At 39.8% G+C, this 288,358-nt stretch overlaps 3 protein-coding genes and 1 pseudogene across 19 annotated transcripts; 3 read left to right on the forward strand and 1 right to left on the reverse strand.

The window, feature by feature from the left end:
* The first annotated feature begins 5,797 nt into the window (after positions 1–5,797).
* Positions 5,798–118,931, forward strand: FAM184A (family with sequence similarity 184 member A). 14 transcript variants are annotated; one of them, XR_009549605.1, is made up of 20 exons: positions 5,798–6,302; positions 52,238–53,092; positions 54,224–54,359; positions 56,203–56,384; positions 58,835–59,032; positions 60,405–60,527; positions 68,341–68,502; positions 71,776–71,897; positions 72,369–72,519; positions 89,625–89,837; positions 91,723–91,876; positions 94,769–94,896; positions 99,147–99,331; positions 99,756–99,902; positions 111,626–111,743; positions 113,920–114,024; positions 116,540–116,607; positions 116,722–116,775; positions 117,567–117,657; positions 118,594–118,680. XR_009549605.1 is itself a non-coding variant. In XM_060190535.1 (19 exons), exons 1-19 carry the CDS (start codon positions 6,144–6,146, stop codon positions 118,661–118,663), a joined length of 3,330 nt encoding a protein of 1,109 aa, XP_060046518.1. In that variant the 5' UTR covers positions 5,799–6,143; the 3' UTR covers positions 118,664–118,931. The 14 variants fall into 14 exon arrangements, 12 of the variants coding, with proteins under 12 accessions (XP_060046519.1, XP_060046518.1, XP_060046520.1 ...); XR_009549604.1 differs by having other exon boundaries at positions 116,540–116,775; XM_060190535.1 differs by lacking the exon at positions 117,567–117,657 and having other exon boundaries at positions 5,799–6,302; positions 118,594–118,931.
* A 10,336-nt stretch (positions 118,932–129,267) lies between these two features.
* Positions 129,268–223,888, forward strand: MCM9 (minichromosome maintenance 9 homologous recombination repair factor). 4 transcript variants are annotated; one of them, XM_060190545.1, is made up of 13 exons: positions 129,270–129,942; positions 133,861–134,178; positions 139,971–140,287; positions 142,556–142,637; positions 146,388–146,588; positions 153,012–153,137; positions 156,329–156,448; positions 185,255–185,429; positions 211,524–211,726; positions 213,750–213,953; positions 215,955–216,037; positions 216,808–216,953; positions 221,491–223,888. In XM_060190545.1, the coding sequence occupies exons 2-13, from the start codon at positions 133,875–133,877 to the stop codon at positions 222,965–222,967; spliced, it is 3,438 nt and encodes a 1,145-aa protein (XP_060046528.1). In that variant the 5' UTR covers positions 129,270–129,942; positions 133,861–133,874; the 3' UTR covers positions 222,968–223,888. The 4 variants fall into 4 exon arrangements, with proteins under 4 accessions (XP_060046532.1, XP_060046530.1, XP_060046528.1 ...); XM_060190546.1 differs by lacking the exon at positions 153,012–153,137; XM_060190549.1 differs by lacking the exons at positions 211,524–211,726; positions 213,750–213,953; positions 215,955–216,037; positions 216,808–216,953; positions 221,491–223,888 and adding an exon at positions 175,125–175,282 and having other exon boundaries at positions 129,268–129,942; positions 185,255–185,393.
* LOC132538469 (U6 spliceosomal RNA) lies at positions 150,153–150,252 on the forward strand (annotated as a pseudogene).
* On the reverse strand, positions 160,492–175,112 carry ASF1A (anti-silencing function 1A histone chaperone). Its single transcript, XM_007521288.2, has 4 exons — positions 174,777–175,112; positions 168,184–168,299; positions 162,937–163,113; positions 160,492–160,890 (listed from the first exon to the last, which is right to left on the reverse strand). Exons 1-4 carry the CDS (start codon positions 174,883–174,885, stop codon positions 160,678–160,680), a joined length of 615 nt encoding a protein of 204 aa, XP_007521350.1. The 5' UTR covers positions 174,886–175,112; the 3' UTR covers positions 160,492–160,677.
* Positions 223,889–288,358: the final 64,470 nt, after the last annotated feature.

A 288,358-nucleotide genomic window follows, 5' to 3' on the forward strand; every position in this document is an offset into this window, starting at 1 on the left:
GTGTCTGTCTTTCTCTCCCCCCTCTGTCTTCTCCTTTCTCAATTTCTCTTTCTCCTATCCAATAATAACAACAGCAACAACAATGGGGGGGGGGGAGATGGCCACCAGGAACAGTGGATTCATGGTGCTGGCACCAAGCCCCAGTGATAACCCTGGAGGCAAAAAAAAAAAAAAAAGAAGAAGAAGAAGTAATTACAGAATCTAAGGTAACATTCATACTAGTAGTAGGGCTGGGGGTGAGGCTAAAAGCCATCATAACCACATCAGCAAAATAATGGCTTAAGGAATGAGATAGATGGAATCCTGGCACAAGACATCTCTGGTGGATGTGCAGGCCATCTTGTGGTCACATTTTAAAAGTCAATTTATTTTATTTATTTGATGAGAAATTGTGAGGATGTGGTATAGCCTGGCAGGACTTGACCTGAGGGGTGCGTCCATCCTGTCAGTCTCTCTCTCTACCGAGAGGTTGAGTGAGGAGAGACAGGAATAACCCCAAAGGTTTGCTCCGTCTTATCAGACTCCCAGCCTCACAAAGCACCCTGCATTCCTGATACTATGGCCCTTAGATAAAAAGAAAGGAGGAGATGTTGGAAAATTGTGAGGATGTGGTTGAGCTTGGCAGGGCTTGACTTGAAGGGACATCTATCCTTTCGTCTTACCAGACTTCCTGCCTCACAAAACATCCTGCATTCCTGATACTATGGCCTATCTACATAATCATTGTTTGCCTGAAAGATCCCCACCCATTCTATTCCTTTGATCTATCATCTTTCTACCCTCAAGACCCTCCCTGCCTCCAGGGTATTATTAATCCTACCAGTTAAAACCCTCCCAACAATTGCTAAGGAAGTTCCTACCTTTCTAGCCCCTTTTGCCTTTCTCCACCCCTTTCCTAGCCATTTCCATTTCGACTTGCCACTTCCGGGTCCGACCATTAAAAGCCTTGGCTTGGAAGTCGGACGGTAGCACAGTGGATTAAGCACACGTGGCATAAAGCGCAAGGACCGGCATAAGGATCCTGGTTCGAGCCCCCAGTTCCCCACCTGCAGGGGAGTCATTTCACAAGTGGTGAAGCAGGTCTGCAGGTGTCTCTCTTTCTCTTCCCCTCTCTGTCTTCCCCTTCTCTATTTCTCTGTCCTATCAAACAACAACAACATCAATAACAACAAAAATAACTATAAAAACAATGAAGAACAACAAGGGCAACAAAAGGGAAAATAAATATTTTTTTAAAATATAAATAAATAAATAAAAGCCTTGGCTCTCTGATCAATAAAGAACCGAATTGCCTCACAACCTCAAGTCTGTTCCTGAGTAATCTCCCTCGCATTGCTGAGTGAGTAGTAGCCTAGGCTGGCTCCGGTTGCGTTCTCTCCAACCCAGAGAGTACGCACCCAGGAAGAGGTACCCCCACACTAGCCCAGCAGTTTGTGTAGAAACAAAGAGAAATTGAAAGAGAAGGGGAAGGTAGAGGAGAGAGACAGAGAGAGACATACAGTACTGCTTCATCACTTGTGAAGCTTCCCCCCTATATGTAGGGAATGGGCTTGGAGCCAGAGTCTTTGTGCACTCAGTCAGGTGCACCACTACACCCCCTTATGGACACTTTTTCAAATGTCAAATACATAACTAGGATGAATATTTTCAGCTATCCTTACACTTAGGGACACAAGACAAGTTGTCTTTAATTGTGGAACCAACAGTTACCCCACAGAAGGTGCTGTTCCAAGCCACTTACTGAGTGACTTGAGAAACTGTCAATTTCTTCCTTCCTTCCTCTCCCTTTTAAAAAAATTATTAATTAATTAATTAACTTATTCCCTTTTGTTGCCCTTGTTGTTTATTGCTGTAGTTGTTATTGATGTTGTCATTGTTGGATAGGACAGAGAGAAATGGAGAGAGGAGGGGAGGACAGAGAGAGGGAGAGAAAGATAGACACCTGCAGACCTACTTCACTGCTTGTGAAGCCACCCCCCTGCGGGTGAGGAGCCAGGGGCTCAAACCAGGATCCTTATGCCGGTCCTTGTGCTTTGCGCCACATGCGCTTAACACACTCCACTACCACCCGACTCCCTCCTTCCCCCCTTTTTAATGTTTATTTAAAAATGGAAATATTGACAAGACCATAGAATAAGAGGGGTGCAATTAGACACAATTCCTACCACCAGAACTTCATATCCCATCCCCTCCCTTGAAAGCTTTCCTATTCTTTATCCCTCTGGGATTATGGACCCAGGATCATTATGGGGTACAGAAGGTGGAAGGTCTGGCTTCTGTAATTGCTTCCCCACTGAACATGAATGTTGACAGGTTGATCCATACTCCCAGCCTGTCTCTTTCTTTCCCTAGTGGGGTGGAGCTCTGAGGAAGCCAGCCTCCAGGACACATTAGTGGGGTTGTCTGTCCAGGGAAGTCAGGTTGGCATCATTGTAGCATCTGGAACCTGGTGGCTGAAAAAGAGTTAAGATATAAAGCAGAAAAAAACTGTTGATTTATCATGAACCCTCTTTTTTTTTTAATTGAGAGGATGGGATATATATATATAGAGAGAGAGAGGGGGGGGGAGCGCTACAATACTACTTCCCCACTTATGAAGCTTTCTCCCTGCAGGTGGGGACTGAGGTCTTGAACCTGGATCCTTGAGCATTGTGACATGTGCACTCAACCAGGTGCACTACCACCTGGCCCCAAGGAAACTTCCAATTTCAAGTGGAGCCCAAAGAAAGAGATAGCTCTGTGGCAGGTTCAGACAACTGTGAAAGTCTCTTTACTCTAAGGACTATATAAACCAACACATTCAGTTGTCTGTCAGTATGAAGCACAAGAACAGCAATTCAAAATTCTAGGATTCTCAGTCCAGCCATGACTCCTTCTGCTGACTCACAGAATGAAGCAGGTATCTTTTGAGCAGAATTTAGGTTTTACTGCATAGTAAAAGCAAGAACTTATGTGATAGTGTTCAGAGTAAATGACCAGTCAGTCAAGATCCCAACACCTAATTCCCACGTCAGAGCAGCAAGAGACTGAAGCTGTCTCTTTTCATAGGCAGCACTTGCAGTGCAAAGAGGTTCAGTTTCGGTGGAAAATTAACATTAGCCTCTTTAAAAAAAAAAAAAAAAAAGTCCTGTAGTGTTCTCACTATACCATAGTGACAAAAAGAAAAATATCTTCTTTGCCCTAGCAAGATTACTTATAAAAATTTTCAGTGGCTAGGGATGTGGCATAGTGCATTGGACAGAGGACTTGTATGCATGATAACCTGGTTCTGTCCCTGGCATTGCCTGTGTAAGAGTGGTGCTCTGTTCTCCATCCTTTCCTTTCTCTCATTTGTAGAATAAATACATCTTTGGGGGGTGGGCGGTAGCACAGCAGGTTACATGGCGCAAAGCACAAGGGTGGAATAAGGATCCTGGTTAGAACCCCCAGCTCCCCACCTGCAGGGGGGTCACTTCGCAAGTGGTGAAACAGGTCAGCAGGTGTCTATCTCTCCCTATCTCTGTCTTCCCCTCCTCTCTCCATTTCTCTCTCTAAAAAATAATAAATTAAAAATAGGAAAACACATCTTTTAAAAACTTAGAGATAAGCAGGAGAGATAAGATAATGGTTATAGAAAAAGACTCTCATGCCTGAGGTTCCAAGGTCCCAGCTCAATCTCTAGCACCACCATAAGCTAGAGGTGAGCAGTGCTTTAATTAAAATACACAAAATAAAGAAAGGAAAATATTGGGCAAACAGGGAGTCTTTTGATCATAAACACTTAGTCAAGGGTAAATGACATGAGAGTTCTAAAATGGTTGTAAATCTCCCTTGTCTAGAGTCTGATGAAATAGTGCTAGCTCCTAATTCTCTTTAATTTCCTTTAAACACTAACTCTTAAGAAGGGAGCAGAATTTGCTTGGCATTGTTTCTAGCTGTATACTAAATTCATAACTTTGGGACTAGATGACTTTATTTCTGCAAGATTGAAGGGGAGGAAGAGCTGAGTGCCTAGCATTTGGGAAAGATGTAACCAACTTCAGGCTTCTTTTCTGGAATATGTTTTTTCCCCCTTAATATTTTGGTATTTTCTTTGTTAGAGACAGCCAGAAATCAAGAAGGAAGGGGATGACAGAAAGGGAGAAAGATACCTGCAATACTGCTTCACCATTTGTGAAGCTTTTCTCCCTTTTGGGTGGGGGGACTGGGGGCTCGAACCCGCGTCCTTACACATTGTAACATGTGTGCTCAACCGCCCAGCTCCCTTTTCTGGAATTCTATTAATTCTGGAAGTATTTCAGAATGCTATTCAACCTTAACTTTGCTGGTTTGATTTTTTCATAATCAGATAGTATTTGTTCATTTGACCCTCAGTAAGATTTGTTAATAATGTCAGCTTTAGAGATAGTTGAATGCTGAAGAGAAACTACATTTCATAATGTGGGGGACTCAGTACTGGAAACAACGTTAGGGGATGATGACAAGAGGGCTCTGAACTCCAATTTCATCAGGACCTGGAAAGAGAAAAGAAGAAAAAATGGGGTGGGGGGAAGAACGTTCAGAAGTAGTGTGACTAAGAAAGGAAGAGAAGTCAGGATCAGGAAAATTGGGCAAATGTCTATATAGTTACAGAAATATTAGTCAACTCATATCTGTGATCTTTAAAGAACTACTGCAGTTTCCAATAAAGGGAGTGGGGGCACAGAACTGGTGGTGGGAAAGGTGTGGAATTATACTCGTTATAGTTTTGTAAATCAATATTAAATCACTAATAAAAATGAGAGTTTTAATATGCACAATTTTTAATTTTTACATTCTTAATTTTGTGTTTAAGATTGTCTTTAAAAATGACTCAACATGGGATACGTGCTTTAAATAATTAACCTGCATAAGTAGAGGTTAGAAGAAAATCAGTTGGAAATAGCACATTTAGGAAGGTAAAAAATAAAAATGCACAAGTAATGGCATAATTTGGCTTAGTCCTAAATCTTTATGAAACTGACATCTTGCTTCAGCTTCTGCTCCCCCCCCCCTTCCTGTCAACTAGATTTCATACATCTTTGTCTCAGAATCCATCACCTGGGAAAAAATAAGAGGCACAAACGTTGTATGTAACAAATGACTGACGAAAGGCGCCTCTCTTTACTCATAGGGCGCTGAATGAGGGACAGTTCTTGGCACATGATAGGCCAGTCCTAAGACACTGATGATCGTGTATGTGTGTGTGCATGTTGAAAGGCAGGAATCATCAAGTTCAATAATACTTCAATAATAATAATGATTCATAGCTATGGTGCTGAAGCCATCCTTGACAGGGAGTTGGATGTGAGCTCGCTGTTTCTCTTGGGTGAGAGCTATAGACCCAGTGCATGCAATGATACAAGTGAAAATGCAAAATCTCCAGAGTATTGTAAGCCCAGGACTGACCACAGATAGCCGCCTTTTCTCTGGCCAAGTTATCATTGTTTTTAAATTTCACCTGGACCTCCACGCACTGCACAGGGGATCCCCCACCCCTATGCACTCAGGCCCAGGTTCTAAGGGTCCAGGCTGCACGGAGAGCTCCTGGCAGCTCGGTCCTGTCAAGACCCCCAACCCACATGGCGCCCCTATGGGGCGCAGGGCTGCGGGACGCGAGTCACCAGCGCGGGGCGGGACTCGGCTGCGGGGAAATGACGTCGCCATCCCCGCGCTCGCTCCGCGCGCTCGCTGGTAACCGTGGCTCCCGCGTCCTCCTCCATGTCCCCGCCTCCCCCCGCAGCAGCCCGCCCCGTCTCCTCCTCTCTCCGCAGCCCCGGCGGCCGCTCTCTCGCCGGCTCCCGAGTGCTGGGAGGGAGCGGGACCTGCGCGGCCACGCTGCCCACGACGCCTCGGCCAGGCGCCATCTGACGAGCGAGCGGGGCGGCCGGGCACCCACCGCCGGCCCCGGGGCGTCTGTCTGCCCGGCGCAGGTGGCGCCCACGGCCTCGGGCTCGTGGGGGCGCCCCGTCTCTGCCCCGGAGAGGGGGAGAGGCGGGGGTTCGTGACCGGGAAGACGCCCCCCGGCGGTCGGGTGTGCAGGTGGCCGGCCCGGCTCGCGGCTCCCAGACGACGTTGCTCCGGGGGCCGCCGGCTCCTGCGCCCCAGCGCGGGGTCCCGGGCCCTGGCGGGGGTCTGCCGGGAAGATGGCGACCCCGGGCATGAGCTGGCAGCAGCACTACTACAGCGGCTCGGCGGCCAAATTCTCGCCCTCGGCGGCCGCGGCGCAGCAGGCGGGACACAGCCTGGACTACAGCCCGGACCTGCACCTGAAAATGAGCAAGAAGATCGCGCAGCTCACCAAGGTAAGGGCGCCGCGGTGCCCCCGTGCGCGCGCCATGGCGGGCTCCCACCTGCCACCTGCCACCTGCCACCTGCGGGCTCAGGCTCCCAGGCTCGGCGCGACCGGCGGTCGGTCGCGAATTAGAGGGGCCCGTCGAGGCAAGCAACAGTCGGAAACAACCCACCAAGAAATCGGTCCACGCTGGTGAATGTTCCTTTCAACCAGACAGCTTAAGAGCTTGTCTAGAGGTTTTTTTTTTTTTTTTTTGAGACTTTTATCTTTAGAGATGAGCTGGCACTATATATATATATTCTAATCTACTTTAACACAATAACAAATCACTGTAGTTTTGCGCTCCTGTATCTGCCCTCGTTCCACTTTAAGGACTGCACGGAATACATACAGTACCATATTTACCCAACGTGACCCAGAATCTTGGGGATCCACCCGCAGTTCCTTTTATTGGTTACATAGTTAAGGGGAGAACAAACCTTTTGAGCAATGCAGGTGGGCAAAACATACATTGTGTGCCATTTAGAGGATTTTTATGAGTCATCCCTGATCCTGGAAAAAAAAAAAGTCAAACAAGTCTTATTAGATGAATCATGTGTCTGCATTTAGTTAAATGTTTTACTCTTTTCAAAAAGATAATTGTCACAGAGCAAGTCACAGATTTGGCTAACTGTAGCTGAAGATGGTGGGTATCCTCTCCCTCCTGCCCCCTCCCCCATTTATTGCTTGTTGATAATGAGAAAGAGTTGGTATCTGTGGAGCTAGAGTAATTCAAACAAATTATATTAAAGTTAAGATCTTAGAACAATTTAGCAGTATCCATTAATTGAGAAAAAGGGATTTGTGGTTTTTAAGTTAGTAGAAGTGATCAAGCTTAATGTGTCCACGGACGGTTTATGTGGAGCAGTGATGAGTTGGTTAGTGGGCACTGTGGGATTTTACTTCTACATAACCTCTAAAGCCTTATTCTTTTCAGCTCCAGAATTCCCATTATGTGATTCTCTCACCAGTTGACACTTTTGAGAATGTAAAAGTATGAACTGAAAGGAAAAAAGTAAATGGAAATGAAAAAGTGATGAAATGATAAGATTTGGGAGAAGAAATATAATTAGTAGAAATGAAAATAATATGAGAGGCCCAAAGAACAGGTATCAGATGAAAGAGCGAAAGAATAGGTACAAGTATAAAACTTGAACATGCAAACCGACAACATTTTGTATGATCTTAATTTTTTTGATGTGGGCATGATCTTGTTATGTGCTCAGTTTTTACTATTTCTTCATATGACAGAAGATCTCCAAATTCAGAAAAAGGAAAGCTCACAAGGGAATCATAGTAGTATACTTTCAGAGCATTTATACATTGTTAGAAGCCATGCTTTCTGAAATACATCTTCAGAATACTGATGTTCCTAATGAAATGCATGAGTATTCCGTTTCTTATGTTGCATCTATGATGCCTATTGTTCTTGTTTTAGATCGTAGTCCTCCATAACCCTGCTGTAAATAGAAACACTGAATAAGCTGGTAGTGGAACTGCATGCTATTTAATAAGTGTCTCTTTGGTAAACTACTGTTCAATATCCTGTTCTCTTATCAGAAAAAGAAAAAAAAAAAAAAGAAGAAGAAGCCCAACAGTTAAAGTGGGAGCACCAAGGAGAAGTAGCTTTCATTTTCCCTTCCTCTCTCTCTCTCTCTCCCCACTCAAATCCAGTGAGGCTGGAGGCTGCTCTCATACCTAAAATCTTTATTGAGTGTTACTTGGGTGCTGTGATTTAGTGTTTATAGTTAGTAGCTGTAGTCAGTCAAAGCACATATCTCTTCTGCTAAGTAGCTCAGACATTTCATCCTTAATACTAGGGTTTCTCAGTCTCAGCACAGTTTGGATAACTGCTTACTTTACACAGGGCATTGGAGAGGACTGTTGTATGTATTATAGGATATTTAGCAACACCTATAGTGGTAACTATTAAGTTTTAGTAGGACCTGTTAGCCCCAACATATAGTCATGACTATATGTTTCAGCATTAAAGAAAGTAGCCCTGTGTTACAAAACCACTGACTTATACTGAAATAGCTAAGGTTTCTCCAACTTCTGCCTTTTGCCATGAAGATAAATCCAAAGAAACAGTTTAATAGACCTCTGTTGCAGCAGATGTCTTTCTGTTTCTGAAATATACTATAAGACCTCCTTCCCATACAGAACATTTTGGAGGCTAATTTTATATTCACACATATTTAATATAAATATTATTACCATAAGAATGCCCGAGGCTCCAAATGTCCCAGATTCAGTCCTCTGTACTGCCATGAACCAGAGCTGAGCAGTGCTGTGGTAAAAAAAAAAAAAAAAAAGGAAAAAGAAAAAAGACATTATAAGTAGCATTGACTATTAGAAACTGTATTGGTGGGCTGTGGCGATAGCACATAGGACTTGGCATGTGAGAGAGCTCAGGATCAATTCCTGGTATAGTAAATAAAATTTAAAAAAGATTTTGGCATAGCTTTGGTCAAGGTTTAAACAAATGGGTTTATTAAATCATGGTTGTTTAGGTACAGCAAAATGGGCAATAAAGCAAAGATGGCTAGTCATGATGGCCAGAGAGGCATGAGTGTTTTAAAATAGTGTACCAGAGGTCGGCTGCAGGTGTTCAGGTCCCGGGAGGAGCGGTGTGGCAGTTGGCGGAGAAGGAAAACGCGAGGAGGAGGAGAAGGACTGTAGGAACAGCTACCTGCTATCGAGTTTGCGGGAACAGAGAGGGCATGTCCGGAATACACTTGCTTAAATAACTTCCTACTGACCCACAATCCCTTGTGGGTTTGCGTAAGTCCTTACTATGCTCCTATGTCATCCTGTATGCTAATTACGTCCATATCCCAACACTTGGGACCACCAATAGCCAGAGCTGAGCAGAACTCTGGTTAAAGATCAAACGCGCAAATAAAAAACTTTGCTGACAACTGTAGTATAGAATTTTCTCTCCTAAAAAAGGGTTATTAATAAATTTATGTCAGCAAATGTGTTACTAAAGCTATAGTTTATATTTGATAATATCCTATATTTCAAAATGAACCATTATAAAGATAACCATTAAAATGACACTATATTTCATTGAGGAATGGATCAAGAGAATCAGGTCAAGTTTATAATTGGAATGACTTGAGAAACTGACACATTCTTTAGTTAAAACTCCTATGACAAATTCCCATAGCTCTACTACTTACTAGTGTGTGGCCTTGAGCAAGTGATTAAAATCTGAATCTTAGTTTCATGATTTTTTGAAAGAAGGAGGATGGTACTGTGATTCTCTAAAATAGTGTATTCTTGCTTTAGGCTGTCACAGAAAAAAAATATATCACATGCCAAAGTATTAGTGAAATACTAATAATATTTACTGGATAATTTTAAAATGCTCCTGTTGTTACAAAATAAATGCCCCTTTCTACATTTAATAATATTACTAGAGGGGCCAAGCGATGACACTCCTGGTTTAGTGTTTACATTACAGTGCTCAAGGACCCAGGTTCAAGTCCCTGGTCCCCACCTTCACGGGGGAAAGCTTCACGAGTAGTGAAGAAAGGCTGAAGATGTCTATCTCTCTCCCTCGCTATCTCCCCACTCCTCTCAATTTCTCTGTTTCCATCAGATTTAAAAATAATTATGAGATATTGTATCTCTTTTAAGGGCTTTCTGCTAACCTTTTAAAAATCATATATAGTATTTTTTTTCTAATTGAATTTCAAAATTGAAAAATCTCTTTTATTCTACATTGTATTACAGAACTAAAATATAATATACAGGGTTGAGGAGATAGCATAATGGTTACACACACAGATTTTCATGCCTGAGGCACCAGAGGTCCCAGATTCAATCCCAAGTATTATCATAAGCCATCACTCTGGTAAAAACAAACAGACAAGCAAAAAATATATATATATGTATTTTTCAGAACTTTGGCTGGCTATGACAAAAATAACAAAGTAATCTGTAGTACAAGTTTTGCACATAATGAGATTCAACATATTTTAAAAGACTTAGTTGCTTCTTAATAAGAAAGGGAGAGAGATCCATATATCTTGTACATGCATTGCTAGGGATCAAACTCATGCTTGGGAATCCAGATTATCTGTGCCACATCCGGAGCCAACACATTGTATTTTTAATGAACAAAAAAAGGTCTTAGCTGTAGAATCTAGCAGCCATCTTCTGGAAAGATGAACAGCAGTTCTGTTTTTTCTTTGTTTGTTTTGTTTTGTTTTTGAGAGGGAGAGAAAAAGACACTGCTTGCAGGTGGGGAGCCAGGATCCTTGAGCTTTGTACTGTGTATGTTTAACCTGGTGCACCATCACCTAGGTCCCAACAGCAATTTTTTAGGAACCTTTTACAGAGAGCACTTTGGTAAGTGTTAGCAATTCAGCAGGCAACAAGATAGTCTACCTTTTAAAGTGAGCCTGTTAAATCGAAACACATGAACTTGCAAAAAAAAAAAAAAAAGGAGGAGGAGGTGGAAGAAAAATAAAGTGACCAGAATGTCTCTGAGACTTCTGGAGAACAAAAGTGATTATTTTTGGGAGTAGGGGGTTAGTAGTAGGGTGTGGAACTATACCACTGTTATTTTATAATCTTATAAACCATTTTAAATGTAAATTTTTTAAAAAGTAAGCTAATTTTTTTAAAAAGCAAGTCTTATATTTAGGTTACTCGTGCCATATTTTAAGGATTTGTTAGATTCTGTCGTCATATTGTAACAGATTCTGGGTATGTTGGTAGCTGAGCCACTCAGCATAGGCAGAAAATATGGATGAGTTGAAATATGTTTTCTAAGTTTACTTCTCTGTGTTCCCTACTTACCACCATGTTGGACTCTTCAGTGCATTAGGTTGAAAAGCAGAATTGTGGGATGTAATTATCAAACAGTTTTTTTTGCCATTACTTCCGTCTTAAATATACTCTCTCAGGTTATTTCAATCTCCCACTCATGAATAAAATGAACTTTTCTGGTTGCTGTTTGATAATGCAAATTGTCCTTCATTAGCTAAATGTAAAAAAAAAAACAACCCAAAAACACAGTTTTATTAAAAAATATTCAGTCTCAACAAATAAAAACTCCCAACCCAACCTGAATTAATGCTGAAAGCCTTTCCCCCACATCCCTTCTCTGTCTGTTGCAATGAGGAAAGGGGATTTCATTGACTTTTCCTTCTAACCAAACTTTTAAATTTCTCCTCCTATGTCTTGCTAGTTCTGCTTTCTTTGATTTGATTTTTTAATTTTTTAATTTTTTTTTATTTAAGAAAGGATAAATTAACAAAACCATAGGGTATGAGGGGCACAACTCCACACAATTCCCACCACCCAATCTCCATATCCCACCCCCTCCCCTGATAGCTTTCCCATTCTCTATCTCTCTGGGAGCATGGACCCAGGGTCGTTGTGGGGTGCAGAAGGTGGGAGGTCTGGCTTCTGTAATTGCTTTCCCACTGAACATGGGTAGTTCTGGTTTCTGACTCCTGTCCAGTTTGACAAAGGGAAGAGAGGGGAGAGGAACAGAAAACTTTGATTTGATTTGTTCCTGGTGATCAGACTTCACTGTGATTGTAGACTTGACAAATGTTTAAAGTTCACCCTTTGCTGTGGCTACTTTACCTCCTACCTCAGATGCTCCAGGTATTTCATCTTAGGTTGCTCAACACCAAGAGGGAAATTCCCCTCAGCCTCTTAGATCTGACAGGACTTTTTTAAAAAAATTATTTTTATGGGAGACAGAACACACACACACACACACACACACACACACACACACACACACACACACACACACACACACACACACACACACACACACACACACACACACACACACACACACACTAGAACAGTGATCACCCCAGGCATATGGTACTTGGAAACTGAAAGGGGATCCTCAGGCACACAAGTTCTGTGCAGTAATGCACTAAGCTTTCTCCTCTGCGTTGGCAGGACTTTCATGATCATTTTGCTGAGGTCTGTTAAAGCTCTAGGCAATTTTTGATGGACCCAGTTAACTGCAACCTAGCTTACTCTTTCTCTCATGTGGCTTACACTGGTCAATAGAGAGCGCTTGTTTTTCTGTTCATACATAATCTGAAATTTCTCCCAGTTCCTCAATATCTGTGTTGCTTTAACATGCCATTGCATCCAACTTATCTTTTCAATCTCCCAGGGATCAGTCAGGCTCAGGTGAGCTAGTCGTGCTTATTTCAAAGTTCTTGAGACATACAATCAAGCTCCTCATCTGTATCCATCAAAGCCTTTCCCTCTGGTGTTATGTGTAAAGTTGGGTAGGGGGTCTAAAGGTCCCCTTAGAACTCTACTGGATGGGTCATAAATGAATGTCACAGTGAAAAATCCAAAGACATTGTCAGATTTCAGGGAGGGGGAGCATTTACTGAAACAAGTACAGGGAGAAAAGAGAGAGAGACACACAAGAGACACACATGTAGGCCCTTGACAGTGAGAGACGCTGAATTTGTAGGCCCACCTAGTTTTATAGTAGGTCCAGGTAGGCATAAGTTTCACAAAAAGGTGAAGTTTGTGGATCTTCCAGATCCTTGACTCCCTCCCCAATCCATAATTGTTTTTGCTATGTCCTGAGTCTCCAGTTGATCTCTGGGCATTGTGCGTTGTTGCTCACCTCTGCAATTCTTGGCTCAAACAAGATGAAAGGGAGAGATATGGGTACAACATTGTTCTGAATGTGGCAGGGAGAATGGTGTGGGGTTGCTTAATTGGTTTGACCAGCTTGACTAACTTCTTGGTATGCCTTGTAATACCCTGCAGGAGTCTCATGTGTGCCATGAAGGGATCCTTTTCTCTAAGTTGCCCCTAACACTAGACGCTGACTGAGGGACAATCACCACCTCCATCTTCCTTTCAAAATGCAAGGCTTTCCCCAAGGAAACTCCTCTGCAGTACTGTTAAATCTTCTAGTGTTCTGTGTAGTAGGTAAAACATCTCAACATTCTGCTTTAGACTGTTTCTGTTGGAAATTTTATGCATGTGATTGTCTTTGGCTGGCAAAGGAAATTTTCCCTTTAATGTCTAGGTAGTTGCTCAACCAAGCCTCACTAGTTGATAGCACTTTTGATGGAGGTTAACTTTCACTTACAGTTCTAACTGATATAAGGTGGTCAAGTGTAAGGTTCCAAAGAATTGTGTTCTTTGTTGAACATCAAATCTTCCTTTTTTAATATCCATCTTCCATCATTCTTCCGGAAAACTGCCCTGACCAACTTAGGATTGTTGGACTTTCCTTACTCTGAATTATTATATTTATTGTAAGTGTTTGTACACTACTTAATGGTGCAAGTAAATAATGCTTTTCCTTATAAATTCTCCAATTAGAGTAAGTTCATCAGCTGTAGGGATCAAGTCTTATATTTCATATAACCTTAGTATGAATGTTTTGCACATAGTATAAGTTTAGTAAGTGTTTATTGAAGATGATGATGGCAGTGGTGTTAATGACATACTAAGTAAATTTGTACAATAGAGAAAGTCAAGGGTCCAGCTGGTGGCACACCTGGTTAAGCACACAAATTACAGTGTTACAAGGACTCAGGTTCAAGCCCCTGCTCCCTACCTGCAGGAGGAAAACTTCATGAGTGGTGAAGCAGGGCTGGAGGTGTCTCTCTGTCTCTTTTTCTCTCTTATCTCCTCCTTTCTAAATTTCCCTCTGTCATAAATAAATAAATAAAATTTTTAAAAAAGAGGGAGAGAGAGAGTGTGTGTGTCAGGGTGGTGGCACAGCTGGTTGAAAACACAGGTCATAATAGGCAAGAGTTTGAGCCCCTGTTTCCCACCTGCAGGGGCAAAGTTTAATGAGGGTGGCTGCAGGTGTCTCTCTGTCTCTCTCCTCCTATCCTCTCGATTTCTGGCTCTCTAGCCAATAAATAAAAATATACAAAACAAACAAACAAATAAACAAACAAAAACAAAGAGAAAGTCAGTAGAATGTTCCAGGAGGTGGTGCAATGGATAAAGCATTGGACTCTCAAGCATGAGGTCCTGAGTTCGATCCCCAGCAGCACATGTACCAGATTGATGTCTGGTTCCCTCTATCTCTCTCCTCCCATCTTTCTCATTAATAAATAAGTAAATCTAAAAAAAGAAAAGAAAATGTTGATATTTCTGAGTAATTGCACCTGCTAGTTTTATGAATTAATGGTAAATAATTTCAACTAAACATAAATTTTAGTATTGATTGCCTTTATCTAAAATAGTTTAAAATAATACTTAGTAATATGCTTGTTTTGATGCAAAAACAAAAATATAAAGTACTTAGTCTAAAATATATTATCTGTCATTTTTAAAAGATAGGCAATTGATATGCCAGAGTCTTAGCAAATATTTTAAAAATGTTCTTCTAGATACTTAGTATTGCTTCTACTCTGATCACATCTAAACCCAGAATGTACTTATATAATTCCAAACCAATGTTACTTTCAAGTGGTCCTACTTCCTCTATTTTAAATGTAATTGATTTTTCAAGTCTTTTTTTTTTCTAGATACTGTTTCTTAGATAATGCTCTATGTCATAAAAGTACTCTATTAAGCAAAATCTTAAGTGTAACATTTAGTCTTACTTGAGTAGTCTGAATGAATTTATTATATTTTACCAGTGGTCACAAAAGTATGATGTGTAACTAATCAGTGTTTCAGGAATTAACAAAGGCACTGCCTTTAGAGTGAAGAGACTGAGAGCTGGAGGAAGTCATGATGATTCCATATGGAACTGGGGCTCTGTCTGAGCAGGGCTGAGTGCCTGGCAAGATACATGATTGCCCAGGTGAGCGCTCTTCCGGCCCCAGGAGTATCAGGCACTTTAGTGAGAGTAAAGCACGTGTCTCTCTTGTACACTGGGTTTATAGTTTGTAGTGTTTCCAAATGTGGCTTGAGTAAATTTTTTTTTTTTTTTTAACCAGAGCACTGCTCAGCTCTGGCTTATGGTAGTGCAGAGGATTGAACCTGGGGCTTCAGAACCTCAGGCATGAGAGACTCTTTGCATAACCATTATGCTATCTACCCTTCCCCACTTGAGTAAATTTGTAGCGAAGCTTTGTTGTTGTTGTTTCAGATAAGTGTCCCAATATTTTCCTGTATGTATCAACAACTTTAGTCATCCCAGACTTAAAAATTTTGTTTTAATTATGTTGATTTAGAGTACTGTCATACTTGATGTCGAAGTTACTACTGTGTGATTATTTTAAATGTTCATGCTTTAACTGCTTGCTTCTTAATTGGATTGTAGCTTAGCCTCATTCCAAAAGATAACTGGAAGTTTTCCAGCTTCTCATTCTTTTGTGAAAAATTTTACTGTTCCAGTTGCCAACCTCTAAAAAGTGGTATGAAAGATTAAGATTCAGCAAGATATGGTTGAAGCAATGTATTCAACTGATTTAATAAGTAAACTCCTATGCTTATATTCTGAAAATCATCTCTCTTAGACCTGTGATCATGACGAAGAATAACCTTTGTAAAACCAGTTAGCTTCTGAGTGACAATATGAAGTAATGGTGGTTTAGAGAGGATTAATAAAAGACTGATATTTCTGCCCTTTCAATTTATTTCAAAATTTAAAAGTTATTATCTGTGAGCATTCACATAAAGTTGCAAATTATGCAAGAGATTATAAAGTGGGATTTATGTGAATAATGGAAATTCATTATGGCTTTTTTTTTTTTAGCAGATTTATGTTCTACTGAATGCTTATGAATGAATAGGAAATTAGTAAGCCTGTCAGAATTAGTAAGCCTCTACCCCTTTTAGGAAATGAAGGTGGGATATAACTGCTAACTAAACTCGGGATTTACTTATTCATTTATTATTGTAAATAAAAACAGTACTGTAAATGGTAATTTAATACCATTATCAGGTTTGTATTGATATTTCAAGTGGAGCTTAGACCATAGAGACTTTTCAGAATGATCCATGAATGTAATCATCCTTTAAAATATTACTGGAGAATAGCCTCTGAGGGGTGGGGAGACAGCATAATGGTTATGTGAAACTTTCATGTATGGGGCTCTTGGGTCCCAGGTTCAATCCTCAGCACCACCATGGCCAGAGCTGAGTAGTGCTCTGCTCTCAGGGATCTTTCTCTGCTCTATATCTGTCTCATTAAAATAAATACTAAATGAAGAAATTTTAAACGCTGTTAAATCTTTAAAAAATATTTTAGTTATTTATTTTGGATAGAAATAGAAGTTGAGAGGGAAGTGGGGAGATAGATAGCCAGCCAGCCAGTTAGACAGACAGACGGACCCACTTGCAATACCATTATCACCTCCGATGAAACTTCCCCCTGCACGGAGCCTTGAACCCACTTCCTTGCGCACTGTGATGTGTGCCTTCACCCATGTGTGCCACCACTCCGTACCAAGAAAATATTTTTTTAAGAAAAGAAAATAATCTCGGACTACTAATCAATTAATATATAAAAATGAATTTCAGAAACACTTTTGCATGTAGCTACCAAGTTTTCCCAACACCATTTATTCATTTATTAATGAGTCTTTTCTTTCTCAATTTAATGTTCTTGGCCTATTTGTCATAGTGTAACTGTCTTTTTTGTCACAGATTAACTATCTTTAGATGAAATTGTGCATGTGAGGGCTTACTTTTGGGCTATCAATTTTTAAATTTTTTTATATTTATTTTCCCTTTTGTTGCCCTTTTTGTTGTTGTTGTAGTTGTTGTTGTTATTGATGTCATTGTTGGATAGGACAGAGAGAAATGGAGAGAGGGAGGAAGACAGAGAGGGGGAAAGAAAGATAGACACCTGCAGACCTGCTTCACTGCCTGTGAAGCGACTCCCCTGCATGTGGGGAGCCGGGGGCTGGAACTGGAATTCTTATGCTGGTCCTTGTGCTTTGCGCCACATGCGCTTAAACTGCCTGACTCCCTGCACTATCCATTTTATTGGATCTAAAAGTCTATTTTTTCCCCAGTAACACACAGTTTTGATTACTATACCCCTGCAGTATTGTTATAAATTAGGGTGTGTGGTACCTCCATTTTATTCTTTTTTCTCAGGATTACTTTTGCAATTCTTGTTGGTTTTTTTTTTGGTGGTTCCAGATAAACTTCTGTAGAATTTGGCCTATTCTATTAAAGAAATTCATAGTGATTTTGATAAGAATTGCATTGAGTTTGTGTATTGATTTTGATAAAATGATCATTCTAATGATGTTAATTCTTCTGATCCGTGAGTATGGACTGTCTTTCCATTCCCTCATGTCTTATTTCTTTTGTAGTGATTCACAGTTTTCAGTGTACACGCTTTTTTTGTCTTATTTATTAAATTTATGCCTAGATATCTAATTCTGTTTTGATGCTGTTATAAATGGTATTGCTTTCCTCCTTTCTGCTTCTGCTAGTTTACTACTTGCATATAGGAATGCCTCTGATTTCTGTACAATAGTTGCTCTGATGGAGTTGTGTAAGGAGATGAATGTTATTTTCATGCCTGACAAACACAACATATATCATGTAGCCAGTGAATTAAGGCATTGTTTCGACTTTCAAGTCTTATTATTTAATAAATACATTTAACAGGGCATTATCAGTCACAGTGATTCCTTTAAGGGATATGCACAAAGTCAACTGAAAACATTTTTGAAATAATTCACCGTTTTAGATGCTATTTAGGACATTCGTGATTCATTGGAGGAGGTGAATATATTATTCACAGGAATTTGAAAGTAGATTCTAATACTCATAGATAATTTTGAGTGAGTCAGGTCTTCAGTGGAGGAAGTAATTGCAGGTATGGTAGAAATAGCAAGAGAACTGCAATTAGAAATGAAGCCTGAATCTCTCAAGAGCCCTGCCCCACTAGGCCCGGGAGGGGTTGGTGTGGATCAACCTGTCAATGTCCATGTCCAGCAAAAAAAGCAGTTATAGAAGCCAGATCTCCCACTTTTGAACCTTCTAAAGAATTTCAGTCCATACTCCCAGAGGGATGAAGAATAGGGAAGCTTCCGATGGAGGGGTGAAACATGGAACTCTGTTGGTGGGAACTGTATGGAATTGTACTCCTTTTACCTTACAATCTTGTTAAATCATTATTAAGTCAATCGACTTCCCTGCAGGTGGGGAGCCAAGGACTCAAACTGGAATCCTTAATGCCAGTCTTGCGCTTTGTGCTTAACCTGCTGCACTACTGTCCGACTCCTTGATTGAAGATATAGGATATTTTAATGCCATTCTTGTAGAGTTTTAGAGTGTTCTGATAGATGGCATATTTATGGTGGTCTGACTGTTTATAGGAGACCTTTCAGAACTTCTTTCAGGGCAGGCTTGGTGATAGTTGATTCTTTCAACTGTTGCTTGTCTGAGAAGGTTTTTATGCCTCCATCTGAATGACAGACTAGCAGGATACCATAGTCTTGGTTGAAAGCCTTTCTCATTGAGCACTCAGTAGATATCTTACCATTCTCTTCTGGCCTATAGTGTTTGTGTGGAGAAGTCTGCTGCTAATCTTATGGGTTTTCCTCTGTAGTTGACTCTGTTTTTCTCTTGCAGCCTTCAGGATCCTTTCTTTATCCTTATTCCTTTCCATTCTAAATAGGATGTGTGTTGGTGTCTTTCACTCTGGGTTAATTCTATTAGGGACCCTCTGGGCTTCCTGAACCTTTATGTCTTTGACGTTATCTAGATTAGAGAAATTTTCACCTATTATGTCCTGAAGAATGCTTTCTTCCCTCCCTCTTTTTCTTCCTTGGTAAGTCAATAATGTGTGTATTATTTCTTTTGAAGTCATCCCATAGGTCTCTGTTGTTTTCAGTATCTCTTAATCTCTTTTTGAGATCTCTTCTTTCTTAGTTGTCTCTAATTCTTCCTCAATCTTGCTAATTTTGTCTTCAGTCTCATTTATTTTATTCTCTCTCCCCTCTACTGTTTTCTGGAGTTAATCTATTTTGTTACCCTGTTCTGATATTGTTTTAGTTTGTTCAGCCTATTGTGTTCTTAGCTCAGCTATTTCAGCTTTCGGCTCTCTAATAACCTTGAGATAATTAGTGTTTTCTTCCAGAGTCTCATTCATTGTTTCTGCATTTCTTTTTTTTTTTTATTTTATTTATTTATTTATTTATTTTCTCTTTTTGTTGCCCTTATTGTTTAACACTGTTGTGGTTATTGATGTCATCATTGTTGTTGGCTAGGACAGAGAGAAATGGAGAGAGGAGGGGAAGACAGAGAGGGGGAGAGAAAGATAGACACCTACAGGCCTGCTTCACCACTTGTGAAGCGACTCCCTTGCAGGTGGGGAGCCAGGGGCTCGAACCGGGATCCCTACACTGGTCCCTGAGCTTTGTGCCATGTGCACTTAACCTGCTGCACTACTGCCCCAGTGTCTCTCCTTGTATGTTAATTTTACTCTTCCCAAACTGAACTTAAATCTACTGTATCGCCCCACGAGACAAGCAGAAATAAAATATATGTTATTCTATGATGTGGAAGGAAACATTTAAATTCTTATTTTTTTTTCCTACTCATTGTTTGCCTAAATATATATCTGTAGTTAGTTCCTTAACAGCATATACTGTCAGTGTGGGAATCAGACTCGTTAACAGCCTTTGTCTAGGTAACTAAAGATAACCGAAAATCTTATACTTTCTGAGACTATGAGACATTTGGTTGGATGTTTCTGGGCTAACCTTATGTGATACACAGAAAACTTAATTTTTACAGAAAACTTTTAAAAAGCTATTCAAATTTAGAAAGTCTTAAGCAGATAGGCTTACTGTTTCTGTCTTGACACATAACTTACTTAAATGATCTAGAAGAATGTGTACTTTAAATGTTATTAGTTAATTATGTTCACATCTGTCCATACATTCTTGTCCCAGTCCACTGAGGCTATTTTTTAAAAGCAGGTAAAAATGGGGAGTTGGGTGGTAGCGCAGCAGGTTAAGTGCAGGTGGCACAAAGCGCAAGGACCACATAAGGATCTCTGTTTGAGTTCCCAGCTCCCCACCTGCAGGGGAGTCACTTCACAAGTGGTGAAGCAGGTCTGCAAGTGTCTATCTTTCCCTCCCCCTCTCTGCCTTCCCCTCCTCTCTCCATTTCTCTCTGTCCTATCCAACAACAATGACAACAATAATAGCTACAGCGATAAAACAAAAGGGAACAACAGTGCAACAAAAGGGAATAAATTTTTAAAAAAGGTAAAAATGGATCTTAAATAAGAGCACTCTGTGGTCATGAAATAGTTAACAAAGTTAGCTGGCCTTGAAGTCAATCATATAATTTTAATATTGCTGTCTTCAGGACCCTGGCATATCTTTAAACTCCAGTTCTAGATCACCCTTTCTTTTCTCTTTTCTGGATTGTGGAACACTACTAGAGAAAATTATAGGACTGAACTGTGACAGAATGACGGAATAAACTTTCTTCCAAAAGTATCTACATTTTAATCCCTGAATTCTGTGTGTATATATATTTTTTCTTTATTGGGGGGATTAATGGTTTACATTCAACAGTAAAATACTGTAGTTTGTACATGTGTAACATTTCTCAGTTTTCCACATGACAGTTCAACCCCCTCTAAGTCCTCCTCTGCCATCATGTTTTAGGACCTGAACCCTACGCCATACCCCCCTCCCCAAACCCAGAGTCTTTTACTTTGGTGCAATACAACAAACCCAATCCAAGTTCTGCTTTGTGTTTTCTTTCTTTCTTTTTTTTTTTTTTTAAGATTTAATTTATTTATGAGAAAGATAGGCGGAGAGAGAAAGAAACAGACATCACTCTGGCACATGTGCTACCCGGGATCGAACTCGGGACCTCATGCTTGAGAGTCCAAAGCTTTACCACTGCGCCACCACCTGGACCACTGCTTTGTGTTTTCTTATTTTTCATCTTCTTTATTATTAGTATTAGTATTATTGTTATCAGTTTAAAAATGATCAACAAGATTGTGGGATAGAGGGGAACTCTGTGAATATATTATGTCAACAGATGTGGTTAAAGATCTTGAGATTCCCCTTGATTATTCACAAGAATGATCACTCAAGCTCTAAGAATCTTGAGTGAAAGGAGGAGGCAAAGAGAAGACCATTGCTCACCAAGTGTAGGAAAGAAGAAAAGCAGTATTTTAAAGGAATTGTCCAGAATCTGAGTTTTACCTGGTTAATCCATTTGTTATGAGCTTTATAAAAAGAAAGTGAGGCTAGGAGGGAATTAAACCATGGAAAGGAAATTATGGAATTGAGAAGACCTTTGGTGTATATGTATTTTATGCCTAGAGGTTGAAGGATTAATAGGAGTTAGAAACCTTTTTTTTTTCCAGCCAAGAGCCATTTGAATATTTATAATATCATTCAATGTCTGACCTTTTGGGCTCTACACACATTTTTTGAAATCTCCAAAGATAGATAATGGCAGGTTTGGGATAAAAAGAGAAATTGAGAGTCTTATGCCTAGATCAACAGTGGATGTGGGCAGTACCTGGGAGGTTGATTTGTTAATACAATGAGGCAAGGCAAGTGAAAATACTAAATAATGGAACAAGTCATGAAAAAGGAGGCGTTTTCCATCGTGGGGGAAGAATAACAGCTTGGAACAATGACAGTAAATACCATTTTCAAATCTTTGCAGATGCTGCTTTGCTATGCTGTCTGCTATCATAGTCCCCACAAGGTTGGTATTAGGCTTCAACAGAAAATTGACTAGCTCAGAACCATTCTGCTAGAAGAGCTGGCATTTGAATTTCTATTTATCTGTGCCAAATGGCTCATTTAGGAGGCAGCATGAAGCACCTAAGTGTATGCCCAAATCAATTCTGGATCTTGAGATGTGCTAGATACAGTGCAAAGTACAATTTGTTTTGGAAGAGAATCCATGTCTTTGGCTTGAGAGGGAGAGCAATGGAGTCCTGAGGATGTAGGGCAATTGTGTATGTGTTTGATTTATTATTCAAATACTTGCTTACAGATTGCAAAAGGCACATTTAAAAACAAGGTCTGTGTTTTATCTGGTGAGCCACTCCAAAACCTGGGATATATTTACTGGAAAATATGTCCAAGTTTGAATTCAGAAAACTCACTATGAAGGCAACTCAAGACTCTAGCCATAACATACAAGCAAAAGGCACATTTAAAAGATGAGAGAACCAGGAGAAGAGAATGAATACTGGAATTTCACTTGTAATTATTCTGCAAACATATGGCTAAATAAAGCTTTGTTTACAGGATCTTCTCATAACTAAGTTTTTGTTTTTGTTAGCAACTAGATAATTATAGTTATTGAACAAGAGACTAAATGTTTTTGATATGATAAATAATATATGGCCAAGTTGTGTTCTCTGTTAATTTCTTTGTAAAATACTTCTGTACATTTTTTCATCTTAAGAATATTTATTAGACATTTAACTTTTAAGTTTATCACCTTTTTATTGATTGATACCAAATCTGAAAAAATGACATTTGAAAAAACATGAAGGTTATTGAACAAAGGAAAAGATATTGTTTCAAATATAGCCACGGGAACTAGTATCTCTGAGGTAATGAACTTTACCTGTTTTACTTTATTTTGACTTTATTCTTATATTATATTTACTTTATTCTTATATTCTTATATATTCAGCAGCTATTTAGAGTAGGTTGTAAGTACTAAGTGCTGTAGGAGTTACAAATAGTTGGAAGAACTGTCCATTGAAATATTGCAATCAAGAAGATGTACAAGTCTGAAAATACCTGAGATAAAGAAGTATATTGCAGCCCCACCCCCCACCTTTTCACATGGAGGAATGAACCCAGGGCCTTATAGTCACGATATGACTAAGCAGCCTCCACAACTCACTTTTTAATTCTTTATTTTCTTATGTTAGGGAGAGGAGCACCACAGCACTGCCCCACCATTCATAGCTCTCCCTTGGTGCCATTCCTGGTGCTCCCATGTGGTGACAGACACAATAATGCATAGGCCTGTGTTTTACATACAAGGTCTGTGTTTTACCTGATGAGCCACTCCCAAACCTGGGATATATTTACTGGAAAGTATGTCCAAGATTGAATTCAGAAAACATATTATGAAGGCAACTCAAGACTCTAGCCATAACATAGAAGCACAAATCCAGGATCTCAGAGATCACTTCACCAAAATTCTACAAGATGCACAGAGAAAACTCTGAACAGAGCTACAGGATTAAGGGCACCTTTGATGGAGTTTAGACTTACATAAGAGACCTAGTAAGTAGAGTAAATCAGCTTGAGGAGAGAATATCAAGGCTAGAAGATAAAATCACTACTCTCAGTGCAAAGCTGTTGGAGAGGAAAGTTCATGAAAAAAATGAAGCAGTTCTTTGAAATAGCAGACTCCATCAGAAAAGCAAATGTGAGAGTTATTGGAATATCTGAGGATGGGTTGGGCAGGGAACATATTCAGAGAAATCATCGCAGAAAAACTTTCACATCCGGGCAGCATTCAAAACATAGATATTCACAGACTTCCAGGATGAAGCTATGGTGACCTTGTCAAGGAAATTGGCTCTCTCCCAGAGAACACATTTTACAACGAAACAACTCAACAGTTTTCATCAGAGAACAGCTGGGAGCTACTTCTGGAAAAGCAACAAACATCACTATCTGAAGGTTGATAATTCTGCATGGAGAGCAGGGACAGGAGGGGAGGGAGAGAAGGACTCAAGCATGAGCAAGGCAACACATTGCCAGCAGGTGCCATATTTACCGCCACTTCAAATACATGCAGCAGACTTAAAGGGGCCCTTGTGGCTTAAAAGAAGTTCTGTATTGCCATTTAGAGCTGTAGAAGCAGAATCCAAGCAAACTCCAGGGAACAACTGTTCAGAGGAACCAAGGAATGGAACATAGTACCTCTGTGGCATTAGGGAAGCTTATCAAATTCCTAAGTGTCCCAGCTACCATAGAGACCCTGGTGATCAGGATCAGACTGCCCTACAGGCAGGAAAAGTAACTTTCACCTCACAGCAGAGTTCCTACTTTCAGGAATCAGCCTGGGAAAAAAAGGAGGTTTGAGATAATCGCCCTCCCCGTCCCCAAAATAGGACACCAGGCACCAGAATACTACAAAGCTCCTGTCCTTTCTCTAGAACTCACATAACAAAGCAGAACTCAGCACCATCTGTGGGCAGCCACAGACTCTAAAACAAACTGGTTAAATGGTGAAAACACTAGTTCAGAAAAATCAAGAGAAATCAAGAAACTTAATGATATAAATCCTGGAGAGCTGTTAGAGAAAGAGTTTAGAATATATTGTCTGGAAATTTTTAAGAAATACAAATCTATTTATTTAATATATAGAGAAATAGATTAAGAAATAAGAAATAAGTCACCAGGACACACAATTGTAAAACTATCCAAAATCAGGAACACTCATTTAAGTGTACACGTTACCACTCGGGTTTGAGCCCCTGTTCCCCGATTCAAGAAGGATGCTTGTATGTGGTAACACAGGTTCGCAGGTGTTTCTCTTTCTCCCTCTTTCTCCCCCTCCCCTCTCAGTTTCTTCTTGCCATGTCTAATAAAAATAGAAAGGAAAAAATGGCCACCAGGAGCAGTAGATTCATACTGCTGACATCAAGCCCCTGCAATAACCCTGGAGGTGGTAATAATAATAAATAATAATTAATAATAAGTCAAGGACAAAGAAAAATGTTTACAAGCTGCCAGAGAAAAGAAGAAAGTGTGGGGGAGAGTACAGGTCCAAAAAGGATGACAGAGGACATAGTGGGGATTGTATTATGTGGAAAACTGAAAAATGTTATGCATGTACAAACTATTGTATTTACTGTCAAATGTAAAATGTTAATCCCCCAATAAAGAAAAAAAAAGAAGGGGGAGTTGGGTGGTAGTGTAGCAGTTAAGTGCAGGTGGTGCAAAGCACAAGGACCTGTGTAAGGATCCTGGTTCGAGTCCCAGGCTCCCCCACCTGCAGAGGAGTCTCTTCACAGGTGGTGAAGCAGGTCTGCAGGTGTCTGTCTTTCTCTCCCCCTCTCTGTCTTCCCCTCCTCTCTCCATTTTTCTCTGTCCTATCCAACAACGACGACATCAATAACAACAATAATAACTACAACAATAAAACAACAAGGGCAACAAAAAGGGAGGGAAAATGAATAAACAAATTTGAAAAAAAATTTTAAAAGGAAGAAGAAAGTAACTTATAAAGGCAAAGAACTCTGGGTAAGGCAGGGAAGGGAGAGAATAGAAAGGGTGTTGGGTCACAGTGCATGCTGGTAGAAATGGACCTACGTTGGATGTGATAATGCTCTGCAGACATCTGTTTCATCTGTTTCAGGGAGATGAGAAACTGTACTCATGTGTCAACAACCATACTGTAAACGTTTAAACCCCACTCCATCAATGATAACACACACACACATACACACACACACACACAGAGTTATAAAATAGGCTAGGTTTATAAAATGCAGTTGTTTTAATTATTTTTTCTAGAATTTTTTATTATCTTTATTTATTTATTGGATAGAGACAGTCAGAAATCAAGAGGGAATGGGGAGATATGGTGAGAGACAGACAGACACCTGCAGCCCTGCTTTAACACTTGTGAAGCTTTCCTCCTTCCGGTGGGGGCTGGGGACTTGAACCTGGGTCCCTGTGCACTGTAACATATGCACTTAACCAGGTGCACCACCACCTGGCCCCATTTTAATTTTTTATGTTAACATTGTATATCAAAGTAGCCTTTTGCTAAAAACATTAAAATATGATTTTTGGCCATATCATACTTTTGGAAGAAAGTAAAATATATAAAATTCAGTATAGCTAGCTCTAATAAATTATTTATTGGGTTGTTTCAAAAGTCACTGTTTATTTTTCCCTGCAAAAAATGTGTCATGACTTTTTTTTTGCCAACCCAATCTAATGATAAACATCAAAGTGCTGGTTAAGTGCTTTGTTTACACTAAGTGCTGAAAAATTCTTAAGCCTGACAGAATGTTTACTTATCATGGTTATAGCTGGGCACACAGCATCTTGATTTAAACAATTATGTTTTTAGTCATGACCTAATTTAAACATAAATTGCAGTGACAGGATGGAAGAAACTAAAATGAATCCTCTAAGTGGAGCAGATATTGAAAAAGAAACTTTTAAAGGAAATAAGTGGGAAATCAAACCCTAGGAAATAGCTGGAGAAATTAACAGTAGACATTTATCATTGACCAGAAAGAAAGAAAGAAAGAAAGAGAAAAGGGAAAGAAGAAAAGAGAGAGAAGAAAGGAAAAGTTCAAAAATTTTAGAAATGAAAACTTTCGGAAAAGAGAAGAATAGGAACTGGACAATGACAAACCCAGTTGAGTGCAGTTACCACACTCAAGGACCTGGGTTCAAGCCCCAGGTCTCTACCGCTTCATGAGGGTGAAGCAATGCTGCAAGGCTTTCTCTTTATCTCTCCTGCTTTATCTTCTCCATCCTCTTCTCAATTTCTTTTTGTTCTGTCAAATAAAAGAAAGGGGGGAGGGGGAGAAGGAAAAATGGCTGCTGGGAGTAGGAGGCACTGAGTGCAGGCACTGAGACCAATAATAAACTTGGAAGAAAAAGAAAAGTGAGAGAAAAGAAGGAAGAAAAACAAAGGGGAAGAAGAATGTGGAATACGGTCATAAGTGAAAAGTTGGCCATGCTAATCAACAGAATCCCATTGTTTATTACTGCCTTCAGACCACCCCAAAAGCTTGTCTGGTGGATATTCGCCAGTGTCTGATGGGCAGTCACTAGTGTGATAAATAGTTTTGTTTCTTTCATCCTGACACATTCTATGCCATCACCTATTCCTTTCTCAAAGGGATAAAAGAACAGAAATTAGAGCCTAATACTTTTAACGATGACTCCTTAGTCACTATCAGGTCACCCCATCACGGGCCCTATTCGGGGAGTTCTGAGATTCCCAAACAGACATGATGGGCCTAAACCTCGAATAAATCCCTCTCTCCATTGTTACTGGTCATCTCTATCAAGAACAACAAAACAGACCCCTTTGTGGGCCCCCATAGGACCTTGCCCTCAACTTGGATCAACAATGGTAGAGAATGTTCCATCCTCCAAAGAGAGGCTGCATAACAAACTCTATGCTACACCTGAGGAAGATGGGTCCTGAATTTGAGCTCAGATCTACAGGGATGCAGAGGTCACACAGGCTCCTAAGCTGAATATAAGCTCCAGATCACATCAAATCGATGGGGTTTACAGTCAACAATATTTATACACCTTTCTCATATTTTGGATCCACTCTCTTCCTTAACCCAGCTTTCTGGTCCTTTTTCCAGCCATGACATCATCTCCCTAGAAATAACTTGGATCCACCTGCATATCAGATTTCAGGCTCAGGTAAAAAAAAAGCAAAAAAAAAAATTAGTATAGCCACAGACCTTTTGGAATATAACTAAAATATGCCTACTAGCTATCTACAAAATGGAGACTCCCTAACTCTTCATCTTCATCTATTCCAGTCTTTAGGTTAATGATTAGTCAACAACTTGTTTAGCTTTATATGTTAACTCTCTTTTCAGCCACCAGGTTCCAGATGCTAGCATGATGCCAACCAGACTTCCCTGGACAGACAACCCCACCAATTTGTCCTGGAGCTTTGATTCCCCAGAACCTCGCTCCACTAGGGAAAGAGAGAGGCAGGCTGGGAGTATGGATTGACCTGTCAACCCCCATGTTCAGCGAGGAAGCAATTACAGAAGCCAGACCTTCCACCTTCTGTATCCCACAATGACCTTGGGTCCATACTCCCAGAGGGTTAAAGAATAGGAAAGCTGGGGTAGCGCAGTGGGTTAAGTGCATGTGGTGGAAGGATCCCTGATTCGAGCCCCCGGCTCCTCACCTTCAGGGTAGTTGCTTCACAAGCGGTGAAGCAGGTCTGCAGGTGTCTATTGTTCTCTCCCCCTCTCTGTCTTCCCCTCCTCTCTCCATTTCTCTGACCTATCCAACAACGACATCAATAACAACGATAATAATAACCACAACAATGGTAAAACAACCAGGGTAACAAAAGGGAAAAAATGGCCTCTAGGAGCAGTGGATTTGTGGTGCAAGCACCGAGCCCCAGCAATAACCCTGGAGGCAAAAAAAAAAAAAAAAAGAAAAAGAAAAGAATAGGAAAGCTGTTGGGGGAGGGGATGGGATACGGAGTTCTGGTGGTGGGAATGTGTGGAGTTGTACCCCTCTTATCCTATGGTTTAGTCAGTGTTCCTTTTTATAAATAAATTTTAAAAAGAAGAAAATAGAGCCTAATTAGACTGAGAAATTTCTTCTACAGTACACTTAATAATTAATGCAGCATAACTGAAAACTAATAAAGATTATGGCTGCCCAAATATGTGCAGACAATTACCATGAAACTACAGTCTTGACAGTAATCTCTAAAGGCCTAGAAATTATGGTCCTAAAAGGTAAAACACCAGCAAATATCTGAGCATTGACAATATGCAAAATGCTCACCATTATAAAGTGTAAATTTTAAGTATGGTACGCTCAAATGAATAAAAAGCCTTATTATCATAAATTCCCCTATATCTAAAAGTCATGTTTGTGAAATGCCAAGGGGAAGTATCTTTGATGCTTTCTGATTATGTTTTATTCCATTTATTTATTCATTTATTATTTGATAGAGACAGAGAAATTGAGAGGGAAGGAGAAGGAAGAGTCCTGCAGCATTGAAACCTTTTCATTTGTAGGTAACCAATAAAAAGGACTGCTTTAATGTGGTTTTATTACCATTGCTTACTTGTTAGATTATTTCACTCTTTGAAATACAAAGCATGTTTGTTGAAGATTTTTAAATTTCTTAATTTTATTTATTTATTTTTTAATTTATTGGACAGAGACTGTCAGAAATCAAGAGAGGAAGGGTGACAGAGAGGGAGAGAGACAGAGAGACACCTGCAACACTGCTTAACCACTTGCAAAGCTGTCCCCATGCAGGTGGGGACTGGGGGCTCAAAACCAGGTCCTTGCGCATTGTAACATGTGCGCTCAACCAGGTACACCACCACCCAGCCCCGTTTGTTGAAATTTTAATGGAAAATTACGATACCTGAGTCAGACAAGTACTTATTTATTTTTGTTGTTGTTTGTTAGGTCAGATCTGAAGCCTTTTAAAAATATTTTATTTATTTATTATTGGATAGAGACAGAGAGACATTGAGATGGGAGGGGAAGGTGGAGATGGAGAGAGACTGTGCCACCACTCATGAAGCTTTCCCCCTGCAGGTGGGGTCCAGGGGCTTGAACCTGGGTCCTTGTGCACTGTAGTGTGAGCACTTAACCAGGTGCACCACTGCCTGGCCCCTTGATCTGAAGTCTTGTACAGATTTTTTTTGCCTATTTGTGGAATAAGAGACTTCCAAGACATAAATGCCTATAGTAGTCCAGCTTTCTCTAGTAAAACCAATGGGAGATGTATATTTACATACTACATCTGTAGTATTTAAATATTATATACTCGATTAACAAAAGAAGGAGACCACTAGACTGTGGTGACTTTAATGTCATGATAACCTACATAAGCCAAAATCTCAGCTTGTCATCCCTACCTGCTTAAGTTTCTTGAGATTATGAAATAGAAATCTAAAACAAACCAGTTACCAACAGCCAACTAAAATTTAAATTTTAGCCAGTCAAATAATTTTGCATTGCATTCACCTCTTCTTTATAAAAGTGGTCTCGGGAGTCGAGCAGTAGTGCAGCAGGTTTAAGTGCACATGGCGCAAAGCACAATGACTGGCGCAAAGATCCCAGTTCGAGCCCTCAGCTCCCCACCTGCAGGGGAGTCGCTTTACAAGTGGTGAAGCAGGTGTGCAGGTGTCTTATCTTTCTCTCCCCCTATCTTATCTTCCCCTCTCTCTCATTTCTCTCTGTCCTATCCAACAACAGTAATAACTACAAGGTCAACAAAAGGGAATAAATAAATATTTTTTAAAAATCTTAAAAAAAAAAAGTGGTCTCAGCTCCTATCAGTGGAACTCTCCTAATCACTGCCAGCTAGAGGCTGCACAATTTTGAACTTTTTGCTCAAATAAATTCTCAGTTTTTTAAGTTTACCTTAGTTTATCTTTTAACAGTATATAATTGGATATGAAAGGGTGATTTATTATATGATATTGACTCACATGATTATGGTGACTGACAATTCCCAATATTTGTAATCAGCATACGGAGTCCTTCCTGGGAGAGCGATTTTGAACTTCTAATTCCTGGTCAGAAGAAGACCAATATTCTAACTTAAATAACCAGGGTAAAAATTCTCTTACTGCCTTTATGGATCGACCTGCCAAACATCCATGTCCAATGGAGAGGCAGTTACAGAAGCCATACCTTCCACCTTCTGCACCCCATAAAGAATTTTGGTCCATACTCCCAGATGGTGAGAAATGTTAGGAGAAGATGACCAGAGGGCTCCAAACTCCAATTCCATCAGGACCTGGAGAGAGAAGAGGAAAAAATGAAGGACATTCAGAAGTAGTACAGGTGTGGGAGTGACTGAGAAACTAAGAGAAGGCAGGACCTTAGGGAAAAAAATGCAAATACATATAAATAGTTAGTTATAGAAATACTATAGTTAGCCTATATCTGTGACCTTGAGAGGACTACTGGAGTTTCCATTGGTGGTGGGAACAGCGCAGAATTACATCCCTGTTATCTCATAATTAAAAACTATTTTTTTATTATCTTTATTTATTGGATAGAGACAGCCAGAAATCCAGAGGGAAAGGTGTGACAGAGAGGGAGAGAGACAGAGAGACACCTGCAACACTGCTTTACCACTCGCAAAGCCTTACCCCTGCAGGTGGAGGCTGGGGGCTCAAACCTAGGTCCTTGGGCATTGTAATGTGTGCTCAACCTGGTGCGCCACCACCCGACCCCCTTACCTATAATTTTGTAAATCAATATTAAACCACTAATTTTAAAAAAGTCCCCCCACCTTTTCTTTTAATTCTGTTGAAGTTTTCCACTTGATTAGTTCCTTTGCATCCATATTAGAGAAATAATCTGCCTTTGCTCTCGGCCTACTAATTCAAATCTCATGCCAAAACACCTTCACAGACACATCTCTAGAATGTTTGAACAAATGTCTTGGGTACCTAGTCAAAGTATACATACATTTAACCATCACAGCACTTCAGTTGGAAAAGGCTTTTTGCCATTATTGTTTTTACTCAGATTTCTGTTGCTGGGCACATTTCTGCCTCTCTAGTGAGAAACTGATGAACAAAGAAAGATAGTGGGGCCTAATAGTAAGAAGTGAGGGTAGCATGCAATAGTGCCCAGGAGAAAGGATAATTGATAGACTAGGCCTATAGGGCTCCTAAACCTCAGACATATTAGGAAGAAGGGATGTGGCAGATACCTGAGGGGCATAGAATTGGCTAGAGCCAAAGGGAGGGGTTGCCTAGAATATGTAAAATTGCTAAGGACTTTCGCCATGTCGCATGTGAGACTGGGAAACGAGAAACAATGAAAGAACAAAGCTGAAGTTTGCAGTGACACGGAGAGGTGAGGATAAGGCTACATGAGGTAAAGTTGAAGATGCATTGTCAAGGTGGGAAGTAAGGACGTGATAAAGACAGAATCTTAGGGGGCAGAGCAGTGGTGCACCCACCTAGTTGAACAACATTACCGTGCTTAAGGACCCAGGTTCAAGCCCCTGCTCCCCACCTGCAGGGGCGAAGCTTCATAAGCAGTGAAGCAGGTCTGCGGGTGTGTCTTTTTCTCTTCCTCCCCTCTCAGTTTCTCTCTGTCCTGTCAAGTAAATAAACAGAAAGGAAAACATGGCCAACGGGAACAGTGGGTTCATCATTGCAGGCACCTAGCCCCCTTGGTAACCCTGATGGCAGTTAAAAAATAAATAAATAACCTTTAGAAAGCAGCTTACTAGGGAGAGAACAAGAATTTGGGGGAGATAATGAAGATAGCTACCGAAAATGGTGCGAGAGTCCCCATAAGAAGTCACGCCTCGGTCCCCACTGGCAGAAGAAAAGCTTCCCAGCTGTTGAAGCAGTGCTGCAGGCATCTCTCTGTCTCTGTCCTCCACCCTCAGTTTCTCTCTGTTCTATCAAATAAAATAAAGTTAAACAAAGAAGAAATCACACCTACTGTAAGACTAGTAGATTGTGAACAAGCATGCTATAATATCCAAAGAAATGCAGCACACGGGAGTTTACACAAGAGGCACATATTTCCTATACCATGCATATTTTTAAAAAATTAGGGGACAGGGGTGCAAGGACCCAGGTTCAAGCCCCCAGCTCCCACTTGCAGGGGGGAATCTTTACAAGTGGTAGAGCAGGGCTGCAGGTCTCTCTCCTCCTTCCCTCTCAATTTCTCTCTGTTCTATTAAATAAAGTAAGTCAAATAAAAATAATATAAATAATTAAATAAATAAAGTTTAAAAGAAAGAAATTGGAGCCTCATGCATTGCTGGTAGGATTTTTCTTTTTTATTTGCTACAGAGAGGAATTGAGAACAGAGGTAGAGAGGGAGGGTGAGAGAGACTTCTCTGCGGCACTGCTTCACCACTCGTAAAGTTTTCCCTCTACAACTGGGGATATGGGGCTTGAACCTGGGTCCTTATGTGTGGTATTGTGTGCACTCAACTGGCTGCACCACCACCTGGCCCCACTGGTAGGCTTGTTAAAAGACACAACCATTTTGAGAAGTAGTTTTAAGTTTCTCAGTAAGTTAACATATATAGAGGTACGATATGCCATCCAAAAAATACGGGAATAATTGGATTATAAAGAAGGGCTTTATTGACAAAGAAGCAACTTGCTAGGTAGAGGATGGCTCTAACTTCATGTTAGACTTAGAGTGATTATCAAGGGAAAATCAGTGACCACTTAAGTGTGTTGATTGCTAAAAGTCATGTCTTATGCCAAGCCCTCGAACATGACTTTGTAATTCACTGATTGACCTTCATGTTCCTTCTAGGGTTGGTTGCAGGCAGTACTTTTTCAACATTTTTTTTTCTGTAGAAAAGTGGAGACAGGATAGTAGAATGAAGGATATGTGTATTTTTTGGTTTTGGTCATTGTATTAACTATGAATTTGTTCTGTCAAGTATTTGAACATTGACAACTTTTTTTTTGAACATTGACAACTTTTTTTTTGAACATTGACAACTTTTCCTGGAACTTCGTAACCTTTCTTCAGATTCTTTCAGAATGGCACAAAGATTTTCTCAGTAGGGAGAGCATTATAATATTCATCTCATTAAACACTATGTAGTTCCTGCTGACAAATAGATTGAGATGTGAAGATACTTATCACCATAGGAAACAGCAGGAAAAAAAATGTTTTAAAAGCACAGAATAACTTCTCTTCAAATTCAACTTGGGATACTACTGTGATCTCACAATTCTTATAAAATAAGTTGGCAGAGTGTTTCTTCAATTTAATTATCTGTCCTTATAACTGGATTTAGTAAAAATGTTAGGTGTTTTTATTTCTTTTTTAAATTTTTTAATTTTTAAAAATTTTCTTTTACACTTAGTTGTCCCCCTTTTGATGTGTGTATGCAGGTAGTTATCAGAATGGGGGAAAGAAATGCACAGGTAATTTTTAAAAGAACACTTGATGATTCTTACATCTGTCTTACCCATACTTTTAATTGACAATGTATGTCTTGTGATCAGACTTATTTATGGGGGTGTAACAACACTCATTTGGTTGTTAGAAAGATAGGTTGGTTTAGGGTTGGGGTTTAGGGGACTATGCTTTCAGAAGTTCTTTCTGTGCTTGAAGATAGGAACTAAGTAGTGGGCCATATACATTGGAGTCAGAAGTACATGAGCGATATTCACTCGTATGCTGGTCTATATGAAATAGTAGGTTACTGTTGGAATGAAGGTGTGTGTATAACTAATCTCAGTTGATACTGCACTGTGTCCATGTAACACATAGGGTATGAGCACTAAAAGAATGAAATTTATTTATTTTAAATATTTATTCCCTTTTGTTGCTCTTATTTTATTGTTGTAGTTATTATTGTTGTTGTTATGGATACTGTTGTTGTTGGATAAGACAGAGAGAAATGGCGAGAGGAGGGGAAGACAGAGATGGGGAGAGAAAGACACCTGCACACCTGCTTCACCAACTGTGAGGCGACTCCCCTATTTTTTATCCCTTTGGGAGTATGGACCCGGGATCAATATGGGGTGCAGAAGGTGGAAGGTCTGGCTTCTGTAATTGCTTCCCCGCTGAACATGAACGTTGACAGGTCAATCCATACTCCTAGCCTCTCTCTCTTTCTTTAGTGGGGCAGGGCTCAAGGACACATGGTAGGGTTGTTTGCCCAGGGAAGTCTGGTTGGCATCATGGTATCATCTGGAACCTTGTGGCTGAAAAAAAGTTAAGATACAAAGCAGAACAAATTGTTGATTAATCATGAACCTAATGGCAAGAATATTGCAGATGAAGACTTGGGGTCTCTGTTTTGGAAAAAGCTAGTAGGTCTATTTTGGGTATATTCCAAGAGGCCCATGACTTTATTAGTTTTTACCTGAGCCTGACAGTTAATATGCAGTTGGATGCAGGTTATTGTCTGGGGAGATGGTGTCATAGTTGGAAAAAGGGCTAGAAAGCTGGATCAGGGAAGAGAGTAGCCTCCAAATGTGGGGAAAGTATATAAATATTTTTAACTATAAACCCCATTGATTTGATCTGAGGCCCATATTCAGCCCAGGAGCCTATGTAACTTCGGCATCCCTGTAGATCAGAGCTCAAATTCTGTGGTCATGGCTAGGAACATACCAGGATTCACTAATTTCAGGACCCATCTTCCTTGGGTGGTAGGTAGAGTATGTTGTACAACCTCCCTTTCGGAGAATGGAACATTCCCTACCATTGTTGATCTACATTGAGGGCAAGGTCCTATAGGGGCCCACAGAGGTGTCCAGTATGTTGTTCCTGATGGAGATGACCAGTGACAGTGGCGAGAGGGATCTATTAGAGTTCTAGGCCCATCATATCTGTGTGGGAATCTCAGGACTCCCTGACTAGGGCTTCAGATGATGGGGTGGCCTGGTAGTGACTAAAGAGTCGTTATTAAAGTATGCCAGTCTCTTGCCTTTATTCAGCTTTTGTAGTCCTTGCTTTGTCTGACAACGTTAGCTTTGGAGTGATGAGGGATGTGTAATAGGAGGTAGGTGAGGAGGGTATCTAGGTCTAAGTTGAAACTGTTTCATTAGGTACTTCATGGTGCCTTTTTAAGTCTTTCTACTTGCTTCACTTATTGACTCAGTGCAAACTATTGTGCGCTTTTGCTTTAAGGTATATATTTTCCCCTAATTTATGGATGGATACATGTACGTGTGCCCTATCTCATGGGCCCTGGTCTATCTATAGGTATTGAGGTTTTGTTAAGAAGTGCTACACCGAAACTATGTGTGAATTTCTAAATTGCTCTTTGATTTGGTCTCATCTCTCCAACCCCAAGACTTGTGTTAGGTACCTCTGTGGTATTTCCTGAGTTGTCATGATGCTATTTTATTCTTTATAACCAGATGCTTGATTTCTAAAATACAAGTCAAGTTAGGTTATTTCTTTGCTTAAATGTGTTTTTCCATAACTTAAATAAAAGCATATATATTGGATTCAATAAAAGGTACTGATCCCTTGACTTTTGATAGATTCCTTATATTTGAAGTGCCTGTTTAAGAAAAATATCTGGTGAAATTTAGATTTTTTTTTGTGAGGCTTGCACAAAAGTTCTGTCAGCGCGACTTGTGTGATACTGGTTTCTCAGCTAGTTCTGCTTGCAGTCCTGCTGCCTGTGCTATGTTCACTGATTCATTCAAGCAGAGTTTTGGAGTTAGGTTTGGGATAGGAGCCAGATAAGGTACAGCTTTGAAGGTCCTATGAAGATATTTTTTTTCTGTGTCTGTATGATGGAAAACTCTTGGAGGATTGTAAATAAGGGTTGTTGTGACTTCTTTTCAGACAACTACTATTGTCTAGTAAATATCTAATGCTGTTCAAGGAGAAAGGATCAACACATGAGTAGAAGCAAGAGGGTCAGTTAGGGGACCATTGCAGTGGTCCTGGTCCTATAGTCAGATGTCTTGGTAGTTTGCATTGAGTGGTTGCAATGGAAATGGAGAGAATTGTGAAGATGTATGATATGTTTTCAAAACTCCTTCCTTCGGCACCCCCAAAAGAATTTTGGTCCATACTTCCAGATGGGAGAAATGTTAGAGGAAGATGACCAGAGGACTCTGAATCTTAATTCTGGCAGGACCTGGAACATTTCTTACCAAGAATCCTTTTTTAAAAATTTTTTTTAAGATTTTATTTATTTATGAGAAAGATAGGAGGAGAGAGAAAGAACCAGACATCACTCTGGCACATGTGCTGCCAGGGATCGAACTTGGGACCTCATGCTTGAGAGTCCAAAGCTTTACCACTGCGCCACCTCCCAGACCACAAGAATCCTTGTTTTTATACCATCACTGAAAGGGAAGAGAAACTGGAAAACACTAGAAGTCAAGCATTGTTTCTTTCATCTGAGAGGGAAGAAGACAAAGGAAGGATACTCAGAAGTAGTAGTAGGGATGGGTGTAACTTAGAAGGAAGTGAAGACAGGGCCATAGAAGTAAATAAAAATTGACAAATATATATATATGATAAATTATTACTAAGAAGTTTATCAAATAAACACAGTCACCCTATAATCTATGGCCTTGGGAGAGCTATAACAGTTTCTGCTGGGGGGGGGAAGGGGGCACAGAACTCTGGTGGTGGGAATAGTGTGGAGTTATACCCCTATTATCTTATAATTTTGTAAACTATTATTAAATCACTAATAAAAAAAAGGAAAAGAGGCGAGTGAGAAAGAGAGTAGAGGGAAGAACTCTGAGATGACACATTTGTCTATTTTTACTCTTTAATAGCACATTCAGGTGTGAAAGGAAGAACTGAGAAATTTAGAATATAGGTGTCTGTAACTAAAACAGATAATTACAATTATTTTTAAATCCTTGAATTATGATGCTTTGTAGGTAGCTAATATTAGGAACTGGGTGGTGGTATGTGACACAGAGCATATAAAGGCTAGATAAGAACTGAGATAATAGAGACTACTCATGCCTCTGAAGAGACTCAAGTATCCAATCCCACTCGGGACCTGAGTCTCATGCTGGTAAGCTGGTGTCTTAGAACTTGGATCTCTCATGGGTACTATCTCTGAAGACACTGACTTCTCAAGACGGGGGTCTCACCAAGTTCAACCAGATTCCACAGAACTTAGCATAATGACTTAAGCAAATCTTTGTTGAAATAATAGTTGTTTATGTACATATTGCCTAAATATAATAATAATATCCTACAAATAATATTATTTATAATAATTAAAAATAAAAATAATGCCCAATCCTGCCTTACTCACTTCATTGAATTTTGCTTACATCCAAGCTTTTATTTAGGAGCTTTTTTATTTGACAACTGTGTTCACACACGTTAATAACACATTTGTAGTCCTTTTATGATCTAAGTCTACCTCTTAATTTTATGGCAGGAAAGTTTTAGTGATTACACCATCTTGTGATGCTGTAACGTAGTCATTGTTGTCCTGCATTTGCTCTTCATAGAGACCATTCTGACCATTAAGAAGCACAGTGTTACACATTTTTGACCATTAAGAAGCACAGTGTCAGGATATGGAAGAGAGGGCTAGGATCTGATATGACTTTTCCTAAATACCATAAATAGGCTACTTATAATGACTTAACGGACTTGCTCTATGGCATAGGGATTCTTGCTTTTTGTTGTTGTTGTACTGTCTCTTGAAGTCAGAAGCAAGACTTTCACAAAAGGATGAGTGAACTTCTGCTTAAGTCTCTTAAAAACAGATTAACTGCTAGAATATTACATTGATTTCAGTTTTCTTCTGGCCAAGGACACCTTCCTTTCCATCCTGTTCATCCTGTTTGAATAGCATAGAATCACTGGAATGTTATCATTCTCCTATTTCATCTGATATAGAGCCTTCTTGAGCATGAGAAGGAATGTTAACAGTTGAGAAATACTGATATATATATATGTTTATATATGTATATATATTATAGTTATTTAAAAGATGCAGAAACATAAGTTGAAAAACATGCCTAGGTTTAATATGTTATAGCATGTTAAGTATCATAACAGATATATGATAACAATATTATAGGAGCCCACATATGGTGAGTATCTGTAAAGTTTAAATGCTGGTTGGATGTGCTGCTAAGAGTAACAGTTGGAGTAATAAAAAGGCTATCAGGAGTATTTTCTTTTGATTTTTTTTAAGTTCTTTTAATATAAATTATTTCATTCTTTATTTTCCCTTTTGTTGCCCTTTGTTGTTTTTTATTGTTTTTGTAGTTATTATTGTTGTTGTTATTGATGTCCTTGCTTTAGACCTAACTTGGAAACCTATTTAACTTGCATTCCACAGCTTTGTATTGAATCTTTTATTTTCACTTTCACTTATTTCCTTCCTGTTCTTACTCTAAAAGTATTACTTTTTTTCCCTCTTATCCCAGCCATAACTGGGGGCAGGGCTAGCACTGGGGAGGTAGGGCATTGTAGAAAGACTGGGTTTGTTGTCCTCATGCCAGTAGCTTATGACTTTTGTCTTTTACGTGAGAGAGGTCTTGGGTAGGTTTTGTACCTTTTCTGTAGTGGCTGACCTTTCTCACTAAGGGAGACGTTTTGTCAGTTTGCTGCCATGTGTGAAGGGTGCCTTGTTGAGGTTATATGAGTGGGCACACTGCTCTGTGCGGCTCTATGATCTCATACCTCCCTCTGAAGGTGAGCCTCAGTTTAACAAAAGACTATAAAGTAAAAGGAAATAGAGAAGTTCATTACTAACAGATCCAGGACTCAGTCCATGGTAGGTGGAGGCAGAAAGCAGCAGGTCAGGACTTGGGGTGCTTTATTAGGGTCCATGGGGGTGAGGTGATTTTTGCGTCCTGAACTAAAGCTAAAGCTAGACTGATCAGTTCAAATGAAAATATTCTAAAAAAGATTCATTGAAGGGTGACACAGAAGCTGAGGAGGTACTTATCGTGAGGGCAATTGAAGAAGTCTTATCAGGGTTTGTTTTTTTTTTTTCCTACGGGCTGTTATTTAGGGTGAGCTACCTAAAGAATGGGTAGTGACAGTTAAGTTCCCTATAGGCCTATTACCCATATATAATGGACACAGAAGAAGCAGTGTGGAGTAGTTTAGTTAAACTCTGATACGCTTTGCCTGTAACAGTTTGCTATAAATTTTAAATGAAGTCTTCTCACCTGCTTATATTATCACCTTTCTTCTGTTCACATATTGCATCAATATGTAGAGACTTTTCTTAAGCTTAAAGCTTAGAAATTGTAGTGTGATTTCAACTCTCTGATAGGTTCAAGAAAACTTGTGGTTGTGTGGGTCATTAAATTTATTTATATATATTTCATTGGGGGGAATTAATGGCTTACAGTAAACAGTAAATACAGCTGTTGGTACATGTGTAGAATTTCTCAGTTTTCTGTGACCACTCACCTCTGGCCTAGGTCCTTCTCTACCATCTCGCACCAGGACCTGAAAGCTGCTCCCACCCACCCCCCCACCAGAGTCCTTTACTTTGATGCAATACATCAAACCCAATCCAAGTTCTGCTTTGTGTTTTTTTTCCCCTTTCTATTCTTATTTTTCAACTTCTGACTATTAATGAGATCATCCCATATTCATCCTTCCTTTTTTTTGGCTTATCTCACTTAACATGATTCCTTCACGCTCTATCCAAGATGAGTCAGAGAAAGTGGATTCATTGTTCTTAATAGCTTAGTAGTATTCCATGGTGTATATAGACCACAACTTGCTCAGCCACTCGTTTGTTGTGGGACACCTAGGATGGTTCCAGGTCTTGGCTGTTACAAATTGTGCTGCTATGAACACAGGTATACACACATCTATTTGGGTGGGTGTGTTTGGTGCCTTAGGATGTATCCCCAGGAGAGGAATTGCAGGGTCATAGGTTAGGTTCACTTCTAGCCTTCTGTGAATTCTCCAGATTGCTCTCTACAGGGGTTGGGCTAATTTACACTCCCACCAGTAGTGCAGGAGGGTTTCTTTGTCCCCACAACCTCTCTAGCATTTGTTGTTGCTGCCTTTTCTGATGTATGACATTCTCACAGGAGTGAAGTGGTATCGCATTGTTGTCTTTATTTGCATTTCTCTGACAGTCAGTGACTTGGAGCATTTTTTTCAAATATTTATTGACCTTTTGGATCTCTTCTGTGGAGATTCTGTTCATATCCTCTCCCCATTTTTGGATGAGGTCATTTGGTTTTTTGCTGAGTGTTTTGAGCTTTTTGTATATTTTGGTTACTAGCCTTTTGTCAGAAGAATGGCATATAAAGATCTCCCATTCTGTAAGGAATCTCTTTAATTGGGTGGTAGTTTCTTTTGCTGTGAAGAAGTTTTTCAATTTGATGTAGTCCCAGTGGTTTATTTTTGCTTTAGTCTTCCTTGCAATTGGATTTGTATCATTAAAGATGCCTATAAAATTTAGTTGGATAAGAGTGCTGCCAATATTTTCCTCTAAGTACTTGATAGTTTCTTGTCTAACATCCAAGTTCTTGATCAATTAGAGTTTATTTTTGTAGGTGGTGAAATGTAGTGGTTTAGTTTCCTTCTTCTGTGCATATCAACCCAATTTTCTCAACATCATTAAAAAATAGATGTCCATAGGTATGGGTGCTTACTTCTGGGCTCTGTTTCATTGATCAGTGTGTCTATTTTTGTTTCAGTACCAGTCCTTTTGATTACAATAGCCCTATAGTTTGAAATCAGGGAGTGTGATGCCTCTAGTTGTGTTCTTTGTTCTCACTTTTTCTTGTTGGTCTGTAGGATTTCACCTTCCACCAAGAAGGGAACCCAGCAAATGTATATATTTTTTTAATTGAACTACATACTTGTATAGATAAATCTTTTATTTAAGTGGTTCCCCCTCCTTTTTAAAATTTTCTCTAGAGCTCTTACCCCTCCCGCTTTCTTTCCCTCCCTTTACTTTTTTTAGAGCAGGGCCTTTCAAATGTGCAGTCCATTGCTCCCAGACCAACTTTTTCTTGTGTGAGTTAATGCTTTACAGTGGAGTCATTGACATATACATACAATTCCATTATGTATTTCTTCCTCTCCTTCCTACCCATCTCTCCACAGAGTCCTTTGCTTTGGTGCAATATACCACCTTGTGCTCTCTCTGTGCTCTCCCTGTCCCTTATGTTATTAAGTTCCCCTAGTAAGTGAGATCATTTGGTATTCATCTTTCTTTGCCTTATCTCACTCAACATGATGTCCTTAAGCTTCATCTAAGAGGATGCAAAGGACACAACTTTATCATTTTTAACAGATGACTAGTATTCTGAGATATATATATATATATATATATATATATATTTTTTTTTTTTTTAGACATTCATTTGATGTTGGAAATCTGGGTTGCTTTCAGGTTCCAGTGATTACAAACTGAGCTGCTATAAACATAGATATGCATGTATCTCTTCTGATAGATATATCTGTTTCCTTTGGGTAAATCCTAAGGAGAGGACTTTCTGGGTCATAGGGTAGGTGCATTCCTAGTGTCCCAGTAAATCTCCAAATTGCTTTCTGCTGGGAAATTGTGCCGATGCAGTCACATCTGCCATGTTGTCCCCTCAGGCTACTGCTAGTTCCTGCAGAGTTGGGACATTCTTGGACTGCCTATTCAGCCATGTTGTGCCCTCAGGGCATTGTCTATATCCCCACAATATTTGGAGTGCTTTGGTTACTCCTCCCCCCTCCCATTCTCATGAGAGTTATTATCCTATCCTGGAGTGCTATGGTTACTCCTCCCCCTTCCCATTCTCGCTAAAGCTGCTCCTATAAAAGCCCTTCTTCTTCCACACCTTGTTCTCTTGCCAACACTTCACTACGGTGTTCAGACGCAGGAAAGGTTACTGCGTGAGGCGGCCATTTTCACTACCTCCACGTGGCCCAACCTGCTTCTCTAGCACCCAACTCTGAGGTGCCAGCGCAAATAAAGATTTGTGTTTCCTCTTTGCTCCGGACCCCTCCTCTCTCTCTTCTCCGCGGCCCGCGCACAACAACAGCTTTCCACAATAGTTGGACCATTTTGCACTCCCACCAAAAGTGAACAAGTGTCCCTTTTCTCGACATTCACTCCAACATTTATTGCTTCTTTCCTTTCTGATATATGACATTCTCACAGCTGTAAAGTGATGGGATGTCATTCCATTTCTTTATAGCTCTGAACCATAGTTTTCAGTGTATAAGTCTTTCACTTCCTTTGTTAACTTTATTCCCAAATATTTGATTTTTTTTTATCCACAGAGGAATGCCATTGATTTTTGTATATTTATTTTGTAGCCTGCTACTTTACTATAGCATTCAGTGATATCCAGGAGTTTTCTACTGGACCTTTAGGGTCTTATATACATACAATTATATCATCTGCAAATAGGGGTATTTTAACTTCTTCTCTTCCAACTTGTATACCTTTGATTCCTTTGTCTTGCTTAACTTCTATGGCTAGGACTTCCAAGACAATGTTGAATAGTAGTGGTGATAGTGGGAAGCCCTGTTTTGAGCCTGACTGGAGAGAAATGCTTTCAGTTTTTAACGATTGAGCATGATGTTGGCTGATAACTTACTGTATATAGATTCAAGTAGCTTGAAGAATTCCCATTTATCCCCATTTTTTTAAAAAAAAATGTTTTGATAATGAGAGGTGCTGGATATTGTTTAAGGCTTTTTCTGTGTCTTTTGAGATGATCATGTGATTTTTGGTTATACATTTGTTGATGTGGTGGGTCACATTTATTGATGAACCAGTCTTGTATCCTTGGAATAAAATCCACTTGGTCAATACATCTTACTGATGTATTGCTGTATGTGGTTGACTAGAATTTTTTTAAATATCTTAGCATATATGTTCATTAGGGATATTGATTTGTAGTTTTCTTTCTTTCTTTTCTTTTTCTTTCTTCCTTTTTTGTTGCATCTCTGTCTGCTTTAGGTATTAGTGTGATGTTGGCTTCATAAAACATGTTAGGGATAATCCCTGTGTCTTAGAAGTTTGGAAGAGCTTGAGGAGTATTGATAGTAGTTCTTCTCTAAAGGTTTCATAGAGGGAGTTGGGCAGTAGCACAGCAGGTTAAATGCAGGTGGCACAAAGCACAAGGACCGGCTTAAGGATCCTGGTTCGAGCCCCCAGCTCCTCACTTGCAGGGGAGTCACTTCACAAGCGGTGAAGCAGGCCTGCAGGTGTCTCTCTTTCTCTCCCCCTCTCTATCTTCCTCTCCTCTCTCCATGTCTCTCTGTCTTATACAATGACATCAATAACAACAACAATAAAACAACAAGGGCAACAAAAAGGAATAAATAAAATTTTAAAAAATAATAAAGGTTTCATAGAATTTATTTGTAAACCCATCTGGGCCTGGACTTATTGTTGGGGAGGTTTTTGGTTACTGTGTTGATTTCTTTGGATGAATTGGTCTTTTTATGTTTCATATTTCCTCTTGGTTAAATCTGGGGAGGCTGTGTATTTCAAAAATGTGTCTATGTCCTCTAGATTCTCTAGTTTTGTGGCATGTAGTTGTTCATAGAAGCTTTGTATGTAAACCAGTGGGACTACATCAAAATTAAAAAACTTCTGCACAGCAAAAGAGACCACTACCCAAACAAAAAGACCTTACAGAATGGGAGAAGAGCTTTACATGCCATACATCAGACAAATGACTAATAACCAAAATATATAAGGAGCTTGTTTGCCAAACTCAACAACAAGAAAACAAATGACCCCATCCAAAAATGGTGAAAGGATATGAACAGAATATTCTCCACAGAAGAGATCCAAAAAGCCAATAAACATTTGAAAAAATGCTCCAAGTCACTGACTGTCAGAGAAATGCAAATAAAGACAACAATGAAATACCACTTCACTTCTGTGAGATGTCATACATCAGAAAAGGTAGCAGCAACACATGTTGGAGAGGTTATGGGGAAAAGGAACCCTCCTGCTCTGCTGGTGGGGGTGTAAATTAGTCCAACCCCTGTGGAGAGCAGTCTAGAGAACTCTCAGAAGGCTAGAAATGGACCCTATGACCCTGCAGTTCCTCTCCTGGGAATATATCCTAAAGGAACCAAGCACACTCATCCAAAAGATGTGTGTATACCTATGTTTATAACAGCACAATTTGTAATAGCCAAAACCTGGAAACAACCAGGGTGTCTAAAAACAGATGAATAGCTGAATATGTTGTGGTCTATATACACCATGGAATACTACTCAGGTATTAAAAATGGTGATTTTACCGTTTTCAGCCCATCTTGGATGGAACTTGAAAAAATCATGTTAAGTGAGATAAGCCAGAAAGAGAAGGATGAATATGGGATGATCTCACTTACAGGCAGAAGTGAAAAACAAGGTCAGAAGAGAAAACACTAAACAGAACTTGGAATGGAGTTGATGTACTGCACTAAACTAAAAGGCTGTGGGGTGGTTAGGGGGAAGGGTTCATGATGGCAGAGGATCTAGTGGAGTTTGAATTGTTATGTGGAAAACTGGGAAATATTATGCATATACAAACTATTGTATTTACTGTGGACTGTAAAACATTAATCTCCCTATAAAGAAAAAAAAAAGACAAAGCTTTGTATGATGCTTTTGGATCTGTGGTGTCTGTTGTAATCTCTTTCCTTTCATTCATGATACAATTTATTTGGGTCTTCTACCTCTGTTTTTGTAGTGACTCTGGCCAGCAGTTTGTCAATTTTGTTTACTCTTTTTTTGCTTTACAGTTCCTAGCTTCATTTATCTTTTGTATGATTCTTTGTTTTCAGTGTTGATAATTTCTGCTCTGATTTTTGTTACTTCACTCCATCTGCATGATTTGGGTTTCTTTTGTTCTTCTTTTTTCTAATTTCTTTTTCTTAACCCACTGTGCTCCCACCTGACTCCCAAGAAAATATAATTTCTTTTTCTTTTCTTTCTTTTTTTAAAAAAATTGATTTAATTATGATTAACAAGTCCATTGGATAAGAGGAGTACAGCTCTCACTACTGGAGTTTTGCATCCCATCCCCTCCATCCCCTCAAGACCCTCCCTGCCTGCAGGGTATCATAATCCCACCAGTTAAAACCCTCAAAATAGTTGCTAAGGAAGTTTCTATCTTCCCAGCCCCCTTTTGCCTTTCTCCACCCCTTTCCTAGCCATTTCCGTTTCCGACTTGCACTTCCAGGTCTGCCCTTTTAAAAGCCTTGGCTCTCTGATCAATAAATATATTGCATTGCCTCGCTGCCACCATGTGCTTGGTTCCTGAGTCATCTCCCTCTTGTAGCTGAGTGAGTAGCAGCCCAGGCTGACTCCAATAGAGTTTTCTCCAACCCAGAGAGTACGCTCCCGGGAAGAGGCACCCCCATGCTAGCCTGGCAGTTGCCCTTGTTGTTTTATCGTTGTTGCAATTATTATTGTTGTTGTTACTGATGTCATTGTTGTTGGATAGAACAGAGAGAAATCCAGAGAGGAGGGGAAGGCAAAGAGGGGGAGAGAAAGACACTTGCAGACCTGCTTCACCAACTGTGAAGCGATGCCCCTTCAGGTGGGGAGCTGGGGATTCGAACTAGGACACTTAACGCTGGTCCTTGCGCTTGGCGCCATGTGTGCTTATCCCACTGTGCTACTGCCCCACCCCCAGCATAGACTTTCTTATGAAGAGGCCATGATATTGGTGAAAGAATAAGGCAGTGATAGGCTAGGTATTTTTAAAGGATCTTAATCATCTTTTATAGATGAAGATACAGACCCTCTTACCATATATTCTCACAAAACATTCCATCACATATTTATTTGTAATTAATAAATAGAGATCTGGATATACTAGGGAGATACACTGAAGAATTTGAGTTAACAATATATTGAAAAGATCAAAGAAATTAAGAACGTGTTCTTTGTTTCTTCAATAATGGAACAAGAGAATTAAATGAGATGGATAGATTAGACCTGCTAGACATCTACAGAGTTCTTCATACTGAAAGAGTAGATATTCTTCTCAAACCCACATGAAACACTCTCACAAACAGAGGATAGATATGCCAGGCATAAGGACAACATCAATAAATTTAAAATCATCCTAAGCATCTCCTTAGACCACAGTGGAGTTGAACTAAAATGCTAGAGAGGACTCCAAAATAAGGAAACTCAACAGCACACTATTCAATAATTATTGAATGAAAGAAGAAATTAAAGAAAATTAAAATGAGGGGTGCACCTGGTTAATTGGACACATTACAGTGCACAAGAACCCAGGTACAAGCCCCTGGTTCCCTCCTGCAGGAGGAAAACTTCAGGAGTGGTGAAGCAGGGCTACAGGTGTCTCTTTGCCTCACCATCTCCCCATCTCCTCTCAATTTCTATCTCCATCCAATAGTAAATAAATATAAATAAATACAAAATTAAAATGTTCCTGGAAACAAGTAAAAAAAAAAAGACACAATCTAACAGAATGTTTGAGACATAGCTAAAGCAGTACTAAGAGAAAATTTCCTAGCCACACAGGCACATATCAAAAAATAGTAAGACATGCAAATAACCCAACTTTGCACCTGAAGAAATTAGAAAAAGATGGTTCAGCAGAGAAGCAGTTATAGAAGCCAGACCTTCCACCCCATAAAGATCCTAGGACCATACTCCCAGAGGGATAAAAAAGAAGAAAGAAGAAGGAAGTAGAAGGGTAGAAGGAAGATAGATCAAAGGAATGGAATGGGTGGGGATCTTTCTGGCAAAACAATGATTATGTAGATAGGCCATAGTATCAGGAATGCAGGGTGTTTTGTCAGCCCTGCCAAGCTCAACCACATCCTCACAATTTCCCGACATCCCCCCTTTCTTTTTATCTAATGACCATAGTATCAGAAATGCAGGGTGTTTGTGAGGCAGGGAGTCTGGTAAGATGAGGCAAACCTTTGGGGTTACTCCTGTCCCTCCTTGTTCAACCTCTCAGTAGAGAGAGAGAATGACAGGATAGACACTCCTCAGGTCAAGCCCTTCCAAGCTCAACCACATCCTCACAATTTCCCGACATCTCCCCCTTTCTTATATCTAATGGCCATATTTAAATGGATCAATGTCTGTAAAAGACTCTATTTATGTCAGAGGAATAGCATTGTAAGGATGAACAGAAACCTTTTGGGCGGAAACCTGAATGATATCATGCAGGCATTTCTAAAAGAACTGGAATAAGACAGGGAGTGATAAGTAAGAGTAGGAAGGGCCAGCCTGAGGCCAAGGGGAGGCCTGGTGAGCCCAGAGGGTGGGGGCTGGTGGGCTGAGGGGAGGGGCCTGATGGCAAAGGGATGGGGCCTAATGGCACAAGGACTGACAGGCGGAGGGCACGTGGCCAGGTGGCAAGGGACTTGGCCTGCCAGGCGAGGGGCTTGGTCTGCAGGGCCTCGCAGGTGAAGGGTGTGTGGCCTGCCAGGCGAGGGGCTTGGCCTGGTGGCGGGGGCTTGGCCTGCAGGCAGCAGAAGGGAAAAATAAATAGCCTCCAGGAGCAGTGGATTCATGGTGCAGGCACTGAACCCCAGCAATAACCGTGGAGACAAAAAAAAAAAGAAGAAGAAGAAGAAAGTCTCTGCTAGGGCATTTTGAGTATTGATTTATTCTGTCAGGACAGTGGACATTAATTTTTAAAGGATTTGATGCTGATTATAATAGTAACATAATTATAGAAGGCTTAGAAATACTGGGTGTTCCTATTTAAAATTTATTTCTTTATACATATTTATATATATATATATATATATGTATACTCACTTTTCTCCCTCTTTAAAATTGGATCATCCTATATATAGTATTGTGTATGTGTCTGCTTTACATTCCCCTTGTGTTATGAAATAGTCTCCTATGTAATAGACTTTAATGGTTTCATGATATTAAATTCCATGAGTGCAACACCACTTATTCAGTGATTTTTATTACCTTAATTATGTTACATCAGTTGGTATAATAATATACACCAACTGATGGGGTCTGGCAGTAGCGCAGTGGGTTAAGCACACGTGGTGCAAAGCGCAAGGACCAGTGGAAGGATCCCGTTGGAGCCCCCAGCTCCCCACCTGCAGGGGAGTCACTTCACAGGTGGTGAAGCAGGTCTCAGATGTCTATCTTTCTCTCCCCGTCTTCCCCTCCTCTCTCCATTTCTCTCTGTCCTATCCAACAACAACATCAATAACAACGATAATAATAACCACAACAATGGTAAAACAAGCAGGGTAACAAAAGGGAAAAAATGGCCTCCAGAAGCAGTAGATTCATGGTGTAGGCACTGAGCCCCAGCAATAACCCTGGAGGCAAAATGTGTGTGTGTGTGTGTGTGTGTGTGTGTGTGTGTGTGTGTGTGTGTGTATACCAACTGAGGTCCACTTAAAGAATCTTAAGTGGGTGAGGGAGATTGCATAACGGTTATGCAGACAGACTTCTTTTTTTTGCCTCCAGGGTTATTGCTGGGACTCGGTGCCTCCACTACAGATCCACTGCTCCTGGACGCCGATTTTTTTTTCCACCTTGTTGTTGTTACTGCTGTTGTTGGATAGGACAGAGAGAAATTGAGAGAGGAGGGGAGACAGAGGTGGAAAGAAAGATAGACACCTGCAGACCTGCTTCACTGCTTCACCATTAGCTAGAGCTGATAGATAACTTTTCGGTAGTGAGCTTTATTACTAATGAGTTAGATTTTAATGGGGAAATTATGCAAATATATAGCTATAGCCATAACCAATACATTAGAGTAGTAGGTAGGTTGATCTGCCATAGCAAATTACCATGAATTGCTGCATCTTCACATGGCAGGGTAAGATAAGAAAACAAATCCTGATGTTTCTTCTTATAAAGGCACTACTCTCATTCTGAGAGCCAGCCCCTTGGTTAAACTTAATTGCTTTCCAAAGGCGCCCTTCAAATACCTTTATAGGGTATTTTAGCATAGGGACTTTAGCATAAATTTGTAGTCTTGGGACGAGACATAATTTGGACACAGCAACCAATAGTGAGAATTAGTTCAGAAACTATTTTCTCCCTAAGTCACATTTTAAAAACTAGGATCTAGAATTCTTTCCACTTTAATCTGTGGATAGTATTATCTCAAAGTCTTCATAAAAAATTAAAATTACACACTACTTCATATACATTATTGGCATAAAATGACACTGTGAAATTGTTGAAATGATTGTACTATTTCACTCCATGAATGTTCATAGTTCCAAAAGAACTGCAAATCATTCTTAATGTCTTTAAAATAGCTGTGACAAAGAGACACTAGACAATTTCTTTTTCCTCTGTGGATAATAATAGCCAATTTTTTTATTGTAGTTATTGATTTTGTCATTGTTGGATAGGACAGAGAGAAAATGGAGAGAGGAGGGGAAGACAGAGAGGGGGAGAGAAAGACACCTGTAGACTTGCTTCACTGCTTGTGAAGAGACTCCCCTGCAGGTGGGGAGCTGGGGCATGAACCAGGATCCTTCCACTGGTCCTTGCGCATCGCACCATATGCGCTTTACCCATTGCGCTACCGCCCGACTCCCAATAATAGCCAATTTTATGGGTGATTGTAATTACTTACTGAAGTTTCTTTTAAAATTAGACTCATTCTCTGCCTAAATATATGATATAATATAACTAATAAGAAAGACTTACCATCTTGTAATGCTTTATGTTATTTTCCAAACTATAGAACATAATTTTAAACATGTTAATGACCAGGGTGGGAAAAAATAGGGTCACTGGTTAGTGTTGAAATACTTACAATATTGAGAAGTTGGTTTACATTATATAAGGTAAGAAATCCAGTTTGGATAACTTTTTGTTACTTCAGATAATGTCTTCTACATATTGCCACACTCAGAGAAATAGTAGAGAAAGACATCAATATTTATATCTGTGATTATGTAGAAAAATAAGCACGATACTACATCTAGTTAAGATCAACTTGGAATTTCACATCACACTCATTTAAGAATAAATAGGAGGGCCAATGGGAGCTCACCTGGTAGAGGTCACATGTTACCATGAGTGAACTCCTGAGTGCAAGCCCTCAGTTTTCACATGCAGGGGTAAAGCAGTGCAGCAATGCTACACTTGTCTCATTCTCTCGCTCTCCCTCTCTGTTAGAACAAAACAAAACAAAAGGCTACCAGGAAAAGTGGGATTGAGCAGCCATCAAGCCCTAGCAATTACCCTGCTGAGACAAAAAAAAAAAAAAGTTAAGAATAAAGGTTGGCAAGATAATTTGCTTGGATAAGGTGCTGCTTTGCCATGTAATGCAATTCAGGTGCAAGCCTTGGAAGGAAGTTTCAGTGCTGTGGTCTCTTTCACTCTCTGCTTGTGTATCTCTCTGTATCTGAAAGAGGAGGAGAAAAAGATGAAAGTTAAATTTTCAAAGGAGCATTTACACTATTTGTTACTATGCTTGCCGTATTTCTATTGTTCCTTTTGAGCTTTAGAAGTTGATTATGGGGGGTGGGCACCAAGCCTCAGTGATAAACCTGGAGGTGAAAGAGAAAAAAATTGATTATCATTGCTTTCTGAGAAGATACTAACATATGTATGACCAGGATGACATTATATTTTGTATAATATGCTTTCAGAATCACATAATTTTCTGACTGTGAATTGTCATGATAAACACTGTACTATTTAATAAAGAGTAAATAAAGCTGCTGCAAAATTGAGGGGGTTTTTTCTTTTCTTTTTTTTCTTCTGTTTCTCTTTTTGGCTGCTAAGATAACTACATAGGTTTCATAGGTTAGAACTAGAGTTAATAGAAAGGTCTTTCCCACAACTATGCAAGTCCACAGTTATCCTTGGAAAGCAGTACATAAGTAAATCGGCATAGTCATACTTTCTCTTTTCTTTCTTTCTTTCTTTCTTTCTTTCTTTCTTTCTTTATTTATTTATTTATTTATTTTTTCAACTTCAGAAGAAGGTGAGTACATCTTTAAACTTTAAGTGCAGTTAGAAATACTCCACTGTCTCTGCCCACAGTGGTATGATAAGGGCTATCAGCATCAAGGCTATATACGAATGTGAGTGTTACTCTAAATAGATATATTTTCATTTGGAATTAAGGTTGGAGATACCCAAGTGGAATCATTAAAGCCCAAGGACTGAAATGAAAATATGCCTGAAACAAAAAAGTAACCAGAATACCTTGGCACTAGAAAGGATTCCTGCCTATCTTGCAGGCAGAGGAGACATTAGACAGTGAGTACAAACTACAGCACTTGCTATCTGAGCAGGAAGCGACTAACTAGATGTTGTAAGGAGACCACTTGGGAGAGAAGAGGATCAGCTTTAAATTTGGACCATAAGGGAATTAGAAAAGAACATTTCTAAATTTAAAATATATCGGGTATTAAGCAGATGAAATTGACTTTGAAAAAAAAAATAAGTAACTAGAATCTTCGCTTATGTCAAGGTTCTCTTATCAGTAGGAGACCAATGTAGGGCAGAAACTTCCTGTGGGGCTTTTCTTCTGGTTTCTGGTTTCTGGTTTCTAATACAGCCTCCAGGAAGCTAGATCAGGTTGCCTCCTTATTCTTTTTCTTCTGCATATTTTCACTTAGAGTAAAAACAGTGATTATTTTGAGCACTTTAAAATCGGATTAAAGAATCTTCAAATACAAAAATTTTAATTGTGCTAAGGTAAAATTTGCCAAGTAAATCAGTCAATAAATATAAAAAATATAATTAAAATTTCACTACTTAACATTTGCCATAGCCAACATTATCCATTATCGAAACTAGTAACCCAGATGAAACAATTGACTTCCAAGTTAAAAAAGACTCTGGTTTACTGAATTTGTCTCCATTCTTCTTGAAACAATACAGGTGATTTATGCTTTGAACACGAAAAATGATGAGCATGAGTCTGCAGTTCAAGCCCTCAAAGATGCTCATGAAGAAGAAATCCAACAAATACTTGCAGAAACAAGAGAAAAATTATTGCAATATAAGAGCAAAGTAACAGAAGAGTCAGACCTTAAGAAAAAAATTCAAGCTTTAGAAACATCATTAGAAGAGCACAGAAAGATGAAGGAACAAGCTTTGACAGAATTTGAAGCTTATAAGCACAGGGTTGAAGATATGCAGCTTTGTGCAGAAGCTCAGCATGTCCAACGCATTGTAACCATGTCTAGAGAGGTTGAAGAGATTAGAAGGAATTTTGAGGAACGATTAAAAAGTTTCGGACAACTCCAAGTACAGTTTGAAAAAGACAAGCGCTTGGCATTAGACGATTTAAGAGCCACTCATAGAGAGGAAATCCAAGAGTTGCTCAGATCACAGCAGGATCACAGTGCTTCAGTAAACAAAGGGCAGGAGAAGGTGGAGGAAATGCACAGAGTGGAGGTGGAGGCCTTAAACAAAACACTTGAAGAGCTGAGACTTGAGCGAACGAAACTAATTGAGGACTATGAAAGCAAGTTGAATAAAGCTCAGTCCTTTTATGAACATGAGCTTGATACTTTGAAAAGGTCACAGCTTTTTACAGCAGAAAGCCTACAAGCTAGCAAAGAAAAGGAAGCTGATCTTAGAAAAGAATTTCAAGGACAAGAAGCCATTTTACGGAAAGCCATAGGAAAATTAAAGACAGAGTTGCAGATGGTTCAGGATGAAGCTGGAAGTCTTCGAGACAAATGCCAAAAGCTTCAGCTAGCACTTGTTACAGCAGAAAACAATGTTCAGGTAAATAAAGAAAGTTACATTCAACACATGCGTTTTGTTCCCCAGTTTTCTCTTTCTTTTCAGTTAGACTATTTTAGCCTCCCTTTCCCACTTACTTTTCCCCTCATTTTCTTTTGGGAGAAAGTAAACAAAGGTCTAATTTTTATTTACAGATTTCAAAGGCTCAAAAAGACAAATTTAAACTTCCTTGATTAGTGGCCTGGAAGGTGGTGTGTAAGACCTCAAATATGAGGTTCTGAGTTCAGCCTTCTGAATCACATGTGCCAGAGTGATGCTCTGCTTATATCTATCTCCCTTTTCTTATATAAATAAATTGATTGATTCAGTAATTGATTGATTCAGTCTTTAAAAAAAAACTTCTTGCTGATAGATTATGAAAAGTTATTTGATGGGCAGAGGGTAGATAGTATAGTGGTTATACAAAAAGACTCTCATGCCTGAGGCTCCAAAGTCCCAAGTTCAATCCCCAGCACCACCATAAGCCAGAGCTGAACAGTGCTCTGGTAAAAATTAATTAATTAATTAATTAATTAATTTAATTAAAATTTTTTTAAAAAGGAAAATTTATTTGACTAACATTAATGTTTATTGTAAGTAATCTGAGCTGTTGAAATACTGGAATTATGGTCTAAATATATTTTTCTTGCTATTCGGACATTAAACAGAAAAATTAAGTCTGCTTTGTAAACCAGAGTTAAATGTTATGTTAGTCTGGGGTGGGGGAAGCACAAAAACTTCACAAATTTTGATTTATTGCCATAGAAAATTTCAAAGCAGGGTGGGGGTAGATAGCACAATGTTTATGCAAAGAGACTTTCATGCCTGAGGCTCCAAAGTCCCAGGTTCAGTCCTGGCACCACCATAAACCAGAGTTGGTCAGTGCTCTGGTGGAAGGAAGGAAGGAAGGAAGGAAGGAAGGAAGGAAGGAAGGAAGGAAGGAAGGGGAAATTTATAGCTGTTTTCAATATCTGCTTAACATATAAGTGGACTAAGAGGAATAGAATAACATTACATGCTAGCTAGTTATAAATCAATGCAGATTAAAACTAGAATAAGACTTGAACAAGAAAGTTGTGATTTAAATGAATTTAGTTTAGCACACTGTAAAAATGACTATCTGGTCTTTTGTAGGTTCTTCAAAAACAACTTGATGATGCCAAGGTGGGAGAGATAGCCTTATTAAGCAAGCACAAGGAACTGGAAAGTGAGCTAGCAGCATCCAGAGAATGTTTACAGCAGCAAGCTTCAGATCTTGTCCTCAAAGCTAGTACGTCTGTCCAGACTTCTTGGTGTATACTCAAGGCTTTTAGGTTCTCAGCTAAAACCAACACTTACATGTTCAGTCAAGATGAAATTACTAATTTTCAAATTACTTAGATTCTAGGATTAGAGGACTCTATCTTATTTGTTAATCATAAGACAACTTATTTTAGAGATATACTTTTATTTTTTTAATCTTTTTAAAAAGATTTATTCCCTTTTGTTGCCCTTGTTTTATAGTTGTAGTTATTCTTATTGCTGTCATTGTTGGATAGGACAGAGAGAAATGGAGAGAGGAGGGGAAGACAGAGATGGGGAGAGAAAGATAAACTCCTGCAGACTTGCTTCACCGCTTGTGAAGCTACTCCCCTGCAGGTGGGGAGCCGGGGGGCTTGAACCGGGATCCTTACAGTAGTCCTTGCACTTTGTGCCACCTGCACTTAACCCGCTGAACTACTGCTGACTCCTCCTAGAGATACACTTTTATAGAAGAATTGAGTCACCAATAAATGGATCCCTTAAAAGAAAACTGATGTACTCTTCTAAGAGGCTTTGTCCTTTAAATATACATACTTTTTTTTTTTCCTCATTGGGGCTTCATGCCTGCATCACAAATTGTTCCTGGTGACCATTTCCCTCCTTTTTGTTGTTGCTGCTATTGTTGTTCGATAGGACAGAGAGAAATTGAGAGAGATGGGGAAGACAGAAGGTAAGTGAAAGACACCTGCAGACCTGCTTCACTGCTTGCAAAGCAACTCCCCTCAGATGGGGAGCCAGTGGATTGAACTGGGATCCCTGCGCACTATGTGTGCTTAACCCAGTGTGCCACCACCCGGCCCCGAAATACATATGTTTTAAAGTATTTTAAGTTAGTGGAACTTAATGTGAGTCTCAGTGCCTCATGAGGCTTTTTGTAAGAATTTCATTTCACACACTGAAGCTGACTGCCCATCCTGACATGGCTCTCCTCACTCCATAGTTCTTACAGGAGGAAATTGGGTGGCCTTAGCAGCTGTGAAGCAGCTGTGAAGTCTTATTTTACCTAAGGATTTGGTGTGCTAGGTAAAACGGTTGGAACTAGTTCTTTGAGGTCATTTGATTTGATTAGATCATCAGTGAATCCCTGATTGTCCTTCCTCTAATGTACTAGTTTGCTGTGTTATGATAGTCACTTGGAAAACGTGTCAGTTGCTGTAGCTGGGGCCCAGCCACAGAGTTTTGGATTCAGTGAATCTGTCTGCAGATGTTTTTCCAGCTAGTTTCTAGGTGCTGTGGATCAAAATGGTTTGATACCCACTGCTCTAGAGACTTTTTCTCACATTACTTTTCGTTTCTTTGTTTCTCTCTTCATCCCCCACCCTTTTGTTATTGTCAATTATTTTTTCATATCCTTGCTTTCCTTATCTGTCTCATATTACCTTGGTTCTTTATCAGATCTCTTGTGTAAAATAAAGTCAGTTCAACTGTGCTGCTGCCTGCCATGTTTATTCCCTGCATACAGATTTCTTTTTATGTTAACAGTTGAAAGCAGCAGCAAAACAGAATGTTATTTGATTCAGGGAACAACATTAGGGATGTGAAAATAAACTTTTTTCCAAGTTAAGTTGTTCTATTGGGTAAATTATATTCTCGTTAGTAAATATTTTCTTTTTAAACGGTGAGGAAACATTTGTATTTAATACCTATGTAACATAAGTATGTGTGTGTTATTTATTTGTTTCAATATGAATTGTTTTACATCATAGTGCCATAGTGACACAGATTTTTTTTAATGTCTTTATTGGGGGATTAATGGTTTATAGTTAGTGACACAGATTTTAAATTGAAAGGGTTTTCTTTTGGGGGAGTAGGTCATATTGGAATGCTGCAAGCAACTCAAATGACCCAGGAAGTTACAATTAAAGATCTAGAGTCAGAAAAATCAAGAGTCCATGAAAGATTATCTCAGCTTGAAGAAGAAAGGGCTTTTTTGCAAAGCAAAACTCAAAGTCTTGATGAAGAACAGAAGCAGCAGATTCTGGAACTGGAAAAGGTAAAAGCAACGGAAGACCCCACATCTTACCCCCAGACCTATCTCTAGAAAGGACTGAAAGAGAAATTCAGTTTTCATTCCTTTTTCTTCCAGATTGGATTTAATACACTTATTATTACTTCAGTTACAGACTATTTAAGTGACTAGTTATTTTTTTTATTTTGAGACACAAAGTATAAAACTGGATTATTTTACACAGTTTGCATATTCAAAATATTGCTGATAATAATTTATAATATGAAAGCTTAAGACATTTCAACCTGTTTCAATCTAGAAGTGGAGTAATTTCAATAGAATGTACAATTATGCTTAATAATACTCATTTTTCTATTAACTAAATACATTATTACATATATATATATATGTGTATATATATATATGGAGAATTTCAAAAAAACTTGTAAGGAGGGGGGGAGCAGGACAGAGGCACACTTTGTTAAGCACACACATAACAGTGTACAGAAACTTGAATTCAAGCCCCAGCCCCCACCTGGAGGGGAAGCTTCATGGGTGGTGAAGGTGTTCTGCAGGTGTCTTTCTTTTCCTCTCTCCCTCTCCCTTCCTTCTCAGTTTCTCAACTTCTCTTTATCTAGTAAATAAGTGATTGAAAAATATTTTTAAAAACCCTTGAAAGAATGACAAGCATCAAACTCTAAAAATTTATCAGCACAGTACATATATTTACTATATAAGTAAACCCTATCATTTATAGAGTAATTACAAAATATTTATTCCAATTTTTCAGATATCTGCAATACCAAGCGGGAGTTTTGGACAGTCTTTCTCCTTCCCCCAACAGCCAAGTCTATTGAACAGTATCTATTCTTGCCCCATGCTCACCTCTCACTCACTCCTCACTCCTCACCCGGGTGCAGTCTGGTTTCTCTTACCACCCCTCCACAGAATCTACGCTTGCCTCAACCTCCAGTGACGTCCTGGTTACTGGACTTGGTGGACCTTGTCTAACTGTGGTACTTAACTCCTCTCTGAATTTTAGTGTCTTTCTTTTGGTATTTTTATGTTCTCTACATGTGTTCTTCCTATCTCCTTGGCCTTCTAGTCTTGTTTGTAAATTTCCTTCCTCCATTTGTTCCCTTAACATCGATCTTCCCCAGCATTTTCTCTCTTTCCATAGAACTCATTCATCGCAGCCATGTCAACTATCATTTGTTCAGTGATAACTTTCAGATCTCTCAGGCTAAGCCAGACCTTTTCCCTGAATTTGAATCATATGTATTTAACTCACACTGGAAGTCTCTGTTTCTTGAAAATACGTCAAATCTGTATGCCTAGAACTTTTTTTCTTTCAGAAGCACTGCATTTCCTGTATTCCTTTTGCCAACCAGTAGCACTGGTGTATCTAATTTGGTAAATCAGAAGCCTGGTAGTTTTTCCTGATTACTGTTTTCTTAGCCCAGCTTTATTTCTTAGCCATTTCTGTCAGTTCAGTCCCGTTACTCTATCATCTCCTCTGTATATCCATTCAGAGACCCTCCCTAGGTTTAGGCATTTCCTGCCATTTCTTGTCTAGATTACAGTTACAACTTCCTGACCACTGTAGCTACCTTTCATCAGCTCACTGGCATACTGACACAGTGTGTTGAAATGTTGGTTTCTTAAATTTCAGTGATTTCTCATTCCTCTCAGAATAAAATCTAAAATCCTTAACATTAAAAAATTCTCATCATTTAACTCCTACTTATTTCCAAGCCTCACTCCTCACCACTCTCACTCGTTTCCTATTTTCTCTCCACACTGCATAGCTTCCAGGACTTCCTAGCTCCCTAACTTTGCCACTTAGTTAACTACTTCTCATCTTTCAGAGTGATGGAAATGTTTCTGAGTGCAAACTTTAGCCATCATGTAAGACTGTTGGCATTGTTTTATATTTTCTGGAAAGCTTTTCTCTCTTTCTCTCTCTCTCTCTCTCTCTCTCTCTCTCTCTCTCTCTCTATCATCCTGTCCAGTCAAGGGCTTTTCCTGTATACTGTCTCACATAGGAAGTATATACCACTTTCACCAAATATATGAAGTTATATTACCACTGTATTTGATTTTTTTCAGTATTACATTATAAAGATGTAAAAGGCACAGTAATTGCCACTCAGTAAAACTGTATTATGTAGTATTATCTAAGAAGGCCAAGTAGGAGACTGTTTTTGTGCACAGTACAGGAAACCTTTTTCTTTTACGTTTGTAGATTCCTAACTCATATTTGGTTCTAGTCTATTAATAGCCCTCCTGTCTATCCCTTGCTTTATAATTGTTCATCTTGCCTCTGCTACCCTGTCCTTTCCTGAGAATACCAGTAATGTATTTTCATGTTTCATGGTCTAAAGCCTGTAGCACTCAGTTCATTCAAGTTTATGTGTTTACTGAGTATTCACAGTACTAATAGCCATAGTGAAAAAAGTCAGTGCCAATTAATTGATTTTTTTTTTTAATTTTAGAAAGTAAATGAAGCAAAGAATGCTCAGCAAGAATATTATGAAATGGAGCTTAAAAACTTGCAAAGTAGACTGGAAGGTGAGGTGGCTCAATTAAATGAAGCCCATTCTAAGACTTTGGAAGAATTAGCTTGGAAGCACCATGTGGCAATTGAAGCTATCCATAGCAATGCAGCAAGAGATAAAAAAAAACTGCAACTGGTGAGTCAAGATAGCACTGCAGCTTGGGTTTATCTGCAGTGATCTAGCATGCCTTATATTGTGGAATGACGAATTGCATCATTTTGATGATTGCGGTCTTTTTTTTTTTCCCTCTTTATCATGTGACATGTTTACATCATGTGACTGGTTTACAATTGCAAGTTAACAAGGGTCCAGTTCCACACCATTCCCAGCACCAGACTTCTGTGCCCCTATTCCCTCCATTGGAAACTGTAGTGCTTCTCCTAAGGTTGTCACAGATAGGGGTTGACTAGTATTTTGATAACTATCTGTCTATCTATATATACATATTTTTCCCATTTTTTCTACGGTTCTGCCTTCTCTTCCTTTTTAAGTCACACCTACACTTATTACTACTTCCAAAAGTATTTCCTTTTTTTTTTTTCTCTGTCTGGGTCCTGATGGAAGAGAGTTTCAAAGCCCTTTAGTCATCTTCCCCTAATATTTCTCCCCCTGTGGGAATATGGATCAGAATTCTTTTTGTGATGCAGAAGGTTGGAGTTCTGACTTTTGTAGTTGCTTCACCACAGGACACGGGCATTGGCAGGTAAATCCATACCCCAGCCTATTTCTGTCTTTCGGTAGTGGTGTAGGCCTATTTTTTGTAAAAAAAAATATATATCTGTGGCTAAAATTAACTATTTACCTCCATCTCCCTGCTCCTGGGCCCATATATAAATATATATATTTTTATTTAGCACCAGAGCCTACGTAGCCTCTAAGTCCTTATTGCTCCAAGCTTATAGCTCACGGTCACATCTGAGACACATTGCAGGCTGCACTCATTTCAGGACCAGTCTTTTTTGAGTGGCAGGGCAGGATACCCCCAGTCTCCCTTTGGTAAAGCCAAGGTCCTGGGAGGGCCCACAGGATGCTGTTCCTTATGGAAGTGACCAGTGGTAGTGGAGAAAGGGGCCCTTTAGAGGTCTAGGCCCATCATATGTGTATGGGAATCCAAGGATTCCCTAACTAGAGCCTCAGATGACCACGTGATATGATATTGACCAAACAGGCCATTTTTAAGGGAACCAGTCTCTTGCCCTTATCCAACTTTTGTAGTCCTCACTTTATCTGATGATCTTAGATTTTTTTTCCTCTCTCAGTTGTTTAAACATTGAGTACCATTGGTTGAGCTCAGTCAGAGTTAGGTTGTTGGGATCTGCTTTCTTTGGGCTTTTCTGCTAGGCTGCCTAGCTAATTTGGTCTAAGTTCAATCAATTACAGAATTTATGATGCCTTCTTTAGGTACTTCAGCCATTATTGAGCACTTTGACGTTGAAGGTCTGATTTCTGCAATTGCTTGCCCAAAATATTTGAACTTATGTTAATTTTTTAAAATTTATTTCTTAAGGAATTGGAGGAACAATATAAAAAAGAGAAATTAAATCTGGAAGAAGATAAAAATCAGCTTCATCAAGAATTAGAAAACCTGAAGGAAGAACTGGAAGGCAAACTGAAAACAGCCAATCAAGAGGCAAGAATTTTTTTAGGCCTACTATATATTATCCTTTATTTAGTAGCATGGAAGAAATGTTGGTTAGCCACAGTGAGGGTGACATGCAGAGGAAAAATAATCAAAACGCTTTCCTTGATGGTGAAGTTTTCATACTGCTTCTCTTATGTCTCTTTAAAGGAAGATTTACAACAAAAGATCACTTAAGGTATTTTTATGGGGGGGGGAGCGGAAGCATAAAAGGAAAATTATAAACATTTAGGAAAGGAACAAAAGAAATTTCTCTGCACTTATTTAGACAATTGATTTAATTGTCTATGAACTATATCTTTATTTTTTTAAAAAAAGACTTTATAAGGGCTAAGAGAAAGTTCATCTAGGAGGATGCTTGCCTCACCAAAAACAAAGCCTAGAGTTTTGAGACCCAGCAACACTTGGGAGCATCACTGCCACAACGCTCACGGAAGTTCGATGGATGGTAGAGCAGTGCTATCTCTATCTCTATCCATCTCTTTCTCTGCATAAAAGAATAAGAAATTTAAAAAATCACTCCAGGACCTATGGAGTCACATAATCACCTTACCTTGGATGGAGCCCGAGCACCATACACAGAATAGATTTTAAATGAATGAAAGAAAGAAAGAGAGAAAGAAAGAAAGAAAGAAAAGAGGGAGAAAGAAATTTCTCTATATATATCCAATAATAATAATAAATTAAAAGTAAAATTCTAGATAATGACCTCAAAAAATGTACTTTAAATTCTGTGCAAAGATAATGTTCTTTAGCCTGGAAAAATACAAAGCTAATAATAGAGCATAATAAAAATTTTGTAAGTCAGAAAGTTGTGGATAAAATGTGTAGAAGTTATAATAGTGCTCATTCCATTCTTTCCTCCGCCCCATAGAGCAACCTCCCTACTGTCTTGTTTCCCTTCCATTTTAGCAGTCTTGTGTGACTTGTAAAGTGGTCTTCAAGTACTTTGTCTGGACATGTCTCATTTTTTCTTTTTTTTTTTTCTCACTAGTGTCATCTCCCTGCATAGTTATTACATTCTGCTTTCTCATTATTATGCTTCTGCTCAGAGAAACTACACCAAAACACAGGGTTCCTAGGCAGACTTATAATTTGTGCTCAGTATTCTTTAATTATCTTTTAAGAGAAGCTACCAAGCACGGCATTGGGGAATGATAGAGAATTAATGTTGCTATTGGTATTGTTAGCTCAATGGCTGCATTTATTGTCTGAGATAATGTGCTGCTAGCTCCCAATCTGCATACTTTTTTTTTTTTGGCAGAAATTGACCTTGTATTTAAATGTCACACTCTCCATGAGAAGGCAGTTTTGTGACCATCTGTGTTTCTCCTAGGTTTTACCCTCAATTTCAAGCAGCTTAAATGTCCCTTCAGCCTACTCATTTTTTTGCTTGTTTTGTTTTTACTTATATTATGGTTACAAATTCTAGTTTGTATGAAAACACTTCAAATAAATCATACTTTTTGGATTAGTCTGTATTATCTGATGTTGTTTAACCCACGTTCATTTACATACATTATAATCACATTTGTTATAATGACAAAGACACATTATAATCACATCCACTGGCATAGAGCTTTTCTGTTTCTTATGTTTACTTTGTCTTCTACCAACATTGTATATCTATTTTTTAATTTTTTTTATTTATAAAAAGGAAACACTGACAAAACCATAGGATAAGAGGGGTAGAACTCCACACAATTCCCACCACCAGAACTCTGTATCCCATCCCCTCCCCTGATAGCTTTCCTATTCTTTATCCCCTCTGGTAGTATGAACCCAAGGTCATTGTGGGATGCAGTAGTTGGAAGGTCTGGCTTCTGTAATTGCTTTCCTGCTGAACATGGGTATTGACAGGTCAATCCATACTCCCAATATTTTTTAAAAATATAATTTTAGGGGGTCGGGCGGTGGCGCAGTGGGTTAAGCGCATGTGGCGCAGAGCGCAGGGACCGGCGTAAGGATCCCGGTTCGAGCCCCCGGCTCCCCACCTGCAGGTGAGTCACTTCACAGGCGGTGAAGCAGGTCTGCAGGTGTCTATCTTTCTCTCCCCCTCTGTCTTCCCTTCCTCTCTCCATTTCTCTCTGTCCTATCCAACAACGGACAACATCAACAATGGCAATAATAATAACCACAACGAGGCTACAACAACAAGGGCAACAAAAAGGGGGAAAAAATGGCCTCTAGGAGCGGTGGATTCATGGTTCAGGCACCGAGCCCAGCAATAACCCTGGAGAAAAAAAAAAAAAAAATATATATATATATATATATATATATATATATATATATAATTTTAAGGGCTGGTTGGTGCTGCTTCAGATACAATGCACATGTTACATTGCATAAGAACCTGGGCTCAAGCCCCTAATCCCCACCTGCAGGGGGAAAGGAAGCCTCACAAATAATGAAACAATGCTGCAGGTCTCTATCTCTGTTTCTCCTCTCCTCGCATTTTCAATCTGTATCCAAAATAAATAAAAATAAAATATTTTTCACAAAAATTATTATCTTTATTTGATAGTCAGAAATTGAGAGGAAAGGACACACACACACACACACACACACACACTTCTCAAGACCTGCAGCATTGCCTCATCGCTTGTGAAACTCTCCCCTGCAGGTGGGGACCAGGGGCTTGAGCCTGGTTCCTAGCACATTGTAACATGCGCTCAACCAGGTGTGCCACTACCTGGCCCCCTAAAATCTAGTTTTAAATAGGGTTTATCTCACTTATTGACTGATAAGTAGATATTATTATGGTAAGACAAAAGGAATTCAGGGATACGTCACAAAAACAAAGTGTTTCTTTTAGAAAAAAAAATTCTAGTGCACTATTTTTATTAATTGGTTGGTCTTGATATTATTACAAGTTTTATGGCCTAAAATTATAAATATGTTAACTGTGAATTTAAATGATGCATTTACGTCAGTTATAGTAGGATATCATCTTTGCAGACAAAATACTGGATTAAATGACCAATAAATCTAACTTGATGGTGCTTCAAAATGTCCCTGTTGGGGGGTCAGGCGGTAACACAGCAGGTTAAGCGCACATGGTGTGAAGCACAAGAACCGGCGTAAGGATCCCGATTCCGGCCCCGGGCTCCCCACCTGCAAGGGAGCCACCTCACAAGCGGTGAAGCAGGTCTGCAGGTGTCTATCTTTCTCTTCCCCTCTGTGTCTTCCCCTCCTCTCTCCATTTCTCTCTACCCTATCCAATAACAACAACAGCAGTAACAACAACAATAATAATAACAACAGTGATAAACAACAAGGGCAACAAATGGGAAAAAAATAGCCTCCAGTAGCAGTGGATTCATAGTGCAGGCACCAAGCCCCAGCAATAAAGACCCAGGTTCAAACTCTATGAGTCCCCACCTGTAAGAGGGAAGCTTCGTGAGTGGTGAAGCAGTGCAGGTGTCTCTCTGTCTCCCATCCTCTCTTTATCATCCTCCTTTTTGATTTCTGTCTGTCTCTATCCAATAAATATAATCATAAAAAAATAAGGTCCCTATTGCATTTAAGTTGTATCTTTTCTTCTGGATATAAACTTAAAAAAATACTTGATGGAAAATGAGACAGACAGACCAGAGCACCTCTCAGACATGTGCATATGCAGAGCTGAGGATCAAATCTAAGGTCTCACACCTCCTCATAAGCTTTTTTAAGAAGTTTGATGTTTGTTTATTCACTAATTTATATATATTTTGCCACCAAGATTATCACTGAGACTTGGTGCCTGTGCAATGACTCCACTGCTCTCAGTAGCCATTTTCTTTCCTTTTTTTTCTTTATTGATGAGGTTGAAGAGAGAAGAAGAGAGAAAGGAAGGCACCTGCAACACTGCGTCAGGACTTGTGAATCTTTCCCTCTTCTGCTGGCAGGGAGCATGAGTCCACCACCTCCATGTTAATGTGTGTGCTCTACTAGTACGTTGGGTCTATCACCTTTGGCCCCAATGTAAACATATTCAAGTACATATGTGGCTGAGTATTTAATTAAAATGCATTTCAGTTGGATTTATTATAAAGGGTTATATCATAGTTGATATACAACATGATAGACAACAGATCATTAATCTGATCTATGAATAATGTATTTGCCAAGTGTATAAATCTCATCATTGAGAAAATCAGCTCCCTATAAATAAGATAAAACTAGTTTTCCATTGCTGTTTAACAAATTACCAAAAAAAAAAAAAAAAAAAAAAAAAACCTTAGAGGCTTAAGACAATACATGCTTATTATCTCGCAGTTTCATGGGTTATTAGTTCCCATTTAGATGAACAGGATCCCACCAGGCTGAAATCACAGTAGCAGTGAGGTTACAATTCCACGTAAGGGAACAGCTTCTTTCAAGCTGTTGGTCGTTATCAGGTTTCATTTCCTTTTAACTATACAGTTGAGGTCCCAGCTTTCTTGGCCAGAAACTGCTACATTTTGCTTTTAGAAGCAGCCATCAAATACTCACTCCATGGCATCCTTCTCTTAACATAGCAAGTTTACTTCTCTAAAATGAGTAGGAAAACCTCAGCAGCTTCAAGGTTCTCTAACTTCTTGTAAGTGCTCACCTGATCAGGTTGGGCCTATCCGTCATGGTTTCCTTTTTCAATTATTTCAGAGTCAGCTACTCAGGGACCTTAATAATTTCTGCAAGATTTCTTTTGCCAAGTAAGTATGTTGAGAGTGACATCTCATCGTATTTGCTAGTTCCAAGAAAGTGAGAGTCGTTTTAGAATTCTCATTACTATAGCAAGCAAATAACTTACTTCTCTGACTCCTTTGGAAAGCTAACTTAAAAATGCTATTACATTAGCTCAAGCAAGAAATTATTAGTATCCTGACCGGGAAAGTAAAGGTGGAAGTGGGGGATGGTTATTAAAAATATAGAGTCAGTATAGAGTCGATATGGTGAGTTGTTTATAGGAAATGATTCAAGTATATACCTTAGGTATTTGGATGGTTTATAATGTCACTGTTAAAGATGGGGATTATAGGAAGAAATTACAGGAGGGAAATATACAGGAATGCCAAGACCTTAAATTGTTATGGTGACTTTCAAGTGTTTTTAAAGTATCTAAACTTGAATTAAGAAGAATTTCATCTTAAAGGTAAAGATTATTCTTTTCCAATTAAAGCCATTTCTCTGGAAGTACTTGCTTGAGGATAGTTAATGAGAAGAAATCTGGCAACAGAGAAGAGGACCACATTGAATTAATCAAGTCACAGAAAGAGATTAAGAAGCACATACAGGGTGGGAGGGGGGGAGGTGCACTGGGCTGAGTGCACAGAGAGTGTGAAGCAAATGACAGGCATAAAGATCCTTGTTCGAGCCCTGACTCCCCACCTGCAGGGGAGTCGCTTCACAAGTGGTGAAGCAGGTCTGTAGGAGTCTATCTTTCTCTCCCCCTCCTGTCTTCCTCTCCTCTCTCCATTTCTCTCTGATATATCCAACAACAATGACATCAGTAACAACAACAATAATAATAATCACAGCAATGATAAAACAACAAGGGCAACAAAAATGGGGAAAAATAGTTTCCAGGAGCAGTGGATTCATGATGCAGGCATTGATCCCCAGCAATAACTCTGGAGGCAAAAAGGGGGGTGGGGGAAGCAGGTGGTGGTGCACCTGGTTGAGCGCACAAGTTACAATGCACAAGGGCCCAGGTTTGAGCCCCTGGTCCCCAACCTGCAGGGGGAAATCACAAGTGGTGAAGCAGGGCTGTAGATATCTCTCTCCCTCTCTATCTCCACCTTCCCTCTCAATTTCTGGCTGTCTCTATCTAATAAGTAAGTAAAAGATAATTAAATTTTTTTAATTTAAAAAAATTAGAGGAAAGCTATCATGGGAGGGGGTAGGTTATGGAGACTGGGTGGTGGGAATTGTGTGGAGTTGTACCCCTTCTACCTTATGGTTTTGTTCATTAATCCTCTCTTAAATAAAAAATTTTAAAAAAAATTAGAAACTAGAGTGGAAAGGTATAATATGGATAATATGTGACACTATTCATCTAAGGGTCTATGTAAATGCAAGAGAAGAGAAAAATGAAGTTAGGTTTTTTCTTCAACCAAATATCAAAGAAGTTACAGCATGAGTTAGGAATTAAAATGTAACATCATCACGAATACATATGCATATAAATAAAATATGAAAATATAATTAGTGGGACTGAGCAGTGGCACACCCAGCTGAGCACACACATCATCACCTTGCACAAGGATCTGGGTTCGAGCCACTACTACCCACCTTTAGGAGGAAAACTTCACAAATGGTGAAGCAGATCTGAAGGTATCTATCTTCTGTATAATTTATATCTGTCCTAGCAAAATTGTTTTAAAAAAGCAAGGAAAAAGTGGTTGCTGAGAGCAGTGGATTTGTCATTCAGACCAGTAATAATCCTAATAATAACCGTGGTAGCAAAATAAGGGGAGAACAATATTTGCTCAGTTAAAGCAAAAACTTCTATGGGGTCAGGTGGTGGCACACCTAGTTAAGTGCACACATTACAGTGCACAAATAGCCGGGTTCAAGCCCCTGGTCCCCACCTGCAGGGGAAAGCTTCAGAAGTGGTGAAACAGGGCTGCAGGTGTCTCTCTGTCTCTTTTATCACTCAACCTCCTCCTCCTCTCAATTTCTCTGTCTCTATGCCAATAATAAATAAAAAGATTTAAAAATTAAGTAAAAAAAAATAAATCCTTTTTAAAAGAAAAGAGCTAAAACTTCTACATATCAAACCACCATGATGAAAATTATGAGAAAAAGCTGAGTAGTGTTGGAATAATTGGTCTGCAAATTATATTAACAAAATTTACATATTTAACACCTTAAGGATGATTATAAAACACTTTTAACTCATCCACCCCCTACAAAAATAACATAAGAAAAGCACAGATACCTTATTTTTTCAAGTATCTCTTTTTAAATATTTCTATTATTGGGGTTAATGTCTTACAGTGTACTTGTTGATATGTGGGATACAATTTCTCATATCCACATAGATCAAGCAATAGGACCCCACGGTTCCCTCCACCCTTTCCTACAGTGTCCTTTGCTGTAGTGTAACACACCCAGTCCAAATTTTGCTTTGTGATTTACTACTCTGTCCTTGTTTCTAAAATCCCACCTATCAGTGAGATCATCCAGTTTGCATCCTTCTCTTTTTGACTTATTTCACTTAGCATGGTATCTTCAAGTTCCATCCAAGATGAGGCTTAATCTTTTGTAACAGCTAAGGAGTATTCTATTGTGTTAATATACCATAATTTTCTTTTTGAAAATAACTTTTTATTATTTTTATTTATTTATTGGATAGAGATAGCCAGAAATCAAGAGAAAAGAAGATGATACAGAGGGAGAGAGATGGAGACACCTGCTACAACACTTGCTTTACCACTCACAAAGCTTTCCCCCTGCAGGTGGGGACCAAGGGGCTCAAACTTGGGTCCTTATGTATTGGAACATACGCACTTAGCCAGGTGAACCACCACCTGTTTTCTTAGCCATTCATCTGTCCTTGGACATCTGGGTTGCTTCCAAGTTTTTGCTATTACAAAATTTGCTTCTATAAATATAGGTAAACATATATCTCATTTTTATTAGGAGAAAAAAACCAGGGATCATAAATATGAACATATTTGAAAAATATAAAGGCTGTCATGTTTATTTATATGCTTCAAGTTATCAAGGAAGGTTCATTCAGTAAAATTACCACTGAAGAAATAGACTTCAAGAAACATAATTTACTGTTTTGCTAGTCAGGTATGATGACTTGTATTAAAAGTACTCTGCCTATTTGCAGATTGGCCGCCTCCAAGATCTGGTAAGAAAGAGTGAACAAGGTCTTGGCTCTGCCGAAGGATTCATTGCTAGTCTTCAGAGCTCACAAGAAAGGCTTCAGAATGAGCTTGATGTCACAAAAGGCAGGCTGAAGGATACCAAGGATGCTCTGTTAAATGTTGAGGTAATTTCATAATGTCCCTTAATCTAAATACATCAAGAAAAAAAATGTGTAATTTAGTCAGTTCACATTGCATAAATTTTTGTATTAGCTTCCTAGAGTTGTTGCAACAAAGTATTACAAAGTAGATGGTTTAAAACAATAAAGAAATTATCTGGGAGTCGGGTTGTAGCGCAGTGGGTTAAGCGCAGGTGGCGCAAAGCACAAGGACCGGCATGAGGATCCCGGTTCGAACCCCGGCTCCCCACCTACAGGGGAGTCGCTTCACAGGCGGTGAATAATAACTACAACAATAAAACAACAAGGGCAACAAAAGGGAATAAATAAATAAAATAAATATTAAAAAAAAATTTTAAAAAAAGAAATTATCTCCAAATTCTAGAGGCTTGATGTCTAAAACCAAGGAGCTGTCAGGATATTTATTATACTAAATAAAGGACTCACTTGAGGATGACCTCATTTTAACTAATTGCATTTTTACTGATTGACTAATAATCCAAGTATGGGAGTTATGATTTCCATATATTTCTCAGGTGACACAGTCTTACCCATAGTAATTAGTATGCCTACTTCTTTACAGATAAACATTTCAGCTCTGATATATGGAATAACTAAGGGGTCCTGTTAACCACAAATTTCAGAAAGTTTCTGTTTTCCCTCCTATTATCGTTAGGTAGCAAATATTTAGAACTACCTTCAAAAACAGAGAAAAAAAAGAGTCCATACAACTAGGAAAGAGTGATTTAGGGTACAGATTCACAGATAAGATTGTTTGGGTGTATATTCTGGATTTACCATTTAGTGTTTAACTTTAGGCTAATTTCTTACTGTAACCCTTGATTTCTGTCATCTGAATAATGCATATGGAGTATGGGATAGTAATATACATCACACCTCTGTTCTAACTCTAAAATGATGTGAATCATTTACAGCGCAGTGCTTAGCAAAATAATAGACACTCAGTGAGGCTGTTTTGTCATAGTATTTGAAAAAAAACTTGTAGTTTAGAATTGGTGACATTTCTGCTTCACAAGTAATGAAGCAAGTCTGCAGGTTATATTTTTTTCTCCCTCTTCCTATCCCCCCCTCCTTTCTTAATTTCTCTGTCTTTTCCAGTAAAATGGAAAAAAATGGCCACCAGGAGTTGAGGACTCATAGTGCCATAGTGCAGGCACTGAGTTTCAGCAATAAATCCTGGAGGAAAAAAAAAAATGGTGACATTTCAAAAGCATGCAAACATGGACTCTTTAATTGGCATACATGTGTATAGTACATACATAATTCTGTTTACATTTTATATAACATAATTATACTGTATACTTTGAATACTAATTAATGGTCAATATTCTATGGCAAAAAGACATTTCTTTTCTTAGCCTTTCCCTTCTATTTTAGGTATGTTCCTAGGGGGTCCATGAATTTAGTAATCTTTGCTGAGCTTGATAGCTAACATGGAGGTGGACTATGACTATTGTCTGGGAAGATGGTGTCAGATTTATTATATAATACATAATATATAACATAATAACACTAATGAATATTACAGAACATTTTTCTAGTTTTGGGCTTACATTATCTTTTTTTAAAAATTTTTTACTTGTAAAAAGGAAACATTGACAAAACCATAGGATAAGAGAGGTACAACTTCACACTATTCCCACCACCAGACCTCCATATCCTATCCCCTCCCCTTCCTATTCTTTAACCCTATGGGAGTATGGACCCAAGATCATTGTGGGGTACAGAAGGTGGAAGGTCTGGCTTCTGTAATTGCTTCCCTGCTGAACATGGACGTTGACCGGTAGATCCATACTCCCAGCCTGTCTCTCTCTTTCCCTAGTGGGGAAGGGCTCTGGGGAAGTAGAGCTACAGGACACATTGGTGGGTTGTCTGTCCAGGGAAGTCTGGTCACATCCTGCTAGCATCTGGGAACCTAGTGGCTGAAAAGAGAGTTAACATACAAAGCCAAACAAATTGTTGACTAATCATGGACCTAATTGGCTAGAATAGTGCAGAAGTATTGGGGGGGGGGTCCTCCATTTTGTTGATAGCTATTAAACATATTTTAGTTATATTTCAAAGGGCCTGTAGCTATCCTAGTGTTTTTTTTTTTTTCCTGAGCCTAAAATCTGATATGCAGGTGGATCCAAGTTATTGTCTAGGGAGATGATGTCATGGCTGGGAAAAGGACCAGAAAACTGAATCAGGGAAGAGAGTAGCTCCCTAATATGGGAAAGGGGTATAAATATTGTTGACTGTAAACCCCATCAATTTGATGTGATCTGGGGCCCATAATTAGCTTAGGAGATTGTGTGACCTCTGCATCCTTGTAGATCTGAGCTCACATTCCATGCTGCCCCAGTATCGACCTATCTTCCTCAGGTGTAGCAGAGTATGTCGTCCATCCTCCCTTCAGGGGCTTACATTATCTTATTGCTAATTCAAAGCCCAATTAGGGCAGCAACTAGCTCCCAAACTTGAAAAGTATTATAAATACTGTACCACATCAATCTGACTGGAGGCCCATATGTATTCATATTTAGCACAGGAGTCTGTATAACTTTTGAGTCTCTGTGATCATAGTCCTGTAGTGTCACAGTCCATGGTCATAGCTGGAAACATCCTAGGCTGCACTTACTATAGGACCAATGTTCCTTGAATAACAGAGTAGGATGACCCAGCCTTGCTTTGGTTAGTGGGTTACTCTTTCCCATTGTTAGTTTATAGTGAGGGTAAAGTCCTGGAGAGAGCCACAGAAGGGCTTAGGAGGATATTACTAACGAAAGTGACCAGTGATGGTAAAACAGCTGTCTGTTAGAAGTCTTAAGTCCATGGTATGTATGGGGGAATCCAAGGATTCCCTGACTAGGACCTCAGGTGATGAGGGGGCCAGAAGGCCATCATTATGTCAGCTAGTCTCTTGCCCTTTACGCGCTTTTGTCGTCCCTTCTTGTTAAAGCCTTGGATGTCATTTGTTGTACCCAAGCTAGTATTAGGTTTACTAAATCATCTTTTCCTTAGATATTTAGTAAATGTAGACCTTTTTGTCTTGGTCTGTACTGCATTTTAATGAGATTATTTGCTTTAATGTTCCTTTATTAATAAAGATCCTTCATAAAACAAGACAAAAAATAAAACTTAGAGTCATTATCATAAAAGAATTGTGCTGCTGGAATTTCAAAATTACAGTGTAAACAAGCATTCTATGTACTTGAAAGGACAATCAGTGACTCTGCATTAAAGACTATACTTCATTGAAAAGTTTTTGTTCCTCAGGGTGAGCTAGAACAAGAAAGGCAACAGCATGAAGAAACACTGGCTGCCATGAAAGAAGCAGAGAAGCACAGAGTCAACAAAATGGCCCATGATTTAGAAGTAAAATGGACTGAAAATCTTAGGTACATTTTCAATATATATATTATATGTATATATGTATATATATATATGTTATATAGATATATTATATTACTATAATGTAATATTACCAATGAATATTACAAAACATTTTTCTAGATTTTGACTTACATTATCTTATCGCTTATGAAGTTTTCCCATGATTAGATGTAGAGAAATTGGAGTTCTCTTTTTTATTTGTTTGTTTCTTTGTTTGAATACTGATTACATTTTTTCTGATTTCATCTTGAAAATAAAACAGGCAGAGTACTAGTATTCTGCCATTGAAAAATCAGTGATATTGGGTAAATTACTAAGATAATTTTTACTTTGTAGGTCTTAATTACAAAATCATTAGCTCTCATTTTGAGCCATCCTTTGAGAAAAATTAGTTAAATATTGAGACAGTGTGCAGCCAACTATACTGCATTTGTTGTGAGGCATAATTCACTTAAAATGAATTTGTTTTACTTTAGACAAGAATGTTCTAAACTTCGTGAAGAACTAAGGCTTCAACATGAAGAGGACAAGAAGTCAACAATGTCTCAACTTTTGCAATTAAAAGAGCGAGAGAAAAATGCAGCCAAGGACTCATGGCAGAAAAAAGTAGAAGACCTCCTAAACCAGGTAATTAATATTCTGTATGTTACAAGTTCTCACTTTCCTGTACATTTCCAAACTTGCAAAAACTGATAAAATATTGCACGCTAACTCACTGTCTTGTTAGTTTACACAACAAAGACTTCAACTTGTTTAATATATAAAAATCAAGGAAACCTAGTTATAAATTTATGAAGCATTGTGCTAAATATTTATGTTATCATGAAATCCAAGTGAGAACAATTTATACTTTTCTGTTTAATATTTGAACCGAACACTTGAACGGAAAATTATCTACTTTTTGGAAGTATAATTTTTTTTTCCAGTCATCAGATACTATTTAGGCAGAGAAATATAAAATGTATTAGATAGAGACTTATTACCAGGAACTAAAAGTGAACAGCTTTCTTACTGGAAATATGTTTCCTGTTACACTTCAAATTGACATAAAGGAAAAAGTGGTGTTATTCCTAAGTCTTTCTTATGATATGTTCATTTTTCTTGAGTATTTGTGGCTATAATTAAAAGGATTTGTACATTTTCACTCATTCTAAGTTTGTGAATCCCTATTGTTCTGCAAAGCCAGTAATTACATAGGACTGACTGTATGAGTCACCCAGTTGATAAGCAAGTACAAAGCTTGAACAAGAAGCAGCTTGGTAATTTAGTGCTAAAATCCACTATGTCTTTCTATTTGTGATTATGATGAATTTCTAAAAAAAACAGGATACACTTTTTTTGGTAAGAAATTTGTTACATGGGTACATAAATGCCAGTGTCTTTCAGGAGTATTGGGACCTGCCAACTTGTATCTAGTATTTAATAATTTATAATGCTAATCTGAAAAAGGAACATATATATGTGTACATATATATATATATATGATGCTTTCTGAAAAAAATTAATATATTTGAGACTCAGACAAAAGTAAGAAAAAAAAACAGCTCTCACTAGAAGTTGGGAATCATGTTATCGTTACTTACAAGTTACCATTTGTATACTTAATTTGAATTTTTAGAGATCTGGAAGGACAGATTTTACTGTAGAGTGATAGTACTTTTTTTTGTGTTCTGTACTAAGAAAGATCTAATTAGTTCAATTATATGATAAAAATGAAAAATTGCCTTGTTTAATAAATAGTAACTTGAAAACTATTGAGAACATTTTTTTGGCACTGTAAAGAGAGTCTCTCACTTACACAATTATTTTCCTATTTGTTTATTTGATTGTTTTACAAGTGCACTGCTCAGCTTTGATTTATGGTGGTGTTAGGAATTGAACCTAGGATCTCTGGTTCCTCAGGCATGACAGTCTTTTGTGTAAACAAACCACTGTGCTGTTTCCTCAGTCTCAATAATTTCTATTAAACTACTTTACTCATCATTCCTTTAATTTCCCTTATATAAAAATGTCACATTCTACCCCTGCTCCTATTACTCTTTTTCTTTCCCTCTTTTTTATGTGTGTCTATTCTGCACTGTCAACTCCCAAAAGAATTATAATGCTTTGTACCTTATAGTTCTGTGTATCATAAAATATTATACATTGGCTCTAGATTTTATCAGTGCCACAGAAAGAATAATTTAATAACTTTTCATGCAGATAAGTCATAAGTATCAAGATAACTGGAAATTAATTGCCTGGAAAGGTAAAACTATGCTGTGAAATGAGAAATGGTATGCAAAGACCATTCCTTTTCCTCCACTTGTAAAAATGTATAGGTTTTGCACATTATCTAATATGGTGCATAGCTGTTGCACTTTGGGTTTATGTATACCTAAAGAAAGTTGAGTTTAAAAAATGTCACAGCAGGGTGGGGGTGACAGCATAATGGTTATGCAAACAGACTCTCATGCCTGAGGCTCCTAAGTCCCAGGTTCAATCCCCCACACCACCATAAGCCAGAGCTGAGCAGTGCTCTGGTGTTTCTCTGTGTGTGTCTCTCTCTGCATCTCTCTCAAAAATAAAAAAAATTAATAAAAAAAAATTAAAAAAAAAATGTCACAGCAGTGAAGCATCCTTAAGTACAGCAATACTTCCGTGTGGTGTGCTGAGGATGCTAACTTGAATCATACATGTGGCAAAGCATGTGCCCTCCCAGATGAACTGTATTACTAGCCTCTAATTTGTCTTTCATATGAATTAAATAATTGACAGGTAATTTGACTTAAACTAGCCTTGATGGCCTGCCTCTGAAGAAAAGCATAAAAAAGTATTTTTGAATTATATGAATTTCATATTACAGAAATTTCCAAAAGCTCTTATTTTCAGTCTATGCTCCAGTCAGTCTAACCTTTCAGTTTTGTTTAATACATCATTGTGTTCTTTGCTTCTACCCTATTATTACACTTCAGTCCAAGATTTATACTTGGTAAGTTAATTGTTGTGTACTGTTGAATTCCCTCTAAAGCAAAAGAAACTACACTCTTAAAATTCAACTCTTCTCAGGGCCGGGTGGAGATGCACCTGGTTGAGTGAGTTGCAATGCGCAAAGACCCAGGTTCAAGCCTCCGGTCCCCACCTGCAGGGGGAAAGCTTTTCGGTGGTGAAGCAGGGTTGCAGGTGTCTTTCTATCTCCTTCCCTCTCTGTCTCTCCCTTCTGCTCGATTTCTGACTGTCTCTATCCAATAAATAAATAAAGATAATAAAAAATTTTAAAAATTCAACTCTTCTCTAAAGAAATGCAATTATATAGTCATTTTTTCCCCTCCAGGGTTATTGCTGGGCTCAGTGCCTGCACCATGAATCCACCACTCCTGGAGGCCATTTTCCCCCCCTTTTTGTTGTAGCTTTGTTGTGGTTATTATTATTGCCATTGTTGATGTCGTTTGTTGTTGGATGGGACAGAGAGAAATGGAGAGAGGAGGGGAAGACAGAGAGGGGGAGAGAAAGACAGACACCTGCAGACCTGCTTCACCGCCTGTGAAGCGACTCCCCTGCAAGTGGGGAGCCGGGGGGCTCAAAGCGGGATGCTTACCTGGTCCCTGCGCTTTGCGCCACATGCGCTTAACCCACGGCGCCACTGCCCGACCCCCTATATAGTCATTTTTAATCCTAGCTTCTATTTATGATCCTAAAATGCTATGTTATAGTCATTTGTTTTACTGGTTTTCAAGGCATACTGTATTTTGTCATCCATATGATAAGTTCATGTTCCAATGTCCTGATTCAGAGCAACGGACTGAGAAACTTGGAGACACACAAATGATCCAGACACAGAACTGCTGAATTATGTAGTTTATGCCTGACTCTCCATTTTTAACTATGAGGCCCAAAGACCCTTGCTGACTAATGTGTCTGACAGTGTCAGCTCTCTACACTTTAATAATCTAACAGGAGTATTTGTATATAGATACCTATAATAAATGTCACTGTGAAGCAGTTTTTTCCAAGTGATCAATGCAGGGTTGTTTTTTTTTTTTTTTTTTAACTATGGGAGCAGTGGTTTGCTGGGACTGGCTCCAGTCAGCTTTCAATAACTGACTGTGTGTATGTCTTCCCAACACCATGTTCAGGAACCTCATGTTAGTGATTTGCTATTATTGTGGGCTTAGTTACAATACAGACATCAGCAACTACTACGAATCAGAGGTTTGTGTTTCAAGGTTACTTTTTATCATTGTAGTAGAGTTACTGACATATATAGGTACAATTTCTCATTTCCCTGTGGTAGACATCTGCAGTGTTCCTTCCCCTCTTTCCCTGCGTCTTTTGCAATACACCCTACCTAGTCCAAGTTTCATTTTGTATTTTCCCCTTTTTGTCCCTGTTTCTTTATTTCCTTCTTTATTTTAATTTATAAAAAGGAAACACTGACAAAACCATAGGATAAGAGGGGTACAACTCCACACAATTCCTACCACCAGAACTCTGTATCCCATTCCCTCTCCTGATAGCTTTCCTATTCTTTAACCTGCTGGGAGTATGGACCCAATGTCATTGTGGAATGCAGAAGGTGGAAGGTCTGGCTTCTGTAATTGCTTCCCCGCTGAACATGGCAGTTGACAGGTCGATCTATACTCCCAGCCTGCCTCTCTCTTTCCCTAGTGGGGCAGGGCTCTGGGGAAGCAGAGATCCAGGACATATTGGTGGGGCTGTCTGTCCAGGGAAGTGTGGTCAGCATCCTGCTAAAATCTGGAACCTGGTGGCTGAAAAGAGAGTTAACATACAAAGCCCAACAAATTAATGACCAATCATGAACCTAAAGGCTGGAATAGTGCAGATGAAGAGTTGGAGTAGGGGACCTCCATTCTGTAGATAGCTAGTAGGCATATTTTAGTTATATTCCAAAAGGCCTGTGGCTATCCTAGCTTTCTTCTTCTCCTTCTTCTTCTCCTTCTCCTTCTCCTTCTCCTTCTTCTTCTTCTTCTATTTCTTCTTCTTCTTCTTCTTCCTCTTCCTCTTCCTCTTCCTCTTCTCCTTCTCCTTCTCCTTCTTCCCCTTCCCCTTCCCCTTCTCCTTCTCCTTATTCTTCTTTGTTTTCTTCTTTGTCTTCTTTTTTTTTTTTCCCCCGAGCCTGAAATCTGATATGCAGGTGGATCCAAGTTTTTGTCTGGGGAGATGATGTCATGGCTGGAAGAAGGACCAGAAAGCTGGATCAGGGAGGAGATTAACTCCCTAATATGTGAAACGTGTATAAATATTGTTGACTGTAGATCCCATTGATTTGATGTGATCTGGGGCCCATATTCAGCTTAGGAGACTATGTGACCTCTGCATCCCTGTAGATCTGAGCTCACATTCTGTGGTCATGAGTAGGAAAATTCCAAGCTGCCCCAATATCAACCCATCGTCTTCAAGTGGAGCATAGACTATGTTGTCCAGCCTTACTTCTGAGGATGGAACATTCTCTACTGTTGTTAATCCAAGTTGAGGGCAAGGTCCTACGAGGGGCCCACAAAGGGGTCTATTGTGTTATTCCTTCTAGAGATGACCGGTAACAATGAAGAGAGGGATTTATTTGAAGTCTAGGCCCATCATGTCTGTTTGGGAATCTCAGAACTCCCAGAATAGGGCCCCAGCTTGTTCTTGTTTCATAAATTCCACTTATAAGTGAGATCGTCTGCTATTTGTCATTCTTTTTTGGCTTATCTCACTTAATATTCTTTCAAGTCCCATCCAAGAAGAAGCAAAGGAAATGACTTTATCATTTTAAACAACTGAGTAGTATTCCATTGTGTATACATGCCACTTTATTGGCCACTCATCTGTTGTTGGACATCTGGGTTGCTTCCAAGATTGGGTTGTTAGGAATTTTCCTGCTATGAACAAAGATATGCATCTACCTCTTTACATAGGTATTTTTGTTTCCTTTGGATAAAGCCCCAGGAGAAATTGTGTGGTCATAGGGTAAGTTCATTTATGGTGTTCTGAGAAAACTTCCAGACTGTTTTTCACAAGGCCTGTACCAATTTACACTTAATTACAAGCAGTGTATAAAGGTCCTTTTCCCTCAACCTTGACAATATTTTTTGTTTATCTTTTCTAAGATATGATATTCTCACAGGTGTATAGTGGTATCTTAGTGCTGTCTTTATTTGATAATGTGACTTTGAGTACTTTGTCTGTCAACCCTCTGAAGACTCTGTCCCTGTCCTTGACCCATTTTTTTATCTCTTTATTGGGGGATTAATGTTTTATAGTTGACAGTATATACAGTAGTTTGTACATGCATAATATACAACCCCTGCTAAGTCCTCTGCCACCTCCCAGCCTTTATCTCTGTTTTAAGTGAGCACTATTAAATACTTCTTAAAATATATTTTGGGGAGTTGGGCGGTAGTGCAGTGGGTTAAGCGTATGTGGTGCAAAGCACAAGGACTGGCATAAGGATCTGGTTTGAGCCCCTGGCTCCCCACCTGCAGAGGGGGCATTGCTTCACAAGCAGTGAAAAAGGTCTACAGGTATCTATCTATCTCCCTTTCTCATTCTCTAGCTCCGCCTCTCCTCTCAATTTCTTTTTTTCCTATCTAATTAAAAATATATAGAGAGAAAGAAAAAGTGGCCACCAGGAGTGGTGGGTTTATAGCACTGATACTAAGCCCCAGCAGTAACCCTGCTGGATCATAAGATATTTTCATTTATATTTGCTTAAGGGCTACCCACACAGTTTTCCTAAGGGACTGCACCATTTTGCACCCCCACCCCTCCCCTCCCCACCCCCGGTATAACAGAGTTTTTTTCTCCACATCCTCATCAACACTTGTCATTTTCTATTTTGTTGATGTCTGACATCCTCACAGGTCTGAGGTGGAATCTCATGGTAGTTTTAATTTGCATTTTTCCATACATTTTAGATTGAGTTCTGAGAATTACTAACAGGTAAATAACTATACCCTCAACTATATCTCATGTTTATCTAAGTTATTTGTAAAAATTAAACTAGTTGTAGCTTATGATATACACAAGGAATAATCATATTAAAGGGAAAATAGTTATATGCTGTCTGAAAATTTGATTAATATCCAAAGTAAAACATTTCAAAGGAACTTTTCCATTTACATTAGTGTCATAAGTTTATTGTATTTCACAAGTTTTTTGTATTTCAGAAGACAAGAAGTGAATCAATAGCAAATGAAAATACTTTTGCCTGCATTGGGGAGAAAATCAAGATAGGTTTTTTCAAGTGGTTTATAACAGACTTTTGGAAAAGTGAGCCTAGATCATAACTATTTTTTCCTAGTATACCCTAGAAAATAGAATTTGTTTGGAAAAGTGAGCCTAGATCATAACTATTTTTTCCTAGTATACCCTAGAAAATAGAATTTGAAAGGATATAAAGGCATTGTCTCTTTTCTTTCGCCTGTGATCAAAATTGGATTGTTAAATCTCGTTTACTTTTTAAATGATTATCTCGTTTATTTTCAACTATCAAATTATATATCCAATGAAGTTACTGTTTCAATTTCTGTGTGTGTTCATTTTTCTTAAATCTATCATGATCCAACATTAATACTGAGTGTTAAGTTTTTAGGTGTTGCAGACTTCTGGAAAGAATTTAGAATAGTGGGGGTCAGGTGGTAGCGCAGTGGATTATGCGCAGGTGGCGCAAAGCGCAAGGACCAGCATAAGGATCCCGGTTTGAGCCCCCGGGTCCCCACCTGCAGAGGAGTCGCTTCACAGGTCTGCAGGTGTCTGTCTTTCTCTCCCCCTCTCTGTCTTCCCCTCCTCTCTCCATTTCTCTCTGTCCTATCCAACAACGAACGACATAAACAATAACAATAATAACCACAAAAAAGCTACAACAACAAGGGCAACAAAAGGGGGAAAAAATGGCTTCTAGGAGTGGTGGGTTCATGGTGCAGGCACTGAGCCCCAGCAATAACACTGGAGGTAAAAAAAAAAAAAAAAAGAATTTAGGCTAGTAATATCTTTTAGATCCTTCAATAACCATTATCTCTTATACCATACTCTTACATGTTCTCATCTTTGATGTTTTGTGTAAGTCTGTTAGCCCACAAATCTTTTAAACTGTGTTTTTAAAGTGTTACAGATAATTCTGACAATGTGTCTTAAATTTCTTTTTATCTAATCTTTCTCAGACTGTTTTCAGCTTATTTTCCTTGAGTATATTGTAATTAATGTTCTATGTTTCATTCTCCCTTTTTATCCCTTCTTTCACTTAGTTGATTTCTGAATGTCTCCCTTTATTCCTGTGATCTTTTCTTCATAGCGGCACTCTCTGGGTGAAGCTTTGCATAAATCTATCAACAATGTAAGTGAACCGCACTTACAATTTGTATACATGATAATGTTGCATTTTTTATTTTGTGTAAGCATCATCACTGCTTTAAAGCTTATGACAGAAATAATGTACTTTTGACATTCATGAAGGTATATTTCATACATGGCTACTGAGAGCTTCTATCAGTCATTCATTTGTGTACATGTTTATATATATATCAACCATGTCATATTAATAAAAATATTTTTATTATGAAGCCAAGCAAGACTTTACATCTCTAACAAAATGCACCATGTTAATGTCTACTTTGAAAGATACAGCTGATTTTGTGAAATAACACCAATATATTTCTTCTTTTTTTAAAGGATTAGGTAGTTATAAAGACTTATGAGATTCAGAACATATTTCACACTTTACTGCTATAACTATTAAAAGGCTTAATGCAATATGTGGCAAATTCTTTTTCCAAGAATTTCCAAAGCTATCATGTTTTTACTTATGTGTTTGAAGTCTGCCAAAGTTAAGCTTCAGAAATAGTATTCTATTTAAACTATAATTAATCTTTTTTCTTTATCTGTGAAGAGAAAAATTGAGATTTATCTTCACATAAAACCATACTTAACTTTATTTTTGATAATAAGGTAACCGAGAACTGAACATCTTTGAATGTATTTCTTGGTATCCTAGGGCAGAAGTCAGTAAACTTTTTTATATAAAAGAAAATAATCTTACTTTTGTATGCCATGCAGTTTCTGTGGCAGCTACTAGACTGCTATACTGTGAAAACCACCATAGACAATACATAAATAAGTATGTACAATGTATTTTAATAAAACTCAGTTTACACAAACAGACTACAGTCTGTTAGTTCATGTCCTGATGTCCTAGAAGAATCAAAGCTTTGAGTCCAGAGCCTTTCTGTAAAATGTTGATACTTCTAGAGTAATACAATTTTCTCATACCCACCAAAAGTTCTACCTTACAAGAAAAGAAGAGTTTTACATACCTTTCATATTTAGCTTTGTTTTCAGCGTGATAATTTAAAGTGAAAATATATTTATAACCATTTTCTTTAAGTTATTTAAAGATAATCAGGATAGAAAAGTATCTCACTGTTGTTGAAATAAACCAGGATTTTTTTTTTTTTTAGATAGAGAAAGAAAGGCAGAGAGAGAGAGAGAATAAAAAGACCACAGCACAAAAGCTTCCTTCAGTACATTGGGAGCTGGGCTTGAACCTGGGTCATATATGTACATGATTGAGCAACATACTACCCAAGTGAACAATTTCCCCAGCTCTGGAAATTCTTTTTTTTTTTTTTTGTCTCCAGGGTTATTACTGGGGCTCGGTGCCTGCACTATGAATCCACTGCTCCTGGTGGCCGTTTTTCCATTGTTGTTGCTGTTGTTGGAAAGGATAGAGAGAAATTGAGAGAGGAGAGAGGGACAGAGGGAGTGAGAGGGAGAGAGAGAGAGACCTGAGAGTTAAAAATGAGGGGGGGAGTTGGGGAGTGGAGGGGTGTGAATTGCCCAATGCAGAGCGGATGACTTACATGCCTGAAGTCCTAGGCTTGATCCCTGGAACTGCATATGCCAGAATGCTACTCTGGTTCTTCTTTCCCCCTCCTTTCCTCCCACCTCTCCTCCCTGCCTATTATGAAATAGATAATTAAAAAAAAAAAAAAGAAGGAAGGAAGGAAAGAAAAAAAAGTAAGAGCAGTTGGTAACACAATGGGATTCCTTTAATTCTCTTTTATGTTATCATAGTTGTTGAAAACCAACTCTTTATTTTTTAAATTTTATTTAATTTTGATTTTTTTTTTTTTGCCTCCAGGGTTATTGCTGGGGCTCTGGGCCTGCACTACGAATCCACTGCTCTAGGAGACTATTTTTCCCATTTTGTTGCCCTTGTTGTTGTCCTTGTTATTGTTATTGTTGTCATAGCTGTTGTTATTGTTGGATACGACAGAGAGAAATTGAGAGAGGAGGGGAAAACAGAGAGAAGGAGAGAAGGATAGACACCTGCAGACCTGCTTCACTGCCTGTGAAGTGACCCCCTGCAGGTGGGGAGCCAGGGGCTCAAACCAGGATCCTTACCCCCGCCCTTGCGCTATGCACCATATGCACTTAACCCGCTGTACTACCACCCAGCCCCCCCAAACCAACTCTTTATGCTGCTATTATCCTAACAAAATGTGACCCTGTCAGAGTGAGCATCTGCCTACATGCTCTATACATTGTCTTTACCCAACTTTCCATGCAAGTTTTCTGCTACATACCATCTTATTTTAAAAGACGTAATTACTGACACCTTAGTCCTTTATTTAAAAATTCTAGTTTTTTCCAAGTAAGATTAAGAGAATTATTAGGAATATATTATAGAAATATCGTAAGGGTATTAAGTATGTGTTGTTGTGGCTCTTAATAAGCTCAGTGTAGGAGTCCTATTTTTCTTTGGTATTTAGAAAATACAAAAGGAAAAAAAAAACATGATCAGAATTTTTCAGAGTGGTCATATTTTATAAACTTAACTTTTCCTAGCTAGATTCATCAAAAATAGCAAATTAGGTGGTCAGATAGGTGGTTCATGACGTTGTATGTGCTAGGTTCTGGGTTTGGTTCTCAAAACTACCATATGTATATATTGGACCGGTGAAAGAGCTCACCTGGGTAATGTGCTACTTTGTCATGTGCACAGCCCGGGTTCTAACCCAGCCACCACCACTACATTGAAAGAAACTTTGGTGCTGTTATCTCTTTCATTCTTTTCTGCCTCCGTGTCTCTGGCTATAGACAAACAAACAAACCACTTAATTAATGAATTAAAATGCTTTAAAAATGTGGCCTGGGAGGTCCAGCAGGTAGAACTGATGCTTTGCATGCGTGAGGCCCCAAAAGATCCCCAGCACCACCTGTGCTGCAAGAGTGCTCTGGTCTTTCTCCCAGATAAGCCAGTACATAAATGATCAAGAATAGCAATTTAGTGGTACAGAAAGAAAAATTCATATACAGAGCTAATGTAACTTTACATTAATATCTATGTTATTTTTAATTAGTAACAAATTCCTCTCATTGCCCTCAACTATACTTATATTAGCAATGTTGTGTTGTTTTATATAACTGAAAGTGTTGAACTAAATATTAGTATCATATGGTTTCAATATTCTAGTAAATTGTATTCCCCTCTCAACTCATAATTGATTGTTCTGTTCTAAAATAATTTTGTATTGGGGGGGAATTCACAGGCTGAGTCTGTGCCCCACATTAAAGGTTCATCATGTATAATCTCAACAAAGAATTGAGGGTGAAGCATGATCTTCAGAGACTTTAAACTTTATTCAGGAAAATTGACAACATTCACATATAAGGCAGAGAAAGAGAGAGAGGAAGACAGAGAGGGGAGACCCTTTACTCACATGATGTCAGGCTAATCTAGGCAGAGAGAGCGAGCCAGAGGCCCACTGGTCTAGCTTATAAACATCCAAGCCCTGCCTTCACCTTCCTTAGCCACACCTGTTACCACTCCCCACTTGCTGTGCACCGAGCCTAGGGAACATGTGTTCTGGTGTGGTGCAGCAGTGTTTGTGTACCCTAGGTACTTCCTGTCACTTTTGACCTCAACAATTCCATTATTATTATCAAAAAACAAAAGTATATTTCCCACATCCCATTTTTCCAAATATTTTCTACTAGTTTTCATAAGACAAAAATAACAATAACAACAACAAACAAGCTGTTGCATACAACATTTCAACTCTAAAAAGCAAATTATTGGGCTGGGGAGGTAGCATAATGGTTCTGCAAAAAGACATTTATGCTGTGGGCTCTAAGGTCCCAGGTTCAGTCTTCAGCACCACCATAAACCAGAGCTGAGCAGTCCTCAGAGCATGCATGGAATTCCACTAAGATGAGTATACCCATTAATTTACTTAATGATGGCTAATGATTTTTTTTTTCTCACCAGGAAGGTCAGTGGGCTTATGTTTTTATGCTGAGTTCAGCTAACTGTTAAGAAAGGAAAATACAGGGAGTCGGGCTGTAGCGCAGCGGGTTAAGCGCAGGTGGCGGTGCAAAGCACAAGGTCGGCATAAGGATCCCGGTTCGAGCCCCCGGCTCCCCACCTGCAGGGGAGTCACTTCACAAGTGGTGAAGCAGGTCTGCAGGTGTCTGTCTTTCTCTGCCCCTCTCTGTCTTCCCCTCCTCTCTCCATTTCTCTCTGTCCTATCTAACAATGACAACATCAATAACAATAATAACTACAACAACAACGAAAAACAACAAGGACAACAAAAGAGAAAATAAATAAATAAAAATATTTTTAAAAAAGAAAGGAAAATACAGAATGGATGTTGGAGAGGCAAGGAATATTATCTGACATAAGTCTTTTTACTTGCTGAAAATCATGCCACTTATCTAAATCATTACCATTTGTGTACCCTATCAATATTACTGTGAATGGGCAACAGTATAAATACATAATCCCATTGACCTTCCTGGTGGGGAAAAAAAGTCATTAGCCATCATTAAGTAAGTTGATGGGTATACTCATCTTAGTGGAAACTTCATAGAGTTGGATGTAGGAAAAACTGCTCCATTATGTATCAACACCTACAGGTCAGTATATACTTATACTTTTGTTTTTCAAGTAGCATTCATTCCTCTCTGCAAGACACATGGAATGTCCTTCCTCATCAGCAAGTTCCTTGGTTCTCTGATTCAGCTGCTTTGGACATTTAAGCACACTGGTCTTTTGAGATGTCTCTGAGGTACCCACACAAATAGTGTTTATAAAAATAACCAGTATTCAGATCATACCAGATGTGCTCTCTACATTTGGTGAAAATTATCCTGGTATTTATACACTGATGTAGTAGTTTAAAAACAAATAGAAGAACCATACAGTGCTTAAGGACCTGAGTTCAAGCCCCCAGGTACCCCAGCTTCAGGGGAGAAGCTTCATAAGTAAGAAGCAGTGCTGCAATTGTCTCTCCTCTATCTCCTCACCTGTCTCTCAATTTCTGTCTCTAATAAAAAGTGAGTTGTTGCAAAAGTCATGACACATTTTTTGCATAGAAAAACATAGAAACAGAATGTGTGATTTTTCTGGCAGCCCAGTAAATAAGTACTTTTTTTTAAGAAAAAAAACAAACACAGAGGAACCAGACATTTGTATAAAGAGAAATAAATGGTGAGAGTCTGAGGAGAATCAAAGTGTTTTTAACATTAGTGACTTTTAGGGATTGGGCCAAGGAAAGGTAATGAAGGAGGCTTCATTTCATTCTACTTTATAAATTCTTAATAAATAAGAATTTTAATTTAAATTTTAAGGAAATTTGGTTACTGCATTTATTAAGATCAAATGATTATGATACACTGCCTCATTTGAGAATAAGAAATTACACTATCTCAAGAAATAACTTTGCTTTAACTAAGAACAAATATCTGTAAACTTTAATATATCCTTTCCATAATGGGGGTAACAATATATCAAAAACCAATGATGCTATCTGTGCGATTTCACTTTTAAAATTGTGTCTGGTGTCTGGTGATCAGCAGCATTTATACATAAATAATTATAGTTTTTTTTAAAATAAAGATATTTTGTTTATTTTAAATGAAAAAAAATAAGAATCATTAAAATTTAAAACCATAAAAAATATAAAGAAATAAATATCAGGGCTGGGTCATGGTGCACCTGGTTGAGTGCATATATTACAATCCATAAGGACTCGGGATCGAGCCTCCAGTTCCCACCTGCGGGGAAAAGCTTCATGAATGATGAAGCAGGGCTGCAGGTGTCTCTCTGTCTATCTCCCCATTCCCTCTGGATTTCTGTCTCTATCCAATAAATAAATAAAGATAATAGTAAAAAAAACAAAAGAAAGAAAGACCATATAGGTTTTGATTTGAACATAGCATTGAAGCAATCACTGTTTCTCATTTATTCAACAAATGCCTTTCTATAATTCTTAATAAAAGTACTGATTAAGTTGAATTACCCAAGCCACTCAATCTAAAGTTTATCTTAATTTTGTGTGTATGAATTAATGATATTTAATTATGCCCATAAACTTAGCTGTCTAAATTGTAGGTATAAAACATTAGTTTCATTTTACATTGCTTTCCTCATGATTTCTCTTAAAAATGCCATGTAATTTTCATGCTGAATTAAAGCTGGTAGTAAAGTACTTATAAAAAACAAAACAAAACTAGGTTTTAAGCTGCATTGCATGTTAAAACTTTCTGCATATAGTTCATATCACTGACTTGAGCATGTGTCCAAAGATTTTAGATAATTTTAATTTTGTTTTGATGTACTTTCAAAGCATACAAAATATAAAAACTGTGTATTTGAAAAATAAGTTGCATGGCTATGGTTTTTTTGCACATGCCTTTTGTTTTTTGAAGATAGACACAAAGATTAATCATATATCCTAAAATACAAAAATATTACTGTGGAGTTCTTTCAAGGTAAAGTATGTCATGATGTAAAATACTTAGTATATTTTCTTTAAACTGGAAAGGCTTGAGCTTTAAATGTGTAGCTTTTGTTTCACTGTAGCACTTCATTTAAATGTTACATTTAAATGTAAGTCCATAAGCTTTATCTTTATATAGTACAAGTCAGTTGTATTCAGATTAACTATAGGGAAGCTCTTGTAGACTGAACTTTCGTAGTCAGTGTTACAGAAAATAAAACTACACTGCTGGAAATTGACTGGAGACTTACTCAAGTGTACACTTAAATGGAGGACAGGGTCCAGGGCTACTGCTTGCCCATATGGTACCTGGTGAAATGCATCCACAGAAAGTTTGGTGAGTGCAGTACTGGGTGACTTACAGTTTCCACTAACAGAGACCAAATAATAGTTTTGATAATACTAATCATTACGTAAGAGCAACAAAATGGGAATAATAGCCTCCAAGAGCAGTGGATTGATTCATAGTTCTGGCACTGAGCCCCAGCAATAACCCTGGAGGCAAAAAAAAAAAAAAGGTAATCATTATGTAACATAGTCCTTCCTAGAGTTTCCATATATGCATATATGATCTAACAAGTCTTGACCTGTGAGACAAGGTAGACAACATGGGCTTCTGTGTGGAAACTTGGGACTATGGTTGAACTTGAGAAGATTGTGGATAGGTTTTTGATTTTTTTTTTTTTTTTTTTTAACTAGAGCACTGCTGATCTCTGGCTTATGGTGGTATGTGGGATTGAACCTGGGATTTTGGAGCCTCAGGCATGAGAGTCTCTGTGCATACCATTATGCTATCTTCCTCCCCCCCCCCTTTTTTTTAATTTCAAGAACCAGCTGGTTGGGAAGATGATGGTTCTGTCACATACACTTCAGTATTTACAAGCACCTTTTTGTTGCCTTTTACCCTCTTATGATTTACTTTTTTTCTGTCTGTGCTGCCTTTAACGTACACATCGTCATGATTTTTCCTTCATTAAAATGGTGAGAAGGCATATTATTTGTTTCACTCCACAAGTATGACCATAGTGATTTGCAATTTCACATTTGCAGTGTTTATTTCAGTCTGGAAATCCTGGATGCTACTGCCTTTTAACTATACTGAAATCAGATAGTTCACCTGCATCACATACACAGCAAACCAGGAACACTGTGAAAGAAACTATTTTGTTGGCCCTGCATCTGACAGCTTGTTATGCTGGATTCCCCAAATCTCTTCCTTGTTTGCGACTTCTATAAGAATACGGCTATCTAGTTTCTAGTTACCAGTTCCTGTATATGGAAAGAGAAATAGATTACATGTTTTCATCAAGTGGCTATATAAATACATACACACACAGTGCACTTTGTACTTTATCCTTAGAAAGGAACTTAAGTATTTTTAAATATTCAGTCAATGCACATGTATTTGTGCATTTGTATTTTGTATTGTATTTGCATTTGTACATGTATTTGTGTAATATTTGTTTTTCACAAGGAGTGACATTAAATTTTCAGAGTGAAAGAAGAGCACCAGCCATTATTACACAGGTGTAATTAGAAGATTGTGGAATGCTTGTGACTTTAAAAAAAAAACTTGAAGGTTTGCAAGCTCTTTGAACTAAATTGAAATTCAGAAATAAATCCTTGTCTTTACACAAGACAAATTATAAGTGATAAATCTTTTTAAGGAATTGTTTATAACTCTCAATGAATCCTAGCTAGTATATTTTGAGTGCCTGCCAATCTCTGGGGCTGTTGTGAGTGAATTAGTAATGTGTAGTTAGAAAGCTCATTCTCATACAGCTTGTTACTCTTCTAACAAGGGGGAAAGCTAGGATTTTAGCTAGCTCTTTCTTTTAAAAAAATTATTTATTTATTCCCTTTTGTTGCCCTTGTTGTTTTATTGTTGTAGTTATTATTATTGCTGTTGTCATTGTTGGATAGGACAGAGAGAAATGGAGAGAGGAGGGGAAGACAGAGAGGAGGAGAGAAAGATAGACACCTGCAGACCTGCTTCACTTCTTGTGAAGCGACTCCCCTGCAAGTGGGGAGCTGGGGGCTCGAATTGGGATCCTTACACTGGTCCTTAGGCTTTGTGCCACATGCGCTTAACCCACTGCGCTACCGCCCGACTCCCAGCTAACTCTTTTAATGACTCAACTTATGACCTAAGAAGTAAGCATTTCAGTCTTTCTTAATAGCTGTGCAAAGTGACTATAACCTAATATTATTTTAGTTGTTTTGTTTTTATTTTGCATTTTGAATTTTTTTAATTTCTTTATTGGGGAATTAATGTTTTACATTCAACAGTACATACAATAGTTTGTACATGCATAACATTCCCCAGTTTCCCATATAACAATACAACCTCCACTAGGTCCTCTAGCATCCTTCATGGACCTGTATTCTCCCCACCCACCCACCCCAGAGTCTTTTACTTTGGTGCGATATGCCAATTCCATTTCAGGTTCTACTTTTGTTTTCTTTTCTGATCTTGTTTTTCAACTTCTGCCTGAGAGTGAGATAATCTCATATTCATCCTTCTGTTTCTGACTTATTTCACTTAACATGAATTTTTCAAGGTCCATCCAAGATCATCTGAAAATGGTGAAGTCACCATTTTTTACAGCTGAGTAGTATTCCATTGTGTATATATACCACAACTTTCTCAGCCACTCATCATTTTGAATTTTTATTGCAATTAACAGAAGTGTTTATTACTTTTCTAAATGTGGGCTACTACGCATTACTAAAAACTTAATACCACTTAAACACTGTTTTTAGAGTAATTATTAAAAACCTAGTCACAAATGGTCATACCTAAAGGTTAGCTATATGTGAGCTATAAGAAATATTTTATGTGGATACTTTTTAAGGCAAACCATTACTTTACCCTCGTTAATATCTTTGAAATGCTTTTTCTCTTTAGATTGGCAGTTTGTGAAATATGCCTTGTATTTATTCTTCATTGTATACCATTCTGTGGCATAGATTTCCTTGCTGAAACAGAACCTGGAAATGCAGCTTTCCCAGTCTCAGACTTCTTTGCAGCAACTACAAGCCCAGTTTACACAAGAACGGCAACGACTTACACAAGAGCTAGAAGAATTAGAGGAACAGCATCAACAGAGACATAAGTCTTTAAAAGAAGCACATGTCCTTGCATTTCAAACTATGGAAGAAGAAAAGGAAAAGGAACAAAGAGTAGGTTTGATGTGGCATATATTCAGATATAAATACTAATTTCTCTTGAAGTTGTTAAGACTTCAGTTTTGGCTTCAAAAAATTATGTACTGCTTTATTTTTGAAAAATAAAAAAAGTTTTCTAGTATGTGATGTCCTAAAGAAGTTATAGTGATGGGACCAGGTGGTGGTGCACCTGGTTAAGTGGACACGTTACAGTGCACAGGGACCCAGGTTCAAGCCCCTGGTCCCCACCTGCAGGGAGAAAGCTTCACAAGTGGTGAAGCAAGGGCTGCAGGTGTCTCTCTGTCTGTCTCTCTCCCTATTTCTCTATCCAATAATATGTAAAGATTAAGAAATATAAAAAAAGAAGTTACAGTGATTAAACATAGACAGCAATTACATACTATAGCAGATAAATTAGACTATGGTCACAATTATTTTTCTCACCTTAATGCCAATTTTATGATATTGTTAAAAGTGATTAATAAGTTTGGAATGATTCTATAGGACTGGAGAGACTTATGTTTATACAAAAGACTCTTTTTAAAAAAAATATTTTATTTATTGTCTTTTTTGTTGCCCTTGTTTTTATCATTGTTGTGGTTATTGTTATTATTGATATTGTTGCCAGATAGGACAGAGAGAAATGAAGAAAGGAGGGAAAGACTGAGAGGGGAAGAGAAAGCTAGACATCTGCACACCTGCTTCACCACTTGTGAAGCGACCCCCCTGCAGGTGGGGAGCTGGGGGGGGTCGCTTCATGTGTAATGAAGCAGTGAAGAAGCTTCATGTGTAATGAGGCAGTGCTACAAATGTTTCTCTTTGTCTTTCTATCACGACTTCCCTCTCAACTTCTTTGTCTCTATACAGTTAAAATGCACTTTTGAAACTATGGTCATAATAGTTTAAAGCTAACTTAAAATAGCTTTTTAAAATGTAATGATTAGTAAATATATTCCTAGTTGCAATATACTATCTTTCTCAGAAGCTAGTCATATTGTAGATTATAGTAAGAAATGTCCTTTCTCCAATATACAAACTGAAGCATCTTGAGCTCTTTTTATTTTTTCTCCTGTGACCTGTATTTTCTCTAAGTTTAGCTACATATAGTCTGTTCTTTAAGGAGAACCTTTTAAAATTAATCACACAAAGAGTTTTAATTTACTTTCCCAGCTACCAACTCTCAGAGCTTTTGCTTCTTTTTACAAATTTCAGAACAAAGCATGATTATAGAAACTACAAAATATTTGAGATTGTTGGAGTTATAAAACCTCCATTTTTCTTGTTAATCAAATTTTTTTTCATTTTACCTTCCACCTCTATTTCCTAAGTCTAAGTTTGAGTGCAAAAGTCATTCACTAAGTTTTAGGAAAAACGGAAATTATTCAGGGGCTGGGTGGTGGCACACCTGGTTGAGCACACATGTTACAACGCGCAAGGACCAGGGTTTGAGCCCCCAGTCCCCACCTGCAGGGGGAAAGCTTCATGAGTGGTGAAGCAGGTCTGCAGGTGTCTCTCTGTCTCTCTCCCTCTCTATCACCCCTCCTCTCAATTTCTGTCTGTCTCTGTCCAACAAATAAATAAAGATAATAAGAAATTCATTGCTGTTATGCTATGACAACCCTTTAACAACTTAGGTAAATGACTTTATTTGAAAATAGCAAAAGGTAAAATTTCCTTATCCCTGTATGTGGAATCAAATGGATTTTGTGATTAAACTTTTACTACTGAAGAACCCTATTTAGTATATATTTTAATTGTTATTATTTGTATGTAATTTTCTTGAAAATGAGTTTAAAACTCTTAAATATTATTTGAGGTCTGGTAATTATTTTCTATTTCATTTGCATATATTCTTCCTGTATTCTAACATAGTGCTTTGAATATATTTCTCCTTATCTAGGCTCTTGAAAATAATTTACAACAAAAACATTCCGCAGAGCTTCAATTATTAAAAGATGCACACAGAGAGTCAATGGAGGGCTTCCGGGTAGAAATGGAACAGGAACTTCAAACTCTACGGTTTGAATTAGAAGATGAAGGAAAGGCTATGCTTGGTATTTTGGATAATTTTGCTTTACTTCCTTTCACTTTACTGTAACATTCAACATAAAAGCACAAAACTTTATTTTTAACTTTTGAAAAATTCAACTGAATAACTGCTCTGCATATTTTATTTGAAGTTATCAAATGAAGAGGGAGTTGTGTCATTTCTCACCTGGGCTATTGTTACAATCTTGTTTATCTTACCCTTCATACAATCCATTCTTCAGATTCCAATCAGGTTATCTTTTCAGTCCTTCTCAACACAAATATATTAGTGTTTCTCTATGTCCCATGTCCATGCATATCAAGATTTGCCACTAAAGGAGCCTTTTCACTAGGGGAGACAACATGCTCTACATGCAGGTCTTGAGGAAATTCGGATGCTTCTACCATTGTGCTTTCATTATACCTAATAACCAGATCCTATACCTTAATGAAATCCTTGGCATGTTCCAACCTCTGTAGCCTGTGTAGTTAACAGGACAGGGTCATATTTTATTTTCTTTTAGCCTCGTACATGACATTCTATACATGTGGAGTGTGTAATGGGCTATAACATCTCAAGAGGCAGCCACAACTTTGTGATATTATAATGGGTATATGTAAATGTTCTACTTTTTAATATTCTATAACTTTAGTAGCTTTATCTGAATTATTGATGTTATTATTTTAATTTCTTTATTGGGGAATTAATGTATTACATTCAACAGTACATACAATAGTTTGTACATGCATAACTGTTGGTATGCATGAGACCCCTTCCGTTTCATTTGGTTTAAATCCCCCCTGCTTAACACGATTCTATTTACATAACCACTTCATTCTATTTACATAACCACTGTTAACAAGCACCACCCTCCCTCCTGGGCATTAGTAGTTCAGTGATAGAATTTTTGCCAGCTCCACCCCCTCTCCTTGTCACACCCTGATCCTCTCCTTGTCACACTGATTTTCACCAGTCACTTTTCTCTCCACCCTCTCTATGTCACATCCTGTTTCCACCCTACTTGGCAAGTATATATAAAGACAGCATTGTGAGTTTTACGGTACCTTGAGTTTAGCTTAGCTAAGCTTAGATTGTGCTGCGTCCTGCATGAATAAAGAGATACTGCCTACAGCTCAACCATGAGTCCCCAAGTCTCTGTTCACCGCCGCGAAGCTAGCCCGGCCTGCTGGAGCTCCCGAACGAAAACAACACATAACATTTCCCAGTTTTCCATATAACAATACAACCCCCACTAGGTCCTCTGTCATCCTTCTTGGACCTGTATTCTCCCCACCCACCCACCCCAGAGTCTTTTACTTTGGTGCGATATGCCAATTCCATTTCAGGTTCTACTTTTGTTTTCTTTTCTGATCTTGTTTTTCAACTTCTGCCTGAGAGTGAGATCATCCCATTTTCATCCTTCTGTTTCTGACTTATTTCACTTAACATGAATTTTTCAAGGTCCATCCCAGATCGTCTGAAAATGGTGAAGTCACCATTTTTTAAAGCTGAGTAGTATTCCATTGTATATATGTACACCACAACTTGCTCAGCCACTCATCTGTTGTTGGACACCTGGGTTGCTTCCAGGTTTTGGCTATTACAAATTGTGCTGCTAAGAACATATGTGTACACAGATCTTTTTGGATGGGTGTGTTGGGTTCCTTCGGATATATCCCCAGGAGAGGAATTGCAGGATCATAGGGTAGGTCCATTTCTAGCCTTCTGAGAGTTCTCCAGACTGTTCTCCACAGAGGTTGGACCAATTGACATTCCCACCAGCAGTGTAGGAGGGTTCCTTTGACCCCACAACCTCTCCTGCATTTGCTGCTATTACCTTTTCTGATGTATGACATTCTCACAGGAGTGAAGTGGTATCTCATTGTTGTCTTTATTTGCATTTCTCTGACAATCAAGAGACTTGGAGCATTTTTTCATGTGTTTCTCTGCCTTTTGGATCTCTTCTGTTGGTGAATATTCTGTCCATGTACTCCCCCCATTTTTGGATGGGGTTATTTGTTGTCTTGTTGTTGAGTTTGGCAAGTTCTTTATATATTCTGGTTATTAGCCTCTTGTCTGATGTATGGCATGTAAAGATCTTCTCCCATTCTGTGAGGGGTCTCTTGGTTTGGGTAGTAGTTTCTTTAGCTTTGCAGAAGCATCATAATTTTATGTAGTCCCATAGGTTTATGCTTGCCTTAGTCTTCTTTGTAATTGGATTCATTTCATTGAAGATGTCTTTAAAATTTATGCGGAAAAGAGTTCTGCCAATATTTTCCTCTAAGTATCTGATAGCTTCTGGTCTAATATCCAAGTCCTTGATCCACTTGGAATTTACTTTGTATTTGGTGAAATATAGTGGTTCAGTTTCATTCTTCTGCGCGTTTCAACCCATTTTTTCCAACACCATTTGTTGAAGAGGATGTTATTATTTTTTTTAATTTTTTAAAAATTTTTAAAAAATTTTTTAATTTATAAAAAGGAAACATTGACAAAACCATAGGATAAGAGGGGTACAACTCCATGAAATTCCCACCACTAGAACTCTGTATCCCATTCCCTCCCCTGATATCTTTCCTGTTCTTTAACCCTCTGGGAGTATGGACCCAAGGTCATTGTGGGATGCAGAAGGTGGAAGATCTGGCTTCTGTAATTGCTTCCCCGATGAAAATGGGCCTTGACAGGTCGATCTACACTCCCAGCCTGCCTCTTTCTTTTCCTGGTGCGGCGGGGTTCTGGGGGAATTGGAGCTCCAGGACACATTGGTGGGGTTGTCTGTCCAGGGACGTCTGGTTGGTTTCATGCTAGCATTTGGAAACTGGTGGCTGAAAAGAGAGTTAACATATAAAGCCAAACAAGTTATTGTGTTGATGTTTTTTAAAATTATGCTAAGCCTCTTTTCCCTCTTTGATTCTAGCTTCCTTACGCTCAGAACTAAACCACCAGCATGCAGCTGCAATTGATTTATTACGACATAATCATCATCAAGAATTGGCTGCTGCTAAAATGGAACTAGAGAGAAGCATAGACATCAGCAGAAAACAGGTAAATGAGAATTCTATTCTGTGATGAATTGTTGAATGTGAATAGATCTACATGTTCACATTTTCTGAAAATTGTTTTGTAATAGCTGTTATTTGCAGTAGTCATTATTTGGTATATATTGGATAATCTTCTAAAAACAGAAATAGATAACTTTAGTGTGTTCATACAACTACATTTTGTTTTATGACATCTTAATTAAATATTTAGAATTTTACTTGTATCTTGAGAGAGACAACTATGAAATATAAATCATAGAAATAGTGAAGATATAACAGATGAATTCTAAAAAACCTTTAAGGGGGGGCCAGGTAGTGGTGCACCAAGTTGAATGCACATGTTACAATGCGCAAGGACCCAGGTTTGAATCCCTGGTCCCCACCTGCAGGGGGAAAGCTTCACACATGGTAAAGCAGTGCTGCAGGTGTCGCTCTGTCTCTCTTCCTCACTATTCCCCCTTCCCTCTTGATTTCTGGCTGTTTCTATCAAATAAATAAAGATAGTAAATTTTTTTTTAAAAAAAAACCTTTAAGGAAGAGCTAGTGCCCATACTTTTTTAAGTTCTTCCAAACTATTGAAGACACAAGAATACTACCTACCACTTTCTATGAAGCCAACATCACCCTGATATCAAAAGCAGACAGACATAAGAATGAATATATATGCTGATATATGAATATATATATATATATATATATATATATATATACACTAAGATATTGAATAAAATTCTAGCCATACTTAGAAGCTGTCCAACAACAGATGAGTGGCTAAAAAAGTTGCGATATGTATGTATGTATATATATATATATGTGTGTATATATATATTGGAATACTACTCAGGTATTTAAAAATGATGAAGTAACCTTCACCTCATCTTGAATGGAGCTTAAAGAAATTGTATTAAGTGAAATAAACTAGGGAGAAAAGGATAAATATTGGATGATCTCACTTATGGGCAGAAGTTAAGAAACCAGAATAGAAAGGGGAAACACAAAGCTTGGACTGATTTAGTGTACTGCACCAAGGCAAAGGAGTCTGGGGAAGGAGAACAGGGAGAGAGATGGGAGGTTGCTTTCAGGTTCTGGTACATGATGGAGAAGGACCTAAGCTAAGGATAAGAGTGTTTTGTAGGGAGTTGGACGGTGGTGCAGTGGGTTAAACGCACGTGGTGCAAAGTGCAAGGACTGGAGTAAGGATCCCGGTTCAAGCCCCCGGCTCCCCATCTGCAGGAGAGTCTCTTCTCTGTCTTCCCCTTCTCTCTCCATTTCTCTCTGTCCTATCCAACAATGACGACATCAATAACCACACCAATGTTAAACAACAAGGGCGACAAAAGGGAAAATAAATAAAATTGAAAAAAAAGAGTGTTTTGTAGACACCTGTCATGGTGAGATAGGAAATGGTGCCCATGTACCAACAACTCTACTGTAAACCAGTAACTTTCCAATTAAAAAAAAATAGTAAAGACAGTACTATAGAATACTGTCCAGTAGAACTTTCCATGATGTTGATTCAGTTTGTTTTTTTTTAATTTTTTTAAATTTTGTATTTATAAAAAAGAAACATTGACTAAACCATAGGATAAGAGGGGTACAACTCCATCCAATTCCCACCACCAGAACTCTCCCCTGATAGCCTTCCTACTCTTTAACCCTCTGTGAGTATGGAGCCAAGGTCATTGTGGGATGCAGAAGGTTGAAGGTATTCAGTTCTTTTTTTTTTTTTTAATATTTTGTTTATTTATTTATGAGAAAGATAGGAAGAGAGAGAAAGAACCAGTCATCACTTTGGCACATGTGCTGCTGGGGCTTGAGACCTCATGCTTGAGAGTCCAAAGCTTTATCACTGTGCCACCTCCCAGACCACAGTATTCAATTCTTTATCTGTGTTCTCAGTGGAAGACTAACTAGCCATCAGTTATGTATCTGTGTTCTCCTCAATGTTAGACTAACTAGCCACGTGATCCAACTATATCTAACAGCCTAGGACCCAACATTTCAGTTTTATTTAATTTCAATTAATTAAAACTTAAATTTGTGATGCCCATAATGGGCATCATGGCTATAAAAAGAATAAAACCATCATAATATAAAAATTTACTTTTTCGGGAGTCGGGCTGTAGCGCAGCGGGTTAAGCGCAGGTGGCGCTAAGCTCAAGGACCGGCGTCAGGATCCCGGTTCGAGCCCCTGGCTCCCCACCTGCAGGCAGGTCCCTTCACAGGCAGTGAAGCAGGTCTGCAGGTGTCTGTCTTTCTCTCCCCCTCTCTGTCTTCCCCTCCTCTCTCCATTTCTCTCTGTCCTATCCAATAACAATGACATCAATAATAACTACAACAATAAAACAAGGGCAACAAAAGGGAATAAATAAATAAATAATAAAAATAAATAATAAAAATAAATTTTAAAAAAATTTACTTTTTCATATAAATCTAGAACTGTCACTAGTTTACCTTTTATTTTAATATTTATTTTATTTATTTCTTCCCTTTTGTTGCCCTTGATGTTTCATTATTGTAGTTATTGTTGTTGTTATTGATGTCGTAGTTGTTAGGACAGAGAGAAATAGAGAGAGGAGGGGAAGACAGAGAGGGGGAGAGAGAGATAGACACCTGCAGACCTGCTTCACCACCTGTGAAGCGACTCCCCTGCAGGTGGGGAGCTGGGGGCTCGAACCGGGATCCTTACACAGGTCCTTGTGCTTTGTGCCACCTGCGCCTAACCCGCTGAGCTACCACCCAACTCCCTATTTTACCTTTTTTTTTTTTTTTCCTCCAGGGTTATTGTTGGGCTCGGTGCCTGCACCATGAATCCACTGCTCCTGGAAGCCATTTTTCCCACTTTTATTGCCTTTGTTGTTGTAGCCTCGTTGTGGTTATTATTATTGTCATTGTTGATGTCATTCGTTGTTGGATAGGACAGAGAGGAATGGAGAGAGGAAGGGAAGACAGAGAGGGGGAGAGAAAGACAGACACCTGCAGACCTGCTCCACCGCCTGTGAAGCGACTCTCCTACAGTTGGGGAGCCGGGGGCTCAAACCGGGATCCTTACGCGGTCCCTGTGCTTTGCGCCACATGTGCTTAACCCACTGTGCCACTGCCCGACCCCCTATTTTACCTTTTAAAATGTTTGCTCTTTGGTCAGACTTACTTTCTTTAGCTTGCAACCTTGGCTGCTATGTATGTCTGGATAGATGGATTTTTAGACATAGTACAGTAAAGGCTATTTATTGCTAGTTTTAACTTGTACTTTTATTAGTCTTTAGCCACATTTAATGATTAAAATTTACCTTCATTGCTAGGGAGTTTTTAATAAGCCACTTTATAATAGGGAGGAGTTCCTTTTACGTAGACTGACACTGAAATTGACAATTTTCAGGCCTTCAAAGCTTGTAAAAAATAAATAAATAAATAAATAAATAAACAGTAATATCTGAGGCTAGATGGTGGCACACCTGGTTGAGCGCACACATTCCAGTGCAAGGACTGGGTTCAATCACCTGGTCCCCACCTGTAGGGGGAAAACTTCGTGAGTGGTAAAGCTGGGCTGCAGGAGTCTCTCTGTCTCTTTCCCTTTCTGTCTCCCCCTCCCCTCTCATTTCCTCTCTTTCTCTATCCAATAATAAATAGAAAGAAATAAAAAGGAAAGAAGGAAGAAAGGATAGAAAGAAAGAAAGAAAGAAAGAGAAAGAAAGTAAAGAAAGAAAACAGTAACATCTAAGAAAATAGAAGGGAACTTGTCTGTCAGACAAGCTAACTGCTAAACTAGCACCAGCACTAAGGAGACAAGGAACATGCACTGATGGAAATCGCCTCCATAGATGTACTTGTTCTTTCTTGGATTCAAGGACAGTATTGTAAACATTTTACTGCAGAACTATATAATTTACTGAACGTACTCTGTATCTTATTCTCACTGCTGACATAGATTCTAAGTTGTTCTTAGACAGTTCTTCACTTGGGTATTAGTTTTCTCATCTAATATTAGTTTTATCATCTAACAGTGAGGCAATACTACTATCATTGTAGCTCTGATATTATTGAAATGGTATCCATGTAAGTATTTAGTGTGTGTGTGTGTGTGTGTGTGTGTGTGTGTGTAAAGAGAAAAAGGCAGGCATTTTCTCATTTAAGCAGTTTTCTTTTGAAGCATTGTCAGACTTACTGCCTTTGACATCCCAGCATGCATTTTATTTCCCTGAGATAAACACAGAAATATGTAGGAAATGTTTAAGAATGTTTTGTATTTTGCAGAGTAAGGAGCACATGTGTAGAGTAACAGATCTACAAGAAGAATTACGGCACAGAGAGCATCACATCTCTGACTTGGATACGGAGGTTCAGCACCTTCATGAAAATATAAGTGCCCTAACCAAAGAGTTGGAATTTAAGGGCCAAGAAATTCTCAGAATACGAAGTGAATCTAACCAACAAATGAGGTATGTCATTAACAACTGATGGGCTATATTGAATAGAACATTGCCTGAGTTTTATAATTCATAAGAATTTAATAGATAATAACAATAATGCCCATTTTATGACCATACTACCCTTCTAAAAATATTAGAGACAAGGATTTACTTTGTTTGCTGTGTTATACATAGGTGAAGTATTTATATTTTGACTAACATATTAGCTTTGGAAATTCTATGCTATGGGAGTCTTTAAATATGTTGTTTAAAAAGCATTAAAGGCGGCAACACACTAGAAGATTAGAGCAAAGTAAGTGACTTACTTTAGGTTGTTTCTGTTATTTCCTATATATTATGCCTAAAGCCATTGCAGAGTTGGTAGAATATAGAAAAAATTTCGAAAGCTTGACATCAGAATAACATTTTTCTTAACTAAAAATAAATTAAACAGGTTGCATGAACAAGATTTAAACAAGAGACTTGAAAAAGAGCTGGATGTCATGACAGCAGACCACCTCAGAGAGAAAAATATCATGCGGGCAGATTTTAATAAGACTAACGAGCTACTCAAGGAAATAAATGCAGCTTTACAAGTGTCGTAAGTTATTTACATTAAAGAAAATTGATATGTAAACAATAAACTGAGGAGTACTATGTCGAACCTCAGATCAGCTATTTGTTCGAATCTAGTTAAATGATACTTTAAAGAGAAAACTTTAGTACTGTGTTACAGATGGCAATTATGATATGTTTTGTTCTCTAAGATAAAGCAGTTGAGTGATTATGTTTTATCAGCTGCTACTGCTACAGCTCTTCCAGGGCAGTAGTAGCCTAAATGATATTATCATGCCTCAAGGAAAACTAAGATGTCTGTTATATAATGTTAAGTAAAAAGAAAAACACACACACACACACACACACACACACACACACACACACACACACACACACACACACACACACACACACCCCGAGTAGGAGATTATTGGAACTCTATACAAATACTTGCAGTACATACTTTACACAAATATTAAAAGTACTTAAAAACAAAACTGTTTAATGATATATTACTGTCTTCTAGAAAATGGATTCAGAGAAATTTGGGCACAGAGAAGAGAAGAAGGAAGACTAGACTTATTTTTTTGCATTGCTACCAGTGTTATCACTGGGGGTTGTTGCCTACAGTATCAATCAACTCCTGCACCTGTTGGCCATTTTGTCCCTCTTCTCCTTTCCCCCCCCCTTTTTTTTTCTTGTTAGGACAGTGAAATTGAGAGGGAAGGAAGAGATATATAGAGAGAAAGGGGCCGGGTGGTGGTGCACCTGGTTGAGTGCACATGTTACAATGCTTAAGGACCCAGGTTCGAGTCCCTGGTCCCCACCTGCAGGGGAAAACTTCATGAGTGGTGAAGCAGTGCTGCAGGTGTCTCTCTGTCTCTCTTCCTCTCTATCCCCCTTCCCTCTCAATTTCTGGCTGTCTATCCAATAAATAAATAAAGATAATAAAAATTATAAAAAAGAAAAAAGAAAGAGTTACCTGAAGCCCTTCGTCACCAATTGTGGTGAAGCTTACCCCCTACAGAAGCTTACCCCACGCAGTATGGTTTTGAACCTCCAGGTCCTTGCAGACAGAAATATGTGCACTAGGGGGCCAGTAGCGCAGCAGGTTAAGCACCCATGGCTGGAAGCTCAAGGACCCGCGGCAGGGATCCGGGTTTGAGACCCCGGCTCCCCACCTGCAGGGGAGTTGCTTCACAAGCAGTGAAGCAGGTCTGCAGGTGTCTATCTTCCTCTCTCCCCTCTGTCTTCCCCTCCTCTTTCCATTTCTCTCTGTCCTATCCAACAACAACAGTAATAACAACAACAGTAATAGCCACAACAAGGATAAAAAACAAGAGCAACAAAGGGGGAAAAGATGGCCTCCAGGAGCAGTAGATTTCATGGTGCAGGCACCAAGCCTCAGCAATAACCCTGGAGGAAAAAAGAAAGAAAGAAAGAAAAGAAATGTGTGCACTTAACTGGATGTGTCACCACTCGACCCAAGACTTCCTTTTTTCTATTTTATGTATTATGCTTAGATATTGTTTGGATTCCTGTAATAAGCATTTCATGGTTTATGATTTTTAAAAAATTAGTGGAGGTTAATCATCACAAATAAAATTACTGCTTATACATAGTAACTTAATATTGTAAAAAAAAAACACTGAAATTTATTAACTACTAGTGTTTTAAAACATATTTAGTAGCTCCTTTTCTTTCCTAGATTTGAATAAACTCTTATAGCATATGCTACTATTAGATGGTCAGAGAAGGTATTTTTCTCTGTTTTTCTATGCAAAAATGCATCATGACTTTCCTGACAACACAATAGTATTTAGTTCATACCTGTGGATTAAACTATGATCCAATTAACCTTGGAATTAACCTACACTAAGCAACTGCAAGGGACCCTTTCATCTTTTTTTTTTTTTTTTTTTTTTTTTTTTGCCTCCAGGGTTATTGCTGGGTCTTGGTGCCTGCACTACAAATCCACTGTTCCTGGAGGCTATTTTTCCCTATTTTGTTGCCCTTGTTGTTTTTCATTGTTGTTATTATTGCTGTCATTGTTGTTGGATAGGACAGAGAGAAATCGAGAGAGGAGGGGAAGATGGGGGGAGAGAGAAAGATAGACACCTGCAGACCTACTTCACCACTTATGAATCGACCTCCCTGCAGATGGGATCCCGGAGCTCAAACTGATCCTTGAGAGCCTTGTGCTTCCCGCTGTGTGCGCTTAACCTGCTACCACCCGGCCCTGACCCCTTTCATCTTTAGTCTTTCTTCTGATTTATGGAAAAGGCATCACAAAAATTATCTCCATGTATTTCCGTAAAGTTAGTGACTATTCTTAGTAGCATCAGTTGCCAAGTCAAACTTAACTCTTAGTTCCTGTGTGCCTTACCCAGACTCATCCAAATGCTATTTACTCCATCTACCCTTTGTGTCAGCCAGTCTGACCATTTCAGTTTCTAAGAATCTCCTGTGTTTCCTTTATAGTCTAGAATAAACTCTTAAGGCATTAATACCTAATTACCTTCTCCCAATTTAAAAACCATCACTTTATATTTCATCCATTTAAGCAATTAAGTCTTAACAGTACATACTGTTACAGGTGTGCATTTACACCCACATAGACCTACATTCACTTAAGTTGAAGCAAAAAAACAGATTCCCAAGTCATCGGCATTGACTTCAGTGACCTCTGAGATGACATGTTATTTTAATGGACAGAGACAAAATTTTCAGTATGTATCCAGTAAATGTTTTAGAAATTACTTTTTTAACATTCCCTAGATTATTTATCACTTCATAATGTTACCTTTGAAGTACTAAGGAGACTTACATAATCATTTCCCCAGTCAATGCTTTTTTGGTGTTTTCTGTAACCGGGGATAATTTATAAATCTTTTTGAGCCATAGTGAAGAACTCAGGTATCTGGCATGTAATAGAGGTCATAACCTCAGACATTTTGCAACTATGAATTACAATAAACCCTATTGCCTTACTTTTCCTTCCTGCTGGCCTGATGCTTGTTCATCAGGCAGAGACAGAAATCCTGGTGCTTACTTTATACTCTAAAAAAACAGTCTCACAAAAACAATTACCTGTTTATCTTTGTCCTATTTCCTAGGAATATTAATTTACAAAGGGTAAAGGTTATGTCATTGTTTTAACTTTTCTCTGTTTTATGTGGTTTTATACACTGGGGATTTTTCGTAGATACTAGGTAGTAACATTGTTATTCTGTATTATCATTTTTATCATGAACCACAAAATAATATTACCTTCAAGTCAAACATTTTATCTGCTTTTAGAGATCTGCCATTTGTTTTATACCTAAGTTAGATTCATGGTAACCAGCTGTGATATTTCTTTCTCACCATAGCCTGCTGTCATCATATAGCATCTAGCTTTTCAAGTATTTACTCATTTAGTGAGAAACAAATACACAAATGTGTTAGACTGTTACCATCTAATAGATTTTCCTATGACAATGAAAACATCTTAACGACTGCTCTTTCCAGTATAGTAACTATTCATCATAATGTCTGCTGAGCACTAGAAATGTGACTGTTGCAGCCAGGGAACTGAATATTCTTTTTATTCGTGGTTTATAAGATTATGAAAGGATAAGCATATAGTTCCAAACCATACCCACCATCAAAGTTCTGGCTTTCCCTCTGCACACTCCAGTCAAAAACCACTGCAGTTCTTAGAAAGACTTACAGACAATTAGCAGGATTTGTTTGTCTTTTGTCTTCATTTCGCAAATTTGGATGTTTGAGTTCTACAATGAATGAATATTCTAGATATGAATCCACCTCCTTACTAACTTCACTAACCATAATTCAAAGGAACCAAAACTCACTATCATTTAATCTCAACTTAAGTGCAAATAATCACATGTATCAGCAAGTCATCTACTGCAAAGAATAGTTTTAGATGATTGGACACTTCTGACTATGAATGTATATGTGTATTTTAAGACAAGAGAGGAAGAGAACAGTACGGTGGGGGCTAGGTTTGAACCTGGTTACACATAAGGCAAAGCTGCATATTATCCACCCCTCTAGCCCCTATCTTTAAATGTTGTCTACTGTAATCTGCTGAGTGGCTTGGCTTTTGACTGGTAATAAGCAAGGAAAAACCATTCCAGCTTAAGGAGTTTAGGAGAACTGGCATTTGAACTATTCTCATCCTATTCTAAAGGTCTAAAGATTCCCTATAGAAGTTCCCAATCAATTCATTCTGATGTTAAAGCTGTGGATTCTTGAAAGTGGGTGATAATGGAGAGACTGGTGGACAGTAAGTAGATTAGCTAGACTGGGGTTTATTGTGCAGAAGCCTCTGTAGCAGCTGGAAGCTGGAAGCTGAACCATGTTGGTCTCCAGGGGGAAAAAAAAAGAGTAAGAAATTTAAAGTTTGGAAAAGCAGCCTCAGGGTGGAGTGGTAGTTCACCTGGTTAACTGCACATACTACCATGCATAAGGACCCCAGTTCAATACCCTGTCTCCCACCTGCAGGAGGAGAGGTGAAGCAATGCTGCAGGTGTCTCTCTGTCTCTCTTACCTCTCATACCCTCTCAATTTCTCTTTATTCTATCAAATAAAATGCATAAAAAAATTTTTAAAAAGAAAGAAAAGAAAAGCTATCTCTAAATACTACAGAGATGTTAAGAGTTCTATATCACTTGCGCAGTGATCAGTAGAAAAATCTCTTCTCTGGTGCTAGGTAACTAAAGTCTTATATTTTCAGATATTCTTAGAAATTTTATTTTCTGGAGTGACATCGTGTCTTAGTAAAAGCCACTGTTGAATGAAACTGTCCTAACTCTAGGGAAAGATGGGAACAGGCTGGAAAGATAGAAACAGGCTGGGGTTATGGTTGACCTCTCAACACTCATGTCCAGTGGAGAAACAATTACAAAAGCCAGACCTTCCACCTTCTGCACCCCATATAGAATTTTGGTGTATACTCCCAGAGGGATAAATGTTAAGAGAAGATGACTAGAGGGCTCTGAATTCCAATGTCAAGACCAGGAGAGAGAGGAGGTGGGGAAAAAAGGGGGTGAGGGGAGACACTCTGAAGTAGTAGGTGTGACTTAGCAAGATAATGCAGGATCACAGAAAAAAATGGGGCAAATAGATACAGATAGGTAGATAGTTTCAAAAATAATAGTAAACCCATATGTGTGATCTTGGGAGAACTAATGCAGTTTCCAGTGGAGGAAATGGGGACACGGAACTCTGGTGGTGGGAAAGGTATAGAATTTATACATCTGTTACCTTAAAATTCTGTAAGTCAATATTAAATCACTAATAAAAAAATAAGGCCTCCCCACCTACAGGGGGAAAGCTTCACGAGTGGTGAAGCTGGGCTGTAGGTGTCTCTCTGTCTGCTTCTCTATCTCCTCCTCCTCTTTCAATTTCTCTCTGTCTCTATCCAATAGTAAATAAATAAAAAAATATTTTTAAATAATCTTAAAAAAACTGTCAGGGCATTTGTTTCAGAAGCAAAAGGAAACACTGGCTTTTTAAAAGAATTTTAAGGTAAATGTAAATATATACTAGAATTTAGAGACATAGCAGATTACTATGCAGTGGTGGTTCAGAGATTATTATTAAGTTAACTTTATATTAACTTTTTGGTGTACTTTAAAAAAACTATTTCTTCTTGAGGAAAATGCTAAGTTTCTGTATTTGAACTTAATTTAGCGATCTCTACTTGAAAAAAAAGCACTCTGCTATATCTGGATTACTTATACTTTTCAAGTTGTTTATAAAAATAAGTAATTTAGGGGGCCAGGTGGTAGCACAGCAGGTTAAGTGCACATGGCGCAAAGCACAAGGACCAGCTCAAGGATCCCGGGTTAAGCCCCTGGCTCTCCACCTATAGGGGGGTCAATTCACAAGCGGTGAAACAGGTCTGCAGGTGTCTATCTCCCCACCCACCCACCTCCATCTTCCCCTCCTCTCTCCATTTCTCTCTGACCTATCCAACAACAACAACAAGGGTAACAACAAAGGCAACAAAAGGGAAAAAATAGTCTCCAGGAGCAGTGGATTCATAGTGCAGGCACCGACCCTCAGCAATAACCCTGGAGACCAAAAATAAAAATAATAAGTACTACATACTCAGTAGTTTTTGTTGTCTATGTTTGATTTTTTAAAATTATTATTTTCATGATCTTTGTGAAGTGCTACTATGTGGGAGTTCACTAACTACCTTCTTTGTCCTTCCAGGTTCTTTCCCATGCAACAGAAAAGTTTACTGAACAGGGAACCCTTAGTGTGTTAATATGAAATTTATTGCAATTTCATTTTAGAGGCTGATATAATGGAGTTGTTATTTCATCTTTTATATGATAAAAATTCTAAAATATTTGGGGGTCTAATATTACTGTTGTTTGGCCCTAAAAATCATTTTATTGTGTTCTTTTTTTTGGGGGGGAGATCAAATTAATTGCTAGTTTTTAAAATCAGTATGAGAAATACAATTAACTAAATGTTTTTAACTCAAATTTTTAAGTACAGCATTGTACAGCTTCTTAAACATTCATATTTTGTCTCATTGTTGTCTATGAACTATCACCACAGACCTACATATTCTCAAAGCAGGGGGAGAAAATCAGGACATGCAGACCAAGGGATCAACCATCAGTTGTGGGACTATGTGAAAGCTTGGTAGAGCTTAGGGGAGCTCTCCCATCCTTGGATGGAGGTCTGGAAAGACACCTCACTTGTTAGCCTCTCTCCTTATAGAGATGCGCCAAGAGGGAAAAGTCTCCCAGACTCAGTTTCTCCTTGTTAGTCTCTCAAGCTCACAGAAAGCCTACAGGCCTCTCACTCTTAGTTTCCCCTGATAGCAGCAGGCCAAATGGTTGCCTGCTTTAGGGTTCACTCAAAGTTTACTTTGATCATAAAGGAGAGCACACTCTTATCATACACCTCACCAACACCAGGCAGTAAGACCCCAAATTCTATTTCGTTGTGTCCTTTGATATCTGTGATTTACATCAAGTTTTTTTTTTCTTCTTCTCTACCTCACCTTACTGGTTTAACCCCTATGCTTCTCTCAAATACCTTTGGATAATTAACTTGCCTGCATCATGGAGACTAATCTTTTTAACCTTTATGTATCTCATCAATTCTTGTCATACTAGCCCCCTACCATAGGGGCAAGATGACCTTTAAGAAACCTGTAATCTCTGATATATGTGAAAAATGTCCTTTGTTAAACTCAGTATAAAGACCTGTATTCTTCTCGCAATAAACAAATGTTCGTACCAGAATATTCCCCAATGCCTCTTTCTGAGTCACACAGCCTCTAGAGCCGGTGAGGGAGGGTCGGAGGCTTACCCCCCTGGTTGGAGCCACTCCATGTGAGCGCCAGCAATCTGTGACCCTAGTTAGTAATATTATATGTTCTACTTCTCTGTTCTGTTCTCTTTTTGTTTTGCTTAAGAATGAGAATCTGTATTTTGAGTAAAAGGCCTTATTCACTTGTGTGGTTTCCCTAGGGCTTTATTCATTCTTATACGCTGTTTGAGAATTTGATCATTTGTGGCTACTTAAGGCATTATTTTCTTTCTTTTTAACATTATTTTCTTAATACATGGTCTCTACTGAAAAATCTTACCCATCAGCTCTGTAATTGTAAAATCTGTGAAAATAAGACAGCATTGCTAGGTTCTTGCTGGCTTTGATATTAAAGGCCTACCTAAGTTGTACACATTGGGTAAAAAGTGTATGTTGTGAGCTCCATGTAAATACACAAAACCAGGCAGGCAGTGGCACACCTGGTTAAGCGCACAAAGGAACCACGAAAGGATCCGGCTTCAAGCTCCTGTCTCCCCAACGCTGGTCGCTTCGCAAACAGTGAAGCAGTTCTGCTGGTGTCTTTCTCTCGCCCTATCTCTTATCCCCTCTAAATTTATCCCAGTCCTATCAAAAATAAATAAATAAATAAATAATAAAATAAATGACCGCAGGAGCAGTGGATTTGCAGTGCAAGCACCGAGTCCCAGCGATAGCCCTGAAGGCAAGAAAAAAATAAAATATATAAAACCAAAACTAAATCACTGCCAATCATTCTCAACTTAGTCTTTTCTGACTTAGAAAAGTGTGGGACAGGGAGTCAGGCGGTATCGCAGTGGGTTAAGTGCAAGCCATGTGAAGCACAAGGACAGGCATAAGGATCCCGGTTCAAGCCCCCAGCAGCCCACCTCCAGGGGAGTCACTTCACAGTTGGTGAAGCAGGTCTGCAGGTGTCTTTCTCTCCCTCTCTGTCTTCCCCTTCTGTCTCCATTTCTTCCTGTCCTATGTAACGACGATGACATCAATAACAATAAAAAACAAGGACAACAAAAGGGAAAATAATAATAATAAATAAAAGGAACAGTGTGGGACAGTTGAAGTGTTAATTAATCTTGACTTGAAATGATAGTGGGATAGAGCCAAGTTTTCTTCCTAACACAGTTTCAAAAGTCAGATAACCCTGGAAATATGCTTACACCATGTTACTTAACTTATTCTCTCCTTTAATGCTTTGCCATATGTGTTTGTATAGATTCTGTCTCTTCAACTTAATTATTTTCCCCTTTAATAGCCAGGCATATTTTTGTGTGTGTGATAAAAAGATATCCTGTGTTAAAAGAAGGTGTGAGTGAAAGCACATCCTAGAATTCAAGTTCAGATCAGATCTTTATTATACATAAAGTTGGCCTATGGATTTTAACTGATTGTTTTAGACTCATTTTAACTTCTTTTTGTGACATCAAAAAGAAAGAGTAGCTTTAAGGCTTTGATGTTTAGGGTTTTGTGTTTTGCTTTGTTTTGTTTATGGAGCCTAGGATCCAGGGAGCCTGAACTTCAGCATTCTAGATCTTAGAGTTCCAGGCTGACTTTTTCATTCAGAGAGAGATTGAGAGCGCTCAGTACAAGAACTTCCCCAGTATAGTGACTTTCCTTTATGGTGCTAGAGGGACTCACACCTGGCCCATGCACCATGATAAGGCATGCACCTTACCTGGTGAGTTATCTCTTTGCCCTTTAATTTAGCTCTTTATCTATTATTTTCTAACAATTTTGTCCAACTGCTGCAAGCAGCTCAAAAATCATGTACCTTGCTTTTGATGCTAAAGGAAGTACTCCGGTGACATCTTGTGGCTACTCCTGTATTAAACCCAAATGCTTTTTCCCTTCATTTAGGTCACTGTTTCTCAGACATCTTAAAATAGAAGCTTTTGCCCATAAATTGTTGTACTATGGTAAAAAACACAAGATTGCTTTATGTGATCTTAACAGAATTATATTTCACCTATCTGCATACACAAACACACCACACTACCACATGCCACACGCCACACACACACACCAAGATAGTCCCAGTTGATCTTAAGACAAATCACTTCCTAACCCCATACTTACCACCACCCTTCCACATCCCCACCCATCACCCACTCCGAGTTGAAGTATAACCAAAGGGACTGGATTTAGAGCCAACTAAGATTTTCTGAATCTTAATCATGGCCTGAGTTAGTGGAGGGACTTACTAAAATATACAGAGATTACGGTACCACTCAGAAATTGAGAAGGGTCAAAGGTGGATCACTGAGAAGTTATTTGGTATTTGTTGAATTAATTTCCAAGAATCTTCATCAATCATAATTGAACTCAAGTTTCATTCTTTATCTTCTAAAATTAACTTAATTTTTTTCTAATCTTTGTTTTATAAAATTTAAATGACCTTTTTTCCTTCAATTAAGTCATCATTTTCAGTCTATCCTCTCCTTTTATCTTATTTTTCATATATATATGTTAGTGATTTATTAGATTATATTATAATAGGGTATATAATTCCATGTCACTCCCACCACCAGAGTTCTGTACCCCCCCCCCAATGGTAACCCAGCATTGCAAGATCTTGGGCTAACTATGATCCCAAGATTATAGTTATGGTTGACTATAGATATTGTTTTTCAGGTTCATGTGTTTCAGTTCTCTTTATTCTACTTATGAGTAAAATCATCCTATAGTTGTTCTTCCTTTTTCCTCTCCTAAGATAAGAGAAGCAGCTGCTGACTTCTTTAGGTGTTCACTAAAATCTCTTCACTTTCAGTGATGGTGCAAAAACAAAAGTTTCTTGTCACAAAAGTTTACAGGTCCCATTGGAACTAGGGTTCAGAGTCTGCTGGTCATTTACCACTATGGGAACCCTAAGTTCCTATTGGGGTGCAGAAGGAAGGAGTACTGGCTTCCATAACTGTTTCTCTGCTGGACATGGGTATAAGACTGTCGAGCCAGAATCTCAGCCTGTCTCTGTCTTTCCCTAGTAGGGTAAGGCCTTGGAGCGTTGAGGCTCACACTTCTATCCTGTCCTTTATTTATACCTTTATATTATACAGGATCTGTGCTGCCTCTTGCTCGGGTGACTTCTATTCTAGAGTCAGTAGTGGTATTCATTTCAACTAACTTCCCATCTCATTCAGGGAAGAATAGATCACATTACAATTCTCTTACCTGGATGAGCCAGTTATATGTACTAACTGACAATATATACTATATTGCCCGTAGACTAAGAGTAATGTCATTCATGTGTATCCTTTGTGCCCCTATATCATTTTGTGTTGCTTTTATATGTGTTACAAGACTTAAGTCATCACACAATATTCTATTTATGCTAAGTGCATGTAATAGTAAAACTGCATTTCCAGCACTAAGGCTGTATTGACCAGATTAGCATTTAGTATATCATTTCTTCTACAGAGAAGCTCACCTTATACATCATGCCCACATTTAGATGATTTAAAAGTGAATTCTTTTTAAAGAAAATAAAGGCCAACAAAACTTTTTTTTAAAATAATGTTTATCCCTGGTAAGCTTCTAGTAATACTGTTGCACTTGAGTCATTATGCTAAACTTACACAGAGAGATGTTTGGTTTAAAATTTGTGGATTCAGCCTAGGTGGTTGTGCACCTGGTACACCCCCATCCCCCGTCCCCACCTGTAGGGGGAAAGCTTTGCCAGTGGTAAGGAGTGTTGCAGGTTGTCTCTCTGTCTCTCTTCCTTTTTTTTAAAAAAAACTTTTTATTTATAAAAAGGAAACATTGACAAAACCATAGGATAAGAGGGTTATGGATTCTCACAGTTCCCACTACCAGACCTCCGTATACCATACCTTCCACTAATAGCTTTCCTGTTCTTTGACCCTCTGGGAGTATGGACAGGTCATTGTGTGATGCAGAAGGTTGAAGGTCTGGCTTCTGTAATTGCTTCCCCGCTGAACATGGGCATTGATCCAAGTTGAGGGCAAGGTCCTATGGGGGCCCACAAAGGGGTCTATTGTGTTGTTCCTGATTGAAATGACCGGTAACAATGGAGAGTGGGATTTGAGTTCTAGGCCCATCAAGTCTGTTTGGGAATCTCAGGACTCCCCGATTAGGGCCCCAATCAGGTGGAATGGCCTGATAGTGATAAAGAGTCATCGTTAAAGTATGCCAGTCTCTTGTCCTTATTCAGCTTTTGCAGTCCTTGCTTTGATAAGGATAGCTTTGGAGTGAGTGAAAGAACTGTAATAAGAAGTAGGTGAGGAGGGTATCTAAGTCTAAGTGGGCACTATTTCATTAGGAACTTGATACTGACTCGCTACAGACTATTGTGTATTTTTGCTTTCAGGTATATATTTTGCCCTAATTTGTGGATACATGTAGACATATGCTATATCTTATGGGACCTGGTCTATATCTAGGTTTTGGGACTAAAGGTTTTCTTATTTTTAGATTAGAAGAAATGGAAGAAAAATATCTAATGAGAGAATCAAAACCAGAAGACATACAGATGATTACAGAATTAAAAGTCATGCTTACAGAAAGAGACCATGTCATAAAGAAACTAATTGTAAGATATTTTGTTTTTAATGTAACCAATAATAATAGTAATCAGTAGACTGTTGACTGGGAAAACACTAGAAAACATTCTTAAATAGTGCTAAATGAAAATGATCAAGTTCATTAAAATATTTTTGAGTGAGGTTAAGATATACAGACCCATTTTAATTTTGGTATTAGGTAATGAGACTGTGCCTCTTTTTTCAGTAATAAGGGAAGTCTTTTTAATACATACTGAGTGCTTAGTAATCTGTCATTGCCAATGTACAGTCAATATACAGTGGAAATGTGCATGTGTATTGTACATAGAGAATTAGATGGGGCATATGGAGGGTAGCTAGCATAATGGTTATGCAAAGAAACTATCATACCTGAGGCTCCAAAGTCCCAGGTTCAATCTCCTGCACCACCATAAGCCAGAGCTGAACAGGGATCTGGTAAAAAAAAAAAAAAAAAAGAGGGGGGGGAGAGGGAGAGGGAGAGAGAGGGAGAGAGAGGACACACACTTGACAGGGCCAGGTGGTGCTGCACCTAGTTAAGCGCACACATTATAGTGTGCAAAGATTCAGGCTCAAGCCCTTTGTCCCCACCTGCAGGGAGAAAGTTTTGAAAGTGGTGAAGCAGTGCTTCAGGTCTCTCTCCCTCTCTGTCTTCCCCTCCTATCTCAATTGCTTTTGTCTCTATCCAATAATAAATAAATACAATTTGTATTTAGAGAGTTAGAATTGAGTAAGAAAAACCAGTCATGGGGCCACGCAGCAGTGCACCTGGCTAAGCACATAAATCACCATGTACAAGGACTGGGGTAGGTAGGGGTGGAAGCTTTTCACATTGGTGAAGTTAGATTAGGGATGCTGAGAAATTAATGAGAAAAGAAAGTACAGATATAAAACAATAAATATTGACTCATTAAAGCTATCATTCTTTAAAATATACAAATATTCCATAATTCATGACACTCAGTCTTTTAAAAGATGCCCTGATCATTAATTAAGACAACTAACGAAAACATTAATTAAAACAAGTGAAAATATTCAGAGTAAAACTAGACAATGCTAACCGCTGTTTATTGATTTCTTCAAACTGAAGACTTTGAACTTAATATGCAGAGTGCACAAGAGCACTTATTTATGATTTATTTTTCTTTAATGTATCTCGTTTAGCATACAGAAAAGACAGCCCAAAATTCTTGCCAAAGAAACAGATAGTAAGTTGGAGTCATGGGAGTAGACATTGGAAAGACTTGAGTACAGGCTGCTCTGACACACAATAGCAGTAAATTTTTCAGGCATCATGAACATCAAGAAATTGCTCTAGTAGATTTAATCTTTGGTCTATGAAGATAGTTATTAGTTTTCTGATTCTTAGTGAGTAGGTATTACAGATATAATTGTACTTTTCTCTCACAACAGGATAAGAATTAAGACTTCAAAAAAGAAGAGTATTTCCCAAAGCAGTACAAGCTAGCCAGTGACAGTAATCTAGGCAAAGATAGTCCATATTCTTTATTACACCCTGACTTTGTGACCTGGTGAGCACATGAGCTGATATTGATAACAGTTATTGCTAACTAGAAGGAGATGAAGAATTTAGCTCTGCCAGGACATAACCCTGCATTTTATAGCAGTATTTTATTTACTTATATGTATACTTACTACAGTCTGGATATTCAGTTAGCACACGTAGTTAGCAAAGGCAAAGAGTTTGTATGGGCTATTCACATTTTTTTCTATTCTGTGGTTATCATTGTTGCAATACATTGATGTTTTGGGGAGACTAGGCAAGATCAAACATGTTTTTGAGTACTCAAGAAAGACGCCTTAATGTCAGCTTTATATAAGTAAGCAATACTGCGCCATAAGTGTAAGGTAAGTCTGTTCATACTGTAGTCAGCCCTCTGGAACATAGATAGGACCTAAATAAAATATGTAGGCCCTATATTAAAAGAAAAAGGAATTAAAGGGTATAGGAAAGGATAAAGAGTAGACCAGGAGATAATTTGAAAGGTATTGCAAAGTTACCCAGCAACATCCTTAAGACACAAGCTATCAGGGCTAGAAATATTTGAACAAGTTATTTAAATCTTCATTCAGATTTTATATTTAAATGAGATTACATGTATACAGTTAAGTTTTAGAATATTCAATAGGAAATGTTTAAAAGTTGTTTATAATTCTTTTGAATAGGACGATAATAAATTTTATCAGCTGGAATTAGTCAATCGAGAAACTAACTTCAACAAAGTGTTTAACTCCAGTCCTACTGTTGGTGTTATTAATCCATTGACTAAGGTATGTGCAGTTACCTCTGTAAAGTAGGGATTTGATTTAAAACTTGTTAAAAGATTTTATGAACTGTTTGGAGTAGCTTGGAATAAAACTTCCAAAAATATTTTCTTAAATTTAGTAATCTAGGTATAAAATCTATAAATTCTTTATTCATTTTCTGAATGAGATATTAATATTTTATAATCTGTACTCTTTAAAATATTTCATTAACATCATAAAACACTGTTTGATTTTTCTTATGTATAAAGAAGACTGACTTCTAAGTTTCCTGCAGATAACTCGTCATTTCTTTAGTGTTCTCTATCTTTTGTGGGATCCTAAAAGAGATACTTCAGCCTTACCAACAGCTATAACTGAAAGCCTAACATCTTCACAGGCCTTGGATTGGACATGTATTTTATTGTCTAGCAGTCCTTAGAAAAGGGTTATACTTCTCTTGCTTATGGCCTTATTGGTCATTAAAACTGAACATGGTTTATTCTGATTCTTCCTGTACAATGAATAGAAATTTTGTGTAGACAAATTACATTGTTGTCCCCTAACTTCCCATGATGCTTATCATACTTGTTTGGCTATACTGGCATAGTCAATAAATAATATCCAGTTGCAAAATTTTATCAAACATGTTCTATAAGCTGAAGGTTATTCTAGTGAATAATAATGGATAAATTATGCACATTCCCTCCTAGGGATGGCACATATTTTTGCAGAAATTAAAGCTCTAAAGTTTTTTTTAATTTACATTTTATTAACTAGCACATAATTCCTAATTTTTAATTTAGTCTGTACATCTTTTTTTTCTTTCAAAGCTCACAGAAACACTCTGTTAAAAATAGAGAATTTATCCCCCCCCCCAAGTTGGCCCTTCAATCTTTAAACAAATGTTCATTACAATCAGAATGAGTTAACTATTTTGGAAACTGAATGACTGAAGTAAGGAAGTCTGCAGCTATTGTTTCTTATCCTGACACAGTGCTTGGCATGTTGAAGGTTCTCTCAATATGAATTGGTGAATTTATGAATGGAGTTTATTTCTGAATTTTTGAATTTATCACTTAGGTTGGAATTTTTATTGTAAAGCAAGATGATTATTCTTGAAATAACATATAATAGAAATATTTACATTTTATTATAATAAAAATTTCAGTTATAAAACTGTTACTATAGCAGTTTTAACAGTAGTAATTTTAATGTCTTAAAATAGAAACCTTAAGTAGATTTAACTCTGCTCTCTGGTGTTTAGAACCAAAAAATGCAGAAGATGCATATCTGTAAGAACTTCTTAGCTATTGTTGATAGCTGACTTCAGTTTTAAGAAATTTTTCTGAAGGCATTATTCTTTCTTCCATTTCTTTCTCTTTTTTTATTATCTTTATTTGTTTTTTGGATAGATAGCCAGAAATCGAAAGAGGGAAGGGGCTGATAGAGGAGAGACACAGAAACACACCTGTAGCCCTGCTTCACCACTCGCAAAGCTTTCCCCCCTACAGGTGGGGACTGCGAGCTTGAACCCAGATCCTTGCACATTGTAGCATCTGTGCTCAACCAAGTGTGCCACCACTCAGTCCCTCTTTCTTTTCTTAGTCAGGCCAGTGAAGTAGCTCACTTAGTGCCTAGCTTGTAAGGAAAGGGTCATTTTACTCTTTAGTCACATTTTTCTTTCCAAACTCTGCAGTCATTTTGTGGAAGAAATTAGTACTTTAACTAGTACATGTAATTAGTAAAGTTTGAAAATATTCAAGAAATTTTATAACATGTATTTCTATTCTGCTTAGCAAGAGTATGCTCACTGAATATAGAGGCATAACTAAGAGTATAAAGTTAATGATTTACATACTGGTAAGGTTCTTACCGAGTTATATTCCTCATATATTTTAAATAACAAAAATAAAGACATTGATCACTTATTTTATAACCATAAATTATTCTAAACAATTATAGACCAATTAACAATATCACCAATTATTTGGAAAATGAAACTCAATGCAGATTTAATTTTCTCTGTTTTTCTAGATCGGCATTGGGACTGAAATAGAAATGTGAGATTTGTTTCAAAGTACTTTGCCAAGCATTTTCTCATTCCTTTTTTTTTTTTTCCAGGCAAGGACTGCCTCCCTTTGACAGATGACTAAAGTTCACAGATTGCTCTTTTAAAATTATATTGAATGCCTTCTCCTAGTTTAGCCCAAGTACATTTAACCTTATGGTGTCTGCAAGAGCTACCCTTTCCCCTTCCCTTTGCCTCGTACCTCTCCAGTTTTTCTTCACTTCTTGGCATTCTTTCTGCCTCTTCTCTATCAACCATTCCTAAAAATACCTTCCTCATTCTTTACCCTAGCAGCATGTGTATGTGTAAGGATTCCATGTAGGCAGAGAACACTTCCAAGGATCCCCAGACCACACTTTGGGTAACACTGGTTCACTTTAACATCTGAATTTAACATAAAGCTTCCAAAGTTTCTCAGTGCCAAATTTATATCCTCTACAGTTGCCTATTGTCTCATTTGTCCTCATGCAGGGACTATCCTCACATGTATTATTTTTAATGCAGCAAAAGAAGAAGAATGATAAGTCACCAACAAACAGGTTTGTGAGTGTTCCCAATCTAAGTGCTCTGGAATCTGGTGGAGTGGGTAATGGACATCCTAACCGCCTGGATCCCATTCCTAATTCTCCCATCCACGATATTGAATTCAACAGCAGCAAACCACTTCCACAGCCAGTACCACCCAAAGAGCCCAAGACATTTTTGAGGTGAGCCCCGTCTCACCAGTCATCTTTTTTTCTTTTCTTTTTTAACTTAGGAATTTACCTTCTTACATTGCAGAAATCCACTACCTTAAGAACAACCTACACGTATAAATATTACTGTGAAGTATTTTCAAAACTGATCACCTCTCTAGAGAAGTCCTTATGACTGTTAGATTTTTTTTCTAAACCTTTTCAGTTTTCTACATGCTTAAAGAAGTGCTAATTCATGTGCTTAAAAATCTAACATTTATGGATATTATTATCACCAATTTCCTTTAGCAGTATTAATTTACAGAACTTTAAAGCACTAAAGTTTTCATGTTTCTTAAGTTCATTTCCCCCAGTTTTGTTTACCAAACATATAACTATTCTGCTCATGGCAAAATGAAAATTACTTAAATTCTAGGAACTTAATGATAGTAAGTAAAAATACATAAAAAGCCAGTTTTATTATAACTTAAGTTCCAATTTTATAACCTCAGAGTTCTTAAGTATAAGAAAATTTTGAATGAATCCTATTATTTATCCATTCAAGTCGGAAATTACTGTCATTTCACGTTGACCTATTATTGATTTTATTTTGCTTTAAAATTTTTGTACTTATTCTTACTCAATCTCAGCAGTACCACCAGTAATGAATTTACAGTGACTTTTTTTTTGTAGACTAATGACATAAAGACTAGTAATTTTATATAGAAAAAAATTACAAGAATGAAAAAGTCATGAAACCTTTGAATTTATCTCCTGCTAAATATTTTGTGTTGCTTGTCCCCCCTGTGCATGGCTATGTTCAGGTATCAGTAAGAGCATGTGCATGAGCTCAAGGAACATGACTACTGGAGTTTCCATAAACATTGTTGCGCGCCTTGTAATGTCCCCCAGACGGTAGGGATTCTTTATTTTCTCAACTAGCTCAAGAATCTTTAGTTAAAATTAAGATAGGAAATACATGATGTAGCTCTGTGAATGAGCAGGAAATCGCTTTTGATTGCATTGTCTTTACCCGCCCCAAAATGTTTGTTTATGGAATTATGGAAGTTACATAGAAAACACACATAGTACCAGTATAGTTTGGTTACTATGTATGTTATATATTATATATATATATATATGCATCTGTAAGAAGTGAATAATCGGGAGTCGGGTGGTGGCACAGCGGGTTAAGTGCACGTGGCGAAAAGCACAAGGACCGAAAAGCGCAAGGACCAACATAAGGATCCCGGTTCGAGCCCCGGCTCCCCACCTGCAGGGAAGTCACTTCACAGGTGGTAAAGCACGTCTGCAGGTGTCTATCTTTCTCTCCCCCTCTCTGTCTTCCCCTCCTCTCTCCATTTCTCTCTGTCCTATCCAACAACAATGACATCAATTACCACAACAATGTTAAACAACAAGGGCAACAAAAGGGAAAATAAATATTTTTTAAAATTTTTTTAAAAAAGAAGTGAATGCTCATGTTGGGTTCTGAAAGGTGCTGAGAGAACCAAGATTTTGGTCACTCTTATATTGCTCAATTACTTGTGTTTTTATTTATTTTTTTAATTCATAGGTGACACTTTTCACAGATTTTGGGTTTTTGTAACTGTGATGTGGCTCCTTCTTAACTGACTTCATCTGAGCTCCACAGTTCTTCTACTCCCATGCGGTGAAGAACAAATCTAGTGTAGGGGGAGTAGATCTTTCAAAGTAACCTTCTAACATAGGGAATCAGTTGTCATCTACCCTGATGTTCTGTGTACTTTTCCCATCATTATACAAAACAGCTTAATGCTGGATTACATGTCTCTCTCTCTCTCTCTCTTTTTTTTTTTTTTATGAATTCAGTCCTCCTCAGAATGAAGCTTCTCCAGATCCCCAACGCCAGGAGTGGTTTGCCCGCTACTTCACATTCTGAAAGAATTGTGTTGGCACACCTCTGTGTGGACTGTTACGAGCATGATCTTAAACAGTTTGTTATGTGAAGAGGCTATCCGATGTTAAACACTGTGAATGAGAAAGTATTTGTTTCTCCAATTTTTGCACTGTAATTCCTGTGATGCCTATTGGAATCTCTCTAAAAGGTACTATGGTACATGTATAACTATTAACAGTTATTTTTATTTGAGATGGGAGAGTCTTTAACCTTTGTAATTACTGCATAATAAATTTTGTTAGAACAAACAGTAACGCTTTGCTTTTTTTCTACTAAGTTTGTAAAGTGGCAGTTTATTCGACATTAATAAATATAATAAAGTCAAGACAGGAAAATATAATCTATTTATTCCGATGTTCTGTATAACTGTCACTTTAAACTGTGTTTAAATTTATCAGATTATGCAGCTGGGAGATGGTTCAGGGCCTAAAGCGTTGGACTCTCAAATGTGAGATCAGGAGTTTGATGACCAATAATGCATGTGCCAGAGTGATGCTCCCTTTTTCTCACTAATTAACTAATTTATAAGATTAAAGTGACAATGATTAGGAAATTATACATTCTCAAGTATGTAAAATACTCACAACTTACTTATTCTGTGGTTTCTGTTATTCAAACAGCTGAAAAGCTTGACCTATTACAACTAATGTCTATGATTAATATTATACTTTAATACTTTATTGACAAAAGTTATTGGGTAAAGAGTCAATTTTATCTTAGTTTTCCTATCCCCCCCCCCAGTATCACTTACTTGAGGAAATACTGATTTATAGGATTGCTGTTGAACAAGGCCATCTTTCCTAATTTTCCCAAGATAGTTAAGAATAAATAATAAGTTAAGAATAAAGTGTATTCTTAAGTAAACCATCATCTTGTTTCACTTAGACCCTCCACCTCCCACTAGAGTTCCTCCTTTCTCCCTTCTGAGTCCCCAAATCTGCTGCAATAGTTCATTGAGTATTGTCTTTTCACCTGTATTATCCTTTGCTTTGTTTCTTAGATCCCACATGTGAGTGAGATCATCTGGTATTGTCCTCCATTTTGGTTTATTTCACTCAATATGATTCTTTCTAGATCCAACCATATTGTAGCAAAGGAGAACTTAATTTGTCTTAAAAGCCAACTTGTTCATCTTGAAAGAGGCAGTTATGTATTGGTATATGAACGTGGAACCAACGAATCACTATCACAAATGAACAAATCCTTTCATTCCTTGCAGTATCTATCCCATCTTGCAGGCTATTTACTATATTGATTTCTGTTGCGTGCAAAATAAGGCATCCATTTCTTTTTAAATTTTATTTACCTTATTTTTCTTTTAATTTATAAGACAGAGAGAAATGATAGGGGAGAGGGAGAGAGAAAGAGAGACATCGGCAGCCCTGCTTCAGCACCTGTAATTGAAGGCCAACATACTTGGGCTAAAACTTCAGTATCTGCCTGAAGTGTCTTTGAGCCAGGGCAAAAATATGTAAAGTTAAATTATTCTTATTATTGAAAAGAGGAAAGCTTGGGAGGAAAAAAAAAGTTCTGTCTGTGACTTCTAAAACTTCACTATATGATACAGATGGGTAAAATAGTTTTTTCAATTACCTCTAAAACAAAACAGATGAATCAAAAACTGTTTTCTTAAAGTAATCTAATGAAGGGAAAGGTTATAACATTTAAAAGTGACAGCCAGTCGGGGTGGGACAGGTGGTGCTGCACCCAGTTTACCATGCACCTGGACCCAGGTTCAAGCCTTCAGCATCCACCACAGAAGGGAAGCGTCACACTAGGTGAAGCAGGACTGTAGGTAGTTTCTCTTTCTCCTTCTCTTCACCTCCTCCCCTCTCAGTTTCTCCGTCCTGTCAGATAAAAGATAAAAATAAAAGACCGTGGGGAGGCCCAGGTGAAAAGCATGGTGGTAATGAAAACAAACAAATAAATAAATACATATATAAATAAATGAAGTTGGCACAGTGGGTTAAGGTCAGGTGGTACAAAGCGCAAAGAACAGCGTAAAGATCCGGGTTCGAACCCCTGGCTCCTCACCTGCAGGGGAGTCGCTTCACAAGTGGTGAAGCAGGTCTGCAGGTGTCTATCTTTCTCTCCCCCTCTCTGTCTTCCCCTCCTCTCTCTATTTCTCTCTGTCCTATTCAAGAACGACAACAACAATAATAACTACAACAAGGGCAACAAAAGGGAATAAATAAATATTTTTTAAAAAATAGATAAAGCAGCAAGTCCAAGGTGCAGTGGCAGAAGAGAACAAGGAGAATCTGAGGAGTAATTTTTAATTTTTATTTATTATTGAATACAGACTGAGAGAAACTGAGAGGGGAGGGGGGAGATGGAAAGACAAGACTCCTGCAGGACTTGCTTCACCACTTGTGAAGTTTTCCCGCTGCAAATGGGGACCAGGGGAATGAACCTGGGTCCTTGTGCACTGTACTATGTGTGCTTCACCAGGTGCGTCACTGCCTAGCCCCACACTGCTGCTTTTTTCAGAGTGAGCAGAGTAGTGAAATATGCTGTGAATTGATGAAGAATTAAAAAACTTAAAAAGTTGTCTGAGGTCCCATCTCACACCTGAGAGAATGACTTACATCAACAAATTAGGATATGACAAGTGCTGCAAAGGTTGTGTAGAAAAAAAGGGAATGCAAACGGGTACAGACTGTATGGAGAACCCTTACACAAAAATGGAAATAACTTATGATCTCGTGACACCACTCTTAGGCATTTATTCAGTGGACACTCAGACACTAATTTGAAGAGACATATGCGCCCTGTGTTCATAGCTGCATTGTTTTTTTTTTAAAATTTTTTATTTATTAAAAGAAAACATTGACTAAACCATAGGATAAGAGGGGTACAACTCCACACAATTCCCACCACCAGAACTCTGGGTCCCCTCCCCTCCCCTGATAGCTTTCCTATTCTTTAACCCTCTGGGAGTATGGCCAAAGGTCATTGTGGGATGCAAAAGGTTGAAGGTCTGGCTTCTGTAATTGCTTCCCCACTAAACATGGGCATTGACAGGTTGATCCATACTCCCAGCCTGTCTCTCTCTTTCCCTAGTGGGGAAGGGCTCTGGGGAAGCAGAGCTCCAGGACACACTGGTGGGGTTGTCTGTCCAAAGAAGGCTGGTTGGCATCATGCTAGCATCTGGAACCTGGTGGTTGAAAAGAGAGTTAACGTACAAAGCCAAACAAATTGTTTACCAATCATGGATCCAAGGGCTGGAATAGTGCAGATGAAGAGTTGGTGGAACCTCCATTTTGTAGAAAGCTAGTAGGCATATTTTAGTTATATTCCAAAGGGCCTGTGGCTATCGTAGATTTTTTTTTTTTTTCTGCCTGAGCATGAGCCTGAAATCTGATATGCAGGTGGATCCTAATTATTGTCTGGGGAGATGATGTCATGGCTGGCAGAAGGACCAGAAAGTTGGATCAGGGAAGAGAGTAGCTCCTAAATATGGGAAAGGTGTATAAATATTGTTGGTTGTAAACCCCATCGATTTGATGTGATCTGGGGCCCATATTCAGCTTAGTAGACTATGTGACCTCTGCATCCCTGTAGATCTGACCTCACATTCTGGGCCCTTAATCAGGGAGTCCTGAGATTCCCAAACAGACATGATGGGCCTAGACCTCGAATAAATCCCTCTCCCCATTGTTACCGATCCTTTCTGTCAGGAACAACACAATAGACTCCTTTGTGGGCCCCCATAGGACCTTGCCCTCAAGTTGGATCAACAATGGTAGAGAATGTTCCATCCTCCAAAGGGAGGCTGGACAATATACTCTATGCTACACCTGAGGAAGATGGGCCCTGATATTGGGGCAGCTTGGAACGTTCCTACTCATGACCACAGCTGCATTATTAACAATAGCTAAAGAGTGGAAGCAGCCTAAATTGCCCATCAACAGATGACCGGCTCGAGATATATATAGAATACCACTCTGCAATCAAACATGATGATGTGTCCTTTGGGACAAAATGGATGGAACTGGAGGTGATTATGCTTAGCAAAATAAGTAAAGAGATGAATCTAGAGATCTGATACACATTAAACTTGTAAAAAAGAAAAAAAAAAGCGAGCAGACTATTTCTAAGACTTGTGAGAACTATGGTGCCATCTTTGGGAGATGGGAGGGTGGGAACAGAAATTTGGTGGTGGGTATAGTGTGGAACTATACACGGCAATCTTACTCTCTTGTAACCTACTATTAATCAGAAACAAAAAATTTAAAAAGATGTCTAAAGTGAAAACAAAGTCATAAAAACAAACATTTTAGTGATATGATAAATTTCAACAACTATTATTCAGTGCATATTGTATGAAAGGCAGTGTTTTTAGGAGCTTCAAAGTCAAGAAACATTCCTGCTCATATTTTAGTAGAACACAAGTCACTGGAATGAATTCAAAGAAGACAAAATAGTAAGGAAAAAAAATAGAAACTACGAATTCTCAAGATCTCAGTATTCCCTTTACAAAGGTGGTCATGTAAGACATTCCTTTTTTTCCTTTTCCTCATAAGTGGAACAGTGCTGAGCAGAGCTATTCAGTAAAATAATACCGCTGAGCAAATTCTAAAGCACAGAGGTCTTGCTGAAACAGCCCCTGCATCAGATTATATTGGAAGGTACAGGGTGGATTTCTAAGCATCAGTACTGCGATGGAAAGTGGGTGGAGAGGAATGCATATGGTGGTAATAGCAAGGAGGGAGGGAGGGAGTGTGGGAGGGTGGGGGGGGGGTCAGGACAGAGAAGGCAGGACTGCTGCTAGCCTAAGCAACGTTTCTAGAAGGGAACCGTAGAGAAAGCTAGGAGACACGTGCCCAAAGTAGAGAAGCTGTAGTGCTCCACCCAAAGATTAAAAAGCTTAGCAAGAGGGGCTGGGTGGTGGCATACCTGGTTGAGAGCATGTGACAATGCCCAGGGACCCAGGTTCCAGCTCCCTCCCACCCTGCAGCCCCCTCCCCACTTGCAGGCAGAAAGCTTTACAAGTGGTTAAAGCAGTGCTGCATCTCCTCCACCCTCCATTTCCCACTTCCTTCTTCATTTCTCTTCATCTCTAACAAGTAAATTATATAGTTATTTAGTTATTTATTTTGCCTCCAGGGTTATCACAGGGGGCTTTGTGTTTGCACTATGAATTCACTGCTCCTGTGGCCTTTTTTTTTTGGTAGGACAGAAATTATAAGGGATGGGGAAGATAGGGAGAAAGAAAGACACCCGATGACCTGCTTCCCAGCTTGTGAAGCGACCCCCCTGCAGGGGGGGGGGGGGCTCGAACCAGGATAGGTGTGTGGATCCTTGCACTTTGTACTATGTGCGCTAACCCGGTGCACCACTGTCTGGTCCCCTAAAATATATTTTTTAAATCTAGCAAGGAAGTGAAAAGAGAACCTACTGTAGAATATACTCTCCATTCTCAACCCCTCAGGACTTGTTTTGACACTGTGACATATATTGACAGTGAATGAGAGTCAAATCTCAAAACTAGAGTCTCAAACAGTGAGGAATCACTGTCCCATGCCCACAGATCAGGCACTGCCTCGAGCAGGTTCAGCACAGTGACCGGTTCCCTCCTACTCTTTTTTCTCCAAACCCAAACAGCTTGTACACCATTTCCTGCTTCCTCTGGTTTGTACAGCAGGCAGTAGTAACTAAAAAAAATAAATCAATAGGGCTGGTGAAATAATTCCCTTGGATAATGTAGTTATAACCACAGAAATACAACAAAATAAATCAATCTAAACTATATAATAACATGAGAGACTTATTAGTAGAAAAACATACTAAGTAGAAACATAATAGAGAATTATATATTTTAAAGTCCCAAATCTAACTCCTAGAGATGGAAAGGATGAAATAAGTAGAAACTGATAACACACACACACACACACACACACATTTGTAAGAGAGTCCAGTGAAGGGGCAATAGCATAATGGTTATGCAAAAAACTGTCATGCCTGAGGTTCTGAGGTCCCAGATTCAATTGCTGGTGCCACCAGAGGCTAAAGTTAAATGACAGTGAATGCTCTGATAAAAAATAAAAGTTTCTTTTTAAGTCCAAAAAATTTAACTTTGAGCTCTATAGGTCATTGTCAAGTAGCACAGTATTACTATCTCTCATTCCATTAATTATGCAATTTTGAGTCACCACTTTTATAATATATAATTAAGGAACACTGGAACATGAGCAAATACATAGTTATTTTTCTTAAATCTCTTTAAATTTCTTGAAAAGATACTTGATACTTCTAGCAATATTTTCTGACCCAGCATATAAGAAGCTTGGAATAGCCCCCTTCATCCTAACAAATAAAAAATCTAAACCTCTGAAAAATGAAAAACTTAAAAAAAAATTTTTGCCTCCAGGGTTATTGCTGGGGCTCAGTGCCTGCACTATGGATCCACTGCTCCTGGAGGGTTTTTTTCCCCTTTTGTTGCCCTTGTTTTATTGTTGTTTTGGTTATTATTATTGTTGTTATTGATGTCATTGTTATTGGATAGGACAGAGAGAAATGGAAAGAGGACGGGAAAGATTGACACCTGAAGACCTGCTTCACCACTTGTGAAGTGACCCCCCTGCAAGTGGAAGGCTGGGGGCTTGAACCGGACTCCGTATGCTGGTCCTTGCGCTTCGAATCATGTGCGCTTAACCCACTGCCCCCAAACGTGAAAAACTCTTTTCAACTCTATAAGGAAAGTGAGGTCAGAGGGCCGGGTGGCGGCACATCTGGTTGAGCGCACGTTATAATGTGCAAGAATCTGGGTTCAAGCTCCCAGTCCCCACCTGCAGGGAGAAAGCTTCACAAATGGTGAAGCAGATTTGCAGGTATCTCTCTTCCTCTCTATCTCCCCCTTCCCTCTCGATATCTATCTCTATCAAAGAAAGATAATTTAAAAAAAAAAGCGAGGTCAATGCCAAACTATGGCAAACTAGAGAGACAACAGGCTAGTACAGAGGATCACAATTTACCAGAGCATAAACTCACAAACTGAGCCCCACCTGACACACACACTCAGCCTCGGAGCCAGTACTTGCTTAGGGAAACCTACCTGTACTTGATGAATTACTGGAGGTTCCATGTGGGCAAATCTGAGAATAGTAATTCTAGAAGGACCCACTCACACGTTTTATTTATAGTAGCTAACTGGCCCTAACATTGAATACCGAAGGAAAAAAAAAATTGGTTTCCAGCAACGGGTAAGGAAAGGGAACCATTTTGAAATACACCAGACCAATCTGTTCTACATAAAATCTGTCCTCAGGTGAAGTTATTTAATAACAGCCTACCCTGCTCATGTTAAGTTACCTACACCTCCATATTCATGGCAGTATTATTTGCAGTAGTCCAGACATGAGAAAAATCTAAGTCTCCATCAATGGACAAATGATTAAAGAAGTTGGATGTATACACAAGGCAATAGTCAATGGTGTTTTTTTTTTTTTTTTTTTAAAAGGAACTCCTAGGCAGGAAGATAATTTTCCCTGGTGGTCTGGGAGGTGGCACAGTGGATAAAGCACTGGACTCTCAACCAGGAGGTCCAAAGTTCAATCCCCAACAGCACATGTACCAGAGTGAAGTCTGGTTCTTTCTCTCTCTCCTCCTTTGTCTCTCATAAATAAATAAATTCTTTAAAAATTTTCCCTGGAGAGTGTATGCTGTACTATGGGTTCGAACCCCAGAATCATACAGGAGTGTGATAGTACTGGTAGAAGCTTGATGCTATGGTGTCTTTCCCTCTCTCCAGTTGAAACTAAAGACAAAACAACAACAACAACAACAAAAATGAAGAAGTCTGCAGTGAGCATGAAATTGTATATGCCCTGGCACTGCAACAAGAAACAAAGAAAAAGAAAAAAGCCTAACCATTTGTTATAGCACTGAGAGATCTTGAAGACACTATGCTAAGTCAAACAAGTCAGACAGAGAATGACTAGTACTGTTAATTTCACTACTTATATAATCTCAAAAACAAACTCCTGGAGAAAGAGATCAAACTTGTGAATATGACACAGGAGGGTGCGTTGGGTGGGGGAATGAAATAAAGTGATCAAAAGGCAAAATTTTAAATTAAATACTAGGAATGTAATGTATTGATGCAACAGTGTGGCTGACCACAACTAGAACTGCTATATATATATGAAAGTTAAGATAGTAAATTCTAAGAATAACATCACAAGGAAAAAAATTATTTTCTTTTATTGTATATAAGATGTGTGAGGGGCTGGGTGGTGGTGCACCTGGTTGAGTGCATGATACAATGTGCAAGGACCTGGGTTCAAGCCCCCAGTCCCCACCTGCAGGGGGGAAGCTTCACAAGTGATGAAGCATGGCTACAGGTGTGTCTCTGTCTCTCCCTCTCTATCTCCCCCCTCTCGATTTCTGTCTCTATCCAATAAATGAATAACGATAATAAAAAATAAAAAAGCTATGAGTGAGCCTATTATGGTAATCACAGTATAAGTTTATCTAGCATGTTGTAAACATTTCAACAGATGGACAGATGATGCGACTGGTTGGTGCTGCACCTGGTTGAGTGGATATTATAAGTGCAAGAAGCTGGGTTTTAGTCCTGGGTCCCCACCTGCAGGGGAAAAGTTGTGTGAATGGTGAAGCAGTGTTGTAGTTGTCTCTCTTTCTCTTTCCCTCTCTATCTCCCCCTACCCTCTTGATTTCTGGCTGTCTCTATCCAATAAATAAAGATAATAAAAACCTTTAAAAATGATGAGAATTATGTTGTTCCAGGGTTATATTTAGTTGTTGTTTTCGACGGGTTATGTTGTTTTCGCCGGGCTGGCTTCACAGGCGGGTAACAGACGACCAGGGACTCATGGTTGAGCTGTAGGCAGTATCTCTTTATTCATGCAGGACGCAGCACAATCTAAGCTGAGCTAAGCTAAACTCAAGGTACAGTAATGTAAAACTCACAATGCTGTCTTATATATAATATACTTGCCAAGTAAGGTGGAAACAGGATGTGACATAGAGAGGGTGGAGAGAAAAGTGACTGGTGAAAATCAGAGTGTGACAAAGAGGGGGCAGATTAGGCGAGAATCCTATCACTGAACCACAAATGCCCTGGAGGGAGGGTGGAACTTGTTAACAGTGGTTATGTAAATAGAATGAAGTGGTTATGTAAATAGAATAGTGTTAAGCAGGGGGGATTTAAACCAAATTAAACAGAAGGGGTCTCATGCATACCAACATTTAGTAGCATGTTTCTCAGATTCTATGCAACCTCCCCATAAACTTACAGTAGAGAGGATGGGATGTGGAATTCTGATAGTGGGAATTGTTTGGCATTGTACCCCTGTTATCTTACTGTTATCAGTCTTGTTAATCATTATTAAATCACTAATAAAAATTTTTAAAAATCAACTGTGTTTTTATGGATGGGTTAACAACTTTCTATTCTGTCCCAGGTTCTCTTTGCCAGTCTTTAGTTATCCATTCTGTTCCCATATATTTGACCAATCTTTCCCCCCCACATTCCATTATGTATAAATTAGATAATACTTGACTTCAGCCTTTTTGGTCCCTCCCTCCAATTGTTTGGACTATTTCTTTCCATGTAAGTTTTAAAACTAGTCATTTTCGAGTTGGGCAGTAGCTCAGTGGGTTAAGTGCACATGGTGCGAAGCGCAAGGTCTGTAATTCTGGTTCGAGCCCCTGGCTCCCCACCTACAGGGGGGTCGCTTCACAAGCGGTGAAACAGGTCTGCAGGTGTCTTTCTCTCCCCCCTCTGTCTTCCCCTCCTCTCTCCATTTCTCTCTGTCCTATCCAACAACAACAACAACATCATTAATAACTACAACAATAAAACAAGGGCAACAAAAGGGAATAAAAAAAACTAGTCATTTTCTCTGAAAAATGGGAAGTTTGAGGAGTGGTTGCATAGAATCGGAGAAACATACTAAGATATATAACCCTGGAACAACATAAATCAAGCAATTATAGAAGCATGACCTTCCACCTTCTGTACCCAATAAAGTTCTTTGGTCCATGCTCCCAGAGGGATAAAGAATAGGGACACTTCCAATAATGGAGGGGATAGGACATGGAACTCTGGTGGTAGGAACTGTATGTTATTTTACAATATTGTTAATCATTATGAAATCACTAATAAAAATAAGATAAAATAAAAATCCTCTTTGTGCTTGCATCCCAGCAGTTGTGATTCTTTATCCCTCTGGGAGTATGGACCAAAGAACTTTATGGGGTGCAGAAGGTGGAAAGTCTGGCTTCTGTAATTGCTTCTCCACTGGGTATGATTGTTGACAGGTCGATCCATACCCCCAACCTATTCCTACCTTTTCTTAGTGGGGTAGGGCTCTGGAGAGGTGGGGTTCCAGGACACATTGGTGAGGTCCTCTGCCCAAGGAAGTCAGGCTGGAATCATAGTAGTGTCTGCAACTTGGGGACTGAAAGGCAGTAAGATATAAAACAGGACGAAATGTTTAATAAACAGGATCCCAAAGGTAGAAATAGAGCAGATGAAACTAGGGGTCTTAGTAATGTGGGAAAAAGCTAGGGCGTCTATTTTAGCTATGTTTCAAGGGGCCCGTGACTTTAGTAATTTTTGCACAGCCGATTTTTGACAGGAGTACAAAGACTACTCAGTGGAGAAGAACAGCTCAGACAAACACTGCTGCTCAACATGCAAACGAAATTAACCTAAACCACATCGGTGTAATTATACTGATGGGAAGAACCATATGCAAAGAGAAGCTCAAAAATGGATCGGAGAGTTAGACGTAAAATCTTCTACACTTAAAAAAAAAGAAAAAACATCCTAAAACGTGTAGACGATAGTGTGGGAGAAATTTAGCGGCTTTGTCAGAGCTGTCAGAGCAAAGCTTGTTCCATATACCGCATCCCTCCCCTCCCCTCCCCTCCCGGGCGGCCGCTTAGTCCCCGCCCCCAGGCTGAGCCCCGCCCACCTCCGCCCCAGCTCGCCCCGCCCCCTGACTGAGCGTCCCGGGCGTCTAGCGGGGTGCGCGCAGGCTCCATTCTCCTCCCCCCGGAAGAGCCGCAGTGGAGGCACTGCCAGGCTGGTCCTGCGTCGACTGCGAGCGCCTATTCTGCCGGGGCGCGAGCCAGGCCCGCCCCAGACCGCGCGCTCTCGCGCAGGCGCCCCGCCCCCGACGGCCTCCTCGTGCACCCGGGCCCACGTCGCGACCCCACCGCCCAGCCGCCGCGTTCCAGGGCGCCGCGTCTCAGGAGCAGCGCCCCTCGGTGACACTGAGCGTCTGCCAGTAAGTGACAACCGCTGCCTCGTTTCACCGTCCTTTCTTTCCTCCCGCAGTTCACCGCAAGTCTCGCCCACATCTGGTCTGTTGAAGAACTATTCAACTTCAAGTTCGGTTGGGCGACAGGCGGGTCTGGGAACCCTGCCCGGGAGAGGCAGACCCCTGCCGAGGGAGTTTAAGGCAGAGGCTGGATCTAGAGACAGAAGTGTGTAAAGCACTCCTGCAAGCACGACTCGCCACTATGGTTGCGGCGCTGGCGGGGAGGCAGGCGGGCGGATAGACTGGCCGGGAGGCTGGAGCGAGAGGGGGCGGAGCCTGTGGGAGGGGCGGACATGGGGCGGGGCCCCTGAAGGGTGGGCCGTGGGGCAGCGCGCGGAGAGGGGCGGAGCCTGTGAGATGGGCGGGAAAGGGGCGGGTCTTCCTGAGCGAGGGGAGGGGCGGGGCCTCCCGAGCGAGGGGCGGTGCTCCTGGAGGGTGGGCCATGGAGTCTGGGCAGCAGGCTGCCCTCGCGCACACTTAATAGTTGCTGTTTTTCTTTTTTCTTTTTCCTTTTTTTATTCCTTTCTCTTTCATTTTTCCTTCCTTCCTCCCTTCCTTTCTCTCTCTTATTTTTTTTCTTTCTTCCTTTTTTTTTTTTTTTTTTCGTAGTTGAGTTATTTTAGTCTAACGGATAAAGTAGCACAATGGTCTGAACTATTCAATAGAAGAATGGGAAGGGAAATTGAAAGTTGTAAAACCCCAGGGGGCCTGGAGGTGGCGCACTTTGTTAAGGGCTCACATTACAGTGTGCAAGGACCCTCTTACAAGCTCCTGGTCTCCACATGCAGGGGGAAAGCTTCACAAGTGGTGAAGCAGGACTGCAGGTGTCTCTCTGTCCCTCAATTTCTGTCTCTATCCAATAATAAAAAAAGATATAAAAAAAGTTCTAAATCAGTATGTCCACGAAAGCTGTCTCCAACTAGGCAATATTTACAGGGTTAATATACTTCTTAGGAACGCTTTTACTCAGCTATTGAAGGTGAATGGCATTTAAAAAACCAGTACAATTTGAGCAGAGGTAGCTAGCATAATGGTTATGCAAAGAGACTTTCATGCCTGAGACTTATAAGTCCCAGGTTCAAAGAGACTCTCATGCCTGAGACTTCTAAGTCCCAGGTTCAATCCCCCGCACCACAATAAACCAGAGCTGTGCAGTGCTCTGGTGTTTCTCTCTGTGTCTTTTTTTCTCTTCATCTCTCTCAAAAATCAAATAAATAAAATACTTTTTAAAAGTTGCACAATTTAATCAAAACTTACTTTGAACAATGAATTTTATGACTGTACTCTTTCTCCCTGACGTGGAACTCTCAATTTGCTGCAAGTTTAATACTGACGTGGTAGTCTTAGATTCTTTTTTGTATAGTTTTGGGAATCCAGCTTTTTATTTTTTTATATTTACTTATTTATTCCCTTTTGTTGCCCTTGTTTTATTGTTGTGGTTACTGTTGTTATTGATGTCATTGTTGTTGGATAGAACAGAGAGAAATGGAGAGAAGAGGGGAAGATAGAGAGGGGGAGAGAAAGAGACACCTGCAGACCTGCTTCACTGCTTGTGAAGCGACTGCCCTGCTAACGTAGGGAGCCTGGGGCTGGAACAGGGATCCTTGAGCTGGTCCTTGCGCTTTGCGCCATGTGTGCTTAACCCGCTGCACTACCGCCCAACTCCCCAGCTGTTTATTTTTAAGAAAAGACGAAGGTCTTTTGCATAATGTTATGCAAAAGAGTTTTATGCCCCAGGTTCAATCTTCAGCACCACCATAAGCTATCAATGATCATTGCTCTGGTTAAAAACAAACAGGCAAAAAAAAAAAAAAAAAAATACTGGAAAGAAAGAATATAATAGAATAAATAAATAAGTATGGAAAATGCTTCTGTGCCTAAGGCCTAGAGGTCCTGGATTCAGTTCCTGGCACCGCTACCATCTAGAACTGAGCAAAAGATAACAAACAAAAACTAATGGGTAACACTACTGTATGATTAGTTCCCCCTCCCAGGTGCTCTCTGCTTTATTTAGCTGAATTTATATCATCTAAACAAATCAGTTAACAATGTAGCCATCATAAATCGTTCTCATTAATTTACTTGGATGTCTAAGAATGTATCTCTTAATCCCACTCTTGTAAATTGTCAGGATTACCTTCTCACTTGTAAATTATCAGAATTCCTGGCTTAACTGTGGTATATTCCATTAACTTGTAACTTTCACATCTTCCATAGTAGTAGAACAGTAGAACAGTAGTAGAACAACATATTGCTAAATATGTCAGCTGTAATAAATATTTAGGATGCTAAGGTTTTAACTTCAGAATGGTCTCTTTTAATAACCTTTTTCAGTTTGAGGACAATTCAGTAAATATTGGCCAAATAAGTCAAATAATGTACACTTATTTTCCAGTGCTTTTTCATTCCAAATCAAGTAAGAGGTAATTAATTTATTTGTTAATGTTTTTGACACCTGGGATATTGCCAACCCATTTAAATTAACCACCCTATAGTCCTTATTCACTTTTGTCATCCTTAGACCACATTTGACTTTATTTCCTTTGGTTTACTGAGAGCATAGAAGACCTTTCATTTTCTTTTTTTTTCTTTTCTTTTTCTTTGCTTCTGTTTTACTGGCTAGGACAGAGAGAATTGAGAGGGAAGGGGAAGATAGAGAGGAGGTGAGAAAGACAGACGCCTGCAGGCCTGCTTCACCACTTGTGAAGCTACCCCTGCAGGTGGGGAGCCAGAGGCTCAAACCAGGATACTTGAGCAGGTCCTTGCTGTGTGCTGTGTGCACTTAACCTGTGTGCCACCCCCCCTCATACAGTACTTGTACTTAAAAGATTTGTATGTGTACTTGAAAATAGAATGGTGTTACCTTTTCAATCTGTAGATAATAATTTATTTTTCCCCACCTGCAGAGGGAAAGCTTCACAAGTGGTGAAGCAGGGCTGCAGTTGTCTATCTGTCTCTCTTACTCTCTATTTCTCCCTCTTCTCTCAATTTCTCTGTCTATCCAATAATAAAAATAAATAAATAAAATATTTTATTTCATTCTTTTTCCAAAGCACTGCTCAATTCTGCCATGTGGCAGTGAGGTTTTTTTTTTTTTTGTTTTTTTTTTTTTTTTTTTTGCGTAACCATTATGCTATCTCCCCCACCCCAGGCATAAATTTTTAAACAAAAATGTCATGGAAGTTACATAAGCAAAATATAAATTGGTATATATTGCCATTTATTTTCAATCCTAGTTATCATTTAAAGACCAATTTTATTTTTCTTTCCTCAGTTTAATCTAGTTTCTTTTTATAACTATTGGTGGTTGTTTTCACTAATTCAGAGTTTTCCTGGAATAATAAGAAATGATAGTAAATCAGTTCACCTTTAAATGTAAATACCAACCTGTTAATTATTCAATACTGAACTACCAACCTGAAAAAGTGTATATTACATATATATATGAATGCACATGAATGTGTTTGTAGTTAGTGGGGAATGAAAAAAATGAGATGAAGTTAATAGTCTTTATATCAATAAAACATAGAATCAGTACTAATGTTTAAGATTTATACTTGAGATGCATAGCATATAGTTAAAGAGAAGGACACTTTAAAACAGAGTATTGAAGAGGAAATTTGGGGAAAAGTTAAACCATTTTGGGTTTGAGTATCTTACTGTAATTTTAGATTTAACTTCACTCACATAAGAAGATATATTTACTAAGTGACTATAACAGAGAATTCAGATAACTCATATCTAAGTAATGATGAAATTCAGATATGTTGACAATCTAGAATATATTCTATAAGTTAGAATGATCTATAGCTAAACAGTCATTGTGTTCATCTGTATGTGAGTCTAGAACATGTAAGGTAACGTGCACTTATTCTCTTTCTTTAGTTACCTAGACCGAGATGAACAACGAACAAGTTACACTGGTTGGTCAAGTATTCGAGTCGTATGTTTCAGAATACCATAAGAATGACATTCTCCTGATCTTAAAGGAAAAAGATGAAGATGCTCATTTCCCAGTTGTGGTTAATGCCATGACCCTTTTTGAGACAAACATGGAACTTGGGGAATATTTCAACGCATTCCCCAACGAAGTACTGACCGTTTTTGACAGCGCACTGCGAAGATCAGCCTTGACAATTCTCCAGTCCCTTTCTCAGCCTGAGGATTTCTCCATGAAGCAGAATCTTCATGCCAGGATATCAGGTTAAGAATTTTACTTAATATCATCAAAAGCTTTTTTTTTTTTTACAAGATTTTTTTTTTTTGCCTCCAGGGTTATTGCTGGGGCTCGGTCCCTACACCATGAATCCACTGCTCCTGGAGGCTTTTTCCCCCCCTTTTGTTGCCCTGGTTGTTTTATCATTGTTGTAGTTATTATTATTGTTTCCATTGCTGTCGTTGTTAGATAGGACAGAGAGAAATGGAGAGAGGAGAGGAAGACAGAGGGGGAGAGAAAGATAGACACCTGCAGACATGCTTCACTGCTTGTGAAGCGACTCCCCTTCAGGTAGGGAGGTGGGGGCTTGAACCGGGATTCTTATGCCGGTCCTTGCACTTTGTGCCACGTGCGCTTAACCCACTGCACTACCGCCCAAATCCCAAGATTTTTTTTTTTATCAGAGAGACCAGAACACTGCCCAGCTTTGGCATTGGCAGTGGCAGAGATGAAGCCTTAGTGTTCTATATGCAAGTCCTGTACTCTTGCTGAGTTATGTCATTGGCCCTGTTTTTTTTTTTTTTTTTAATAATGTTGCTAGGGAGTGGATTAAAATCCTTGCATATGTGTGAGACTGCAAAATGACCACCCCCGCCATTTCTGCATAAGGGCTAAGGGAGAGAAAATGGTAGTGAGAGATAGGACAGAGGAACAGAAATGAAAGCAGCACACCAGCATCCATGGAGCTTGTTTGGTGCTGTTTAGTGCTGTCACACGATGCTGAGGATGGCACCCAGGCTTCACACAACACACACACACTGTGCTTGCTAAGTTTTCTCCTGGCCCTCTACTTAAAGGTTTTATTGCCTTGTTACTTTGTAGGAGTTTCTTGAGAACTCATAAGACATACTAAATTCAGAACATCAAGAAATAGTTGATGTTAATACTTGGAAAGATACATGTTGTCTAGTTGGTTAATGGTCACTTTTAGAATAGATTAATGATTTTATACAGTCCTAAACATTTGGAAGACTGGGTACCAGCCATGCCAATTGAAGAGTATGTGAAGACAATTACGTCTGTTTACTTATTATAGATACACTTCTGTGTGCATAAAACTGTAATTAGGGTTCAAAAAGACAATTGATAGTTAATGTTATCATCACATTATTTGTTAATTGGGTTAACTTTGAAAAGTCCTTTTGTTATGGTTTGCTGTACAGTATCCAGTATCTTGTATATAGCTGTGCTATTGGATGCTTCTAATCTACTTGGTCTAGGCTTTTGAGAGAGCCCGCGTATCAAATACACAGCCTATATATTAAAAAGATTCAGTTTGTGTTTTGAAAAACTTTGAGACATACAATTGATTTTCCCCCTCTCATATTAATCAAAAAAAAAAACTGTAATTAGAACAGCTTTATGGACTTTAGTGCCTGCTAACAGTAAAATAACTGACAATACAGGGAATTACAAAAGCGGCAGATGCTACCAGTGGTACCAAAAATATTTTAGAAAATTGAAAAAAATACATTGAGGGTACCAGGCAGTGGTGGATCTAATTAAGAGCACATGTTGCCATCCGCAAATACCTGGGTTCAATCTCCGGCTCCCTACCTGTGGGTCTGGGGAGCTTCAAGAGTGGTGAAACAAACACTGAAAGTGTCTCTCTCTCTCCTTTACTCTCTCCTTTCCCTCTCAATTTCTCTGTCCTGTCTAATAAAGAAGGGAGGTATGAGAAAGGAAGGAAGGAAGGAAGGAAGGAAGGAAGGAAGGAAGGGGGAGGGAGGAAGGAAGGAAGAAACAGTTGCCAGGAGTGATGGGTTTGTTGTACAGGCACCAAGCCCCAGCACTATCCCTGGTGGCAATATAAATATATTTACATATTGAGAGGCAGGAGGATGGGGGACACAGAATTTTACGTGTTTTTACTATGATGGAAATTCAAAGGGCCTCTTAAATTACTCTGGTCAGTCTGTGGGTTTGCTAGGCATTCTGAAGTTAGGCATGACATCAGAGTAACAGCTAATGTTCTGTGGCCTGACTCTTGTGAGTTTAAAGGGTTTTTTTTTTTCTTTCTTAAATTTTAACATTTTGACAATATAAATTCACCTAAACAATGAGTTTGCTTCTGAAACAGAAGTAGAGTGAGAAGGGTAGAACTGGGTTACAGAAATATTTCTTTATTTTATTTTTAATTTTAATCTTTTTTTTTTTTTTTTTTTTTTTTACCAGAGCACTGCTTAATTCTGATTTAATGTGGTTCATGGGATTGAACCTGTGACCATGGAGGCTCATGCATGAAAGTTTTGCATGATTGTTATGCTGTCTCCCTGACCCCTGGCATGTCTTAAAAACCACAGTAGAGACAATGAAATATATTATATTAATGCATAAAAATTCACACTGTGCACCACCAGCATAGTCCAGGTGATATTTCTGCAGCATTTCAAATTCTCAGAATTCAAGAATCCAAAGAAATTGTTATTACAGTCACTTTTCTTTTCTTTTATTTATAAAAAGGAAACAGTGACAAAACCATCGGATAAGAGGGGTACAACTCCACACAGTTCCCACCACCAGAACTCTGTATCCCATCCCCTCCCCTGATAGCTTTCCTGTTTTTTAACTCTGTAGAAGTATGGACCCAAGGTCATTGTGGGATGCAGAAGGTTGAAGGTCTGGCTTCTGTAATTGCTTCCACACTGAACATGGGTGTTGACAGGTGGATCCATACTCCCAGCCTGTCTCTCTCTTTCCCTAGTGGGGAAGGGCTCTGGGGAAGCAGAGCTCCAGGACACATTCATTGGTGGGGTTGTCTGTCCAGGGAAGGCTGGTCAGCATCAGGCTAGCATCTGGAACCTGGTGGTTGAAAAAAGAGTTAACATACAAAGCCAAACAAATTGTTGACCAATCATGGACCTAAAGGCTGGAATAGTGCAGATGAAGAGTTGGTGGTGGGGCATCCTCTATTTTGTAGATAGTTAATAGGCATATTTTAGTTATATTCCAAAGGGCCTGTGGCTATACTAGTTTTTTTTTTTTCCCCTGAGCCTGAAATCTGATATGCAGGTGGATCCAAGTTATTGTCTGGGGAGATGATGTCATTTCTTTACCTGTTCATTTTCCCCTCTTTTTTGTAAAAATAAATAAATAAATAAACTATATATATATATATATATATATATATAGAGAGAGAGAGAGAGAGAGAGAGAGAGAGAGAGGGAGAGGGAGAGGGAGAGGGAGAGGAGTTTCTCTCTAGCATGTGCAATGGTGAAGATACAGTTTAGGACCTCTCCTCATGAAAGGAATGTGTCCTGCTCACTGAGTTGAGCCTCCTCCCAAGCTACTTTCTTATTTTATTTTATATATTTATTTATTTGCCTCCAGGGTTATTGCTGGGGCTTGGTACCTGCTGCTATGAAGGCTCTGGAAGGCTATTTTTTCCCATTTTGTTGCCATTGTTGTTATTATTATTGTTGTTATTGCTGTCATTGTTGTTGGATAGGACAGAGAGAAATGGCGAGAGGAGAGGAAGACAGAAAGGGAGAGAGAAAGATAGACACCTGCAGACCTGCTTCACTGCTTATGAAGTTACTGCCCTGTAGGTGGGGAGCTGGGGGCTTGAACCGGGATCCTTATGCTGGTCCTTAAGCTTTGTGCCATCTGTGCTTAATCCGCTGCATGACTGCCTGCCCCTCCCAAGCTACTTTCTTTTGTCTTTACTTTCTTCATCTTTCTTAGAAGTTGATTGATTTTGTTTATAATTAAAACAGCAAGTTGGGTTGATAATCCTGCTTCCTACTTGGATATTCACCTGTGTACTTATAATAAATAACTCTAATGACTGCAAATTTAAAATTAAAATAAATTTGGGAGTTGGATGGTAACGCAGCGAGTTAAGCGCAGGTGGACTGGAGTAAGGATCCCGGTTCAAGCCCCTGGCTCCCCACCTACAGGGGAGTCACTTCACAGGTGGTGAAGCAGGTCTGCAGGTGTCTGTCTTTCTCTCCCTCTCTCTGTCTTCCCCTCCTCTCTCCATTTCTCTCTGTCCTATCCAACAACGACATCCAGAACAATTACAATAAAACAAGAAGGACAACAATAGGGAAAATAAGTAAATAATAAAATAAATAAATAAAAAGTAAAAAAATGTCATGCTAACTGACCAGTAGTAATATAGCATGAATGGAATAAGAACTTAATTAATTCATTACAGAAAAGTGGAAATTAAAAAAGGGATGTAAATATTTTGAAAAGTATTACCAAAAATCTTTGTTAAAAAAAAAATATATATATATATATATATATCCTTTTTTCCCCCTACCAGAGCACAGCTCTAGATTCTGGTGGTACTGGAACAAAACCTCGCCATCTGTGGAGTTGCTTTCACTTGCTCTCAGGTCTTGCAAGCAGTGCTGGAAATTTGATCCTGAACCTCTCTGGTGCACTGCAGGTGCTCTGCTGCTCAGCCACCTCCCTGGCCACTCCCATCTCTCTGTCACTCAGCTCTGTGACTCAATCAAGTCAGCTTTATACAGGGCATGTAACAGTATATAACTACTATAAGGTAGTAATGGTGACATACTGTATCTAGGTCCTACTGAGATAGACATTTTTGAGAATATAGGTCCGTTTAAGTGAGTCTCGATTGGCGGCCATGCGGTAGCGAAGCAGGTTAATTGCACATAGTGCTTAGAGCAAGGACCCGCGCAAGGATCCTGGTTCGAGCCTCCGGCTCCCCGCCTATAAGGGGTGTCTCTTTACAAGTGGTGAAGCAAATCTGAAGGTGTCTATCTTTCTCTCCCATCTCTCTCAATTTCTCTCTGTCCTGTCCAACAACAAAAACAATGGAATGGTGGATTTGTAGTGCTAGCACAAAGCCACAGTGATAACCCTGGAGGCAAACAAACAAACAAACAACAAATAAGTCTTGATTATTATTTCATCTAGCTACGTACTTTTAACAAGTTTATTCATCATTGTTATTTGAAGTAATTCCTTTTTATTTCTCTTTATTGAGTTGATTGGGATTTTTTTTGGAATTATTATTTTTTTAATTACCTTTATTTTGTTTGATCGAAACTGCCAGAAATCAAGAGAGAACAGGGTGATAGAGAAGAAGAGAGGCAGAGAGGCACCTGCAACACTACCACTTGCAAAGCTTTCCCCGTGCAGGTGGGGACTAGGGACTTGAACCCCGGCCCTTGCGCACTGCAATGTGTGTACTCAGCCAGGTGCGCTGTCCCTGGAAATTTTTCTTAATAGAACATAAAACTGGAGTTGGTGTATTGCACCAAAGTAAAGGACTCTGGGGTGGGGTTGGGGGGATATTCAGTTCCTGGAACATGAAGGTAGATAGAGGTAGACGTGGAGGCGGGGGGAACGGTTAGATTGTTATTTGGAAAACTGAGCAATGTTACACATGTATGAACTACTATATTTTATTGTTGACAGAAAACCATTAATCACCCCAGTAAAGAAAAAAAAGGTAAAATAAATAAATAGGTTAAAAAAAGTATTCCTTAAAAAAAATAGAACATAAAAGGATTTTCCCCCTGAAATTATATTTTCTTTTTAAAATTTTTTTTTATTTTCTTTATTTATTGGATAGAGATATCCAGGAGTCGAGAGGAAGGGGGAGATAGAGAGAGGGAAAGAGACAGAGAGACACCTGCAGCACTGCTTCACCACTTGCAAAGCTTTCCCCCTGCAGGTAGGGACTGGGGACTCGAACCCGCGTCCTTGAGCCTGAAATATCCCATGAAGTTATATTCTAATGTTTTTGCTTGACATAGATTTTTTTTTGTTTTGTTATTTATTCTTTTTATTTCATCAGGTTTACCTGTCTGTCCTGAGCTGGTACGGGAGCACATTCCTAAAACTAAGGATGTCGGACATTTTCTGTCTGTCACTGGGACAGTGATCCGGACAAGCCTGGTGAAGGTCCTAGAGTTTGAGCGGGATTACATGTGCAACAAGTGTAAGCATGTGTTTGTGGTCCAGGCTGACTTTGAGCAGTACTACACCTTCTGCCGACCTTCATCATGTCCCAGCTTGGAGGGTTGTAACTCGTCAAGATTCACCTGCCTCTCAGGCTTGTCTTCCTCGCCAAGCAGGTGTAGAGATTATCAGGAAATCAAAATTCAGGAACAGGTAATGATCAAATAAGGGAGGAAAATAACAAATTTAAGGGCTTCTTTTTAAAGCTGTGGCAGACTGCTGAGACTAGTGAACACTGCATGGGTAACAAATGGAGACGGTGGGGCCTGGGTGGTGGTGTACCCAGTTGAGCACACACTGCTGTGAGCAAGGTCCTGGGTTCAAGCTCCCTGGCCCCGCATGTGGGGGACAGTTAGATGAGCAGTGAAGTGCTGCAAGTCTCTCTCCCCCTTGTGATCTCCTCCATTCCTCTCCATTGCTCTGTATTTATACAGAAATAAATAATTTTAAAAAGTGGAAATTGTGTTATTACAATGTAGAAGATATAAACATCGGAGTAGGCAGAATTTGGGGTGTTTTTTTTTTTGTTTGCCCAATTAAAAAAAATTTTTTTTAATATTTATTTCCCCTTTTGTTGTCCTTGTTTAACATTGTTATGGTTATTATTGTTGTTGTTATTTACGTTGTTGTTGGATAGGACAGAGAGAAATGGAGAGAATAGGGAAGACAGAGAGGGGTAGAGAAAGACAGACACCTGCAGACCTGCTTCACCGCGACCCCCCTGCAGGTGGGGAGCCTGGGGCTCGAACCTGGATCCTTACACTGGTGCTTGCACTTTGTGCCACGTGCGCTTAACCCCCTGCACCACCACCCGACTCCCTGTTTGCCCAATTTTATCTGCTTTGCCAAAAGAAGTATACATAAGCACTTTGATAAATTTCAAATAATCCTAGTTTTCCTTTACTTTGAGCTTAAAATGAAACATTTATTTTGTCTAAAAATGTAGGTGGAAAATTCAAGGCTAGCATTTGGATTTTTCATTATAGAGGACAAAGAATCTTTCTGCCTTTCTACATCATTCTTAACATCTGGAGATAAATATATTTACACATACGTGTGTGTGCACACATCCCTTCTTTTTTTTTTTTTGGATAGAAACAGAAATTGAGAGGGGGGGAGTCAGGAGGTAGCGCAGTGGGTTAAGCGCAGGTGGCGCTAAGCTCATGGACAGACTAAGGATCCCAGTTTGAGCCCCTGGCTCCCCACCTGCTGGGGAGTCACTTCACAGGCGGTGAAGCAGGTCTGCAGGTGTAAACTTTCTCTCCCCCTCTTTGTCTTCCCCTCCTCTCTCCATTTCTCTCTGTCCTATCCAACAACGATGACATTAGTAACAACAGTAACTACAACAATAATAAAAAACCAGGGCAACAAAAAGAAAATAAGTATAACAAATAGACTAAAAAAAAAAAGAAATTGAGAGGGGAGGAGGAGATAATAGAGAGAGAGGTAGAGAGAGACCTGCAGCCCTGCTTCACCACTTGTGAAGCTTTCTCCCTGCAGGTAGAGCCCAGGGACTCAAGCCTAGTTCCTTGTGCACTGTAATGTGAGTGCTTAACCAGACACACCACCACCTGGCCCCTCACACACACTCTGTTAATTGGGGGGGTCTACACCTGGCTTGTATGGTTATCTATGGTGTAAATGGTGGCTTCAGCTCCATCACATATGTATCTAATCAGATAACAGGAAATGGGGGATGTGCAAAAGCATCTGCCTTTGAACCCAAGTTTCTACCTGTCTTCCTCAAAGTCTCCCACAATATGACTGCTCAGTTTTTTTTTAAAGAATTTATTTATTCATGAGAAAGATAGGAGAGAGAGAGCCAGACATCACTCTGGTACATGAATTGCCAGGGATTGAACTCAGGACCTCATGCTTGAGAGTCCAATGCTTTATCCACTGCGCCACCTCCCGGACCACACAATATGACTGCTCATACTTTGATCAGAACTTAATTATGTGACCACTTCCAGATACAAAAGAGCCTGGGAAATATAATAACTTACTGGATATTGGCCATTGTGTAATATAATAACTTACTGGATATTGGCCATTGTGTAAGGCCAAGGTTTTGTTACTTAGTAGTTAGCAAAGAAATAGAGTGGTAGGAATAGAAATCAGAAAACTGCCTCCACTAGGGAAGTAACTTTTTTACTTCATTGAGTAGTTTGAATGTGTTTATTTTTACCACCCACAAGTAAATTATATTTGGAGATATTTTGCATATTGGTGTTTTTGGTTTCTTAATCTGATAGTACTGGTTTTAATAAAACACTGTAAACGCCCATCATAATTAAATTATGTAATGGTACCAGAGAAATGGAAAGCATGTTTCCTATTTCTAAGAATAGTTTTCTGCTAAAATTCTGAATTCTTAGTCATTATTTACTTAAGAATCATCTACTTCCTGTTCCTTGCTAGGTTCAAAGACTATCTGTTGGAAGCATTCCACGATCCATGAAGGTTATCCTGGAAGATGACTTAGTAGACAGCTGCAAATCTGGTGAGAAACTAATTTTTAAGGGGCCAAGGCTGGGACTCAGTGATATAGTACATGCTTACAGATATGAGTCCCAAGGTTTGAGCCTATCTTCACTCCATCCCCACCTCCAAACCCCCCAAAATTGAATTTTGTAGTTGTATGGAAGGTTCGAGGTATTGATTAGGAAAGACTTTTTTTTTTTTTAACATTCCCAAGATCACATTGGGAGAACTATTGAAGTTTCCAATGGAGGGAATAAGGACACAGAACTCTGTTGGTGGGAAAGGTGTAGGATCTTTTTAAAAAATATTTATTTATTCCCTTTTGTTGCCCTTGCTGTTTTATTGTTGTAGTTATTGATGTTGTCGTTGTTGGATAGAACAGAGAAAAATGGAGAGAGGAGGGGAAGACAGAGGGGGAGAGAAAGATAGACACCTGCAGACCTGCTTCACCGCTTGTGAAGCGACTCCCTTGCAGGTGGGGAGCTGGGGGCTCGAACTGGGATCCTTATGCCGGTCCTTGTGCTTTGCACCACCTGCGCTTAACCCGCTGAGCTACAGCCAGACTCCCAAGGTATATATACCCTTATTATCTTATAATTTTGTAAATCAATATTAAATCATGTAACAAAACAATCCTTGCAGAATAAAAAAAATAATAACAATAAAAACTTTCCCAAGATCACTAGCAAGGAAGTGTGTAAGTTACATTGCTCACCTTGAGAACATAGTCTAGTGTGCAGGTGGGGATGATACTAGGAAAGAAACTGAGGCAGCTGGGTGGTGGCACACCAGGTTGAATGTCCATGCTACAATGCCCAAGGACCCAGGTTCAAGCCCCCGGCCCCCGCCTGTAGGAGGATAACTTCACAAGTAGTGAAGCAGAGCTGCAGGTGTCTCTCTCTTCCCCACTCTTATTTCCCCTCCCCTCTCAATTTCTAGCTCTACTCAAATAAATAAATAAATAAATAAATAAATAAAAGAGGGGCTGGGCAGTAGTGCAGTGGGTCAAGCACACGTGGCGTGAAGCACAACAACTGGCACAAGGATCCCGGTTTGAGCCTTCTGCTCCCACCTGTAGGGGTATCACTTCACAAGCAGTGAAGCAGGTCTGCAGGTGTCTATCTTTCTCTCCCTCTCTGTCTTCCTTTCCTCTCTTGATTTCTCTCTGTCCTATCCAATAACAATGACAGTAATAACAACAACAACAATAATAACAACAACGATAAACAACAAAAGCAACAAAAGAGAAAAAATGTCCTCCAGGAGCAGTGGGTTTGTAGTTCAGGCGCCGAGCCCCAGTGATGCCCCTGAGCTGACAGGGGCCATGCAGAGCACAGGGACTGTCTGATTAGCTTAAAGACTCATGCATAACTCAGAAAGACACAGAGAAAAGGATTTCTGGAAAATCTCTGAGGGGCAGAGTCTTTGATTTGTCTGGAACACTGTAGATTGTTCAGATCTGCTGCCATTATGAGGCTTAAATTACTATTATTAATATTTTAACAAATTTTAAAATTATCTTTATTTATTTATTGGATAGAGACAGCCAGAAATCAAGAGGGAGTGGGGTGATAGAGATGGAGAGAGACAGAGACTCTTGTAACACTACTTCATCACTTGCAAAGCTTTCCCATTCCAAATAGGGACCAGAGGCTCAAACCCAGGTCCTTGCGCTTTCTAACATGTGTGCTCAACCAGGCGTGCCACCGCCAGGCCCCTCTGAGGCCTGCATTAATAACAAGACGCTATACAGTCTTTACTAGAAAGCCTAGTGAAAAATGAGATGAAAGTATTTGTGGAAGTGTGAGCCTGGTATTGACCTACATCTTATAGGTGGAACTGCTAACACTTTAAATGATCATTTTTACAAAGAAATGGTAGGAAAATATTTTATTGGGGAAAAAAAATAAAACATGACACTGAGGAGCTGGGTAGTGGCACACTCAGTTGAGTGCACACAGTACCGTGCACAAGGACCTGTGTCTAAACTCCCAGCCCCCACCCATGGGGGGGGGCTTCACAGGTGGTAAAGCAGTGCTGCAGGTGTCTGTCTCTCTTTCTCCATCACTCTTTCCATCTCAGTTTCTCCTGTGCTATCTTTATGTTTTTCGAATGGCTGTGTTTTTAGAATGATAGCATTCTATATCAGTATATATATATATATATATATATATATATATGATACAGCCTTGGAAATAAATAATTTGCACATTAGTTCATTTTGTCTGTTGTACAAAATGTAAATGCCAGGATTGGGTTTGGGGTTTATCCAGCAACTTAGATTGAAATAGTTGGGGCTTCGGATTATACTTTTTTTTTTTTTTTTGCCTCCAAGGATATTGCTGGGGTTCGGTGCCTGCACTATGAATCCACTGCTCCTGGAGGTTATTCTTTCCTTTTTGTTGCCCTTGTTGTTATTGTTGTTATCATTGTTGTTATTATTATTGTGGTTATCATTGCTGTCGTCGTTGGATAGAACAGTGAGAAATGGAGAGAGGAGGAGAAGACAGAGAAGGGGAGAAAAAATAGACACCTGCAGACCTGCTTCACTGCCTGTGAAGCCACTTCCCTGCAGGTGGGGAGCTGGGGGCTTGAACCCGGAACCTTATGCCGGTCATTGAGCTTTGTGCCACGTGTGCTTAACCTGCTGCGCTACCACTCGACCCCCACCTTTTCTTTTTTTGACTCTATTTCCTCCAGTTCCAAATAGAGAGAGCTGTTCATATATATTTGCTAGTTGATACAGCAAACTGTAACTCATAAGCACAGATGCTTGTTTGGATTTGCCTATAGACTACCCAGGGTTTCTTAGGAAAAATCTATAAAAATTGAAGTCTGCCCAGCAAGTGTATTTGTTTCCTCAGTGGGAAGTTAGCCAACTAAGAAAGGAATAGCAGTTAATCTATCCTATTTACAGTTTATAGGAAGAAGCTTTGGAGTAGTCCATGTACTCGTGACTCATTAAAGGGGGCGCAGGGGAACCGAGTAAAATGTCACCAACTAAAATAAATATATAAACTAAATACATAAACTAGTATCGGTCATCAAAGGATTGAGTCGGGAGTCGGGCGGTAGCGCCGCGGGTTAAACGCACGTGACGCAAAGTGCAGCAACCAGCGAAAGGATCCCGGTTCAAGCCCCTGGCTCCCCACCTGCAGGGAGTCGCTTCACAAGCGGTCTGCAGGTGTCTTTCTTTCTCTTCCCCTCCTCTCTCCATTTCTCTTTCCTATCCAACAACAACATCAATGGCTACAGTAACAATAACAACAAGGGTAGCGTAGGCACAGCCCCAGCAGTAATCCTGGTGGGAAATAAATAAATAAATAAATGGCAAAAAGGAAAAAAAGTTTAAAAAAAAGAAAAAGATTGAGAAAGTCTCCTGTCCTAACACCAAAAGGACTAGTTTAACCTTAGGCTACAATTCATCTCATTTAAATGAGAACTATGGAGATTTTGAAAGGATAAACATTCCATTCAATACAACAGTGAATAAAAAGTCTGGCAAACTAGTTTCCATGTGAAGGGTAGTAATTTCGTGTGATTTGTCATGAGGCGTAATACTGACTTTAGTATTTAGTTGGGCAGGAACAAGTGCATTCAAAAAAGAATTAGAAATGTGTGCATTTTCATGGCCCCAAATAGTTTTTGGCCTGAGTGTATGCCATTCTATCCCCTAGTGGGTGAATGACTTTGTATTTCCGGCCCTTTGTCACATGGCTATGTACATGCAGTATATTACTGCGGGACTCAGCTTGGTGCTTTTACTCAGGTGATGACCTCACAGTTTATGGAGTGGTGATGCAAAGGTGGAGGCCCTTTCAACAAGATGTGCGCTGTGAAGTGGAGATAGTTCTGAAAGCCAATTATGTTCAAGTGAACAATGAACATTCTGCAGGGATCATTGTGGATGAAGAAGTTCGAAAGGAATTTGAAGATTTCTGGAAATCCTATAAGAGCAATCCTTTTGCAGGTTTGTCACTTTTTGAAAAAAACAAACAAACAAACAATTTTTATGAGAAACCAGAGCACTGCTCAACACTGGCATATGGTGGTGCCTGGGGCCTCAGAAACTCAATTCTGCTATGCTATAGCCTCACTGTCTCTTTGGCCAGAGTTTGTGATTTAAGGGTATAAAGTGGTAATTGCTAATGGCATTTTACTTAGTAGTTATATATTGCCTGAGATTAAGGAACAATCTTATATGCTACATGATTATTAAATTTAAAAGATTAATGCAGAGCAGTTCTGTGGTGACGCAGTATACAGGCAACCATGGATGGAAGTCCTGGCACAGTGCTGAGGTCAGCTTTAGCGACAGAGTATATGCAGTGATCTGTGTATTTGCGTGCTCCCCAGCCGTGCCCACTGCCCTCCCTGCCGCTCAGCGCCCGTGTGGTTCTAGGGATCAAGCTTGGAACTTCATACTTGCAAGTTTGGTGTTGCAGCTACTTCACAGAGCGACCACATTTATAACATTAGTTTGCTTGTTGTTTTTTTTTAATTGCTACCAAGGATACTGATGATAGGGCTCAGTGCTTACACAAGTCTACTACTCTTGGAGGCCATTATTTCCTTTTTATTATTTTTTTTCTATGAGATAGGACTGAGAGAAATTGAGAGGGGAATGAGAATTGAGTGGAAAAGACAGACACCTGCAGACCTGATTCACTGCTCTTAAATCTTCCCCACTGCAGGTGGCAGGTGAGGAGCAGAGCCTCAAACCCAGGTCCTTGTGCTTAGTAGTATGTGCGGTCAACCAGATATGCTACTACCCAGCTTCTTGCATAAAAGTTTTTAAAAGATTAATGAGAAAGAAGGTGAGCATCACTCCAACACATGTGATGCTGGGGATTCAGCTCTGGACCTCTTGCTTTAAAGTCCAGTGCTGTATCCACTGTGCCACTGCCAGACTGCTATACTGCACAATTCAGCGACTGAGTTTAAAGGGTAGTAGCATTAGTATTGCTAGTTGTCGTCTCCCACTGAAACCCTTTTTGAGCAGTCTTTTCTGTCTTATTTCCTGAGTTCAGTCCCTGGCACCACTATAAGTTAGAGCTGAGTGAGCAATGTTCTGGAGGAAGAAAGAAAAAAAAAAAAGAAAGATACAAAATAAGTCTGGTCATTACATAACTATGAGACTAAGATATAATTAAATATATTAAAACATCACAGCCTTTGGGTCCAGCACATTTTTTATTTAAAAATGTATAAAACATCAATTCTATCTTCAAATGTCTAAATTTTTTCTTTGGTGGCATCTTCTTAGAAAGGTATACTGAAGCCAAGAATAGATAACCATCAATAAACTCCACCTAAAATCTAACACATATTGTTACTTCATTCTTAAATCACATTTTGAACTAGACAAATACCATTTCAGAAAAACAAGGCTCTCACATACCTAAATATAGGCAGTGCTTTATATTACTTTATGTATTAGTTTCTGATCATTCTTTGCATATAATCTACACAGAACAGAAATTCTGTATTTTGTGATTTTATTAAAGCAAGCCTTTTGAAGATCTGTTTACTTTTAAATGAATGCTACTTCAAATTGTTTCTGAGGGGAGTCAGGCGGTAGCGCAGCGGGTTAAGCCCATGTGGCGCAAAGCGCAAGGACCCAGTTCGAGCCCCCGGCTCCCCACCTGCAGGGGAGTCGCTTCACAGGCAGTGAAGCAGGTCTGCAGGTGTCTTATCTTTCTCTCCCCCTCTCTGTCTTCCCCTCCTCTCTCCATTTTTCTCTGTCCTATCCAACAAGAAGGACAACAATAATAACTACAACAATAAAAACAAGGGCAACAAAAGGGAATAAGCAAATAAAAAAAAATTTTTTTTAAAGAAAGTCTTTAACAAATTGTTTCTGAGAATCAGGCCCTTACATAAAACTCTTAACTCTTCCCTTAATCAGTCGTTTCCTTTTAATTCCAGTGCCAGTGTAGCTGTGCCCAGAAACAGTGAAGGAAGGGCCTCATCCAGTGCTCTAACCAGACCATGACAAATGCTTTTCTGCTGGCCATTAAAACTTTTGTTTGTTTTTAAATTAGTAGGCTACAGCTGTACAACTCACTCCCTGGATAAAAGGGATATAGTAACTTTGTGTGAGAAATGTAAGTAAGAAAAAAAGAGAGAAAACAAGGCAACTTTTTTTTCCCCAAGTATGACTGGATTCTCTTAGCTTCCCAAGTACCCAGTATGGCATATTTAACCATTTCAAAATGTAAGTGAGCATGCTGGGGGTGGGTGAAGGTAGGGGCTATAACTAACAGGGTGTCTTCATTTTGCTGTCTAGTTCTGGATATTATCACACTGTTCAGCCTTTAGATGTCGACTAAGTTCACTAAGACCTGATACTGTGGGTTGTGATGGGAATGGCAGACACTTCAGTTTTGACCAAGTGACATCAGGGATCTCTTCCATTGCTAGTTGTCTTTTTTTGATAGAAAACCAGATACAGAAGTTGTAGCCTAAGGGTCTCTTAGTCCATTTGTCTCATTTTAAGGTATTTGACATTTACCTAAGAAACTCTCTTTATTGGAATTAGAAAGGACAATGCCAAAGTAGAATCACTTGGCCATAGACACATTCATAGTCTAGAAACAAATTTGGGATGGAAGGAAGAAGAAGATGGAGTAAGCAGTATTTTTCCCAGTGTTGTCTCTTCCATGAACTTTAGACAAGTTACGAGCGACAGGCCCTTTCCTTTAGTCCTTCAGACTTGTGTAACAGTTTATCCTTAGTGTTGACTACAATGTGAGGAAATCTTGAGATAAAAAAAATAAAAATAGAGCTAAAAATGGTTCCTATTATGAGCCAGAAATTATTTTAATGTGCTACACTTAAACTCATTTGATTCTTAGCAATTATATTAAATACCCTTATCTCCACTTTATATAGAGAGAATAAAGGCAGAAAGGTTAAAAAAAAAAAAAAAAAGCCCAAGTCAGAAAACTGGTATTAAAATAGAGGATGACACCAAAACCTATGCTCTTTACCAATGTGCTTTCTGTCAGCACTTTAGTTACTGAATCCACCTTTACTCCACAAAAGCTGCTTCTTTAAAAGTTTGGTCTTGAAAGTCTTCCAGATCAGTTTCCCTACTACTCTGTCTTTCTGAGAAATTCCTGCTTTCTTGGTATGTGTAATCAAGGCCTATATCCCATCAAAATATACTTACCTCCCATAACAGCTTTCTTAACTGCTTAAATCCAAGTAACTTCTTTATTTTTTTCACTAGACTTTCTACCCCAGAAGAGAGACAGACTTCCTCTGGCAATGACTTATTGCTGTTTTGTTTGTCTGTTTTTGTTGTTTTCTTCTGTCAGTTAATTAAAAAAAAAAAAAAGGCTTTTGTAATAGTGCTTATTTTGGGGGTAGATAGTACTCTGGTTATGCAAAGAGACTCTCATGGCTGAGGCTCCAAAGTCCAGGGTTCAATCCCATGCAGCACCATAAGCCAGAGCTGAACAGTGCTTGGGGGGTGGGGGGCTCCCTGACAGCTCTAGATTAATAAAATCATTATAAACAAAATAAAAGTGCTTATTCCGGCAGGACTACACTAAAGTAGGAATGATACAAGATTAATATGGCCCCTGTGCAAAGATGACAAGCAAATTCATTAAACATTCCTTAGGTGGCTTAAGTAGCCTTTTTATATAGCCCCTCCCCATCATTTTTTAAAATTTTCTTTATTTCTTTATCCCCTTTTGTTGCCCTTGCTTGTTTTACTATTGTAGTTATTATTGTTGTTATTGATGTTGTTGGCTAGGACAGAGAGAAATGGAGAGAGGAGGGGAAGACAGAGGGGGAGAGAAAGATAGACACCAGCAGACCTGCTTCACCGCCTGTGAAGCGACACCCCTGCAGGTGGGGAGCCGGGGGCTCAAACGCAGATCCTTACGCCGATCCTTGCGCTTGGCGCCACGTGCGCTTAACCTGCTGCGCCACCGCCCAACTTGCCATGGTTTTGTTTTAAAAAAGTTCATCAGCTAAAGAAGTGCTTGTACGATTTTCCTCCTCAAAAGATTATCACTGCAACAAAAGGGCTGGCTCAAGAGATAAAAGTACATTACTTACCTAATACATTAAATTAGTTACCACCACGTGGATATTAATTTCTAATAACAAATATACTCATATGATATCATGATTTCATACATTAAGACAGGCTCAGGAAAGGCTTAGGCAATGTCCTAGGTTCTAAAGCCTCTGAGTTAATTAGGCCAGTGATTGAACAAAATACACACTGTTAGTGAATAGAACAGGCAGACCTCAGATTTGGTTTAACATATTGAGAATAGGGATACTAGGGCAGGGGTAGATAGCACAACGGTTATGCAAATAGGCTCTCATGCCTGAGGCTCCAAAGTCTCAGGTTCAGTCCCCCTGTACCACCATAAACCAGAGCTGAGCAGTGCTCTGGTAAAAAGAAAAAGAGAGAGATACTGTCCTACTTAAATGATAGATCAAGCCCTCTAGCTTGATTGCCAGAGTTGTAATTTACAGTGTTCTTTTTATGTTTTATTTATTTTCTATGGAAAGAAGCAGAAGCAAGGTAAGGGAGATTTAACAGTTATGCAGAAAGACTCATGCCTGAGACTCCAACATCCCAGGTTCAATACCCCACACCAACATAAGCCAGGCTGAGCAGTGCTCTGGTAAAAAGAAAAAGCAGCAGACATTGAAAGAGATCACAGCACCAATGCTTCCTTCAGTGTGGTGTGGGCTGGGCTTGAACCTGGGTTGAGTACACAGGAAAACAATACTCTGTCCAAGCGAGCCGTTTTGTGGACTCATGTTCTTTTTAATACCTTGATAACAAAATCTTGTGCTTTGCACCACCTGCACCTGTGCTTAACCGCTGTGCTACCGCCCGACTCCTGCTGGCCTTATTTTTAAGGGATCATGTTGACCTGATGGAGAATGAGGGTCTGTCCCTTTCAACATAAGGCGAATTTATAGAAACAGGCAGGTAACACCCAGGAATAAAAGAATAGTTTTTATCTCATTGCATTAATAAGGAACTTTTAATTTTTTTTATTTGTTCCCTTTTGTTGCCCTTGTTATTTCATTGTTGTAGTTATTATTGTTATTGTCGTTGGATAGGACAGAGAGAAACGGAGAGGAGGGGAAGACAGAGAGGGAGACACACCTGCAGACGTGCTTCACCGACTCCCCTGCAGGTGGGGAGCCTGGGAGCCAAGAGCCCAGTCCCTGTGCTTTGCACCATGTGTGCTTAACCCGCTACGCCACCGCCTGATTCCCTAATAAAGAATTCTTAGGACCAAAAGAAAGCTGTAGTGATTCTTTTTAAAATTTTTTAATATTTATTTTCCCTTTTGTTTGCCCTTGTTAATATTGTTGTGGTTATTGATGTCGTTATTGTTGGATAGGACAGAGAGAAATGGAGAAAGGAGGGGAAGACAGAGAGGGGGAGAGAAAGACACCTGCAGACCCGCTTCACTGCCTGTGAAGCGACTCCCCTGCTGGTGGGGAGTTGGGGGCTCAAACCGGGATCCTTACACTGATCCTTGCGCTTTCCGCCACGTGCGCTTAACCAGCTGTACCACTGCCAGACTCCCGCTATAGCAATTCTTATAGCTATTTGCAAATGGTCCTCTTCACTATTGTATATGACAGTGTATTTACAGAATTATCAGTTTGAACAAGAAAATGTTAGGATTAAAAAAATTTTTATTAATTTTATTTTTGAATAGAGAAACGGAGAGGAGATGGAGAGATAGAGGCAGAGAGACACCTGCAGCCCTACTTCACCACTCCAGAAGCTTTTCCCCTGCAGGTGGGGACTAGGGACTTGAACCTGGGTCCTTGCGTGTGCACTTAACCAGGTGCACCACCAACCTGCCTGTTGGTATGCATGAGACTCCTTCTGTTTCTTTTGGTTTAAATCCCCCCTGCTTAACACTATTCTATTTACATAACCACTTCATTCTATTTACATAACCGCTGTTAACAAGCACCTCCCTCCAGGGCATTGGTTCAGTCCCCACTGTTTCATGATATGTTTTTGCTCCACCCCCCCTCCTTGTCACACCCTGATCCCTTCTTTGTCACACTCTGATTTTCACCAGTCACTTCTCTCCACCCTCTCTATGTCACATCCTGTTTCCACCCTACTTGGGAAGTATATATAAAGACAGCATTGTGAGTTTTAGAGTACTGTACCTTGAGTTTAGCTTAGCTCGTCTTAGATTGTGCTGCGTCCTGCATGAATAAAGAGATACTGCCTACAGCTCAACCATGAGTCCCTGGTCGTCTGTTACCCGCCCGTGAAGCCAGCCCGGCGAAAACAACATAACCCGTCGAAAACAACACCTGCCCCGTTAGGATTTCTTAAAAATTGTTTGTAAACTTGGTATCTTTCTACTATCCCTAGGAAGGAATGAAATACTGGCCAGCTTGTGCCCTCAAGTTTTTGGGCTGCATCTAGTAAAGCTTGCTGTAGCCATGGTGCTGGCCGGTGGGATTCAAAGGACTGATGCTACAGGAACACGGGTCAGAGGTTAGTACCTGCTCAGATTTTTTGAGGAGTTGAATTGAGTGAAAATTGCTTGTTGAACTTTATTCTGTAAGTTGTATCTTTCAAAGCTGACATGTATTATATCGTCTGTTTAATTCTGAATCTATCAATCAGTGTATCAGGAGCTACTTCCCAGAATTCCAAAGACAAAAGAAAATCCAAAATATTTCAACAAACATTATCTTTGCTACAGCTTATAAAGGTTCTACAAAATAAAATCTTTGACTTTTAAATTAAATTTGTAAAAAATGTTTAATTCTGAATCTATCAATCAGTGTATTAGGAGCTACTTCCCAGAATTCCAAAGACAAAAGAAAATCCAAAATATTTCAACAAACATTATCTTTGCTACAGCTTATAAAGGTTCTACAAAATAAAATCTTTGACTTTTAAATTAAATTTGTAAAAAATGTTTAATTCTGAATCTATCAATCAGTGTATTAGGAGCTACTTCCCAGAATTCCAAAGACAAAAGAAAATCCAAAATATTTCAACAAACATTATCTTTGCTACAGCTTATAAAGGTTCTACAAAATAAAATCTTTGACTTTTAAATTAAATTTGTAAAAAAATTATCTTTATTTATTTATTGGGTAGAGACAACCAGAAAGGGGAAAGATAGAGACACCTACAATATAGCTTCACTACTTTCGAAGCTTTTCTCCTGTAGGTGAGGACTGGAGGCTTGAACCCTTGTCCTTGTGCATTTTAACATGTGTTCAACCAAGTGCGCCACCACCTGGCCCCACAAAATAAAATCTTTGTTATCTATTGTCTGTATTCATTGAATCCCCTTGTCTCCCAGGAGACTCATTTGAAATGATGCTTTTTTATTCTGGCAGCAAACAGTGGAGAGTCCTTTTAAGTAAAAATGGAAATATCTTATCCAGCAATACCACTCCTAAGCATATATCCAGTGGACATGAAAATACTTAATTAAACGTATATGCACAACCTGATGTTCATAGCTGCACTATTCACAACAGCCAACATATAGATAACAAAATATAGCCTAAATACGTTTGTGATTGGTGATTGGATACGAGAAAATGATGAGATGTCTTATCAATGAAGTACTATTCTGTAATTTAAAAAAATACTGTATTGTCCTGGACACAATGGATAAGACTGGAGGTGATTATGATAAGTGAAATAAGAGGTTAAAACACACAACCAGATGATTTTGCTCATATATGGAATTAAGGTAACTTGCAAAAGAAAAAAAAAAAAGTAACCAAACTGTGTGTCTTATGCTCTGTGAGAACTATGGTGGTTATCAAGAGGTAAGGTTCTGTGCCTTACACATACATGGTTGCACAACCATCCCCATCATTTTATATTTTTGTAAACTACTGTCAAAATCATGAATAATAAAAATTAAAAAGAAATAGTGCTATTTAATGACTTCACATCATATCTTTCCATCTGTGACTGTCAGTATATTTCAGACAGCTGCTCTCAAGTCAGTTGCCTGCTGATAACTCTTCTGCTAGTAGGTAGCCAAAGTGCCATCTGCCATGAGATGCCCTAAATCATGCATTCAGGCAAACACTACTCTAAGCATGCAGTTATGCCCAGGTGGCACAGAAGTCCTTTGTGGGTTGCACACTAATGACCTGAATCTAGCATTACATAGGTTTATCTGGCCCTTATGTAAGCAATGTGAGGGTCACAATAACCAGAGACTACATCAGACTTAGTTGAAATTCTGAACAGTATCATATAGTATAGAATAGTACTTACAAGGTTCATACATACTTTTTCTCCACTGCTATTTATAAGGCACTCTGCTAAATCTTGAGCTTAAACTGGAATGCCTTATTAATATATTTAGAAAGTACTCAAAACATTAGTGAGGAAATGTTATCTGTGAGTAGTATGTATCACAGGATAGTCATATGCTCATCTGTTGTATTTGAAAAATATTACATCTTAGATAACTCATTAAATCACTAAAGTTTGCATAAGATGGAAAGATTTCCAGATAGCTGTTGGAATCATAGATCATCTGATATTTATAAAGTACATATAAAATCCTAAACATTCAAAAGCGCTTAAATAAAATCGTATTACCAGTGTTAAATCACTAATAATATAAACTGTGTTTTCAAAGTACTTTATATGCATGTTTATAAACAAATGTCTGCAACCACATTGTTGAAAAATAACAGAAAAGGGAAACACAAAGAAGAACTTAGACTGAGTTTGGTGTATTGCACCAAAATAAAGGAGAGATAGAAAAAAAAGAGAGATAGTGTGTGTGTGTGGGGGGATGGTGGTGGTGGTGGTGGGCGTCGTTCAGGTCCTGGTGGATGATGGTGGAGGACCTAAGCTGTGGTTGAGAGTGTTTTGCAGAAAATTGAGAAATTTTACACATGTATCGAAACTATTTGCTGTAAACCATTAACCCCCACCAAGAAAAAAAAATTTTTTTAATCATATTAAGCACTTGTATGGTAAGATTTAGTCTTGGTTATTCCCTTTGTATTTAAAAGTTAAGTCAGAAACATAAGCCAAAATTAAAAAAAAAAAAGTTAATACTGGAAATAGCTCATAAATAGGATCTAGATTTCAAATATTAAATGCAGAAATCATTCAGTGATATTTATGAAAAGTTAATTTTCCTAAAAAAATTCAAGTTAAATTCTTCCTTGAAACTATGGTAGGTTATCTTTGGGAGGTGGGAGAGTGAGGACACAGAACTTTGGTGATGGGTTTCTTGTGGAATCCACTATTAATCACAAATAAATGAAAAAACAAACAAACAGTAAGATATCTGGGACATGCCCAGCTATTTAAACAAGACATTTCTGGGAAGAAAAAAACAATCTTTCTCGCATGAGGGAGCAGTACATAAAATAAGTTAAACTGTGTCGATTTTCTTTTTTTCTTTTATATCTTTATTTATTGGATAGAAACAGCCAGAAATTGAGAGGGAAGGGGGTGGTAGAAATGGGAGAGAGAGACACCTGCAACACTGCTTCATTACTAGCAAAGCTTTCCCCCTGCAGGTGGGGACTGGGGGCTTGAACCCGGGTCCTTGCGCATTGCAACATGTGCACTCAACCAGGTGCGCCACCACCCAGGCCCTGTGTTGATTTTCTAAAGGGATTGTCTTCTTTTTGATTATGTATACTTATTCACAGGAATTAAATGCATTTACTTTTTTCTAGGTGAATCTCATCTTTTATTGGTTGGGGATCCTGGCACAGGGAAGTCTCAATTCCTCAAGTATGCAGCAAAAATTACACCAAGATCTGTGCTTACCACAGGAATTGGATCAACTAGTGCAGGTATTATATAATTTTTCTTTTGAAACAGTAACTGGATAAAAGTTTTAAACTATTTTTTTTAGAATTACTGCCCTATATTAGGCTAAGTATCTATCATTACTTTTGAAGCTCTGACAAATTTTAAAATTTCACTTAAACTTTTTTTTCCTGAAAAACTTATCCCAGTGATCTCCTTCCCTTTTGGTTTTGAATGATTCTATTCAGTGTTCCCATTCTCTAGATGTAACTCTTAAACCTATTTATACAGGAAAAGTTATCTATCACTTGGCACTTGATGAAGATCTAGGGGGGAAATGTTGGAATAATTATAGGAGAAAAATCTTGACTAAAGTAGATGGCATAGTAAAATATTTCAAGATCACAGATCTTAAAGGCTCCTACTGAAAATTCTTAGAAAATCTGTCTTAGTGTATGGAAAGTATATATCATTAAAATGTGGAGTGTCATTCATACATTGTATTAACTATCCATAGAATGTCAACATTTTAAAAGTAACTTTAGGGGGGAAAATCACTAAAAAAAAAAAAAAAAAAAAAAAAAAAAATCATTATGAAGCCAAAAAGTGTTTTTTAGTAAAAAAAAACATTGTTTTGCTTGGGAAAATATTTCCTACTTGTTTAAGGGAGGCTAATATTTATTAACTTAGGTTCAGATTTTTTTTTTAATATTTATTTTTATTGGATAGAGACAGCCAGAAATTGAGAGGAATGGAGAGATAGGGAGAGAGACCCCTGCAGTCCTGCTTCACCACTCATGAAGCTTTCCCTCTGCAGGTGGGGGCTGGGAGCTCGAACCCGGATCCTTGCTCACTGTAACATGTGCGCTCAACCAGGTGCGCCACCACCAGGCCCCAAGATAGACACCTGCAGACTTGCTTCACCGCTTGTGAAACAACTCCCCTGCAGGTGGGGAGCCGGGGGCTTGAACCGGTATCCTCTCGCCGGTCATTGTGCTTTGCACCACCTGCGCTTAACTGCTGTGCTACCGCCCGACTCCCTCAGTTTTTTTTTTTTTTAATTTTTATTTATAAAATGGAAACACTGACAAGACCATAGCATAAGAGGGCAGATTTCTTTTAAAACTGAGAAGCTGCAAAGCTTATCATAAAACAGTAAGTGCAGGGAGTCGGGCTGTAGCGCAGCAGGTTAAGCTCAGGTGGCGCAAAGCACAAGGACCGGCATAAGGATCCCGGTTGGAACCCCGGCTCCCCACCTGCAGGGGAGTCGCTTCACAAGCGGTGAAGCAGGTCTGCAGGTGTCTATCTTTCTCTCCTCCTCTCTGTCTTCCCCTCCTCTCTCCATTTCTCTCTGTCCTATCCAACAACGACAGCAACAATAATAACTACAACAATAAAACAACAAGGGCAACAAAAGGGAATAAATAAAATAAATATTAAAAAAAAACAACAAAAAAAAAACAGTAAGTGCATCATCAGTGACCCTACATCATGATAATCCCATTCTAAGTGGTTCTCAAGTTTTTAATGGGAATGAACAGTACCCAAAACACTGATGAGAAGGAACCTATGAACTGAGGAGGATATTGAAACCTCAGGATATTGAAGTAAGTTTGAAGCACACTTCATCTGCACACCAGTATCCACAAAGACAAAGGTATTTCTCAAGAAATCATGCAGAAGGGTGGGGGTAGATAGTGTAGTGGCCATGAAAAGAGACTCTTATGCCTGAGTCTCCGAAATCCCAGCTTCAATTCCCCTGCACCACCATAAGCCAGAGCCGAGCAGTGCTCTGCTTAAAAAAAAAAAAAAAAAAAAAAAATTACAGAGCATTTCCGAGGTAATGTTTAAATTTTGGAGGGTGGAGGAGGAGATAGCTTGTTTACGCAGTAAAGTGTGCACAGAGCCCTGGGGTCCAGCCCTAGCACCACATGGGGACACCATGAACAGCAGTAGAGAAAGTGTACAGATAGTTGAGTGCTGCTGACCTCCTCTAATAAAGTCTTTTTTTTTTTTTCTTTTAAACTGGTCTGGGGAAGCTAGTAGAGTAGCAGCATATATGTATGGTATATATATATTTTTGTGTGTATATATAAATACACAATGCCTCTATAATAATAAATCAGATTATTGTAAATATTTTGGAACTATTGCCGTACATTTTGCTAATCTACAAACCATAACTATAAATAAAACCAGAAGGGAAGAATATAGAGCAACCTAGAATTTTTATAAGGCTATAAATTTACAAGTGAATGTGCACTCCTAAAACTTCCTGAATAAGTTGTCTCAGTTCAAATGACATTCTCATTCCCAGTGACTTAATTGCTTATCTTTTGTGACACAAATAATTTTGTTCATGTTTATCTTCTCTGGACACAGCTATTTACTATAACCAAAAGGAAGGAAAACAGTTCTAATACTTCCAGTTCTAATACTTCTAATACTCAGTGTCTATAAATGAGGCTAATAGGCTACAAAGGAGAAACTTCTGTGCTAGTTTCTTAATTCCTGATGTTGGGAATTAGAAACCTATTTTCAACCATTAATTAAAAAGCTACAGAACACAAAAATTTAAGAAGAGGTAAGTTTTTAAACCCCAAATTTCAGAGAAATTTAGCTGTCTACAAAATGATATAAAAACCTAGCCCTCTGATGTAAATACAAACTATTTTAATCAGAATAAAAATGTGACAGTAAACTTTTATTTGGTAGTCTAGCTTATATATGCCTTATTTCTAATAAGCACATATCTTGTTCTTTTTATATTAATCACTGCGCTTATTGTTGGAAAATATTTTATTTTCATTTTAATATTTTAACATTTTTATTGCAGTTAAACAAAAGTGAAAATTTTCTTCATATAGTTTTAACAGTTGGACATATTTTATTTGTAAAATCTATGAACTAGTTAGTGGATAGTATCTTAATAATGGTATATTAAATTTCAAAGTTTAACATTCACCAAAATTTTGCTTCACAAATTCACTTTTCTAGAATGACAGGAAATATATACAACATAGAACCCATATTCAGACAAATGTCCTTTTCCCTTCCTCAAATAATAGCTTTAGAAAGTGCAGTATAAAAAAGTTTTAAATATGAAGGCACTGCATAATTTTGTATCATATGGCTAATCCCTTGCTTAGCAGCAAAAGTAATGAAAAATAGTCTACATTTATTTTAATGGAGTATAATCCCATTAAAACTTTTGAGGAGGGACCTAGCTCTCAAGGGAAAACAACCTTTTGGCCCACTTAATTTCTTTCCAAGATTTCTTTAAAAAAAAAAAAAAAAAGTATCTGGAAGTTATCTAGAATATGTCTAGCCTTATTCTGTATGGGTTGTAGGGGATATGAAGAGTGGTACCATGTGTGAAAACCTGTCTTTCCAATATAGTAACTAACATAATCAAGGTAAATGTACTTTCGGAAATCCACTTTTTATATAAATGCCAAAAACATAACCTATCCCAACAAATTTAAAGAAGTAAATTCATAGTGTTTTTATAAATCTAATGAATAGATCTGAGTCACTATAATTTCCTACCCTTAAATTCAGGGTCCTCTTGGCATTTTAAATCCATTGGACAGTAACAATGTATGACTTAGGGTGTGTTCTGATGCCCTAACCTGTTAGAAAAAAAAAAAAACCCACAGCCAGAGAACCTACAAACAATTAAAACACTTGTTATTAGAAACCAGACTAAATGCTGCCTAACATTGTATGAATGATAGCTTTCTATGTGACCTGGAAAATCAAATCCCAAAGTTCTTCATAGCATATAGTTGACTTTAATGCCTTAAAGGACATGCCAAAAAAATAGGTGTGTGTGTGTGGGGGGGAGAATTGCCCCCAAACCAAACTGTCATGGGAAGAAACTTGAGATGAAGTGAACTTGGCTGTTTTAAAGGCCAGTCAAATAATGATCTCCAGATTACTGTCCGAGGCTGGGACATCTTTACCACCTGCTCTACTGATTCATATTTTCTTTATAACTGCTTTAGTTACATGTAGGAGTAAATAATGTAAATTTTAATCAGATTAGTAGTTTCAGAACAAATAAAATAACACATTAGAGAAAAAATTACTTAAAAATAGTTGTATTTATAGTCCACAATTTGCTCAAATACTGGTTTTCTTATAAACTTTCTACAGGATGTTTTTAAAACAAATTCTTCACATTGTGTCTTGACTATGTACTTACGGAATTTCAGGGAAATAGTTCTGTATATTTTTATAGATTAATTTGTACTAAAGGGATGGCAGGTGGTCACATGCAGTCCATATGGGATTCTAACATGACATTTAGTGAGTTTTCTGATGTGGACCATCCCTTTGATGCTGAAGGTAATGCATCTGTTGAAAGAATTGATTGTAGATTTGGATTACTACTCTCTGCATCTTCCAGTTTTTCTGTGTTATCTTCCCAATTAATGTGAAATCTTGTGACTCTTGGATTAGATGCCAAAATGTTCCTTTGAAGCTAAAAGGAGAAATATATAGATAGTAAATACTGAGAAAGTTTGGTTACAACATACAAATAGGTGTTTAATAGTCTTAAATTAGTAATCCTACAGGGCTAGAGTATAAGTCAACTAAAGTTCCTTAAATGTAATTAATAGACCAGGGCTGGACAAGAGATACTGTACTCTAAGGAGAACAGAATGTAACAAATTTGAGGAGATTAACTCAATCTTTTACTATCTAACAAGCCATCTAATGTATCTGTACTTCTGTTTCCTAAAAGGGAAATAATCTCAGTTCTGAAGGAGGATGCTTATTTTTTTAGGTCAAAGTGGTATCTTTTCAATAATTTTTCCAAGGAAAACGAAATCTCCCCAATTATACCTTCATTACTTTAAAAAAAACAAAAAACGAAGTGTTGCTCAGCTCTTGCCTGTGATGGTGCAAGAGACTGAACTCGGGACTTTGGAGCCTCAGGCATGAAAAGTCCTTTTGCATCACCATTATGCTATTCCCCTGCCTGAAAGAGATAAAGGGATGGATAGGTAGACAGATAGGTAGATAGATGATAGACAGTCTGACGGATGGATAGGGACACAGCCTGGAATACTGTTTAGCTGTGGTGCTGGGGACTGAATCTGGGACCTCGGGAATCCTCTTGTGGTTTTTTATCTTGCCTAGCCTTTTGTTATGACTGATTCAAGAGTGTTCTGATTTTTTCTTTTTCTCTAGATGTCATAAAAGTTTATAAACTGAAGTCAGTGCAAGGTCCTACACACTGGGATAAAACAACATCCCAGCTTGATTATCAGAAGGAGCCTGTTCTGTTGTCTCATGTAATTTTGCATAGTATGGTAGTTGTCACGCTCAATTTCATGAAAATTTCATGAAAATAAAGTTTCAAGTAGAAAGCCATAAACTATTGAGTATTTTCAAGAAAATTGATCGGGGCAGGGGTAGATAACATAATGGTTATGTAAAGAGACTCTCATGCCTGAAGCTCCAAAGTCCCAAGTTCAGTCCCCTGCACCACCATAAGCCAGAGCTGAGCAGTGCTCTGGTAAAAAAAAAAAAAAAAAAAGGAAAAGAAGAAAATTGATCTGCAGAACCACAGGTTTTAGCTTCTCAGAATTTAAACTGTTTATGTCTAGAAAAAAGACCTTTATTAACATTAGATAAAATAAGCAATATAGGTATTCTGAGATTTGTTCATATGAAAAACAAATGCAAAAGCACTCCACAACTGTAAGTACTGACAAAAATATGATCGAAGGGCCAGGTGGTGGCGCACCTGGCTGAGCTCATGTATTACAAAGCGCAAGGACCGGGGTTTCGAACCCCCGGTCCCCACTTACAGGGAGAAAGCTTTACGAGTGGTGAAGCAGGGCTGCAGGTGTCTCTCTCTCTCCCTCTCCATTAACCCCCTCCCTCTTAATTTCTGGCTGTCTCTATCCAATAAAGATAATAATTTTTAAAAATTAAAAAATATATAATCGAATAATCAGTAGAACAAACATGAATTTGAATGCCCTATAAAGACAGATTCATGTGAAATGCCATAAACAAAAGCCCATTTCTAAGGGGGGCACTTTGAGAGTCTGATGGTTTAGAAAGTATCAGAGCAACTTTTTTTTTTTTTTAAACCAAAGCACTGCTCAGCTCTGGCATCTTGTGGCGGTGGTGGGGTAGGGGGGAATTTGTGCCATGTACCCCTAACAGCAACGTCAACTTCTAATGATTCATTTGGAGGTAGGGTTTGAGGTCATCCATGACAATGGATTTGCCCAGTACAAGGACCTCAAATTTCCTTAGTCTTAAAAGTCGTTTTTTATATAGTACATGACGAAAAGACAGTTGCTTAAAAACTACACAACACTTCATAGGCGGTGAAACAGATCTGCAAGTGTCTTATCTTTCTCTTCTCTCTATCTTCACCCTTCTCCATTTCTCTCTGTCTTGACGACGACATCAATAACAACTATAAAAAAAAAAAAAAGGGCAACAAAAGGGGAAAAAAATAAACTGCACAGTAAAAGTTACAAAAAATGAATAGTCAAAACAGTACCTTAGAGAAGTCTGGTTTTACTGGTGGATTTTCCCTTAATTCTGTCTCCGTATATTCATTATTTACATAATAGCCAACTCTAATGAATTCTTGACCTCGGTAGGTGCATGTAATCAGCACAACTGTTACACCGACTGCATCTGCATCTGGAATGAGTCCTGGATTAGGTGCATCAGCCTAGAATAATTTGGAAAGAAACACCCAACAAACAAGGCTGTTAGTTGCAAGCAGGATTAGCGTTTTGGTTATCCTGAGCATTAACAGTTGAACAGAAATAAAAAGTTGAAATCATATTGGACAAGTAAATGTCCATTTTGAAACTGATTTATACCCTTACAATATAGTGGGTTGTGAGAGAAGCCATGATGTATTTTTTCTTTTCTTTTGCCTCCAGATTATCGCTGGGGCTCAGTGCCAGCACTACGAATTCACTGCTCCTGCTGGTCATATATATATATAAAATTGGATAGGACAGAGAGCAAATTGAGAGGGGAGAGAAAGAGGGGGCCAGGTGATGATGCACCTAGTTGGGCGCACATGTTACAACACACAAGGATCCAGGTTCAAATCCCCAGTCCCCGGCTTCACAAGTGGTGAATCAGTGCTGCAGGTCCCCCCCACCCTCAATTTCTGGCTGTCTCTATCAAATAAATACAGATAATAAAAATATTTAAAATTTGGGAGTGGGCGGTAGCCCAGTGGGTTAAGCATACGTGGCACAAAGCACAAGGACTAGGGTAAGGATCCCGGTTCGAGCCCCCAGCTCCCCATCTTCAGGGAAGTCGCTTCACAAGTGGTGAAGCAGGTCTGCAGGTGTCTGTCTTTCTCTCGCTCTCTGTCTTCCCCTCCTCTCTCCATTTCTCTCTCTCCTATCCAACAGACGACATCAATAACAGTAGTAACTACAACAATAAAAACAAGGGCAACAAAAAGGATAAATACTAAAAAATTTAAAAAATATATTTAAAATTTAAAAAAGGGAAAGAGACAGACCTGCCTCACCACTTATGAAGCAACACTGCCCCCCCCCCCCCGTAGGTGGAGAGCTGGGGGCTCGAACTGGGATACTTATAAGTATGCTTCCTACTATGTTTGCTTAACCCAGTGCACTACTGCCTGGATCCAATATATGACATACTTTTTCTATGCAAAAATGCATCATGACTTCTTCACATTATTTCTCTACAGCATATGTAATTACTTTGGGACAGGAAATCATAACTGCTTTGCTAAAAAAAAAAGAAAGCATAACTATTTCTAGAGGAAAATAAACCTGCTTTTTAAAAGTACATATTTATTTATTCCCTTTTACTGCCCTAGTTGTTTTCTTGTTGTAGTTATTATTGATGTTGTCGCTGTTGGATAGGACAGAGAGAAATGGAGAGAAGAGGGGAAGACAGAGAGGGGGAGAGAAAGATACACACCTGCAGACCTGCTTCACCGCCTGTGAAGCGACTCCCCTGCAGGTAGGGAACCGGGTGCTCGAACTGGGATCCTTACTAAACCTGCTTTTTGTGTTTGTTGAGTGATTATGGAATATTCAGTTAAACTTATAAAAATAGAGAACTGAGAAACAAAATTTTAAAAAATTGCCACTAGGGTTTTATCACTGGGGCTCAGTGGCTACATAAGGAATCTACCACTTGTGAGGCTTCCCTCCTACTTGTGGGGAGTAGGGGCCCAAAGTGCAAGGACCGGCCTAAGGATCCCAGTTCGAGCCCCGGCTCCCCACCTGCAGGGGAGTCGCTTCACAGGTAGTGAAGTAGGTCTGCAGGTATCTATCTTTCTTTCCCCTCTCTGTCTTCCCCATCTCTCTCCATTTCTCTCTGTCCTATCCAACAACGAACGACATCAACAATGACAATAATAACCACAGTGAGGCTACAACAAGGGCAACAAAAGGGGGGAAAATGGCCTCCAGGAGTGGTGGATTCATGGTGCAGGCACCGAGCCCAGCAATAACCCTGGAGGGAAAAACAAAAAACAAAAAAACACAGGAGATGAAGCGAGGTAGAAGCAGATAAGGGCCCTGGCCATGTCAATACACAGAATAGCAATGAGCCTAGTTGGAAGAAGTCAAGATTGAGGCAATGTTGAGTGGTGTTGAGGTGTCTGAGCTCTCTGTGAGGCAGTCCCATTCTGAGTGCCAAATAGATGAAGTGCCAGTAAATCAGCTTACTGTTGCCGGTACACTAATGCATCCCTGGACCTGTCTTAGCTTGGAAATTCCCCTAGCTGGTATTCTCAATCAAGATCAAAGACTAATGTTTACTGTTTGACACACAAAAAAGCATTCAATGGGCTGGAGACATAGCTCAGTGGTAGAGTATACTCTGTATAAATGGGCTCCTAGGTTTCATCTCTGGTTTAAAAAAAGAAAAATCCCCCAAACAATAAATGCATAAAATCACCTACCTAGTCACCATAGTTAAAACCCTCCGTTTCCCCAGTATTCTGCCCCATTGTGAGGCAGAATGTGACTGCCTCACATAGAACTCAGGTACCTCAACTCCATTCAATATTCCTTCATTCCTGAGTTCTTCCCACTAGTCCACTGTTACTCTGTGTACTGCCATGCGTGAACAAGGCCCTATCCTAGCTAGCCATATGCTCATATCTGCTTCTAACTTGCAGATAAGAATTGGAAAAACAAGACAAAGACCCTCAGTTTTCCTATCACAGTTAGCCAGTCTCAGTAACACTCATCTGATGGCTGACTTCATGCTACTTTATCTCTTGTCTAATAGACTGCTTCAAGTTTTCTAGTCTACCCCTGCTCTGACCTATATGCAGCACTGCCACTAGCCATAACTACTTAAATATTCCTTACTTGCCAGATTTTAACAGCTCAGATGGTAACCCTATTTCTAAGATAAAAATTCCAGTCCTTTTACTTCATTTATAAGGCCCATTGTAATTTGTCTCCTACTAATATCTCTATTCATATCCTCTGTATTATACCTTGGTTCTAGAATTATGCTAACTCTTTTAAAATTTTTTTGTTTGTTATTATATAGAGACAGAATTTGAGAGGGGGGGAGAGATGGGAGGCAGAGATAGTGAGGGAGAAAGACACCTGCAGACCTGCTTCATCACTAGTGAAACTTCCCCCCCAGCGGGTGGGGACCAGGGGCTTGAACCCGGGTCCTTGTGCTCTGTAATGTGTGCCACTGCTTGGCCCCCAGTTCCATATAATGTAGTGATAATCTTTTTTTTTTTTTAGTGATTTAATAATGATTAACAAGATTGTAGGATAAGAGGGGTACAATTCCATATAATTCTCACCACCAGTGATAATCTTTTATGCCTAGTTGCTTTGCCTGAAAAATCTCACCAACATTCTGAAAATTCTTTTTTTTGTAGCTTGCATCAAATGTAACCTCATCCTTTCTAACTCAAAATTCTTTTCTAATTCAAAGATAGGTCAACATTATTTTTATGCACTCACATTACTTGGCACAGATCTCAACTAGTGTATGCTCAACATCTTAAATGCTTATTCCATAAACTTTTCTAAGTTCTATCAGTTCATCTTGATAATGGCATGTCGGGCACAACTCTAGACACACAAGTAATTAAGTATTTTGAAATTGATTCATAACAATTCCTGCCACAAAGAGGTTGTGATCTCTTTGGAGAGGTATGAAGTCTACCAGGGATATGTCCTGGAAAATATGTTCCCTGCCATATGCATCTCTCTTCCTAAGGGTTAAATCACTTCCAAATAATACTCAGATAATAATGCTCATGTTTCTAGAAATGGTTTCAAAGAGGGGTGGAGGTAGTTCAGTACTGACTTGGGATCCAGCTCCCATATCATGCCTCTGTCTCACCACTTGTGAAATTACTCCATCCCCACAGGGGACAAGGGGCTTAAACTTGGGTCCTCATTCATTATAACGTGTGCCTCCACCCAGGCCCCTGAAGGCTCCTTTATATAACACTTCCAAGAAGGAGAGTAAAAATTGATTTCTAGTTACAGAAACAGCACACTATTTGTCAGCGACTATAGTTAACTACTTTAATCCTCATTTAATCCTCTTAACATCCTTATGAGATGGGATATTAATCACGTTTTATAGATGACTGGAGTGACTAACAGAGGTTAGGGAGATTGTCTAAAGTTACATATGGCTAATAAGCTGAGCAAGACCTGAACCAGTGTTAACTATGGTACTTCCTCCAACACATGCATTCTCTGCTATATATATCTTTCACCAAGGTTATGGATCACATAACTCAGGCTAATAAAACTTTCAATTAATTCATTTGAACGTGTTAATACATCTGAACTTTTTAAAACCACTGTATTGAATATTTGTTGTGCTCTCTCAGGCTAAGAGAGCAACACTCTGAGACCTGTATTTTGGAGAGGGAAAGGTTAACGGCTCCAGCAATATGAGTGTCAGCCCACACCTAATGAGATTATTTGCTCACTAGTACTCATTTAACTTGATCTCACTGTAAAGTGAGCAGACATGGAGGTCAGGTATAGGAAGACTTGGGTTCCCCCCCTCATGTGAAGTCTTTTCAGTAAGTTCTAATAACTGATAGGGTTCTGTTGAGTAGAAATACTTGTAACAAAGTAAGTTTCTCTTTGAACCCTATCATGGAGTTACTCTTTGGTTCACTATAAATACATCTCTCTAAGAAACATCGACAATTCAGAAATGATTGAATAGTTTTATATATAGCAATTTACAACATATCACTTGACACTTTTATAAAATGTATGGATTTGATGCTTTAGTAAACTATTGATCTTTAATTTCAGTGACCTCTACTGACTTCACAGACCTCTACTAACATACCTGTTAATCTAGCTCAGTGGCTGACTACTGAAAGCCTGTTTATATCATCATCACTGCTAGTACCTAAAACCATAATCGGAAAAATGCCTATTACAGTCTGTACCAGTTAATAGATGCTATTTTGAGTTCTTGTTCTGGCTGCTAAACAGCCACGCTAAAAGTCTGGTATTAAGGGACTAGTCTTAGGAAGAGCCCAAACTTAATCACATGTGTGTCATGATACAGTATAAAGTCTACTGTACGCTCTGCAAACCCTGTGTAAGAAACATGAACATCTGTCAGGCAAAATAAAAAGGTGGCATTCCTTCATAACAGACATTTCCTAAAACATGAGGCAGATAAAAAGGGAGTGTAGCAGATGACTTAGCTCCAAAGGAAAGGGATGAAGATCATTAAGAAACCTATTTATGTATTTACCTGAAAGTAGTAATCTTACCTGAAATACAAACATATGCCTTCCTGCAGGAACAGGACCCACTAAAACAGAGTCTAAAACTTGATCATATTCTTCACTTTCTGCAGAGCCCACATAGATAATTTTCCATTCCAAGTCTAGGGTTAGAAACCAAATGTTATTTCATACTCAGTAATTACATTGTGAGATGAGGTAACAAGTCTTTTATGCCCTGTTAACTCTATTGGCTGCTAAGGCTGATATCTGATAGCGGAAAAATCCAAAATGGCATCGAACTGTTCCTATAAAATTCTTAAATTTTCTATCAGCTCCCTAAATGTTCTTTTGTAAAACAGTGAGTCTTTGCTTTTCACAAAATATGGCCCAAAACTTGGAAAAGAGTAGTATGTTGTCTCTAGAACTCGTAAAATACACTGGCTGTGTATGTGTTCTGTTTTGAGACATTCTTTTTTTTTTTCCTTCTTTATATAGGAGAGTACATAAACACCATTCCCACCACCAAAAGACTGTGTCCCATCCCATCCTTCCCTCTCCCCGCCTCCCCCCAGTGAAGCCAAACATCCGCCCTCACCCAGAGATTTTTATTTGGTGCCCTATTCCAAACTCAGTCAAATCCTGCTTTTGAGTTTCCCTTTCTGTTCTTCTTTCTCAACTTCTGTTGACGAGTGGGATCATCCCATACTCGTCGTCTTTGTCTTTCTGACTTAGCTCACTTAACATAATTCCTTCTCGCTCCATGAGACATTCTTTAGCCAAGAACACCCCTATAACAATCTGGAATTTTCCAAATTTGGCTGTGACCCACACCTCACCCTCCAAACAGGACATCTTTTAATGATTTACTGAACAAAACTTAGGAATGGCTCCCTTCTCAAAGAGTTCCAAAGTGGGGGAAAATAACCTGAACTTCCCTTGTAGTTCTGAATGAGCTTCGGCTCATTAACTGTTAAAGGGTTTATTTTTCCCTCACGGAACCCCTTCATGTATCTCTTACAAAGTTTAAGAACCTACAGATGAGTAAAATCATTGGACTTGTGAAGGTAGAAGGGAGAAGCCAACTCTGTATACAAAGCATCTCTGAGAGGTTGCCCCCTTGGGGTATACAAAGTCTTTAGGATTATACCTCCTTTTACTAATTCAATACTTTTCTTCTTTTTTTCCTTTCTGAAGATGTATCATTATCATACCTCTGTTCTAGAGCCAGGCCACTTATATTCCAGCTTCTAGTGTGCATTTTCCAGCAGAGCATTTGCATCTGAACAACTCACAGCATCATTTAGTTAAGGCTAAGAGAGGAAGCAATCAGTCTGAGTATCTAGTCAAAAGGAACAGCAGGAGGATGCTCAGGAAAAAGATCAAGACTGACAGAAAATGAGCAAAGAATCAACTATGAGATTAAGGTGACACATGTGCTAAATTATACAAAGTTTTAAAGCCCATCTAAAGACTTGATCATAACATTTAATGGTATGGGAAATAGGAGGGCCCTGAGCAGAGGGATTAAATGATCTGACTTTATTTCAAAAGGACCACTTTTGCTGCTTTGTTTAGTATAGACTGTGTGTGGGCAAGGGAAGAAGTAAGAGAATTCAACATTAACGGAGGCTTGAAACACATGCAGTCAGTCATCAAAGTGCAGAGCAGTGACAATCTGGATAAAACTCAAAATTAGTAGTAGGCCAAAGAGCCCATGACTATTTTTTTTTTTCCAAGCCTGAAATCTGATGTGCGGGTGGATCCAAGTTATTGTCTGGGGAGATGATGTCATGGCTGGAAAAAGGACCAGAAAGATGTATCAGGGAAGCGAGTAGCTCCCAAATATGGGAAAGGGGTATAAATATTGTTGACTGTAAACTCCACTGATTTGATCTGATCTGGGGCCCATATTCAGCTTAGGAGCCTATGTGACCTCTACATCCCTTAAAAAACAAACAAACAAACAAACAAAACCCCTCAAAATTAGAAGCTGAGTCACTTATACCCCAAAGGGTAAAAGGAAACAATTAGTTCAAAACAAAAAAGCTACATCAACTGAAAATTTACCTTTTGACTTACTTAACTTGAAATCTCTACAATTAGCTAAGTGGAGATAATAGAACTACTAAAACTTCTAAAACTGTCAATAAGTAAAAACCTAGGGGATTCCTAAGGAGTAAGCCTTGGGTTCTCCTAAGGTAAGAAATCAAGATGAGGACAAATCAGTGAAAGTAAAATACAAAACTAGTGGTCAATAAGATAGGTAACCCAAAAGCCAAGTGAATGAAGAAATTGTTTTAAAGGGATTTAAAAATGATTAAGCTAACCCAAGAAGACTGTTTGTATCATTATGAATAGTGCCATTGGCTCTATTAAAAGTATTGAGAAACAGTCAAGACTTATAAACCCAGTTTTGTAAAATACCTACTATATACTAGACATGGGTCTGATCACTGCACTTCTTTTGTTTAAAATGCGGTTGGTTTATCATGTTTTAGATTATAGCGGTAAAACATGAAAAGTTGAAGCTCTGATAGCTTAATTAAAATGGATTTCGGGAGTTGGGCTGTAGCGCAGCGGGTTAAGCGCAGGTGGCGCAAAGCACAAGGACCAGCATAAGGATCCCGGCTCCCCACTTGCAGGGGAGTCGCTTCACAGGCGGTGAAGCAGGTCTGCAGGTGTCTATCTTTCTCTCCTCGTATCTTCCCCTCTCTCCATTTCTCTCTGTCCTATCCAACAACGACAACAACAATAATAACTACAACAATAAAACAACAAGGGCAACAAAAGGGAATAAATAAAATAATTAAAAAAAAATGGATTCCAAGGGAGTTGCACGGTAGTGGAACGGGTTAAATGCATGTGGCGTGAAGCCCAAGGACCCGCATAAGGATCCCGGTTCGTGGCCTCGGCTCCCCACCTACAGGGCTGTCGCTTCATAGGCTGTGAAGCAGGTCTGCAGGTGTCTGTCTTTCTCTCCCCCTCTCTGTCTTCCCCTCCACTCTCCATTTCTCTCTGTCCTATCCAACAACGATGACATCAATAACAATAACTACAACAACAATAAAAACAAGGGCAACAAAAAGGAAAATAAATTTAAAAATAAAAATAAAAATGGATTCACACAACAAACTAAAGAGTCAGAAAGCAAACTATAAAGAGGCCAGGTAGTGGCACACCTGGTTAAGTGTACACATTACAGTATGCAAGGATGCAGGTTCAAGCCTCTGGTACCCCCTGCAGGGAGAGAGCTTCATAAGTAGTGAATCAAGGCTGCAGGTGTGTCTCTGTTTCTCTCCCTCTCAATTTCTGTTTCTATCCAATAATAAAAAAATTACCTCTCATAGAACAGTCAAATGAAACTTAATGAGGAAGAGGTGGGTGGTAAGGAAGGGCAGAGGTTATGGGGAGCTATTCAGTCTTAAATAGTAAGGCTGTAACTCAGGGAATACCTGTACCTAAGTTTTATGCTGATGAATGCCTGCTACAGCAACTGGGTTTAAAGTGCTCAGTACTTATTTGCAAATTAGTAGTGAGTGTTTTATTCAGTTTTCTAACAATGGAAGCATTCATCTCTGTTTTCATTACTGAAGGAATAAAGGGCAGAGTCTACCACTTTACTCAGATTTTCAGTTGAAGTAGTTTTATTTTAAAACTTAATTGCCTCATTTAATTATATTAATGCTGTCATGCAAGTATCTCCTTTTGTGTGGAAATGTTAAATGTTAAACCAGCACTTAGATATTAAATTAATACTTATTGGGGAGACCTGTGGCTCAGTGGAAAGTATATAGTCTTTGGGAGTGAAAGCAAGTCTTTGGGAGTGTTAAAGAATGAAATGCCAGGCTCAGTTCTGGTGCATCATTAAGTAGTCACTGTAAGTAGATGCAATTATTGATATTAGTCAACTTTAAAACAGTGGATCCATATAACAGAGAATAGGTAATTCACAGATGGCATAATAAAGACAGCAGGAAGGTCACAATAAAAACTTACGCAGGTTTGGTGATAAGATCAGACAGATTTAGGGTCTTCTAATCTTGCAGGATTAATATAAATAACTGTATTATTTTAAAAACAAAGTTTTTAAGAGCAAATACTTGTCTTTTCCTGAAGCACATCATAGCAGCTCACAAAGTCTCACGTACACTTGGGGGCTGCTGACAAGTATGAGAGAAGGAGGCCAACCTCTTGGAACTTAAAATTCCTAAGTAAAAATTACTCATTAGAATATTCTGTAATTTCAAGAGCAGATTAAAAAAAAAAACCCCTGTAATATGAAGATATGGAGCCTAGAACCTTTGCTATGTAAACTCAGGTTCCTCAATCATACAGCCTCTAGGTGGAGTATACAAGCATGGCACCTTTTACAGATTCCTCGGCAGCCTGCTATGACTCAGCTTAAGTTTTTCTGCTTCTCCCCCCACCCCACCCCCCTATTTATTGATTACTGAGAGAACCAGGGCATCACTGTGGTATGTGCAGTGCACATGCACAATGTGCAAGGACCCAGGTTCAAGCCCCTGGTCCCCACCTGCAGGAGGAAAGCTTCACAAATGAAGCAGTGCTGCAGGTGTCACTCTTGTCTCTTTCACTCTTTATATTCCCCCCCCCCCACACACACAAACCTCTCGATTTCTGGCTGTCTCTATCAAATAAAGATAATGGAAAATTTTTTTTAAATTGCTGAGTCAAAGTTCAGTAAAGGTACCCTGGCATATACAAGTGGGATTTGGTATATTTCTGTTATTAGTATTTTAAGAGGTCTGATGTGATTCTGGCTTGAGATCCCAGTTAAAAATGGAACATAATTCTGCTTCCATAAACAGGTTTCAACTACCCATTGTCAAATCCCAATACACCCTGAACCATTTATCTTCCTCAAATGGAGGATACCACTTTTAAGTAGACCTGTAGTGTGAATTTCTAATGCCTGAAACATTTGCATTTGCTCGTTTTTATAAGCAGTTGGTCATAAAAATATCAGAATGTTGGGTATGAAAAACAGGCCTGGTAGTTTACCTATGAGTAAATAAATGAGTTCGGTGTTTAAAAGAACCTCCTTTAATTATCAATGGCCTATTTATAAATTATTTAATAAATAAATGATCTCTCAACATAAGCATCACATATATGGAATGCATATGTAGTTATATAGGTGTTGAAACTGTATGGAAGGGAGAGTGAAGTGTTAACTGTTGATGAGAGTAAGATGAAAGATATTGCGTTCAGGACTATTTATACCTGTACAACTTTTAAAAGCTTATTATGCATATTGCTTTTATAATGCATGAAGTGATTAGCATTAAGTCTAAATGATATTACATGCACTTGTAAATTGAGAGGAACAGGTTGCCCATTATAAAAATCATGGAGAATTTAACATTCCCCTCACATTCTGAAAACGAAGCACTAGGTCATCTTAATTTTTAACACCTCTAAGGAAAGCAAAGACAAGCCCGTGACAAACTTCAGCTTTTTAAATAACCCCTGCACATATTTAAAGATCTTTTAAGACCTTAAACCATACTTTGAAAAAAAAGGGGGTGGGTGGGGTAGAGGGAGACTTTCTGCACTGCCATCTATCAGGACATTACCTTCCATTTCCTATAGCCATTTCCTTTTGGGGCGTGTGTTTTAAATGCAGAGGGATTGCATGTGGAGTTACTTGAATTAGATTTCAACACTTAGAAGCTAATGATTAAGTCCTGGGAATTCTGTTCAAGTATTTTGCGTACGGCTGCATGGAATTTTCTAGCTTAGCACTTTGTTTCTCCCGTTAAGGGGAGAGGGGAGGTTTTTTGTTTGTTTGCTTGCTTGTTTGTTTTTTAATCATGAAGAAAAAGGAGTCCCCGTCGGTCGGGCCGAGCCCGCGCCCAGAGCATCCCGGGCGCCGGCGGGGCAGTGGCGGCCCGGGAGCAGCCGAGCCAGCGCCCGCCTCTGCCGCTGGTTGGTGGAGGGAGGCAGAAGCCACGCGAGGGCAGCCTGGCCCCGGCCCCGGCCCCGGCCCCCGAGGGCGAGTGCGGCGAGTCCCGGCGTGAGCTCGCAGCCCGGACCGGGAAGGTGGGCAGGCGGGGCGCCGTGCTCGTCACCCGCGGAGCGGAGGCGTCGTGACGCCGGGGCCGCCCGCCCGCTCGTCGCCTCTCGGGAAGATGGTTCCGCTGCTGCCTCGCCGGCGCGACCACACACACTCCTCTCCCTCCTCGCCCGGGGCTGTTGGCGGCGGCGGCGGCGGGGAAGGCGGCCCGGCGAGACCTACCCGCGCCTCTTCCCCACAAGCACCGCCGCCACCAACACCCCGGCGGCCCGCGCCGCGGACTGGAGTGCGGGGGCTCCCCCGCCGCCCGGCCGCCAGACAAAGCTGACAACATGGCTACCTCCGCTCGAACAAGTTCCCCGCAAGTTGAGCCGCGGCGGCCGGAGCCCGCGCGCGCCTCGCCCGCCAGCCGTCGTCCATCAACTTCCAAGTTTTCCCTCCGCGGAGCCGAGCCCGCGGGCCCGCCCGCCCGCCCGCCCGCCCGGCAGAGCCTCCGGAGCACCGGCCGCCCGCGCCAGGCCCGGCCCGGCCCCGCGGAAACTTTCAACGTCGGCAGCCCCGCAACTGACAGCCCCGGCGGCGGGCGGCCCGGCCGACTCACCTTCAGACAGGTCCTCGATGCACTCGAAGGTGATCTCGAACTGGAACGGGTTGTAGAAAGGAGATGGGTTATCCAGCACGACTACATTGTTCACCTGAACCTTTGCCATATTTTGAAAACACACACACACACACAATGGGAACCGGGGAGGGGGCTGGTTGCGGCACAATAAAGTCCAGCGCGCGGCCGCTCGGGAAAGCGCAGACCCCTGCCCCGGCGCTGGCCCGACGTCGTGCAGCGGCGACTTGAGAAACTTTTTTTTTTTTTTTATTTACACGGGAACACTCCAGTGTTTTTTGCAGCTTTCCTATTTCACTAAACTACAGCCCATTCTGCTCTGATAACTAGCAGCGTTGCCCGCGATTGGCTGCACCCGAGCTCTGACCCTCCTCCTCCAGCGAGGGCCGCGGCGGCGAGCAAGAAGGGCTCCCAAACCGGAATGGACTCGGAAACTTTAACTGCGGCTCCACCTGCTGGTGTGGATTAGGACAAAGGCGGAGAACAAAGTGAGTGGAATACGGGCTGGGAGGCCCTCGCGGAGGCCGGCGGCGGCGGCGGCGGCGGCGGGGGGGAGGGGGGAGGGGGGGAGGGGGGGAGGGGCGGTGGAGGTCCCGCCCCTGGCCCGGCCGCTCCCGCGCCTCACGTCGGGCGTGGTCGGAGCGGGCCCAAGACCTCGGGGGCGTGGCCAAGGGGGCGTGGTCGGGGCGGGGCGCGTGCTGTGGCGGGCACCGCGGAGGCGGGAGGTCTCGGTTCCGGGCGGCGCCCGCCCTGGGATTCGCTTAGCGCGCGCGCGCGCGCGCGCGTGTCTCTGTCTGTGTCTGTGTCTGTGTCTGTGTCTGTGTGTCTGTGTGTCTGTGTGTCTGTGTCTGTGTCTGTGTCTGTGTCTGTGTCTGTGTCTGTGTGTGTGTGTGTGTGTGTGTGTGTGTGTGTGTGTGTGTGTGTGTGTGTGTGTGTGTGTGTGTGTGTGTGTGTGTGTGTGTGTGTGTGTGGTGGGGGGGTGACGCTCTTTTGACATCTGTCCAAGGGTTATGCCGGCTTCCTTCCGAGTTTAGCGGATGCGCTTCGACTGTGTACACGAGGTCTTGTTCGGCGGTAGATGCATTGGCTAGGAGAGGAAAGAGAGAGGGAGAGAGGGCTTGGTTGCAGTGGGAAGAAATTGCAGTTTATAGACGGATGGGTGCCTGCTCGCAGAGAGCAAAGCCATTTTGGAATTCGGGTGTTTGGCCGATATCTGGGTGCTACAGGGCGGTTAGTTAAATGGAAAGGAAATGAAGGATGTAGAGAAGCATCTCCACATTTGCTCGGAAAACTCTGGATTAAGTACCTTTAGGAGCTGCACCTGTATCGGCTTCCTCCCACTCCCATTTGAAACCCGTAGGTTAAGAAATAGATTACTTAGAATATGATCAGTTGTGCCCTTTGGTGGGTTTAGCGGAACATAAAGGGAGGAAATGGAAGGATCACGTGCTGAAGGGCAACAGATTAAAGAAAAAAAAAAAAGATGAATAGAAAACAGAGACACCAAAACGTCTAATTTTTTTTTTCAAAACAAGTGCTACCTGGCCCCTTAGTAAATAGGAATTTGTGGCACCAGTCCTTTGCTTGTCTGTAACCAAGCATTCCGGTTTTTTTAAATAAAGATTTTATTTATTTATTAATGAGAAAGATAGGAGAAAGAACCAGACATCACTCTGGTACATGTGCTGACAGGGGTTGAACTCAGGACCTCTTGCTTGAGAGTCTAGTGCCTAGCCACTGTGCCACACCAAGCATTCAGGTTTGAACTGAGAAAATGTGAATTTATGCCGTTAGACTGCTACTGTGGAGGAAAAAAACAGAACTTTAGCACAATTGTGAGGTTCTTAGACTCTGTTTACTGAGTGGTGTAAAGACTTTATTACCTGCCATTCATAAATCATTTTCCCTCTTAATTGATGTGAATGGAACCATTACTCTTGGCTAATTAATTTCAAAGAGAAAGTTAAGTGTTGCTATGCTGGGAGAGGTTCCTTAGTAACTGAGTACCTAGAATTTTGATGCGTCATTCTTTGGGCATTGTTCACAAAGTGTTCATAGGCTCCTTTTGCTGAGACTTCTTCATCTATCTTTTGAAAATTTATGTGGGATACGTAAAAATGCCTCCTCATGTGCAGGGAAATGACTTGAGGGGTGGAGATGAACTTGGTTTTCTTGCCAATGGTAAATTAGACACTCAACTAGAACTTAAGAGAAACTGTTTCCATACACCCAAAGTACTCTTGTTTTTAAGATTTATTTGATTTATTATGTTTTTAATGGGAGAAATAAGGAAGGGGGGATAGAGAGACACCTGCAGCATTGCTTTTCCACGGGTGAAACTTCCGCCTGCCTGAGGGTTTGAAACTGGTCTCTGTCTGCGGGTAGTAATGAGAGTGCTCTCTGCTGCTGCCCCACCACCTGGCCCCCAGCTCAAAACACTGGGATCTATTTCTGAGAAGCTTTTTGGTTATTCTCAGACAGCCATATTGCAACATGTCACATGAATCATCATGTGAAGTCTTTCTTCAGAGGCTGCATGTGATGCTTTGAGTGTTTCACGGTCTGAACCTTCTGCAAAATCAATTCTCTATACAGATTACTTGGGAAGGAAAGCTAAGAGAGTTGTTTTGGCTCTAAGATAAACAAATTTAAGATAGTGATTAGACCAGAGAAAATAAACCTGCTTAGTTACTGCTATAGGCTGAAGTGCACTGCCATCCCATTCGTATATTGAAAAGTTAAACCCTTAGTACCTCAGAATGTGACTGTATTCAGTGGTGGAGTCTTTAAAGAGGTGTTTTAGTTAAAATGAGCACCTTAGAGTGGGATCTACTCTATTCTGACTGATCTTTGAACAGGAAATAAATCACAAAGAAACACCAAGGGCATGCACATGCAGAGGAAAGAACATAGGAAGACATAGTGGAAAGACAGCAGTATGCAAGCCTAGAAGGGAGACCACAGAGGACCATGCCTTAGTGCACTGAGTTAGGCGCACATGGAACGAAGTGCAGGGGACCAGGCGCAAGAATCCTAGTTCGAGCCTCAGGCTCCCCATCTCCAGGGGGTTGGCTTCACAAGTGGTGAAGGTCAGCAGGTGTCTTTCTCTCTCCCTCTCTGTCTTGCCCACATCTCTCGACCTCTCTGTCCTACTGAAAACAGCAGCAGCAGCAACAATGGGAAAAAGATGGCCACCAAGAGCTGTGGATTCATGGTGCCAGCACCAAGCCCCAGCGATAACCTTGCAGACGAAAAAAAGGGGGGAGGGGGGTAGGGAGACCACAAAAGCACAAAAGAAACCATCTTACCAATATCTTGGTTTTCTATGTCCAGCCTCTAGGCCTGTGAGAAAAATAGATTCCTGTGTAGTTAGTCACTCTGTCTAGAGTTTATGAGAGTTGCAGACTAATACATCTTTCTCTCCCCCTCTCTGTCTTCCCCTCCTCTCTCCATTTCTCTCTGTCCTATCAATGACAACATCAATAATGACAACAGTAATACCTACAGCAACAATTAAAAAGACAAGGGCAACAAAAGGGAAAGTAAATAAATATAAAAAATTTTAAAAAGAGAGAGATCCATTCCTGAGGCTCCAACCTCCCAGGTTCAATCCCCTGTACCACCATAAGCCAGAGATGAGAAGTGCTCTGGTAAAAAAAAAATATATATATATATGTATATATATATATATACTCATTCTTATTGTTTTTTCGATCCCTTGTAGTAGCCCGACTATATGTTAAACATCCCATGGGCATCATTGATGCTACCAGCTTTTTGAAACATCATCACTATGTTAACAATTAGTTCACATTAATATCATTATACTATTTCTAATCAGAAGAATATGAATGTAAAAGCTTAATTATTTTGTCTCTTGAACCTGTACTTTTTTTTTTTTTTTTACATCAAGTGTTCATTTTCCTTTTAAATTTGTTTTCCTCTTGGACTCTGTCTCTGCTTGTATTCCATCTTCCTACATGTTTTACGTTCCATGCTCTTCTCTCTGGCCTCCTTTTCCTCTACTCATCGGAGGCTCTCTTCTTTTCCTGAGACCAGCAGGAATGAGGTATTAAGTAGAGAAAGAACTCAGATCTTTAGAGCATCCTAAAGCTAGACTACTGCTTGCACAAAGCCCTGCTAAGCATTGCAGCTTTTCTAGTTGGTTACTATAGAGACAGACTACGTTAGATAGATTTCTTCTTTTTAACTTAATAGAAGCTACAAAACTAGGCTTTGTAGTTTGGAGGTTTTTATATGCAGGGCTATGTAGAAAAAGTCAGAAAGTAGAAAGGATAAGAAGGGAAGAGGTTTCAGAAATGATCTAATAAGTAATCAGTTAGTGGATTTTTATAGTAGATTTCATGTCTGCCAAGGCTTGAAAATAGCTGACAAAGAACCCACTTCTGGTATGATTACATGGTAATTTTTTTGGTGATAGCTATACTGTGTTTTTTCAATAACAGCTTATTTGTGTTCAAATTTGTGTAAAGGACATACTTTAATTTCTCTGGGTATATGCTTAAGAGTGGAATTGCTGCGTCCTTCAATAACTCCTTTTAAGGAACTACAAGATGGTTTGCTGAAGTAATTGTACCATTTTACATCCCTACCAGCAGCAATGGGAAAGTGGGCATTTGGCCTTTCAGTTTCCCCTCATTCCCACCAAGGATTGTTACTACGTCATTTTAAAAACAATATATTAACAGAGGGAATAGGAACCAGAGCATCACTTGGACATATGCAGTACTGGCCATAAGACTTTGACCTCATGCATGTAGTTCCGGCACTCTGTTTCTCAGGGCAATGTATATCTTGTCTTGTTTTTTTCTTTGTTTCTCCCTTCCTCCCTTTCTTTTTTTTTTTTTCCTCTTTCTTTCATAACTGTGGGTAGTGTGTAAAGTGATATTGTGGTTTTGATCTATATTTTCTAGATAGCTAGAAGTGTTGGAAATTTTTAATTTACTTATTGAAGAAATGTATATTTACTTATTTTTAAATTACTTATGTGAAAAAAATGTATAGTCATGTCTTTTGCCTATTAAAAATAATTAGGTTAACTGGGGCCCTATTCAGGGAGTCCTGAGATTCCCAAACAGCCATGATGGGCCTAGACCTCAAATAAATCCCTCTCTCCATTGTTACCGGTCATCTCTATTGGGAATAACAAAATAGACCCCTTTGTGGGCTCTCATAGGACCGTGCCCTCAACTTGGATCAACAATGATAGAGAATGTTCCATCCTGCAAAGGGAGGCTGGACAACATACTCTATGCTACACCTGAGGAAGATGGGTCCTGATATTGGGGAAACTTGGAACGTTCCTACTCATGACCACAGAATGTGAGCTCAGATCTACAGGGATGCAGAGGTCACACAGGCTCCTAAGCCAATTATGGGCCTCAGATCACATCAAATCGATGGGGTTTATAGTCAACAATATTTATATACCTTTTCCATATTAGGGAGCTACTCTCTTCCCTCTTCCAGCTTTCTGGCCCTTTTTCCAGCCATGACATCATCTCTTTAGACAATAACTTGGATCCACCTGCATATCAGATTTCAGGCTCAGGGAAACAAACAAACAAAAAACTAGTATAGCCACAGGCCCTTTGGAATATAAATAAAATATGCCTAGTAGCTAGCTACAAAATGGAGGACCCCCTCCCCAACTCTTCATCTGTACTACACCAGCCTTTAGGTTCATGATTAGTCAACAATTTGTTTCACTTTATATGTTAACACTCTTTTCAGCCACCAGGTTCGAGATGCTAGCCAGGATGCTGACCAGACTTCCCTGGACAGACAACCCCACCAACGAATGTGTCCTGGAGCTCCAATTCCCCAGAACCCTGCCCCACTAGGGAAAGAAGAGGCAGACTGGGAGTATGGATCAACCTGTCAATACCCATGTTCAGCAGGGAAGCAATTATAGAAGGCAGAACTTTCCACCTTCTGCATCCCACAATGACCTTGGATCCATACTCCCAGAGGGTTAAAGAATAGGAACGCTATCAAGGGGGAGTCGGGTGGTAGGGCAGTTGAGTTAAGCGCAGGTGGCGCAAGGACTGGCGTAAGGATCTGGGTTCAAGCCCCCAGCTCCCCACCTGCAGGGGAGTCGCTTCATAGGTGGTGAAGCAGGTCTGCAGGTGTCTTTCTCTCCCCCTGTCTTTCCCTCCTCTCTCCATTTCTCTCTGTCCTATCCAACAACGACATCAATAATAACTACAACAATAGGGCAACAAAAGGGAATAAGTAAACAAATATAAAAAAAAAGAAAAAAAATTTTTTAAAAAAGGAAAGCTATCAAGGGAGGGAATGGGATATGGAGTTCTGGTGGTGGGAATTGTGTGGAGTTGTACCCCTCTTGTCCTATGGTTTTGTCAGTGTTTCCATTTTATAAGTAAATTAAAACAATTAGGTTGTCCATTCTTTATTGTTTACTTGTAAGATTTCTTTTGTATTTCCCATATGTGTATTTACCTGAGTCTTGAATTCATTGCGTGTGTATATAATTTGTTTATTTAATGAGAGAGAGAGAAAGAGATGAGAGAGCAAGACTCCAGATCACTGCTCTTGGATATATGCAGTGTGCCAGGGATTGAGCTTCAGGCCTCTGACTGCAAAGTGTGTGATCTGCCTATTAAACAACCTCCTAGTTGCTTGAATTTTATCACTTTTTAAAAAGATTATGGGGGAGTCGGGCGGTGGTGCAGTGGGTTAAGCGCACGTGGCGCAAAGCACAGGGACCGGCCTAAGGATCCCGGTTCAAGCCCCCGGCTCCCCACCTGCAGGGGAGTCGCTTCATGGGCGGTGAAGCAGGTCTGCAGTGTCTGTCTTTCTCTCCCCTCTCTCTCTGTCTTCCCCTCCTCTCTCCATTTATCTCTGTCCTATCCAACAACAAAGCAACGTCAACAATGGTAATAATAACCGCAACGAGGCTGCAACAACTAGGGCAACAAAAAGGGGGAAAAAATGGCCTCCAGGAGCGGTGGATTCATGGTGCAGGCACCGAGCCCAGCAATAACCCTGGAAAAAAAAAAAAAAGATTATGGATTTATGCACAAGGACTGGAGGATCACTCTGGCAAATGCCCGACCTCCCACTTACAAGTCCTATGCCCCACTGCTATACCGCTTCCGAGGCTATAAATTTATTATCACTAGATAGATAATTATATAAATATCGACTTTTAATTTTCAATCTATGTTAATTATTCCTTTGCTTTATTTTACCAAGGTATGACTTTTGAATAAGATGGGTATAAATATTCTTATCCTTGATTTGTTCTGGTCTTGGTTGGGGGTGAAGGTAGAGGACGCAATAAGGATCATGTCTTTTTTTTTTAATATTTATTTTCCCTTTTGTTGCCCTTGTTTTATTGTTGTAAATATTGTTGTTATTGATGTCATTGTTGTTGGATAGGACAGAGAGAAATAGAGAGAAGAGGGAAAAACAGAGAGGGGGAGAGAAAGAGAGACACCTGCAGACCTGTTTCACCACCTGTGAAGCGACTCCCCTGCAGGTGGGGAGTCAGGGGCTGGAACCGGGATCCTTCCGCAGGTCCTTGCTCTTTGCGCCACGTGCACTTAACCTGCTGTGCTACTGCCGGACTCGCGGATCAAGTCTTTAATCATTAAGTAAATTTTTTATTAAAGCACTTTATCAGGCTACAATCTGTCTTGACTTTTGTAACACTTTTTTTTGTCATGAATGATTACTGAACTTTTCAAAGCTTATTTTCTTTTTTATCAATTTTTTTAAATTTATTTCTTTATTGGGAAATTAATGTTTTACATTCAACAGTAAATACAATAGTTTGTACATGCATAACATTCCCCCGTTTCCCATTTAACAATACAACCCCCACTATGTCATTTATCATCCTTCATGGACCTGTATTTTACTTTGGTGCAATATGCCAATTCCATTTCAGTTTCTACTTGTGTTTTCTTTTCTGATCTTTTTTCTTTTTTTTTTTTTATCTACTTTTTAAAAAGATTTTATTTATATATGAGAAAGAGGAGAAAGAACCAGACATCGCTCCAACACATGTGCTGCCAGGGATTGAAATTGCGACCTCATGCTTGAAAGTCCAAAGCTTTATCACTGCGCCACCTCCTGGTCCACTCTTTTTTATCTATTGAAGTAGGTTTTCCTTTTCTTAGTTTTTTTTTTTTTTTTGATTTAGTTAATCAGGTTATACCACCACCAAGACCTATAATTTTTCTTTTTTTTTTTTAAACTTTTTTTTAGATTTATTTATTCCCTTTAGTGGCCCTTGTTTTATTGTTGTTCTTGATGTCGTTGTTGTTGGATAGGACAGAGAAAAATGGAGAGAGGAGGGGAAAACAGGGGGAGAGAAAGACAGACAACTGCAGACCTGTTTCACCGCTTGTGAAGCAACTCCCCTGTCGGTGGGGAGGCGGGGGCTCAAACTGGGACCCTTCAGCTGGTCCTTGCGCTTTGCACCATGTGCGCTTAACCTGCTGCGCTACCGCCTGACTCCCAATTTTTCTTTTAATGTATCTTTATTTGTGTATTGTAGTAGTACTGATTTTATTACGTGAACAGGAAAATGCTCCTTTTAAAAAGCTTTGTATACAATTAAATTATTTCAGGCTGGCGAGACAGTTCCACTAGATAGTACACTTACTTTGTCATGCACATGGCCCAGGTTCAGTCCAGCCCTCTTAACACTGGGGGAAACTTTGGTGCTGTGGTGTCTTCGCTCCTTTCTATTTGAAAACCTCTGTACTTAGCAGTGAAACCCCAGTGACAACAAAAAATATTATTACTGTATCATCCATAAGTATTTAGTATAATTAACATAGTCATCGCTTTTCAAAATAGATGTAGAATTGTACAAGTTAATCTGTCCTTTATAGATGAACTTTGCCAATTTATATAGTTCAGTGAACTTGACCTTTTTTTTTCTTTTTCATATAAGTTTTACAACTTATGGCATAGAGCTGTTTGTTGTATTTCCTCATTATTAATGTGTATAGGATATATACTTCTTCTTCTTCTAGCGTCTGCCCTTCTTCTGTAGCCAGTTAACAGCGTCAGGTTGACCCTGATGTAAAGTTTCGAGACCTCCTTTGAATCTGGAGAGGTGGCAGTCGTTGACTATGTGGGTCATAGTCTGTCTGTAGCCACAGGGGCAGTTCGGGTCGTCTCTGGCTCCTGATATTCCCTCTTTCATTCCTGAATTTGTCATTTGTGTATCCTTTTTTCTATTGGTAAGTCAAGCCAGAGGTTTTATCCCTTCTCAACAATAGATTTTGAAATCAATCTTGTGTATCATACACTCAAATTCTATTTGAATACCCAAGAATCTGTATTTCCTTGTTACTTGCTTTTCCAGGTGAAGTGAGACCTACTTATATTAGGGAATTCTAGTACAACATGCCAGCCAGAATCACAGACTTGGGATTCATATCTGTCTAGCTGATGCCAAGGCTTCAGCTTTTGACCACACTGCTTTATTGATTGGTCTTATGGGTGATTCAAGATCAGAAAAACATGAAAGGAATCATCCCTTATGCTGCAATTGGGAACAAGTTTTCATTTTTATCACTGGGCTGTAATATCTACTGTTCTCTACTTTTATACCCATTTGTTTGTCAACAACTTAGAGTATAGTTCCTCTTTTCATAAGATCACTGGATCTGTTTTCTGCTTCCAGAACTTAAGACCACTCTGTGAGAGTGCTTATCAAGGAGAGAGAGAGAAATTTGAAGACTTCTGTTTGCCACAAAATTCTCAGGAAAACATTTTAGAATTTTGAAAACATAATGTCCTTGAGACTTTCCAGTAATGGAGTATTTGGAAGTATGTTTTCTGATGACAAAAATTGATCTTGTTAGACTAAAAATAAGACGTTGGCTCAGTGCCCTTCCTTGTAGAATATAGGTATTTCTTTTCCTTCATAGGTATAAGATGATTTTTTAAAAATATTTTTTTTATTTATTATTGGATAAAGACAGCCAGAAATTGAGAGGAGGAGAAGAGACAGAGAGGGAGAGAGACAGACTAGGGATAGGCGGTAGCATGCCTGGTTAAATGTACATGTTACAGTGTGCAAGGGCCTGGGTTCAAGTCCTAAGTCCCCACCTGCAGGGGGAAAGCTTCATGACTGGTGAAGCAGAGCTACAGGTATCTCATTGTCTCTCTCCCTCTCTACCTCCCCTCACCCCCTTGCAATTTCTCTGTCTCTATTCAATAATAAATAAAAACACCTTAAAAAGAAAAAGGAGAGAGAGACAAGACACTTGCAGCTCTGCCTCACCACTCATGAAACTTTCCCCCTGCAGATGGGGACCAGGGGCTTGAACCTGCATCCTAGCGCACTTTAGTGTGTGCTGTTAACCAGGTGCGCCACTACCTGGCCCCCTAAAATAAAATAAATTTGAAAATAAAAACTGACAAGATTTTCCTTTTTAAAAATTTTTCCTTAGGTCTAACAGTAACTGCTGTAAAAGACTCTGGAGAATGGAATTTGGAGGCTGGCGCATTAGTCCTTGCAGATGCAGGCCTTTGCTGTATCGATGAATTTAACAGCCTCAAAGAGCATGATAGAACCAGCATCCATGAAGCAATGGAGCAACAGACCATAAGTGTTGCCAAAGCTGGGTAAGATGTTCTTTTCTTTACCATTGTCTTCTGAACACCCAGACATTTTGAGGGAGCTGAGGGGTTGTACCTGTGTGGCAAATGCTGTGCTCTAAACCATTACCCCCGTCCTGATAAAATATATATTTAAAAAATGTGTGGAAATAGAGCTGAGGGGTGGGGAGATGACATACTGGTAGAGGGCATACCTTGCACATGTGAGGTTCTGGGTTCAGTCTTCAGTATCACATATGACAGAACAATGCTCTGCTCTGTGTCTTACTCTTCCTGTCTTTCTTACTCACCCACTTATAAAAACTAACATCTGTGGAAATACTGAAGCTAGTATATGACTGTGGAAAAATGTCAACCTTCCTGAACTGCAGTATGTTCACCCCTCTCTCCAGAATAACAGTTTATCATCCTTCAAAATAATAGTTTTTCCATGTAGGTCTATGAGGTATAAACATGAGTTGACTGAATTCAGGTAGGGGATTTAAAAAGTTAGCATGCGAGTCAACTCACTCATGCAGCAGTTATAGTCTGAGCACATTGCTGGTTAGGAATTTTGAAAAGAAAAGCCATTTCTAATTTCCAAAAACAATTGTTGCTTTCGATCTTCCAGCCCTAATGGAAGGTTGATCACAACGTATAGAAAACTAAATATACTTACCGATATACTTACCGAACGTGACTCAGAAAGACTTGAGTTGCGGTACATGAGTCTTTAGCTCCATCTGAGCAGTGAGGAGAAAAACAAAGCAGATTCATGCTGAAACTCAGTCACCCAGACCCCGAGACAGTTATGGGAAACTGACCTTGCTGCAAAGACTGACCACCAAGCAGGCTGTTAGGCCAGAATTATTTCAGTCCTAGTGCTTTTCTTTTTCTTTTTTCTTTTTTTATTATCTTTATATATTGGATAGAGACAGCCAGAAATTGAGAAAGGTGGGGTGATAGAGAAGGAGAAAGACAGAGAGACACCCGCAATACTGCTTCACCACTCGCAAAGCTTTCCCCTTGCAGATGGGGACTGGGGGCTTGAACCTGGGTCTTTGTGCATTGTGACATATGCACTCAACCAGGTGCACCACCACCCGGTCCCCTCCTAGTGCTTTTCATACTATTTGTGGTGATGTACCAGTTGCACCACTCTTCAACCTATCACAGAACAATATTTTAAAAATACAGTACAATTATTACTTAGATGCAATTCAAAGGACCACAGACATACAAAATAAAAGTCTTCATTCTTCCCCCCCCCCCACACACACACACTTAGAATATAGGAAGCTATAAGAGCATGTCCCCTCCTAATGAGAAAATGCCAGATAACCAAGAAAATCATAACTTTCCTGAAACTTAACCAGAGAACTCAAATCAATTCCAAAGTATGACAGGTCTAAGAAGAAACAAGGCACCCAGAGTGTTCATCCAAGAGATTTCAGAGAAATGCCATAGAAACTAATGAAAAAGGGGGCCGGGCCAGGTGATGGCATACCTGGGTAAGTGCACATGTTACACTGTGCAAGGACCCAGGTTCAAGCCCCTAGTCCCCACCTGCAAGAGGGAAGCTACATGAGTGGTGAAGCAGTGTTACAGATGTCTCTGTTTCTTTCCCTCTCTACCTCCCCCTCCCTCTTGATTTCTGGATGCCTCTATCCAATAAATAAAGATAATAAAACAATAAAGGGGCTGGGCGGTGTTGCATCCGGCTAAGTGCACATAGTACTATGCGAAAGGAAGCGCGCATGGACCAAGGTTTGAACCCCCGCACCTCACCTGCAGGCGGGATAGCTTCAGTGTTGGTGAAGAGGATCTGCAGGTGTCTGTCTTTCCCTCCCTCTCTGTCTCCCCTTCCCCATCGTCTCTGAATTTCTCTCCATCCTATCTAATAAAAAAAAAGGTTTTTTAATATTTAAAAAAGGGAAAAATTGTCACCAGGAGTGGTGGATTTGTAATGCTGGCACTGAGCCCCAGCAACTGGAGGAAATAAATAAGTAAATAAATACTACAATTTCAATAATTTCCTTGAAGGCTTGAATGTGAACTAGCTTATCATTTCAGGGTAGCTGAACAAGGAGTTAGTTCTTACTTGGAAGCCCTTATTTATTTATTCATGGTTCTGCCAGGTGCCTCTAGGAAAAATTGGGCAGAGCAGATTTGAGAAAACTTCCCCCACTCTCAATAATTAGACAGAGCTGAGAGGTGATTGCAGCTGGGAAGTAAGCACAAACCCTGCCTGCTTACCCAAGCACATTAAAATGGAAAACGACATGAACTAGAACAGCCAGAAGGATTTTGAAAAAGGAAAACTTGGAGCACTTACTTTATCCCAAGATTTCCTACAGTGATCAAGATAGTCTAACATCAGTGCATACACATAAGTCAGTGGAGGAGAATACAGGTTCAGAAATAGACCTACAGGGGTCGTCATCTGATTTGTTAATACTGATGCTATAATAATGGAATGGCAACTAGTTGATGGGGAATATGTAAGTGTCCATTGACCAGAAATGACCTGTGTGTGCACATTGTATAGACCAGTACAGAAAGACAGCTGTGGTCGTAATTGCCCAAGATTTAAAACAAGTAAAACGAAAAACCCATCAACTGGTAAATGGATAAATATATTTTGAACCATTCATACAGTGGATTCCAACTTAATTATTTAAACATGCAGATATGCTCAATAGTCTTGAAAGAGCTGTGTGAAGTTAAAGATACTGGACATGTAGTTTATGAATCCACTTAAGTAAAATTCTAGAAAAAAAATAAAACTATTAGAAGAGAGATCATACCCATGGATAAGAAGGATTGAGATTCAGGAGAGATTAAAGAGAAACCTAAAAACTTCAATTTCACTTTATGTAAATTATGCCACAATAACCCTGAATTAAAAAATTTCCAACCCTACATGTTTTATTTTTAGATTAAACAGACATGAGATCACTCTGTTGAATTGCTGTTCACATTTCTTTTTTTTTTCTTTTAAAATTTTTATTTTTTTATTGAGGGGATTAATTGTTTGCCAACTGTTCACATTTCTAACCACAGAAGTCTTTCTCTAGTTATCTAGTCCCTGAACAGGTAGGTGGTACAAGTTCATAGTCAGACTTTGAACCTAGCTACTAGGCTTTCATAGGAGAGCTCATATGAATGAGATAGTAGAACACATATGAACACACGGGAAGAGGATGGAAAGGAGCTCCAGTTCCAGACATCGAACTTGAGCACTGCATGAAGCGCCAGGCCACTGGGAGAGCTCTGGTACTGTGCTCTGTGCTCTCTCTCTCTTGTCCCTCCCATCTCAAATTAAAAAAAAAAAAATGGGTGGCAGTCAGCTCTAGGGAAAAGAGTACATCAATACATACATCATTGGTAAAACCCTTTTGATAAAGTTGAAGTGATAGCTTCCTAAGGAAATGATTTTAAACAGTTTTGATTTTTTTTTTCCCCCGTCTGTTGGGAAAGGAGAGTAGGAAGCCAGAAAGCAGAACTTTAATAATTTTTGCTGCTGGTATCTGCAGTTAATTTTACATTTTTCCTCTCTTAAATTATCTTTCAAATATATAAAAATTCAGAGAGACATTTTGCCTGAGAGTCACTTTGATTTAATTCTATAGAACTTACTTTTTTTTTTTTTAAGATTTTATTTATTGATTAATGAGAAAGATAGGAGGACAGAGAGAAAGAACCAGACATCACTCTGGTACGTGTGCTGCCGGGGCTTGAACTCAGGACCTCACGCTTGAGAGTCAAGCGCTTTATCCACTGCACCACCTCCCGGACCACGAATTTCCTTTTTAAGACTATTATATATCCTGTTATTCGGCATTGTTGTTATAGTTATTGTTATATTCAGTACTTGTAAGATTATAGTTTGAGGTGAATTTTATCAATTTTTTTATCTTGACTATTAATCCAGTATTATGCCTTTTTGAGTTGTGACTTGTATCAATATACCAGCCTTTCAATTTCACATTTTTGTAAGAACCTACTTTTTAAAGCATTTTATCAAATATATATACATATACATATATATACATACATAAATTTCCTTTCAAGATTATTATAATTTACATTATAAGAATAATGAAATCTTTGTTCTCCTTTATTATACCATGATGTTTTATTCATTCTTCTACTCTTTGTTTTCATGCCTAAAAACTCGGTACATGTTTCTTCCCCCACCCTAAATCTTTTTATTTGGGAAATAATGTTTTACAGGGTAGTCATTGGCACATGGCTACAACTTCTCATCTTTTTTTTTTTTTTTATTTAAATTTTTAATTTAAGAAAGGATTAGTGAACAAAAGCATAAGGTAGGAGGGGTACAACTCCATACAATTCCCACCACCCAATCCCCATAACCCACCCTCTCCCATGATAGCCTTCCCATTCTCTAGCCCTCTGGGAGCATGGACCCAGGGTCGTTGAGGGTTGCAGAAGGTAGAGGGTCTGGCTTCTGTAATTGCTTCCCCGCTGAACATGGGCGTTGACTGGTCGGTCCATACTCCCAGTCTGCCTCTCTCTTTCCCTAGTAAGGTGTGTCTCTGGGGAAGCTGAGCTCCAGGACACATTGGTGGGGTCTTCAATCCAGGGAAGCCTAGCCAGCATCCTGGTGGCATCTGGAACCTGGTGATTGAAAAGAGAGTTAACATACAAAGCCAAACAATTTGTTGAGCAATCATGGATCCCAAGATTGGAATAGTGGAGAGGAAGTGTTAGGGAGATACTCACTGCAAACTCTAGTGTAATCCTGCTTTCAGGTATATATTTTGCAGTAGTTTATGGATACATGTGCACATACGCTCTCTCTCACAGAAACTGGTGTATGTCTAGGTTATGGGACTTTGTTAGAAAGTGAACTACCTGAGATGAAATTAGAGTGTACTATAAAAGGAAAGGTCTCACCCGAGTAATGAAGCTGAAGGGTTGTCATTCCACACGTGAAGTCTCTGGATACACACTGAGGTGAAGCATGTTGAGATGGCAATCGTTGCTTTGGTTAGGTTGTGATCGGCGGATGCAATATTATTTGGTATGGATTGGGAGAAGCATACGGGAAAGTGAGCCCTATCCAAGGGTGCCAGGACTGGGGGAAGTAGGGGCTCTATAGTGAAGATGTGAGGTTCCTGCTGTCTTAGGGTTCAAAAAGACAATCAATAGTTAATATTATCATCACATTATTTGTTAATTGGGTTAACTTTGAAAAGTCCCTTTGTTATGGTTTGCTGTACAGTACCCAGTATCTTGTATATAGCTGTGCTATTGGAAGCTTACAACTTCTCATCTGTACACATCTCCCACCACCAACTCAAATCATTTTTTGTCATTGTGCAGTGGTCCTCAATGCTCTGCTGACCCTACTCACCTCTCCCCCTCCCCCGTAGTCTGGCTTTGCAGCGATACACCAAACCTAGTTCAAGTTTCACCTTGTGCTTTCTTTTTCTTCCCTTATTTTCTAAGTTCTACCATAAGTGAAATCATCTGATATTTGTCCTTCTTGCTTATCTCACTTAACGTGATTCCTTCAAGTTCTGTTGCAGTTGATTTCTTCATTTTTTATAACTGAGCAGTTGTTTCCAGTTTTGTGTGATTACAAAGTGTGCTGCTGAGGACATAGGTATAGCTCTTTTTGCATGCATGTTTTCTTTTAATTTATTCCTTTTTGTTGACCTTGTTTTATTATTGTAGTTATTGTTGCTGTTATTGATGTCATCATTGTTGGATAGGACAGAGAAATGGAGAGAGAAGGGGAAGACAGAGGGGAAGAGACAAATAGACACCTGCAGACCTGCTTCACCACTTGAATCGACTCCCCTGAAAGTGGGGAGTTGGGGGCTCGAACCAGGATTGTTACACTGGCCCTTGCGCTTTGCGCCGCGTGCGCTAAACCAGCTGTGCTACCCCCGCCCCCGACTCCCTGCATGAATGTTTTTAATCTTCTTTGGGTAGATATCCATAGAAGAGTACTGTCAGCTCATAAGGGAGGTTCATTTCTAGTATTCTGAGAAACTTCCAGACTGTTTTCCGCAATAGAACTAATTTACATTCCCAGAAGTAGTATAGAAGGGTTCCTCTTGACCTAGTGGGTGTTGTATTATTATATGGAAAACTGGGAAATGTTGTTATACATGTACAAACTGTTGTTTTTACTGTTGATTGTAAAACATTAATTCCCCAATAAAGAAATTTAAAAAAAGGAAAAAAAAAAAAAAAAAGGATTCCTCTTTCTCCACATAACTTGCCAATACTTGCTTTCCCTGTCCTGTCTAATGTATGACATTCTCACAGGTATAAAGTGGTATCTCATTGCTGACTTTATTTGTCTGATGTATGGCATGTAAAGATCTACCATCTGGAGGACTCGGGCAGGTTAAGCACAGGTGGTAAAAAGTGCAAGGACTGTCCTAAGGATCCCAGTTTGAGCCCTGGCTCCCTACCTGCAGGGGAGTAGCTTCACAAGTGGTAAAGCAGGTCTGCAGGTGTCTTTCTTTCCTCCTCTCTGTCTTCCCCCTTCTCTCCATTTCTCTCTGTCCTATCCAACAATGACAACAACAATAAAAAAACAACAAGGGCAACAAAAGGAAATAAATAAAATTTTAAAAGATCTATCATTTGATAGGGTGTCTGTCTGTTTTGGTGATGGTTCTCTTTGTTATATAGAAAATTTTCAATTTGGGGCGGGGCTACAAGCAGCAGCAGATCTGTTTCTCTCCTCTCCTGGATCAACTAGGAATACCAAAGGAGATCACCTGGGACTGAAACAAGACAGACTAGAACGACTACAGGAACCCACCAAATCACTGGTGAGTGCAAACACGTGGCTGGTGACAGAGAGGACCCTAGGGAGAGACTAAGTGGCTGGTAACAGTCCGACTCTCTATCAGTTGAGACACCACCTCCAGTCTGTCCCACCAGCAAGGGGACAGCTGAAGGGAGGAGAGGACTCCCCGGAGACTCAACAAGTGCAACTCTAAGTCTCCATTGCTATTGCCCTCAAAATCTGGAGGAGCGGCAGGGAGGGACACCGGGAGACAGAGATCTAACCAGGAAATTCAGGAGACCTATACCTCGGCATAGCTGGGAGGCTGTGAAAGTCTCTTTGCATAACCACTGGACTATCTCTGCCACACCCTGCCTTATCTCTTGGTTAGGAGTCAGTGATTAAGTTAGAAGCCCTCAGGCCCCATAGCCTACAGAGAAGAAAAAAAAAAAGGATTTTAAATCACTGAACTCCAACTCAGGGATTAAAATACTATTGAAACAACTGTTGACTTCCACCACTGTGAACCCTTAAATTACCTTACTTAGACACAAGTCAATCCAGGAAATAGTGATCAGTAATTTGAAAAGTACTAAGAGAGGGAACTCATAACATAATATATAAAATGGGTAAACCAACAAGAAAAATATTGGAGAAACTAATCAGGACAACAGTCCAGCTAAAGGGTGAAGCACAAAATAATGATTTCAACATCCAAACATTAGCTAAGGAAATAATCACAGGAGTTAGTAAAGAGTTCGAAATAATTGTAATCAGAAATACAGGAACAACAAATGAGACTCTGGAAGAAAACACTAACCAGACTAGACTGTCATTCAGACTAGATTGAGGCATCAAAACCTTCTCAGACAAGCAACAGTTGAAGGAATCAACTATCACCAAGCCTGCCCTGAAAGAAGTTCTGAAAGGTCTTCTATAAACAGTCAGACAACCATAAATAGGACATATATCAAAACACTCTAAAACTCTACAAGAATGGCGTTAAAATATCTTCAATCTTTGATATCAATAAATGTCAGTGACCTGAATTCACCTCTTTGCATAACCACTGGATTATCTCTGCCACACCCTGCTTTATCTCTAGGTCAGGAGTCAGTGATTAAGCTAAGAAGCCTTTTTATAGTTTAAAAGCCCTCAGGCTCCCATAGCCTACAGGGAAGAAAAAAAAAAGAGGCTTTTAAACCACAGAGTTCCAACTCAGGGATTGAAACAACTGTTAACTTCCACCACTGTGACCCCTTTAATTAACTTACTTAGACACAAGTCAATCCAGGCAATAGTGATCAATAATTTGAAAAGTACTGATAAAGGGAACTCATAACATAGTATATAAAATGGTTAAAACAACAAGAAAAAATATTGCAGAATCCAACCAGGACAAGAGTCCAGCTAAAAGTCCTCCAGAGGGTGAAGCACAAAACAACGAGTTCAACATCCAAACATTAGCTAAGGAAATAATAACAGGAGTGAGTAAAGAATTTGAAAAAAATTGTAATCAGAAATGCAGGAACAACAAATGAGAATATGGAAGAAAATTCTAATTATCTCACGGTTATTAGAGAGCTGAAAGCTGAAATCGCTGAGCTAAGAAGACAACTAGCTGAACAAGCTAAAACAGTATCAGAGCAGGGCAACAAAATAGATGAACTCCAGAAAACAGTAGAGGTCAGAGAGAATAGAATCTGAGGCTGAAGACAGAATCAGCAAGATTGAAGATGAATTAGAGAAAACTAAAAAAGAAGTAAGAGATCTCAAAAAAAGATTAAGAGATGCTGAAAACAACAAAAGAGTACTATGGGATGACTTCAAATGAAACAATATACACATTATTGGTATACTAGAGGAAGAAAGAGAAGGAGAGGAAGAAAGCATTCTCCAGACCATAATAGCGGAAAACTTCTCTAGCCTAGACAACATCAAAGACATAAAGATTCAAGAAGCCCAGAGGGTCCCAAACAGAATTAACCCAGACCTAAAGACACCAAGACATGTCATACTTAGAATGGAAAGGAATAAGGATAAAGAAAGGATCCTCAAGGCTGCAAGAGAAAAACAAAGAGTCACCTACAAAGGAAAACCCATAAGATTAGCAGCAGACTTCTCCATACAAACACTACAGGCCAGAAGAGAATGGCAAGATATCAAGTGCTCAGTGAGAAAGGATTTCAGCCAAGAATACTATATCCTGCTAGACTGTCATTCAGACTAGATGGAGGCATCAAAACCTTCTCAGACAAGCAACAGTTGAAGGAAGCAACCATCACCAAGCCTGCCCTGAAAGAAGTTCTGAAAGGTCTCCTATAAACAACCAGACCACCACAAATAGGACATATATCAAAACACTCTAAAACTCTACAAGAATGGCGTTAAAATATCCTCAGTCTTTGATATCAATAAATGTCAATGGCCTGAAGTCACCTATTAAAAGACACAGAGCAGGAAGATGGATCAGAAAACACAAGCCAACAATATGCTGTCTACAGGAAACCCACCTAACTCAACAAGACAAACACAGACTTAAAGTGAAAGGATGGAAAACTATCATACAAGCCAATGGCCCACAAAAAAGGGCAGGAACAGCTATTCTCATATAAGACATGATAGACTTGAAAATAGATAAGATTAAAAAAGATAGGAATGGACACTACTTAATGCTCAGAGGATCAGTCAATCAAGAGGACTTAACAATTATTAACATCTATGCACCCAATGAGAAGCCATCTAAATACATCAAACATCTAGTGAAAGCTACAGCAATATATTAGCAGCAACACAGTCATAGTAGGGAACTTCAACACCTCACTCTCTCAACTTGACAGATCATCCAGGCAGAAAACCAATAAAGACATAAGGGAGCTAAATGAAGAGATAGATAAACTAGAACTATTGGACATTTTCAGAGTCATTCATCCCAAAAAACTGGAATACACATTTTACTCAAATCCACATGGGTCATTCTCAAGGATAGACCATATTTTAGGCCACAAAGACAGCATCAGCAAATTCAAGAACATTGAAATCATCCCAAGCATCTTCTCAGACCACAGTGGAATTAAACTAACACTTAACAACAAAAGATTAGGAATGGTCCCAAAATGTTGAAGCTCAACAGTAGGCTTCTTAACAACCTCTGGGTCAAAGAGGAAATCAAGGAAGAAATCAAAATGTTTCGAGACTTCAATGAAAATGAAGACACAAGCTATCAAAATATTTGGGACACAGCTAAGGCAGTACTGAGAGGGAAGTTCATAGCTATACAAGCACACATTGGAAAACAAGAAAAAGAACAAATAAAGCCTGATTGCACATCTTAAAGACCTAGAAGAACAACAAAGGAACCCTAAAGCAACCAGAAGGACAGAAATCACTAAAGTTAGGGCAGAAATAAATAACATTGAGAATAAGAAAACCATATAAAAGATCAACGAAAGTAAATGTTGATTCTTCGAAAGAGTGAACAAAATCAACAAACCTTTAGCCAGACTCACAAAACAAAAAAGGGAGAAGACCCAAAAAAATGGGATAGTAAATGAAAGAGGAGATATCACAACAGACACCACAGAAATTCAACATATCATGCCAGGCATCTATGAACAACTATATGCCACCAAACTAGAGAACCTGGAAGAAATGGACGATTTCCTAGATACCTACCCAGTTCCAAAACTAAGTAAAGAGGAAGTGGATAACATGAACAGGCCCATCACAGCCAATGAAATTGAAACAGTTATCAAAAACCTCCCCAAAAATAAAAGTCCTGGACCAGATGGTTTTACAAATGAATTCTACAAAACCTTCAAAGAAGAACTAATACCTCTACTTTTAAAAGTTTTCCAGAAGATTGAAGACACTGGAGTACCCCTGCCAGCTTCTATGAAGCCAACATCACTCTGACCAAAAGCAGACAGGGACACAACCAAAAAGGAAAACTATAGACCAATATCTCTGATGAACACAGATGCAAAAATATTGAACAAAATTCTAGCCAACGGGATACAGCAGTATATTAAAAAGATGGTTCATCATGACCAAGTGGGGTTTATCCCAGGCTGCAAGGTTGGTTTAATATACGTAAATCAATCAATGTGATCCACCACATCAACAAAAGCAAGACCAAAAAACACATGGTCATATCAACAGATGTAGAGAAAGCCTTTGACAAAATACAACATCCCTTTATGATCAAAACACTACAAAAAATGGGAATAGATGGAAAATTCCTCAAGATAGTGGAGTCTATATATAGCAAACCTACAGCCAACATCATACTCAGTGGTGAAAAACTAGAAGCATTTCCACTCAGTTCAGGTATTAGGGCTGCCCACTATCACCATTACTATTCAGCATAGTGTTGGAAGTTCTTGCCATAGCAATCAGGCAGGAGCAAGGAAATAAAGGCATACAGATTGGAAGAGAAGAAGTCACATTCTTCCTATTTGCAGATGACATGATAGTATACACAAAAAAACCTAAGGAATCCAGCAAGAAGCTTTTGGAAATCATCAGGAAATACAGTAAGGTGTCAGGCTACAAAATTAACATTCAAAAGTCAGTGGCATTCCTCTATGCAAACACTAAGCTAGAAGAAATTGAAATACAGAAATCAACTCCTTTTACTATAGCAATAAAAACAATAAAATATCTAGGAGTAAACCTAACCAAAGAAGTGAAAGACTTGTATACTGAAAATTATGAGTCACCACTCAAGGAAATTGAAAAAGACACAAAGAAGTGCCAAGATATTCCATGTTCATGGGTTGGTAGAATTAACATCATCAAAATGAAAATACTACCCAGAGCCATCTACAAATTTAATGCTATCCCCATCAAGATCCCAAGCACATTTTTTAGGAGAATAGAACAAATGCTGCAAATGTTTATCTGTAACCAGAAAAGACCTAGAATTGCCAAAACAATCTGGAGAAAAAAGAACAGAACCGGAGGTATCACATTCCCAGATCTCAAATTGTATTATAGGGCTGCTTGGTACTGGAACATGAATAGACATGAAGAGACATGAATAGAACATGAATAGACACACTGACCCGTGGCATAGAATTGAGAGCCCAGAAGTGAGCCCCCACACCTATGTACATCTAATCTTTGACAAAGGGGCCCAGACTATTATATGGGGAAAGCAGAGTCTCTTCAACAAATGCTGTTGGAAACAATGGGCTGAAACATGCAGAAGAATGAAACTGAATCACTGTATTTCACCAAATACAAAAGTAAATTCCACGTGGATCAAGGACTTGGATGTTAGACCACCAACTATCAGATACTTAGAAGAAAATATTGGCAGAACTCTTTTCCGCATACATTTTAAAGACATCTTCAGTGAAACAAATCCAATTACAAAGAAGACTAAGGCAAATATAAACCTATGGGACTACATCAAATTAAAAAGCTTCTTCACAGCAAAAGAAACCACGACCCAAACCAAGAGACCCCTCACAGAATGGGAGAAGATCTTTACATGCCATACATCAGACAAGAGTTTAATAACCAACATATGTAAAGAGCTTGCCAAACTCAACAACAAGACAACAAATAACCCCATCCAAAAATGGGGGGGGTACATGGACAGAATATTCACCACAGAAGAGATCCAAAAGGCCAAGAAACACATGAAAAAATGCTCCAAGTCTCTGATTGTCAGAGAAATGCAAATAAAGACAACAACGAGATACCACTTCAATCCTGTAAGAATGTCATACATCACAAAAGGTAGCAGCAGCAAATGCTGGAGACGGTGTGGGGTCAAAGGAACCCTCCTACACTGCTGGTGGGAATGTCAATTGGTCTGTGGAGAACAGTCTGGAGAACTCTCAGAAGGCTAGAAATGGACCTACCCTATGATCCTGTAATTCCTCTCTTGGGGATATATCCTAAGGAACCCAACACATCCATCCAAAAAGATCTGTGTACACATATGTTCTTGGCAGCACAATTTGTAATAGCCGAAACCTGGAAGCAACCCAGGTGTCCAACAGCAGATGAGTGGCTGAGCAAGTTGTGGTATATATACACAATGGAATACTACTCAGCTGTAAAAAATGGTGACTTTACTGTTTTCAGCCGATCTTGGATGGACCTTGAAAAAATCATGTTGAGTGAATAAGTCGAAACAGAAGGATGAATATCGGATGATCTCACTCTCAGGCCGAAGTTGAAAGACAAGATCAGAAAAGAAAATACAAGTAGAACCTGAAATGGAATTGGAGTATTACACCAAAGTAAAAGACTCTAGGGTGGGTGGGTGGGTGGGGAGAATACAGGTCCAAGAAGGATTCAGAGGACCTAGTGGGGGTTGTATTGTTATATGGGAAACTGGGGAATGTTATGCATGTACAAACTATTGTACTTACTGTTGAGTGTAAAACTTTAATTCCCCAATTAAAAAAATCAGAAAAGAAAAAAAAACATAAGAAAAAAGAAAAAGAAATAAAAAGAAAAATTTCAATTTTATATAGTCCAGTTGACTTATTTTTTTCTGTTTTCATTGCTGTTGATCTTGAGTCTTCTAAGAAATTTCCTAAGTAAACATTCTGTAGAATGTTCTGCTAATGTTTTCTTCTGTGTACTTGATGGTTTCTGGTCTAATGTCCACGTCTTTGATCTATTTGTAGTTCATTTTTTTGAGCATGGTATGTGGTGAACCTGTTTCATTCTTTTGCAAGTTTCAACCCAATTTTAACAACGTACAATATTTTTACTAGGTTGTGTCTCAGTCTCAATATTCCTGGACAGTTTTATTTTTTCTTCTGGAAAACAACCTGAGTATCCTTATATATGTGAGTTAAATTCATTTATATTTATTGGTATGATCAGTATATTTTAATTTCAAAAAATGTTTGACATTTAGGAAGGTTTTCTTTCTGATAGTAGGGGTTGTCAAACTTCTTTTTCTTAAAATGTCAGGACCTTGTTCATGTACAAATTCCACTCACCAGGGCCAAATTTTTTTTAAAGTTATTTTAATGAGAGAAAGAGAGATAAGAGTTAGAGATATAAAAATAGATATATAGATAGGTAGGTAGAGAGAGAAAAAGAGAGAGAGACTGCTCAGCTCTGGCTTATGTTAATGTGGTACTGGGATTGAACCTGGGACCTCAGAGCCTCAGGCATGAAAGTCTTTTGTATAACCATCATGATATATCCCAGCCCTTGGGCCAATTATATTCTTTTTCCCTGTGGTACCTGAGTTTCAGCACAGACTCAGTGCAAGGCAATGTACACAACTGGCTGGGTGAGCTATCTCCTAGCCCTAGCAAATTTTCCATATAAATTTAAATAGAAAGTATTTTAGGGTCATGAAGCCTCTGCTACCAATAGTCACCTTTGCTGATATAAACAATGTGATTTCATATATATGCCTATAACATAGAACATAAGAGGCCATAGGCAGTATGTAAATGAATAAGTATGACTGTGTTCTTTTTTTTTAAATTTTTTTTATTTAAGAAAGGATTAATTAACAAAACCATAGGGTAGGAGGGGTACAACTCCACACAATTCCCACCGCCCAATCTCCATATCCCACCCCCTCCCCAGTAGCTTTCCCATTCTCTATCCCTCTGGGAGCATGGACCCAGGGTCATTGTGGTTTGCAGAAGGTAGAAGGTCTGGCTTCTGTAATTGCTTCCCCGCTGAACATGGGCGTTGACTGGTCTGTCCATACTCCCAGTCTGCCTCTCTCTTTCCCTAGTAGGGTGGTTCTGGGGAAGCTGAGCTCCAGGACACATTGGTGGGGTCTTCAATCCAGGGAAGCCTGGCCGGCATCCTGATGACACCTGGAACCTGGTGACTGAAAAGAGAGTTAACATACAAAGCCAAACAAATTGTTGAGCAATCATGGACCCAAAGCTTGGAATAGTGGAGAGGAAGTGTTAGGGAGGTACTCACTGCAAACTCTAGTGTACTTCTGCTTTCTTACTTTGGTGCCATACTCCAAACTCAATTTCTGCTTTGCGTTTCTACTTCTTTTTTTTTTTTTTTTTTTTTTACATGCATAACATTCCCCAGATTCCCATTTAACAAAACAACTCCCACTATTTCATTCATCATTTTTCATGGACCTGTATTCTCCCCACCCACCCACCCACCCCAGAGTCTTTTACTTTGGTGTAATACTCCAATTCCATTTCAGGTTCAACTTGTGTTTTCTTTTCTAATCTTGTTTTTCAATTTCAGCCTGAGAGTGAGATCATCCCGTATTCATCCTTCTGTTTCTGACTTATTTCACTCAACATGATTTTTTCAAGGTCCATCCAAGATTGGCTGAAAACGGTGAAGTCACCATTTTTTACAGCTGAGTAGTATTCCATTGTGTATATATATCACAACTTGCTCAGCCATTCATCTGTTGTTGGACACCTGGGTTGCTTCCAGGTTTTGGCTATTACAAATTGTGCTTCCAAGAACATATGTGTACACAGATCTTTTTGGATGGATGTGTTGGGTTCCTTAGGATATATCCCCAGGAGGGGAATTGCAGGGTCATAGGGTAGGTCCATTTCTAGTCTTCTGAGAGTTCTCCAGACTGTTTTCCACAGAGGTTGGACCAATTGACATTCCCACCAGCAGTGCAGGAGGGTTCCTTTGACCCCACACCCTCTCCAGCATTTGCTGCTGTTACCTTTTCTGATGTATGACATTCTCACAGGAGTGAAGTGATATCTCATTGTTGTCTTGATTTGCATTTCTCTGACAATCAGAGACTTGGAGCATTTTTTCATGTGTTTCTTGGCCTTTTGGATCTCTTCTGTGGTGAATATTCTGTCCAAGTCCTCCCCCCATTTTTGGATGGGGTTATTTGTTGTCTTGTTGTTGAGTCTAGCAAGCTCTTTATATATGTTGCTTATTAAACTCTTATCTGATGTATGGCATGTAAAGATCTTCTCCCATTCTGTGAGGGGTCTCTTGATTTGGGTAGTGGTTGCTTTTGCTGTGAAGAAGCTTTTTAATTTGATGTAGTCCCATAGGTTTATACTTGCCTTAGTCTTCCTTGTAATTGGATTCGTTTCATTGAAAATGTCTTTAAAATTTATGCGGAAAAAAGTTCTTCCAATATTTTCCTCTAAGTATCTGATAGTTTCTGGTCTAACATCCAAGTCCTTCATCCACTTGGAATTTACTTTTGTATTTGGTGAAATACAGTGATTCAGTTTCATTCTTCTGCATGTTTCAACCCATTGTTTCCAACACCATTTGTTGCAGAGACTCTGCTTTCCCCATATAATAGTCTGAGCCCCTTTGTCAAAGATTAGATGTCCATAGGTGTGGGGCCTCATTTCTGGGCTCTCAATTCTGTTCCACTGGTCAGTGTGTCTGTTCATGTTCCAGTACCAAGCAGTTTTGATGACAATGGCCCTATAATACAGTTTGAGATCTGGGAGTGTGATGCCTCCGGTTCTGTTCTTTTTTCTCAAGATTGCTTTGGCAATTCTAGGTCTTTTCTGGTTACAGATAAACATTTGTAGCATTTTTTCTATTCTCCTAAAAAATGTGCTTGGGATCTTGATGGGGATAGCATTAAATTTGTAGATGGCTCTGGGTAATATATTCATTTTGATGATGTTAATTCTTCCAACCCATGAACATGGAATATCTTTCCACTTCTTTGTGTCTTTTTCAATTTCTTTGAGTAGTGACTCATAATTTTCAGTATACAAGTCTTTCACTTCTTTGGTTAGGTTTACTCCTAGATATTTCATTGTTTTTGTTGCTATAGATAAAGGAAGAACTGATTTCTGGATTTCAATTTCTTCTAACTTAGTGTTTGCATAGAGGAATGCCACTGACTTTTGAATGTTAATTTTATAGCCTGACACATTACTGTATTGCCTGATGATTTCTAAAAGCTTCTTGCTGGATTCCTTAGGTTTTTCCATGTATACTATCATGTCATCTGCAAATAAGGAGAGTTTGACTTCTTCTCTTCCAATCTGTATGCCTTTAATTCCTTGCTCCTGCCTGATTGCTATGGCAAGAACTTCCAACACTATGTTGAATAGTAATGGTGATAGTGGGCAGCCCTGTCTAGTACCTGATCTGAGGGGAAATGCTTCCAGTTTTTCACCATTGAGTATGATGTTGGCTGTAGGTTTGCTATATATAGACTCCACTATCTTGAGAAATTTTCCATCTATTCCCATTTTTTGTAGTGTTTTGATCATAAAGGGATGCTGTATTTTGTCAAAGGCTTTCTCTGCATCTATTGATATGACCATGTGGTTTTTGGTCTTGCTTTTGTTGATGTGGTGGATCACATTGATTGATTTACGTATATTAAACCAACCTTGCATGCCTGGGATAAACCACACTTGGTCATGATGAACAATCTTTTTGATATACTGCTGTATCTGGTTGGCTAGAATTTTGTTCAATATTTTCGCATCTATGTTCATCAGAGATATTGGTCTGTAGTTTTCTTTTTTGGTTGTGTCCCTGTCTGCTTTTGGTATCAGGGTGATGTTGGCTTCATAGAAGCTGGCAGAGAGTATTCCAGTGTCTTCAATCTTCTGGAAGACTTTTAAAAGTAGAGGTATTAGTTTTTCTTTGAAGGTTTTGTAGAATTCATTTGTAAAACCATCTGGTCCAGGACTTTTATTTTTGGGAAGATTTTTGATAACTGTTTCAATTTCATTAGCTGTGATGGGCCTGTTCATGTTATCCCTTCCTCTTTACTTAGTTTTGGCAGTTGGTAGGTATCTAGGAAATCATTCATTTCTTCCAGGTTCTCTAGCTTCGTTGCATATAGTTGTTCATAGAAGCCTCGCATGATATGTTGAATTTCTGCAGTGTCTGTTGTGATTTCTCCTCTTTCATTTACTATCCCATTTATTTGGGTCTTCTCCCTTTTTTGTTTTGTGAGTCTGGCTAAAGGTTTGTCGATTTTGTTTACTCTTTCGAAGAACCAACGTTTACTTTCATTGATCTTTTGTATGGTTTTCCTATCTCAATGTTATTTATTTCTGCCCTAACTTTAGTGATTTCTGTCCTTCTGGTTGCTTTAGGGTTCCTTTGTTGTTCTTCTTCTAGGTCTTTAAGATGTGCAATCAGGCTGTTTATTTGTGCCTTTTCTTGTTTCCTAATGTGTGCTTGTATAGCTATGAACTTCCCTCTTAGGACTGCTTTAGCTGTGTCCCAAACATTTTGATAGCTTGTGTCTTCATTTTCATTGAACTCTCGAAACATTTTGATTTCTTCCTTGATTTCCTCTTTGACCCAGAAGTTGTTAAGAAGTGTACTGTTGAGCTTCCACATTTTGGCACTGTTACTAATCTTTTGTTGATTATTAAGTGTTAGTTTAATTCCACTGTGGTCTGAGAAGATGCTTGGGATGATTTCAGTGCTCTTGAATAGGCTGATGCTGTCTTTGTGGCCTAATATATGGTCTATCCTTGAGAATGATCCATGTGGATTTGAGTAAAATGTGTATTCCAGTTTCTTGGGATGAATGACTCTGAAAATGTCCAATAGTTCTAGTTTATCTATCTCTTTATTTAGCTCCCTTATGTCTTTACTGATTTTCTTCCTGGATGATCTGTCAAGTTGTGATAGTGGGGTGTTGAAGTCCCCTACTATGATTGTGTTACTGTTAATATATTGCTGTAGCGCTTTCAGTAGAAGTTTGATGTATTTAGATGGCTTCTCATTGGGTGCATAGATATTAATAATTGTTAAGTCCTCTTGATTGACTGATCCTCTGAGCATTAAGTAGTGTCCATTCCTATCTTTTTTAATCTTATCTATTTTCAAGTCTATCATGTCAGATACGAGAATAGCTGTTCCTGCCCTTTTTTGTGGGCCATTGGCTTGAATGATAGTTTTCCATCCTTTCACGTTAAGTCTGTGTTTGTCTTGTTGCGTTAGGTGAGTTTCCTGTAGACAACATATTGTTGGGTTGTGTTTTCTGATCCATCTTCCTACTCGGTGTCTTTTAATAGGTGAATTCAGGCCATTGACATTTATTGATATCAAAGATTGAAGATATTTTAATGCCATTCTTGTAGAGTTTTAGAGTGTTTTGATATATGTCCTATTTGTGGTGGTCTGGTTGTTTATAGGAGACCTTTCAGAACTTCTTTCAGGGCAGGCTTGGTGATGGTTGCTTCCTTCAACTGTTGCTTGTCTGAGAAGGTTTTGATGCCTCCATCTAGTCTGAATGACAGTCTAGCAGGATATAGTATTCTTGGCTGAAATCCTTTCTCACTGAGCACTTGATATCTTGCCATTCTCTTCTGGCCTGTAGTGTTTGTATGGAGAAGTCTGCTGCTAATCTTATGGGTTTTCCTTTGTAGGTGACTCTTTGTTTTTCTCTTGCAGCCTTGAGGATCCTTTCTTTATCCTTATTCCTTTCCATTCTAAGTATGACATGTCTTGGTGTCTTTAGGTCTGGGTTAATTCTGTTTGGGACCCTCTGGGCTTCTTGAATCTTTATGTCTTTGGTGTTGTCTAGACTAGAGAAATTTTCAGCTATTATGGCCTGGAGAATGCTTTCTTCCTCTCCTTCTCTTTCTTCCTCTGGTAAGCCAATAATGCATATATTGTTTCTTTTGAAGTCATCCCATAGGACTCTGTTGTTGTTTTCAGCATCTCTTAATCTCTTTTTGAAATCTCTTACTTCTTTTTTAGTTGTCTCTAGTTCATCCTCAATCTTGCTAATTCTGTCTTCAGCCTCATATATTCTATTCTCTCTGCCCTCTACTGCTTTCTGTAGTTCATCTATTTTGTTGCCCTGCTCTGATACTGTTTTAGCTTGTTCAGGTAGTTGTCTTCTTAGCTCAGAGATTTCAGCTTTCAGCTCTCTAATAACCATGAGATAATTAGAATTTTCTTCCATATTCTCATTTGTTGTTCCTGCATTTCTGATTACAATTTTTTCAAATTCTTTACTCACTCCTGTTATTATTTCCTTAGCTAATGTTTGGATGTTGAACTCGTTGTTTTGTGCTTCGCGCTCTGGAGGACTTTTAGCTGGACTCTTGTCCTGGTTCGAGTCTCCAATATTTTTTCTTGTTGTTTTAACCATTTTATATATTATGTTATGAGTTCCCTTTATCAGTACTTTTCAAATTATTGATCACTGTTGCCTGGATTGACTTGTGTCTAAGTAATTTAATTAAAGGGTTCACAGTGGTGGAAGTTAACATTTTTTTTTCAATCCCTGAGTTGGAGCTCAGTGGTGTAAAAGCCTCTTTTTTTTCTTCCCTGTAGGCTATGGGTGCCTGAGGGCTTTTAAACTATCAATAGGCTTCTTCGCTTAATCACTGACTCCTGACCAAGAGATAAAGCAGGGTGTGGCAGAGATAATCCAGTGGTTATGCAAAGAGACTTTCACAGCCCCTCAGCTATGCCAAGGAGGTATAGGTCTTCTCCTGAGTTTCCCGGTTAGATCTCTGTGCCCTGGTGTCCCTCCCTGTTGCTGCTCCAGATTCTGAGGGTAGTAGCAATGGAGACTCAGAGTTGCACTTGGTGAGTCTCTGGGGTGTCCTTTCCTCCCTTCAGCTATCCCCTTGTTGTGGAGCAGACTGGAGGTGGTGTCTCCACTGATAAACTGTTGAACTGTTAGCAGTCACTTAATCTCTCCTTAGGCCCCTCTCTCCTCTCTGTCACCAGCCATGCGTGTTTGTTCTCACGGGTGATTTACTGGGTTCCTGTGGTCATTCTAGTCCTGTCTTGTTTCGGTTCGGTTGGTCTCCTTTGGTATTCCTAGTTGATCCAGGAGAGGAGAGGAGAGGAGAGTAGAGAAAGCGAACTGCTGCTCGTAGCTCCGCCTCCCAGTATGACTGTGTTCTGATAAAACTTTATTTACAGTTCCATACTCTCTTTAGTACCCCTCTCTTGAATTGTTGTTTTATATATTTGTTCTGTTCTTTATCTTTCAAATATTTTAATTACCTGTTTGTTAGGTCTTCTTTGCCTATGTTTTGTAGCCACCAATTTTTATTTTATTTTGCTTTATTTATTTATTTAAAAAATTTTTATGTATAAAATGGAAACACTGACAGGACCATAGGATAAGAGGGGTACAATTCCACACAGTTTCCACCACCAGCACTCCAAATCCCATTCCCTTCCCTGATAGCTTTCTGCCGGTCCCTGTTTGGGAGCCAAATGCCGGGCTAGCTTCGTGGGCAGGAGACAGACAGCCAGGGACTCATGGCTGAACTGGGAACGCAGTTCAATCTTTATTGATGAGCGAGAATGCAGTGCAATCAATCAAAATCTCTCTTCACTAGAAAATCCTGTCCTTTATATCTCCTGAGGCAGAAGTGTCAGGAAGAGAAAGTACATAGGATAGGGGGTGGGGAGAAGGAAAAAAGTGTGCGAACCAGTGGAAAACAGGATGTGACTAGAGAGGGGGCGAAGTGGAAAAAGAGCACGAACCAGTGGGGATTAAACCAGTGCTGGTCTCAAAACAATGGTTATGTAAATAGACCATAGCGTTAAGCAATGCAAGCAAACCTAATGTGATGATCAAAACAGAAGGGGTCTTAGAAGCAGAATTAGAAGCAGACCAACAGCTTTCCTGTTCTTTAATCCTCTGGAAGCATGGACCCAGGATCATTATGGGATGCAGAAGGTGGGAAGTCTGGCTTCTGTAATTACTTCCCCGCTGAACATGGGCGTTGACAGGTCAATCCATACTCCTAGCCTGTCTCTCTCCTTCCTTAGTAGAGGCGGGGCTCTGGGTAAGCAGAGCTCCAGGACACATTGGTGGGGTCATCTGCCCTGGGAAGTCCCATTGGCATCATGGTAGCATCTGGACCCTGGTGGCTGAAAAAGAGTTATGATAGAAAGCAGAACAAATTGTTGACTAATTATGAACCTAAAGTCTGGAATATTGAGTATGAATATTTGGGGTTTCTGTTTTGCAAAAAGCTAGTAGGTCTATTTTAGGTATATTCCAATGGGCCCATGGCCCAACTAGTTTTTGCCTGCACCTGACATCTAATATGCAGATGATCCTAAGTCTGGGGTGATAGTGTCATAGTTGGAAAAAAGAACCAGAAAGCTGGATCAGGGAAGAGAGTATCCTCCAAATATGGGGAAAGTGTATAAATATTGTTAACTGTAATCCCCATTGATCTGATGTGATCTGGGGCCCATAATCAGCACAGGAGCCTATGTAACCTCTGTATCCCTGGAAGTCTGAGCTCACAGTTCATGGTCATGGCAAGGAACATCAGGCTGCGTCAGTTTCAGGATCCATCATTCTCAAGGGATAGGCAGAGTATGCTGTCCAATCTTCATTCGGAGAATGGAACATTCCTTATCATTATTGATCCACATTGAGGGCCAGGTGCGACAGCAGGGGACTCAAACCCAGGTCCTTCCTTGCGCATAGTAAAGTGTGTGCACTCAGCAACTGGGTCCACTGCCCCTTTCTGTCCTTTATTGTATTTTCAGGTCTTTTTATTTGTTTGTTTGTTTTCATGCCTCCCTCCCCCACCCCCTAGTTTCTGCCCTGAGTCTTCACTGGATAGACACCTTCCTCTTTTGCTAGTTTTCTATTCTGAATTTTTGAACTTCTAATCTGGAGTGGGTTTTCACATATGTGAGTGTTTGCTTAAGTATATTCAGTTTCACTGGAGGTATTATATATAGATTTCTTCTGTTTATGGGGCTTTGAGGTGGGAAGATGGGGTAGGGAGATTTATCAACCGAGACAATTAGATTATTTATTTGTTTACTAACTAGCAGGGTTATTGCTGGGGCTCAGTGCCTGTATGATGATTCTACCATTCATGGAGGCCTTTAGTTCTTTCTTTTTTGACAGAGACAGAGAAATAGAGAGGCAGAGAGACACCTGCAGCACTGCTCCACCACTTGTGAAGCCCCCACTGTGGGTGGGGACTCGGGGTTTTAACCCCAGTCCTAACACATTATAATGTGTGCCCTCTATCGGCTATACCACCACCTGTTCCCTAGCAGTTCGATTCTTTTTTTTTTAATTTATTTTTTATTTAAGAAAGGATTAATTAACAAAACCATAGGGTAGGAGGGGTACAACTCCACACAATTCCCACCACCCAATCTCCATATCTCACCCCCTCCCCTGATAGCTTTCCCATTCTCTATCCTTCTGGGAGCATGGACCCAGGGTCGTTGTGGGTTGCAGAAGGTGGAAGGTCTGGCTTCTGTAATTGCTTCCCCGCTGAACATGGATGTTGACTGGTCAGTCCATACTCCCAGTCTGCCTCTCTCTTTCCCTAGTAGGGTGGGTCTCTGGGGAAGTGGAGCTCCAGGGCACATTGGTGGGGTCTTCAGTCCAGGGAAGCCTGGCCGGCATCCTGATGGCATCTGGAACCTGGTGACTGAAAAGAGAGTTAACATACAAAGCCAAACAAATTGTTGAGCAATCATGGACCCAAAGCTTGGAATAGTGGAGAGGAAGTGTTAGGCGGGGTACTCACTGCAAACTCTAGTGTACTTCTGCTTTCAGGTATATATTTTGCAGTAGTTTATGGATACATGTGAACATATGCTCTCTCTCACAGAAACTGGTGTATATCTAGGTTTTGGGACTTTGTTAGAAAGTGGACCACCTAGGATGTAATTAGAGAATACTATGTAAGGAAAGGTCTCACCCGAGTAATGAAGCTGAAGGGTTGTCATTTCACACGTGAAGTCTCTGGACACAGTCTGAGCTGAAGCATGTTGAGGTGGCAGTTGTTGTGTTGATTAGGTTGCAATCAGCAGATGCAATATTATTTGATATGGTTTGGAAGAGGCATACGGGAAAGTGGGCCCTATCCAAAGGTTCAAGGACTGGGGGAAGTAGAGGCTCTATAGTGGAAATGTAGGATTCCTGCTGTCTTAGGGTTCAAAAAGACAATCGATAGTTAATGTTATTATCACGTTATTTGGTAATTGGGTTAACTTTGAAAAGTCCTTTTGTTAGGGTTTGCTGTACAGTGCCCAGTATCTTGTATATAGCTGTGCTATTGGTTGCTTCTGATCTACTTGGTCTAGGCTTTTGAGAGAGTCCACACATCAAATACACATCCTATATATTAAAAAGACTCAGTCTGTGTTTTAAAAACTTCGAGACATACAATTAATTTTCCCCCTCTCAATTAACTAGTGATTTATATGACTACACTTTACTAGGAGTGTACATAAACACCATTCCCACCACCAGAAGACAGTGACCCATCCCTCCCACCCACTCTCACCCCCCACTGGCCCAGGAAGCTGCATGTCTACCCCTCACCACAGGGTTTTTACTTTGGTGCCCTACTTACAATTTGGTCAGGTCCTGCTTTTAGTTTCCCTTTCAGATCTTCTTTCTCAACTTCTATTGATGAGTGGGATCATCCCATACTCATCTTTATCTTTCTGACTTAGCTCACTTAACATAATTCCTTCTAGCTCTGTCCAAGATGGATCAGAGAAGGTGGGTTCATTGTTCTTGATAGCTGCATAGTATTCCATTGTGTATATGTACCACAGCTTTCTCAGCCACTCATCTGTTGTTGGGCACCTGGGTTGCTTCCAGGTTTTAGCTATTATGAATTGTGCTGCTATGAACATAGGAGTACACACCTCTTTTTGGTTGGATGTTATGGAGTCCTTGGGGTATAATCCCAGGAGAGGAATTACTGGATCATATGGAAGGTCCATGTCTAGCCTTCTGAGAGTTTTCCAGACTGCTCTCCACAGAGGCTTGACCAATTTACATTCCCACCAATGCAAAAGGGTTCCTCTGTCCCCACAGCCTCTCCAGCATTTGTTGATGCTGTCCTTTTTGATGTATACCATTCTTACAGGAGTGAAGTGGTATCTTAGTGTTGTCTTAATTTGCATTTCTCTGACAATCAGTGACCTGGAGCAGTTTTTCATATGTTTGTTAGCCTTTTGGATCTCCTCTGAGGTGAATGTTTTGTTCATATCCTCTGCCCATTTTTGGATGGGGTCATTTGCTTTTTTGGTGCTAAGTTTGCTGAGCTCTTTGTATATACAGTGAATTCAGAAAGCTGAAGGAGGAAGGAAGAAAGGATGACAAGAATGAGAAAAAGAAGAAAAAAGAGAGGAAAAAAGAAAAAGATAAGAAAAAGAACAGTAATAAAAGAGCAGTGAAAGGAAAGAGTTTTTTATTTTATTTTATTTTTTATTATTTAATTAGCTATGTGGGGGGGAGGGATAGAATGGATAGGGACGGTAGGAAAAGTGAGACAAATTATTTTAGCAGTGAATAAGACACTCGGTCCCCTAGCAATGGAAAATACACTAAGAGTTAATTCTGGTCAACCTGAAGGAGAGGGGGAATGCGTTTATCTTGTATTGATAATAAAATAGAACAGAGTGAAAAACCTGTCCTGAAGCTTGGATGGCTTCAGATTGCCTCAGGCCCTCTGAGCAGAGGCAGCTGGTTGGCTACTTAGAAAGAAAAAAGGCCAAAGGTTTCAGAAGGGAATAGACCTAGAATGAATGACACCCCCTGGTGGGACAGGAATCTTAGTAAAGAAAGAAGCTGAGCAGGGGAGCCTGCTCAGAGCAGATCTCTGGTCCCCAGGGACTGTTATGGGGGAGGGGGGTGCGCTTCAGGAATAATAATTTAAAAGAAAATAATTTTTTCCCTTTCTTTTACTCTATTTTTTAACCCAAATTAAGTTATAGTCACCTCCTTGGTGTTACCGCTAGGACCCCTTATTGACTGGCCTACTAAAGGCAGAAAATCCTAACATTTCCAGTCAATGTGGTCGGAGCTCAAGCCACTAGCAGCTTCTCAGTCCACCATCTTCCGGAAACTCCCAGCAGTTCGATTCTTACAGCAGTTTTAATATGATTTTTTTTTTTTGTTATTTCCATTCATTCTGAGATGTCTTATATTTCCCCACACCATCAATAATAGCTATTCTGATAAAGTTATACTGACATAGCTGGGTGAGACTACAGTCTAAAATCTAAAAACAGCCATGTTTTGTTTTACTCAGTAAATGCATCCTGAGCACTAAGCAGTGCCACCCTCTCTACTAGCCTACTGACGTCACACAGGTGAGAAGACAAGATCTTAGGACCCAGAGGCTGACTGGGTGGAGGACATGCTAGGCTCAGTCCCTAGCACCAATGACAGCACCACACTTAGCTTCTTCGTAGAGGCAGAATACATGCTTATTGAAAAGATAGTTCTCTTCAAGATAGGCTGGTGTAAATGTACTTTGTTTGAACGTGGTGTCTGTGATACCACAATCTCTCTTTCATATGAACTCTAGATTTTGAAGGTGAACAAGCAGCTTTTTTCCTTATTAACAAATTTAATTTTTATTTGAATCTCCACAATCCATAAGTTGTGCCCTCTCTTTTGACAGCCTTGTTTGCAAGTTGAACACAAGGACCACCATCCTGGCAGCAACTAACCCCAAAGGCCAATATGATCCCCATGAATCTTTGTCAGTGAACATTGCCCTTGGCAGCCCACTCTTAAGTCGCTTTGATCTGGTCTTGGTTTTGCTTGATACCAAGGATGAAGACTGGGACCGTATAATTTCTTCCTTTATCTTAGAAAACAAAGGTATGTGAAGACACATAGTTCATATTAAGAAATAGACACATATTCCCAACCTGTCTCTCTCTTTCCCTAGTGGGGCAGAGATCTGGGGAGGTGGGGCTCCAGGACACATTGGTGGGGTAGTCTGCCTGGGGAAGTCTCCTTTAATGATTTTTTATTTATTTATTAATAAGAGGAAGAGAGAGAGGGAGAGGAAGAGAGAACAAGGAAATCACTCTGGTATATGTGTCACCAGGGATTAAACTCATGCTTGAGAGTCTAACATTTAATCCATATACTAGCTCCTAGAACACAAGATGTTACTTTCTTCAGGGGGGATGCTATTTATATTTTTAAAAAAAACAAACAAAACCCAGATATCTCTTGACTTAAAATTATGTGAAGTGAGGTAAAGTGTATTCATCTTTTGCATAATCTTACCGTTTTCCACTTTTTTGTGGTTAATAGTGGATTACAAAACTGTAAGATTACAGGTTATAGTTCCACACTACCAAGGTTCTATTCTATTATGTTTTCTATATGAAACACATTTAATAGCAAATAATTAGTTTAAAAAGTAATTTGGCTATTTAGTGGGATCTAAAGTGTTTTCTGACCTAGAAGTTCAGACATCTTTTCATAACTAGAAATTGCTATGCCCTTCAGTAAAACTACAGGTACTGAGGCCAGGTGGTGGCACACGTGGTTGAGCACACATGTTACAATGTGCAAGGACCCAGGTTCAAGCCCCCTAGTTCCCACCTTCTGGGGGAAAGCTTTGTGAGTGGTGAAGCAGGGATGCAGGTGTCTCTCTGTCTACTTCTCTATATCCCCCTCCCTTCTCAATTTCTGGCTGTCTCTATCCAATAAATAAATAAAGATTAAAAACTACAGGTACTGATTTAGCTGGTTACATATTTTATTGAGCTGGAGAATAAGTGTTTGTGTTGTAAAGCTATACATGAGAATGATTTTATTAGTAAGAAAATACTTCATGGGTGTAATTCTAAAAAAGCACTGGAGGAAGGGTGGTGGCTGGTAGCATACTCAGTAGAGTGTACATGTTACCATGCATTAGACCCAGGCTCAAGCCCCTGGTCCCTACCTGTATGGGTGAAGCTTCACTAGCATTAAAGTAGTGCTGCAAGTGACTTTCCTCTTTTTCTCTCTTCTATCTCATTTTCTGTCTTGTCAAATAATCTTTTTTTTTATTATTTTCTCTTTTGTTGTTCTTGTTTTTCGTTGTTGTTATAGTTATTATTGTTATTGATGTTGTCATTGTTAGATAGGACAGAGAGAAATGGAGAGAGGAGGGGAAGACAGAGAGAGGCAGAGAAAGATAGACACCTGCAGACCTGCTTCACCGCTTGTGAAGCGACTCCCCTGCAGGTGGGGAGCCGGGGGCTCGAACCGGGATCCTTATGCCGACCTTGTGCTTTGCGCCACCTGCGCTTAACCCGCTGCGCTACCGCCCGACTCCCCAAATAATCTTTTAAAAACTTAGAGGGCCTGGCGTAAGGATCCCAATTCGAGCCACCGGCTCCCCACCTGCAGGGGAGTTGCTTCACAGGCGGTGAAGCAGGTCTGTAGGTGTCTATCTTTCTCTCCCCCTGTCTTCCCCTCCTCTCTCCATTTCTCTCTGTCCTATCTAACAATGACCACATCAGTAACAACAGTAACTACAACAATAAAACAACAAGGGCAACAAAAGAGAATAAATAAATATTTAAAAAAATTAGAGGGCCAAGTGATGGTGTACCTGATTAAGTACATGCTACCATATGCAAAGATCCAGGTTCAAGTCCTTTGACCCCCACCTATAAGGGGAAACCTTCACTAGTGGGGGAGCAGTGCTGCAGGTCTCTCTCTCACTCTCTTCCCCTCTATCTCCTATTTCTCTGTCTCTAGACAATAAAATAAAAATAAATAAAATATTTTGAAAAGAGTCTATTCAAATAAAGAAAATTAAATACATGAACAGGGACCCTAAAATGACATTTTTTTTTCTGCTTTTAGAAATAACTAGCCCACAATCTCATATATGCAGGTTACCCAAGCAAATCAGAGAAGCTCTGGAGCATGGAGAAGATGAAAACCTACTTCTGCCTCATCAGGAATCTGCAGCCCACACTGTCTGACGTAGGAAATCAAGTTCTTCTCCGGTACTACCAGATGCAAAGACAGAGTGATTCCCGGAATGCTGCCCGCACCACTATCCGCCTGTTGGAAAGCTTAATACGATTAGCAGAAGGTTTATGTCATTTGACAAATAATGCTTTTAAGGGGACCCAGTATTTGCTAGCTATAGGGCTTAGCACCATGACTTCAAAGATACATAAAAATAATTCCTACTCTGAGGTGCTGACTCGACAGTTGAAAATTAAAAGCTCTGAGCTATGAAACCTCCATGCTTCTGGAAATAAACTGTGGATATTTAATAGAATGTAGAATCACTAAGCAAGAGAAATCTTTGTAACATCTTAGGGCTCTGTGTAACTTAAGGCAGCATTAGGAAATCTTGCTTACCGGGCGCATTGTTCTCAATTTCAGTCTTTTAGCATCTTGGGGACAGTACTTTCCTGTTTGGAATTGTTGCTATATTAGCAACCAACTAACATAATATCACAAAATTAATAATGCTCTGCCTTGTCCCATCCCTGAGACATGAGATTCACATGCATACATACCACTGATGTGCATCTCAAGACTTTGAATTCTTGTTCACATCACTGTAAAATAATTACTATGGGGAGCGGGGAACTCAGCTTATGGAGTACAGGACAGGCATGTCTGAGGTCACTGTATATGGCCTCTGTCATCTGAAATGATATTTCATATGGAACAGATCTTTAAAATATATTTCAAAAATTTCACATCATCACTGGGGCTTTACTAATTCCAGCTCACTTTTTCAGATAGGGAGAGAGAGAGAAAAAAAAGAAAGATAAAGAAACCACAGCACTGAAGCTTCCTCCAGTGCAGTGGGGCTGGGCCCAGACTTGGGTTAAGTGCATGGATCTATAGTCATTATCCAAGTGAGCTATTTTGCTAGCCACCAAATAAGAATAATTAATGTGGACTATCATACATGACACATGCTTTAGAAATTCCTATAAAACAAGCATACTTTATTTTTGGAGAACTTAAAGCTTTTGTTTACAGAACAAACAATACCTAAATCCACACTTGTGAGTTGGGTAGTTTTTGAAAAAAAATTCGAAATAAAAGAAAATGTAGTTTAATTTTTAAATTTTAATCTAGTAATAAATTAGAAAATAAGAACAACACACTGCTGAACGTCAGTTATATGCTTATATAGGCCTCTTGCCTGAAGCTCAGACAACACAAAATGGCCATGAACCACACAGAAGGATGTAGCCTGTTAATACAAAAGCAGCCTTCAAACTAATTGAACTAAGACTTCTGTGCTTGTTTCAGTAAAATTTGTTATCACTAGTTCATTCGTAAAAACATAATTTTTCAGGAGTCGGGCGGTAGCGCAGCGAGTTAAGCCCAGTTCGAGCCTCAGCTCCCCACCTGCAAGGGAGTCGTTTCACAAGTGGTGTCTGCAGGTGTCTATCTTTCTCTCCCCCTCTCTGTGTTCCCCTCCTCTCTCCATTTCTCTCTGTCCTATCCAACAATGACAGCATCAATAACAACAATAACTACAACAACAATAAAGAAAAACAAGGGCAACAAAAAGGGAAAAAATATATAATTTTTCACGGGGGATATTGCATTAATCACCATAGTATTGATTAAAAATTCCTATTGGGGAGTCAGGCTGTAGCGAAGTGGGTTAAGCACAGGTGCACAAAGCACAAGGACCAGCTTAAGGATCCTGGTTCGAGCCCTGGCTTCCCACCTGCAGGGGAGTCTCTTCACAAGCGGTGAAACAAGTCTGCAGGTATCTTATCTTTCTCTCCCCCCATCATCCCCCATCTCTCTCCATTTCTCTCTGTCCTATCCAACAATGACGACAACAACAATAATAACTGCAACAATAAAAAACAAGGGCAACAAAAGGGAATAAATAAATTAAATTTTTTAAAAAGCTAAACAAAATTCCTATTATAATCTCATGGTTTTTATTTATTTATTTTTTCTCCACCAGAGCACTGCTCAACTCTGACTTATGGTGATTGAGTCTGAGACTTTGTAGTCTCAGGCATGAGAGTGCCTTTGTATAACCACTATGCTATCTCCCATGCATATCTCTCTTTATAATTTTAAACACATCCTGTTTTCTTAGCTCATGCTCGCCTGATGTTTCGTACCACCGTGACTCTGGAAGATGCCATCACAGCGGTATCAGTTATGGAGTCTTCAATGCAGGTAAACATATTTTGTATCTACTACTTGAACTGTAGTTATAAGCATTAAAAACACATGACAATTTACACCAAGTGTTATAAAAATGACCATATTCTAGCCCTGTTAATTCCTAGAAATATAGTCAAAGGAAACCATTTAAAAGAAGTGAACTTTTGGGAGTCGGGCGTTAGTGCAATGGGTCAAGTGCACGTGGCGCAAAGTGCAAGGACCCACTAAGGATCCCGGTTCAAGCCCCTGGCTCCCCACCTGCAGGGGAGTCACTTCACAAGCAGGTCTGCAGGTGTCTGTCTTTCTCTCCCCCTCTCTGTCTTCCCCTCCTCAGTCCATTTCTCTCTGTCCTATCCAACAACGACGACATCAATAACAATAGCAATAATAACTACAACAATAAAACAAGGGCAGCAAAAGGGAATAAATAAATATTTTTTTTAAAAAAGACATGAACTTTTATCATAGAAATGTTCTGTCAGTCACATTGCTTTAGCCCACTAGTGTAAAGGAGTGAGTGAATCCCAGTACCTTTCTCTTCAGCACACACCTAAAGAGTGCTCTTGGTGACAGAATGGCTTCCTCAAATAATATTTACACCAAGAAATGGCTGAGCACACCACTGAAATTTGCGAAAGATTTCTGGGTGGTTCTGATACCATTGATGGGAGTGTAGAGGGCTAGTCTTAACCATCTGGGATCAGTGATCTTTGGTGTATAATTCCTTTATATGGAGTGGCCTGTTGACTCTCCTGGTATTTTCTATTTTCTCACCCCAACAGGGAGGTGCACTGCTAGGAGGTGTGAATGCACTCCATACTTCCTTTCCTAAAAACCCTCTTAAACAGTACCGCAGACAGTGTGAACTTATTCTGGAAAAGCTGGAGCTGCACGACCTCTTGAGTGAAGAGCTAAGAAGACTAGAAAGGTAAGGAGAGAAAAATCAAGAAGGTTCTATAATTGAAATATGCATGGGCTGTGGAGATAGTACAATGGTTATGCAAATAGATTTTGGTTCCTGAGGCACCAAACGCCCGAGGTTCAGGCCCCAGCAAATCCTGTTTGGCATGTAGTAAAAATATCCATACTATCTGTAGGAGACTGCTTCAGTTATCCATCACCATGTAATCAATACCCTAACTCTCAGTGGCTTAAATGTAACACAAAATCATCAGCACCATTTTAGTAGTCAGTCTTGAGGAAGGCTCTGTAGAGATGGCATGTCTCTCTGTTCCACATGGTATGGACTGAGGGCCTTCACTTCTGTTTAGCTGCAGGCTCACCTGGTTTTAGCTTATCACAAGAACTTCTTTCACATGTGTGGTATTTCAGCCCAGGTGGTTTAATGACTGGGGGACTTACTGGATTCTCTACTGTAGAGTGGTCAGAATTCTTAGTTGGCCTCCATGCAAATAAAAGAAAAAAGAGGGAGTCCGGCGGTAGCGCAGTGGGTTAAGCGCACGTGGTGCAAAGTGCAAGGACTGGCGTAAGAATCCCAGTTCGAACCCCAGGCTCCTCACCTGCAGGGGAGTCGCCTCACAAGTGGTGAAGCAGGTCTGCAGGTGTCGTTTATCTTTCTCTCCTCCCCCGTCTGTCCTATCCAACAATAACTACAACATTAAAAAATAAATATATAAAATATTTTTAAAAAAGAAAAAAGATACTAGTTGCTTTCCTCCTCCCCTCCTTCCCTCCTTTCTTCTTCCTATTTGATAGGACAGAGAGAAACTGAGGGGGTAGGAGAGGAGAGACAGAGAGACACCTGAAACATTCACTGCTCCACCACTCCTGAAGCTTCTCCCCTATAGGAGGGGACCAGAGGCTTGAACCTGGGTCCTTATATAGGGTAACATGTGTACTCTACTGGATATGCCACTGCCCAGCCCCTAGACACTAATTCTTGATGGGGGGAGTGACATAGACATGTAAGAACAGAGGCTAATGCTCTTTGGAAAGGACCTTCCACTGCTGCATTTCATTGACTTGATAAGTGGGTAAATCTCATGGAGAACAATGAGTATCCTTTTACTGTAATATGTCTAGTAAGTTATATATAATAGATAATTTATAGGGTACCTAAAGATCACATCCAGGTTGTACAGTTACTATTTTAGAATCTAACCACTTTGGCGAATGGGCTTTGTCAAATCTGCTACCGCCGCTTCTTCCTTTTCTCATTCTTTGACTTGATATAAGACGCTGACCAATGCTATTCAGAGAGGTCGCAGGGCCTACTGTATAGAAAAAGGAAGTTGAGCTCCAAGAAAGTCACCTATCCCAGGCATGGCCCAGATCCGTAATATTTTAGTCACCTGGTTTCATTGTTCTCCTTCACCAGGAGCACATACAAAAAATAATATAAGGAATGTTAGGGTTTATTAATATTTTAATGATTTTATTAGTGATTTAATAAGGATCGACAAGATTATAGCATAAGAGGAGTACAGTTCCATGTAATTCCCACCACCTGAATTCTGTATGCCATCCCCTCCATTGGAAGTTTCCCTATTCTTTATCCCTCTGGGAATATGGACCAAAATTCTTTATGGGGTGCAGAAGGTGGGAGGTCTGGCTTCTGTAATTGCTTTTCCTCTGGACATGGATGTGTTGGCAGGCTGATCCACAACCCCTGCCTGTCTCTATCTTTCTCTAGTGGGGTAAGGCTCTGGTGAGATGGGGTTCCAGGTGGCATTGGTGAGGTCGTCTGCCCAGGGAAGTCAGGACGGCGTCATGGTAGCTTTTGCGACTTAGTGGCAGAAAAGCAGGACAAGCTTTAATAAAGAGGAACCTAAAGGCAAGAATAGAGTAGGTGGAACTAAGGGTCTTCATGTGGGAAAAAGCAAGGGAGTCTATTTTAGGTATATTCCAAGGGGCCCATGACTTTAGTAATTTTGCTTGAGTGCAACAGCTAACATGCAGGTGGGTTAAAAGTATTGTCTGGGAAGATGGCATCAGAGTTGAGAATAGGACTAGAAAGCTGGGTCAGGGTAGAGAAACTCCCAAATATGAGGAAAGTACATAAATACCGCTAACTATAATGCCCATCAATTTGACCCAGGGCCCATGTCTATTCATATTTAGTGCAGGAGCCAGTGTAACCTCTGCATCCCTGTCAGTCTGAGCTCACAGTCCATGATTACAGCTGGGAACATTCTAGGCTGCACTCATTTCAAGACCTTTATTACTGTTTTTATAGCTGTCTTCCATGCACCCTAAATATTTGATCATTACCTTTATATTGCCCTGGTGAAAGAAAATCTTAGGCCACAAAGTCCCAGGGAAAGGGAGGTAGGTGACATAGCTATATCTGAGTTTGATACCCAGCCCTACATAAAAAATAAAAAGGGAAACCAGCAAGATAGTTCACCTGAATAGTGTGCTTGCTTTTTCATTGGCATGACCTAGGTTCGAGCCCAGGCTTTTTTATTGACAATCTGCTTCAAATGTAAGCCTTTCTGCCAACCACAGAATAAAGGGAAATAAGGTGGTGTAAGAAATGTAGGTATTTAGGGAGGAATTTCACTCCCCAAGTCAGAATTAGGATAAGTTACTAGGGCTAAATTATTATTATATAGAGTTTTGACAATCGTGAGTATCCATGACTTCAATTTAATTCACAACATATACTAGATAGTAATAATTTTGAGAGCTATTTTTTTTTGGTTATGACTGTTTTGCTCTTTTAATATTTCTAAATCTATTGAGTGTGAATATAACCCAATAGTTTTATAACTTTTGTGGGGTTTTCCTGACAAAAGAAGACTGACAAAAATAGCTCACCTGGGAATGTGCCTGCCTTGCTCTGAGGGTGATCCAAGTTCTCACCACACTGGGGGGCGGGGGGAATCTTTGGTGCTGTGGTGTCTTTCCCTGTCTGACTCTGACTCTTGATCTCTGTCTCTGTCTGAAAAAGTTGACCCAGAGTAATGAAGCCCTAGTGATGAAAAAAGAATTATAATTCTTCAAGTCAGAATTGGAAAAAATTACTACACCTAAATTATTCTTCAAAATCCCTTTCTCTTTGAACCTTTTTCTATATAGAGTTTTAACAACTAGGACTTTCATACGTACTCTTTATAGAGTTGTTTGAATAGTGACAGCAGTGGACTTATTTTCTAAAAAGTCACAATAATCTTATTTTTCAGAGAAACCTGCCATTATCACTTTAATTGGTTTTAAGTGTATTTAAATTGTACATTTAAGTATAATGTGCTTTATTCTGTTCTTCTTTCTGTGATTTCATGCATTTTCAAAATAATTTACTCATCTGGTTTTTTTGGAGGTACTTTCTTTTCAGATTTGGTGCATGGTCTAAATCTAAAAGGAAGCAGTATGAAGCCAGGGTCATGTTGCCCTTTATACTAAAAACACATTTCCAGGTTGTTAGGAAAATTACAGCCCCTGTTTAGAAATTGTCCTCTGGCAGGTGTTTTTTTTTTTTTTTCACACTATTATTATGCTCAAAATTTGAACTCATCAGATCCCTCCTTCTAGGAGGCTCAGTACATTTTGACTCTGTATCAGCTGCTGAAAAGCTGTTTCCCAGAACACATGCTGAAGCATAACTGGACCTTGCCATGAGCTGCCACAGATATAAGTTCTGGAGAGGTAGTGGGAGCCAGCAGTACTGAAGAATCTGTCTGTTCACTCTTGAGGAAGGTGACTGGTTATATGTACAGACTATATAGGCTGGGGGTGGATATGGCTAGGAATGGGCAGAAATCCCACTAGGGCACTGTCACGACCCATTAGCCCTTCAGTATCTATATTAAATTTGGTAAAGAACTGTGAGAGATCAGCACATACAGTCTTAGAGCCACTTTCTTGGTTAGTCATCTACAGTGCAGATGCTACAAGTCTGTTTTCTATCACTAGTTGAACATTTAACATGGGAGATCAGACTGAGCACTCAGCCTTTGATCTTAAATGAATTTACTGAACTTTCAGAAATCCAAAAGTATAGACAAATTGGCTGTATTCTTTATTTTACTACAGTATTGGATTAAATCAGAATGTGTACCACCACACTGAAATTTTATAGTGCTGACAAAGGATGATTTTTTTCCTATCTTAAAAAAATGTTATTAATCAATTAATTAATTTTTGCTAGAGACAGAAGTTAAGGGGGTCAGGGGGGACAGAGAGGAAGAGAAACACTGGCAGCACTGATTCACTGCTTGTAAAGCTTCCCTCCTATAGGTGGAGGCCGGAGACTTGAACTTGTGTCCTTGTGCATCATAATGTGTGCACTCAACCAGGAGTAGCACTATCCATCCCTGGATGATTTTCCCCCCTATTACAGTAAAAGACCATATTTGATATCAACTTGGAATTATTTGGATTTAAACCAACTTGGAATTATTTGGATTTAAACCTTTAGATGACATCTCAAAAAATAAAGAACTGAAAAAGTCAGAAATTCACATCTCTTCAATGTATATTTTCCTTATGCATCTCTGCTACAGGTTACAGAATCAGAGTGTGTGCCAGTCGCAGCAACAGGAAGTGGAGACAGAGATGGCTCCGGGACCCATGAGCAATGATCTGGTGAAAGAGTCTACATTCAGAACTTCAACACAACAGGAAACCAATTGTGGTATACATATCTTCTCCCCTGGAGGTACTCCCGCGGAAAGCGCTCTGCTCAATCCCCTATCCCATCTGGAACCCAATATATCAACAAACAGAAACCATTCCGCTGAGCACAAAAATAACAGAGATGATAGTTTGGACTGGTTTGACTCTGTGTCAGCTCATCAGCTTGAACCTAAAAACACTGTTTCTGTGTCTCCCGTTCCCAAAACAACTAGGGGGAAAATGCCTTTAAAAGTTCCCAGCAATAAATTTCAGGGGAAGAAAAAGAATGAGCCAGCCCCAAGAAGGCCATTGGAAACTGGACAGCTTTCAGCACCTGGAGAAACAGAGACTGTACTGAAACTAGACTCTGTTGAGAGAAAAAAGGCAGCAGTAGTTCCTGAAGAAATGTCAACTGAAGAACTAGACTCAGTGCTGACTCACCTTGTCCCCAGGAAACTGCACAAATTGCGCAAGGGGAGGTCCCAGGAGTTGTGCAGAAATTCCACAAAGGCACCTTCACAGCCTCCAAGCCCTTCTCCTCCCCCTCAGACCACTCCTGTACAAGGCCCAGAAAGAACACTAGAAACTCCCAAAAGAAAGAGACGGAAATTACTGGCTCGGGTGGAAGAGCATGAACTTGAAAGCGCTGAGAGTTCAGGTCCTCCCGTGGACAAATTGGCAAAATTTACTTTTAAACAAAAGTCAAAACTGATTCACAACCCTGACAACAACAGCCATGTATCTTCCAGCACAACAATAAGAGCTCAGAACCCTAAATGTTCCCATCATAAAACAAGAAGAGAGCCAGTTCTGCCCGTGAAGGGTTCAGAAAACTTGATGTCTACTTCAGAAAATAGCAGCTCACATAAACTGCTGCATAAGATGAGGGAGGTAGCATGTCAGCCGCCAGAGAAAGACAGAGCAGGAGAGAGGAAAGATTCTGTCTCTGAAAAGAGAGTTATTCCACCTGAATTAGAATTTGGAAATGAGACTGGGCTTTCTTATCTTACTTGTGAAAGAGACAGAAAGGAAGAGGTCTCATGCAGTAGTACTGGCAGCAAGGTTCATGCACGCACATTAGCTAGATTGGCAAACTTCTCCTTTACTTCCTCCTCTGAAAACAAATCACAGTTCTCTCCTCCTCTCCCCCCTCCTCCTCCTGAAAGTAAGAACCAGAGTGAGAGGGACCCAAGCTCTCTTCCTACAATCACAGTCCCAGTAGTTGGCGGTAAAAGGAGAACTTTTCAGCTGGGGGAGTCCACCAAGAAATCAACTCTTTCAAAACAATACCTGTTCAGTTTATCAGAGCTAGATGATGACGCATTAGATTTTGATTGGGATGAAGAAATCAGAAAAAAGCCGTAATTGTGAAAAGCCTTCTAGTCAACTTTCAGCCTCCCAACTCACTCGGTGCAACATCATATATGCAGTGTGCTATCTGTACATGTACAGAACTATTAGTCAGATGGAGTGCCATTCTGAATACCAACTCCTCCCACCAGGTTTGATAATTTCAAATTTATGTCCATGACTTAAAAACTTGTATCAGTCATGGGGCCGGGTGGTGGCACACCTGGTTAAGTGCAAATGTTATAGTGCGCAAGGACCTGGGTTCAAGCCCCCGGCCCTCACCTGCAGGGGGAAAGCTTTGCAAGCAGTGAAGCAGGGCTGCAAGTGTCTCTCTATCTCTCTCCCTCTCTATCACTCCCTTCTCTCTCTCGATTTCTGGCTGTCTCTATCCAATAAATAAATAAAGATAATTAATGTTTAAAAAAGACTTTTTTAAAAAAACTTTTATCAGTCAATTTAGGCCAGTGTGATAGGAACTACTTGACATTATACTTGATTTTACGAAAGGGACACTTCTACCCCCAGGGATGTTCCTGCTTTAGTTTTGTTTGTTCATAAGGAAAACCTTCTTTCATTCATTCTGGAACAAGTACCCATAAGCTTGTGCTCATAAGGCAGATACATACGGCAGATAGGCTCTTTCTCCGCTTTTTCCTTTGCTTTTTAATCGATTTTGTTTTCACCCAAGATGTGCTGAGTATAGTGAATATTTATTAAAATACCTCAAAATCTTGAGAAATTTGCAACATCTTTTTGTGTTTACTGTCTTGTCAGAGTAAATGCGGCTCATGTCGTCTCTCTTCGAGAGAGAGCTTTACAGTTCGATGGTTTTCCTAAAGTGGCCAAACAGTAGCACTGACCTACTGACTCTGTGAGTTTGCCCTGTTTTTTTAAAGCCAACATCCTGCACTTCGAATCACAACTTCAATCTTACTGTTGGAAAAAGAGTGCTCAGTAGTCTCAGTTGTTTATCGCACATAGCATCTGTGCCAGTACCTAACAGATTCATTTGTCTTTAAAACCAAGCAGGTGAACCATTATGATTCATTTATAGTTAAGAACCAAGTAAATGACTGGTTGGTCAGAAGACACAACTCAAACTTTTTCTCAAATACTATTAAAATAACTTTTTTTCTTTGAATTCTAGCAAGTGTTGTTAGGATTACATAATTTTAGACTTTCTCTTCTGAAGTATGAATTTGAAAAATAATAAATGAGTTTTTTTATTATTTATAGTAAGAGGTTTTTTTTTTAGAAATAAAGAATATTCAAAACTATATGTACTTTCAAAAATCACTTCATTAAAATCATATAGAATTAGTCTAATTTTTCTTGTACACCCATTTTTTTTTTTCCCAGAGCAGTGCTCAGCTCTGGTTTAAGTGGTGCGGGGGATTGAACCTGACACTTCGGAGGCTCAGGCATGAAAGTCTTTTTATATAACCATTATGCTTTATACCCTGTTAGTCTAATTTTTCCTTAAGCAATTATGTATCAGTTTCAAAACTGACTGATTTTTCTTAACAATTTTAATCTGTGAGTACAAATTTAGTATAAGTCTTTTGAAATTTACTATTACAGTCACTTAAACATATTCTAAAACATTAAGATTATGGCTTAAGTAACACCTTAATTTTTCTCTGCTTCATGATATACCAGTGTAGTATGATGTTTAATTTGATAAATTCTAGGATATGACTAACTGAGTTTGGCCTGAATATGGTCTGATTGTATAGACTAGAGTAATTCAAACCAGAATTCTAGAGTTGTGCTAAGTTCTTATGTTAAACTTCTTAGTCTCTTTCATATGATGTCTTGTCTTTGAAACTTAGTATTTTTGTTGTAATGATGTATTACAAGCATGACATAGGTGACAATATCTACCCTACTGACTTGTCTCTGGGGCATTTTGATCTGCTCTGTTTTCATCACTTGAAATGCTTGAATTTCTTATGGAAATAAGATTTTAGAGCTTCAATTTCTTAGTAAAAAAAAAGATGAAATTTTTGAAGGCATTTCTTTAGGGCATTGTATAATTTATATTTTAAAATCTAGTTGTGTAAAATCACCTGTGCCTTCTTCCATCTGTTTATTTGTAATCATGTAGATCCTATTATTTGTGCTAGTAAAGCCATGATATATATTTTTTTTATACTTTCTGCTGGGAACATTTGAAGTTACAAGTTCCTTTTGTCCTGGTTTTTTCTAAATCTAAAGCACTATGTAAATACTATAAAGATGTAACTATCAGAAATAAAATGCTCAGTGTAAATGCTCCCCAGTTGCTAAATGTTGTTCTATCATACATAGCTTGCTTTTGTGTCGTGATTACCATGCAACATTTGCATCTGATGTCTGCTCTCCCAGTTTAGTTAGTAGGAAGTGGCTTTGTGCTAGTACTGTCCTAACCAGGCCTGACCCTGCTTAGTTCTTTTTTTTTTTTTGTATGATTTTTTTTTTTATTTTTTTTTTATTTAAGAAAGGATTAATTAACAAAACCATAGGGTAGGAGGGGTACAACTCCACACAATTCCCACCACCCAATCTCCATATCCCACCCCCTCCCCCGATAGCTTTCCCATTCTCTATCCCTCTGGGAGCATGGACCCAGGGTCATTGAGGGTTGCAGAAGGTAGAAGGTCTGGCTTCTGTAATTGCTTCCTCGCTGAACATGGGCGTTGACTGGTCAGTCCATACTCCCAGTTTGCCTCTCTCTTTCCCTAGTAGGATGGGTCTCTGGGGAAGCTGAGCTCCAGGACACATTGGTGGTGTCTTCAATCCAGGGAAGTCTGGCCGGCATCCTGATGACACCTGGAACCTGGTGACTAAAAAGAGAGTTAACATAAAAAGCCAAACAAATTGTTGAGCAATCATGGACCCAAAGCTTGGAAAAGTGGAGAGGAAGTATTAGGGAGGTACTCACTGCAAACTCTACCCTGCTTAGTTCTGAGATGAGACAAATCTGGTGAGTTGAGGGTGATATGGCCATGGACAGGACTCTGACACTTGTTTTTTCCCCAGAGCACTGCTCAGTTTGAGTCATGCAAGGGATTAAACCTGGGACTTCAGAGCTATATATTTTTTTCCTTCAAGTCCTTGATTTACCTGTCCCTAGGATTGATTCCTTTAAGCATCTCTTTTAGCAGCCAACGTCCAAGAACAAATTCAAGATTATAAGGAGGCACACCATAGTCGGCATTTGGCAAAAGTACTACCTCTACTCTTAGGTTCCTTGTAGATTCAGGGCTGAAAAATGTTTAATGGGAGTCGGGCAGTAGCACAGCAGGTTAAGCGCAGGTGGCACAAAGTGCAAGGACCAGCATAAGGAACCCGGTTCGAGCCCACAGCTCCCCACCTGCAGAGGAGTCGCTTCACAAGTGGTGAAGCAGATATGCATGTGTCTTTCTCTCCCCCTCTCTGTCTTCCCCTTCTCTCTCCATTTCTCTCTGTCCTATCCAGCAGCAATGACATCAATAACAACAATAATAACTATAAATAAACTATAAATAATAATAACATAATAACTATAAATAATAATTAAATAAATAAATAAAATAAAGTAAAATAAATAAAAATAAAATAACTATAAATAATAAATAATAACAATAAAACAAGGGCAACAAAAGGGAATAAATAAATATTAAAGAAACATGTTTAATTTTCAGAGGTCATGTTTTCTTCTATTATATCCTACTTTCCTTGTACTATTTAATTTCATGATTACTAAGATTTTTTTACTATATGCTCTTCAATGCATGTGCCAAAGAAGCACAATAGACTTATTTGGGGAAAAATGTACAGCTGCAAAATTCATAGATGTGATCTGTAAATGAAAGTGTGGGGGAAAAAAATGCCTTCTCTTCCCCAACCCCTTGCCCGAGAACTACTCATCTCTGACTTATAGTGGAGATGAGGATTTGAACCTGGGACCTTTTGTTAAGTTTTTTTTATACAAAACTCTTATTGTATAACCATTGTTATTTCCCAGTGCCTTTAACTTCTCTGAAGATACACTGAAACTTTAATAAGGAAGATTCATTCTTTGTTGTCAATTTTTTTTTAAAAAAACAAGACTGTATCTTTTTTGTGTGTATATTATTCGTGACTCCCATACCTTCACCCACTGAGTACTAAGCCTCCTACCTAACTTAATTACTACAAAACCCATTCTAGAGAATATCTTAGATCAACCACAAGGGGGATCCTCAGAGCTCACTTTTAACCAGTCTACAAGATATGAAAATTCAGAAGCATCCTATCTGAAAGTCAAGATCAAAGGGAATTAATTACCTGGGACCAGGCTACCTTTTCAGATGTAGCTTATCAACCAAACTTTCCCCAACCCTAAGAGACTTAACACTGTGGAAAGCTAGACTGATGCACATTCCTCAGATGCAGAATAACATTAACATTCACTAGAGAAGGAAAGAAAAAGGTTCCTGGCTCACATTAGACTCAGTTCCAACTGAGGTTTTGCTGTCTATGCCCCCTCTTGCACTTGGTGTAACCTCCAGGGACATAGGTACTCACAACTACATAAACCTTCACTGTCACTCTGCACATATACAAGAGGCTGTATCCTAGATGTACTTAATCATTTTTAGAATTGCATATAGTACAGAATTTTTTAAAAACAGAATACAGTACACTTCTTTAATGGTCTTAATGTAATATGGTGGGAAAATTAAACTGGTAAGAAAGGAAATACAAAGTTGCTTTGCTGGCTCTAACATCTGGATGACCTTCGAATTGTTGCTTTTGAGGAAAATCACTGTCAACTGAGCCAGCAGTAGCAGCTGCAGCAACAGTAGCATGATCTGGGAAATTGTTTCCAGCAGCCAATCTCAAGCCTCAGCCCAGAGCTACTCAATTAGAACTTCTAGGGACAGAGACCAGCCATCCTTAGCTTAACAAAGTCTCCAGGTGACTTTAACACACAAAAGGAATGACGAGGAGTCTCAGGCTGTGGTGCCAATAAAAGTTATTATTATTATTATTTGCCTCCAGGATTATCACTGGGGATCGGTGCCTGCATTACGAATCCACTGCTCCTGGAGGCTTTTTTTTTTTTTTTTTTTCCATTTTGTTGTTGGATAGAACAGACACAAATCAAGAAAGGATGGGAAAACAGGGAGAGAAAGACACCTGCAGACCTACTTCACCACTTGTGAAGCAATCGCCTTGCAGGTGGGGTGCAGGGGCCTCGAACTGGGATCCTTGCTCTAGTCCCTGAGCTTTGTGTCATGAGCACTTAACCCAGTGCGCCACCGCCTGGCCCCCCAAAGTCATTGTTTTAAGACCCAGCTTTCCTACTTGAACAAATTTTCAGACATAGAGCCCACCAGTTTAAAAAGACCAAGTCATCAGCCTCAAGTCCTTGTACCATGGTAAAGTGAGCAGAGCTCTATCCCTCTTTTTTCTTGTTGATTTATCTGAGAGGCTGCTTTTAGCCTGGATCCAGGAAACGTGGAGGGAGCTATGCATCATTCTGGGGGAAGCACCAAAATAGGGTGAATTTTTATTATAAAGGACAATTTTAAGGTCTGTGTGTGTGTTTTAAGATATTTTAACTGATTTCAACATTTCAGAGATTATGTGTAGTGCCTGTCGTGATGCTTACCACAGCTTATATAACTAAAATTTCTCAGAACAGCAGCACTGATTCTAAACACCCCACCCGCATGTGTGTGTGTGTGTGTGTGTGTGTGTGTGTGTGTGTGTGTGTGTGTGCGTGTGTGTGTGTAGCAGTCCAGGACTGAAAGTTTAGCAGATTGGTTATGCCAGGTTGCTCACCCCCTACTTTCTATCTTAGTGAGATCCCAGAGGGAGCTTTAAGGATCACAGTACCCAAAGTGAAAGCCTTTGGCATGTGGACAAGGTGGTAGCACTTTTGCTCATAATGCTGGAAGAAGATGTGGTCTGACACTGAGTTTAGTAGGTCTCCTTACAGAGGGGCATATGATCACCACAGCATACCCTTTCTATATTAGCAGTCAATTCTAACTACTTTAAAAAAATGTGTGTTTTTTTTTTTAACAGAATGGAGAAATTGAGGGGAAGGGATAGAGGGGGATAGAGGAAGAGAGAAAAATCAACATCTGCAGCACTGCTTTACTCACGAAGCTTCCCTCCTGCAGGTGGAGATGGGGGCTTGCTTTACCGAGAGCCCTACCACCCAGGTCCCAGTCTAACTACTATTTTAGCCAGTGACAGGAACTTGGGAGTCTCTAGGTCATATAAGAAGGATCTCCATGGCATGTCAGGGGAGAAGACAACTGGAAATATTGGACGTACCCACCCAAGGTGCTCAGTTTCATCCCCAGCACTGTACGTATCTTTTTCACATGTATTAAATAAAATCAATCATAAAAAAAAGAATTTCCATGGCTTAAGTGGAACTTTACATTCACTATAAAAGGTTTTTTTGGGGGTCAGGTAGTGGCACACCTGGTTAAGCACACACACTGTAGTGCGCAAGGACCCAGGTTCAAGCCCCTGCTCCCCACCTGCATGGGGAAAATCTCTCTCGTCTCTCTCCCTCTCTATCTCCTCCTCTCCTCCCAATTCTCTCTGTCTCTATCCAATGGTAAATTAAAATTTTTTTTCCTGTCAAGGTTATGATAGGAAAAAAATTGTTTTATATTTTAATTAGTGATTTAATATTGACCTACAAGATTGTAAGGGGTATCACTGTAATCGGGATGTGACTGCATACAGTTCCCACCACCAGAGTTCTGTGTACCCACCGCCTCCATTGGAAACGTCACCATTCTTTATCCTTCTGGGAGTAGGGGCCAAAATTCTTTTTGGGGTGCAGAAGATGGGAGTTCTGACTTCTGTCATTGCTTTTATGCTGGACATGGGCATTGGCAGGATCCAGCAGCCTAGGCATGGAGGGATCAGGGAATCTTACGCTTCACAATAAGATTGAAGAAATATGGAACTGATGATGGAACTGACCTGTATTAAGCCACTGCTATCTGTTAGGCAGCATCTTGACATATCATTTATATGGGGACGTCTACATATGAGAGTTTATTAAACAACAAACTATAAATATTTAGTGTTCACAGCAATTCTGCTAAGTATCATCAATCATGTTTTATGGACGAAACAGGATTAGAGGGGCTAAGTCGATTTGATTTTATTTGATTTTTACAGGGCTGGGGCCTTAGACGTGCAATTTCAGTGCTCCTGGGCTGCATGCTCATTCATATAGAAAGAAGTGGGGAGGGGAGCAGGTGGGAGTGCACCTGGCTGAGTGTGCATGTTACAGTGCGAGAGAGGACCTTATCGTGTGCAAGGACCCAGATTCCAGCCCCTGGTCCCCACCTGCAGGGGAAAAGCTTCACAAGTGGTGAAGCAGAGCTGTAGGTATGTCTCTGACTTCCTCTTTACCTCCCCCTTCCTTTCAATTTCTGGCTGTTTCTAGCCAATAAATAAATAAAGATAATTAAAAAAAAAAGTGGGCAAGTGAAATAGCTCACTTGTACTGTATAGTGTGCTACTTTACCATGTGCATGGCCCCGGTTTCTGCCCCCCCCCCCCCACGGCATTGAGTGAGTTTTGATGCTGTCATCTATCTCTCTTCCTCTCCTCTCTCTCTCGGCCTCTATCCAATTCTGCATTTATATATATATATATATATATATATATATATATATATATATATATTTTTTTTTTTTTTAACCAGAGAACTGCTCAGCTCTGATTTATGGGTTCAGGGGAATTGAACCTGAGACTTTGGAGCCTCAAGCATGAGAGTCTCTTTACATAACCATTATGCTATCTACCTCCCCTCTCCAATTCTAAAGAGAGAAATAGAGATGCTACAATTAGAGCTTCCCCCAGTGTTACAGTACCCCCCTGTGCTTTCAGGGTTCGAACCTTTGCACACCCTACCTGGTAACAGAGGTTGGACATACTGGATTTCAAAACCAATTCTTTTCCAACTCTTATCAAGACAGCTCCTAAAGGAAATAAAAGTCCAAGTCATAAGGGTTTTGGTTCCTCTCCCATTCGTCTATCATGGGTATCCAGAAAGAAAAGTGTAAGGAGGGTCTCCTTGCCTTTTCAAGCAGATCTTGGCAGTGGATCCATAGTCCAAACCAGGGGACTTCCCAACTCCTTGGTCTTGGTTCAGACCCTAGGACAGTACACTAACACTGAAGGACAGCTATATCTCACCACACCAAGACAGGCTACTCAGGTCCTGTTGTGCATTGATTCATTCACATAGAACATGCTGAGAAATTCAGCCTCTGGAGAATTGCAGTTATTTTTTAAAAAATATTTATTTATTCCCTTTTGTTGCCCTTGTTTTTATTATTGTAGTAGTTATTGTTGTTGTTATTGATGTCATTGTTGTTGGATAGGACAGAGAGAAATGGAGACAGGAGAAGACAGAGAGGGGGAGAGAAAAATAGACACCTGCAGACTTGCTTCACCTCTTATGAAGCAACCCCCCTGCAGGGGGGGAGCTGGGGCTCGAACCAGGATCCTTCCGCCAGTTCTTTTGCTTTGCTCCACCTGTGCTTAACCCACTGCACTACCGCCCGACTCCCTATTTTTTATTTCCAACAAATGAGTGCAATTTTATTTTTTCTGTGAAGAACGTTCCCTCATTTAAAAAGCTTTCAGTCTGTAGCTAGGGAAATAGTACAACTGGTAGAGAATTGGGATTTCATGTCTGAAGTTCAAAGTCCCATTCCCAGCACTTTCCATAACAACGTGGTGTTTTGATTTGTCCTCTCTCTCAGACACTACTCACTCATTTATTCATTTTTTCTCCCTCACTTTTGTTTATAATCTTTTTTTTCTAAGATTTTAGTTTTTGGACCCTAGGCAACCATCCCTAAGAGGACTTTGTTTGTTGTTGTTTGCTTGTTCATTTCTTGCACTTAGTTGCCTTAGGAAATGTTCTCTTAAGTGAATGACTGTCCGCCAGCCCTGGAAAGGGACTATAGATAAGCCATTTCTTTGTACAGTTCCCACCACTAGGGGGCATAAGGTCTCTCTGATAGAGAAGCTAACAGGACTGGACCAGGCAAATATGCCAGCAAAGAGCATTGCCTACTTTCAGATGAAAACACTTATTCCAAAATCAGCCTCATTTTTTCACTTCTGGTAGAGACACAGGCATCTGAGGAATGGACCAGGATTATTGTGAGGGCACCTCTTGTGAACATGCTATTTCATCATGTGGTTGGGGGGGAGCATGGGGAGAAGCTGTTCTGCTGCTGTTCTATCTTCTAAAGACTGTCAAGTTGCTACTCAAAAAGTCCGGCTACAACTGGGCTTTGAAACCCCCTAAGCCATGAAGGTCCATTGTATAGAATCCTATAATTGGAAAGAGTCTACATTTAATGATGTGTTTCCCTTTGAAGGTATGTGAGGCAGGTAACCTGATTTCATTTCTAGAAGTTCCCCAAAGGGATTTTTAATTAAAAAGACTTAAAAAAATCTCCCAGAATCTTATTCAAGAAATAGTCATCATAATTAGACATGGTTTATTGCATCAGATTCAAGAATTCTAAGGAGGGATAGGGCTGATGGTGTCTATGGTGGAGTAAGAGGACAGGTAGTGCTGGATAACACATTGTGGGGTGATGTAAAATTGAACATGTATGGCAACAGTCATATACATATTTTATTTTTATATTTATTCCTTTTTCTGTCCCCTTCACTTCCCTTCCCTTTCTCAGAGCCTCAGGTATGAGTCTTTTTGCATAAACATTATGTCATCTTACCCACCCACAACAGTCTTGTATCAATATTTTTTACAATAAAGTGATCAATTAAAAAATTATGGAGGCCAGACAGTGGTACACCTGGTTAAGTTCACACATCTCAGTGTACAAGGACCTGGGTTCACACACCTGGTCCCCACCTGCTGGGGTAAAGCTTCATGAGTGGTGAAGCAGGGCTGCAGGTGTCTCTCTGTCTCTTTCCCTCTCTGTCTCCCTCTCCCCTCTCAAAGCCTCTCTCCAATAATAAATATATATATACAATTTAAATTTTAAAAAAAGCTGAGTGCCAGCAAGATAACTCACCTGGGAGAGTTCCTACTTTTCTTTATTATTCCCTTTGTTGCCCTTGTTGTTTTATTCTTGTAGTTATTATTGATGTTGTTGTTGAATAGGACAGAGAGAAGAGGGAAAGACAGAGGGGGAGAGAAAGATAGACACCTGCAGACCTGCTTCACTGTTTGTGAAGTGACTCCCCTGCAGGTGGGGAGCCGGTGGCTCCAACCGGGATCCTTACATTGGTGCTCGTGTGTTGGTATCTTCTTTTTTTTATTTTATTTTATTTTATTTTATTTAAGAAAGGATTAATTAACAAAACCATAGGGTAGGAGGGGTACAACTCCACACAATTCCCACCGCCCAATCTCCATATCCCACCCCCTCCCCCGATAGCTTTCCCATTCTCTATCCCTCTGGGAGCATGGACCCAGGGTCATTGAGGGTTGCAGAAGGTAGAAGGTCTGGCTTCTGTAATTGCTTCCTCGCTGAACATGGGCGTTGACTGGTCAGTCCATACTCCCAGTCTGCCTCTCTCTTTCCCTAGTGGGGTGGGTCTCTGGGGAAGCTGAGCTCCAGGACACATTGGTGGTGTCTTCAATCCAGGGAAGTCTGACCGGCATCCTGATGACACCTGGAACCTGGTGACTGAAAAGAGAGTTAACATACAAAGCCAAACAAATTGTTGAGCAATCATGGACCCAAAGCTTGGAAAAGTGGAGAGGAAGTATTAGGGAGGTACTCACTGCAAACTCTAGTATACTTCTGCTTTCTTACTTTGGTGCCATACTCCAAACTCAAGTCAATTTCTGCTTTGCGTTTCTACTTCTTTTTTTTTTTTTTACATGCATAACATTCCCCAGATTCCCATTTAGCAATACAACCCCCACTATTTCATTCATCATTTTTCATGGACCTGTATTCTCCCCACCCACCCACCCACCCCAGAGTCTTTTACTTTGGTGTAATACTCCCAATTCCATTTCAGGTTCGACTTGTGTTTTCTTTTCTAATCTTGTTTTTCAACTTCAGCCTGAGAGTGAGCTCATCCCATATTCATCCTTCTGTTTCTGACTTATTTCACTCAACATGATTTTTTCAAGGTCCATCCAAGATCGGCTGAAAACGGTGAAGTCACCATTTTTTACAGCTGAGTAGTATTCCATTGTGTATATATACCACAACTTGCTCAGCCACTCATCTGTTGTTGGACACCTGGGTTGCTTCCAGGTTTTGGCTATTACAAATTGTGCTGCCAAGAACATATGTGTACACAGATTTTTTTGGATGGATGTGTTGGGTTGGGTTCCTTAGGATATATCCCCAGGAGGGGAATTGCAGGGTCATAGGGTAGGTCCATTTCTAGCCTTCTGAGAGTTCTCCAGACTGTTCTCCACAGAGGTTGGACCAATTGACATTCCCACCAGCAGTGCAGGAGGGTTCCTTTGACCCCACATCCTCTCCAGCATTTGCTGCTGTTACCTTTTCTGACGTGTGACATTCTCACAGGAGTGAAGTGATATCTCATTGTTGTCTTGATTTGCATTTCTCTGACAATCAGAGACTTGGAGCATTTTTTCATGTGTTTCTCAGCCTTTTGGATCTCTTCTGTGGTGAATATTCTGTCCAATTCCTCCCCCCATTTTTGGATGGGGTTATTTGTTGTCTTGTTGTTGAGTCTGGTAAGCTCTTTATATATGTTGGTTATTAAACTCTTATCTGATGTATGGCATGTAAAGATCTTCTCCCATTCTGTGAGGGGTCTCTTGATTTGGGTAGTGGTTTCTTTTGCTGTGAAGAAGCTTTTTAATTTGATGTAGTCCCATAGGTTTATACTTGCCTTAGTCTTCCTTGTAATTGGATTCGTTTCATTGAAAATGTCTTTAAAATTTATGCGGAAAAAAGTTCTTCCAATATTTTCCTCTAAGTATCTGATAGTTTCTGGTCTAACATCCAAGTCCTTGATCCACGTGGAATTTACTTTTGTATTTGGTGAAATACAGTGATTCAGCTTCATTCTTCTGCATGTTTCAACCCATTGTTTCCAACACCATTTGTTGAAGAGACTCTGCTTTCCCCATGTAATAGTCTGGGCCCCTTTGTCAAAGATTAGATGTCCATAGGTGTGGGGCCTCATTTCTGGGCTCTCAATTCTATTCCACTGGTCAGTGTGTCTGTTCATGTTCCAGTACCAAGCAGTTTTGATGACAGTGGCCCTATAATATAGTTTGAGATCTGGCAATGTGATGCCTCCGGTTCTGTTCTTTTTTCTCAAGATTGTTTTGGCAATTCTAGGTCTTTTCTGGTTACAGATAAACATTTGTAGCATTTGTTCTATTCTCCTAAAAAATGTGCTTGGGATCTTGATGGGGATAGCATTAAATTTGTAGATGGCTCTGGGTAATATATTCATTTTGATGATGTTAATTCTTCCAACCCATGAGCATGGAATATCTTTCCACTTCTTTGTGTCTTTTTCAATTTCTTTGAGTAGTGACTCATAATTTTCAGTATACAAGTCTTTCACTTCTTTGGTTAGGTTTATTCCTAGATATTTTATTGTTTTTGTTGCTATAGAAAAAGGAACTGATTTCTGGATTTCAATTTCTTCTAACTTAGTATTTGCATAGAGGAATGCCACTGACTTTTGAATGTTAATTTTATAGCCTGACACATTACTGTATTGCCTGATGATTTCCAAAAGCTTCTTGCTAAATTCCTTAGGTTTTTCCATGTATCCTATCATGTCATCTGCAAATAAGGAGAGTTTGACTTCTTCTCTTCCAATCTGTATTCCTTTAATTCCTTGCTCCTGCCTGATTGCTATGGCAAGAACTTCCAACACTATGTTGAATAGTAATGGTGATAGTGGGCAGCCCTGTCTAGTACCTGATCTGAGGGGAAATACTTCCAGTTTTTCACCATTGAGTATGATGTTGGCTGTAGGTTTGCTATATATAGACTCCACTATCTTCAGGAATTTTCCATCTATTCCTAATTTTTGTAGTGTTTTGATCATAAAGGGATGTTGTATTTTGTCAAAGGCTTTCTCTGCATCTATTGATATGACCATGTGGTTTTTGGTGTTGCTTTTGTTGATGTGGTGGATCACATTGATTGATTTACGTATATTAAACCAACCTTGCATGCCTGGGATAAACCCCACTTGGTCATGATGAACAATCTTTTTGATATACTGCTGTATCCGGTTGGCTAGAATTTTGTTCAATATTTTCACATCTATGTTCATCAGAGATATTGGTCTGTAGTTTTCTTTTTTGGTTGTGTCCCTGTCTGCTTTTGGTATCAGGGTGATGTTGGCTTCATAGAAGCTGGCAGGGAGTATTCCAGTGTCTTCAATCTTCTGGAAGACTTTTAAAAGTAGAGGTATTAGTTCTTCTTTGAAAGTTTTGTAGAATTCATTTGTAAAACCATCTGGTCCAGGACTTTTATTTTTGGGAAGATTTTTGATAACTGTTTCAATTTCATTAGCTGTGATGGGCCTGTTCATGTTATCCACTTCCTCTTTACTTAGTTTTGGAAGTTGGTAGGTATCTAGGAAATCATTCATTTCTTCCAGGTTCTCTAACTTGGTGGCATATAGTTGTTCATAGAAGCCTCGCATGATATGTTGAATTTCTGCAGTGTCTGTTGTGATATCTCCTCTTTCATTTACTATCTGATTTATTTGGGTCTTCCCCCTTTTTTGTTTTGTGAGTCTGGCTAAAGGTTTGTCGATTTTGTTTACTCTTTCGAAGAACCAACATTTACTTTCATTGATCTTTTGTATGGTTTTCCTATTCTCAATGTTATTTATTTCTGCCCTAACTTTAGTAATTTCTGTCCTTCTGGTTGCTTTAGGGTTCCTTTGTTGTTCTTCTTCTAGGTCTTTAAGATGTGCAATCAGGCTGTTTATTTGTGCCTTTTCTTGTTTCCTAATGTGTGCTTGTATAGCTATGAACTTCCCTCTTAGGACTGCTTTAGCTGTGTCCCAAACATTTTGATAGCTTGTGTCTTCATTTTCATTGAACTCTCGAAACATTTTGATTTCTTCCTTGATTTCCTCTTTGACCCAGAAGTTGTTAAGAAGTGTACTGTTGAGCTTCCACATTTTGGCACTCTTACTAATCTTTTGTTGATTGTTAGTTTAATTCCACTGTGGTCTGAGAAGATGCTTGGGATGATTTCAGTGCTCTTGAATAGGCTGGTGCTGTCTTTGTGGCCTAACATATGGTCTATCCTTGAGAATGATCCATGTGGATTTGAGTAAAACGTGTATTCCAGTTTCTTGGGATGAATGACTCTGAAAATGTCCAATAGTTCTAGTTTATCTATCTCTTCATTTAGCTCCCTTATGTCTTTACTGATTTTCTTCCTGGATGATCTGTCAAGTTGAGATAGTGGGGTGTTGAAGTCCCCTACTATGATTGTGTTACTGTTAATATATTGCTGTAGCTCTTTCAGTAGAAGTTTGATGTATTTAGATGGCTTCTCATTGGGTGCATAGATATTAATAATTGTTAAGTCCTCTTGATTGACTGATCCCCTGAGCATTAAGTAGTGTCCATTCCTATCTTTTTTAATCTTATGTATTTTAAAGTCTATCATGTCAGATATGAGAATAGCTGTTCCTGCCCTTTTTTGTGGGCCATTGGCTTGAATGATAGTTTTCCATCCTTTCACTTTAAGTCTGTGTTTGTCTTGTTGCGTTAGGTGAGTTTCCTGTAGACAACATATTGTTGGGTTGTGTTTTCTGATCCATCTTCCTACTCGGTGTCTTTTAATAGGTGAATTCAGGCCATTCACATTTATTAATATCAAAGATTGAAGATATTTTAACGCCATTCTTGTAGAGTTTTAGAGTGTTTTGATATATGTTCTATTTGTGGTGGTCTGGTTGTTTATAGGAAACCTTTCAGAACTTCTTTCAAGGCAGGCTTGGTGATGGTTGCTTCCTTCAACTGTTGCTTGTCTGAGAAGGTTTTGATGCTTCCATCTAGTCTGAATGACAATCTAGCAGGATATAGTATTCTTGGCTGAAAGCCTTTCTCATTGAGCACTCGATAGATATCTTGCCATTCTCTTCTGGCCTGTAGTGTTTGTATGGAGAAGTCTGCTGCTAATCTTATGGGTTTTCCTTCTTAGGTGACTCTTTGTTTTTCTCTTGCAGCCTTGAGGATCCTTTCTTTATCCTTATTCCTTTCCAATCTAAGTATGACATGTCTTGGTGTCTTTAGGTCTGGGTTAATTCTGTTTGGGACCCTCTGGGCTTCTTGAATCTTTATGTCTTTGGTGTTGTCTAGACTAGAGAAATTTTCAGCTATTATGGCCTGGAGAACGCTTTCTTCCTCCCCTTCTCTTTCTTCCTCTGGTAAGCCAATAATGCGTATATTGTTTCTTTTGAAGTCATCCCATAGGACTCTGTTGTTGTTTTCAGCATCTCTTAATCTCTTTTTGAGATCTCTTACTTCTTCTTTAGTTGTCTCTAATTCATCCTCAATCTTGCTAATTCTGTCTTCAGCCTCATTGATTCTATTCTCTCTGCCCTCTACTGCTTTCTGGAGTTCATCTATTTTGTTGCCCTGCTCTGATACTGTTTTAGCTTGTTCAGCTAGTTGCCTTCTTAGCTCAGCAATTTCAGCTTTCAGCTCTCTAATAACCATGAGATTATTAGAATTTTCTTCCATATTCTCATTTGTTGTTCCTGCAGTTCTGATTACAATTATTTCAAATTCTTTACTCACTCCTGTTATTATTTCCTTAGCTAATGTTTGGATGTTGAACTCGTTGTTTTGTGCTTCGCCCTCTGGAGGACTTTTAGCTGGACTCTTGTCCTGGTTCGAGTCTCCATTATTTTTTCTTGTTGTTTTAACCATTTTATATAAGTTAACAGTTTTTTCAATCCCTGAGTTGGAGTTCAGTGGTGTAAAAGCCTTTTTTTTCCCCCCTGTAGGCTATGGTAGCCTGAGGGCTTTTAAACTATCAATAGGCTTCTTGGCTTAATCAATGACTCTTGACCAAGAGATAAAGCAGGGTGTGGCAGAGATAATCCAGTGGTTATGCAAAGAGACTTTCACAGCCCTTCAGCTATGCCACTGAGGTTAGGTCTTCTCCTGAATTTCCCGGTTAGATCTCTGTGCCCTGGTGTCCCTCCCTGTTGCTGCTCCAGATTCTGAGGGTAGTAGCAATGGAGACTCAGATTTGTACTTGGTGAGTCTCTGGGGAGTCCTTTCCTCCCTTCAGCTGTCCCCTTGTTGGTGGAGCAGACTGGAGGTGGTGTCTCCACTGACAAACTGTCGAACTGTTAGCAGTCACTTAATCTCTCCTTAGGCCCCTCTCTCCTCTCTGTCACCAGCCATGCGTGTTTGTACTCACGGGTGATTTACTGGGTTTCTGTGGTCATTCTAGTCCTGTCTTGTTTCGGTCCGGGTGGTCTCCTTTGGTATTCCTTGTTGGTATCTTCTAATTCTGCTTTTAAAAACCCCTTCTGTTTCATTTGGTTTAAATACCCCCTGCTTAACACTGCATTCTATTTACATAACTACTGTCTGTATTCTATTTACATAACCACTGCCGTCTATTTACATAAATCACTTTTACATTTACATAAAGCACCACCTTCCCTCCAGGACATTGGTGGTTTAGTGGTTGAATTCTTACCTGCTCCACCCCCTCTCCTTGTCACACCCTGATCCTCTCCTTGTCACACCCTGATTTTCACCAGTCACTTTTCTCTCCACCCTCTCTGCATCACATCCTGTTCACACCCTACTTGGGAAGTATATATAAAGACAACATTATTCGTTTTAGTTAGTTGTTAGTTTAGTCTAGCTTGGTATAGATTGCGCTGTGTCCTGCATGAATAAAGAGATACTGCGTACAGCTCAACCATGAGTCCCTGGTCGTCTGTCTCCCATCAGTGAAGCTCATCCGGGCACTCGTGCTTTGCTCCACCTGTGCTTAACCACTGCACTACCACCCGACTCCTGATTTCATACTTTGCTATGCAACTGAGGTTTAAAGGTAGCTCTCAGTGCATTTGGGAAGCCTCAGTGCTATCTTTTCTCTCTGTTTCTCTCTGTCTCTGTCTCTGTCTGTCTGTCTCTCTCTCTCTTCTGACTAAGTCAGCCTATAAGGCTAAGACCCTAGTAATACAAACACACACACGATATAGATATATGTCTGTGTGTGTGTGTGTGTGCGTGTGTGTGTCAAGCCTAGAGGAGGTGATAAAGTGGATAGTGCACTGGACTAGAAAAGCATGAGGTCCTGAATTTGACTTTTGCATCACATGTGCCAGCATGATGCTCTGGTCTGCACTCGCTATCTGTCTATCTATCTATCTATCTATCTATCTCTCTATCCATCTATCATTAATAAATAAATGGAAATCTTTAAGATTTTTGAAATGTTATTGACATTTAACATTGTGCAAGATGTACAACATGCAGATCTAGTGCATTTATATATTGCAGTAGATTATAACCTAAATAGTTGCTAATTCTTTATCATCATATAATTTTCATTTCTTTTTTGTAGTGGGACTATTAAGATAGTCTCTTGGGAGTCGGGCGGTAGCACAGCGGCTTAAGCGCAAAGCGCAAGGACCTGCTTAAGGATCCCGGTGCAAGCCCCTGGCTCCCCATCTGCAAGGAAGTCGCTTCACAGGCGGTGAAGCAAGTCTGCAGATGTCTGTCTTTCTCACCCCTTCTCTGTCTTCCTCGTCTCTCTCCATTTCTCTCTGTCCTATCCAACAGTGACATCAATAACAACAATAACTACAACAGCAATGGAAAACAAGGGCAGCAAAAGGGAAAATAAATATAAAAATAAAAAAAGATACTCTCTTAACACTTTTATTAACTAAAATCACTATGTTTTGCATTAGAGCTCTAAAATTTAATCTTCTTTCTGCATATATGTGCCCTATGACCAATTCCCCTAAGCCCTAGCCTGGTAATCACCATTCTACTCTCTACTTCTACAGGGTTTTTTTTTATTATTATTATTTCACATACTCCCTTATCTCACTTGGAATAATGTCCTTAGAATATTTCACCAATGAAAAAAAAACTGGGTGGGAGGAGAGGCTAGATAGATTTTTAGCTTCCCTATAGGGGGGTGGGGATGGGGACACAGAACTTCGGTGGTGGGAACAGTGTTAATTATACACTCCTATTATCTTAAAATCTTTTTTTTCTATCAGAGCACTGCTCACTTCTGGCTTATGGTGGTGCAGGGGATTGAACCTGGGACTTTGGAGCTTCAGACATGAAAGTCTCTTTGAATAGCTGTCGTATGCTTTACATAGGGTTCTAGTTCTCCCCCGCCAAGAGAATTAGATCAGTCCAGTTAATTTCATGGGCCCACTTGGCCCCGCCCCTAGGAAACCCGCCAGAGTTCCAGAGTGCCAGAGTTGGAGGGTTCCTGAGTTCCTGAGTTCAAGAGTAAGAGAGAGTGCTTGTGCCACCGCAAAGAGACAGCAGAGTTCTGTTTGGTGATTAGTTTGTCTTAGTTAATGAATCGTTGTTCCTGAATAAAGAAATATAGCTTCCCTGCCCAGCCGTTGTCTCCGCGTCTCTGTTACCCGCCGTGAAGCTAGCCCGGCCAGCTAGAGCCGCCGAATATTTTAACAACAAATGGTGCCCAACGTGGGGCACAACCTGCGCATCTCTCAGATAAGTAAAGACAATTTGGCTACCTATACACTATGGCCTTCTCTTCTGCTTGTGAAGAGATCTCCAAAGGCCTCTGCTCTTTCTTCACGAGACTGTTTTGCTGTTTCTGGAACATTTATCTCTGGACCACTCTGTGGTTTCCACTCGCTCGGGCGAACTCAGAACAGCCAGCGGGAAGAGCCAGCGGGCGGGAGGCAAGGTGCGGAGCTGCTGTTTCCACCTGGTTAAACAGCCAGCCAGCCGGCTGCGCCCAGACAACCCCGCGCACCGCGCCTGCAGCCCCGCAGCCCGCAGGAGGCCGACGCCAGCACACAAGAGCCCCAGGAGCCCGATGCCAACACACTGGAGCCCTATGCCAACACGCAAGAGCCCGAGGCCAGCCCACAGGAGCCGGCTCTCCACCGCGTGACGCAGGGCACTGGACGCATGATCCCTCCACACTGCTCGGCCACTGCGAACAGGGCAGCAGACATGTCAGGGCTATGGGGCAGGGCCGCGGCGGCCTATCATGGCCGCCACCCCTGGGCACCTAGGCCCACGCCTTCTACAAAACTGGCCCGCCTGCCCTCTTGCTATGAATTCTGGAACTATCCCGGGCCTCCCGGACCCCCGGGCTCCCTGCCGAAACTGGGCACACAAGATATCCAGCCGCCGGTCCGGTCTGAAGACAGACAAGCTGGAGTACGCAGAGATTTGTGCAGAGATCGCAACCTGCAATTCCTAAAAGTGAAGCTGCGCAGGAAGCCACCTCCGGATGGTGAAACCCCCCCCCCAACAACTAAGACAGTATAGATTTAAATTTGTGTTTAAAATGACATGTCTTCATAACAAAGGTTTCTCTCCTTGTGTATTAATGACCATGTTTATGTATATGTTTAAAGTTTGGTAAACAGTAACTTTAAGGCTAAATTCTTACTAGTCAAAGTTAAATGAAAAAGGTTTTCAACGTAATTCTCATAAAGATAAAATTAACTTACATTTAAAGTCTAAGGTAAAAATTATTTAACAAGCAATATATTTTAACTAAGTTGGTATAAACAAAAGGTTAAATAGACTTGTTGATATGTAAAACTCTCCATTACCTTCTCTATCAGAAATGGTAGATTGCACAATGGCTATGCTAATTATTCTCGTGCCTGAGGTTTCCTTTCCTGAGTACAACGTGACTCCATCTTGAATGGGTGTAACAAAGGTTAAAAGACGTTGTTGATATGTAAAAGTCTCAAATTCCTTCTCTATTAGAAACCTTGGATCGTGCAGTAGATATGCTAATAACAAGTTTTGTTTCATAGTAAGTAAATTGCAGCCAGCTGCCTTTGGGACTCTAGGGCGTTCCCCGCCCCCATGCAAATGCCCGTCGAAGAAAGTACACCCCCCAGAGGCAAGAAATGTTTTTTTTTAAGCTGATAAAGTTTAGCCCACAGAGGCAGATATGGCCCCCTCAGGCCTTCCCTTGGCAACATGCTGGTTCTTGTTATTTACTTGCATGTTTCTCCATGTTTGTGCCAGTTTCTTTTTTAAAAATGCCTGTATGATATATGTTTCTGTTCACCCCACACCCTTGATACTAGAGTCATTTAGTTAAAAAGAAAAGGGGGAATTGTTGTATGCTTTACATTGGGTTCTAGTTCTCCCCCGCCAAGAGAATTAGATCAGTCCAGTTAATTTCATGGGCCCACTTGGCCCCGCCCCTAGGAAACCCGCCAGAGTTCCAGAGTGCCAGAGTTGGAGGGTTCCTGAGTTCCTGAGTTCAAGAGTAAGAGAGAGTGCTTGTGCCACCGCAAAGAGACAGCAGAGTTCTGTTTGGTGATTAGTTTGTCTTAGTTAATGAATCGTTGTTCCTGAATAAAGAAATATAGCTTCCCTGCCCAGCCGTTGTCTCCGCGTCTCTGTTACCCGCCGTGAAGCTAGCCCGGCCAGCTAGAGCCGCCGAATATTTTAACAACAAATGGTGCCCAACGTGGGGCACAACCTGCGCATCTCTCAGATAAGTAAAGACAATTTGGCTACCTATACACTATGGCCTTCTCTTCTGCTTGTGAAGAGATCTCCAAAGGCCTCTGCTCTTTCTTCACGAGACTGTTTTGCTGTTTCTGGAACATTTATCTCTGGACCACTCTGTGGTTTCCACTCGCTCGGGCGAACTCAGAACAGCCAGCGGGAAGAGCCAGCGGGCGGGAGGCAAGGTGCGGAGCTGCTGTTTCCACCTGGTTAAACAGCCAGCCAGCCGGCTGCGCCCAGACAACCCCGCGCACCGCGCCTGCAGCCCCGCAGCCCGCAGGAGGCCGACGCCAGCACACAAGAGCCCCAGGAGCCCGATGCCAACACACTGGAGCCCTATGCCAACACGCAAGAGCCCGAGGCCAGCCCACAGGAGCCGGCTCTCCACCGCGTGACGCAGGGCACTGGACGCATGATCCCTCCACACTGCTCGGCCACTGCGAACAGGGCAGCAGACATGTCAGGGCTATGGGGCAGGGCCGCGGCGGCCTATCATGGCCGCCACCCCTGGGCACCTAGGCCCACGCCTTCTACAAAACTGGCCCGCCTGCCCTCTTGCTATGAATTCTGGAACTATCCCGGGCCTCCCGGACCCCCGGGCTCCCTGCCGAAACTGGGCACACAAGATATCCAGCCGCCGGTCCGGTCTGAAGACAGACAAGCTGGAGTACGCAGAGATTTGTGCAGAGATCGCAACCTGCAATTCCTAAAAGTGAAGCTGCGCAGGAAGCCACCTCCGGATGGTGAAACCCCCCCCCCAACAACTAAGACAGTATAGATTTAAATTTGTGTTTAAAATGACATGTCTTCATAACAAAGGTTTCTCTCCTTGTGTATTAATGACCATGTTTATGTATATGTTTAAAGTTTGGTAAACAGTAACTTTAAGGCTAAATTCTTACTAGTCAAAGTTAAATGAAAAAGGTTTTCAACGTAATTCTCATAAAGATAAAATTAACTTACATTTAAAGTCTAAGGTAAAAATTATTTAACAAGCAATATATTTTAACTAAGTTGGTATAAACAAAAGGTTAAATAGACTTGTTGATATGTAAAACTCTCCATTACCTTCTCTATCAGAAATGGTAGATTGCACAATGGCTATGCTAATTATTCTCGTGCCTGAGGTTTCCTTTCCTGAGTACAACGTGACTCCATCTTGAATGGGTGTAACAAAGGTTAAAAGACGTTGTTGATATGTAAAAGTCTCAAATTCCTTCTCTATTAGAAACCTTGGATCGTGCAGTAGATATGCTAATAACAAGTTTTGTTTCATAGTAAGTAAATTGCAGCCAGCTGCCTTTGGGACTCTAGGGCGTTCCCCGCCCCCATGCAAATGCCCGTCGAAGAAAGTACACCCCCCAGAGGCAAGAAATGTTTTTTTTTAAGCTGATAAAGTTTAGCCCACAGAGGCAGATATGGCCCCCTCAGGCCTTCCCTTGGCAACATGCTGGTTCTTGTTATTTACTTGCATGTTTCTCCATGTTTGTGCCAGTTTCTTTTTTAAAAATGCCTGTATGATATATGTTTCTGTTCACCCCACACCCTTGATACTAGAGTCATTTAGTTAAAAAGAAAAGGGGGAATTGTTGTATGCTTTACATTGGGTTCTAGTTCTCCCCCGCCAAGAGAATTAGATCAGTCCAGTTAATTTCATGGGCCCACTTGGCCCCGCCCCTAGGAAACCCGCCAGAGTTCCAGAGTGCCAGAGTTGGAGGGTTCCTGAGTTCCTGAGTTCAAGAGTAAGAGAGAGTGCTTGTGCCACCGCAAAGAGACAGCAGAGTTCTGTTTGGTGATTAGTTTGTCTTAGTTAATGAATCGTTGTTCCTGAATAAAGAAATACAGCTTCCCTGCCCAGCCGTTGTCTCCGCGTCTCTGTTTCCCGCCGTGAAGCTAGCCCGGCCAGCTAGAGCCGCCGAATATTTTAACAACAAATAGCCATTAGTTGTCATTCTCTCCACTGAGCCTATCAAGGGATACTATAAACAATTAGAGGTCCTGGATTTATTGATGGAAAAATTAGGTAAGCTGAGCATTAAGCACAATGTTTCCTTGGAGGGCAGCAATACATTCATCAATAATAAATTCTGGTTTTGCTCATGTCTTCTGAGTTTCCCGTGAACACTGGAATTATTTATGGTTTTGAAATATGAAGACTTCTAGTAACTATAGGTAGTTGAGCAATTCTTAGAAAGTGCCACAGTATATGCTAGGGGAAAAATAATTTCCAGCATATTTATTGTCTTCCTAATAAATTTCAATCTACTTGTATTTAGTATCAGCTTACCTGGTGGTATGAAGAAAGTTCTGGAGGCTTCACTGTGTTAGGGACTCTGGAAGTTCTTATAGCCTGATGCCCTTAGAAAGTCTGTTTTCTACTGTTTATGAGAATCAGATTAGGAAGTGTTCCAGACCTATTCAACTTAAAAAATTTTAAATCATATATATATATATATATATGACTATACATATATACATACATATATTATATTTCTTTTTTTAACTAGGATTTTGATCACACATTTCACCATCTGAGTCTTGCAGGATTTCTTTCAGAAAGAAGGAAATAGAGCAAGTGGGGAGAGAGATCACAGCACTGGGGCTTCCTCCTATTGTCATATCTCTTCCCATTTGGTGCTAAGGCTTGAACCTGGACCTGCACACAGCAAGGCACAGCCCTTCATAGTGAGCTATCTTTCCAGCCCTGTTTTTAGATGTAGATTTAAAAAAAAAAACAACTGGCCAGGTGGTCACATTTTATTTTACCTCCTGTTCCATGTTTTATGTAGCCTGTAGTTCATATTTGAAATTATTAAAATTATGTACTTTAAATGCTTTATTTTATAAGAAATATTGTCTCATTTCTCTCTACGCTTAAAAAACCAAGTTCTGGGGGTCGGGCGGTGGCGCAGTGGGTTAAGCACACGTGGCGCAAAGCGCAGGGACCGGCGTAAGGATCCCGGTTCGAGCCCCGGCTCCCCACCTGCAGGGGAGTCGCTTCACAGGCGGTAAAGGGTCTGCAGGTGTCTGTCTTTCTCTCCCCTTCTCTGTCTTCCCCTCCTCTCTCCATTTCTCTCTGTCCTATCCAACAACAAAGCAACGTCAACAATGGCAATAATAATCGCAACGAGGCTGCAACAACTAGGGCAACAAAAAAAAAAAAAAAGGGAAAAACGACCTCCAGGAGCGGTGGATTCATGGTGCAGGCACGGAGCCCAGCAATAACCCTGGAGGAAAAAAAAAAAACAAACCAAGTTCTCAGGAGTTGGGCCGTAGCTCAGCAGTTTGAGCGCACATGGCGCAAAGCACAAAGAAAGACAGGCTCATCGAATTCCGGTTCGAGCCCCAGCGGAGTCGCTTCACAGGTTGTGAAGCAGGTCTGCAGGTGTCTATCTTTCTCTCTCCCTATTTGTCTTCCCCATCTCTCTCTATTTCTCTCTGTCCTAACAACGATGACATTAATAACAATAACAATAATAACTATAACAACAGTAAAAAAAAACAAAAAAAACCAAGGGTAACAAAAGGGAATCTATATATACAGTTCTCCTTTTATCAGCTTCTTTCTTATCAGCCCTAAAGGACATCAACATGTAATATAGACTGACACAGTGTCACCATGCTGAACATGCTTAGAAAACTGCACCCTGGGTGACAGAAAAGATCTAGAACCATTCCTTTCATTCTTTTTTTTTTTTTTTTTTCCAGAAGGCTTTGGCTATTGAAAGTTAAGTCAAAACTACCTAATTCAGAGTTGGGAGATGACAAATTTTATAATTCTTAGAAGCCATATTCAGTGACTTACATTCAATCCAACCTTGAATAAGTAAGCAGGAAGAAAGATAGGAAATAGCGTGCAACCAAGAGGCCAAAAGGAGGGAACTAGAAGGAGGCAGAAGGTCTAGAAGCAGTGCAGAGACAAAAATCAGAGAAAGACGTGCCTAAGCCAAGAGACAGGCAACAGCGGATACACTAGAAAGAATCACAGTCATATTGAGGTCCCATACCCTGATTTTCATAACATGCTATCAGATCTAGTGGCTGGGGAAAGAGCTTAATTCTCAGTTCAAACCCCTATCTTGGCTTCTAGCTCTAACAAGATAAAAAAAAGTATTCTCATGTACCAATATTTTTCATCCTCTATTGTTAGCATTATCTCCTTTTCCCTTTTATTTTCTGTTTTACTTTTGTATCTCTGTCTCTCCAAATGGCTTCTTAACTATGTAAGTCTTGCAAACTCAACTCTAATGATAGCTTAACACAGCAATAAGCAATTCAGCAGATACAGTTTTAGTGTGTGCTTGCCCTTAAAATTCTCCTTAGAGCAACAGTGAATAGTTTTTTTTTGTTAAGAAAATATATATTAGTATTGCAGCTGATAGTGTGGTAGTGATATTGAATTTGTGTGTGTGTGTGTGTGTGTGTGTGTGTGTGTGTGTGCGCTAATGGCTCTGTAAACACACATTTGTTTTCAAATCTCCTATACTTCTGGCATCCCCTGGCCTGAGGAATTTGGATTCTGGGCAAAGGGAGGAGCCAGGAAAATAATGAGTTGGTAATCCATTTAGTAGATTTTTTTTTACCACCTGCTCACAACATCAGAGAATGTCATGGCCAATATATATGTTGCAGCAGGGGCCAGGCCACTTAGAATGAAAGTGGGATGAGAATTAAAACAAAAACAACAAAAACAAAAACAGAAAACAACTTTTCTCTCAGGTTTATGTATTTATTCATTTTTCAAATGCCCACCTCCTTTTAAGAATCATCCACGTGCCTTTCCTTTAAAGTAACCACTACAAGGAATCGGATTCTCATTTCCTGGAAATACAAGGATGGAAGGCAGCCGCGCCTCAAATGAGCCCCCATGGAGAAGCCTGGGGAGATGTGAACTCCCAGCACAGGGTCCAGGAGCACGGTGTATGCATATTAAAGCCCACGAACTGAAGCTGAGGTCATGGATTACTTTCTCACTTGACCTTGTCAAGCAAGGGTCAGCTCATCTTAGACTTCCTTTCAGTCATCTCAGATCAGGCATGACACATTCTTCCGCCATTTCCTCACACAGATTTCTAATGGGCTGTGAGAAAAAAAAATGAACGTGAATATTTCTGCATTCAGAAAGAGATGCTAGCGGTGCAGAGATGCTAGCGGTACAGAGAGTGAGTAGTGCTTTTGCCTCTGTCTCTCGCTCATGAAAATAAATAAATATTTTAAAAATGAAGTTACAAAAAAAACTGGTTGTAAGATACAAAAATCACGGGAGGGGGTGCGGATGGTTGGTGGTGCACTGGGTTAAGCGCACATAGTACAAAGTGCGAGGACCCGCAAGCATAAGGATCCCAGTTCGAGCCCCCAACTTCCCACCTGCATGGGGGGGGTCACTTCACAAGTGGTGAAGCAGGTCTACAGCTGTCTCTGTCTCTCTCCCTCTCTATCTCCCCCTCCCCCTCCGCCTCTCAATTTCTCTCTGTCCAATAAAAATGAAAAATGACCACCAGGAGCAGTGGATTCACAGTACTGGCTCTGAGCCCCAGCAATAACCCTGGAGGCAAAAAAAAGAAAAAGAGAAGAAAAAAGATCATGTATTGAGTGATAGAGACAAAGAAGTAGCTACTATGTAGCGGAATATTTATTTTAAAATGTTTATTTATTTATTTATGAGAGGAGAACCAGTCTTTCACTGTGAGATCCCATGCATGCAAACCTATCGTTCTATTTCCTCTGCCATCTCCCAGGCTGTAGCTACTATCATTAACAGCCAAGTGTGTCTAACCACACATTGACCTGATGCTGGTTCTAATGGGGGCAAGGAAAACAATCAAGATTAACCAGGAAGCTAACAGCATCCTAATGAGAACATTAAACTCACAATAGCTGCTTACTTTGTCTTTGTCGTCCTTATCACTTCTTTATCATCATTTCCCCCAACATCAAGTCAAAAGATGACTCAAAGATAGTCTGATTTTTTTTACTTTGCTTGCAAGCTAAAAAGTTAGCTGATCACTGCTTCATTAATACCTGCAGAAGAGAAGAAACTTCTAGTGAGAGACAAAGAACTTCAGTACATGAGCATTAAGATACTTCGGGTCAGGGGACCAGATGGTGGCATACCTGGTTGAGTACAAATGTTACTATGTGCAAGGAAGGACCCAGGTTCTAGCCCCTAATCCTCACCTGCAGGGTGGACCAGGCCTGCAGGTCTTGGTGTCCCTCTTCTTCTTCCTCTCCCTCTGCTTCTTCTTCTCCCTCTCTTCTCCCCTCTCAATTTCTCTCTGTAGTATAAAAAAAAAAAAATCACTTAGGTTACCTTGAACCTGAAGTCCCATGGGGGGTTAACATAGGTGGGTTCTATGCACACCGAGTATTTATGTAAAACTGAGTTTAGGAAACCCCCAAGCTTATAGGAGGTTATTAGAAAACCTGGCCAAACTTTATGCCAGAGATAAACAATAGCTTTTTATTCTTGCTGGAAAACAAATCTGCTTGCTGCTTCAGAGTCAGGCTGTCTCTTTCTCTCTCTCTCTCTCGTGGCTGTTTTGTTTACAAATATTCTTGAAAAGACAGTCTGGGAGGAAATCTGCACCAAGTTACATAGAAATGCCACAGAAATTACCCCAATCTTCCCAACAAATAAAATATAGAACTCAAAAGAAGACACTGATTCAGTAGAAGATCTTTATTTATTTATTTTATTTAAAGATGACAGTGATCTTACATAACAATGCTCCTAGGTTTCATGAGACTACAGGAGACTGAGTACTGGTCCATTATATGATAGTTTGGAAGCACTGAGATTAACTAAAGGGGACCCCACACCTCCTGCCCTAATACCATCAGAGAGATTCCAGTGATAGTTTTTTTCATGAAATTTCCAGTAACCTAGAATAGGAATTCTAGCCTATTGAAAGACAATGAATTAGGATTCCCACCCCACCCCCCAGTTAATTAAAAGAAAGACATATGCAGCTGTATTCATTTCTGACTTTCTGTGGGCTTTATGAAATTAGAATGGTTTTTTAGAAAAGGAGTTGTTTTTTTTTTTCAGAGGTCACATGTGGGGGGATTATGTCATCCTAAGATTTACCCCAATTAATTTTTTATTGACATGGCTTTCTGAGCATCTGCTAATGGCTTGAAACCCTAAAATACACTATCAGAAAGTTTCCACCATGTCTGATCCCACCATGCATCGCCCTTGGAAGCCCTGAAACTAGAAACATCTCGATGACCTTACACTTTTATTTAGAAGCACAGCCCTGCCCATTTGTCAGACTACATAGGAATTTGTGTTCCATGTTTTGGTTCCAAAAATATACTCATTATTTGTGGCAAAATGAAGTAATTGTCTTAGTAAGGAATTCAAAAACTGCCTTGTTTGAGTGTTTGGTGTCAGAGTAGCCCAAGGCAAGGCTGAGTGGGTAACTCAAGCAATGTCTTCCTTGTTTCTGCTTCTGAGAGGACAGAGAGCCCACAGCAATGGGGCTGACTCATTCAGTGCATAAAGATGATGAAACCAGAAATCACTTGATTGGTCCTAAATCATTTCTTTCTTGCTTTCCACATCTAATCAGTCACAAAGTGCTACTGCTGCCCCTAAATATTTCTCAGATCTGTACACACAACTTTTTTTTTCTTTACCAGAGCACTGCTCGACTGGCTTATGGTGGTGGTGCAGGGGATCGAACCTGGGACTTTGGAGCCTCAGGCATGGGAGTCTGTTTGCATAAGCATTATGCTATCTATCCCTGCCCAACCAGGGATTTTTTTTATTAGATAGCTGGAATAAACAAAGGGTCTCTAATATGCATACCACTGAGCTTCCTGCCCAGCCCAATATTTACTCTGTATTTTTAGAGAGCGAGAGAGACAGCCAAACACTCCTCTGTCACCTCTGAAGCCTCTCACCACATCACACCACATCCCCCCAACTCCTCCTACCCCTGTGCTTGTTAGAGGAATCAAATCCGGGACTCACATGTGGGAGACATGTGAGCCATCCAGGATCCAAGGTGACCTTTTTTATTCCTTCAAAGTACAATTCTTTTTTCTTTTTTTTTTTATCCTAGGATCTATGCTTTATTTATCATCATCATCATCATCATCATCATCATCATCGAAGTATTTCTCAGTTCTGCCTTATGGTGATGCTAAGGGTTGAACCTGAGACCTTTGGTGCCTCAAGTATGAAAGTCCTTTTTCATAACCATTATGCTATCTCCTCAGCATTATTGCTTTTACATACAAGAAATTCATCTGAGATAGTTTTTCTTGTTGTATTCTGTACAATGGAATCTTTTAAACAAATTTTAAGGAGCAGTGGATTTGTGGTGCAGTACACAAGGATCTAGGTTCAAGCCCCCAGTCCCCACCTGCAGGGAGAAGCTTTACCAGTGGTGGAGCAGTGCTGCAGGTGTGTCTCTGTTTCTCTCCCTCTCTACCTTCCCCATCCGTCTCAATTTCTCTCTGTCCTGTCAAATATAAGAAAAAATGAAATTAATGAGAGAGAAATTATTTTTTAATTTAAAAATGGGGATTAGGTGGTAGCACAGCAGGTTAAGTGCCAATGGCGCAAAGCACAAGGACCAGCAAGCGTAAGGATCCTGGTTCGAGCCCCTGGCTCCCCACCTGCAGGGTGGTGGCTTTTACAAGCAGTGAAGCAGGTCTACAGGTGTCTATCTTTCTCTCCCCCTCTCTGTCTTCCCCTCCTCTCTCCATTTCTCTCTGTCCTATTTAACAACAGTGACAGCAATAAGAACAACAACAACAAGGATAAACAACAAGGGCAACAAAAGGGGAAAAAATAGCCTCCAGGAGCAGTGCATTTGTGGTGCAGGCACTGAGCCCTAGCTATAATGCTGGAGGGAAAAAAATTAAAAAATATTTTTTCACTTACTTATTAACATGAGGGAGAGAGAGAGAGAGAGATTACACCATGGTATCACTTTGGTACATGCCATATTACATATCAAATTCCAAGACGTCATGCATTTAAGTCCCAAAGTTGTAACTACTGCACTACCTCTCGGGCCACATGCAGTGGAATCTAATTGGATATTTTTCATGCTTCCAAGAAGAGTTGGCAATGCTCCTTTCTCTGTCCTTTGTAATCCCTCCCTTCCATTCATGGCACACCTATGCCCTTGCCTCCACTTGCCACACACGAAGGAGAACCAAACTTTACTTTGATGTCACACACATCCTTTCCTTTTGCTCAGAACTGCATTTTCAGTTACCATTCAAAAGGTTCCCCTCAAGTCTGAGTTGCCAGCCCTCAGGCAGGAACATGACTGGCTCCTTGGGAAGCTAAGCCATGACTCCCAAGATGCTCGAGAAGCTGCTGCTTCCATAGAGGGATTGAGGTCCAGTGTGCAACCTTTCTCCCAGTTCCCTGAGCTCTGTGAACTGACCTAGTGGGCAGAATAGAGGTCTCCTCCTCCAGCATGCCTCTTCCAAGGAAGGAGAATTGGTCTTGGTGGTGTTCACGTGGGATCTGCCAACAAGAACTGCCTAACATAATAAACAATGGAGTTCTCTGTCTCACCACAGAGAGGGAGGACAAAGAAATGCTGACATTTCAGTGAATATACTTGGGATCTACATTTGCTCTGGGCATCCCAAAGATCACTTCATAGATGAGTCTTACCTTTTTTTTTTTTTTCCCCTAGACCTTAAATTAGCTTTCAGACATCTAAGAGGTTAGATACTATAACATTTAGAGAGGAAAAACCTAGATTCCTCTCCATCCACCTAAAGCACTGATGTGTATGACAGCCCGTGTGTGTTCTGCTTTGCATTTTTTCACTTAAATTTTGCAGTACTAGAGGCTGCGAACAGTCATGGGTTTCATATCTCTTGCATATGGTGATTCACACACTAGGACTGCGATTTTATATTTATTTACTTATTTTTATTTTTTACCAGAGCACTGATCAGCTCTGGCTTATGGTGGTGTGGGGGACTGAACCTGGTACTTGGAGCCCCAGGCATGAGAGTTTCTTTACATAAGCACTATGCTATCAACCCCCACCACCAGAACTGCTGTTTCAAATATTGTTTCCTGTCCATTCTTTTTTTTTTTCAGGAATTTTCTATTTTATTCAGGAAAATTGAGAGTGTCCACATATTAAAATGAGAGAGAGAGAGAGAGACAAAAAGAGAGAGAGAGAGAGAGAGAAGAGAGAAACAGTTGTTACATGATGACCTAGACAGAAAGGCCTGTCCATTCTTTAAATTGTATCATGGCTTTTGTTGTTGTTTGTTGAGATAATCGAACAATTGTGCTTAAATACTTTAGTATTAAGATTCAGCACAGCGCCTTTCTTGGAGTTCTGAATAAATTATTTTAGGGCCTATACAGTCTGGAATTCTGTTAATACATGTGGATATACAGTAAACCCATTCAACAAATCATCCCAATTTTCTCTTGGTAAAACTGAAGCTTTCATAATGCCTGCACATCTTCACCCATTGTCTAGCAGAGATCACACTTGTCAGCAGAAATGAACCATATGGCTGCCGCCCTAAGGTCCTATGTTTTGCAAATGTCACTACTTAGCTCATTCACAGCACACTGTTTCCTTACCAGCGGTGAGAAGCTGTATCTTAAGTAACTGAAGCAAAATTATATTTGTCAAGTACAAGTCAGTAGTGTTATTTTTTGGTGAGTTGTTTTGTTCATAATCAACAAAATGTCCTGACCATTCAAAAAACTGGTAATTAAAATGTGTCAATAACCTGTGAATAATTTCTTGCTCAACCTCCTCAATATCTCTCTGTTTCTGTCAGAAAGAGAGAGGAGGAGGGAGAGAAGGGCGAGGGAGAGAGAGAGAGAAAAAGACACCTGTGGCGCTGCTCCACTGCCCCTGAAGCCCCGTGGTGGGGTCTGAGGTTTGAACCTGGGTTCTTGAACATGTGTGCTCCACCTGGGGTGCCATCTCTGGTCAACTCTCTTAAAAGCATGTCTACTTACAATGCACAAGGATCTGGGCTTAAGTTCCCGGTCTCCACCTGCTGGGGGAAAGCTTCATGAACGATGAAGCAGTGCTTGCAAGAGTTTCTTTTTCTCTCTCTGACTCTTCATCTCCCCCTGTCTCCTTCTCCCCTCTCAATTTCTGTTTCTATCTAAATAAAGGGATAAATATTTTTAAAAAATGCATGTGAACCTGTGCAGTTCCAATCAACTATTGGTAGTTGTGGTTTGACCACATGAGTCCATCATCACAGTCCTGATGTGCTAACTTCCCAGGTATATATTTTTTAATTTTTTAAACAATCTTTACTTATTTATTGGATAGAGACAGCCAGAAATTGAGAGGGAAAGGGGGTGATAGAGAAGGTGAGAGAAACCTATGACACTATTTCACCACTTGCAAAGCTTTCACCCTGCAGGTGGGGGACTGAGGACTCAAACTCAGGTCCTTGTGCATTGCAACATGTGTGCTCAACACGGGGCGCCACCACCTGGCCACACTTCCCAGGTATTTAGTCTACAACTGAAGAACTGACAAGGACTTCAAGCTCAGTTCATTGTGCTGCAGATTAGTTTAGCTGGACTAGGCTAGGCCTCAGTTTGAGCCTAAGTGTGACTTGTGTTCTAAATGAGAGTTTTGTCAGCATCAGTATTCACTACTCTGTGCAAATGGTATCTGGAGGAAAATGAGTACAAGTCCAAGCACTGCTAGACAGAAAACCAAAGAAGCAATGTGACACCTTGTCCTCTCCCATGAATATTAACCCTTTTCTCTGGAACTAAGGGTGTGGTGAACCACAGTGCAAATCGGCAAGAAGTCCAAGGGGTGAAGCTGGAAGTACACGTGGTTATCACTAAGAACACATCCTCTCTGCCTGTTTCATCTTCTCTGTTTCTGAATAAATCCTGCTTGTATCATTACCAGCTGATTTATTTATTTTTATTTTTGAGCTCAACAATTTGAACTGTGTTAGAAAAGGTCAACTAAACTGATCCTATCTGGTGCCTGAGACTCCATTCTATGGAACTTTTAACTACAAACAAACGAAGAAGTTTACTGACAAGAATCAGTTTCCAGCCACATATATCCTATCCTTCTCTAAGAACTGTGCAATGATTTCCGCCCCTTCTTTCTCTGGTGACCAGCACCATTTTGACTAATGAGTAACCAGTATTATTTTTTGCAATCCTATACTTCTCCAAACCCCATCCCCCCCTCCATCAACCCATATAAATATAGACATAGAACATAAAACTTGGGATTACACCTTGAGTTTATGCTCTCCAGTCTGAAAATCTAAGATCACCCAAATGCCAATGCCATTACTTTATTTAGCCTCATAGTGGTGGTAGTTTTATTTTATTTTATTTTATTTTTGTATACCAACAATTGCATGGTGGTTTTTCTGCTAAAGAAAGAATGAAATTTTTATTGTTTATTTTTGTTTGGAGAAGAAAATTTTAGGTGAGAAAGTCTTGCAACTCAGATACCAGTTCTTTGGTCAATTCTAGAAGCCAGTCATATCTTGCAGACCAGGTCAACTCCAGGGCATGTTTTTGTACTAACTGCAAGTTAGTAACATTTTCTCCCTTTAGAAAGGGCTGTAAAAAGAAAAAAAAAAGTTCTGCTTTGTGTCTCCCTTCTGTTCTTGTTTTGCAACTTCTGTTTATGAATGAGATCATCCCATATTCATCTTTCTCTTTCCAACCTATCTCACTTAACACGATTCCTTTAAGCGCCATCCAAGATAAGATGAAGAAGGTGAATTCCCTAATTGTAATAGCTGAGCAGTACCATTAGTATATTTTATGTCTGGACACCAGATAAATAGTATCATGCACACCTCTAGTTTTGACATGGCCTCTCATCTCCAGTGAGAAATTCCAGATTCAATCTGAAGTTTTATAGAAGCCAAACAGACTCGAGTTTTCATAACTAAATAATGGTAGAGCTCTGATTCAAATCTAAGTTTTGTGATTTCAGCTTATATCCACTGTAACTTTTTCTTTTCCGATTTGGATACGTTTTCAGTGGTCAGTGGTCATTTTAGCGAGGGCCATTTAAGTCTCAAAAGTTTATGATTCTTCTCAACCACTAGGGGGAGCCCCCAAGTCTATAATATTTTTGAATTAACTTTTCCATCTTAAGGGCATCCTAAGAAAAAGGATGTGAACTAGGGTTGAGGCTTTTCTCAAAAAACTTTTCCTCTATAAGTAATTGGGAATAGTAATGGAGAATAAAAGCTAAAAACTAGTTTTGGGGGGGGTACCTTAATTTTTTTTTTCAGACTTCTCAGGCCAGACTACCTTTCTTTTCTTTTCTTTTCTTTTTTTTTTTTTTGATAATCAAGAGGGAATCATGCAATGTGATGTTACTGCAATGCTTATCCTAGAACTTATTAATACGTAAGTGGCAGAGCGTTAAATCTCAGCCATCTGACAAGTCTGGCTAGAAAGTACTTTATTTATATAAACTGTTGAAAAATTGTTTTACTCTTTTTATTGATTTACTTATTACTAGATAGATAGAAACAGTGAGAAATTGAGAGAGGAGGAGGAGATAGAGAGGGAAAGAGACAGAGAGACACCTGCAGCCCTGCTTCACCACTCATGAAGTCTTCCCTCTGCAGAGGGGGACCAGGGACTTGAACCTGGATCCTTGTGCACTTTAATGTGTGTGCTTAACCAGGTGTGCCACCACTTGCCCCGCTCTACCCATGATAATTTCTTAACTTGTTTATTTTAATAAGCCCCCAGGCTTAAGATATTTACAAGCTCCCTAAAACTTTTGCTGTTGTCTTATTCTCTCTCTCAGATCCCATGTGCATCGCCCGCCAGAAGAAGGCAAAATATGTCTTCGCTAATCATCATCTGAACTAGAAACATTTTCCCTGAGCTAAAACTTCAATTACTACCCAAAGAAATGTTTTGATAGATTTTAAAACACTGGCACAATCACCTCTTATGATTTTAGATTTGATTTTTGAAAAATGTTATTATTATTAATTTTATAGAGACCTGTAGCACTGCTTCACTGTTTGCAAAGATTTCCCTCTGCTGGTGGGGAAGGTGGGACTTCAACCTGAGTCCTTGTACACTGTCATATGTGTTCAACCAAGTCTGCCACAGCCAGCCCACTGCCTCTTATGATTTAATTTCTAAATCAAACACTATTATTTCCTTAAAAAAAAAAGCACATGTGGAAAAATATTACTGGGGGCACTAATGATAATAATGTTATCTCTTTAATTTGGACTCATAAAATCTTTTGTACTTTATTTACAGTTTTAGGTGCATAGTCTAATGGACTCCATCCCAGGATGATGCTTTTTCTGAAAACACAAGGATTTAATTGTGAAGGAAATACACTTAGAGGCTTTCTGAGTTCCCTCCCCCCCCCCAAGACCTTTGTTAATGAGCAACAGAGCAAACTTGAAAGGAAGAAAAAAGAGAATGTATTGTAAAGAGAAGAGTCTGCCTTTGCGTATTTCTAGCACAACTACTTCCTATTTATCTGCTCCATAGTTAAAAGAACAGCTAGGAGTATTTATAGTGTTCGCTGCTTGCTGTAACAGCTAATGTTCATTAGAACATTTACTGTGTGCCAGGTACATGTTATGCCACATCCTCACTATGGATAATCTTATTTGTTTCAGCACAACTACATGCTAAGGTAGGAAACATTTTCACAACTTTACATACATTGAGGAAACTGAAGCTCAAAGACTTTAAGCAACTTGCCCAGAATCACATAGCAAATGAATGGTTGAGCAAAAAATTGAACCCATATCATAGCCCAACACTGAATTAGATTAGTCTAACACTGAATCAAAACTACCCTGACTAACTTCATGCAAACCCAATACAAGATAGCAATTTTTACTTATCTTTCACAGATGAGAAAACTGGAGAGTGGTTAATTGATATGGCCAAGGTAGCAGCTTTTCAATGATTAGTAGAGACTGAGGCCTGATTTATTGGACCCTCAAGCCCTAGTCCCTTCCATTAAGCACATGGTCTACAAGTAGTGACTATTCCCTGAGGTCACTTTAAAAACCAAAGGGAAATTGAGCAGACTCACAAGAGCAGTTTAGTGCTACCTCCTCCAATCTTTTATTTCTCGGAAGACTCTAGGGTCTGATGGCTCTTTGCATCCATTCTCTGCCTCTCACAGGAATCCCTTGAAAGACACCAGACACAAATTAGATAGTCAAGGTTCAGCTAGTGAAGGAAATGAAAATAATATAAATGGTGAGGGGTTGCTTACAGACTATCTGACACTGATAGGAACTGCCAACTAACAGATGTTGCTGGTTCAGATGAAGGAACACAGTACACATGATAATAAATTTACAAGTGTTTTATGAAAACTTAAGTGCTCTCAAACATGACCATTTGCTTTTTCTCCTAAAAAAAAGCAACTTCTATGATATAAACTCTAGTTTGGGACTAGGTTTCTTCACACTCTGTGACGTTCTTGCAAATGTGAAGTTAATTACTCAAGCCTCTTGCCGAACCAAAATGTGATTTCAAGCTAGAAATAGAAAGAAAGAAATCCGCAAATTTGTGTAAATACATTTGTTACCATAGAATGGTAACTTTTACCCATGTGGATTTTTTTATTATTATTATTTACCAGAACACCTCTCAGCTCTGGTTTATTGTGATTCTTGGGATTAAACCTAAGACCTCAAAACATCAGGCATTAAAATCTTTTGAGCAACCATTATACTATCTCCCCAGTTCTATCCATGTGATTTTTAAGAGTAATAAATAATTATAATCACCTCAAAAAACATTACTCTCAGTAATCACCTGGTCAACTAATAATTGTAGAAAACCTGTGTTCCAGGGGACTGGGTGGAGATGTAACTTGTTAAGCACACATTTCCATATGCAAGGACCCAGGTTCAAGTCCCTGGTCCCAAGCTGCAAGGGGAAGCTTCACTAGTGGAGTAGCAGTCCTGTAGGTCTCTCTCTCTCTCTCTCTCTCCCTCTCTCTCTTTCTCTCTCCTCCTGCCCTCTCAATTTTCTCTCTGTCCTACCAAAATACAACAAAATTTAAAAAAGAAAGAAAACCTGTGTTCCGTAACTTTAAAGATACCTTATTATTCCTTTTAAAATAATAACTATTTTTGGTAGGTTTGAATGATCTGTGCTAAGTGATCTGTATATTTAAATTATTTTTATTTTATTTGTTGATCTATAATGAGCACAGGCCAGTTTTCATACAATGAGAAATGACCATCACAATAAATCTAGTTTGCATTGGTTACACATTTTTTTTCTTCTTGTGATGAGAAATTTTAAGATCAGTTCTCTTAGTGATTTTCAAACAGACAGTATGCTATTGTTAACAGTAGCCTCCATACTGTACACTACACCTCAGGACTAAAGTATTTTATAAATGAAGGTTTGTACAGTTAACTGACTTGACTCATATATCCATTTTTATATGCAGTGTTAAAAATAAGACAACAGGGTCTGGGTGGTGGTGCACCTGGTTAATCGAACATGTTACAACGTGCAAGAACCTGGGTTCAAGCGCCTGGTCCCCACCTATGGTGGGAAAGCTTTGTGAGTGGTGAAGCAGGGCTCCCCCTCTACCTCCCTCTACCCTCTTGATTTCTGGCTGTCTCTATCCAATTGATAAATAAAGACAATATAAAGAAATTAAAAAATAAGATAAGTCTCAAAATGGAACTGCTTATGATAAGGTCTATGACACCAAACCAAGGCCTAATTATTACTTTGAGTCTCCTGGAAATGGATCCCTAAAATAGTCAATGAAGGGGGCAGGGTGATGGCGCACTTGATTGAGTGCACATGTGACAATGCGCAAGGATCCAGGTTCAAGCCCCCAGTCCTCACCTGCAGGGGGAAATCTTTGCAAGAGGTGATGCACGTCTGCAGGTGTCTCTCTGTCTCTCTCCCTCTATATCTCCTCCCATGCTGGGAAATTGTGCTGATGCAGTCACATCTGCCATGTTGTCCCCTCAGGCTACTGCTAGTTCCCGCGAGAGTTGGGACATTCTTGGAGTGCCTGTTCAGCCATGTTGTGCCCTCAGGGCATTGTCTATATCCCCACGATATTTGGAGTGCTTTGGTTACTCCTCCCCCCTCCCATTCTCACGAGAGCTATTATCCTATCCTGGAGTGCTATGGTTACTCCTCCCTCTTCCCATTCTAGAGAAAGTTACTCCTATAAAAGCCCTTCTTCTTAAGCACCTCGCTCTCTTGCCAGCACTTCACTCCGGTGTTCAGACGCAGGAAAGGTTACTGCATGAGGCGGCCATTTTCGCTACCTCCACGTGGCCCAACCTGCCTCTCTAGCACCCTGTTGTATGCTTTACATTGGGTTGTTCTAGCTCTCCCCTGCCAAGAAAATTGGATCAGTCCTGCTAGTTTCGCGGGCCCGCTTGGCCCCGCCCCAAGGAACCCCGAAAGGGTTCCAGAGTTCCAGAGTTAGAGAGTGCTTGGTGCTGCGGGGGGAAAGAGGCAGCAGGGTTCTGTTTGGTGATTAGTTTGGTTTAGTTTATGAATCGTTGTTCCTGAATAAAGAAATACAGCTTCCTTGCCCAGCCGTATGTCTCTGGTCATCTCTGTTACCCGCCCGTGAAGCTAGCCCGGCCAGGTAGAGTCGCTGAATTTTAACAACAAATGGCGCCCACGTGGACCTGACCTGTGCATCTCTCAGATAAGTAAAGACAACTTGGCTACCTATGTACTATGCCTTCTCTTCTGCTTGTGAAGAGATCTCCAAAGGCCTCTGCTCTTTCTTCATGAGACTGTTTTGCTGTTTCTGGAACATTTATCTCTTGACCACTCTGTGGTTTCCACTCGCTCGGGCGAACTGAGAACAGCCAGTGGGAGGAGCCAGTGGGAGGGAGGCAAGGCGCGGAGCTGCTGTTTCCACCTGGTTAAACAGCCAGCCAGCCGGCTGCGCCCATTCAACCCCGCGCACCGTGCCCGCAGCCCCGCAGCCCCGCAACCCGCAGGAGGCTGACGCCAGCACACAGGAGCCCGACGCCAGCACACAGGAGCCCGATGCCACCAAACAGGAGCCTGACGCCACCACGCAGGAGCCTGATGCCACCACGCAGGAGCCCAATGCCACCACGCAGGAGCCCGATGCCAACACACAGGAGCCCGATGCCACCACGCAGGAGCCCAATGCCACCATGCAGGAGTCCAATGCCAGCATGCAGGCCAGCCCACAGGAGCCGGCTCTCCACCGCGAGGCACAGGGCACTGGATGTGTGATCCCTCCATGCTGCTCGGCCACTGCGAGCAGGGAAGCAGACATGGCAGGGCCATGGGGCAGGGCCGTGGTGGCCTATCATGGCTGCCACCCCGGGCACCTAGGCCCACGTCTTCTACAAGGCTGGCCCGCCCGCCCTCGTGCTATGAATTCTGGAATGATCCCGGACCTCCTGGACCCCTGGGCTCCCTGCCGAAACTGAGCACACAAGATCTCCAGCTGCTGGTCCGGTCTGAAGGCAGACAAGCTGGAATACGCAGAGATCGCAACCTGCAATTCCTTGAAGTGGAGCTGCGCAGGAAGCCATCTCCAGATGGTGACCCCACCCAACAACTAAGACAGTACAGATTTAAATTCGTGTTTAAAATGACATGTCTTCATAACAAAGGTTTCTCTCCTTGTGTATTAATTACCATGTTTATGTGTGTGTTTAAAGTTTGGTAAACAGTAACTTTAAGGCTAAATTCTTACTAGACAAAGTTAAATAAAAAAGGTTTTCAACGTAATTCTCATAAAGATAAAATTAACTTACATTTAAAGTCTGAGGTAAATATTAGTTAACAATATATTTTAACTAAGTTGGTCTAAAGACCTGCGCACACCTAGGGTGTGTCTCCATCTTGAATGGATATAACAAAAGGTTAAATAGACTTGTTGATATGTAAAACTCTCCATTACCTTCTCTATTAGAAATGGTAGATCGCACAATGGCTATGCTAATTATTCTCATGCCTGAGGTTTCCTTTCCTGAGTACAACGTGACTCCATCTTGAATGGGTGTAACAAAAGGTTAAAAGACGTTGTTGATATGTAAAAGTCTCAAATTCCTTCTCTATTAGAAACATTAGATTGTGCTGTGGTTATGCTAATAACAAGTTTTGTTTCATAGTAAATAAATTGCAGCCAGCTGCCTTTGGGACTCTAGGCCGTTCCCCACCCCCATGCAAATGCCTGTCAAGGCAAGTACACCCCCCACAGGCAAGAAATGTTTTTTTTAAGCTGATAAAGTTTTGTCCACAGAGGCAAAAAAGGCCCCCTCAGGCCTTCCCTTGGCAGCACACTGGTTCTTGTTACTTGCTTACATGTTTCTCCATGTTTGTGCCAGTTTCTTTTTTTTTAAATGCCTGTACGATATAAGTTTCTGTTCACCCCACACCCTTGATACTGTAGTCATTTAGTTAAAAAGAAAAGGGGGAATTGTTGTATGCTTTACATTGGGTTGTTCTAGCTCTCCCCCACCAAGAAAATTGGATCAGTCCTGCTAGTTTCGCAGGCCTGCTTGGCCCCGCCCCAAGGAACCCTGAAAGGGTTCCAGAGTTCCAGAGTTAGAGAATGCTTGGCGCCGCCGCGGGGGGAAAGAGGCAGCAGAGTTCTGTTTGGTGATTAGTTTGGTTTAGTTTATGAATCGTTGTTCCTGAATAAAGAAATACAGCTTCCCTGCCCAGCCATATGTCTCTGGTCGTCTCTGTTACCCACCCGTGAAGCCAGCGCAAATAAAGATTTGTGTTTCCTCTTAGCTCCAGACCCCCTCTCTCTCTTCTCCACGGCCCACACACAACATTCCTACATCTCGACTTTTGGCTGTCTCTCTCCAATAAATAAATAAAGATAATAATAAAAAAAATAAAAAATAAATCTCTGGAAAAAAACAGCCAATGAGGGATTCTCTAATCAGCATTAATTGTCTTCCTGATAGACTTCTGCCATTCTTGAAAGGAGAGTAACGTTGCAATAATTAATCTGATTGATTTTTTTTGCCTGGCATAGCTTCCTTGGTCCTTTTTGGTACAAACATTTTCACTCTGTACATCTTTTCAGTTATTTTATAGCTGACAGAATGGATGAGAACTACTAGATGAATTATTGCCAATATGAAGAAGGCCAGTGGATATTGGAAAATGAATAAGGCTATTAATTTAGTCCTCAAGGTTCTTCTTAGTTGAAGAGCCATAAGGTAGCTCTGTTGATAGGATGCTATGCCTTGCCAGCATACAGCCTGGCTTTGAGCTGCCAAACACACTGGGTGGCCATATCATGGTGGAAGCTCCAGTAAGATCTCTCCTTGTCTATCTGAAACCAAAAGAATGGTATGGGTTTAGGAGCCAGCACAATGGCTATGCAAATTTCCTTACTTAAAAAAAATTAGATATTAGAATTTTAGACAATTAAAAAAATTTATTGAGGGGGTTAATGCTTTACAGCGGATTCAATGACAAATGCACACACACATTAATTATGTACCAGAACCCCAAAGTTTTTTTCTCTCTCCTGTCTGCCCTTCCCTCCCCCAGAGTCCTTTGCTTTGGTGCAATACACCATGTCCAGTTCATGTTTCACCTTGTGCTCTCCCTTCCCCATCCCTACTTAATATATTAAGTCCCACTAATAAGAGACCATTTGGTATTCATCTTTCTCCTTTTGGCTTATCTCACTCAATATGATTCCTCGAGTTTGCAAATGACTTTTATGCCTGTGGCTCTGAGTTCTCAGGTTCATTTCCCAGTACCAGCATAAGTCATAATTGAACAGTGCTGTGGTAAAAAGAAAAGAAAAAGAAAGAAGGGAAGAAAGAAAGAGAGAGAGGGAGAGAAAGAAAGAAAGAAAGAAAGGAAGAAAGAAAAATAGTGGCTTACCTGGTAGAGGGTACAAGTTATCGGGCTATAGGACCAGGGTTCAAGCCCTTGGGCCCCACCTGCAGGGTGGGAGCTTCATGAACAGTACTGAAAGTGTCTCTCCCCTCTCTATCTCTCATCCTCTATTAATTAAAAAACATAAACAAAAAGTAAGCAAAAGTGGTCACCAAGAATGCAAGCTGGTACAGCCATTATGGAGATGAATGCTTAAACAAATAGAAGTGGAAATAACTTATGATCTAGCTATACTACTTCTAGGCATTTATCCAAAAGACATGAAAACACTAGTTCAAAGGGACATAGACACCCTCATGTTCCTAGGTGCATTATTCATAGTAGTCAAAATATAGAAGCAACCTAAATGCCCACTGACTGATGACTGAATAAAGAAATTACAGAACATATACTCAATGGAATACTATTCAGCAATTAAAAAGTTGATATTGTATCCTTCAAATGAATTACAAAATGGATGGAGCCAGAAATAAGGAAGTGAAGGACAGCTACGAGGTGGTTCCGTTCCTATATAGACTACAGAGAATTGAAACACACAAACTTGAAAAGAAAAAAAAATAATAACCTGTCTTCAAGACTTTGGGAGAACTATGGGAGATACCATTAGGCTGGGGACACAGAACTTTGGTGGTGGGAGTGCTATGGAATGACACCCCTACTATTTTATAATCTTGCAAATCACTAATAAAAAATAAACAAACAGTGGTCCAGGAGATGGCACAGTGGATAAAGTGTTGGACTCTTAAGCATGAGGTCCTGAGTTCAAGCCCCAGCAGCACATGTGCCAGAGTGATGTCTGGTTCTTTCTCTCCTCTTATCCCTCATAAATAAATAAATATTTAAAAAACAAACAAAAATAAAGAAAGAAAAGAAAACAAAGCAAAGAAGAATCTCGAAGCCTGGAAAATAATGCCAGTCACCAAGCCCCAGTGCTAACCTTGGGTGCAAAAAAAAAAAAAGAAAGAAAGAATAGAAAAAACTTGGTCTTGGAGCAACAGAACCTTTCCATGTGCCAGGCCCCAACACCACACACATATATGCAATTTGCTTTATTTTATTTTATTTTTTAATAATTGACTTTCAGATTAATTTGAATGGAGGGTATGTTTAAAACATCAGAGATGCTGCTTAAATCACTTTAAAGTAAAGAGAGGAAAAAACTGCACAGCCCAATCATATTTTGTTTTAGCCTGATATTTAACTGACAAGATGTTGAGAAAGCGAGTTAACTATCCAATTAGAGTGGAAGAATTAGTTCTTAATAGGGGACTGCAAAACTAGGTGCTTAGCTGCCCTCCCTCTCCCTCTCTCTCTCCTTTTCTTTTCTTTTCTCTTCTTTTATTTCCTCTTCTCTTATCTCCTCTCTCTTTCTCTCTCCCTCTCTCACTCTCCTTCTCTCTCTCTCTCCCCTTCTATGTTTACCAAGGGCAGGAAAATACAGACAGGATACTGAAAACTTGACAGTTTGTATGCCAACTAGAACATTTCTGTGAAGGAGCAGTAAGCTGACAACACCTGAAAGTACATCCTTATCAGAAGCCCCTATAAAGGAATGCTTTCTTCTCATCACACACATCACCTAAATCAGCCGTTTCCAATTGCATTACTCTAAAGTTTCCACTGGTCTCATTCTGAAAGCGGTTTCTTTTGGGGTAATAGGGAATTGAAAACAACTAAAACAGGTTAGAAAACTACCTCAGTCTACTTAACTTACTTCTGTTGACTCTTCAGTGTTTTGGTTGACATTCATCCTTTTATTCTTTTTTTTTTTTCCCCCTTAAGATATCTTGTCCTCTTGAAATTTCTCATACACATATCACCTGGGATATTGTCTCCATTTCATTTTCTCTTTGTCATTTCTGTTTTATTTTACTAGGCTGATCACTGTTTGTTCTACAGTGCAGGTGGAACCCCAAAGCATTTGCCAGGAAACTCCTTTCCCAAATGGAGAAAGGGCTAAAGACTGACCGTTAGAAAGAATATCAAAGGTCAGTCAGTGGTCAGGTTGAGGGCCAGGAGATCAGATGGTTGGAACAGAGAAAATGGGAACAGTGAGTGGAAGTAACAGGGATCTCAGAGTCATCAGGGACCACACAGAAACCAGCGAAGTCCATGCCCTGAGTTAAGTAATTGACAGCAGGGAGACGTTTGCCAGTGATTCTGCACCATGGGAGTGGGGCGGAGGCCAAGTGGTGCTGTAGGCTATATGGCTACAAAAAGGCTGGCAAATCTAGTTGTTAGCGCTAAAAGGGCTGTGGAATTGAAGTCTGATGGTTCTCAAGATGAGGGATAAATGTCAAAAGGGTAGAATGAGACAGAGAGGACCATGTGTGTAAACTAAGGAAAAGAGGCAAGTTGTGTGCTTTGCTAAGCAAGGCTTCCGACACCACGAAGTATCACTCGTGCATCATACGGGCTGTTTTCTCATTCTACCCCTTTGACCTTTGTCCTTCACTTTCATTATCTCACTCTCTTTATCCTGACTTTATGTTTTGTTTTTCTCTGTAGATCTATCCTTGAGAGTCTTCCCCCCCCCCCCCTTTCTTTATCAGGGAGCTTCAGGGCAGCCTCTGTGGGTGACAACCTGTCTGGAGAAGTCCTTTTATCCAGGAAGGCTGAAACCTTGTTCTCTTATCATCTGTGACTACTCCTCCAACGTGTGTCAGAAGCCATACCTTGAGACAGCCTGGAGCCCCCCCCCCCTTCCTGACCTGCATCCACTCCGGGCCCCGCCCCCCAGATCCTGCAGGTCTCCCGAGCCCCGCCCCCTTGCACCTGTGGTTTTCCCCAGCCTTGCCTCCCCGCCCCCTCCCACTGCCAGGCCTGGGGTCCTGCTCCCGGTACCTGCAGCACCTGCAGCCCCTACCAACTGCCTCTTCCAGCTCTGCCGGTCCACCCCCAGGCCTGCATTCGTGGCCTTTCCCCCACCTGCATCTCACACTCCTTCCAACCTCCCCATCCCCACCCTGCCGGAACAGCGCATCCTATCCTTGAGAGTGTCTTCTTTTTCCTTTTCTTTTCTCTCTCTTCTTTCCTCTATTGCTCCTTCTTCCTCCCGCCAATCCTTTTTTTAAAAAAGTTTTATTTATTTATTTATTTACTCAGGAAAAATGATAGGCAGAGAGAAAGAACCAGATATTATGCTGATACATGTACTGCTGGGGATTGAACTCAGGACCTCATGCATGAGAGTCCAATGCTTCACCCACTGTGCCACCTCCTGGACCACCCCTCCCTTCTTTTTCAAAATTTATTTTATTATGATCGAGACAGAGAGAAATAGGACTAGAGGGGGAAAGAAAGGAAGAAAGAGACACCTGCTCATTACTTCACTGCTCATCAAGTTCCCCCTGCGAGTGGGAACCAAGGACTAGAAACTAGATCCTCACACATGTAACTTGTGTGTTTTACCAGTTGCACCACTTCCCAGTCTCTCTCTCTCTCTCTATCTCTATCTCTCCCCAGAGTACCACTTATCTCTGGTTTATGGTTGTGTTGTGGACCTGGGGCCTTTTTTACCTTAGGCATAAAATTCTTTCCCCATAACCATTGTACTATCTCTCCTAAGCCCTCTCTGCCTTCTTTATTTATTATGTTCTGATGCCTCTATACACCATCCTCTATCCCTGTTCAAACATCTATATTTCATTTCTCCCAAACCACACTGGAAGATATCCAACTGTGATTCTATCAGCATACTTTGGAAATTCTGCAGAAGCTTCTAACAGAAGACTGAACTAAAACCTCACCCTCTTGATTCAAAGGATAGGGTTTTCTGATTCCAATTCTAGAGGCTTGTGATCCTTTCAGAAAACAGTCATTATTTTGTCAGAGAATTGTTGGGCACTTGTAACTACTCACCTCAAGGGGGACAGAGCCAAGCTGCTCAGTTCTGGGCCCACTGCACATGGTCAAGTTCACTCATAGCAGCTCCCGGTCACTAGTTTGACATCAGAACTTCACTCCATCGATTTTTTTTTTTTTTTTTTTACCAGAGCCCTGGCTTATGATGGTGGGGGCCAGGGAGGGGGTCAAATAGAACCTGGGACTCTAGAACCTCAGACATGAGAGTCTCTTTACATAACCATTATGTTATTTACCCCTCCCCACTCCTTTGGTTCTTCTTGAACTCTCAGTTGGGGTATTCACAGAGTGGTTGGTTCTCATTTGTGTATTGTTCTGGCTTGTTTAAGGTAACACTTTGGAATTTTTGTTGTTGTTCCCCCCCCTTTTTTAAAGATTTTATTTATTTATGAGAAACATAGGAGGAGAGATGAAGAACCAGACACTACTCTGGCACATGTACAGCTAGGGATTGAACTTGACCTTATGCTTGAGAGTCCAAAGCTTTATCACTGTGCCACCTCCCAGACCACTGTTCCCTTCTGACTTCTGACTTGAATGCTTAACTACATAATTATTTCAGCATATAGAACAATTTTCACTATGAAATCTGTGCTGGGAGTATTTTTAAGACATTGGGGCAAATCCTTCCAGCAAGAGTGGAAGGTTAATTAAATCTGACATTTATATTGGGTCTCTGCTGTGGAATGAATTTTCAAGTAGAATGCTCTGTAGAGTGTCCTGATTGGCAGGTACTAACAGTGATTTCTCCCATCTCTCCTTATCTTTTTCTTTTTTTCCCTTTTTTAATTTAATTTTTTATTTATAAAAAGGAAACACTGACAAAACCATAGGATAAGAGGGTTACAACTTCATACAGTTCCCACAACCACAACTCTGTCTCCCCTCCCCTCCCCTGATAGCTTTCCTATTCTTTATTCCTCTAGGAGTATGGACCCAGGGTCATTGTGGGATGCAGAAGGTGGAAGGTCTGGCTTCCGTAATTGCTTCCCCACTGAGCATGGGCGTTGACAGGTCGATCCATACTCCCAGCCTGTATTTCTCTTTCCCTAGTGGGGAAGGGCTCTGTCATCTCTCCTTTTTAACAAAATTGAGTTCCCTTATAGTTTTTTAAAAATGATTTATTAGTTATTTAATAATGATTTACACAACTGTAAGATAACAGTGGTAAAATTCTATATAGTTCCCACCACCAGAGTTCTGTGTCCCATCCCTCCACTGGAAGCTTCACTATTCTTTATCCCTCTGGGAGTATGGACAAAATTCTTTTTTAAAAAATTATCTTTATTTATTTATTGGATAGAGACAGTCAGAAATCTAGAGGGGAAGGGGAGAGACAGGACAAGAGACAGAGAGACACCTGAAACACTACTTTACCACTTGCAGAACTTTCCTCCTGCAGGTGAGGAATGGAGGTTCAAACCTGGGTTCTTACGCATTGTAACACGTGCATTCAACCAGGCGCGCCACCACCCTGCCTGACCAAAATTCTCTGTGGGGTGCCGAAGGTGGAAGGTCTGGCACTTATAATTTTCCTTTTAGTTTTTAACTTAATATCATAACTTGAGAAAGATTTGTGATTTTTGAAATGCAAACTCTTAGGATGAAAAAGGCATTAACATCCTACAAGTTGTTTTTGAAAATAATCACGCATATAAGTGAAAGTTTAGGCGTGATGTCAACAGTGAATTCAGGGCAGTACGGATTGGTGTACTTTTGAAAAAGAAAGAAAGCATTTTACCAGCATTGGTAAAAGAGAAACTATAGCTCACTAAGCTATTTTGATACTGACAAAAATTACGTTGGGAATCTCTAAGATATTATTCTGACATTATTCTGTTTTCTATTGTTGATTTTAGACCTGAAACGTTTGTGATTCAAACATTGTAAGTTTTGGAATGTGATTGATATTGCATATAAAACAATGAAATGCTACAGTATTTGTGCCTTTAAGGAAGTCCTAGACTATTCTTACTATTGCCTAGATTGCATGGAGTACTTTACATTGCACAATAGAGATGGCGTTGAGGTATCTTGTCATTTCTTTCCCTTCCTCCCAAGAAATGGTAATTATAATGAATTTAATATATGCACATACGCTTTATATTTGTATTACATGCTGTTTTCCATCTAGAGACATATGGCTTTTCTCCTTTAACCTTTCAAAGTGGTTGATCACAGTGTCATACTCCTGGATAAAATCTGTTCCATACTGAGTTCAGGTGGCCAACATTCATTTAGATTTTTACACTTGAGTTCTTAAGCGAGATGCCTATGATTTTCCTGTTGTTGTTGCCACTAGGACTTCACCACTCTAGGCCAACTTTTTCAGATAGGAGACAGACAAAAAGACTGAAGGAAATTTTAAAAGATAACCACAGCAATGAAGCTTCCTCCACTGTGCTGGGAAGCAGACTTGAAGACAACTCATACTCATGACAAAACAGGTGCACTATCTAGGTAAGTTATTTCACCAAGCCAATTTTCCTTTATTATATTCTTCTTGTTTTATTTTGTTATCAATTATAGGTCATTCTAACATCTTTCTTTCTTCTTCTTCTTTTTTTTTTTTTTTTTTTGCCTCCAGAGTTATTGCTGGGGCTCAGTGCCTGCACCATGAATCCACTGCTCCTGGAGGCCATTTTTCCCTCCTTTGTTGCCCTTGTTGTAGCCTTGTTGTGGTTACAACAACTATTGTTATTGATTTCGTTTGTTGTTGCATAGGACAGAGAGAAATGGAGAAAGGAGGGGAAAACAGAGAGGGGGAGAGAAAGATAGACACCTGCAGACCTGCTTCACCGCCTGTGAAGTGACTCTCCTGCAGGTGGGGAGCCGGGGATCCTTACGCCGGTTCTTGCGCTTTGTGCCACATGCACTTAACCTGCTGCGCTACCACCCGACCCCCTAAAGTGCTTTTTCTTCATCCATTTGCTTACTACCAAGATTATTTCTTTCTTAAATATTTAGGAAGAACACATCGTTAAAGGTATTGGTGTTTCTTTTTGAGATATATATATATATATTAAAAGTACCCTTGAGCAGATAAGTGATCGTGAAGGAAAGAACTAGGCTGTCTTCTGAATGTGTCCTGTGATTCCTGCTTATTCAGAATAATGGCTACAGTAACTTATTTTGACATAAGGAACAAGAAGAGAACAATGGAAAATACTAGTGTGATGATGTTAAAACCCTGTTATGTTCTCTACTTTGTTTAACATTTATTCTGGAGTTCATGGGAGAAATTAAAGATGGTGCCAAAAGAGAATGAAATAACAATAGCAGCAAATAGGCTAACGTGGAGATAAGCCAAAGTGAACTTACAAGAGGAAATGTGGTGCAGCCCACTCCCTAATGACTTTCCTGTCAGACGCCCCGACTCCAGATTTCCAGGACTCAATCATGACCTTCTGTACTTCCCCAAAGGGGAAGTTGAAATCAGTCTAAAACCCAAACAATCTGTTCAGCTGATTGAGTAGTAACAAAAATGTCTTCCCTATACATTGCTAAGTTTCCATTTTGCTATTCAAGATGGACTATCAACTTGGCAAAAGTGAACATTATATTCTTTTTGTATATACAATTTTTATTTATAAAAAGGAAACAATGACAAGAACCATAGGATAAGAGGGGTACAACTCCACACAATTCCCACCATTAAAACTCTGTATCCCATCCCCTATCCTCATAGCTTTCCTATTCCTTATCCCTCTGGGAGTATGGACACAAGGTCATTGTGGGGTGCAGAAGGTGGAAGGTCTGGCTTCTGTAATTGCTTCCCTGCTGAACATGGGCACTGACAGGTTGGTCCATATTCCTAGCCTGTCTCTCTCTCTTTCCCTAGTGGGGCAGGGCTCTGGGGAAGCGGGGCTCCAGGGCACATTGATGGGGTCATCTGCCCAGGGAAGTCCGGTTGGCATCATGGTAGCATCTGGAACCTGGTGGCTGAAAGAAGAGTTAACATATAAAGCCAAACAAAACATTATATTCTTTAAGGACTATATATTTTGACTCTATCTATGTATCTGTTTATATGAGAAGACAAGCAAAAGAGCTGTTAGCTGAACCAACTGTTAGCTTTAACTGTTAGTTAAAAGTCAGTAAATATAGCAATTGCTAGTGCTAGGAAGAAGGTAAGGGATTTCAATAAAGACTAGGCAGTGTTAAAAATGCAGGGAGATTTGTTGGTAAGTCAAGGTATTAAATACTGGAGTTGATAAAATCAAAGCTGAAGTGAAGGAGGTCATCAGAGAAACTTTATCTTTTTTTTTTTTTTTTACCACAACACTGCTCAGTTCTGGCTTATGGTGGTGCTAGGGATTGAACCTGGGACCTCAGAGCCTCAGGCTTAAAAGGCTTTTGTATAACCATTATGCTGTCTCCCCAGCCAAAAACTTTATCTTTCATAAACAGTGATGCAAAGAATGTCTTTAACATTGGCAGTGTAGAAGACCAGGAACAAAGAATCCAGCAGGGCATTTACCTTACCATGTACAAAGGCTAAGATTTGAACCCTGAAAAAAAAAAAAAAGATTTGAACCCTGGTACGAAATAGAAGCACCATGGAGGTAATGCAGGAAGCTGCATGGGTGGTGGAGCAGTGCTGTGGTATCTTTCTCTCTTTCTCTACCTTTCTTTGTCTCTGAAATTAAAAAATAACAATGAAAATATCAGCTGGGGAGAAGTGGAATCATGCATTCACATGGTTCTAGTAAAATACACACACACACACACACACACACACACACACACACACACACACACACGGGGGGACACTCATTCCTGTTTGGTGTAACTCTCAGATAAGTGTGTGGTGTACCAGGCAAATGGAAGTTGGAGTAAAATTCTGTCTTAAATTAATTTTCTTTTCCTTTTATGTGGAGGGGACTAATGATTTGCAGTTTAGTTGTTGACACGTTGGTGAAATTTCTCATCTTGCTATAAGAGGCGTCTGCAAAATACTCTCACCTCTCTCTGCCTAGGTTTCTTCTCTACCACCCAGGACACTAACCACCCCTCCCTCAGCTCCTTCTCCTCAGTTCCCAGAAGCCTTAGTGTTGGTGCATTACCAAACCCAGTGCAAATTCTTTGTGTTTTTCCTTTCTGTTCTTATTTATCAAGCTCTGACCATGAGTGAAATTATCTTATACTCATCTTTCTCTTTCTGGCTTATCTCACTTAATATGATTCTTTCAGTTTTTGAAGATGAGGTGAAGCTGGTAATTTTTTTTTTTTTTTTTTTTTACCAGACAGCTGCTCAACTCTAGTTTATGGTGGTGCTGGGGTTTGAACCTGGGACCTTTGGTGTCGCAGGCATGAAAGACTTTTTTCATAACTACTATGTTATCTCTCCAGCCCAATTTCATCATTCTTAATAGCTGAATAGTATTCTATTGTGTACATATACCATAAATAATTGTTGCATGTATTATGCCTGACTGTGAGAAAGTATTATTATCTGTAGTAGCCATAAAAAATTTGTGAAAGTAATAGAAAAAGGAAAAGAAGAAATTCACACTAGTCATTTCAGTGAAGTAGAGCAAAGGTGATTTGCTAAGAATCCAGGGAACAGCAGGGATTGGGCTTAAGGCTCCAGTGTCTGAAACATGGTTGCTGCTTAATAAATGTCAAAAAATGAATGCTGAATGCATTCTTAAAAGACTGGAATAAACACTGCTGGTCATCTGCTGGAAAATAACCCATGGAAGAACTACAAATACAAGAAGACTTGGATAGCTTTGTAGGTTCAACTGCGGTCAGGTAGTGTGAATCCATGATAGTAAAGCCAACTGGCAACCCAAGAGTTCTGGAGAAGAAAGAAAATGGTGGACTTTGGAAGAAAAGAACAAAAAGATGCCTTCTATGGAGTAAGCATAACTATAATAGAAGTAGCCAGTCATGGGACCAGGCTGAATAAATAGGGACATAAAGAAAAGAGAGACACAAAAACCTAATTCTGGCTAGGAACCACAAATGACACTCATGCTTTAACAACTGGGAGAAAGTCTAGGCTCATCAGATAAAGAAAAGACTAAAAAAGCTGGATAAAGGCAAGAGACTGGCTCACTTAACAGTGTCCTTTTTGGTCAATACCAGACCACCCATCATCTGGGGACCTAATCAGGGTATCCTCAGATTCCCACACAAATATGATGGGCTTAGACCTCTAATAGTTCCCTCTCTCTGCCATCACTGGTCATTTCCATCAGTGGTCATTGCAGTCTTCCTAGGACTTTGTCTTCACTATAAAGTAGCAATGGTAGGGACTGCCCCACTTTCCAAAGGAAGGCTGGATCATCCTACCCTGCCACTCAAGGAAGACTGGTCCTGAAATGAGAGCAGCCTAGAATGTTCCCAGCTGTGACCATAAACTTCGAGCTCAGACTGACAGGGACTCAGAGGTTACACAGACTCCTGTGCAAAATATAAACATATATAGACCCTGGATTAGGGGGATGGGGTGAAACAGTTCATTTTTTTTCTTCCAGGGTTATCGCTGGGGCTCAGTGCCAGCACTATGAATCCACTGTTCCTGTGGTCATTTATTTTTTATTATTTGGATAGGACAGAGAGAAATTGAGAGGGGAGGAGAAGATAGAGAGGGAGAGAGAAAGATACTGGAAGACCTGCTTCACCATTTGTGAATCGACCCCCATGTAGGTGAGGAGCTGGGGGCTCGAACCAGGATCCTTGATCAGGTTCTTATGCTTTGTGCTATGTGCACTTAACCTGGTGCACCACTGCCCAACCCTCAACAGTTAATTTTAGTCATAGATTTTCTTCAAGACTGGGAGTTAACGCTCTGTCTTAATCTAACTTTCTAGTCCCATTCTCAACTCTGACTCCATCTTCTCAGACAATATTTTTTATCTAACTCCATGTTAGCTATCAAACTCAAGCAAAAACTGTGATAGTCATAGTCCCCTAGAAATATACCTAAAATAGATTTCCTAACTTCTTTCTACCCTAAAATCCTTATTGTCATCTGTTCTGTTCCTACTTTTTAATTCCTATTCATTAGTCATTTTATACTGCTTTGTATCTTTACTGCCTTTCAACCACCAAGTCGCATAATTGCGACTACCATGATTCCATCTTGACTTCTCCGGGCAGACAGCCTCACCAATGTGTCCCAGAACCTCACCTCTCTAAAGCCCCACCCCACTAGGGAAAGAGAAAAAGATGCCAATGCCCATGTCCAGCAGAGAAGCACTTACAGAAGCCATAACTCCCACGTTTTGCACCACAAAAAGAATTTTGGTCCATACTCTCAATGGTGGAGAAATGATAGGGGGAAGATGATCAGAGGGTTCTGAATTCCAACTCCACCTGTACCTGGAGAGAGAAGAAAAGGGGAGGGACATTTGGATGTAGTTAATAGGTGGATGTGTAACTTGGAAGGGAAGCAAAGATGGGATCACAGGAAAAACAAAGGGCAAATACATACACGTACAGATAGATAGTTGTAGAAATAATAATAGCCTGTATCTTTGACCTTGGTAGCACTTCTTTAGCTTACAATGGAGGGGGTTGGGGATCCAGAACTCTGGTGGTGGGGATGGTGCAGAGTGTCCCACAGTTACCTTGTAATTTTAAGTTTAAATCTTTAAATTTATCTTGTAAACAAATATTAAATCACCAATAAAATTAAGAAGGAGGAGAAGAAGAAAGAGGAGAAGGAGGAGGGAGAGGAGGGGAGGAGGCGGAGGAGGCAAAGAAGGAGGAGGAGGAGAAGGAGGATGGGGGAGGAAAAGAGGAAGAAAAAGAAAGGCGAGGAATGAAACTAGCCTGGAGGAGAAAAGGGGTTAAAGGATTAAAGTTCCCCTCTGTTGAAGTTTCTCTACAATCTAATTTCTCATTACTAGATAAACTTGCTGTTATTTCGCTCACCTTCGAATAAAACAAAAGAGCATCCTTCTCTTGACCTCAACTCCTCTGTCAGTTACTGCCCCATTTCTCTGCTCTTTGCACTGTATGTCCTTGAATTTCCTATAATGACTATCTCAGATTTCTCTCCTCCTGTTCTCCCATAGACTCACTTCAATGAGGTTTTCTCTACTGATTCACTGTTGACACTGCTCTATTTAAGGTTAACAATGATCTCTGTTTTGCTAAATGCAATGATCAGTTCTCCATTCTGACTTTACCAGACCTATCAGTAGCATTCTATCTGAAGCTGGTAGTTTCTTACTGTTTGATACAATGTGTTCTAAAAGTTTGAAGGCACTGCAGTTCTTGCATTTCCTCTTACTGGTCTGGTTATTCCTTCTCCCTTTCTTTAGTTCCTCCTTTCTCCTGACATGCTAGTGCTGGAGCATCTTATAATTGAATCCTTACTCCTTTTTTCTTTTTCCTGTCTTATTCACTCCTTGGAGTGACTATCCTATTATTACTGACCATGGAGTTTTACTCATTTCGTTGCTTAGAGTCAGTGAGTTACAATGAGGTGTATTCCACAAAGGAAGAAATTGATTAAAAGGGGACATCTGCACAAGACAATGAAAAAAAAAAAAAAAAACAGAACTAGGGGCAGGAGTAGATAGCATAATGGTTATGCAAAGAGTCTGTCATGCCTGAGGCTCCAAAGTCCCAGGTTCAATCCCCTACACCCACCACCATAAGCCAGAACTGAGCAGTGCTCTGGTTAAAAAAAAAGAAGAAGAAGAAGAAGAAGAAAGAAAGAAATGGAACTAGTTCTCTAAAATAAGATGTCCCTGACTGTAAAGGACTAGGGGGATTTAAAGAAAGTACTTAAATGTAAAGAAATGAGGGCTCTGATGTAAAGGAGCTCAGTAGTTCTAAGACTGATTCCTTTGGATCAACTTAATGTGTGAATCATGTAAGGGGACAGACACTTCTTGTGGCAAACTCTTCTGTCTGTTTGATGTATAATGTTTTATATCACCTTGGAAGGTTGGAATCCCCTGAGGCCAGTTCAGTGGATGATAATGCTTTGTATTGCCCTGGGAGAGCCAGGTCTTAAGTGGTACCTGCTTCTGTGTTCCTGGAAAGGGGTTATTTATTTATTTAATGAGTGAGAAAGAGAAATAGAGAGGGAAAGGGGACATAAAAAGAAAGAGAGACACCTGAAACACCACTTTACCAATTCCAAAGTTTTCCCCTGCAGGTGGGGATGGGGGTTTGAGCCTGGGCCTTTGTGCATCTTAATGAGTGTGTTCAATCAGCTGCACCACCAACCAGCCTGAAAGGGATTAAAAAAAATAGTTATTTCATTTTTTTGTGGTCTTTAATATTTTATTTCTCCCATTTTTCTTTTTATTTATTTTACTAATGATTTAATGTAGATTTATAAAATTGTGAGATAACAGGGCTATAATTCCACACTGTTCCCACCACCAGTGTTCTGTGTCCCCATTACCTCCACTAAAAACTGTAATAGTTCTCTCAAGGTCACAGATATGTGTTAAATATATATATATATATCATTTATGTATTTACTAATTTATTTTCTTATAGAGACAGAGAATTAGAGAAAAAAAGTGTAAAGAGGAGGGAAAAAACAGAGAAACATGTTACAATGTGCAAGTATCCAGGTTCAAACCCCCAGCCCCCACCTGCAGGGGGAAAGCATCATGAGTGGTGAAGCAGGGCTGCAGGTTTCTCTTTTCTTTTCTCCCTTTCTATCTCCCCTTCCCTCTGGATCTCTCTCTGTCTCTACCCAATAAATTTAAAAAAAAGAAAAAAAAAAGAAATAGAGACTTTCCATCATTCCTGAAGCTTCCCCCCTGCAGATGGAGAGAGGCGACTTGAGCTTGGGCCCTTGAGCAAAGCAGTCACAAAAGTCTGTGGTACAGATACTCAGCACTTTCAAGTTATTAGTGTGATGCCACAAAACAACACTTCACTCACTTCAGTCCAACCCAGCTTGCCAATTTCTCTATGTATATCCTATTTTCTCAGGTAGTTCATCACTCATAAAACACATTTTATTGACAGTGTCTGCCTCCTTCACCAATATATCTGCAGGCATATGTGTTTGATGTTGTTTTCTTTTTCCCCCTTGTAAGAACAATAATACCTGATATAGGATAATCATGCAGTACATCAAGTGAATGAACGAATGATTTTATGAGAGTGTTACTTGTGTAGATATTGTAATACTGATTGACTGGGAGAATGCCCAAGGCAGAGAACTGTAGTCAGATCTGAAGATCTGAGTAGATGGGACAGGTGCAGCCATGCTTAAGAAGGGATGAAGTGAAGTGGAATCAGTGCTGATGGAGCTGAGATGTGAGGTTGGGGGTTTGTAAGCACTCATCACCTTTATGTAGTTTTAGGCCCACTCTCATCTCTCTGAAGTAATATCTAGAAACCTCAGGGCTTTCTGGGGTTGAATAGCAGTCCCTTGTCTCGAAGCTCTATATGTAACTTAACATTATTTCAGAGAATGTCATTGTTATCAATTTGAATGAAAAGTATAATGCGCATTGCAAGAGAACAAAGGAGATTCATAGATGTGTTGTCATTAAAGAGAGAATATTCCTGATAGTTTTAGTTAATTCTTTACTGTCACTTTTTTTTTAAACCATACTCTTTCCTAAAAACTTACTTTCATTTAGTGAATATGTTAATTCGACACCTTGTTCGTATCCTGATCAGGGGCCTGGAGGGTCTGATATTTTTTTTCCCACTCGCAAATATTATCCCTCTCATAATTTAACAACTCTATTTACATTAAAAGATCTAATAAAACTTTTTTTCTAGGTACCACAGAAATTCATTCTTCTCTATAGATTCGCTGATACAGAATCACTGAGTGAGTGTGCCAATTTTATGAATAAAAGCCTAACTGTTATTAATTATATTGCCTTTCTAAAACTCAGTATCACACTGTCCTCACATCTGGACATGATCAGTCAGTCTCTGCCTCTAGTGCCCTTAGTCTGAAAGCTACTTAGCTCATTAGTAACACTCTTAAATCTTCATAGGCACATTTCCTATGAAAAAAATTGTTCTCATTTATACAGTTTTTTTAAAGGGTATCTTTCCTAGTTGACATAAAAGTTAGTGCCCTTTAATATTCTCCTCTGATGTAGTGTTAGCTTTGCTGAGTAGCAGATGACAATCAGGATGGAAAATATTTATGTTTTGTTTACTGAGTTTGACTTTACTTAATTATAAAATTCATTTCAATGTGAATTCCCAAAATCAGAAACAAAAGGAAGACCCAAATACAAATAGTCAGTCGAAGTACCTGTCCTTGGCACACATCTGAGTGCAAGCTTCTGTTACCATATCCGGAACTGTTTATTTCTTATCTCCTGGTGAATCACTTGTGTAGCTGTTTGTTTTGGCTCTGAGGGAACTTTGGCATGCTGAGTGGGGCTTGCAGAATATAAGCTGCTGTCAGCTGTGTGGTGGCTGTGAATTCTCTCCAGGACTTGGAATTCCAATCATTCAGGAATGGCCCGTATAGGGCTCACTCTTCATCTGGGAAGGAGGTTCGTTCTCTGGGTGGGTATCTTTTGCCCTTTGCAGTGCTGGTTGCTAGATGTTTCTTGTGGTTTGATGCTTACCTCACATGCTCCAATGTTGCTTGTCCTGCCTGATGATTCTTAGAACCTTTCTACCTCTAAACAGGTAGCCTGCTGGACTGAATTGTGTTGATGGGACCCAGGCTAAAATTCTAATTATGACAGACAATACACCGTGACCCTGACTAGTCACCTTGCTTCTTGTCATTATCACTATAGGCACTAACCAATAGACGTCGTGGGTCAGTCCAAATTAATTCTCCCACATAATTTCCTAGAAAAAAAACCCCATCTTTTAATATCTGATTTAGTGGCAAGTTTACCCAACAAACATTAATTCCTTCACCTCATTCTGGCACCTGCTCTTATGAAACTTATGTGGGAGCTGGAAAAAGAATAGTAAACAGACAATAAAAGTTGTAGAGAATGCTGACTGAGGGGCCGGGTGGTGGCGCACCTGCTTGAGCGCACATGTTACAAGGCCCAAGGGCCAGGGTTTGAGCCCCCCGACCCCCACCTGCAGGGGGAAAGCTTTGCGAGTGGTGAAGCAGTGCTGCAGGTGTCTCTCTCTTCCTCTATCACCTCCTTCCCTCTCAATTTCTGGCTGTCTCTATCCAATAAATAAATAAAGATAATAAAAACATTTTTTAAAAAGAGATAATGTTAGGGAGTCGGGTAGTAGCATGGTGGGTTAAGCACACGTGGCACAAAGCACAAGGCTGGTTCGAGCCCCTGGATCCCCACCTGCAGGGGAGTCAAGTCACAGGTGGTGAAGCAGGTCTGCAGGTGTCTATCTTTCTCTCCTCCTCTTGTCTTTCTCTCCTGTCTCCATTTCTCTCTGTCCTATCCAATAATGATGACAACAATAAAACAAGGGCAACAAAAGAGAATAAATAAATATTAAAGAGCGAGCAAGAGAGAGAGAATGTTGACTGCTACAAAGAAAATACAAAGAGTGTAACAGGGAGCAAAAAGACTCACAGAGAACATAAAAATTATGCTTAGGAGTTTAATTAAAATACAGTGTTCCCACACATACAATATATTCCTAGAAACCAGGAGTTACAGAAACTCTTTGTATAGCGAGATCCTACTGAATAAACATCAGCCCTTTTTTCACAGAAATAGTCAAGTGAGAAGATAGAGTGGTGAGATATAAAGTGGAGGATAAGTCAAATTAAGATGAGCTGAAGTGCAACTGACCCTTGAACAATGGCAGTCAGGTGGATGTTAGCGAGAGAAGTTTCCCTCATAGTTGAAAATCAATGTAGAACTTACAGTTGGCCTCAGCATCAGCTATTATGCTTCCACAAATTCAACCAACTGGGCTGAAGCTGTGAATATGGGACCATGAATAGAAAAGCAACAACAACAAACAAGTCTTGTCTGAGACAAATGGACCTAGGAAAATCAAACCCTTGTTTAAGGGCCAGGTATACAATTGAATGGGGGAAATACCTGTATTAAAGCGCGCGCGCACGCGCACACACACACACAGCTTCAAATTAAATATTCTAATGAGTTTAAGTTTGACTTCTTCCACCAGGTAAGGTGATTTTTTAAAAACCAGAACACTATTCAGTTATGGCTTATAGTGGTACAGAAGGTTGAACCTGCACCCAGACCCAGCAATAACCCTGGAGACAAAAAAAAAAAAAAAAGTCAACAGGAAAGCAAGTGCTTTGCTAGCCTGGGTCTTGGAACAGTCTCATTTTCTTGAGAGGCCAAACACTAATGCATCAAGATGAACTCTGACTAAGGACTTCAGAGTCACAGGAGTGGGCTTAATGAGTGAGTACAGGACCACAGGCAACACACTACACATGGCAAAGCTCCTCTGGGCGGGATACATCAGAAATGGCTCTGGGAATGTGCACTTGGTGCAAAATCCCCTATCAATGTGGACAAACAGGAAACATAGTGACTTTTAGAGACCTTTCCTTGGGAAGCCCAGTAACTCTGAGAAGTTTAAGCAAACTTGCTACCAAGATGATGGTTTTCATGAAGAGCTTTTACAAGGAAGTGAATTGTATGTAAATGGCCCTTAAAAACTCAGGAAATGACTTTCTTCCTCTTAAATTGCTAAGGGTTATACAGGATGAGGATGGTTGGACTCAACCATTCAGATTATCTGTGCCCCAGCTATAATTAATGAAAGGGGGAAGAAAAGGGAACAAATATGTCCACTACTGATTTTATCAGGCACTATACATATATTAATTGAACTAAAGTAAGGAAGAGGGCTCAGGTCCTGGAACATGATGGTATGATGGCAGAGGAGGACCTAGTGGGGGTTGAATTGTTATGTGGAAAACTGAGAAATGTTACACATGTACAAACTATTGTATTTTACTGTCAACTGTAAGCCATTAATCCCCAATAAATAAATTTTAAAAAAAGATTGAATCTGAGAGGTAAGAACTTCAAGCATGAAAGTCTTTTTGCACAATCATCGTACTATCTTCCCTGCCTGTGTAACCATTGCTTGTATAGGAACAGGTGGTGTCTAGGAAGCTGTCCTTTTCATAGACCGTGGACTCTTCTCAGCTTCTCAGGCAGGAATATTTTTGCTCTACCTGGTTTATCTATATCCATTTAGGAACACGAACCGGGTATAGAACTGATCACAGGACAATTTACCCCGAAGCTGAGCAATGACTTTTGAGTGAGGCCAAGGTGATAAAATCTGTTACAATAAGAACGATGGAAATAAGACCAGATTAACACTCAGATTCTCTCATGCTTTAGTTTTCTGGAATTAAAACTAAGAAATAAGTGAGTTTGGCAGCATAAACAAACATCAGAGAAGGCCGAGTCACATGAATACTGAGTCCTACTGGGCGGGCTAGGGGGAAAAGGTGCCTTCTGGCAGAATCTGCCACTATGCACTCTCTCCTCTGCCCCTCAGCCTTTTGATAATTCCGGTCGACTCCAGCTACTAGTATCTATTTGATTCTAGGGGCCTTATTTCTGGAACCTAGAGCAGATTGCAATTACTAGGGGAATTAATGCCTCTCAGGGGCAGTCTTCATTCAACAGCTCACAGGATGTAGTATAAATATCCCTCAATGTACCCTTTAATGGGATCATTCTGAGTGTGTGTTTTGCACCATTTCCTTGAGACTCTCTGTGAAATGAAACCTCATCCCCACTCCCATTCTGACTGAAGCTTAGTTACATATCCTTAATCATCTATTACTTGATTATCTTCTCTACGACTCATCAGATATTTCTTGCACCTCCCAAATAAAGTGTTCACACATTGATTTTTGTCCTAGACACTGTTTTGTTCAGAGGCAAGAAAATGACTAGACCCTGCAGCAACTTGAATATTCAACAACAGTTGCCAAACCACGCTTGGATGGATGATTCTGGGGAGTCGTGGGAGGTGCTGATTTCCCTTTTACCAGTTCTACGCTTACTCTGTGAGTGTTCATTACTAGAAGAAGAACTAGGGGACTGAAAGCGCCTAAAATTTCAAGGCAGGAGACAGGTGGAGAAGGAAGAAATAGTAGTCTTTTTAGAAATAAAACCATGTGCTTCTTTAGGAAGGACTTCTGGTGAATATTGTTTTGTGCTCTGATGTTCTGTTAAAGAAAAGGCAGGTTTCGAGTCAAAATATTTAATTAGGACCTTAAAGTTTCCTATCTTTGTGAATGTTCTATGTTTTATTGCACATGATTATTTAGACATGAGAGAAGACTCCCCTGGCATAATTTGTTCATGACACTGTTTTTGAAAAAAGTTAATAGCCTATGATACTGGAGCAAACCTTTGAGGACAATACATATCTGATTGTGGAATACTCATCTTTAATAAATGCCATTTAAAGAGTACAGGACCAGGTGCTTCTACTGCACTTCATTCAAAAGAGAAAATGTTTTCCTATAACTTATAATGTTTGAGGGTAAAAAGAGAATTAGAGAAAGAGTGTGGCTATATTATGAAATATTCATATATAATAAAATATTATGTTCAGGGTATAAAGAAAACTTGAAAGTCTGTTGGTGTGCTTCTAATTCTGCTTCTAAAACCCCCTTCTGTTTCATTTGGTTTAATCCCCCCTGCTTAACACTGTATTCTATTTACATAAACCACTGTTAACTAAGCACCACCCTCCCTCCAGGGCATTGGTGGTTCCGTGGTAGAAGTCTCGCCTGCTCCGCCCCCTCTCCTTGTCACATCCTCATTTTCACCAGTCACTTTTCTCTCCACCCTCTCTGTGTCACATCCTGTTTACACCCTACTTGGCAAGTATATATAAGGACAGGATTGTTAGTTTTAGTTTAGTTTAGTTTAGCTTAGCTTGGCTTAGATTGTGCTGCGTCCTACATGAATAAAGAGATACTGCGTACAGCTCAGCCATGAGTCCCTGGTCGTCTGTCTCCGCTTGAGAAGCTAGTCCGACAAAAGACACCTAGACTGACTACTGGGTATTCCATGTAACACAGTCTTTGGAGCTGTGTCCAATTTTCATTATCTTTGAGTTATATTTTACTGTGTTATAGAAAGGTATAGTAATGAAGATGATTGTTGTCTGTAGTGATTCAGATAAACATATCTAGGAAAAGCAATTGATTATTGTTCTGTGGATCTTGACCAATTTTGTAGGCATGATACTTTCTGCTTTTCTGATCTATGGCAAATTTAATTCTCCTTTGAGCTGTTGTAACATTTCCCCCCCCCATCATTAATTATTGAGTCAGATAAAGAATTTTACTTGTGCTCACTTTATAATACCAGGAAAGTCATGATTTTACCTTTTAAGTTTTTTCTTTTGACAGTGGCATGTAACATGTGTGCTCAACCAGGTGCACCACCAGCCGGTCTGACAGTGACATGTAATGGGTGACAAGTAAAGGGTGAAAAACAAGTTGCACATAAGCATGAATTGCACAAGCAAACTTTACAAGAGCAGGGATCATGTCTGGAGAGTGTAAGAAGTGAGAGCCAGAAGGCCATCTTTAGGAATCAGACTGTCAGACTCATCAGAAAGAGACTGCCTGGCGTGGGATTAAGTGATGTTGGGAAACACTCTTAACCTTACTGAACTCAGCTATAATGAGCTACTAGTTTGTTTTTCTTTTTTCTTTTTTCTTTTTTTTACATCAATCCAGAGTTCTAGTTTGGAGGCTATGAAGAGGCAAAAGTGTGAACCGGGAAACAGAAACTGTTTCCTAAAAGTTCAAGGTGTCAGACCATGGACTTGGCTTATTCCTGGTCCACTATCACCAAAGACAGTTTATCCATAGGCAATGATTCTGTCTTTTCTTTTTTTAATTTTTTTAATTATTTTTTAAAAAATATTTATTCCCTTTTGTTGCCCTTGTTGTTTTCTTGTTGTAGTTATTATTCTTGTTACTGATGTCGGCATTGTTGGATAGGACAGAGAGAAATGGAGAGAGGAGGGGAAGACAAGAGAGGGAGAAAGAAAGACACTTGCACACCTGCTTCACTTGTGAAGCGGCTCCCCTGCAGGTGGGGAGCCGGGGGCTCAAACCTGGATTCTGTCTTTTCATTGTAAACCCTGAATGTTGGATTACCCCAACCCAGTGAGGAATAAAAGTGGCATCTATATCCCTTGTGATGGTGTGAGTGAAAAAAAAATCATGAGGTAAATCATACCTGACAGGAAGGGCAGCAACAACAATTGATTTTGACTTGTTTACAATTACAGTATCACTTTATTGAGGAAATGTTGGTTTACTTACCAGAAGGCTAGGGGCCAGGTGATGGCATGCCTGGTTAAGCGTGTACAAGAACCCAGATCAAGCCCCTCATCCCCAGCTGCAGGGGGAAATCTTCAGGAGTGTTGAAGCAGGGCTGCAGTTGTCTCTCTGTCTTTCCCACTCTATCTCCCTCTCCTCTCTTAATTTTTTTGTCTCTATCTAATACAAATAAAAAAAATTTTAAAAATCTACATGTCCATATTTGCTCAAGATAGGTATTAGTGGGAATCAGGTGGTAGCACAGCAGGTTAAGTGCAGGTGGTGAAAGCGCAAGGACTGGCATAAGGATCCCAGTTCGAGCCCCCGGCTTCCCACCTGCAGGGGAGTCGCTTCACAAGTGGAGAAACAGGTCTGCAGGTGTCTATCTTTCTCTCCCCCTCTCTGTATTCCATCCTCTCTCCATTTCTGTCCTACAATGATGACATCAACAACAACAATAATAACTACAACAGGAGCTACCTTCCAACTCCAATCTGGATTAAGAATTTATTTCCCTCTCTCCCAGATCAACTAGGAATACCAAAGGAGACCACCCAGGACTGAAACAAGACAGGACTAGAATGACCACAGGAACCCAGTAAATCACCGGCGAGTACAAACACGTGTGGCTGGTGACAGTGAGGAGAGAGGAGCCTAAGGAGAGATTAAGTGACTGCTAACAGTTCAACAGTTTATCAGTTGAGACACCACCTCCAGTCTGCTCCACAACAAGGGGACGGCTGAAGGGAGGAGAGGACTCCCCAGAGACTCACCAAGTGCAACTCTGAGTCTCCATTGCTACTACCCTCAAAATCTGGAGCAGTGACAGGGAGGGACACCAGGGGACAGAGATTTAACCAGGAAACTCAAGAGAAGACCCATACCTTGGTGGCATAGCTGAGGGGCTATGAAAGTCTCTTTGTATAACCACTGGATTATCTCTGCCACACCCTGCTTTATCTCTAGGTCAGGAGTCAGTGATTAAGCTAAGAAGCCTATTGATAGTTTAAAAGCCCTCAGGCTCCCATAGCCTACAGGGAAGAAAAAAAAAAGAGGCTTTTAAACCACAGAGTTCCAACTCAGGGACTGAAACAACTGTTAACTTCCACCACTGTGAACCCTTTAATTATCTTACTTAGACACAAGTCAATCCAGGCAATAGTGATCAATAATTTGAAAAGTACTGATAAAGGGAACTCATAACATAGTATATAAAATGGTTAAAACAACAAAAAAAAATATTGCAGAATCTGATCAGGACAAGAGTCCAGCTAAAAGTCCTCCAGAGGGTGAAGCACAAAACAACGAGTTCAACATCCGAACGTTAGCTAAGAAAATAATAACAGGAGTGAGTAAAGAATTTGAAAAAATTGTAATCAGAAATGCAGGAACAACAAATGAGAATATGGAAGAAAATACTAATGATCTCATGGTTATTAGAGAGCTGAAAGCTGAAATCGCTGAGCTAAGAATGCAACTAGCTGAACAAGCTAAAACAGTATCAGAGCAGGGCAACAAAATAGATGAACTCCAGAAAACAGTAGAGGGCAGAGAGAATAGAATCTGAGGCTGAAGACAGAATCAGCAAGATTGAGGATGAATTAGAGACAACTAAAAAAGAAGTAAGAGATCTCAAAAAAAGATTAAGAGATGCTGAAAACAACAAAAGAGTACTATGGGATGACTTCAAACGAAACAATATACACATTATTGGTATACTAGAGGAAGAAAGAGAAGGAGAGGAAGAAAGCATTTTCCAGGCCATAATAGCAGAAAACTTCTCTAGCCTAGACAACATCAAAGACATAAAGATTCAAGAAGCCCAGAGGGTCCCAAACAGAATTAACCCAGACCTAAAGACACCAAGACATATCATACTTAGAATGGAAAGGAATAAGGATAAAGAAAGGATCCTGAAGGCTGCAAGAGAAAAACAAAGAGTCACCTACAAAGGAAAACCCATAAGATTAGCAGCAGACTTCTCCATACAAACACTACAGGCCAGAAGAGAATGGCAAGATATCTATCGAGTGCTTAATGAGAAAGGCTTTCAGCCAAGAATACTATATCCTGCTAGACTGTCATTCAGACTAGATGGAGGCATCAAAACCTTCTCAGACAAGCAACAGTTGAAGGAAGCAACCATCACCAAGCCTGCCCTGAAAGAAGTTCTGAAAGGTCTCCTATAAACAACCAGACCACCACAAATAGGACATATATCAAAACACTCTAAAACTCTACAAGAATGGTGTTAAAATATCCTCAATCTTTGATATCAATAAATGTCAATGGCCTGAAGTCACCTATTAAAAGACACAGAGCAGGAAGATGGATCAGAAAACACAAGCCAACAATATGCTGTCTATAGGAAACCCACCTAACTCAACAAGACAAACACAGACTTAAAGTGAAAGGATGGAAAACTATCATACAAGCCAATGGCCCACAAAAAAGGGCAGGAACAGCTATTCTCATATAAGACATGATAGACTTGAAAATAGATAAGATTAAAAAAGATAGGAATGGACACTACTTAATGCTCAGAGGATCAGTCAATCAAGAGGACTTAACAATTATTAACATCTATGCACCCAATGAGAAGCCATCTAAATACATCAAACATCTAGTGAAAGCTACAGCAATATATTAGCAGCAACACAGTCATAGTAGGGAACTTCAACACCTCACTCTCTCAACTTGACAGATCATCCAGGCAGAAAATCAATAAAGACATAAGGGAGCTAAATGAAGAGATAGATA

The sequence above is a fragment of the Erinaceus europaeus genome, chromosome 4, assembly GCF_950295315.1.
Source record: "Erinaceus europaeus chromosome 4, mEriEur2.1, whole genome shotgun sequence".
Lineage (NCBI taxonomy): Eukaryota > Metazoa > Chordata > Mammalia > Eulipotyphla > Erinaceidae > Erinaceus > Erinaceus europaeus.

Bases quoted from the DNA above. Each gene is read 5' to 3' on its own strand.
- FAM184A (XM_060190534.1), top strand. From the start codon at position 6,144: ATGGCGACCCCGGGCATGAGCTGGCAGCAGCACTACTACAGCGGCTCG. The intron at 68,503-71,775 runs GTAATTTCATAA...TTTGTTCCTCAG, and splicing joins ATGCTCTGTTAAATGTTGAG to GGTGAGCTAGAACAAGAAAG. The intron at 89,838-91,722 runs GTAGGTTTGATG...CTCCTTATCTAG, and splicing joins AAAAGGAAAAGGAACAAAGA to GCTCTTGAAAATAATTTACA.
- MCM9 (XM_060190545.1), top strand. From the start codon at position 133,875: ATGAACAACGAACAAGTTACACTGGTTGGTCAAGTATTCGAGTCGTAT. The intron at 146,589-153,011 runs GTTTGTCACTTT...TACTATCCCTAG, and splicing joins TAAGAGCAATCCTTTTGCAG to GAAGGAATGAAATACTGGCC. The intron at 156,449-185,254 runs GTATTATATAAT...ATTTTTCCTTAG, and splicing joins AATTGGATCAACTAGTGCAG to GTCTAACAGTAACTGCTGTA.
- ASF1A (XM_007521288.2), bottom strand. From the start codon at position 174,885: ATGGCAAAGGTTCAGGTGAACAATGTAGTCGTGCTGGATAACCCATCT. The intron at 163,114-168,183 runs GTAAGATTACTA...AAATTATTCTAG, and splicing joins GGCATATGTTTGTATTTCAG to GCTGATGCACCTAATCCAGG. The intron at 160,891-162,936 runs GTACTGTTTTGA...TTCTCCTTTTAG, and splicing joins TAAAACCAGACTTCTCTAAG to CTTCAAAGGAACATTTTGGC.